The sequence below is a fragment of the Myripristis murdjan genome, chromosome 10 (assembly GCF_902150065.1).
Source record: "Myripristis murdjan chromosome 10, fMyrMur1.1, whole genome shotgun sequence".
Classification (NCBI taxonomy): domain Eukaryota; kingdom Metazoa; phylum Chordata; class Actinopteri; order Holocentriformes; family Holocentridae; genus Myripristis; species Myripristis murdjan.
In genome coordinates this window covers 6,300,335-6,570,166 of record NC_043989.1, presented here as the reverse complement: position 1 = coordinate 6,570,166, position 269,832 = coordinate 6,300,335, and the positions used below count along the sequence as shown (strand labels likewise).

The 269,832-nt window shown below is 41.8% G+C and overlaps 3 protein-coding genes across 5 annotated transcripts; all 3 read right to left on the bottom strand.

Annotated features, from left to right (window-relative positions):
• Positions 1-5,009: 5,009 nt before the first annotated feature.
• On the bottom strand, positions 5,010-21,196 carry mtnr1al (melatonin receptor type 1A like). Its single transcript, XM_030062030.1, has 2 exons — positions 20,911-21,196; positions 5,010-5,779 (listed from the first exon to the last, which is right to left on the bottom strand). Exons 1-2 carry the CDS (start codon positions 21,167-21,169, stop codon positions 5,010-5,012), a joined length of 1,029 nt encoding a protein of 342 aa, XP_029917890.1. The 5' UTR covers positions 21,170-21,196.
• A 21,928-nt stretch (positions 21,197-43,124) lies between these two features.
• On the bottom strand, positions 43,125-149,306 carry fat2 (FAT atypical cadherin 2). Its single transcript, XM_030061765.1, has 29 exons — positions 149,089-149,306; positions 131,004-134,285; positions 129,607-129,918; positions 122,115-122,173; positions 121,013-121,324; positions 118,264-118,471; positions 110,880-111,019; positions 109,893-109,955; positions 108,847-109,059; positions 108,207-108,417; positions 103,810-107,477; positions 103,135-103,540; positions 99,893-100,092; positions 98,834-98,987; positions 97,290-97,523; positions 89,092-89,481; positions 79,056-79,267; positions 76,551-76,688; positions 75,940-76,083; positions 71,248-71,445; positions 69,476-70,076; positions 68,757-68,957; positions 65,770-65,924; positions 60,126-60,579; positions 57,272-57,425; positions 53,830-53,929; positions 53,497-53,642; positions 53,109-53,374; positions 43,125-43,933 (listed from the first exon to the last, which is right to left on the bottom strand). Exons 2-29 carry the CDS (start codon positions 134,269-134,271, stop codon positions 43,437-43,439), a joined length of 13,104 nt encoding a protein of 4,367 aa, XP_029917625.1. The 5' UTR covers positions 134,272-134,285; positions 149,089-149,306; the 3' UTR covers positions 43,125-43,436.
• A 45,564-nt stretch (positions 149,307-194,870) lies between these two features.
• On the bottom strand, positions 194,871-207,889 carry lman2 (lectin, mannose-binding 2). 3 transcript variants are annotated; one of them, XM_030062137.1, is made up of 8 exons: positions 207,677-207,889; positions 205,521-205,639; positions 204,711-204,828; positions 203,389-203,471; positions 201,882-202,046; positions 201,007-201,121; positions 199,877-199,996; positions 194,871-199,216 (listed from the first exon to the last, which is right to left on the bottom strand). In XM_030062137.1, the coding sequence occupies exons 1-8, from the start codon at positions 207,849-207,851 to the stop codon at positions 199,056-199,058; spliced, it is 1,056 nt and encodes a 351-aa protein (XP_029917997.1). In that variant the 5' UTR covers positions 207,852-207,889; the 3' UTR covers positions 194,871-199,055. The 3 variants fall into 3 exon arrangements, with proteins under 3 accessions (XP_029917997.1, XP_029917998.1, XP_029917999.1); XM_030062138.1 differs by having other exon boundaries at positions 201,882-202,043; XM_030062139.1 differs by lacking the exon at positions 203,389-203,471 and adding an exon at positions 203,257-203,336 and having other exon boundaries at positions 201,882-202,043.
• Between the last annotated feature and the right edge of the window lie 61,943 nt (positions 207,890-269,832).

The following is a 269,832-nucleotide window of genomic DNA, read 5'->3' as shown; positions in this document are numbered from 1 at the left end:
TAGATGTTCTCTAGATGAGTTTTTTATCTGTGCCATGTCTTTCTCCAGCTGCTTCTTAAGAAGAGATGCGTTCAAGGTCAGCAAGAACTTTCTCCTTTCCCCTTCAAACACTGGTGGCCCACTTTCTGTACTTTCTTTTAATTTTTTAATTTTTGTAAGTGTGTCACAGATATGCCATGTTTTGGATTTGATAGGTATAAGTGCCCTGTAGGACATCTAGGCGTATTTTTGCCGCTTTTTATTATTACCCAGGTATGACAGCTGCAGTAATGACGGTAACCGCGCTGTCTGCCGAGACACTGTGCTGTTTCATGTTGACGTGGCCAGACAGATAATAAGTGCAAGCATCTAATGGCTAATAGGCACGCAAAGGCCCTGCATTAGAAGGGACCTGAGGGTGTTGATGAGACAGCTATAAATATCTGTGTGCTGGACAGGAGGAAGAGGAGCAAGCAGGGAACGACGAAGGTCAGGAGGAGACGAGAAACAACATCACAAGCCGGAGCTGCAGTTTCTGTAAATATCGATCATAATCGGCTGTGGCTAGACTGCCGGCAAAATTGGGCAATTTCCTTCAGCTGCTGCTCCTGGACTTTTCTGGCTTCTGTCCTGTTTGTGTTTTTGTCTGACTGTCCTAAAAACCTTTTCTTTCTCCTTTTACCTTTCCCCCTCTTCTCCGTCTGCTTTATCTCTCAGTCTGCCTCTTAGTCGCTCTCCTGCACAGCTCTGTCTGGATTATGTGTCTGTCTGTCCCCAGTTATCCTCAGTCTTCCTCACCCCTTGTGTCTGCTGTCTGTCTTCATGTCGCTCCCTGGCTTCTTTATAGCAATAACATGACACTTGCAATGAAAAAAACTATTATAACTAGCCAATAGGAACAATACTTTTAGAGCTGTGTTAGTTCGGATAGCTGATTCAGCTGTTTTATATGCAGTACAGCCACAATTAGCTGAGAGCAGAAACAAACAAACACAACAGAAACATCAAATTCTCCGGATCATTACTCTTATTAACTCTCATGCAATCTTTGCAATGTTTAGGAAGTTTCAAACACAGGACGACTTGAGTTTGCTCAGTTGCATTTTAAATGACTCGTGCTACAGAGGCTTTATCTACTCGTGAGACTTTTTTCGCTGTGATTTGTCCTCGAATGATGAATTACAGCGATATCTGCGAGAAGCTCGTCCACAAATTTGGCTGGAAATGTTGTGTCATCTTCTCTGCTGCCTCAAGGAAAAAAAAAAATTAAAATATAGTGCTAGTTACTGTTTTGAAGGGTTTTATATTCATGATAACAGTTGCGCCAAGTACAAAATTACCAGGAGTAAAACTTTTATGTTGATACATCCTTTTCATTTGGTGGATATGACAGCCAAGAAAATAGCTGATAATTCACAGAGGCTTATTTTATGCAGAGTGTTTGCTCATTTCAGCTTTATGGGGTATTTTACCTGACAATGTATAAAACTGGCTGTAATCCCTGAATGGATGAAGCCATGTTTTTGTTCAAGCCCTTAAATTAAAGCTGAAAGTCTGCACTTCAATCACGTCCTGATTACTCCATTTCAAATCCGCTGTGCTGGTGTATAAGAGCAAAATTATGAATATTATGTCACTGGCCAAATACTTATGAACCTAATTGTACATATGGTATTTCGTAAATAATTTAGACCTATTGTAATGATTTTTTTTAAAAAATGCACTCAGCCTCTCAACTGATTTTGTTTTTTTGGATATTAGCTCATTTGAATGTGTTAATAACAGTAAAGGGTGTGTTTGTGTCATTTGCAGTGTTTGATTGTGATAGGATGAAATGCTTCTACCTGAACTGAAGAGAAGCTGCAGGAATCAACCGCGACGCAAAGCAGCAGATAGAAATGGCGGCTCACAGTGAACGTTCTTTATTAAGACATGTTTTTCAGGGGTTTGCTTCTTTTCTCTCATCAACAGTACAGACATTCAGAGGAAACATTCTCCACGGCAATGTGCAAAACAGCGTATGAAAGGAAAACAGGTACATTCTCATTTTACTGTTGGCTTCCAAAGCAACTGGCTGGCCTTCAGCCTCAAAAGATACAGAGACTCTGTTTTTTGTTTTTTTGTTCCTTTTTTTTTCTTTGTAAAATAGTTCCAAACACACAAACGGACAACAAGCTCAGTTCATTGCATTGATTTTTAGCGCTGGAAAAAAAACAAACAAACACAAACTTTCAAAATACACCACAGGTAAAAGGCCGGCATTGTATTTTTTTTTTTTTTTTTTTTTTTTAAGCAATAAACCCTCAGAGGGCCAATTATATTTGCTACCGTCCATTGTCCACACCAAGCTCCACCAATCAGGCCATACCTGGGGTGAGCTTAGCAACTCTCCGCATCATAAGAATATAAATGAATTATCTATCTGCACCGGGAGATGGTGGAGGGTGGACGCAACACCTTCGGCTTACTCTTTCATTTGTTTTCTACCTTTCCTTTGTCCTGGGAAGGAAAATGGAGCATGTGAATGGCCTTTTTGAGCATTTTCATACAGTTACACCCATTAACACTGGGAGCGGCCCAGTATAACAGCTGTGGTGAATGGTGGAATGGGCGTGTTGCTCAAGAGCGCCCATCAGTGTGGAAGGCGAAGAGCGTTTGTCATCAAATTCCCCAACTTGGACTCCTCCCAGGGTTTTGAACCTGCAATTATCTAGCCCCCCACCCCTCAACACACACACACACACACACACACACCCCACCCTCCGCCCATCCATCCCTTGCTTACATAATTGGCCCCATTGCAGCAGCCCCGCGTCCTCACCGGACCGTTAAAGTGAGCAAAGGCTGGTCCCAGAGCAGCCCGATCCACACAGTGATCTCATTAAAATGGGATTGAAGCGCAGGGAGATTAGCACAGCAGCAACACCTCAGTCATTCATATGCAACATTCATCTTCCTCTTCCCAGGAGTGAAACACAGTGATGTGGTCAGAATACTGTTTAGGTCTGCAATCCTCTCCGCTCAGTTACTCATTTTCATATCTCTTGTTATGTATATGTAAATCCCTCCCCCACCCCCCAATCCCACCCACCCAATACTCTTCAAATGTAAATGAAAAAGTAAATTCACTCACCACTGGGGGTTTTGTGTGATGTCAGAGTCGAGCTCAGTGGGTGTATACTGATGCCCAGAGGGTATGTGTGTACATGCATGTGTGTGTGTGTGTTGGCAGGTAGGTGTACGTGTGTGTGTGTGTGTGTGTGTTAGTGTCTGGTTGCGTTTGAGGCTTATTTGTTTTAGCAACATATTTGAAATATCAACCGCATGTTTGCGACGTGTTTAGCTCTAAACGCCGTCCTGTGGATCTTCTGAGAACATTTGTGACATCCTCTGGGTGTGATTTCATCATGTTTGTGTGATTTAATGATGTGTGTTTGGATGAGATAACGCACCTTTGGTGCAAAACTGTCTTCTATTCATGTTCGAAAGCGGAATAAAGTGAAGTCATGTGCTGTTCTGGTTGCAATAACTGGTAGTTCTTCAGACTCTTTGGTATTTGCTTTTCCCATTAACAATGTATGCATCTAACATTGTTTGTTAGTGAATTAATAGAAAGTAACAGAATTACGCCCACTGTGGGAATAGCATTAGCTTTGAGGTCTACTACGGGCAGTGGGAGGACATCGTCTCTTATTTATTTTGCCCGGGGTTATATTTCTTCCCTCCCGCTTAATCCTCATTGTTTCAGAGTTTTTGGCAGCTTCTGGAGTGAAAGGCCGATGAAAAAATCACCTCCAACAAGTTTGTCCTCTTCATGGAGGGAAGAGGGGAGGACAGAAAACAATGGGGCTGATGAGCACCAACAATTTCTCTGGTGCGAGGCAGAGGCCCACCCATCAACCCCATTATGATCTCACTTGTTGGCGGTAATTATTCAAAGATATCAGTATTAATTTGACAAGTGGTTTTTAAAGTATTACACAATGACGCTGCATGTAGCACCTTAATCATTACGCTGCATACTTTGAGTGATCATGAACTCTATTCGTTGTAATACTTTGCTGTTACAAACCCACATTGGTGAAAAACTTTCTCTCGTCCGTCTAAAATCAGTGAGTTTCCTTCTCTTGTGAAAAGTCTGCACACCAAAAAGTCCAGGGTTTTTTGTGCTTTTGTCCCCTCTCTGAATAAAACCAAGGTGGGAATACCTTCTGTTTTTCTAGTTTAGTCTACCTGCATCAACCAAAAGAGGGAGACACCTTATTATTAGGAAAATGAGTCATGTAATGGTGTCACTTTTTCTTTTTTTTTCTTCTATTTTTTGTATGATTCAACTTCAAACTCATATTTTGAGGCCTTTGAAAACAAAAAGTTGTTTTTTTTGTATAGTATCTTTTATTATTAGAGAAACTGAAATGGTAGCTTCATCACTCATTACTAAAAAATAGAAATAATATTAATGTAATGCATTACTCAGTGTTGTGATACTATCCAATTCTGGCCTTCATCTCTCTCTGTCTTTCTCTTTTTTTCTCTCTCTCTCTTTCTCCCACTATCTCGATTTCCCTGAAGGCATCCACTGATAACTCCCGGTGTGGCATCATTTGTTTCACTTTGACTCGATCCTCTGCCTCTCCTCTTTCTCACCTCCAGTGATGAAAGTGTTTTTCTATCTTCCCTTCCATTTCATTTGTCCTGCTTTCCTCTATATGTTTTCATTCCTTCTCTTATTACTGCCTTTTTACTGCCTCGCCACAGTGGAGGTTACATTTATTTCTTGCTTTCCCCTTTTGACTGTCTTTATTAAGTGGAGGTCAAGAGGTTGTCCTCGATTTCTTTATTTCCTTTGCTGCCTTTTCTTTCCTTTTCTTCCCTCCACTATTATCTGTATTACCTTGTTTAATGAAGGTCAGACAAAGTCCTACGTCTCGCTATTTTTTTTTTCTCTCTTGCCTTTCACTGTCTGTGCCTGTTAAATAAAGGTGAAATAAACCCCTCTAGATGCCTCCTCTTCGGCCTGTCTTATCATCTCAGCAGTGGAACTTGAAGATGATCAGCACAATCCTCTTGTACTCCTTCCTGAAGTTGTGGTTCAGGACACCATAGACGACCGCGTTGAGGCAGCTGTTGAAGTACGCCATGAAGTAGCTGGCTGTGAAGAGCCACTCCGGTATGGCCCGGCCCAGCCTGGAGTCCAGCGCCACCGCCAGGCCGATCAGGTTCAGCGGCGCCCAGCACACGGCGAAGAGCACAAACACCACGAACATTGTGAGAAAGTTGCGGAGGTCGTGCGGCTTGATCTTGGGCCGCGAGTCTGGCTTGACCCTCCGCCTCACCTGGATGACCAGGATCCAGATGCGCAGGTAGCAGTAGGTGACGATGCCGATGGGCAGGACGAAGTGGACCACCACCACTGTGATGGTGTACAGCGAGCTGACCGACTGGGCAAACGTGCAGGAGTACACCCGCGGGTCGTACTGCAGCGACTCCACGAACCAGTTGGGCACGATGGCCAGTATGGTCAGCGCCCAGACCAGCACGACGTAGCACATGGTGTTGCTGTTGGAGAAGAGCTTGTCGTACTTCAGGTTGTGGCAGATGTAGCAGTAGCGGTTGATGGCGATGCCCGTTATGTTGAAGATGGAGCCGATGACGCTGAGGCCCATGAGGAAACCGCTGATCTGGCAGTGGATGTAGCCGGCAATCCAGCCATCGTGGAAGATGGCGGTCAGAACCAGCGGGTAGGGATAGATGGCCACAACCAGGTCAGCCAGTGCCAGGCTCACCACGAAGGCATTCCCTGTAGGGGGGCAGATAGGTAGAGGGTAAGTACAGCGCAGAATGTGTCCAAGATGTCATCATCATGATTTCACATTTGGTTACCAGGTCAGGATCTTTATTTACCTCACAAATAGAGAACCGCAGGCCTTTGTCAGAGACATTATTTCTTTTAGCACATCCTAAAAGTACCAGAATTTGTAAGCATTCTGTAACAACTCACGCTCAAATGTATGCAATCAACTAATGGTACCCTAAAATTATTGCTGGTGTAGGCAACTGACATCAAATTATAACACCCCAGTCCTTGAGCTTTGATACGGAAGTGTCTTGCAGCTGCTTCTTGACTTTTGCATATTGCATCTGCAAATTGTGGAACTTGCAAACTTGAGTTTTAAGTTAAATTTCCTCTTATGTGCTATTCCAATCAACCTATCACTATCTGAGATATGCTCTTTGTTGAAGGTTTTACCGTGAGCAAGCTTCAACAACAGATCAACAACATATGGCAACGTAAAGTCATATTACAGTGAAAATTACATAGAAGAAAGAAGAAAGCAAGCATTTGTGTTTGTTAGTTATGTTGAGTTGGTATTTTCATGACTGTTGCATGATGCTGGTCATATGGTCATATACCTTTGGCCAGATGCATCTCAACCCTGACTAATAAAGATGACCTTGGTGATAAACAGAAAAGGAAAAGCGCATCAGATTGATAATACAATAGAATGGAGTGTGATATTGGTTGGCAGAACTATGCATTTGAGAGGAGGAGGGGTGGCTTGCAAGATTAGGAAGAGACAAATGTAGAAACAACACAAAGAAATGACAAAAAAAGCAACACAGAAGTAAATTCTTTCAAGCGAGACCACAGGAGCAGTGGTGAACCAAAGGCAAAACCAAACACTGCAAACCAAGATTGGAAAAGAAAGAATTTGGCAGAACATAATAAAGAAGAAAACAAACAGAAAACAAAACAAACAAACAAACAAAGGCAGACAAAAAAACAAAGCTCCCACTGGATCACATTCCCTCCAACTTAAATCTTAATGGTGTCTGCATCATTAGGCGCTTCAAACCTCATCACCGCCGGCTGAAAAGCAATCGCCATCATTACAGACTGAATTCCACCATCCAAAACAGCTTCTGTATTGGATCCAAAGGAGTGCACTGTCATCAGTCCAGATATGTGCGTTCTAACCACTTTCAGCTGCTCACACACACACTTTTTCTCCTGCTTACACTCACAAATACACTGTCAGACAGCAGAACACCAGAAAACCTAACATTTGCTGGGCCGATGTTATTCTCCCAGACAGAAGTCAACACTCTTTTGTGTTCCGGCACAGCAGCTAGTGGATTCCAGTTCATTCCAGTTCAGCAGCTGTTTTAAATATTTCACCAGCCAGACAGGGGCTCACCATGGTAAAAAAAAAAATAAACCCCAAGCAATCATTACTTGCCAGCCAATGGGTAAAAAGTAATATAACAGATAAAAAAAAAAAAAAAAAAAAACGAGGGCTGATGGATGGCAGTAAGTTCCCACCTGGCTTATGTGCTGTAAAGGTCCTCCTAATGGGAGATGAAGTGTGAGCCTGATTTAGGAGTTTAACATTTACCTGTTGCCCCGCGTGAACTGCAGTGCATTCAAAATTATAATTGTTCTCCTTATTGATATTCCTGACAGCTCCCACCTTGGATACAAGTTTCCAAGTTTCCCTTAATGCAACTGTCCTGCATCTATTCAGTGTTGCAGACATTCCTCGCTCCAGTATTATGAATAAAATCAGCATATGAATTTTTTGTTTATTTGGCGCAACCAAAATCTAACCTTATCCGAAGCTAATCACATCTGCAAATTCAACCTTTAATTAACCTTTGCATGTGAAGAACATGTCACATAATGTGACATGTTTGCATGAATAATATGACTCATATTATTCATGTTTGCAACAAGTAACCAGCTTTTCAGAGTTTTTTTTTTTTTTTTTTTCCCAAGCAACATCTCTTGTAATTGATGCCAGGAGCAGAAGTTCAGAAAGTGTCCAGAGAAAGTTGAATCATCCTCAAAGCCAACATGTCACTTCTGTCAAGGGAACAACTCATATGTTCCTCTTATTAACTTCTCAACAGAAACAGCCTTGGTTTTAGCTTACAGAAAATGTGTATTTTTTGGTTTTCTCCAACATTTTTGGGGGGCATTTCTGCTTTATCAGACAGTCACAGTGGAGAGAGTCAGGAAGGGCAGGGCAGAGAGAGGGGATGACATGCAGCAAAGGGTCTTGGGCCAGATCTGAACCCAGGCAGCTGCAGCTTAGCCTTGCTCTTACATGGTACACAATCTACACAGTGAGCCACCATGTCGCCCATCCAGCAGGGTTTTGAAAGGGTCTTATAAACTTGAGGGGTGCTGAAATGAAAAGGCAAGAAATCACCAAAACCGGAAAAAACTGCAAGCTCTAAGCTGCTGCCAGGAAAAGAGGTGGTGTCTTCCTGGAGCCACTCTCAGTCACTGCCTCTGTTGTGCTGGAGCTCGTTCCTGAGACACTGATAGCATTTTGGGTCCCAAGTGGATCAAAGATGTTGGCATACCGGTGAAAACTAGTCACTTATGGGCCACTTACAGGTCTTAGATTTATAAATTTGTTGCCTTTAAATGACCACGATCTAGCATCCCAGTGGCTCAATGTGTAGAGCACATATCATGTAATATTAAGGCTGAGTCACAACAGCCTGGGTTCAAATCTGGCCCAGACCCTTTGCTGCATGTCATACCCTCTTCTCTCTCCACTGTAACTGTCTCATAACCCAGAAATATCCAAAAGTAATCTTTCAAAAAAAAAAAAAAAAAGCAGCTGTTGAGGATTTTTTTGCATCTGTGAATCCAAACCACACAGCCTTGCCTATATCTACATGGAACTAAACAAATTTCTCCAGAAAAAAATATTTTCTCATTACTACAAAGAGGCTAAAACAGAGCTCCTGGCTCCAGTTACAGGACCGCGTGGTAGATGTGTTGTAGAGCACTTTCATTCAAGCACATATTCAAACCCAGGGGAAGCCGAAGCCTCTGGCAGTTTTAATAACACCATGCTCTACCAGCTAAACTGTGCGGCGCCGTTCTGTATTTATCATCCCCTGATTTCACCTTTATCACGAAGACGCTTTCTCATTAATATTCATGACAAAGGATGTTCATCTTCTTCGAGTCACAGAAGGCTAGTTAGGAAGAGTCGTGGGCTCCGAGCAGAGAGACGGGGGACTTGTTAACTTCCAGTCAGGATGTATTAGTCTCTGGTTCTGTCTTGATTACTAAGTTTGTCCTTTATTGCAATTCCTAACAATGAATGGGAGCCACAGTTGGAGCCATGTGTTGAAAAACGAGGGGGAAGGCTGCCAGGGTTAGAGGCGCAATTCCCTGTATTGTGCAATGAATAAACCGATGTATTAATGCTGTCTAAGCTAGATCTTTAACAGGGCCATGCTGGAAATGCATATATTCATTTTACAGGAAGGCGCCTTGGATAAAAGTGTCAACTAAATGGCCGATGTAATGGTCCTCCATGGTTTCAGTGAGCACAGAGAAGTATTGCTGTGTAATATCCCACTCCAGGGCTTCCTCCTCATCTCTTCAAGTTCTCCTCAGCCCTTCAGCCAGACCGAGCATCCGAGAGGCAGCAGCAGCAGCAGTGCAGGCTGACTCATGTACATGTTAACTTGTTTAATACATCCAGACGAATGCACTTGCGCTGCATTCACGTGATGACATGAAAGAAAGGGGAGACATCACGTTGCTACCACTTCATTTCCATGTTTTGCTTGTTGAATAGCCCATATCAACACGTTTCTTTTTAAATCTATGAATTTAAAATGAGCAATAATTAGCAATTGGGTTATAGAGCTGATGTGATCTTAGTCTGAATTATAGAGTATTTCCCAGCAGTAATTTTCTGTTTTTAGGTGAAATCCTTCTACTTTTACTTTTTTTTTTTTTTTTTTTTTTTTTTTAAATAGAACACTGTTGTAGAAAAAAAAAAAAAAAAACTATTTTCCCAGTTGCCCCAGGTGCAGTCTATCCTTTCAGAGAGTTTCCATGTGATTTGGTGAGGTTTCCAGTTTGCTGTGGTCTCCCTTGTGTCTGATATTGTACAATTGTACAATTTTGGAGAAGACAGATGCAGTTTACCTTTTTTCTGCATATACATTTTTGACCACTTGAGCTCCACAACAAATATCCATCCAGCCCCATTGTATCAGGGAGGCTGAGGTCCTTGTCAAAATACACAGAAACAACCTGGAGGGCTCAATTTATCTGCATATTTGAGTCTTCTCCAGTTCACAATAGTGATGTTGACACAAGGTGACAGACAGAAGCCACCGCGCTGACATAATATCCTGCATCGTGGATGTAGCGCTGAGGCGGAGCATGAAAAATACAAAAGAAACACGGGTATATACTGTATGCAACGGTGTGCGTTTGAAGAGTTTACCCGCAGTATATGTGTGCGTACACTGTGTGTGTGTCTGTTTGAATTAATGCAGCGTCTCTCTCTGTTCTCTCTCAGGCGTCACTGTGTGAGACTCTGCGACGCTCCGCTTTGAAGCGACTATCTCGGTGTCGCTCCTTCACTCGGTTCTCCTGCTGTATTTGTTCTGTCTCAGCGGTGCGTGTACGAGGCAGCCGCCGCCGCCGGTGTTTCTGATCCTGCAGCTTCTCATACCTCGTTCAAAGTCAGAATACCACAGCAAACACGACTGTCACCCACTGACAGATGTATAGTGGTCACAGGCAGCAAGAAAAAAAAAGAATCTTATACTTTTTCCATCTCCTTCTTCTCTCTATATCTTACAAGAATCTTGTCGACACACGGATATTTGTCACATCCACAGTCAGGGCCAGTGTCTCTAAAACTAGATTTGGGACCACAAAAGGGATCAAAATATGACTTTGAGATGCTCGTGAGGTGATTTCTGAAATCTCAAGATATTTTGAGAGAAAACTTTATGATCAATGCCTTTTTGGGGAGGGGGATATAATAAATATTTGAAGCCTCAAGGTTTCTCCCAGTCGTTAAAATTGGTTAAGCAGCCTGGATGGAGAAAATAAAGACACATTTTCTGTGTCAAAAGCGGGCATCGCGGTTTTGTTTCTTTGTATTTTGGTAATCTATGAAATGGGCCATGACCATTCACCTTTTATTTTAGTTGCTTCCAATGTTGGTAATCCAGAAATTCAAGCTTATTTTTCCAGTCTTTCTGGGTAAATGTATTTAAAAAACAGCGAAAAAAAAAAAAAAGAGGATCTGAAAAAGCATTTTCATGCAGTTAACTGGCCACTCAAGAAATCTATCCTTCAAATCAGGCCAACTGTGTCCCATGGAGAGCTGAGAGTCTGCAGGTTTTCATTCAGACATTTCATTTCAGACTTTACAGCCGCTGATTTCACTGAACAATGCCCCCTCTCTGGCTCAAGGTGTAAGAGTCAGGGATTTGTAGTGTTTTGTAGGAATGCAGACACCCATCCATGCCTTACAGTGACAGTTGAAGCCGTACACAATATAGCGGTGTTTGTTCATCTATGCGAGTGCAATACATCCACCAGGTTTGGTTCACCAACTCCTTCCCTATACAGAGAACGAGAGCTTCACCTTGCCATAGCTCTCCAAAATGAACTGAGTAGAAAAAAACTATTTTGAAAGATGCACAGCGACACACACGTTGTTGTGCATCAAATGTGTATCAGAGCAATACTTCAACTTTGTGCTGCCTCTCAAAATCGTATTGTTTTCCGGTCTCTATCTACTCCATTCAGTCACTCATAATATTGTCCTCACTATTATACTTATAATATTGTGAACACTTTGCTAGAGGAGAACTCAAAACCGGGCAGAAAGTTCAATAAACATGTTTTGCCTCCTGGTCAGATGTTGCACTGAAAGTCTCTCATTACTAATCCAAGGTTTGCTCTAGTGCTCTTTCTTTCTTTCTTTCTTTCTTTCTTTCTTTCTTTCTTTCTTTCTTTCTCATTTATTCCCTTTACATACAGAGTCAGAGATTAATGTGAACCACCACAGGATGTTTTACCTTCCTCCGCCCCCCGCCTCCCACAGACCTCCTCCAAGCGTACCGTATGACGCACACCAAAATTAAAAGACGGATGATGTGTGAAATCAATTTGATGGTCACCATAAGATAAATAACCGCTGTTATTATAATTAAAATGCTCTTGCTGGCAGCAAACACTAACATTATTCTCTACCCAATGAGCTACACTGGCCTACATCTGTCTAGAAGAGGGCTTAAGTGAAGTAATGCAGAGTGTTTTTGGATACCAGTGTAGTTATGGGCAAGATACACACACACAAGGTCTGATTTTAACAAAAAAAAAAAAAAAAAAAATGGTTTCATTCACTAACACAGCTTTGATATAGTGCCACAATGCCTCACTGCCCGTCTACCCACTTGTTCCTAATCAGGCTCATGGAGGCATGGAGGCTCCTGGCATACACTGGGCAGAAAGCAAGGAAACACCCTGGATAGGTCGCCTGTCAATCACATGGCAAACACAGACAAACACACCCACACACACACACATGCACATTCACGACTATGGGGAATTGAGATGCATCGCTTTTATTCTTGCTGTTGCTGTTATTGTTGTCGGGGCATGCAGAAATCACTCCAGTGAGGGAGAATTAGAAAAACAAATTGACTGATTTGCATGAGCTCCGCTTGTCGAGTGCCTCGGTGTTTGTTCGTGTCCGCTAGAGTCTTGGCGGGGGAGATCAGGCATGTGGAGATGAAAATGAAAGTCAAACAAAAAGTACAGGGCTTACTTCACGAACAAGTTCCCGCAGTGGGCGATATTTTAGAGCCGACCCCGTCCTGCCAGTTTTCCAGCTGTCAGATGTTGGCTTAGCATTCAGAGCGACACTCAGAGAACAGCCATCTGCTCGGTTTCACTTTGCACCACCACCCACCACTCCAACCTTTTGAAAAACCAACCAAGCCCCCCATCTGTTTTGGCGGAGGTGACATCACCGCTTACATGACAGCATAAATGTTTGAATATGTCCAATTTTAAGAAGAACTAATTTCACCTCAAAATCAATCAGTTAAGGAATTCGCTTATTCACTTTGGGCTCTGCGTAGCTAGCGGACAGAGCGAGGCAATAACTCCATGCCGTGTTGTGGTTTCATTCCCGCTGGCTGGCTTTACTAAAAATAAATACACTCATGGTGCTGTGAAACACTTTGGATTAAAGTCTCCACCACAAGGAATATATAGTGGAGCTCCAGAGAGTATACAGTGCATCCAATGCTGATGTATTTGACTAAACAGAAATTCAACACATGGGATTAGGATTGGTTCGGGGTAATAATTACATCATGGTTCCATATTTAGAAGTCGTATAAGTGGGCTGCTGCTTGTTCCTGCGTGTTTGTTGGCGCGCCGCCGCGGTTTCGCTCCCATCGGCATGAGCGAAAAATCAAGCGCTGCTCTTTGAAGTTATTGTCAAGTGGTTGGGAGACCTTGGTGACTTTGCAATTATACTAATAAGTGTTTATGTAACCACAGCACACAGGAGATATAAAAGAAGGACAGGACATTATATCACTGAGTATAGACACTTTTGGCTCAGTTGACATAGCGTTGAATGGGTTTGACATGCCTCCGTTTATAAATTGATTGAACTGATTATTACCCCAACCAGGTATTGGAATTATTGGTAATATGTTCAAGTTCAAGATAATTTAAAACCCAATACTGTACAGTCTCCAAGGGCTTTACATGTCCACACTGTTAACCAGCTCACATTTGATATATTGATTCATATCAATTCATTTTTGGATGTGGCCAATATTAACATTGTGTCATTACCATTAGCTAAAGCTGGACTTTATGCTGGATTATGTAATGCTGCTGGAAGGAGGATGCTTCGGTAACACTTTACAATAAGAGTACAACAATTAACATTAGTTAACGTTAGTTAATGCCGTAATGTTTAATTAACTGTTAATTAATGATTGTTATGGCATTTACTAATGTTAACAATCTCTACAATAACCCTTAAATAACATATAAATTAATACCTTAGCATGAACAGCATTAGTACATGATTCTTAGACACATTCGTTAACGGTTAGTTAACTGTTACTTAATGTTTATTACCTGTTACTTAATGTTTATTATGGCATTAACTAACGTTAATTAAAACAGGTGCCTACTTTATGTTAAGTGTGGTTGTTATATAACATATAACACAATACAGATGTTTATAGCGGGAAGTTTGGCACCAGTGGAAATTCGGGACGCTGTCACTATGATGTAATGTCCTTTCCTTCTATTACATATGACCAATCATGTGCCATAAAAAGCCAAGAGTGTGCCTGTTTTCTCTCCTGTCTATACTACAGCAGCTGATTGCACTTACTAACACTCTTGCAAGCGGAGAAGGAGCTACTAATAAGTGAAATCATCCAATGCACTGATGGTTGGAAATAAAACTGGCGCACTCTTAGCTTTTTATAGCACAAGATTGGGGACCATTGCTGTGTAATGTTCAGGAATGACGAAAACAAATTAGACGTGTGAGAAATGCACGTTCATGAAAGGTTTTCGGTGACATTTCCAGATCATCAATAGTGCGCCGTGCCTGTGGATTAGCCTGTCTGCTTGGAGTGTCCTCTGGCTCTGAAAAGGTTGAGAACCACTCATATCCAGGCGGCCTTGAGATCAGGGGAAACACAGTCCGACTTGCTCACGTCTTGTAAGGCAAATTGATTTCCAGCTGAACACAAGATTTCGGCTTTGCAAGTGCGCTGAATTTGAAGCATCCAAGCAATCTGCCAGGGGAAGGCGACACTAAATGCAATGTAATCTGCCCGTGTGCAAGCAGTTCCTCCGAGAGAGCAGAGTGGGGCGCTAAAACTGCTAAAAAAAAAAAAAAAAAAAAAAAAAAAAAAAAAAAAAAAAAACAAGCCTCTGCAATTTCCATAATTGCATTTCCAGATGCAAATGCTTACAGTTATTTGCATTCATTATTTCCCTGGAATAACATTGGCAGAATTGTATTTACAGGTCTTATTTGTCGATCACGCAGGCAGGTGTATCGAGCGTGTGCAGTTCATGAATGAAGGCAATCAGTCACGCCGCGGTTCTGCTCGGCCTGTGTGGACTGTGGCAACAAATCTGCCTTGTGACACTGACATGATCGATTGTGACAGGACTTCACTAATGACCAGGTAATCTATCTCTGATAAGACAGATTGACAGGCCTGAAGGGAGGAATTGAGGCGAGAGCGGGCGAAAGAAGAGAGAAGGAGAGTAATTGAAATGGGGAGAGGAATAAGATGGGCAAGATGGGGAGGAAAATGAGGAGAGAAATTGAGTGGAGAAAACAGGACAGGGAGAAGGGAGGGAAAACGAAAGACGAGGGGAGAGTTGGTGGAGGAATGAATGCTAAGGAATGAAAAGGAAAATAAGGTAGGAGCAAAGGGAGAGCGGAGGAAGGAAAGGAAAATAATTAAAAGGAGAGGAGAAGAGGAACGATATTGAGAGGAGCGTAAAATAAGAACAGAGTGGACAGGAATGAATGAAATTGGGAAAAAAAAGGGGAATGAAGGAGAAGAAGGAAATGCCAAAAAATAAAAAGAGGAGGAGAAGAGTGGAGAGGGACAGAATGGGAGAGGAGGTAGAAAGAGGAGCTAAGGACAGGAGAGTAATTGAAAAGAGAGTAGAGAGGAGATCCAAGGAGATAAGAGAAATGAAGACACGGCGAGGAGATCAAATGAGAAGGATGAAGAAATTTTTTTTTTTTTTTTCAGTTGCACCTTTGCGTCCTCTCACCTGTTAGATCTTCACCCACAGACTGGAGGGGTTTACCTCTGGCTCGAGAGAAACGCCGTGTCTTTATGACTGATGCATGGGACGGCTTTGACAGGCTATAGGGAATGACAGCGCACGGTTGTTTATGTATTGATTCTTGGCAGGACTAATTTGTCACTGTGACAAGTCTGGCTGGGAGCGAGCTTGACTGCGGCCAGGTGCGCCGAGGCTGCCAGATTTAGACGCTCAGGTGACAGAAAATTGTCTTGGATACAGATAAAGAAAACTAATTAACTTACCAACGCTGCCAGCGCTCCCTCGCTCGCCTCCTCTCTTTACAGCTTGCTATACTGTTACTTTATATGATAGGGGCTCGCTGAATATTTAATAATGACTGACTGGTGAGCGCATTCTCAGGTTTGTTATTTCTGAAAGTACTCATCCAGCTCCACCGTGCACAAACCTGAAGCATCTGTCGCCAGCTAAACCCACCAATCAAGTTCCAATTAAGTTAAACTGGCGAAGTTTAAGCATGGGCTAGTTTGACCATGCATTTTAACATGTATACCAACTGAAATAAGTTGAACAATAAACATACAGTAGTACAAAATTCCCATCTTGCACGCACTAACTACTAGGTGTAAGGTCTTCTGTTAATTAGCTGTTACCATGGCATGGTGATTTGACCGATGGGGAATCTTAATGGGGGAACAAACAGGCTATGGAGCGGTTTACATTCGCCACATGAACATAAATCACAGCAGTTTTAAAGAACCAAACCTCAACTTTCTATAGCTAACAAGCTAAGATCATGTGCATTCATTTTGGAGCAGCACACTCCTATTGAAGAGCTCACTGTAGTGGCAAAGACGACTTGGAGGTATCAAAGTTGGAGGATCTATTACACTGTGGCAAATACCACTACATGCACTGCAAAAACTCTAAATCTTACCGAGATTATTTGTCTTATTTCAAGTCAAAAATGTCTTATTACTAGTCAAAATATCTCATTACACTTAAAATAAGACATGATCACCTCAGAAGTAACTTGTTTTTAGACAATTGTCACTTGTTTCAAGTGAAAATTTGCTTGAAACAAGTGAAAATTTGCTTGTTTCATTGGCAAAATTTGTTTCTTGTTTCTAGCTAATTTTCACTTATTTCAAGTGAATTTTCACTTTTTCCACTGGCAAATTTTGCCAATGAAACAAGCAAATTTTCTCTTGTTGTGAATTTTTACTTGAAACAAGTGAAAACTGTCTAAAAACAATTTACTTCTGAGGTGATCATGTCTTATTTTAAGTGTAATGAGATATTTTGACTAGAAATCCGGCATTTTTGACTTGAAATAAGACAAATAATCTTGGTTTTTGCAGTGTGAGTAAGAGCCCAAACTATCACTTGAAGTTTATATTGGATCATCTACCTATTTGTCCAAATGTGGTGATCTTTTTCAGTTTTTGTTTTACTGTTCTTAGCTAACAAAAACTTTTGCTTTAGTTTATTGTACCACCAGAAAAAAATGGCTTGCACAATTTGACTACAAATCACTTTCTGCGACAAGATTTTGGTTAGGTTTCCCTTTATGCTGTGTTAAGTGCGCCCAAGTCTGTAAGGTGCAACCAAACACAGGTCCTGTTTCCACCTTGCACAAACACGTGTTGTGGCTGATCTGACACCTCTGAGCACAGGTGTGAACAGCACCCAGGACACATTCGGAGGTGGCCTGGGACGCTTTTGTTCGCATCGCATTTGAAGTGTAAACACACGTGTGTCCCAGGACGGACTGAAGGACCGCCTACTCACCTGACGTCCTCTGTCTTACCCAGCTCAACACCCCCGACACCGGCCAGACGTCACTTTTCCAACAGAAAAAAAATCAGTTCAGCCCCTATGCTGTCAGCTGATTGGTTAAACTCAAACTGAAGTGCGGGTCGGCTATAAAGCAGCTGGCTAATGAATAAAAGCACTGTATACCTGATGCTTGTTTCACCATTCTCTGGGTTTATTTGATTTAATTTTAGATTTTTTTTTCACCTTTTCTGCAGCCCAAACCGATGTGATCAGGTCAAGCCTGAGAGGCTTTGTGTTGGGAATTACAAAGTTTTGTTTTCAGGCGTTTACATTTCCACACATAACGAGGTTTAAGAATGACTTTCAGGTTTTTCTGTGTATTTTCAGCACAGAATGAAACAGAGGGCAGGAGCATGACAGTTAATTCTTCCATCATCATTTGCTGTGCCCATGCCGTTGTGACAAAACTGTGCACCCACAAATAGACTATATTTCTTATATGCAATATATCAGGTCAGGCACATGGAAATTAAATGCCTGTTGCTTCGACTGAAAAAAAAAAAAACATATTTGGTGTTTGCAAATGGAAATGATACATGTGCATTTGCATATAGAGCGGGAATGTGATATCCGATCACAAGAGGGCTCTGGAGACGCATGTGGAGTTGCATTTTAATGCCAGTTGTGACGGGCAGACGGACTTAAAGCTGTCCACTTGTGATCAGATAACCCAAGACGCATGTTAATGCCAGGATGGTGCAACTGAACAGAGACACAGCTTAAGTTTCACAGTATCTAGCTTCAGTGCAAAATTTAATGTAAACGTAACACCTGCACAGTACACTGAGCAGGGGGCAACAGGCTGCCAATTGATTTTGCTCATATCCTATCAAATTAACCAACCTGGTAAAATGACATGACCCCTTGGCAACTCCACACAAACACAAGCAACATGGAAGATTTGAAGGACAATTTGAATTCATCTTGAGGACACAAAACTTTTGGTTCCTGATTAGTGTCTTAAAAAAAAAGATCACGAATTCATTGTTTCTTGCCAGATTTGCATTCTTCATAGAGTGGAAAAGCTTCCAAAACATTTAGACCATCACGCTCTCCACTGGAACCCAGCTGGATCATAATAATACTTAAGAGCATCTTTTAGATAATTGATGTATTAATCAGTTGTACAACACATGCAATCAAACAACCAGCAGCACATCCATCATATTAGAAACAGATGACATAAACAGACAAAATAATTATGTGTACTTCATATTCAGCAATCCACATTTACATAAGGAATCAATAATGTACACCAACAACTGTACATAAACCGATACATGTTAGTGATGTATATTCTTTGCCATACTGCCATTTTCTTAATGTGTTGAACTTAATATTTTAGGTTTGGTCTGTTTTCTTTACTGTATCCTATTGCTTTTGCTTCTGTAGTGACCCAGTCTACCCACAGGGGTCATTAAAGTTTCATTTTACCTTTATCTCACCTTACCATGCATGCAAATCGATCAAAGTCACACAAAGCACAGGAGATGAACATGTACTTTCCCCTCATGCTTTCATTTAATTTTCCTTTTTTTTTTTTTTCTAACTTTTACATTTCAGCAGAAACAGGACATGTGAAAATGCTCACTTTCATCGTCTTCCTCCACATAAATCCACACATTCACACAGGAGCTGAAAGCCTCCCAGCACAACCACAGCTTTTTATTGATGGCCACTGAGAACCATTCGGCGTGACCACAGCTTTTTTCCTGTCGATTGCTGAGTAGCTCCATTGACATATACAAAGGTCAAGTGTTTTGGCCCAGGGCGCCTCAACACTGTATAAAACGAGTTAGAAGAAACCTTTCCATTCACATTTTCTTAACCTAGATTTCTCAGCTGATCAGGGATTTGAGCTGGTGACACAAGCCGGCTTCTTTAACCTCTACCCCACTTATGAGGGCAACGAGTGAACTCATTTCCCCAGCTTGATTATTAATACAGGACCTATGCAGGAAATAAGCGGCACAACGCAATGATGTGCATGCCCTAAATGGAAAATGGAAGATGGACTATTATATATTTTCTATGCATTAGCAGTTGAGAGTGTGATGGTAATGATGGCAAGTTTCCTCCAGAGACCAAACTAAGTGCTTTAAACGTGATATTTCACTACTTCAAATTGCACCAAAGGAGTGTGCTGTTGAATGAGTGGTACCATTTAGGTGCCTAAATTGATTTTCTTTGTGTGCATGTGTGCATGTGTGTGTGTGTGTGTGTGTGTGTGTGTGTGTGTGGGATCCTAAGTGCCCTGGCTATTTATGCACCACAGTGCACTTGACGACTTTTAGTCCATGTCAGTCTAGGCTACTATCTGATTTAGACATTGATTACAGACTCTGAGAGAGTCTCCAGTCATGGCATCACTACTTGTTTTTTTTTTCTTTTTTAAATCCTTGCCTCAAAGCCAAAATGGCAAATCTCCCAGCCTGCCACTTCACTGACTTTAGATTACTCCCCACTGGAGCCTCGTCAGTGATTTCATTTTATTGATTTTTTTATGGTCAAGGTAGTTTGTTTGTCTATGACGACAGTGACACTGACATTTACTGTCTGTCCTGCATGCAAGCTCATAAAACTTTTGGTAAATGTCTTGCGAGAGTAGCTCTGTAAAAAAATCTAAAGATAAATACCTGCAATACAAAAATTTACCTGGAGAAAGTTACAGAGACTGATCAAGTTGTGTGGGAAAAGCTAATTTCCACTCAGGCTGCTTTGTTGAAACTCTCATTACAACAAGTACTTTAAAATGAGTTCACTGAATAGGACGTGCAGGAAATCTCCAAACCTACAGTTTACATTTGAACTTCTGCTGTAATCCAGAATGATTTATACTCAATGAACCGACAGGGCTTCAGTGTCCTGCCCAAAGGCACTTTGACAGGATGCATGTCTGCAATCATAACTTGCTGTAATAATCACTATAATGATAACACAGGAGCCCATTTTTGTTTCTCAGTGGTATGTTTAAAGTGACTTTATCATACTTTTTTCTCTCCTGTTGTGTTCCTTCAATATCCCAATAGAAATTTACAATTTTGATGTTATATTCTAACTTTCAATATAACTTTCAACTTCAATAATATTTTAACATTCAAAAAAATATAAGTTTACTACTGCTCTTTTTTGTTGCCTATGTAGGAATATTATGCTGACGGCACAGACTATGATAACGTTTCTCTAAACTCATCACTGAGTACCAAAGACACACTTAAAGACACTGCTGGAATATTACAGGGACATTATAGTGTTACTACAGGAAATAAAAAAAACACCATAAAACAAGCAAGTTTAAACTCTCAAACACAAAACAAGCCTACTTCAAACCACTGCATCATTGTTAGTTATATGAATATTACAGTGATACAAAAATTGTAAAACAAAAAATGTTACTATCAACTCAAAACTAATTGCCACAAGTCACTCCAGTGATTTTTAATTAGTGTTTAAACTGGTAACTGTCTCACCTGCTTTCCTGAGTTTCCTGTTCCTAAACACGGACACGATAACCAGCAGGTTCCCGATAATATCCACCACGATGGTCGTGATTAAAACGCCGGCCAACAGGGTCACTACCCAGGGGAAGGACTGGTGCTGCTGGCCCGGGGCCCCTTCCTCCCCTCCAGGCGTGGAGTTGCGGGGCCCCAGGGTCCCTTCCACCATGGTGGGCTCATGGTCCTCCAGGGACATCAGCTGCGGAAGGTGTCTCGGATCGACGAGTCGCATCGGGTCGTGGTCGTGGAGAGTCGGTCCATTCAGCGAAACGCACGGCTAGACTAGACGCACCGGGACGCTCTCCGTCTCGTTGCGCGCAGTGGCACCGAGGGGACGCGTCTTTGATGCGCCCAAGTCTCCAAACAAAGCATGGTAACCAACCTCACCTAATGCAGTTTTAACCTCTATAGTCCGATGAACAGATGAAGTTAACCTTTTACCGTTCTAAATGGAAACACAAAAAACATAAGATGTTGTGATGAATTTGTCCATTTGCGCACGATTAAAGCGCCCTAATACCTACAGGATCTTGATTTAAATGAAAAAAAAACGCACCACAAATGTTAGATCTACATTGAGAATTGGAGCAGATGACAAAAGGTGTTAAGTCTTTTATTCATTCAGTCATTTAGTTCCCGTTTTGTCTGGAATGCGTCTCGTTTTATGAATCGCCTTCATCTGACTGTTTTCAGCTGTGCGGTTTCATTCACAAATCCGGTCCGCTATTCATGATTCCAGCTTCATTCAGTTCCAGCAGCTGGTCTGTGTGTCGCCCAGGCTCATACTGAGAGGAACTTCAGCTCTCCGCTTCTGAATCCTTATCGGGGAGGATTACGCGCCTTATAGCATCCACCAATGATGCGAGTTCTCTCTCTCTCTCTCGGCATGTGTTTATATGTGTGTGCGTGTGCGTGCGTGTCTGCGTGAGTGTGCGTGTCTGCGTGTGTGTGTGTGTGTGTGTGTGTGTGTGTGTGTGTGTGTGTGTGTGTGTGTGTGTGTGTGTGTGTGTGTAGGCAATGTGTATGTGTGTGTAGGAGCGCACGTGTTCCACTGTGTCACACTTTTTTTCTATCCACTTTTTCATTGCACCTGTGCATGAAACGGTTCATATGATCCACTAATGATACCCCCCACCCCCCCCCCCCCCCCCCCCCGACACACACACACACACACACACACAGTCTCCCTCTTTCTCCTTATATGCCTTGCCTGTCTCGGTTTCTCACTCGCTGTCCATCTCTGGTTTTGTTTGAGTCTGGCTCAGGAAATATGATCTGGAGGAGCCAGTGGGTTGGTGTTTTCATATTTCACATCAGCTGCAGCAGTGATGTAACTCAGTCTATCTATCAATTTATCACTGGTGGATGTGAGTTTTTTTAAGTGTTAACTGTGCCTTAATTACTAAGTTGAAGTCTTATTTTTAGTTAAGCATGTTTTTTTTTTTTTTTTTTTTTTTTTTAATTGGAGTACTAAGGAAGGTTATAATATTATAACCCTAGTTCTATCAGCACAAGCAGAGCCCTCTACTGGACCCTGCGGGTAGTCCTCTCCTCCAATCATAGGCAGGGGCTAGCTCGCTTAAATTTACATAAACACAGTTGGCCAGTCAGGACGGCCTGCCTATAGTGTGCATGGTCTACACAGTCATCCATAAACCTCCTCAGCTAGTGGTAAAGGAGCAGCAGGGACCATAGGTAGAAGGATCCACATGTGTTTATAGAACTAGGGTTGTAATATCACAACCTTCGTGCTATCTCACAGGCTCCGCCCTCTACTGGACTTTGCAGGTGCAGTGATTACAGCCCGATGACAAACCGGCCTGATGTGACATTACCATCAGACAACAGCCTCACTGAGTCCTGAGCAACTACAGGTTGACTGCCTCAGCCCTCTTATTTTTCCAATCTAGACCACTTAAGCAAGAAAAACACATTAAGGGCCCAATCTGAAACTTGGTGAATTGGTTGGCCTAACCTCACAGAGGTTAAATGTCTGGCAGGAGACACCCTGCTCACCTCATTCCCTGGGTCATCAAGGAGCACAGCCACAATGTATAACATGTATAATATTCAGCAAAGGGTCAGGTGTAAAACCAGTTCCTTTTCATAATACCTGAGTCACCGCAACAAGTACAGTCCTTTAAAGGGAACTCATCATGTCCAAGAGATAAAACCATATGAACTGACAGGACATAAACCACGACGCTGTCCACCTATAGGCCCATCTTGTCACCCACCTATAGGCTTGGGAGAGCCACTCACAAAGCCATTTGCTAAGGCACTTCTTGGATAGGGCTTTGCCAACCACACCATTGCCATAGAACACAAACAACTGTTCAGTGCTTCCGATGAGGGCCATGCATTGGAAATAACATGCCAATGCCAGTGCTGGGCATAGCAGATGTGATTTTGCCTCCCTGTCTTCCACATGAGGTGGAGAACAAAATGCATGTTGAGAATGATCCAGCTAGATGGTCCCAAGAGCTCCTTATGATCTTGAGAACAAAGGAGGGGTTCAACCTGAGAGTAGCACCATTTTGGTCACCAAGAAGCAGCATGAAGCGGTGGTGAGCAAAAAAAGCACTCATCTCACTCACTCTCTTGGCTGAGGTCAATGCAAGCGGCCGAGCTGTCTTGAGTGCCAGCACATTCAGAGATGAGCTCTGCATGGGCTCATACGGCTCCTTAGCCAGGGCCTCGAGCACTAAAGGCATTTCCCAGTGGGGAGCGGAGGACCTTATGAAGGAAATACATCATGGGGGTGTGGGGAAGTGGGTGAAGATTTGTCTGCCGCAATAGCTCCCATGACAGTGGGGAAAAAAAACGCTAAATACACTTTAATAGTGGCACCAGACAGCCCTTTCTGCTGCAAATACTGCAAAAAGGAGAAAGTTGATCTGACAGCACATGCCTGGGGATCTAACCACCTTTACCTTTCCTCACACCAACATTGGAATCCCAACCATGTTGCCTACAGCAGGCAATGGGCGATCCTGCTCTGGCCATTTGGATAGTCTGTTACCCTACAGACAAACCAGCCCACATTAGCCCTTTCCTTTCATGAGTTGGAGGAACTGGGACAGTGCCAGTATTTTGGTGTGACGGTTTTTCCCTGAAGGCCACACATCTCCTACTGCTCTGTAGGAACGCTCCTCCTCCACCCCGTCAGGGAAGCATCTGTGAACACCAACATGTAGGAGGTCACCCGGCCCAGTGGTGTTCATGTCAACAGATGCCGTGGGGTCTCCCAGTACTGCAAGTTGCTCTGCACTGATGGGGGAATGGTCATCAGATGACATTTGTGCTTCTTGGCAGTCAGGCATAGACAAACCATCTTTGCAGGCGTTGCCAGTGCAGCAGCCCCAGTGGACCCACCTGGTTGGCTGCTGCCGTGAGTCCCAACACCTGCATGACAATCAGAGCTTTCACAACTCAGCAGAGTGGCAGCCAGATAAAAAACTGTGATAACTCTCCTCGGCCCTCTCCACCACTAAACTCACCATTAAAATGTGTTTAGTCCAAGGGGAGCTGGTATAGAAAGAGCTGAGCTGGCTGCTGGGTCCATGCATGCATCTCCGCTGTTGACTGTACATACATCACAGCGGCTGGCACTGTATCATTGTGGCTTCTTCCCTTCATCTTCCCAATGGGAGAGAGTGAGAGGGAATGGCACAGTGACACACCCCCTTTCCTCTGGTGTGTGTGTGTGTGTGTGTGTGTGTGTGTGATGGGCATATTTATCCCTGCAGAGGATAAAACACCTCAGACACACCTCTGGTACCAGAGATACAGCAGGTGTTTCTGAGGTGGGGTAGAAAGCCTCTTTGTGACCCTCGACTCCGAGGAAGTCCATCAATTCCACCACTGGAGCTCGAGTCTTCAGTGGCTCGCTCCAGGACGCCTCCACACACACCACCAGATATCTGGAGTGGGGGCTGTTCCAGCTAGCTGACTGGTCAGGGTGGGACTGGTGGGGGCAAAGCCAGTCCTACACACTCCGCCGCTAGCTGCATTTGTATGAGATAGAACTGTAATGTGATTACTGGAAATTCAGAAGCCCTCAGTTTTGTTGCAATGAAAAGTAATTAAGAGTAACAAGCTACTTTGTCATGCATTACTGCCAATGCTGGGCAGTGAACTGATTCTACTTTCACAGCTATTGAACTTGATTAAATATTAGAACAATCACAGCATGATGATTAATAATTGCTCTGAAATATATTTAATCACACTTTTCTAGATATGTCATGGCCTTCTTCAACCCCGATACTTACTGTAATGTGGCAATCCTGAAAAAAAAATATACATATATATTAGTCTTCATCTTTGGTGTTAAGCACAAGGACACCGTGATGCTCACTGATGTGCTCAGAGATTACCTGTCTGTCAAACCGTGTGGGTGAGACTGTGACCTCTTTTCTTTGTCTGTTCATCCATGGAGAATAACTACTCAACTTCCTTTGCAGTGAGAGATTTTTTGTTTTTCCCAGGAAAGAGCTCCCAAACAGCAGGAGTTTGGAGAAGCAAATGGAAAAGCGTTCGTGGCTGTAAGTTGAGTCAGTATTGCATCTATCAGCAATAGAAAGAAGCACAGCAGGCACACACACACACACACACACACACACACACACACACACACACACATTTTTATATATATATACTTTTTTAAAATTCCCACTTACCGTCTTCTCCTGGCACCCCAATATAGTAGGACTGAATGGATGTTCTTTTGTGTGGAAACATTTATCTGAAAAACTTTTTTTTCCAACAATTACACTGATTCTCCGCATAATCCACAGCCCTGATAGCGATTTTTTTTTTTTTTTTCGGGTGAGCTATTCCTGTTAAGGCTGCGCTTGACAGCATCACACATTAGCAGCTGCAAATTGCTGCAGAAAGTGTTTTAAAGTTTTTAAAGTCCTCATTTCCTGCGAGCTGACGTCAGTGAGACAGTTGAGACGTCAGTGGGATAAACGTCCTCGTCTAACTGTATGGTGCCCAACAGAGCGCTGACTCTGCTGGCTTTTATGTGACTTTTATGTTATTTGACTCATCGCTTCCTGTAGGTGGAGACAATTTCCTGACAATTCTGACACCAAAATGTAATTTGGACATAAAGGGGAATGGATCGAACAGAGCCTGTCCTTCAAACATGATATCTCAGACCCCGCTGGTCTGGTTTTGATGAACCTTGGAGGGATGATTCATCTTGGTACCGTGTCCTGGCATTTTAAAAAAAATGACACTGATTGGCCTGATAAGGGCACTGTCAATAAAGGTCAGATTTTAAACTCAAACCGGCAGTACAATCTCAGACGTCACTTGTCTTAGTTTGATGACTTCAGGAGGTATGATGTAGTTTGGCAGCGTGTTCTTGTCTTAAAAGAAAAAAAAAAGCAGTAACACGTTAAAAGTAAAAATTTCAAAAAACACTGGAGGGCCTAAACTTCTACACTCAGATTCCATTTTACTGAAATTTGAAGCGATGATGCATTTTGTTCCTGACAGGCCTGAGAGGACAGCGTGCTTTCATGTTTCATAAAAAAACGCTCCTAGTGCGTCTTTAAATAACCTATGCACCCAATACATTTTTCCAAAAGGATTTGCAACATCGCTTGCATGTTTCCATGAGCTGAACGGTGACTAGCCTGCGAGCGCGGCAGACCCAGAAATGACACCGCCGCAGCTTTGGTTCAAAATGCCTCCGCAGCACAGAAGCACCGAGGAGCGAAGCCGGAGCAAGGAGACGGAGACGGAGACGGAGACGGAGCGTCAGCGCATCGGTCCAAAACAAGAGAGGAAGAAGACGAGAGGGGGAATGGGGTTTGGGGGTGGGGGTGGGGCGGTGCGGGGTGTGAGTTGATAAAAAGACAAGACTGTATCCAGAGAATTTGAATCATTCATTTCCACATCAAACGCAGCGTTCGCCAAGTCCTCGGATTTCCATCCAAACAGGGCAAATAGTCTCTCCTCTCCCTCATCTGCCATGCACTTTGTTGGCTGCTCGACTTGAAACACCCCCGTCTCCTTTGTGAATAATGTGAATTAGTGTGTGTTGGCCGCATGCAGGCATCCACACACACACACACACACACACACACACACACACACACAGACATACTGTAAATGCAAATACACCTGTGCTTGTTTGAGGACGCGCCATATTTGATCAATCACTGTGAAGCATGACGCTTTACACATGCAATGTGCATACATACATACAGATATGCACACACACACACACACACACACACACACACACACAGACACACACACACACCGTTATACACCTTGAGGAAGGGATTCACACAAAAACACACACAGAATCACTCACTGTAGGCTACATACCTGCACAAAGCCAGAAATCTATGAATAAACACACAGAAAGCAAGACACATGTAGAAAAACAGATACACACACACTCACACTCACACACAGACACACACACATAGGCACACACACACACACACACACACACACACACACACATAAAGAGGGATACAAACATGCACACAAGCCATATTGTACCATTATGACTTTATTATCTTTCCCCATAACAAAAGTAAATCAACCAGTGGGTCTAGTTTCAGTGTTCATACCAAGGAGCCGCTTCCAAACCAACTAAGGTAAATGAACCCAAAACGCAAAGGATTGTGGGTAGAGGGAGAGGGACGTTGACATCTGATAGCCAGAGGTTCCTCATGCCAGGAAAGCCTGGCAGAACAAAATGTCTGAGCTGATTAAAAATGGGATGATTGATGCATTCCAGGAGTTCTTTTGCTCAGCCTGCCTCGTGCGCCTCTGCTTCAGTTAGCGGTTTCCTACATTTCCCAGAATGCCTTTTGCCAACACGCTGAGAGGATGGAGACCATGGACAGGGGCTTGTTTTACATGTTGGCGGTCACAGTCAAGATCTCCAAACCGAACGCGTCTTGTTGCTGCATTGCATTCTGGTCTGTTGCGGCTGTCGTGTTTGGAGAAGTTTGTTTTCAGTTCCTCACAGGTGAGAAAAATACACAGACAAATGACAAAATTACTGAAAAAGATATTCTCTGATGATGTCAAAATGAGTCATTTTGTCTCATATTTAGTGGCAAAATCTTGTTTTTCTTAAATAAGTAAAAAAATATATATATATGTCAGTGGGATGAGCTAATCCCACTTACTTCAATCCAATCCACTTTATTTATAAAGCATGATTTTAGCAAACACTAGGTTTTCCAGAGTGCTGCACAACAAGATAAAACACATCTAGATAACACAATAGAGGCACAATAAAAAGGTGAAGTACACAATAGGATAAAATAATAAAATAAGATAAAATAAAATAAAATAAATAAACTAAAATAATTTAAAATGCACTGCCTGCACAAGATAAAAAAACATGCACATATACACATAAAATCATAAAATTATAAATCATAAAATCAACACCCTACATGGTGGGAAACGGCAAAGAAAGAAATGCTAATCAGCTTGTTTCCAGAATTTTCTTCAAAGACTTAAAAAGAATGCATTTTTTTCTTTCTTCTTCTTCTCCTTCTTCTTTAACCATAGGATTAAAATGTATTTCCACTATATTTCAGAGCAAAGAAAACCAGCCAGCTGTGACTGCATCTCCAGATCTAAAATCATCTATAGACCTCAAAATTACATTATTACCTCATTATAAAAAAAAAAAACCTTTAGAGATCTGCCTGTTAAAGTTGTTAGCTCCAGACTTTTTTTTTCTTAACTTTGAATTACTTTGATGTTCATATACTAATAACCAGATCCGGAAAAATGAGGAGGGTGGATTTGCTACAAAAACTGAGCTGCATGCAGACACTACAGATTCACACACTCTCAATGATAATGAGATTTTGTTTTTCTCAGAATAATTGAAATACTTATCTCACGTAACACGGATTATTATGGATTTTTGTCAAATGATGGCATCAACAAAACGGCGTTACGGGACTATCACCTTATGCACAGCACTGGCAACAATAGTGATTATCTGCACATGTAAACCTATCTAACATGGTGGTAGTAATGTGAATCATGTTTCATTTTTATTATTTTACCCACGTATCCTAAACACTCTTCAGTCAGGAACATCTCAGCGAGTCCATTTTCCAAAGCGAAATTACCTGTTGTTCCTATGTGCATTTACCTATACCCAAGGACCTTTGCCAGAAACACCTGCATGCAGATGTGAGGCGCATATGGAGCAGCCGCGCCTGTGAAATGGGTTTGTCCTGACCTTTGACCCCGTCTGTCCTCTGAGCTCATTACCGCGCGCAATCACAACAGAATGACGTGGGAATTGTTCCGCTGAAATGATAAATATATAAATGTACAGGGATGCAATCACATGCATCTGCAACAACATACATACACAGATTTAACACACACACACACACACACACGCCATCAGAGCCGTGTGGACTATATTAGTGCTCCCTTGTGACTCATTTTCTGTTGACCCTCAAATTGTGGGGGGTCATGTCAAGGGTGCGCTTGATTTTGTTTAATTTCCAGGAATAAATGCGATGCAGGTGTGCGCTGTTGGTTTGGGTCTGAGACTCTAAAATGGAGAAAAAGAGAGAGAGAGAGAGAGAGAGAGAGAGAGAGACAGCGAGAGAGAGAGACATGATGTTGTCAGCCATGTTGTGTTTAATGCACCCGGCGGCCACATCCCGATTCATAATTTTTCTTTGCCGTGCCTCCAAAGAGCGCAGCGCTGCTTTCACCCCACAGTCTGAAACATGAACAATATTAAACACTTTTTTTTGTCCTTTCTCCTGCTAAAGTCAGCTCTTCATTTGAGTCTAAATGAGCATCGTGCTGTGTGACAACAGAAAGTGATACTCGTATGAGCTCGTATGTTCGTTGCAGCTGTCACTGCAATGATCATGGGAGTGATGCCGTTGCCATGGTAACACAACAGTTTTGTTTTTTTTTTTTGTTTTTTTTTCTCTGATTCTCGTGCACCACTGTTTTACATTACATTGTTCGGCCGCCACTGTGAGTACTCGGGACAAAGGGCCAGCAAAGAACGTAGATTTGAATGGGAACGACATTCACGTTCAGATTGTATGGGCAAAACAATGGGGAAAAAAAACGCAGAAATTACCCATTGAAATCCATGTTTCCTGTTCAAATGGTATACATGAAACAATGACGTCTTCTCGTCACCTGAAGTGCTGGAATGATTCATTTTCGCCTGACAGAGAGGCTGTGCTCCTCCTGCTCCTTGAGGTGTCACGCATCCCCGGATCAAACATAATGCAGAGGTTTTTAACCATCCCGTCTTAAAGGTGTGAACCTGGCGTCAGGGTCAAGGACAGGGTAAACACGCACATACATGTCATCGCTCATGTGTCATGGCAACTGTGAGAAGAAAAAAAAAAAAAAGAAAAGAGGTGGAATGCTGCATTTTCCAACAGAAATGGAATGAATGTAATGAAAAAGGCCAATCTCAAGCGCCGTAACAGCTGGAAACTAAACTGGATAAAAGTTACCGTTCTCCAGCAAGCACCTTTCACAAGATCACGTTATGACGGAGACAGTGTTATGCAGGCAAGGCTTGTGGTGGGTGAGCTTAATAGTGAAGACACTGGAAACTCACTCAAAAGGAAAATTTGTCAAGGAACGCCTTGTTGCCGCTGCAGAGTTACTCATGTCGGACAAAGTAAAAATGTCCCAAAGTCTCACTTTGTTTCAAAGACCCGGTGCACAGTGGAGTACTGATAGGGCCCAAGATACTGACAAAAACACTGAAGGATGGTGCAAGAAACTTCCAGTTTTTCTCTCTGGCCTGTGATGAAACAACGTCCTGAGGATTTTTCCATTCTGACGAGACAAAGACTGAAGTTTGCATCTCTGTTTGGGACGACTTCCCGCTCTGAGCAGTTCCTGTCAAAACCGACTATGGCAAAGACTCGGCTCCGCTCAAGACTGACTGACCTGAACTGGAGAACCAGCTGCATCATCATCATCATCATCATCATCATCATCATCATCACGACATCAGCCGCCTCGCCAAAGAGAAGCAGCTCCAGCCATCGCTTTAGGGCTAGTGTGACGTTTGCCCAGTAAAAAGCATTGTAATTAAAAAGTTAAAGTCTTCTTATTAATATTAAAATATTTTTTTTTGCAGCTGCTCTTTTATTCAGTCATTTTGCATGACCCTTGTTCAAAAAGCTGACATGGCCCTCGATAGGAAAAAGGTTCTTCACCCGTGCTCTAAAATAAATAGTCCATGAATTTTCTTTGCATGAATGGCTAGAAGGCAATAATAATAACTTTTCAGCTAGTCTACATTTTCACCATCTGCTCTGTTTCTATATTAAAATGTACTCTGCATTACTATAACATGTTCATTTCTTCATGTAGTATTCATTTGATATCTAAATTGCCTCCAGCCAAGAATAAAGCACGTCATATTTCTCACCACAGGGGTTCAGACCATCCCAGAGAAGAAGAAACATCTGCCAACTACATAGGAAACTTCACCGACTTCACCGTATGGTTCGTTGATCTGATTTATTAGTTATTCTGAAGTTAACCCATGATAGGGAGTGATAGACAGATGCCTCATCCAATCACCTTCCAGGTAAAGTGCCCGCCCTTTTCCAAGCACTTTCCGACAACGACGTCTCACCTTCCCTGCGTTCCAAATCGCATACTTCTGCTTTTTACTTTTAGTATGTACTGCAGTTGCCCTTGCAAAGTATGCAGTGTAATATGCAGAGAAGGGATCAAGTCACCCATGTGCAAGTCTCAAGTAAGTCTCAAGTCTTAACCTTCAAGTCTCAAGTAAGACCCAGGTATTTTTTTTCTTGGGCAAGTCAAGTCAAGTCACAGGTTATGCCAAGTCAAGTCCTGTAATAGATCAAGTCAAGTCCAAGTCAAGTCACATTATTACAATCTTACCTGCAGAATCCGGTCTTTATAAAGAGAAAATATAAGATATTAGTAACTATCAAATAATATTATCGGCCAATTGAGTTAACCTGTTTAAAAAATGACTTTTTGCTTTATTGCTCTGTTTTATTGATCTGCTTTCCTAGCGTCAATCAGGCCCTACATGTCATGCACTAACTCGCCAATAGTCAGTAAGAGACTATAAATCACACGCAAACCATCTCGTATCCATGCTTGTATCAAGCTAACGTTAGCTAAGCTAACTATCGACTAACAGGGTAATAGGCTATTGGCTAATTTACAAGCTCTTACTCGGCAGAACGGCTCTTCAAATGACGGACCGCCAACATCGACCGTCTGATATGAGGGGCGTGTTTCTCCAAAACGTAAGGAAGGGAGTAGAGACGGCATGACTGATTGACAGGGTCGTCATCCAATCATTACACCATTCCCAGTGTGCACTCGTATACCGGGTAATATTCCAGGCTAGAGATATTTAATTATATTTTATATTCAAACTGAAAACATGAAATGAACAACAATCAAGTCATTCAAGTCATCATGTCTCAAGTCGAGTCAAGTCCCAAGTCTTAAACTTCCAAGTCCAAGTCGAGTCTCAAGTTTTTTATTTTTTGTCAGGTCAAGTCACAAGTCATTAAAACAGCGACTTGAGTCGACTCAAGTCCAAGTCGCAATGACTCAAGTCCCCATCTCTGGTAATATGCAATATGCATGCGAATGCATACTATTGGGACACACTACATACATCGTCCCTGACCTCCGACCCTCTTGCTCACTTCTGCCGCCGTCTGTAGCGGCAAATTTGAATGTTGTTGTCAAAATGCCGCTGCTGTTTCATACTGCAGCTCCGTCAGTGCAATGTAACGTCCGCTGCGCAAAGGATTGTGGGTCAGAATGGCCGGAGCAGCATGCTGACATGCATACTGCGAAATCTGACCAGGTGTAGTAGAACATCCTGGTACTCTTGGCATACTGCATCTGGCATACTATGTATTGGGACATACTAATTCTTTTTTCTTGCGTACTCAACAGTATGGTAGTATGAGAACTGGAACGCAGGGCTGTTCTGTATAACCAACCATCAGGTTTGAGTCATCATGTGACTGACGGGATCGAAGGACTCGCTCCGAACGAGTTGATTTTAACGCGACGAGCAGCTGGAATCTGAGATAAGCAGCTCGTTTGTCGTGTGTGTGTGTGTGTGTGTGTGTGTGTGTGTGTGTGACTGTGAAATGATCTGAAGCCACATTGAAAAGAATCGAACTGCCCATTGTCGGAGAAACACTCAGCTGAACGTGTGAGAGGAAAGAGAAGATTTGAAATTGGTATGAAAGTCAAAAAGTACACACACACACACACACACACACACACACACACACACACACACACAAAATCGATGAAGAAACCAGATTAGTTATCTCTCTCTTCTGTGTAACAACAGCAGGATAGTTTAATCTCTCTCTCTCTCTCTCTCTCTCTCTCTCTCTCTCTCTCTCACACACACACACACACACACACACACACACATACACACACACTTGCTGGTTGCTGTAAGTAGATAATGAGGACGACACCTGCGGCACTGAAATAATTGAAGTCGTTTGTTGTCTAGAGAAATATTCACACACACACACACACACACACACACACACACACACACACACACACACACACACACACACATTTACCTAGGTCACTTCAGACTTACTTTTGTTTCTTCATTTCATCATTTCAGTTTTCTCATTTCATTTCCCGTTCATGTCCCCAACTGGACGCGCCATCTCCAACTAACTGGTCTTCAGTCGCGTGTTTGTCCCTGGAAGTAGTCAAAAACAGTGCACACACACACACACACACACACACACTCACACAAAGACACACACACACACCCACCTTAACCGTGTTTGATAGATGTCTCTTTCCTGATAGTGTTCAGGGAAGCTCAGTAGACGGGCATCTGATGAGCTTTGACAGGAGAGTGTGTGTGTGTGTGTGTGTGTGTGTGTGTGTGTGTGTTCGTGTGTGTGTGTGTGTGTGTGTGTGTGTGGTCTAATGCACTGAAGAAATGTTACAACACCATGGCTGTGCCCCACCATCACACCGCTGTGTTTTCACTGTGTGTGTGTGTGTGTGTGTGTGTGTGAATGACAAGAATGAAAGGAGTGATTGACAGCTTGTTGGAGACGACAAGCACAGCTGGGGTCTAAAGACACAAACTGGCATGTTGAATTACACCCTCACCGTGTGTGTGTGTGTGTGTGTGTGTGTGTGAGGAATAAAGACAGGGAGAAGATAGAGTGGGCAGATCTGCTGTGAAACTGCACACTTAGTCAACTAAAATGTTTAAGCGTTTCATTGATAGAGGAAAAAGAAACAGCAGCTGTGGTTAAAAGGCACATTGGGACGTTTGGTGTATTTTCACAGTGAACGTCACATTTTTGTTTTTGTTTTTTTCAGCCCAAAAGCACAACGACGGAGTGAGGTCGTCTCTCCGGAGCTGTGAATATGCACTGACATTAAACAACATGAAATCACACCGGGAGAAAGCCACAGCAGAGGAGGCACAGGGAGCAGCAGACAGAGCAGGAGCAGGTAACAACAGCCTCGTCCCTGTGACTCTGTATGAGTCACAGGGACAGGATTTGTCTTTGAAATGTTGTGCAGTACAAAATACAAAAACTCCAGTAAAGTACAAATACTTTGAAAATCCACTCAAGAGCAGTGCTCAAGTACATGTGCCTTGTTTCTGTCCACCAATGAGAATAACTTGATAACTCCTGTACACTGCAAAAACTCAAAATCTTACCAAGAATATTTGTCTTATTTCAAGTCAAAATGTCTTATTTCTAGTCAAAATATCTCATTACACTAAAAATAAGACATGAACACCTCAGAGGTAACTTGTTTTCAGACAATTTTCACTTGTTTCAAGCTAATTTCACTTGTTTCAAATGAAAATTCACCTGAAACAAGTGAAAACCTTGACTAGAAACAAGACATTTTGACCTGAAATAAGACAAATATTCTTGGTAAGATTTTGAGTTTTTGCAGTGTACACTTTTAATCTCCACATGTAAACATGCAAACATACACACAAACACACACACACACACATACACACACCTACAGTACAGGCCAAAAGATTGGACACACCTTCTCATTCAATGCGTTTTCTTTATTTTCATGACTATTTACATTGTAGATTCTCACTGAAGGCATCAAAACTATGAATGAACACATGTGGAGTTATGTACTTAACAAAAAAAGGTGAAATAACTGAAAACATGTTTTATATTCTAGTTTCTTCAAAATAGCCACCCTTTGCTCTGATTACTGCTTTGCACACTCTTGGCATTCTCTCCATGAGCTTCAAGAGGTAGTCACCTGAAATGGTTTTCACTTCACAGGTGTGCCTTATCAGGGTTAATTAGTGGAATTTCTTGCTTTATCAATGGGGTTGGGACCATCAGTTGTGTTGTGCAGAAGTCAGGTTACTACACAGCCAACAGCCCTATTGGACAACTGTTAAAATTCATATTATGGCAAGAACCAATCAGCTAACTAAAGAAAAACGAGTGGCCATCATTACTTTAAGAAATAAAGGTCAGTCAGTCCGGAAAATTGCAAAAACTTTAAATGTGTCCCCAAGTGGAGTCGCAAAAACCATCAAGCGCTACAACGAAACTGGCACACATGAGGACCGACCCAGGAAAGGAAGACCAAGAGTCACCTCTGTTTCTGAGGACAAGTTCATCCGAGTCACCAGCCTCAGAAATCGCAAGTTAACAGCAGCTCAGATCAGAGACCAGATAAATGCCACACAGAGTTCTAGCAGCAGACCCATCTCTAGAACAACTGTTAAGAGGAGACTGCGCCAATCAGGCCTTCATGGTCAAATAGCTGCTAGGAAACCACTGCTAAGGAGAGGCAACAAGCAGAAGAGATTTGTTTGGGCCAAGAAACACAAGGAAGGGACATTAGACCAGTGGAAATCTGTGCTTTGGTCTGATGAGTCCAAATTTGAGATCTTTGGTTCCAACCGCCATGTCTTTGTGAGACGCAGAAAAGGTGAACGGATGGATTCCACATGCCTGGTTCCCACTGTGAAGCATGGAGGAGGAGGTGTGATGGTGTGGGGGTGTTTTGCTGGTGACACTGTTGGGGATTTATTCAAAATTGAAGGCATACTGAACCAGCATGGCTACCACAGCATCCTGCAGCGACATGCCATCCCATCCGGTTTGCGTTTAGTTGGACCATCATTTATTTTTCAACAGGACAATGACCCCAAACACACCTGCAGGCTGTGTAAGGGCTATTTGACCAAGAAGGAGAGTGATGGAGTGCTGCGGCAGATGACCTGGCCTCCACAGTCACCGGACCTGAACCCAATCGAGATGGTTTGGGGTGAGCTGGACCGCAGAGTGAAGGCAAAGGGGCCAACAAGTGCAAAACACCTCTGGGAACTCCTTCAAGACTGTTGGTAAACCATTTCAGGTGACTACCTCTTGAAGCTCATGGAGAGAATGCCAAGAGTGTGCAAAGCAGTAATCAGAGCAAAGGGTGGCTATTTTGAAGAAACTAGAATATAAAACATGTTTTCAGTTATTTCACCTTTTTTTGTTAAGTACATAACTCCACATGTGTTCATTCATAGTTTTGATGCCTTCAGGTAGAATCTACAATGTAAATAGTCATGAAAATAAAGAAAACGCATTGAATGAGAAGGTGTGTCCAAACTTTTGGCCTGTACTGTATATTATATGCTGTGACCTCAAGTGCACTTAGACCATCGTTTCATAAGGATGTGTGTGTGTGTGTGTTTGTTTGTGTGTGTGTGTGTGTGTGTGTGTGTGTATTTGTCTATGACAGATGGAGAGAGTGTGTGTGCCATAGAACAGCATTCCCATTCAAATCAGCCGTTTTCATGTGAAGCGCTGCAGAAAACTGTGAGTGTTGTAACTTCAGTAGAAACTGACCTGTGACCAGTCGCAGGTTGGTCGCTGAGGTGATGCTTCTCAGGAAGGAGCAGACGACACAGGTTTTTATTGACGTGTCTCATCACCAAGGGTTGCAAAATTCTGGGAATTTTCAAAGGAGGAAACTTCCCATGGGAGTTAAATTGAATATATGGGAATTAACAGGAATGAACCAAAATAAACTGGAAATTTGCAAAACTGCAGGTTAGCCTACAACAGGGAACTTAAATGTAGTGGGGAAAAAACCATCTCGCAGCATAATCTTGGTTAAACAAACCAGATTTAATGCAGATTCAGTTGGACTTCTACCTGCACTGTGCACTCCTCCATCACACGCACAGGACATCAGGACGACTGAGGACACACGACCACATCTGAGCCCACGGACGACACCCAGGCAAGTAGGTTTGGATGATTTTATTTAATCCATTGTATTAAAGTTTAAGTAGCAAAAAATAAAATGTGTTTATACAGTAGCTACTTAAGAAGTTGTCTGTCACGGTGCGAGCTCAGCTGTGATGCTGCCTCTTCTGCCCCTGTGCTGGCCAGTTTTCTGTTACCATACAAGAATGTGGGTTATAGTTTGATTTAGCATGCTGACTGAGGAGTGTTCATCTGTTTCATCTACCCTGTTTCTATTCATTTATCCAGCATCAATTGATCAATTGTAAAGGGTTGAGGAAAAATGCAGAAACCAGTGGAATAGGGGATACGTTTATGTCATTCAACATTCTTATTTTTTGTTGTTCAATGGAAGAATCGATTGAAGTTCTACTCACAAATAAAGTCAAAAATGTTATTTTTTAAAAAACCGTGCAATACTTTTTGATTTTTAGGAGCCGTTTACACGACAACGATTTTCACAAAAACGGTAAACTTTTGTTGCGGTTTGGCCTTTCATTTACACGACAACAGCGTTTTAGGTGCTTGAAAACGTGAACTTTGGAAACGGGTTCCAGAGTGGAATTTTTTGCTAACGCCGTTCTCCCCGCCGCCGTGTAAACTGGTAATACGCAATTCTTGAGAAAACGATGACGACACGGCCCCCCTTCTCACGTGACTATGACGTTTTCAGCCATGCGCGAACAGGAAAACAGCAACAATGGTGGACTATCGAGCTGTTTGTGTGCAGGCGCGCGGTGCTACTCTGTGGTGTTACATTGCAAAGTTCACCGCCACCTACTGGCCTGGCATGCACACTACAGTATTTTCAGTTGTATTTGCGGATCCGTGTGAACGAGGATCGTTCTCACAGCAGTATCGTATAAAGATGGAACTTTTTAAAAACACAAAGGAATGAGTTTTCCATTTTCATCAGAACTGTTGTCATGTAAACGGGGCCTTAGTGTTTCTTCTGTTCCTCATTTATCGTCCTTTTCTCAGTGCCCATATTTGCATACTGTTTCTCTTTAGGAGTTTGATTTTCTAGCCAATAGTGTGTGAATGTAATGCTTTTTTGCAGCTGACTTTTAAATCCCAGATGTTTGAGCCTCCCTGCCAGCATGTGAACGCACCACTAAATGAGCGGACTTTTCAAATCAGTATGGACATTAACCCCTTAAACACTGATTCTCCCTTCAATTTCACCATAAGTAGCTTAAAAATTAGAAAAAAAATAAAAATAAAAATATAAAATCTTCATCAAAGCGCTGAGTGAAATATTCAAAGCCAAGATGCCGTTGTTTTATGGCCGCACCATTAAATCAAATCAACAATATCTGAATGTCTTGTGCATGTTTTTTACACATTTCCTGATACTAATGTAATGGTGGTGTATCTGCTATACAGTAACAACTGACACTGTATTATGCTGTATACATTATCATTAGTATTACCACTTCTACTACTATTATTATTATTGTCATTATTATTTTATTATTATGATTGGCAGTACATGATATACTTTGTGGGATTTATTTTTTACTCATTCTGTATGGGTATTGTGAGCTTACAGGAATGATGTGTGGGTTGGTTGGTATTCGAGAGCCTTATATAAATGCTGTATGTGATTGTGGTGTTGTATTGTATTATGTTTTATGTTGGACCCCCTTGAAAACGAGATGGTTCATCTCACGGGGCTAAATTTCAAATTTCAAATGACTTCAGCAGGCCATGTTGGGTATCTTTGGAAACCTTGGTATTGCCGCGCCACAATTCCAAATAAAGTCCTGTGGGTTCGACCAAAGCTCGGCCGCACGGCATGCATTTCTAATGACGAACGCACCGGTGTGGCTGGCAGGGCGAAAGCAGCACCGAATTACCCTGCATCGATAAAGCAACTTTGACAAAAATAAACCCAGGCAGGAGGTTCACAGTGATGGATCACCCATCTCAAACGACTTCCACGTCTCTGGAAGTTGATTTTAGCGCCATACTGAAGCGAATGGGGCCAAATGGCTACCTGGGAGGTGGGAAAACTGCATTCAGACATCTGAAAAAAAAAAAAAAAAAAAAATATGCTTTGGAAATGTATATGTGAATTGTAATAAATGGGCTAAAACATGCAAAAAAGGATGTTTCCTATAGCTTCTTGTCTGGTTGAGGTAATGAACGATGTGGCACGGATAGGGCATCGTACATTTAAAGGTTTTTATTTTGGGTTTGGTTGGGCGGGATCGTGGTACCCCACTCTCTCACCAAAGCAAACACAAAGTGCACCTCAGTGGTGGAGCTTTGGGTGAGGCTGTGTGGCAACTCCCTGGATTACCAGTCACCCAGAAAATTATTTCACAGTCCGGATGACTGACTGAAATTACCGACGTGCATGGGTAAAGTCAAATTACTGACCTCGGCTGATGATGCTAATCCCATCCGGATTGGGTTTAAGTCTGATTTTTATTTTTTTTTTTTATTCCCATGTACAGTGGCAAGACAAAAAAAAAAAGCATGCATTTCCTTTATTTTTTTTCACGTCATCTGTTTTGATGGAAGCTGCAAATGTGTGGCAGTAAAAAGTCATATATCCAGTCATCGTTTATATAAGATAATATCTTTATTCATATTCTCTTTACAATATTGAAAAACAAAATGGAAGACGACATTTTATTAAAATCTCTCACAGAGAAAGACAGAACAAAACATGGGGGGCCCACATTGATTTAAAAAAAATATACATTTTTGAATGAACTAAAGCTTAACGCAACATACATTCAGTTGAAGTCATATTCTGCACAAACGACAACCAACAACAGCGACACAGATAGAGATATATGTACAACACTCGATATATGTACAACGCGGGGAGAAAATGAAATATGAAGACAAATGGTTTGATCCTAAAACATGTGCACATAGCAGTACTCACAATTAAACCACCAGCTACACACAGACACTCTACACATCCAATAAACAGCATACAACAACACCAAAGGCAGTTTTACTCTAGAAAAAGGTGAGATTCACTGAATTTCTTCTCAAAACATTTTTTTGAAAACTCTGAAAATGCTGATTTCACATTGTGGACATGAATAATGTGAAAACTGCATTCCTCCACCAAGGAAGAATTACATGACAATAGTCTAAAGGTGTTAATGGTTTAAAAAAAAAAAAGCCATTCCAAGTGCAAAACTATTTCAGTGTCAAACTACTTCCAGTTTGTTGCCCTGTCTCCTCCACCGAGTCTTTTCCTGGCAGGGAAACGGATTTGCACAACTATTGGTGCACAGGTCACATTATCTGCACGACAAGACGTCATGCTCACGCCACAAAAATATGATATACGTCATTTAGCTGCTGGATGTTCAGGCTTTCACTGAGTTTTGTGTAATTCTGTGCTTTATTTTGATTGCACAGTGTGTTTAGTGCCTTGCTGCAAGCCAGATTCCCTATTTGAGGCAACAAAGGCTTGAAGCGGAACAGCAGATAAAACCATGTGACCAACACCTTTGGTCAGTTTGATCAAGATCAGGTTATATATGTATGTTGTAGGGTGCCATGCAGTTACATTAATTTGACTTTTGTCCTGCATCATCATCGTCATCATCATTAAATAGCAGAATCAAATGCAGACGTCAACACAGAAGTCTAATGTCTCTGCTAGTCACCACACAGTTTCTTGTCATTTACAGCGGCTTGAATAGAGGTTTTTTTTCCAAACAGTTGCTTTGGGGGCGCAGCCAAAGCGGAGAAAGCAGTGCACTAAAATCTTCATCAGTTCACATTTGCCAAACATTTCTGCGGTTTGATTTCACCAATTTAGACGCCAGATGGAAGAAGATTGCCACTTACTTAGGACTTTTATAAAGTCTGTTAACAGTTAACCCCGCCCATCTGGCGCACCCTGCATGTTGTAACAAATGCCTTATTATACGTTATCTCAGACACCTGAAGGAGGCAGGCTAACGTCAAGGCAGGAATAAACGGTTGCTTCACATTCAGCCCCAACTCAGCTCTCAACTTGAAATTTGATCTGAGGCGCCGAGCTGAGCTGCTTTTTCAGAGCTGAAATTTCAATCACTTGTCAAACAAAATGTGTTTTGAAAAGATGTGAGTAGAAAAATGTCTGACTCACACCGGATATGGGAAAAAAAAAAATCAGATATCAGACTCAAGCTGCCAGTCTGAACACAGCTTTAGACTGCATGACCAAACAGAAACAGAAAAACTGCACGAAACGGCCGTACAACGCTGACATGGAAGTACCCAAGGAAAGTACTCAGCCTGTCCATTAGTGTCTATTCAATTAACCCTATAATGACCCTCAGGGGGACAGTGTATGGCTGTTATAGCGATCACACATGATTTGTGCTCAACTAACCTTTTGTTCATCATTTAGTGAGTTTGTTAGCGAAGGCGTATTAGCAAACACTGATGAATCATAAATTATTTAGAAAAAAGAAACAGCCGGAAATGTGGTTATGTCTCATGGATTTGACCACATGATCGGAAAAAATGCATTTTTCATGTTAAACTGGCAAAGCAGATCATCTCTCTTAACCCTTAACTGGTGATTTCCAGATGCTAGTGAGGCTACATATACATAGACTCTACTATTTAGAATAACACATTCACTTTTTAATATGCTGTACAACGACCTCTTACTAAAACACACACACACACACACACACATACACACGCACATCTTTTATCAGTGGCTTGCATATCCACACCATTTAAAATGGCTGCATAGACATTTCTTTACTGATGCAAATTACTCCAAATTAGGTGTTCCCTTTATCATGTAGGGCAGCAATACTGCATAGCAGAATTTGTTCACAAACACTATCGGCCTCCTCCAGAGAAAATACTGCAATCAAGTCCACACCAATTAAAATCTGCTTACAGATTCAAATAAAACCACAGTATATTTACAGTACTGGAAACAGCATCGGTAGAAATAATTAGATTAACACACATCTACTTCAGCACTAACATGATATTGTCTATATTCACTTGTTCATGGCTTTCAGCTTTTTTCTTCTTCTTCTTCTTCTTTTTTTTTTTGTTAACGAGGATCCAGCCCCCTTCATTGTAACAGACAATGTTATAAACAACAGTAAGCAGATTAGAGTGTTCTGTGAAATGTTAATCCTGCATGAAATGTACTTAATTGTAATTTTCAACACATTTAATTTTGAAATACTGGGCCGACACTAAGACTTAACACGTGTGTGTATGTGTGTGTGCTTTTTGACACTAATATGAGCTACTGTTTTTTGCAGCTGCATCCTTATAGTTTTTTTTTTTTTTTTTTTAAATTAACAAAATACATTTCATACCGATGCAAACACACAGCAGAATGTGGACATGTCTTTGCTTTTGACGCAATGCAATTCTTCTCATCCAGGCTCCTTTTTTAGTCAGTGTGACATTTCTTAAGAAGTGTTGTGTGAAGGTCACGCCAGCCACTGTCATGGCAACGACGACCCAGTTTCCACATGTTTGTTGTCTCATATATGGATATACCACACTGAGAGTCTGGCGGCCGGTGTGTCAGACAAATGATTGACAGGTGAAACGCGGGAGAAACAGTCTGCTAAACAGTGTGTCGATGGCCTGTGAGTTTGAGCAAGTTTCCAGAAGCAGGCTTTTTCGTCTTCTGAGAGAGATTCTCCCATGCTGCTTTACTTTTTTTTTTTTTTTATACTTTACTTTGAAACAGTCTACAGTCAGTAACACTGTTCACAATTCACAACCTATAACAAAGAGTGCTCTCAGTGTGTCTCAGACGACAATGAACTTCTGCTGAACTTCCTGTGCGAATGGAACCGAGGAGGGCTGAATTACCCCGTCTAGTCTGGCACAGCGAGGCAGCGCTACTCGACAAAAAAAAAAAAAAAGCAAACCAAATAAAAAGACATCATAAGCACTATTTCACTCGATGCTTTCATCTCCACCAGGGCGAAAAGAGACTCGGCTCTCGCTCTGAGAGGCCGCGGAGACGCTGCTCAGTGGTTAAAAGTGTGCTTGTACACAAAGCTGCCTTAAATTCGGGTTAACAGAGGATAGATGGCGTTCACTTGCATCATCTTATGTTCCGCTATCCAACTGAGTGAAGTGAATATTGACCAGATGGGACACAAACTGCCACGAAATGGATCCAGGTAGGTAGGGGGGCTACGGTATAAAGTTTCAAACCCAGCCTTCGCCTTAAAACATGACCTCCTCGCAACTCCCGTAATCGCTCTCCACCATGTCTGACCCGTCGCAGCTGCGTGAGTTCTGCCGGGCCGGGCGGGTCTGGGGCTGGGCGGGGTTGGGCGCAGGCGGCGGGCTGGTCTGCTCGGCGTACGAAGGCATGGCCACGCTCAGACGCATGCTGAGTCTCTTGTAGCCCCCCGAGACGTTGTCGAGGCTGCGGGTGTGCTGCGTGGGGTAGTAGCTGATGGCCGTGTACTCGTTGGGGCACTGCGAGCTGGGCAGGGGAAGCCCGTCGGGACCCAGGAAGTCGTCCAGGTTCTGGTTGCTGTAGCACGGCGGCAGCGGGGCGCGGCGGTCGAAGCGCTCCAGCGGGAAGGGGAAGCCGCCGAATCGCGAGTTCCTGCGCGAGTCCACGGTGGAGGTGGAGTAGGTGTCCTCCACGATGTCAAACTGGGGGAACTCCTGCACCGTCGGGCGGCCATAGTAGTCGGGGTCCGCTGGGTAAACTGGGGAAACAGGTGAGAGACAGAAACATGAGCATATCCAACAGAGATCTTGTTATTTTTATTGATAACCTTGTCTGTTCACAACATTGTAAGTAAGTCAGTAAGTATATATATATATATATATATATATATATATATAGTAGATATAAGCACTCCTTTGTACCCTCTGCAGTTTCTCTTTTAAATGCCAGGAGGAAAAGGTAGATAGGTGGAATAGTCTCCCAAATTCATAATGATGATCTCCAAATTCAAGTGACCATTTATTTATTCTTTTTTTTTTTTTTTAATGATGATCTCTTAAATTCAAGTGACCATTTATTTATTCCTTTTTTTTTTTTAATGATGATCTCTTAAATTCAAGTGACCATTTATTTATTCCTTTTTTTTTTAATGATGATCTCTCAAATTCAAGTGACCATTTATTGATTCTTTTTTTTTTTTTTTTTTCCCCAATGTCATGCGTGTTTGTATTTTTTGTTGTGTGTGCTCCCTTTGTTGCGGAACTAATTGCCCCATTGGGGACAAATAAAGATATATATTGATATTGATATATTGATATTGATATAGTACAGTGGTCCCTCGTTTATCGCAGGAGTTACGTTCTAAAAATAACCCGCAATAGGCGAAATCCGCGAAGTAGTCAGCTTTATTTATTTATTTTTTACAATTATTCTAGATGTTTTAAGGCTGTAAAACCCCTCACTACACACTTTATACACTTTTCTCAGACAGGCATTAACATTTTCTCACTTTTCTCTCTTGTTTAAACTCTCAAAGTTCAAACCTTCGTAGAAAAATAAGTCCAGTATTATAGAATGAACGCATTCTATACTGTACAGGAGACACGGCACAGAGGAGATTGACTGACAATGGTCTACATTCCCTTAGCCAATCAGGATGCAGAACACAATGCGCTGTAAAAAAAAAAAAAAAAAAAAAAAAAATTGCACTAAAAAAAATCTGCGAAACTGCGAGGCCGCAAAAGGTGAACCGCGTTATAGCGAGGGACAGCTGTATTTAAGAGATATTGAAATTGAATATTTGATCTGATTTGTTGTCCTATATTGCACATTATTGCACGTTATGCATTGTAATTTGCAAGTGTTTGCCTGAGGGTGAGAAAAAATGATTGCTGCCTCTAATATTATAATGTTTGTAATGCATTATGATGCCAAGTGCTAACTCTTTTCCCCCAACTTAAAAGCACGACACGCAGCCCGTTGCCAGTATTCACTTAGCTCAGACAGCGTGAAAAACATCAGCCCGCCAGTGTTTCTTCATAAACGCCCACCCATTAGACTCTATTTAACATTTCAGATGGTTTGGACCAGCCGCGGCAGAGCCATATCAGCTCTCCGGAAGGACAAACAACTTTAATCAAGGCTTCTTCACTCTAAGTAATTGTCACTGGAAGATCAATACTTGAACACCCGAAAACTTGGGGGGACGCTGGAAGGACTGGAGCTGGGAGGGAGATCAAACCGCATTCAACTATTTGCATGTTAAACAAAATTCTTTTACATTTCAAGCAGCCGGGGTCTGATTAGTAAAACGGAAGGTGGAAAGGGTATAAAAGAGGGCTTAGCGTCTTTAATTTACCACAGTCACATTAACATTTTCTGGTTTTAACCCGCGCTTTTATCCCGAGTGACTTCTAAAGAATACGAAAAGCCCAATAATCTTCGTTTAGTGGATCAACAGAATTACAATCAAGTGAAAACCAACACACATTCGAGAGCAACTTCTCTGAGAAGCTCTGCTGGCTGTTTATGTGCCCCCCTGCATGTTCTTTTTAACAAATAATCGCTTAAGTAGCCTATTCCACTATTGCTAATCTCAAATTAAGTCCCCGCCCTTGAAATATTTATTTGGGGATAAACCACGTCCTTTCGAGGCGCTAATCCTGACTGAAAGATCAGACCTGCCAGACAGTTTCCTCAGATTTAGAGAGGTGAGTGATTGGCAGGTAAGCAGTTGTTTCTCTCGGTCTGATCCCGGCGAACTCAGCTTGCGACCTTGCAGTGACTCATGCTTTGGTTATTTCGTTATTTTTCCCTCTCTCCGGAGCGCCTATACAACACATTGTTCTCCGCGTGTCAGTTTTTCTCTCGTCACAGCTCGGAGTCGGCGTGGCTCCTCTGCTCGCCGTCTCAGACCATCTCTGTGCACTATTGTTGAGCACCTATTGTGTGTATGCTCCTGGCATTTCAACACAGTGACGCACACACACACACACACCTATCAGGTACAGTATGTCACACACACACACACACACACACACACACTCGCACACATACAGGTCATGCAGATACGTCACCATCCTGCACAAATCTGAAAATCTGCCTGAATGATCCAGCTTGGCATTGCCGCACCGATTCTCATATGTGAATTAGTCTCGTTTCATTTTTGGTTTCCCCAATCTGCTACAGCAAATAACATGAGCTATAAATGATCTGTTTTCTTTCATACACGCTTAGTATTGCCACTATTACAACCACCACTGCTACTACTACTGTTTTTGAAATTTTCGAAAGGCAAAAGTCTCAGTGCCTGGTGAAATATTCATTCACATCACTGGTATCGATCAACAAGCCTACTGGTGCCCTGCGGATGTATTATGGTTATTTGTGTAAAGACAAATTCTAGCCTAAAACACATTTTCACCATTTCAAACCTCAGACTGATGATGTACCCTGTGTTACCGGTGCCGTTTTGTTGTTTGATGTTGCATTTCTGTTATCCTGTGGCCAAAAGTGAATCCATCCAGTAGCCTGTAAAGTGACTAAGAGGAAATCCCTGCACAGCTTGAATTCTGTCTAACAAGGTGGAAAAAATCATTCATCTAAAACGGAAATCTTTTACAACGGTTGAGTTATGATTTAAAAATAAAAGAGCACGGGCTTCTTTGTAGACTTGCAGCGATGTTAAACAAACACACGGAGCTCACTTCTTTCTGCTCTCTATGTGTTCACCAATGGAAAAAAAAAAAAAAAAAACATAATTAGAGGTTTAAACAACCAAAAGGCCCCAGAAACACAACATAAGTCGCCAAACTCCGTTTTTAAACACTGCTAATGTGTTTTAGGCTGGAATTCTCCTTTAATGCACCAAAAAAAAACTAATAAACATTGAAATTATCGCATCAGTGATAGGACTTTTAGGGCCCTATCTTGTGCCACCCGCTACCCACTGCCACTACCCGCTACCCGCAAATTTAGGAACTTCTAGGAACTTAGATTTAGGAACTTCCGCTATCCCTAAACGGTATCTTGCGCCCACGCTACCCGCTATCCGTTATGCCGACTCCGTCATTTGCGCCTGGAGGTGTGTCCGTGGGCGTGTTTCATGCGCTATCCCTAAAGTTGCTATCTTGCGCACACACTTTAGGGATATCCCTAAAGTTTGGGCTATTTACGAGAGTGCGCCCAGGCGGCTTCAATGCTGCCCCGACGGAGCCTCGCCACGCACACGGTCGGACTGATAACGGGACACCACCGGAATGGACTGAGTATATTACTCATATAGACTGTTTAGAGGAAAGACTGTTTTAATTGGACACTTACGCCAGCACGGTTTATTGTTTTATCATAGGCCAGCAGCTGTGCTAGATTTTTATTTTTAATATTTTATTTGCCCAATCTACCTTGTCAATAAATTAGTTTACACATAGTTCCACCTCTGCCTCGTGTGTCTGTGGTGTGGCCCGGGGATTTTACTCAATCAGTACAACCTTGTGACACGTCCACTTGGACACATGTGGCTCCACCTCCCGAATTAACTCGCCTATAATATAATATATCATATGTATATATATATATATAAAGCCAACTTGCTTTAGCCTCAGTAGAAGCCCTGAGAAAATCTACCTCCCTCTCTCCATCGCGGGTTTAGGATTTAGGATTTAGGATTTAGGATAGCGCATCCTGCCCTTAAAGGCAATGGCACCTGGCACACTGATTGGTTTAACTGGCGTAATGCCCAAAACACGCCTATGCATAATATAGCGGGTAGCGCAGGTGTTTTGCGGATAGCGGGAGGTGCACAAGATAGCAACTTTTGCGGGGGAACGCCTCTTGCGCAATGCTAAATCCCTAAATAACGGGTTTAGGGAGTCTGGCGCAAGAAAGGGCCCTTAGTTTCTTATCGGTCGAACTGATGCGATTGAAATTCAAACTCCGTCTTTCTCTGGGCATCTTCCTCCGAGGAGAAAGATTGACAGGTGGGCTCTGGCTGTGATGCAGAAGCACCGCGGCGATGGGCGCTTAGCACCAAAGCTATAGAGATGAAATAAAAAATTAAAGCCGATGAGGATCTCGAAGGTTGCCACTTTAAATTCCTGCCCTTCACTCCCAAAATCTCAAGCTAACAAGGCAGACGCATTATGTAGTTTGCTCGAACAAGACGGCACTAAAAGGTATCCTGCCTCGTACGCCCATTTACTGAGAATACTAAGCAGACTGAGGGTGATGTTATTGTAGGAGTGATTGAGAGGCGCAGAGAATAAGAAAGAGGGAAGGAGGGAGAAAAATGCACTTAAAAGACAGAGACAGGAGGAGGAGGAGGAGGAGGAGGGAGAGAAAACAATGAAATGGAAAGCCAGACAGTGACAGACAGGTGGAAAGAGGGAGAGAGAGACAGACAGACAGAAAGACAAGAAATAAGTGAGCGAGGCAGACAAAGGAGATGAAAAAGAAAGCGAGCGAGAAACAGAGATGGAGAGAAAGAAGGGACAGAAGGACAGAATGAGAGACACGGGACAGAAAATGAAAGGAGAAAGACAGGAGATAAGTGAGCGAGGCAGACAAAGGAGGAGAAAAGAAAGAGCGAGAAACAGAGATGGAGAGAAAGAAGGGACAGAAGGACAGAATGAGAGGCAAGAGACAGAAACTGAAAGGAGACAGACAGAGAAGGACAAAAGGACGAGAGAGACAAATTGACGAAGACGAAGGAGGGGAGAGACAGAATTTGGAGAGGTGAGAACAAAAGACAGAGAAAGGAGAGAGAGAGAGAGAGATAATTAGTGCGTCAGGGGAGAAAAAGCCCATTGAGTGGAACGATGGAAGGAGAAGGAGAGAGAGAGAGAACGTGCATCATCACAAAACACGAGTTGTTTCCAAGCTGTCGAGATCAAAGCGTCTGTCAGGCTACCTTCGGTCCGCCCGGCATCATCCAACGCCGCCGACAGCCAGAGCGAGCGAGCGAGGGGCAGCCACGCCGCAATTAGAGACTTAACTTATGTTACTTCCAGGCTTTGAAGAGTTCAATAAATATTTGAGAAGTGCAGTTTCTTTTTCTGAGGCGGGAGAACAGAGAGGCGAGAGAGCTGGAGAGTCTGTGATTTCGGCGGCGCCATGGGCTGCAACATCGATAATGAATGGTAGAGTTACTTTGTTCACTTAACGAATGGGTTTTGTCTCCCCCCCCCCCTCACTGCTGGGAGGACGATGGCGGCTGAGAAGTTTAAAAAGCTTTTTTTTTTTTTTTTTTTTCTTTACTTTACCAGCTGGGAGCATATTAGTGAGGAAAGTCAATGAGACTTGGTCCACTTTCTGTCAAAAAAAAAGTGCAGTGTTGCTGAAGTGCCCTTGAGCAAGGCATTAATCTACAGCAGCCGCGGCTCACAGGTCAACAGTGGAAGACTGTGATTATACTGGGCAGCTCCCAGTGCAACACAATGACTCACTAAATGCAAAAAAGAGCTTGTGACTTGTTTGTAATCTATGCACTAATTGCATTTAACTTGACAATGATTTTCTGCAGTCACTGGGCCGCTTGCAACAACTAATCAATGAAAAAGACACCAAAGGGAAAATAGAAAAATCATTTAATGTCAGAATGCACTGCACGTTTGATCCTGCGGTGAGGAATTTGCTTCAGTGTTGGAAGTCAGGAGCGACAAAGATTGAGCATCACTGATTTAGGGTTTTGCGAAAGTACGTCTGTGAGCTGAAATTGTGTTGTATTCCACGTTTAAAATGTGCACCATTCGTCAAACATCCTGCTAAAGTCTCGAAGTGTTAAAATTCAACGCGAGATGTATGTACTGAAAAAGTACTGAAATTTAGCCACCTTCCCCATTCAAGGACATTCATCCCATTCATGGCTTTTATTATCACTATCATTCAATTATTGTATAAAAGGTGCTGTACAAATAAAGTCACCTGTATGACACCTGTAATACATCTTTATGTCTTTTATTGTTTTATTTGCATCTTCTGTTTTATTTCAAAGTTCTCATTTTTAGTTTATTGTTTTATTTGCCTTTTCTTTTTTTAATTCCACCCTGTGATTCTTTTTAATGTTTTATTTTAATTTAATGTGTTAATTGACTGTTTTTATTGTTTTAAATTGTGTCTCATTGCTTTTAATGTCCCTGTAAAGCACTTTGAATTACCTTGTGTTAAATTGTGCTATACAAATAAACTTGCCTTGCCTTTAAAAGATATTAATTTTTAAGTCGTGTTAAAAGACGGTAGCGGTGCTTGTCGCTACTTAATAAAGTTCTCTGTGGGAAATATTGTCGCCAGAAAAAAACGCAAATCAAAAACCGGCTCCAGCTGTTTTTTCACCAGTAGGCCTCATCAGAAATCAACTAGAATCAATTAGAATCTTAAATTAAAGATTTAATCAGCCTCTTCATTAACAACATATGCCTTTTCCAATAATTAATCACATAACAGCTTCAAGTAAAGAGTATGAGAATCCAATGAATAATTTAGCATCAAAATTCAACATCCTGCACGAATAATTTAGTGTCAGACTCCGACATCCTGCACAAACACTCTCGCATCTGTCTTCACAACTTCGGAGGGTCATGAACCGAAAAGTTTAAGAAGCGCTGACATGGAGCAAAGAAAATGCACATCTGAGTGCTGAAATTCAGCTGTGTTTCTATGTTTCTTATGGCTGTAATCTTTTTTTTTTTTCCCAGTAATTTATCAGTGAAGCAGCGTGCAAGCCAGGCATCGCTTCGTTTTTACTGGGATTCAAGCCGAAATGCTCAAGAAGCACTGCGGCTGGATGAAGTGAAAGCACGTTTGACCTCTGAGATGAAAGTGCACTGCCCTTTAACAACCTCCGTTTATGGTCTCTGTTTGTTTTACAACAATTAACCGGCTCAACATATATATATATATATTAAATACTGTTTGGAAGGGCAAGTTAACGCCACCTCAGGTTCGGAGCCTCGGGAGCCGCAACCGCTGAGAAGATTCACGCTAAAACTCGGCCGCACCCCTGCCCTTTGACAACATCAGCCTCGTAACAAGCGGAAAACTGCAGGGATGTGTCCTTTATTCTCTCTGGATAAGGTCATCCAGATGAATGACCTGTCAGACTGCCGTTGCCTGGGGACTGATGGCATGACGGAAGCCTGATCTGCCTCTCTTCATCTGTCGTAGCGCAGAACACAGCAGTGGATGTATGAGTCATGGCTTGACTGTATTGATCTGACACATATAAAAAAAAGGGAGGGGGGCATAAAAGGAGGAAAAGGGAGAGAGAACATGACAGAGAACAAAAGAGGGGGCGAGAGAGGATGATCGAGGGTTAGGGAGTGATAAAGGGGGCAGAGAGACAGGTGGAGAGGGGGAGAGAGAGAGAGAGAGACGGGTAGAGGATCACAGAGCGAGTGAGGGATGGAGAGAGGGGCAGATAAGACTAAAGAAGAAGAGAGAGGGGGAGATAACCAAAAGAGGGAGGTGAGATGCAGATAAATGTGAATAAAGGAGCGTCAGATCAAGAGAAAGGGAGAGACGTACAGAACAAGGGGGGGAGACGAGAGTGAGCGAGCTATACTGCGAGAGATGGAGATGAAACGAAAGGGAAATCATTTTATTTCCACGCGGAGTTGCGTCCAATCAGCCTCATGTGTGGATGTTTAATCAGTGTTGCATGCTGACAGACTCTGCAGGCCGGCCGCTGCCTCCTGCCGCAATTAAAAACGTACTTACAATGACCTTGAATGACTCAATCATACAATTCGGCTTTAACACCGGTGTCATTTAGAGTTACAGCCCATTTACCTCTCCTCTCCTCGTCTAGTTTATATTCCGCCCCAAAATCATTTTGCAATGCATGCCACATGTAATTGGATTTTTTTTTTTTTTTTTACATTTATTCATGGGTGTCAAACATAGAAGAGCGCCTGAATAAAGACATGGGTTTGACAGGAAAGTCAGTAATGCAACATGTTTCTGAGGGATTATTTCCTGGAGGAGACCTGAGTTTCTTCCTGCGGGTGTCAGCCGGGTGACAGGAAGCGGAGCAAAAACGTAACGCAGCGCTCAACTTTGGCAGAACGGGACGAGGGATAAAACAGACGAACTTTGGCCAAACCGAATGAAGGCTTTGTGCTGACTGTGATGGATTATCTCACTCTGTGAAATCGTTTTTCATTTCTTTACAAGAATGGAAGGAGAGGAAAAACCTGGGCTTCTGACACTATCTTAAAAAAGAAAAAAAAAACTTTCAGACAGGAGGAAGGAAGGTTTTGGTATTTTGTCCCATCAAGCACAGAAACAGTTCACACAAGAAACAAAAAAGATCCTTGCCTCCTGTGCAAGGATCTTTTTTGGAAAGAGCATTTGCTGGTACATTATGGCATGTTAAAAAAAATAATTTAACAAAAAAATATTAATAATTTATCCATGCTGAGTGTGGATCCAAGTATTTCGAGGAGTGATCTAGTGAAGTGAAAAAAGAAAAAGTTTTTCTTCTTCCAGGTGAGCACACTCAGTTTTCCATTTGTTGAGTTTTTCACATGAATATATTTGACAAACCATCAGCCAACCAGCTCCATTTTATTTGGGTACTGGGGGATGGAGGAAATCATAGCAAACTGAAAATCTCATGAAATCACATTACAAATATATATATATATGTATATATATATATATATATATACATATATCTGGAAGGGTAGACTGCACTAGGGATAAGAGAGAAAACTGCTTTTGTTTGTTTTGGGTGAACTGTTCCTTTAATTTAGACACCAATCACATCCATGTGTCCCTGGTGCATCATTTAACACACAAACACACTCCTTTCTCTCACAGACTAATTCTCTCTTTCGCTTACACACACACACACATTCTCTCAATCTCCCACACACTCTTTTTTCAAAGACACACACACACACACACACACACACACACACACACACACACACACACACCTTCATAGTCCATGTCCCAGTTGTTCTTCCTGATGGAGTCATTGTCGGAGATGGATGGCGGCCGCACGGGCAAGTTGGGGGCCACGCTGCACACCACCGGCCCCTGCGTCTTTGGGGAGGAAACCCCCGATGAGCCGATCTGGCTGCAGGGTCGGAGCGAGCGGAACGGCGTGTGGTCGAGGTCGTTGCTGGAACCGACCAATGAGCTCATCTCGATGGGGTTGACCTCCTGGTTGATGCTCTTGGCCAGACTGGGCTGGAAGTAGCTGTGGGGCAGATCAAAGGAAAGAGCAAATAAAACGAAAGGCTCCCATGAACATATCACTGCCATTTTCAAGACACTCAATATAAAGTGTGTGTGAATGAAAAGCCGTGGTTTTGGTCTTACCCGTTGGAGTCCTGGACGCAAACGGGCTTCTTCTTCTGCTGGACGTAACGTTTCCTGACGCAGACAAAGATGCCAACCAAGAAGAGCAAACCGAGCACGCTGGCACTGATCTCCATGATTTCCACATAGCCGATCACCGGAGATACCTGATCGATGGATAGATAGGTCGATTGATTACGTGTGATTGAAGGTACAGCAGATACGGATTTAATGTGAAAAACGTTAGAGACACAAATATCTGGTACTTATGGAAGTGTTTGGGTTATGATACTTAAAAATATAAAAAATAGCAATGCAAAAGTAATGCGAAACATGTTTGTGGTCCGGACTGACCTGAGGCAGGGGGTCGCAGTGGATGGAGCCGTCAGAAAATTTACAGTCAAATCCTCCGGGGCACGGATTGGGCGAACAGCCGTCAATCAGGTTCTGGCACCTGTTGGAAGTGAGGGAGGGCGGGTTTAGAGGATTTGGAGGCAAACAGATGGGCTTTAATGCTCATTGCTGGTGATTTCTAGTGTGTGCATGCATAATGCTTTTGAGTATATCACAGTATATGTTCAGCATTAAGATATTGCTATTAAGTGGAAACCTTGTACCTCCAAAAACATAGACTAAATTTGATCCTTATTCTTTTTAACTTTTTTTTTTGTCCTGCTTCAGCATTGTTTCGCTGGATTACCGTGCATTTTTCATTTATAAAGTTGGCTTTGAAAAGGATTTGTGAGCCTTAACCCTTTATAGGGCACTCATTGAAATACTTTGAAATTCAAAAAAACAACCCTAGACTGTTATTAGTGAACATGACAGGACTTTATTACTTTTATAAATTTTTTCTAAAATTTTCATTTTCCTATAGAAAATCAAGGCCAATGAGATTGGTCAAATGCCACAATCATGTGACCTGGGATGTAGAGCGATCTTTGCTGATTGGCTGGGTGAAGACCAAATAATTATTGAACTAACTGAGACAGGGGATGGGCGTGATATGTAAAATTTCTGAAATTACCAAAAATAGTCACTTGCCTGATAAAGGGTTAAGGCAGTGATATTTCTCAGGATGTGTTCCCTCAACTCAAATGAAAGCATTAAAACGACCAAAACTGGACTTTTCACATGACAACATGCGTGCATTCGCATTTTCCGCCTTCCATTCTGACTTTATGATAAAATAGAAGTCGCACTTTCTTTCCACACAGTTTGCCCTGACTTGCCAGCTGCTATCGACTGCCAGTGCGGCTTCACAACGTGGGAAGACCGGGACGGCACACAGGCTGCCACCTTGGCTCGGGAGTGATGGTTAAATTTGGCTGCCAATACTGAGTGTTTCACTGCACCTCTCTGTTAATCATGAAACAAATCCCCCCAGGAGCTACTGGCACAGCGCTGATTGCTAAGTGACATTGCAATGGTACTGATAAAACCCTTTCATTTTAGTTTACAGAAACCCTGGTGTTCACTCATTTCCCAAGTGTTGACTCCAACTAAAAATGAATTTCAGCAGCTGCAGAGCAAAATATTTCATTGGATTAGGAGTGCAGCGTGTCAGGAGTGTTAGAGAGTCTCAGTCTTGCCTAATATCTAATTTTGGGTGTCTTCTATATGTGTCTGTATCCTTTCTGCAAAGCACTGTTTGACTCTCACCTATGACTGCAACTTCCTACATGCAGGCGGTGACAGATTGCTGAATATATGTACATGCAGGGTGGTATTTATAGCCTCCCGTCTATATGTGAGGAGCTGAGGTCCTGTACCATGTGCCACTATGCACTGCCATCACAGTCACTGACAAGATATAACTTCAAATTATTTGTTATTGTTTTATTCACACTTCTCAAGCTGCAAGAAACACACTACAGAAATAACTCAGAATATATTTGCATGTTTCACAGTTGACAAAATTGACAAAAAAAATGGATTTGTAGTCAAAGATGATATAAAATTATGTGTCTGTTTCAAATCTCACTTGTTTTATTTTTCTTTCCTGTTGTCTTTTATTGTGTTCTCATAATTGTCTGTTTCCTTCATTTATATTTTATGTCACTGTTTTAATCGTTTGGTGTCATCTTGTAACTGTGAACAAAAGTTTACATCAATAAAACTGCAGTTATAAGTAAATGACATTGTATAAATGGTGACGCTGACTATTATTATCATCAATGATAATGATGATGATAATTTCTGTCATTTTTTTCCACGTAATATTTGCCGTGTGTTTCCAAAATTTGCTCTGTATGGTGGCCCTGAGAGCTCATCACACTGCAGCTTCAGAAAACACACACACATAGACACAAAACACATGCAGATTATGAAAACATCTTCATTGTTTTGCACGGCATTTAAGAAAACGCCGCTGCGATTACACAATGAGAGTGTTTCCAGAGGATGCTTAAAAGTGATGAGGACGTCTGGCTACTAAAAATGGTGAAAATTAGTTTATAGACCCTGAATTTGTGTTTTTTTGATGTTAACAGGCCGACATATGAAAGGTCAGAAAGGTCAATAAGGCACTGGGATGTCTGAAAAACTGAACATATAAAGTAGAGGGCTGATGGAGTTGTGGGATATCTTATGGCTGAAATTCAAGGAGTGAAACATGTAGACACACACACACACACACGCTCGCAATATCAAAACACATGTGAAGAATGTGTCAATACAGCACGAATGTGTGTTTCCATGCTTTATTGAACATGCAGGCAGCGGGTCTGGGGTTTTATTGCTGCGAAACAATTCTGTCCGGCGCACCAAGCGAGTGTGACGTGACACGGCATGCATAAAAAACATTAGGACTGTGTCAAAATAACACCACTGCATAATGACACATGTGTGCTTTTAAAAGTCACACACCAACAGCCAGTGGTCGTCCATTCTCACACACGGAGTTAATCAATCCCTCCCTGGTAATATAGATTGCAGGTACTGTAATACCCATAAGGAGCAGCGCAATTTCCACAGGCGGACTTAATGAAAGCAGGAATATGCAAATGCTGCAGTAATTTCACTGGAACGTGACTGCACTCTTTGTCGGGTGTTGGTGTGTGAGTGGAATACCGCTGGTGTGTGAGCATTTGTCCATGTTTGTGTGCACTTGCCTCATCACATATCTACTTAAATGTGGGCCTGTGTGTGTGTGTGTGTGTGTTTCTTGGAGTGCCAGCACATACATCACTGCAAGTGATGGGCCTGTAATGGAACTTGTATTAAGCATTGTATTCGTATTAATCTTGTTTACGCCGGTGTGTGTGTGTGTGTGTGTGAGAGCATGATTGCGTTCACTTGTGTGTTTTTGTGCATGTCTGCGTGTGTTCATGCGTGTTTGTGTGTGTAGTCCCTTGCACATAACAAAGCAAAGGTTCTAATAGCCGATATGTAACGTCTTTAACAAATTAGACGGTTTCAGGGATTCTCTCATAATTGTATTCTGAGGCGGACGAAAAATTTTTTGAAGCACCATTTAGAACATAATGGGGCACTAAAACTCTCCACTGGGATGCAGATTAATTTCTTTTAGGTTTAGCATCTCCTTAAAGCATGGTTAACCATGGTTATCCAGGATACATTGCTGCCTTTAAAAGAAGAAATAATTCATAAAACACATTAATGAACAATAAAATAAGGGAATAAAATGTATCAAGAAGTTTCAGTGCAGTTTCTCAGACTGTTTTTGCTGCAGCTGGGGTGAGTTTTGATTTCAGAGGTGGACGACATCGATATGTGATATTTAACTCAGTGTGTGTGTGTGTGTGTGTGTGTGTGTGTGTGTGTGAGTGTATACCTCGCTCCGGCGATGTCTTGCGAACAGTTGCACATGTAACCTTGAGCCTTTGGCACACACACCCCACCGTGGGCACAGGGCTGGGAGGCACACGGGTTGTCGTCCAGCTCGCAGCGGGGGCCGTGGAAGCGGCCGGCACACCTGCAGCGCGGCTCTGGAGAGTAAATAAAATGCAGCCAGACGTCTGAGACAAGAGGCACTGATCAAAGCCGTGGTGAGTTTCCCCTGTGGGAGCTAAATAATGAGAGTTGAGGTCGACTTGATATAGTGAGGGAGCATGGGAGTGCATCAAAGTTCAAAGGAAAAACTCACCCTAAGGCTCTTTAGTCCTGTTAAAAACAGCTACTGGCAATGCACCTTGCATTTTTCTTATTCCTGTGGCTAACTGGACAAACTATGATGTGACTTTGCACTGAGATATTTCTAGAGGCTACAATTGAGTTTATTATCAAAAAATGTCTGGAGAGAGGACACACACTGTGATGATATGCAGAATTAGCCAGAATTTTATTACAGCTCACATTTCCACATTTTTCTCTGGTTAATTTGAAGAAATAAATGGGAAAAACACAATATAATTATGACTGCTATGTTTTTGAGGAGTATATGAACCTAAATACCCAGTAACGATAACGGGTGATGATTCCATCATGAATGGTATCATGTTCCTTCAAAGCAACATTCACATTCTCACACTTTTCCATTGCTTGATTATCAAGTAATTAACACTAAATGGCTTAAATTAGTCTTTCCTCATCTATTATTGTGAAGTGCCTCCTGATTGTAAAATGATATTTAAAAGCCTTTTATGGGCAATTTTGTACAGAGAGATTATGGAGATGCAGTGTGTCAAGGCAGAAAAATGTTTTAAAAAAAAAAAAAAAAAATTCTAATGGTTTCCCAAGGGAGTTAATGTCTCTTTAAAGGGACTGCACTTCACTTCAGGATGTACTGTAGAGCAAAAATGTGTATGACACAACAGTGATGCAAAGTTTTTGCTTGCAAAATAATCTGTTTTTAAAAATTCTTATGGATGGATATGCATTTTTTTTAATTTTAGCTATTACCTACTTTGTGAGCAACTGTCCTGAAATGACTCAAAACTTTAATACTAACCCATAATGTGTTTTACTCATCAAACATCGTTTCATAAGAGTCATTGTCTATTTTCTTATGCTATACATCTGAATTTGGATGGAAACTTTTCAATTTTTGGTGTTTTTTGAGATGTACGGTGTAAAACCACAAAGGCCGGTACTGGCCAAGACCTTAACTCATTCAGTGACCTTCGACCTTGTTTTCTGCTTCTACTCACTCCCCATTTTACTACCTCAAGACACACAGAAAGAAATCGAAGACAGTCTCAGTGTGCAATGATTTCATACTCTGCAATGAGAATAAAACAAAACAAAACAAAACAAACAAACAAACAAATCCAAGGTTCATATTTGTGCTGCAGCCAAGCTCATTACATTTCCATGACCTGGAAAGATCTTTTGGGAAATAATATCTGTTTGTTTTTCAACACCGTATCCGGGAATTTGTGCAGGAAGTGCACCTGAAATGCTGTGTGAGATGATGATGAATGAACTCCTTATGGTGACTGGCAAAACTAATACCTCCATGCAACCCCGCGTCCCGCGACCACATGTGGCCTCAGCGGACTCTTTCTTAACTCAACAGAGGGGAATAAGAGATGAAGAGTTCAGTGACCTAACAGGCAAACCTGGTGGGAAGAAACGGGCAGTAGCCTCTATTACCAGCCTTAGGGTTCATTTGTTTACGCCGTCCCGACAATGCACAGAGATCCGGATCTTCCTGAGCTTTTTGTTTGATTTCTTATCCACCTTCCCAGGGGGTGAGGATATATTGCACAGACTTCCTGCTGGAATCTCACAGAGATTCATAATAATAATAATATTACTTCAAAGCTCCTTTCCTTTTTTTATCTGAAAATTTCCAGGTGTGCTTATCAGCTGCTACCGTAAGGAACAGAGGGAGTCAAACAGGGCAGCGTCCCCCATCTTTTAATGATGCATAATCCAAACACATATGGGAGAATTCAGGCCTCCAACTTTCTTCAGATTTTTGCTTTTACTTTTATGTTTTGCCGAGAGCTGAGGCACTTCATCAGTTAGGGTTGACCTTTAACAGAGCAGGCTGTCAAGGTTTCCAGTCCAACAAAACACGACAGCAGCTGATTTGAATGACTATTATCTGTGAGGGAACCAGCTGTGGTTATCAATCAGTGGATGAGAGAAAACCTTCAAAACTCTTCATGGCACATACTTGTGCGATCCTGACCTAGAAAGTGTGAGAGCTGCTGCAAAACCAGAAAAGGAGAAAATAAAAAAAGTCACAGTAGAAGAAGCAGTGTTTTTGGAGAGTTAAGAAGATGAGAAACCTCCGATCCGTACGACCACATACGACTTTTGTTCTTACCCTCCAACACGCCCCACAGAGTTTCTAATATGACCCAAAGGAATATGATGTTTCCTGACCTCACTAGCTCACTCGCCTCTAAAAATACTGGGTTAAGGTTAACAAGAGGTCAGGGTTAATGTGGACTTTGTCACTCTCTAAATACAACACCACAGTGTCGTTATTTACAGGACCACTAGAGGTTGCTTAACTTTAAAATGTAACTAGAGGTCATAATAAGCTGCTGTACAAATGACCAATGGGGTCGAAGACAGTCTCGTTGCACCATTCTCAGAAAATCAGAAAATGTGTCTAGAGAGGGTTATCGGACGTTTTAAAAATGAGAAAACTCAGTTCTCCAACTCAAAACGGTGGTTAGTTTGGTCTTTCTTGTGTTAAAACTCTGTTAATCCAAACCACGGGATGCACTCACCTCCGCTGGCGTCCTCCTCACATGCGCCTCCGTTCTGGCAGGGGTTGCTGTCACACACTCCCACTGTGCCACAGCACTGGTACACCCCGAACACCCTCCTGCTCCCTGGGCCCGTCCACTCCACCGCGTCGCCGACTCTGATTGGCTGCCCGTTGAACTCCAGGCCCTCCAAGCAGCCGATGAAATTATGCTGGTGCGCGCCGGCGTCCAGCACGGAGTCCTGAATGGTAGAGGCGAAGAGCAAAGCACCATGGGAGCGCATCACGCGGCAGGGCTCAGGCAGGACGGTGGAGGCCGGGTGCTGCTGGTCCACGGTCAGCCTCACGGTGGTAAAGTTGACCTCCAGCAGGGCGTGGTGCCATCGGCCGTCTGACAGCGGGTCAGATCTGACCAGCAGCGACTCGGTGAGGGCGTTGCTGCAGCTGTACCTGAACTGCAGCTCCCCGTTGGTCAGCTGGGGAGGTGAAAGGAGAGAAATTAATGAGCTGGTTGTTGAGTTAGCAAGCTGTCCATATTCAGATACGATGCTGAAAACGGTCAAAATCGGCACCGCACATCGGTTTCAAGGCAGTGAAAATACACGGGATCGCAGAGGAAAATTGTATCATGAGCCGTGATGTATCATTCCAGAAAAGTCATAAAAAAATTCATAAAGTAGTGGGAAATAAAGTAATAAAATGACTTCATATGCTTCTGCTTCATTTTACATCACCTATACTTCATGTTTTTACAGTGGCAGTGCACACTAATCAGCATTTCTGCATTTTCACCAGTATTCCCAATCCACCTGCACCTGGGCATTACGTTAAATAAAACATTAAGCATTGAAATAAAGGGTTATTTGAGAGAGAAAGAAGAGGTCAAGTTGCCTGTTGATATACCATGACCTGGATGAGTGTAAACCATCACCGACATATTGAAATATCAACAAAAACTGTATGAATCAACATGTTAGTGGCAGGTCAGTGTAATTTTTATTTTTTTATTTTTTTTACATTTCTTTGCCGGATAAGCTATGTAACTTAACTTTCAGTGTTTTCAGATGAAGTCCTGGCGGTACTCTGTCACAGCCACACTTTAAAATGTAATGCAGCGACGGCTAAGTAAGCTGCTCATGTGAAAACACACTTCAGTAAACCTACCGGCTTCAAAATTTATAGTAATTGCAATACGGTACATCCTTCAGTGGAAGACAGTCATTGCCGTGTGTGGCTTTGTTTTTCTTGTAAATCCGATTTTGTTGTCAGCTCATGCCATTAGTCGCGATCCCCCTGTACAATGTGAGTGCAAAGAGTCACAGCCACTCACTCAGCAGTTCAACACCATCAGCGTGAACCTCTCCCATTCCTGCTCTCTCAGCGCTCCTGCAAACTAACAAGCCAGCAGCTTTCCCCTCATCTTTTATCTACATGTTTTCTTTATGTGAAGTCTCCTCAGATTTCCCCGATTAAAAACACACATGGAGTGTGTATATTGCAAATTGCCAAGCATTACCCCACCGGACACTATAGGTCATGATGCATTATTGATACCAATCCACTTAGCTCTTGCCTCTTTAATTGCTGCAGAAGGTTTTTTTTCTTTCTTTCTTTCTTTCTTTCCTGGAGCTTGGAGTATTTTTCTTTTTTTTTTTCCCCGCTCCTATGCAGCTCTGAGGCACAGCATTGACAGGGTGTTGAGCATTCACGCTGCGAGGCCGTCCTCTGGGTGATGGCAGATTGTTTTCTGTTTCCGAACCCTGTCAGAGGTTGCTGTTTGATTCCCCATTGCCGGGACGGAGAAAAAACAACCCGGGGTGGGTGAATCTGTTTGCGGGGACGGACCTGCGAAATCTCCATGTGGATCAATAACAGCACAGAGGAAATGGGGGAGGGGAGTGTGGGGTTGCTGCTGTAGAGACGCTGGAGGGGATGGTGGTGGAAAAAGTGAAAGCTCAAGACATCCGAGGCGCCCGGCCCGCATCCCCCAATCTATTTTACATGACTTGGTGTGACATTTGGTGTGATTTATGGAGGATATTCGAAGAGAGGTGGCACAGTCTTGACTCACTCAGAATTTTACAGTATCAGCACAGCTGATGCAGCGTTGGCACCGAGCCAGGCCGATCCCCACAGGGACAGAAACTCCACAGTATCAACGCTTCATCACTCCATAAATCACCAACTCTGAGCACCACTGTGGCCGCTGTGGGCTTCCTGCACGATGTGTTAACAACGCTGAGCCAATTTCAGTATGCACACATGTATTCTGCATGTACATGGTGCATGCACGTACACACACACACGTGCACTTAACTAACAGCAGAAAGTGCAGGAGGGCTGTTGAGTCTCTGTTATGATTAAAGCTCCGCTCTCTATCAACCATCAACCCTGGTAATGACTGAGCTGGTTCACTTGGATTGTTGGTGTGCATACATAAAACTGGATAAAAAGGGAGTAGCTTCACCCTCAGCGTGGTGTTTAGGATACAAAGCACTTCAAACACACCAAGCTCTGCGGGCACAGACCCACATTACCTGAACTGGGTCAGCAAGTTGTTTACAGACCGTCTGCTAAATACAAGGTCACAAGTTTATTCCCTGCAAAAACCACAAGTCCTATTAACTTGAGCAAGGTGCCAAACCCGCTGCCAGCTCCTCACTGTGTGCTAAGACCATAAAAACGAAAGTAAATTGACTTTGTTCGTGCACGGAGTGTGAGGGGCGAGGGTGGTGAGCTAATTACTCCATCGGCATCGCTGTTATCATGTTACATCTGGAAACTACTCAGGCTTGATCACTTTAGATCTGAGCTGTCACTCCTCATGTAAGACGCTGTTTCATTTTATTGACAAGATACCTTTTCTACTTGTGCACGGCGCGCCGCGGCAGCCTTTTTGTTCAAACGGCTGCAATTTCCATTTCAAAGGTGATGACTTAGAGGAAGATGTGTGCCAACATGAAAAAGAATTAGCAGCAGCAAATAGGCCTTAACTTTAAATTTTAGAGTCTTTTTTTTTTTTTTTTTTGAAGACATGCGTCTTAACTTGGAATATTGATGAGCTTTAGTGCTTTCCACGAAGCCCTGAGATACATAGGAGCCGGCTTCCCGAGAGAGGAGGGGGTGCACACAAATTGTCTCTTGTATCTCCAGGAAGTTTCTCTGAAGTCATTACAAAAACACTGCCGAGGGATTTTTCAGATGACCATGTTTAATAATTCCTTTTGAAGCCGTTTGTCCTCACAATGAAATGGGCAGGGACCCGTTTTTTGCATGCACGTGCCAAGACCCGAAACCCAAGAGGTAGAACCTTGAGAAGCGTCAAAAGAGAATCAAAATGACTGCATATTTTACTTGCTTGCACATGGATGTCACACAAATGAGAAGAATCCACAAGGGGAGGGGCGTCGTGCAGCATTTCAAGTCCACATCAATCTTTTTTTTTTATTTATTTATTTTTTTTGTTGCCTGTTTAGAGAATTATTCATGTGTCTCAAAGAATACAATGATTCATTATTCTATTTCAACTTGCCCCTTTAATGTGGTAAAGTAGACCTAGCACTGTAGATGAATCTTTGCCTCTCTTCCCTTGGCAATTTAAGAAAAAACACACACACGCACACGCACACACACACATCAATAACTCTGCAATGAAGCGAGCTTTTCATTAAGACTCCTGGAGTGGTCTTACTGTTCCCCTCAGCATGAATTTGACAGAAAGGGCAACACGTGACTCACGTGGTGCGTTCAGAGCCAGCGATCGTCACAACATGAATTAAAAGGGCATCGATGAGCTGATTACACTGCAAAAGGAGTGAAAAAAAAAAAAAAAAAAAAAAAAAACACAACAGGCCTGTATCTGTGGCTTCGTAATCCGTTCTGGAATGTTAACTTTTAGCTTTGGGAGGGGCTGGAGGATTATCAGCCTCTCTGATATGCAATCAGGCATTTAGCATACGTAAATACATGAAACAATCTGCCGCAGCAAGATAAAGGAAAAGTATGCATGATATGTTTTTTCATGCGATAATCTGCGGGACTCGCGGAGAGAAGACAATCAGGATTTCGGCGACTGTGGATTCCTGCTTTGAGTTGTGACTTTTAAAGTGATTACTGGCCAAACACTGTAACATCCTTGACAACAACCCCCCGACTCTCACGCCCACTTTCCAGGACTTTTCTGGCCGGTGTGGAGGATGTGGAAAACACCCGTGACGTCGCTGGTATTTCATCGTGAAAGGGGGGGGGGGGGGGGGCAAGCTCTCTGAAATGTCAGCGCTGCAATAAAATATAGACGTTCAATTTGCTCCGTGCCGTGAATTTCCTCGGTTCTATATTAATTTTTGAATTCTCCTGAGCACAATCTACATAAACAATCCCTCTGATTTATGTGGCAGGTAGTGGAGTCAACAGGTGGTGTGTGCCACTGACATCGCCGACAATACTGACCCACATAAACATCAGTGTTCCCGCAATTCAGGGATTTTGTTTGCAGTACAAACACAGAGCAGAAGGAACAAATATTATACATTACACACGACTCGAAAAAACGTGACACCTACCCTGATTAAATGAGACAAAGCAGTGCCACGAAAGCAGCGCCAAATAAGACATTACAATCAGTCTCATGGTCGAAATACATCGCTGTAAATCTAAACGGCCCCATAACATCTCGTAATGAAACTCCACTCGCGGGCTTTCCTCAGAGGGCAATACCACTGGCAATAAGACAGCTGGTGAGCTTCAGATTTTATTCCTCCAGTGTTGAGAAAATCACTCTCAAACAACATTATGTTAATGCGATTTAACATTTTATCCGCAGGTCAATTGTCTTCAGGTTACCGATCTGAAAAAACTAAACATCTTTCTCTATTAAAACAGATACCTGACAAACATTTTGGATAGACTATAATTTTAGTCGGCTTCTGTAATCAGTATGTTGCTGATTATTGCCATCATACATGCAAACACAAATTTGTTTCCCATGTAGTACAGAGAATGTACATTTCTGAATTCCAGTACATGCACGAGCCTCACTGTGTCCAAGAAGGCATGTGCAAAATTTCCTCGTGAAAAAAATATTCAGCTCTTGTGACCCTGTAATCCACAGAAAACTGAGTGTGCTCATAATGTTAAACACAGCAAATTAAAAAAAAAAAAAAAAAAACATTAGATATAATGGGTGACAAATGTTCCATTTGTCACCCATTGTTTTACATTAAAGAACCATAAAGCCATAGGTTTTGCACTGCGTGAATTGCGACCCTGATAGCTTAACGTGTCATTTCTGATGACTGAACATCAGTAGGAATGTCACATTTTCAACTTTATATGCAAATATGTTCAAGGTGTTTTTGCTGTGAGGCCCCGACTGACATCTTGCATGAATAATTTAGGCTTGCCACATCAGTATTACCCTCTTAAATGACCTCTTGCAATCCATTGCGTAAAAATGAGACAGCGGCCCCATTATTAATTGCTGGTTCACCAACTCGGACCATCTCTCATCTTCATAATTAGCTCTGATTAGTGGAGCTGGCTACCGTTTCTTGGGACTCACGTACTAAATGTGCTGCGAGTCGCTACGTCTACTTGAATAAAGAGCAGATTGGCCAGGAGATGCTGGTTTCGTGCCGCCTCATGAAATCGCGGCCTCGGACACGTACCTCTAAGGTTCCCCAGTCGGTGCCGTTGGCGGCCATGATGAGGCCTTGCTTCTGGAAAGTCTTGAACCGCAGCGACAGTTTGAAATGCTGGCTGTCTTCATCCATTTGGTGGAGGTACTTGAGGTAGCCTTTACCGTCGAATCTCACCGCGGACTCTGGAAACACAGAAAAATGAACAGAAAAACAGTGTAAACGTCAGGAAATAGATGTAATGTAAAATATCCCTGTATACTCGGAACGGTTGTGTCTGATAGAGAGAGAGGAAACAAGGGAAAAAGGCAAAGAGATGCAAGACTTAACACTCGAGAGATTCAACACTTTATCAGTCATGCTGAAGCACTCAGTGACTCAGACTGTGCTATCTCACTTCAAATAACACTCACAACTCCAGCCAAAATTCACACTAAAATACAAAGAGACATTTGGCTGCTAAACTCTGGTAGTCTCGCCTGCAGTGTGGGGTGCATACGGCCAGAAAAGCATTGACATGGCAGCAGTCCTCAGTATCACCCTCTAATCTGGTACGAATATAACCTTATAGTGTGATTTTAAAATAAGATGTACACATTTTGAAGGAAAAAAAAAGATAAGAAAAGAAGGTGCCTGCGGTCCTTGGTTGACAAAATTTGAACGCTTGACGCTGGGTGCTCTAAATTTTACATGTATTCACTGACTGATGACAGGCAGTCAAATGTTTATCGCACTTGGAAAGACTGTCTAGCCGGTAGACTCACACAAAATTATAAATGATCTGCTAACTTTATGCTTTTGAAGCCACCTAATATCTCCAGAATAATTAAAGCCATCTTCTCATCTCAGGGCCAAAAAAAAAAAAAAAAAAAAAAAAAAAAAACTTTCACCAATTTAAATCTGTCCTTAAGGCAACATTATTATTCTACCTCCAATTTCTATCAAATCTAATAGCTGAGCCTGCAGATGAAACATGGTTTAAATGAAGCGTAATGTGTGATCTCCCAACATGAGAACATACGAGTCAAGGTACTGAGGAAAAAAAAAGTGTTTTCTCAAACTTGTTTGATCTTTTTTCATGGCAAAGAGGTCAAACTAATCAGCTTAGGCAAAACTTTAAACAAAACAAAAATGATATTTTTTTTCTATTACATAATTGATATCAGTGCCATAGAGCGGTAGATGGTTATATAACTGTATATCATATATAATGCATGAATGAATGTAAGGATGATGAATGAATGACTGGATGAATGAATCGATGAACAATGTTTCCATGCACAAAAAAGGAACATATCAGAGTGCAGACAACTTTCTTCTGCTTTCTTTGCTGGTTCTAAGATGAAACTTTAATGATGCCCGTGGGGAAGTTGGGTAACAACATGTTCTCCAAGTCTGGCTGTTAGAAAACAACTTTTCTCTTGGTTGGTGAAAAACAGCTTTTCATGAAGTGGGATTTGAACCCACTGACTTTTGCTGTGACCGCAAAGTTCAGCTGCTCTCCGGGCGTCTTTTGTGTTTCACTGTTCGAAGTCCAGGGGCGATGGCAGCAACAGCACGACTTTTCATCCACGCTATAAAACCAGGCACTTACCAAACTACGGGATCCCATGTAACTCTCTCTTGCGGTATTTAAGTGTAAAAAACCCGTGTAAAAAACAAGCTTGGCATTATGGTGTTTGGATGGCAGTGGTCCACAGATTGGAAAGGTGTGCTTGTGACTGGAAGGTGATCAGTTTGAATCCCAGACGAGTTGGGTGGGAACGGAAATTAAAACAGTAAACTGTAAACAGCTGATGTCAAACTGCCTTTGAGCAAGGCGCTGACCATTCAAATGCATGTAATTTTAAATATACCTTCGCCCAAACACCATCCCCATTATTGTTCTATGGGTGGATATGTTATGAACTTTACTTAAAGGGAAAAATGGAGTAAACCTCTGTATAAATACCACTACAATGTCACTGTCTGACCTGCAACTTTGCATCAGAGTCCCCCCGCGTCTCGCACTTACTTAAGCCCCGCATTTGTTTTTCTTGCCTCTTTCAGTTCCTCTAAACTCACACAACACATCCTTATCGCTGATCCTCTGAGTTTCTGAGCACCTGAGTGGTAGCCGATATAGTCAAAATAAAGAGTCGATAACACATTCAGAAGATGTTCCAGGGGGAGGAAGACTCCAAACAAGCTGATAATGAGTGCATATCCTGAAGGGCTCCGAGCTGATTCCCCAGTCTATTCTCTACTCACATCGCTAATCCTCACAGGAATGTCGGGGCAAATCGCTGAAGACGGTCCAACAAGGGAGGAGGTGGCAGAGTGGCGCCTCTGCTGCCTCTTCCCTTGTCTGCTGTGCTCAGCGCACATTCATACCAAGCAAATCTTCAGCTATTTATTTGAACTCTGGCTCTTTAGCTTAGAAAATGAGTCCACTTCAGAGAAAACTGCAGCGCCATTCACAAGAATGAAGGCATAATCCAAACTAACTATGGAAAATGGCCCCAAAATGCAATGAATTACAGGCAGAACGAAATGGATGGACACATCATGCCTGGAAAGCCTAACAGAACAAAGCGAACCAAGTCTCCAATCAACAAGCTACTTATGGATTCACGTGACTTTTATTTTGAAGCCCTGGTTTGCTCGTAAACAACCTTAATAAACCAAATATAAAAATGCCATAAATATATTTTCCACCGCATTTCAGATGAAAGAAAACACCAAATGAAGGAGTAGCTGCATCCCACAGTGTAAAATGTTAAATAGAGGATGTAGTGTTCGCTTTGTGTAAATGTGAAAGAGTTGAATAAGTGGGCACAAATTACACACCTGGGACGATGCAATACTCTTTTGCAGAAGCAAAAATAATGTTCATGTTCACACACACACACACACCACCAGCACACACCAACACATTCACAACTGCTTTCTTAAAATAGAAAAACACCCACTGACCCGCCAAAACACTCACACACACACACACACACACACACACACACACGCACACGCAGACCTACCGTTGCAGGGGCAGACGCTCTCCCAGATGTGTTTCGGAGTGATGAAACCGGCTCTGGCGGTGGTGTAGTGGCTCAGGTGCTCTCCTGTCAGCCGCACAGCATTCCTGCAGCCACGTGGCGGACAACCAGCGCCCAAACACCCGTTATGGCTCACCCTGAGGATGCTGAGGCCCAGAGAGTCCTCGATGTCCGATATAATACCTGCAACAGAGCGCTCACGATTAGAGCTACGAGCGGACTCCATTCTGCTCTTCTGTTTGCTGATGCATGTTTTTGTCTCCAGTTATGCTTTATGACTTGCTGGTCCTATCTACCTTGAAAAAGAGGCTCTTAGTGTCACTATATGCCTGAAATGAACTCTATGCCTGAAATGAACAGGCACGACATAATGCCTGCAATAAAATCAGTTTTACTCGTTTAATTAAAAAAATACATAAATTTACCTGACGTTAATTGCTCAGTGTTTTAAAGCCACACCTATATCTCAATTTTGAAAAAAAAGTCTTTATAGGGAAGGGTGTGCTGCATGAATGTATTGTGCTATTAATGATATAGCATAAGCTGCATGTCATTTAACTGTGACTTCCCTGGGTCGAGTCTTAAAAACAGATAATAACTGATTTCATCTTCCTATATATTATGGGGCAGACTCTCCTAAACCCAATAAAGACCCTCACAGAGGTAACTTAGATGGCCAGATATTCATCTAAATGGATCACCTGCGAGTTTGCTGGTTGGGAGAGACTGGACAGGCCCACTGTGAGGCTTCCAGATGAGCAGAGCCTCCAGCACCTGGGCGCCAGGGAGCTGCTGCAGGCTGGCCAGGTGGAGCTCCTGCCTGGGTAATCCCAGGGCGACTCCCAGGCTCCGCTGGAGGCCTCTCCAGTGATCGCCCAGAAACTCCTCCGGCGACATCCCGACAAGCTGCAGTGTCAGGCCGGAGTCCAGCGACCTCTGGTCAGCCGCCCACACGTGAACTTTGACCCCGGCCCAGACGCTGTACTTCCCGTCGGTCACGCTGACATTGAGTGAGTAAGTCCCCGCCGCCAAAGCATCGTCCGCCCAGATCTTGCCATCGGCCAGGTCGACGGAGAACCTGCCCCCGTCCGGGTGTTCTGAGACCAGCCTGTAGCTCAGGATGTCCTGGAGGTCCTGATCGGAGGCGTGGAGCTTGCCGACGACCCGGTTGGCGAACAGCCCGCCGGCAGTGGTGATGAAGACTTCCAAAGGCACTACAGAGGGAGGGTACTTGCTCTGCTCGGTGACATTGATGTTGACCACGCAGATGGACGAGAGGGGAGGGTGGCCGCTGTCTGTCACCTGATTAGTGCATACAGAACAGTTTGCACTTCATTGTTGGACTAAAATACTGCACTGATAGTGATCTTCAAATAAAAAGGCATTTCTATGAGATAAAGGGTGCAGTTTGTTAGATTAAATATTTACTAAAAACTTGATCAATACAACGCCAGTGGCCTTTGGGAAGCCATTAACCTGAATTGACTGGAACACAACATTTTGATCTGTCTGCACACAAGCATGCATTTTTTATGAGTATTATATATGCCATGGGTTTCCATATTCAATTCGTGTCCCAGGGTGGTATGAATGCAGTTTCAGTGTTTTTTCCGATCTGACAAGAATAAAAATTCTGCGAAAATTCCGGGAAATACAGATCAAACCGACAGATACTGAACACTGCCACAAAATATCAGCTTCAATTCAAAAACACAAGGGTGTCAGCTTTCATTTTAACCGAACCCTTGATAGCACCCGTGTCTAATTCTGCATATTTCAACTGCACCCAAGTCAGCCATCAGCTCACAATCTTTAATAAACTGAGAAGCAGTAACCTCAAAATTACTTCTTGTTTCTTTTCTCTTTTTCCCCCAGGGGAGTGAGGAAACGGGGCAAATTTTACTGACTAACAAATCTACTTACTTATTCCACTTGGGCTGCTATCCTTTTTTATAATATCCGCACTTATTAACATTGAATGTTATTAGTTTCATAGCAGTGCAAATCCTGCCTGTCCAATAATAGCAAAACATTTTCGGGATGCCTGTGGGACAGTTGGAAACTTTTTCCCGACCAAGGGAAATAGCAAAGGGAAATAACATTCAGACGACAATCTTAATAAAAAATAAATAAATAAAATAAAATAAAAAAATAAATATCAGTTCTGTGATGAGTTTTTATGGGCTGGGCTTTTATTTGATATCACAGTAAACAGTGACTCAGCGAGAGAGAGAGCAGGTGGGGGTTTAGTTTGCTCAAGGACACTTTGACTGGACTCTTACGAGAATCAGACTCTCTCTATGGGATGAAAAACCACATTTCATAGAGTCGGTGTTCTTTATTACGGTGCCTTTATTATTTCATCTGTTCATCTTTCTGGACGAGCTCTTTTTATTCTTTTGTCCAATTCAACTGAGAATTGTTTTGATTTAATACGACCCGCTCTTCCACATCTGCTCCAGTGCCCTCTTACCTGTATCTTGAGCTGATGTTGGGGTTTGACTTTCTTCCTCAGCGGAGAGGAAAGCGACAGCAGGCCGCCCTGGTCGACATGGAAACGGCGGTCCTCGTTGCCGCTGACGATATGGAAGGAGAAGGGGGGGCCGTTCCTGGGTGTGTCCTTGTCCGTCACCACGAGCTGGAGGATGCTGCTGCCCACCGACTCACCCTCCTATAGGAGCAGATTATTTTTTAATTCATCCTTTAATCATTATTTATTCACCAAACCATTTCACTGGGATGGAGTCGAGATACTGTCCTTGCACATTTACTTATTCATGTTATTGGAGGACACACCATAAAATACAAACCCATGAAAGAAAAGCCTTTATTAATGTGTCACAGACACACAGTCGCTTTTAGCTTCCATTTTCCATACCCACTTATACCTAAGCAGAGTCGCAGCCTCTTTTTGAGTGGTCATTCAAAGTATGAGTGTGCATGGCAATAACGCTTGCCAGGCTTAGCTGTCCCATTTCCTGTGTAGCCCAAAGGAAAGAGCAGTGTTGTCATGGTTTTGCCAGATTTTGAGAAAAGTAGTTTGGGATCCAGCTGGCAGCCTTCCACTCACAATGCCTGCTTCTCTAACCCCTAAGCCACTGTGAAAATGGCCACAGGTTTCCACTGTGATGCCAAAGTGAAAGCAAAAACAATTGCAGTAACTTACCTACCGAATCCCCCTACCTAACAGCACCACATTAAATATCCTGTTAACCCTGCAGAACAGTGCAGAGCTATACAGAAAAGACCGGTTCGGGTGAGTGTAGCCCAGTTTGAATTGGGAGTGTCTGGCATATTCAGTAACCTGCTACCAGAAGCCTCACTGTCAAAAGGAAGTAACACATCCACATGGATTATTTACACGTCGTTGCCTAGCATGCTGGAGCAAAGACACACATTAGTCAGCATTTCAGGGCATACATAACCACAGGTGTAACGTGATTAATCGCACTCCTGCATCTTTCGAAGATGTTCTGCAAAGATACTGAATCATCCGTCCATCTGCTGGTTTTAGTGAATCGCTTCAATTTGACTGCAACCAAACATGACTTTGTTACATTACTACCAGCTCATTTTGCTTCAGCGCAACAGATGTGCCGGTTGAAAAGTGGCCGTCCCACGGTGACAAATAGCCAAAGAAAGGTGTTTAACGACGGCGGCGGAGAGGGCGCCACCAACCAGCAGCGTCCCTCTAAAAAGCTGAAGTTTCCTTAGACCGCCGCAGCAAGATCCATCTGCTTAATGCAATCGGACCCGTCTTCATCAGGCGGAGCTGGCTCAGAGCAAAGGCACAGGGACATTAGCAGATGGGCCGATATCACTGTGTTCGCATTTATCAACGCCCAACGCCACCATTTGGCTCAACGAGCAGTAATTTCTCTGGCTTGGACGGCGGCTTCGTGAGCTGGCACCGCTGCAGCAGGTAGAGAGACGGAGACGAGCTGGCAGAGGAAAAGTTAATTGTCAGTGAGTGACACCCAGCGCTGCCAAAATTATCCCCCACAGCCACCGCCACCCTCAACACACACACACTTACACAAACACACACACACACATTTGTTTTTCTATCTTTGTGAGGACATTATATCGACTTCCATTCATTCCTTGCAGTGGTTTCCTAATCTTAACCATAACCAACACACACCTGACCCAAACCCTAACCCTGACCTTAACCTACTTTCACCCTTAACCTTAACCCTAACTTTAACCAAAAAGCCAGGATTAGCCTTTGTGTTTGTGAGGGGCAGCCAAAATATCTTCACTTCCCCACTCTGTTTATTAAAAATGTGCTCTGGTCCTCACTACAGGAACACACACACACACACACACACACACACACACACACACACACACACTCAAGAGTTGGGACAAAGAGCTTGTTAAAAGTGTCTTTCCATGTCCGCAGACTTGGCCCTGTAATTAGACTAAGGTTTGAGGTGAAATGGTGGCACTGACGTCCTGCAACACACACACACACACACACACACACACACACAAACACACACACACACAAACTATGGCAGTCGATCCCCTTGCCTCTTTGATCTTCACAAAGTTCAGACATCATCCAGCCCGGCTCTCGTCTCGCCTCTTAAGAGTTTTGCTCTTGAACTCCCAGCGCGTACTTTTAATGAGCCCTGGGCACTGCAGTTATAATGGAGACGCACTTAGAGGTCAGTATATTTTCACTCAAGTGTCTGAGTCTGATGGAGAGCGTGTTGAGATTCAGTCTAAAATGGAGGGAAAATGACTGATTTTTGTTTAATTGCTGTCTCTCCGGTAACCATCCCCCCATCTACCCATTATCTGCTGCTTATCGCTGACGGGATCAAGGTGGAAGCTGAGGAGGACAGCCCACAACCGCCAGCTCCTCCTGGTGGGCCCCGAGATGTTCCCAGATCAGTTGGGATATATGCAGCCCCCCCCCCAGCATGTACTGGGAATACAGGGGGATGTGCCTAGGAGCCATCCTAATTAAATGCCCGAACCACCTCTGCTGGTTCCTTTCAACGTGGAGGAGCAGTGGCTCTTCTCCAAGCTGCTCCTGGATGTCTGAGCTCCTCACCCCATCCATCGGGGTGACGCCAACCACCCTGCGAAAAGGAGGCTCATTTCCACCACTCGTATCTGCAGTCACATTCTTGTGGTTAAAACCCAGAGCTCATAACCATAGCTGCGGGTTGGAACGGAGATCAGCCAGTAAATTGTGAGCGCTGCCTTCAGGCCCAGCTCCGTCGTCACCGTGACAGTCTGGTGCAGCAACCACATAACTGCGGCTCGTGCCCCACTCTGTCTTCAATCATACGCTCCATTTTACCTTCACTCATGCACAAAAACCCCGGTATACTTGGACTCCTCCACCTGGAGCAGGAACTCACCCCCGAGTTGGGAGCGAGGGGGGCAAACAACCTTTTTTTTTTTGTGCAGAGAGCGATGGCCTTGGACTTGGAGGTGCTGACCCTCGACCTGGCCGCCTCACACTTGGCTGCAAACTGTCCAATTGCATGCCAGAGGTCAGGGCTTGATGAAGTCGACAGGATTACATCATCAGCGAAAAGCAGCGACCCAACCCTGAGGTCACCGTACTGGACATCCTCCACCCCGACTCCACCTCGCGACTGCACTTTGAAATCCAGTGCCCATGAAAATGACAAACAGAAGTGGTGACAAAGTGCAGCCTTGGCAGAGCGCAGCACCCCACCGGGAACAAACTCGATGCTGAGAGTACTAACATAACTCTCCCTCCGGCTCTGCAGGGACCGAACGGCTCACAGCAGTGACCCCAGCAGCCCATAGTTACGACAAAGCAGCAGAGGAGCGATGATGACTGATATCTATCGATGTTCAGTATCCAATTACTGCATCTCCAGTCATTGATCCACAATATTCCCTAAGTTTGGGCATGAGAAAGATGCTAGATAAGAAATTAAAAAGTGCTTGGGGCAAAAATGCAAGAGAGAGAGAGAAAATAAAGGGGCAAAAAATGTCCCTAGCAGCCTAGTTTTTGCAGGTCCCATTAATGTTTGTACCATTAAGTGAAAATTTCATTCAATATATGAACCCTCTGATGCATGAATTATGAAAGCCTGAGTCAAGTTTTTTCTTATGTGTTTTTACTCTTCTTAGGGCATGAACACTTTTGTGAGTCTCCATACTTCTTTAAGGATGCAGGACTGGTATTACCATGTCACGATACTAGTATTAATATGTTTTCAGCAAAAAGAACTGACAGTCTCTGCATAAACCTCAATGGAGGGGAGCAGCAGAGAGCATTCTAACAGCTGATATGCAATTCTACCATAGAAACCACTGCATTTAGGAGAAAATGACTTTTAAACAGCTGTCCACTGTAGTGACCGCTATGCGCCAGAGGGTTGATGTATTTTAGCATATGAAGAACATGTATGTTGAAAAATAAAACAAAACCTAACAGGATCTCAAAGCTCCCAAATATCCCCCTTTGGTGGTCTAATACACAAGAGGATGCTCTGTATGTTCTCAGGGCCCTATAAAAATAATCATTTCCATTGCTCTATATAGATAAAAACACATAATCTGATAGTACACCTTCAGTAAATAACACCTGAAATTGTGTTTGAGAAAGGTGTATGAACAAAATGACTCGGAGGCAATACAGAGCCCGGAGAACATAGATTTGCTCGCGGTTTCTCCTCTCTGTCCCCGACCAGTTCATCTTCCTCGCTGCATTGGTGAGTTTTTTTTTCTTTTTTTTTTTACCATATTGATTGCTTTATCTTTTGTTGGCTCAGTGCTTTGTTTCGCTCTGCATTTTCTCCTCCTGCTGACTGCCAACACTTTCCACCGCTCGAGGCTGCTCACTCGCTTGTTTCTGATCAAAACCTGCTCTGTTTTTCTCACCCAGAATGCACTGGAAATAATCCCTGGGTCGCACGGCGCACAAATCAACTTTGGTGGCCCAGGGGGGACAACTCAATGAATAAAATGTGCACGGGGGGAAATACACAAAAAAAAGTGCACTGAGGATGTTTTTTTTTTGTTTGTTTTTTTTTTTGCTTTGCCCCCTCATTTTTATTTTCATGAACTTTCAGACTCGCTTCTACGACTCCATTAATTTCCGATCCCGATGTCAAAATGTGTGTGAGTGGGGCGTGCATTCATGCTGCGGTTGTTCAGGTGGTCGTACCTGCAGCAGCAGATTGTGGTTGATCAGGGAGAAGACGGGCGGGTTGTCGTTGACATCAGTGATGGTGACAGTGACCTGGACCGCTGAAGACAGAGGGGGATCGCCTTCATCTGCTGCCTGCACCGTCAGAGAGTAATGGGGGACCTGCAGGGGAGGATGAGGGAGGGAAATAACTGTAAAATTCATTCATTGGTGTCCCTGTTTCTTTGTTTTCCAACTCTGAGTTTTAATGCTCTTTCTCTTTCTTGTCTCATTATTTTGCTGCTTTTGTCCTCCTTTGCTAATTTAGCCCACTTGGTTGTTTCAGGTATTCTCTCTAAGTCCTTTCCCCTTGTTTGTTCTTCTCTCCTTTTTTCTTTCTCCATCTGCCTATTTGTTTCATCCATTCATTTCCCATTCCTTTCATTTTGGCAAACACGGATGTAAGCACACATGCATAACAAAAGCACGCGCGTGCGCGGCGTCGCACAAACCGTTTCTCTCTTTCAAGGCAATTCCTGCCTGCAAAATTAATTTCTTCACTTCTTTGTTGCTTTGTCTTTCTGTTTGTGTTTTGTTTTTCTTATTCCCTCCCTCACGCTCTCAAGCATGTGCACATAAATTGCAATGACCTCCTCTCTGTCCAGAGCGGTGCGGATGGTGATTTCCCCGCTGCGAGGGTGAATCGAAAACTGCTGCAGAGAGTCGCCGCTCACTATGGAGTAACGAAGCCGACTGTTGACCGGGCCGTCTTGATCTGTGGCGGTGACCTGGAAGAGGAGAGGACAGAATAAACAACATCAGGAAAAAGATGAGAAAGAACAAGACAAGAAAAAAAAAAAAAAACAAGAAATGAAAGAACTTTTTAACTAAATTCAAAAAGTGCCAGATTTATTAAGTACCATTGTAAAGTATCAATCAATCAATCAAATTTTATTTATATAGCACCTTTCAAACAAATGCATGATATTCAAGGTGCTTTACATCTTGATTGACAAATAAGCATAAAATAAGAAGTGAAAGGACAAGGAGACCGATGCACACTCATAAAATATGGTTAATTAAAAAAAAAAAAAAAAAGTGAATAAAAAGATTTAAAAACAATAAAAACAGCAATACAAGAAAACAAGAATAAGATACTGAATAAAATATAAAAACAATATGAAATGATTTAAAACAATAAAAACACAGCAATAATAAAATAACTCAAGAATAAGATACTGAATAAAATATAAAAACAAGATGAAAAACAATAAAATAGAATGTAGAAAATAACATATATAAACTATCAATAAAATAACAATAAAACAAATACAGAGAAAATAATTAATAGTAAATAAGAAATAGAGTACCTATAAAACTATAAAATTATAATATTATAAGACACTACATAAAGGCCAGACCAAAGAGATGGGTAAGCATAAAACACACAGCGTGATTGACTCACCAGATTTAGAGGAAAACCAAATTAGCACAGATGAGAGGAAACTCAATATTATGATACTTTTATGTTTTTTTGTTCCTCTCTGCAGAGACATTTTCTGCAGGGAGGAACAGCTGCTTTTGTGAACACCTTCACCACATCAACCTACATCGCTGCTGATGCTGATATCAACCTCGGATCACCGAAACGTCAACTTTTCAGGAGCTAAAATAGTCTTGTCTTTGGTAGACGACCATGCTGACCACGTTTTTAGATTATTTTAGTCATAATCTGCTCTTTTTCACCTTGCTTCTAGTTTCAAATTCCACCTTCATTCAGGCGGCGGCCCAGTTTTCAGCTTGACCGGAGTATCACCTTGTTTGAGCCTCGCTTTGGCTTGATGCTACCTTGTTTGAACCTTGTTTTTAACTTGACCACTAGAATTTCAACGAATCTCTCTGCTTCTACCTTGACAGCCACGTTTAAGCTTGTTTGATCTTCAAGCTTGAACACAGTGTTTTTTTTTTTTTGCTTTTAGCTTCACAATCATGTTTTGAATTTTCTCGCTAGGCTATGAGCTCATTTTTCATTTTTGCCTTGCAAATGGCTTGACCATCACGCCTTCCTGAGCTTATCCATCGGATGGAGCACAGAGAAGCAGCGCATTATCTTTCGATTTCAGTTAAACAAGTGAAACAGCATTATGGAGCAGGGAAATGGTGAAAAGGAGGGACGGGAATAAGGGATGGGAGAGTGGTCGTGAGAGGAAAAATGTCAAATATGAAACCATATGATTACAGACTCATCATCCAGCCATGGTACAACCGTCAGCGAGCCACTGAGCTGTGTTATTGCTCTGTTATCTCTGCTGCTGGCCTGGCAGATGACGGCTGACATGCTGTCGGATAACCGTGTGTGTATGTGTGTGTGTGTGTGTGTGCGTGTTTGTGTGTTTAATCTTTTCACATGTGCATCATCAACAGGCTGCCAGATCCTGCCACATTACTACGTGTGTTGTGTGAGTCTGTGGTGACGAGCTGAATTGCTGAAATCCCCTGAGTGTGAATGTGTCGCTCTGCTCAATCGTCAGTGTTGGCCTGTAACTCTGTGTATGAGCTTATCTTGGTGTATGTTTGTGTGTGTGTGTGTGTGTGTGTGTGTGTGTGTGTGTGTGTGTACCAGGTATCACTAATGTTGTGGTGACATAAATCTGTCTCCTTCACGAAAACCATTAATGTTAGGGCGAAGATGTTGTGTAAAGTTAAGGTAACTTTAGGATTAGGTTAAGGTTAGGCAAGCAATGTGTGTGTGTGTGTGTGTGTGTGTGTGTAAAATCCTTCTTTACCTGCATCATCAGCAGGCTGCCAGGTGTCAAAGATTTTCTCATATTGCCTCAGTATGTGTATCTCTGTGTGTGTGTGTATTCAGTGTCAAGTAATAACAGAAAAAGGGCCTTAAACCATATTGAACCTCTACAATACACACACACACACAGTTATTTTCATTTAACCCATACACACACACACACACACACACACACACACACACAATATGGCGTGTGTGTTACGTGTGTATAAATGTATATGTGTTTGTGCATGTATTTGTGAGTGTACATATGCATGAGGGTGTGCCTAAGTTAGTGCATGTGCATTTGTATGTGTTAGTGTGTGTGTGTGTGTGTGCGTGCGTGCGTGCATCACTGATCTCCTCCTACCTGCATCACCAGGCTTCCAGGTGCCAGGGCCTCCGAGATCTCGGCGCTGTAGTCGCCCCGTCCAAACACCGGAGCGTTGTCATTCACGTCCGTCACGTTGATGATCACCATGGCGACGTCGCTGAGGGACGACTTGCCGCGGCTTCCCTCCACAGACAGGTAGTACTCCCGGCAGACCTCGAAGTCCAGCGGCTCGCTTAGCGTCAGAAGTCCTGCACATGACACAGAGAGGCCATGAAAGGATTCCTCGTTGTTCTTTTACTTTTAAAACTTAAAAGGCTTCAAGGCGCACTGGACGTGGCAACCGCTTCTGTAAAAAATGATGCTGCCTTATCAGTCGACATCACTAAGCACCTGGGACGGGGAAGAGATTCACCCCACTCGCCCAAATGAGATTTGGATCTCAGTGTGGTCGCTGGTAGGAAATCTCCACGCAGGAAATGACAAATTCAAACATTTAAAAGTGAAATGCAAACGGTCTCATCAGCAGCAGCAGCGCAGAGAAAGCCGGGCTCACCCACGTTTCATCTTTTGCTTTTTTCTCGCCCCCTCTGGTGTCATTCTGCATAAAGAACTGCGGACAGCCAGGTTGGTGAGCACGATCACGTCGTGTGCAGTGTTTACAGGATCTCTAGGTAACGGAAGCCCAAAAAAATTTCAAACAGACGCCTCTCGCGGCTTTAAAGCCTTTGTAATGCGCTTTGTAAAACACGCACGCTGGTTTTGTTCTCGCCCCTCGACTCCTCAACTCTCATGCAACAGTGAATGCCAGTTATTCTACTCCTTGATTTTTATTTTATTTTTTTTTTATTTTTAATTTGATTGTCACCTGTAACCAGTGTTGGGACCAATTACTCACAAAACTAATAAGTTACAATTACTAATTACTTCTGTAAAAAAGTAATTTTGATTACTACTCAATTACTGCTGCAGAAGAGTAATTCAATTACTGGGGAAAGTAATTTTTACGATTACTTTTTTCTTTTCTTAAATCCTCTTATTGATACACATATTTTTGCATTGCTGTTGCAGTGTGGACATTGCCGCCAAATTTCATCTATCATTGTCAGTGTTGGGCATGTTACTTTGAAAAAGTAATTCATTACAGTTTAAAGTAGTGATGCCAGCTTGTGCGGGTGGGGAATTAAACCCCGGTCTTCTGTATGGCAGGCGGAGATACTATCCACTCTGCCGATGGGGAACACATACGTAATTTGTGCTCATTCTCCATGCATGTTAAGTTACGAAAAACTGCAAAGTCCGACCAGTTTGAAAATTGACACACCACTTTTTCTCCACAAGACGCACATTTTTTTGAATAGGATAATAAAATAATAAGAATTATTAGTAGTAAGTAACGCTAGTAATGGCGCATTTTATTGTCAGTAACGGTAACGGCATTGTAACGGGGGAAACAGTAATTTCTTTGATTACTCGTTACTGATAAAAGTAACGCCGTTAGTAACGCCGTTACTCCCATCACTGCCTGTAACGATAGCCACTCATTGCTGATGAGGCTCATTATTTGCACAAAACATTGGCCTCAGGAGCTACAGTTCAGATAAATGGTTTATGATGCTTAAAACATATTCCATGCATCCTGGTCAGCACCACCATCTCTCACGGTGTATATTTCTAGTCAGCGCGACTATCTATATTTTTTTCCTAATACACTTCTGGGCGACTGCAATCTCTCTCTATGGCTGCAAACTGCTGTATGCTGCAACGCTCCAATGCACAATACAATGGTGAATGTGTATGTGGAGCGATAAAGTCTATTTAAAATGTACTGTACGCGCTCGTGTTACTACAAGATCCAAGGTGCTTTGGATGATAATATCCACCCAGAGCCCGTGTACTGTACTGTGGCTGGTGTGATGTATTATATATGGTGAACTCTCCCTCTGTCAGCCCGGCGAAGCTGTGTGTTTAACCTTTCCACAGCTATAAATCTCTCGTGTAGCCGGGGTGTTGTCTTTATTTGTTGCCTGGCGTCCGTGTGTGAAGTCGAACTTCACTTTGTGGTGAGGCCCAAAGAAGAGTCCTCAAAGGCATCCTCTTGTCATATTCCACTTTTTTTTTTTTTCTCCCCTCTCTGTTCTGTTCTGTCTCTCTCCTCTCAGCTTGTGTGTTCGGATGATTCAAGGTGTTCATTTATTCAACAATTCCTAAACCAGCTCAAAGTCTCCTCTCTTGAGTTTTCTCCTCTCATGGTCATTTGATCAATAGAGCCTTTTTCTGATTTTTTTTTTTTTCCCCCCAGGAATGTGAAAGTTTGTTTATAGGGCTTGAAGAAAGATAAAAGGAAAAAAAAAATCTTGTTATTTCTCTAGCTTTTGCAAGTCTTACATCAGCCCCACTTTAATTCAGTTACGTTTATTTGCCCAGCGACAAAACAGAAGCAGCATAATAAAAAAGCGTTTCATCCGCCACATCGGCAACAGGATGCACGCTCAAAATCACCGGTGACATCTGAGCTATCACAACGCGTGCCAATCACACTTACGAGGTAGGGCCTGTTGCAAATGTTGACCTTTCATTGCAGCCCCCCACCACCAGGCCAACTGGTGCATCATTAATATTTTAAAGACCACAACTCTGTGCCAGAACGCATCGCTCCTCCAGGTTCGGTCAATATCAGATCGGCGATGTATGAGAGACCATGGTATATGTTTGATGATAAAAGGTTTTTAAAACACACTCATATTCCACAATACACTTTGCAGGGCCTTTGCTTTGATTATAAGGTTGCTGGTTCACATCAGAGCCGGCGGTAATGGCCGGGCAGGGAATGTGAATGACACGTGTTCATCTCTAACTTGATCTGAAAATGAACGAGTGTCTGTTTTTTTGATATGAAACATGGCATTACTGAAAAAAGACCACTGTGCTCAATCAATCTGATAAACGCACCAAAAACTATTATTATTTGACTATTATTTGAAGGAGACAGACACGGCAGAATCCACAATGAATACCGAGCAATCATGCTTTCATTATCTTGTCTAGGTCTCTCTTTGATTAAGCTTATCTTCCTCTTAGCTATCTTCGTAAGGATTATTTTTTTTTCTCCCTTTAGCTATATGTACCCTCTGTCTGTGTCTGTCTTCTCTGTCTGGGTTTACCCGTCTCTTCTTCTTCCACCGCCTGTCGCTTTCCCGAACGAAGAAATACACCGACTATGCGCTCATGCATTCCCGGCTGATTAACATACTTCTCACCTGGCGATGCCCCAAATATAAACATTTATTTAATGTCGCGGCTAGCTAGTCATTCTGTTTGCACGTGTCAGCTTTTACATTTTTGGCGATCACTGCTATCAACACACCCTGGAGTTGCCAGGATTTGTTTTTAAAACTTTATTATGCCGGACCGAAATGAAGAGGGACTGATACCGCCGCTCTAGAGTTAATTATACCACACAAACCCCGAGTGTATCTGTCGACTAACACTAAGTCACATTCAGCAGAGTGCTGGGCTGAGAGACAGAGTCTATTTCCCTGGGCTGTCAGCCAGTCTGCTGAACCGCACTTCATTAAGATAAAACAAAATGGGATCCAGTAATAACAACCACCTATCATTCTCCCAAAACCAAACACTTCCAGGTTTCACTGGGTAAATTATGTGCACCTAGAACACAGTGCAGGGCTGACTTCATTGATTTTCCAAGCTCAAGAGCTTCGTACAGGCCAGCCCGAGCCAGAGCAAGCCATGTTATTTTTTCTCTTTTCTTTTTCTTTTTTTTTCCATTTTTTTTTTTTCAATCTGTGGAAGGTTGACTGAATTTTGTTTTTGTTTTTTTTTCGGCAACTTTCTGCTTCACATTCATACAGTTCAACAGTTGCAACTGTGTGCCAAGTAAATAATAAAAACAGCAATTATAATGATGATGATAATAATAATAATAATACACATTGCTTACATAGTACTTTTCAAAACGTATGTCAAGGAGAATTAACTATATCACCAGAGCGTGCAGTCACTGATTACTGAGCAGCTTCACTGGAGCCACTGAGGGTTTAGTGCCTTGCTCAAGAGCAACTGGATGCATACATGACACTTTAATCCTTTAAGGGTCACTCTTCCAGATCTAGAGAGACTTACAATGTGCCACAGCAGAGCTTAAGCGTTGTTTTCTCAATCGAAAAATTATAAACAGTCGAGTATAATGAGGTCTCAAGCCGAGGCCTTGGTGCCTTAAAACATTCTGGTGGCCACAGACCTTCATGTAAGAACAGTGCAAAGAAAAACAATGAAATAAGAGCAAAGAAATAAAAAGGACTTTTTCTTGTTTGGGTGCAAACAGGGTGAGTAGAGATGGGAAAAAGGTGATTTGTTTTACTTTTCTCACACAATTCACAAGTTAACCCTATAAAGCCTGAACTAGGAAAGAATTGGCAGAAAATTCCATTTTTTTGAAATTGAACCCTTTATTTAGTCCTATAACAAAATATATATAAAAAATAATTTAGAAAAAATGTTATTACACGACCTTTCTGGTGTATGATATATGATATGTACTTGAAGTGCCAATGGTATGGTCCAGGGTGAACAGGGGAAGTGTTCATAGGTATACAACAGTATTTTGGTCAAGTATTGATTAAACTGAAAACGAAAAACGGAATTGAAAATGTGTATCATATATGATACAAATGGCTTTATAGGGTTAAAATCTTCCTCTCTAACCTCTGGTCTGTATTTTCCCTTTGAGTTAATTACAAACCTGTGTTGGTTCAAAATGTCTAACTCAGCTTTTGAACTTGAGCGTGTACTTGAAGAAACTTTACTTTACTTATTTTTTTTCAGTCCGACTGATCTTCTCTTTGACTTTACTGAGCAGAATAATCAGCCGTTCACTCAGAAACTCTGAAAGCTTCAGCTCCGTTTGCTCTGAGAACTGCACCCTCCTCCTCCTCCTCCTGTTTGGTGCCGTAAAGCAACACAGCAGATTTCCCTTCAGATCCCACCCGGCGCCTCACGTGATGAAATGCAGCGCGGAATCTGACAAAATGTGTGTGCGGATGATTCACTGCTGCCGAGATGCTACACACTGCACCTTTATAACACGAACCAGGTTAGCGATTTGCACGGCTCGAACACGACGGCTCACCCTCCCCCTCCGCCAGGTTTCTGTCAATAAGGGCTGCTGTGTGTGTTTTGTGTATTGCTGCAAGTTTTTGGAGCTCCTCCGGGACACTGTGATGTGAATTCTAAGAAAGAAGAAAATGGGTGACGGCGATTTGTCACTGTCGACTTAAACGACTCTGCTTCCCACATGCTGCAGTGCACACACACACACACACACACACACACACACACACACACACACACAGAGGACAAATACAGCCACATGCACACACATAAATGCGACAGCACACACAGTCATAAAACACTTGTTTGAGTAAACACACACACACACACACACACACACACACACACCGGGGTATCTGCAGGTTTCAGAAAGTCAAACTGAAGTGCTTTTAAACGCTGCTTAAAATTTAATTTCAGAGCAATTTAAAAACCAGAATAAAGCAGAATAAAGCAGCACCTTTTCACCTTTTGTAGTGACTGAACACAGCTCCGAGATACTCTACACAGATACTGATACTCTGAGAAACAAGTAAAGCAGGTAAAATATATTTGCACCGACACTAATTTTAACTAATTTTTTCGTTCATTTATCTGAATTTGTTTTTGTTTTTCTTTTTTCTTTCATTTCGTCTTTGTCCAAGGTGATTTTTTTAAACCACTAACATATTTTATGGATTTTATATACTAATTGTATCCATAAATGTTAGCTTTTACATATTTTATAGTTTCAAAAATCATACAGATATTCTTTTTGCAAATGGTGATAAAAAAAAAAAAAAGCGCTGCAGGTGCCCCTGTGTCTGTGAATGCAAATAGTAATTATGCGGCTTTGCTCATAAATATTTTTTGTTGTACCAGATGGGTGGTACTTACCACAAAGAAGCGTTTACTGGAAAACCTCTAACCCCACCAAACCCCACCCATCTGGCACTCACAGTGAGTAAGATGTAACAAACCATGGGAAGTACTCGCAAACGCTATCTGATCTGGGGCTCGCGTCGATGTTATGTTTTGCAAAACTGCATCCTTACGGAAATTTACTGATGACTCGGAAGATTCGTGATTTACATAAAAGTCAATCATTCGTCGGAGATCAAACAACAGAACTCATGAATTATCCACCATCGATCATGTAGCCATGTCGGCCTGAGGCAAAATCATTTCATCTTTACCAAAAGGAAGTAAGAGCTTGTATTTTATGTTAATATTTTTTTTGGAACTCATGCAGCAATCCTTAAATTTTCTCTATTTTTTGTGTCCAAGAGCAACCTCTCCGCTGTTGGATATCATTGCTCTGTGATGTTGAGAGCATCTTTCATGAGATGTTTTGTGATGCTGTGCTGCAATTTTACGTTTTTAGTGAACCCACTTTCCCTCATCTACTTCCACGTCGTTTAGTGACTTCCCAAGATGCCTTTCACCAACCAACAGAGAAGCAGTACTGTATAATCTCGATGAATTCAGCTGTGGCTTTTACATGTTTGTGGAGAGAGAGAGAGAATGAGAGAGAGCGGGCACAAACAGAACAAGAGCTGTCAGGAAAAAGCATGAGCCTTCACTCGCCGCTGCATTGTATTCTGGTCTATCTGCTGCTGGCGCCGCGGAGAAATTGGCCTGTCTGCGTCTCGTCTGCCACGCATTTCTCCCTGCGCGACGGCGGAATGCCATGGCAAAAATTGCAGCTCTAGAAAAAAAAAAAAAAAAAAAGCCCTTCCTTGTTTGTTGACTGGGAGGAACTCACACCCAAACCTCCACTCATGTTTTAGGTCGCTGACATGTTTTCTGTTATCAGACTCGATTTCTGCAGCTGGGAAAAGTCTGATCGTGACGTCAAATCATCGACATTTTGGTAATTTTTCTACAGGAATGAGAAGAATTCACCAAACGACTAACCTGAGCGAGGAATGCAAGATACAAGACCAGCTGCTGAATTTAAGAGAATTAACTGAGACCAAAGCATGAAGAGCAAAACAGAGTGAGAGAGAGAGAGAGAGAGAGAGAGAGAGAGATTTTATGACCTCAAAGTATAAAAGTAAAAAGCAAGCAAGCAAAAAGTAACAGCAGCGAGGCTGATTATTACTGCCAAAAATCCATTTCTCCAGCAACTGTGTGCATGTGTGTGTGTGTGTGTGTGTGTGTGTGTGTGTGTGTGCGTGTGTGTTGGTATGAATTCTCATTAACATCAGTGACACATCTCCCCGATGACGCTTACTCAGCAGAACGCTCCTCGGCAATTCAGACTGTCTGACGTCTCATAAAGACATGCTACACACCCAGCGTGTGTGTGTGTGTGTGTGTGTGTGTGTGTGTGTGTGATAAAAAGTAGTGAGACTGATGTAAAACAACTTTTTGGCAGCAAGTTTGAATTTCAAAGTAAAAAATGAATGAGAGCAAAGTACAGAATAAAAGACAGAAAAGAAGAAAGAAAGAAAGAAAGAAAGAAAGAAAGAAAGAAAGAAAGAAAGAGAAGAAGGAAGTGAAACTTATTGAGTGTGTAATGTGTTCAAGTGAAATATCGAGCAGTGCAAGTGATTGAGAGAGAGAGAGAAAGAGAAAGAGAGAAAGAGAGAGAGAGAATAAAAAAGTAAGGGATCGGGAGAAGTGCTGGTGTGTGAGGGCAAGTCGGTGCAGGCAATCTGAAGAACTCTTCCTCCACAATCTATTACTGCTTCACTACACATTTAGAGGATCACAGCCTTCAAAAAAGAAAAAAAAAATCAATGACAAACGTCTCTGTTTTTAATAAGGCCTCCACACACACACACCGACACACACACGCGGACACACACTCTGTGAATTGCTTCTTGTTTGGGATCGTGTCAATAGAGAGCCAAAGCATTTCATCTCCGCCTCAGCAGTGATTGCAATACGGGCGTCAGAATCCAGCCTGAGGTATTTACCCTTTAAGAAACTTGTTAACTTGGCTCTCGCAGCATCAGACGGCCCTTTTAACTACCGATAGATGGTTTTGTGCTTTTAGTCGAACTCGTCTCATGAATATATATTAATTTGCTGCCAAAACAAGCACTGAGAATTTCAACAACTTGGCCAGGAAGAGCCGTTTCCTGGTGTCGTTCCTCCCGTTTACGTCCTTCTCTTCTGCTGCCGAATTCAAAACGGGGTGGGATTTTTTTTTTTTTTTTTTTTTTTTTTTGATTACTGTCGTGCTGTTTCAAACTTCTAAACTTCGTCCTTCTCCTGAATAATGAAACTTAATGAAGTGGACTGTAGACAGTGATCAATGAGCGCCGCTCGTCTGACCGGCTGCCCTTTAAAGATTTGTTGCCTGCCTGCTGTGAGGCGGCCCCGCGCAGCCCAAAGGGCAGCCCAAAGCTGGTTCTTCCCAACTCTGAAAGTTTCTGTAACACAGCAGGGGATGGAGCATATATTTACATACACGCATCTATTTAACTTGAGGTCACAAGGCGACTTCTCTAACTTCTGCTCTACAGTCACTTCATGCAAAAATGGCACAAATGTCCCAAACAGCAAAACGAGCATGGGCTGTCATCTTTCTTTTTTGTTTCACTCCACCAAGATTTGCACAGTACAGTGGTCCCTTGTTTATCGCAGGACTTACGTTCTAAAAATAACTTGCAATAGGCGAAATCCGCAAAGTAGTCAGCTTTATTTTTTACAATTATTATAGATGTTTTAAGGCTGTAAAACCCCTCACTACACACTTTATACACTTTTTTCAGACAGGCATTAACATTTTCTCACTTTTCTCTCTTGTTTAAACACTCTCAAAGTTCAAACCTTCGTAGAAAAATAAGTCCAGTATTATAGAATGAACGCATTCTGTACTGTACAGGAGACACGGCACGGAGGAGATTGATTGACAATGGTCTACAGTCCCTTAGCCAATCAGGACGCAGAACAAAATGTGCTGTAAAAAAAAAAAAAGCATGCAAAATTGCACTAAAAAAAAATCTGTGAAACTGCGAGGAAAGGTGAACCGTTTTATAGCGAGGGACAACTGTACCAAATTTCGACCACTGATATGGTGCATTCAATTCCCTCAAACAGGGAAACAGACAGGCTGGGATGCTTCATACTGTAACTTGTCATTTTTTTCATTGTAAGAACGTCTAAAACAGGAAGAGGGCGCTATTCTTCTAGAGCCCCAGGGGTCCTTGAAGGGGTTCCAAGAGGCCCTCAGGAAAATGGGGAATATTTTAATTTTATTATTACATCACTGAGAGCTTAGCCAAATGAGAGAATGTATACGAATGACTATTCTGTTCCTCGGTTTCACACTTGTCACCGTTAATCTGTTAAGCTGCCAATCTGCCAATCTACAGTACAGACAGCTATGAAATAACTTAATCTTATCAGATGGGGATCCCTCAGATTACATCTTATCAAATACGGGTCAGCGGCCTGATGTGTATCCGTTTGGGGGCTTTTGGTGCCAAAAAGGTTGAGAACGACTCTTCTAGAGGTACAGAGCTAAAGCGAGGAGAGTTTTAACATTTCAAATAGTTTCCTCAGGACAGCACCTGTGGCATTTTTGCAGAAATAAATCGTCACCACATTAATCCGGTGACACTGCTATAACTGTCCTAAAATAAACACTGAACTCTGCACTACATCATTCTTCTCTGCACTGCATCTCCGGAAAGTTTTCAGAGTCTTTTCTTCTTTTTTTAAGCAGTTTCTGGCAATGGCAGATAGCGGAAGTGTGACAGGCCGATGGATAAATCAGTTCTAAGATGTTTAATCCCTTCAGTAAAGCTAACGTCATCGGGGAGTTGGGAACGGCACTGTCACGAGACAGCGGCCACCAATCATCACCACCATGTGTTGACAGCAATTATACCGGGATACCACAATTAATTTGACAATGACATGTCCATGTATGAAAATGCGTGCACCTTTAAAACAGACGGAGGAAGAAAGGGAACCAATTAAAGTCTGGGACAGATAAAAAGCTCTTTCCAACCTGTCTGCGGGTCCAGCAGGAACCGCTTATCTCCGTTTCCGGACACGATGGTGTAGACGATGGGCTCCGGCCCGCCGCCGTCTCTGGTGAGGGCGGAGACGCTCAGCACCTCCGCGCCGACCGCCGTGGACTCTGGGAGCTGGGCGGTGTACTCTGAGCTCAGGAAGACGGGCTGGTAGTCGTCCAGGGAGACGACGTCCACCGTTACTGTGGCGACGGAATAGAGGTGGCGAGGCAGGCCGCGGTCCGTGGCCTTGACCTTCAGCTCAAAGGTCGGCGGGGCGTCGGGGGACAGCGGACGCTCCAGCCGCAGGACGCCCGAGAACTCGTCCAGGGAGAAGTAGCCGCCGTCGCCGGACAGGAGGGAATACTTCACCTCCGAGTTTATACCTGAGGGGGAGAGCACCTGGATCAACCACCTGCATCATACAGCTTCATGTTAAACTGATACAAGGGGCCAATCTTTGCGTTTTATTTATTAAAATCCAATATCGCCAGTATGGTGGAAAGCATGTGTGTTTGATTACATATTTATATCAAAGAGCTGCTTAATATCACACTGTCTACCTGAACTGACAGAAATCTTCATTGGATTATTCAGTTTTATACCAAGATCACAGTACACATTTTTTTTTTTTTTTTTTTTTTTTTTTTCAGAATAGGGGTGCTTTCCGTGCCATACAACATCATGAAGTTTGAGAAAACTCTCATAAACAACTGAAAGTGAACAATTCCCCAGAATCCACTGCAAAAACACAATTCCCGTGATGATCTAAATGTTTTTTCAGAGCCTTCTTCACCTGAGACGACAAGAGAAAAATCTACAAAAAAAAAACAAAAAAAAAAACTGAATGCTACCACTTTTAGCCTCACAGCAAAAATACCAAGAAACAGTAATAAATCAGTAATGACACCAGACCTATTACAATTATTATTAGACCGGGCTACTAATTTATTAAACCAGTAGTTATGGTTTTTAAATTTGGCTCAGGCGAAGGTGAAGACAACTGCAGGAGTGCTCTACTGTTGTTACTAATTACACACATTGTGTAAAGGAGGGGAGAAGGCAAACATCAATCCATAAGACAGTAGTTTAATTACTGTTATTTTTTCTTTGCTGTTCACTGTATTGTAACAATAATACCCTAAAGGGCATTCTTCGCTGCAATTATGGGTCTGGCAGTAACGCAACAGGGCAGAAGGTGCAGCCAAGTTTCATCATCAAAGAAGTCAACAAAGTATATATTTCTGTGTATCACAGCTTTTATGTAATAATTACCAATATGTAAAGGCTACTGTCTACGAGGTAACACTTTTCTTTTTTTTATTTTCTTCAAAGTAGCATACATGACATGAAATACATGAAAAGAGAACACTGGAATAAAGACTGAGGATGCTGTGGTACCCGGTTCGATTTTGAAATCATTTTTAACATAAAAGGTTAACAGCCATCATCCGTTGTCCTATTCTGTTATTAAAACCTACATTTTTTTTTTTTTTTTTTTTGGATGGAAAACAGTGAAACAACCAGGGCCCATCACAGATTCCTCTGAGATCCAAAGGAAGCTCAAAAGCACCTTATTAGTCCTCCTCACTCAAAAATACATATTACATATACATAATTCTAAAGAGTTCCTTAAAAAATCCCTCATATGTGCATGGAGGATTTATGAATTAAGGGGTTCCTCAAAGCACCAAGAGGTTCCTCAAAGCGCTTTTTCTTAAAACTGCTGCAGCGGTTAATGCAGTCAGAAGGCGTTTGTAGTCAACACTGGTTCAATGAGGTAAAAAAGTCAACTGCAAGTCAAAAGTTCTTTTCTTTTTTTTTTTTTTTTTTTGTTACTCAATATTCATGAATTAACATCTGAGATGAAAGTAAGTTCTCTATCTGAGTCATATCTGAGCAGCAGCAGGGGTAATTTATGTTTAATTACCTCCTATACGATCTGGAAATATGAAAGTAATCATATAATGTGAGTATGATTAAAGTGTCAAGAGGCTTGTGGGAGAGAGAGAGAGAGGGAGAGAGAGAGAGAGAGAGAGGGAGAGACGGTCTAATGTTGGGCAATAAGTTGAATAACTGCACAGACAAACAAGCTGTTACCTGAAGATTGTGATCATGTCTGTGATGAGAATAAAGAATCTGCCGAGAGATTTCTGCCATAATCAAAACCTCATCTGGTCTTCCACAAGATTTTCGTTTGTGATGAAAAAAAAAAAGCAAAGGCGAGACGTCGCAGCAGGGGAGACGCACCGACACCACATATCAGCGGAGACAAGGATTACCAAAAAAAAAAAAAAAAAGATAAAAAAGTTGAGATTTTTTGAAGTGAGAAGTGACTTTAAATCAAAACAGCGGGTGATATGACGCATTTCAGCTGACACTCCGCTGTGTGAACGCACAGATACCTGTCTGTCTGTCTGCTGATCTCCTGATCAATCTGCCTGTCTATCCATCTATCGTTCAATGTCTCTCAGTCTTTCTATGTTGCATTGATGCCGAGCTTCAGTGTATGTTTTATGTTACAAGCCCAGTTGGCTGATCTTCCTATATTATAAACCCAAAAGATGATGGCAGCAGCTCTACTTGGGAGCCACAGAGTGAGAGATCACACCCAAACTGATCAGTTAATTGACTGATCCATAATTATGTCTAAGGTCTATATATCCTTTATGGAACCTGGCCTTGTTTTCTCTTCTTTTGTACCACCTGCCGCCTCTTTTTCTGCACTACTTTATTTTATTTTATTTTATTTCATTTTTTTTTTTTTTTATTTTCATTTTATTTTGGCACATCAATTAAATGTAAGAGAAAAAAAAACATGCCAACTCATGAGTGAGTCAATGAATTATTGTCAACTGTGAGAAAGTTGCACAGACAAGTGGGTGCACATCTGAAGGAGTGGCTGACCTGTTCTGTCGGCTCCTGTCTCCCTGCCCAGCTGTGCATGGATGTGTGTGTGTGTGTGTGTGTGTGTGTGTGTGTGAAACTCCTCTTTGAATGGCAGATCAAACACTGCGCACACCTCCACTGGTAGCGAACAGACGGCGCTAACACAGACTGTCTGTTCCCATTGAGTTTTATCTGATTCCACTGTTCCAACGACTAGACCGGCCAATTATCAAAGGGAACAAATAAATAAAACATTAATCACTGGGAATTTGCACTGAGCTGGGGGTCAGCGTGACTTCAGTCGGAAGAGTTTGGTTCAGATTAGCTGAGTATTCGGTGATAAAACACAGAAGCGATAAACACAAGTGATCAATGTCGGTGATAAAAACTACAAACGGACTCATTTGTGCAGGTGAGATAAACAAGAGGCCTCTAACAATTCAAGAGAGGCAAAAAGAAAGAAAGACAGAAAGAAAGAAAGCTCTACGTCAAGTTTTTACAGCACTTACTACTTAATACTACATTTTGATTTTGCTTTTCAACTAAATTCTATTTTATTCATTACTTTTAGCATTTTGAAGAGTTCACTGTACATAATGGACTTGTTAAAATGTCTAAATATCTTTGAAGGTATGGGGGAGAAAGTAGCTGGAATTTATTATCTAGGCTACTTCTGTACTTGTCAAAGTTGGCCTAAGCTAAAGCAAACTAAGATAAAAACTTAAATGGATAATGGAATCTAAATTTGATCACAGCTAATAAAAAAAAAAAAAAAAAAACAGAATAACTAACTTAAAGCTCAAAAAATCGCATCTACAAACTTAATGAGTAAAGTAAGGCACTGGCCCTGCAGGCTTAGAGTTCACATCCCTCAATGGGTGTAAAAAAAAATCCTGTGAAATACTTTTTTTATGTATGAAATGGCGGAAAATGATTAAAAAGAATGACTAGGACTCAGTGGAGTGCAAACGTCCACCAATGGCTGTCAGTGTGGCAGCTGAACATCAGATTTTCACCAAGTTAATTATTTCCTCCATGCGCGTTCGGTTCAGGACATGCTCATAACTCACACCAAAACCAAATTTTAGACGCTTTTAAGCCGATTTGAGACGTTTTTTACGATGGCCAACAGAGCGCGAGCAAATACAAAGATCATTCCACGACTTTTCATAATCGTTTGAGATATATCACAAAGAGACAGACAGAAACAAAAACAGTATAACCCACGTCCAACTCCACAAACCAAAACAGGGTAAAGAGAAACAGTATCAGGTGGGCGTTTGGAGAATGCAGAACTCTGCTGGGACAAGCTGAGCCATTAGTCTTTTAAAATGTTCAGCGATACCACACACACACACACACGCAAGCAAAAACACACAAACACCCTAACTCAAGCCTGTCCATTAGGCTTTCATTGTGTTGCGTATCACCAATACCACACATGCACGCGCACACACACAAATACACGCACTAACATACACCGGTGTTGATGTGACTGAAAAGCTGTCGCAACATGTTCAGAGCTGAGCGAGACAATAAACTGTGCCCTGCTGTTCTATGGCCGTGTGATTCACAGGAAATACGAGGGCGGGCAGGGAAGTCTCCGCTGCCCCGTGCACCATTCATTAGTCACTGTTCTAGTCAAAGCTGGATTGAGCAAAAAGGGTTTGTGTAAACAGTTTTAGAGTAATACCTGTAATCCATGACATTTTCATATGTCCCATTTTGCTATCACTCACTGATAAAACACAATGCCTTTTACACTTGCTGCTCTAAACAGTGGGTTTCTGGTAGCACTTTCATGGGAAGAAATCCACCACTGTACAAATTATACATTTTACGTTTCCCAGTTTTTTTGGACTAAACAAAAGAGCACTCAATCTCCATCAACAGAAAATGCAAGTCCCACCCACACTGTTTGATTGACAGGTGAAGCAATGACCGCTTGGTATCAAAGATGGAGAAAAAGTCAATAAGATGCAGAGCCTGTCGATTCACAAAACTTGAAAATTGCAGTGGATAGGTGATTCCTTTGTGTGGATACTTGCAGCTACATTAGCTGAAAATTCTAATCATTTAAATCACTTAAAGTTTTGTGCATTAACAACAAATGCCTTAAATCAGGGGTCACCAATCATGTGCCATGGAGGGCCAAGAGGCTGCAGGTTTTCATTCCAACCAAGACCTCCACCAGGTGATTTCACTGATTAGTTCCTCCTTTCTGATACAAGGTGAGGTAACCAGTGAAATCACCTGGTGGAGGTCTTTTGTCACTGACTGAGCTGGGTCTGGGGACCAGCTCAGTCAGTGACAAAAGCGTCACACAGCGCAGGGGTTTCCTGGGATTAGCTCCCCACAACAGTGCCACCTCTGAGGAGAGCCTGCCACGGCTGCATCACTGGACCAGGGACGCCACCCAGGAGTCCAGGATCCAGCGGCTCTTCCCTCTCTGCCAGGTCCTTGGGGCAGCGCCGGCAGTGATCGGGTCAGCGTTGATCCGGGTCCTGCTTGGCGACATCCTCCAGTCCGCTCCCTATCGCAGCTCTCAGAAGTAGCAACCCTCCTGGGAGGCTTGTTGGGGCACTTTTCCTGGAGGAGTTCTGCAAGGACCTGGCAGACAAGGAGAGCTTCCCCCTCCCAACACCTTTGGCAGAGCGTGTGTCCTGGTTCTGAACGCTGGGAAAGATGTGTACACGCCTGTCTGCTGCAGGGGTTCCTGGCAGACAGGTTGACATTCTTCCCAGCCATTAAGTTCCGGGACATTCAGGGGACCCGGAAGGTGTGGTGGAAGGCAAGGGACTTCGTCAACCTCCACCACGGCGACCAGGCCCCCTTGCCGCTCAGCAAGGTGGCCCAGGCAACTATGAACGTGTGCCAGGAAATTAAGCTCAGCTCCATGACCTATTCCAGGGCCCTGGAAAAATACAGGGACCATGGGATGCCCTGGATCCCCAAGGTGCTCACTCTCCTGCCGCCTACATTACGGTCACGGTAGAGTCAACATGATCACCTTTGTGAGTGCTGTCGGCTTACTCATGAACGGTGATTATGTGGACTACTACCACCTGCACACCCTCCTGTCTGACATGAGCAAGGTCATGTCTCAGGCAGATCTGCAGCTTCTGCGGCTTCTGCAGATCTGACGTTGGGCAAGGTCTAGATTGACCTTGCCCAAGGTCTTCAACATGCTCATTTGGAAGCTCCACGAGGCTATCCCTGTGCACCTCAATGTACAGGTCCCGAAGGGGTTTCAGTTCCTGAGGGAGGAGCAGCCATACCAGCAGCCCCTGGACAATGTGCAGGCCGTTGACCCTGAGGAGATAGAGGCTGGGCCTCCCACGCCATGTGCCTCAATGTACAGGTCCTGAAGCTGACCCTAACATGTTTGCCACATATTTAATTTACAAAAGACAAATAATAGAATTAATGGATGTTGTATGCTGTGTGGATATTTGTTGGAGGTGTTAAATATTTATATATAAAAAGGAAAAGGTAGGGCTCAAGGAAAGGGTTAAAAAATAAATTAAAAAATTGCTGAACTATCTAATGGCTTAATTTATTTACTCATTGATTATGCTGCTTGGTTGTTAAATTGGTTAATAAATAAATAAATAAATAAAAAGGTCTATATATTTATGGGTGTACATAAGAGATATACATATACAAAAAAATAGCTAGATATTACTATGTGAATTGGCGTTATTGCTATCTTATAAATGGGGTATCATAGTAGCAGCACACAAAATATTGAGAGACCTCTCTACATTTAGCACTTAAGCATGTTTAATCCTTATAAAACTGTGAAGTGTGATTACTTTTTGAATACCATGTCCCCTAACTTTAATATTGTGGGACTTATGGTCTTTCCTTGAAAGCACTTATTTCAGCTGGAGTCTTGCCTGAAATTTTTCTATTAAAATTGAAAAGATTCCTTGTTTGTATAAATGTGTGTGTATGTATACGTATATATATGTGTGTATGCATGTATATATAAAATAATATATATATATATATATATATATATATATATCTTTCTCTCTAATATCGTGTGCTTTTGTCTACCCCATTTATATTTATTATATATTACATAGTGGTATCTCTTTATATTATCATCTCAACCTTGTAACTTAATATTATATCTTAACCTTAACTTAATCTAAACATAACCTTTACCCTAGTCTAAACCTAATTCTAACCCTAATATTTAATTTCAAACTTTTATCTAAACTTAATCTCTAACCTAGCTTTAATCTAACCCTAACCTTAATCCTGATCGTTAATCTAAACTTAATTTTAAAACCTAACCTCAACCTAATTCTAACCTTAACCTTAACCCCTTGATCTAAACTTAATCTCTAACCTAATCTTAACCTCAATTCCATCTAAACTAAATCCTAACCCTAGTTTTCATCTAATTCTAACCCTAAATTCTATTTGATCTAAATATAACCTTACCCCTAACCTCTACCTAATCCTTACTGTGGTCCTTCGACATGCTTTAAGGGCTTGGATTTTATCTTAGGTTGACTGGGCGCTGTGCTCTTTCTCAGCATCACCCCACTTCACACACAGACCACACACACACACACACCTGGGAGCTGCGCAGGACAACCACAGCGTCCTCCATCAGGCCACTGAGCATCAGGGGATTAAGTGTTTTACTCTGAGGCCCTGGTACACTGAGAGGAGATTGTTTCTCTGTCTCTTCACTCACACAGATTTTCCCAGTCAGTGTGGGATTTGAACTTGCCACCACTCAGGTAGTAACGACAAACAGTAAAGTGCATTTGAGTGGAAAGTCATGTGTCTATCCTGCATTAACACTGTGCACAGCTGCAGTGGGATAATGTGATATATCGCGATACTTCCTCTTGTGATACATTATTAATATTGCAGCTGCTGTGCATGTTAAAACACGACTGATTCTCGCTTATTGCCTTTTCCAGCACTTTTCTGCTTCAGTTACACATATCGTGATGCATAGCAGCTGATTATCTTACAATGTATCGCCTGGATCGTGATGCTAGTATTGTATCGCCAGTTACCCCGTGATTCCTACTCCTAATGTACAACAGGATGAGATGTAAACGTCTTCCTTCATGCATATATTCATGAGGTTTGCAGACAATTCTTTCTTGATTATTACACAATGGAACAACATACATGACATAAAACTGTTTTTCCATCTTCCTTCTAACTTCTGACAACAAGAGAGCAACACTCACTTGGGGATGAAATAGAAAAAGGGATCCTGTATCTGACAAATCACACTGCATACTTCGTAGCATCATGTACAGCAGCTTACCAGTGTCTGGGTCCTTAGCGTACATGACAGCGATGGGCGTCCGCACGGTCGTGTTGTCGAACACGGTGACCTCGTAGTGGCTGGAGGAGAAGCGAGGTGGGTTGTCGTTCATGTCCTGGATCATCAGCAAGATGTCTGCCTGGCAGGAGCGACCACCGCCATCTGTCGCTTTGGCCACCAGGTTGTACTCAACCTCCCTCTCCCGGTCCAGGACAGCCAGGGTGAACAGCTCACCTGGGGAAAGGAAAGTAGAGGATTAAAGTTACCATGAACGGCATGAGAAAATGACCTTTCACCGTGTTAGTCAAGGTGTTACTCGACAGCACAGGAGCTCATCTGTCAAACCGGCAAAATATGAACGCATCCTCACTGATGACGGCCACAAAAAACAAAAATAAAATAAGCTGATGATAGCAATGGGGTTTTCAGCCCTGATTGGTTAATGGAAGTTGCTTTTGTGCAGACACAGGCAAATTGCTATTTTTTTTTTTTTCTAATATATTTTATTACTCTTTGGGATACAGTAAAAGCATATAAAGATAATTTATCCACAAACCTTTTTTTTTGTTTTTGTTTTTGTTTGTTTTTTTTAACTCAAGGTGTATTGTATATTGCATTATATCATATGCTATTTTTTTCCACAATGCTTCAGACTGCATTAACAGAAAAAATAACCCATTTTATTTAATTTTAATACTCAAACTGAGACTATTTTCCCCAAACAAAAAACAAACAAAAAAAATTAACTTTAAAAAATAAAATTAATTTTGCCTCCGGAATAAGTCTGTCTACAAATAGGCGTTCATCAAAATTCCAGCTAGCGCAACCATCCAAGTTTTTTTTTTTTTTTTTCCACCCATCACATCATATGAACCACTGATTACCACTCTCCCAACTTGTCTATTACAGGCTTCTATTGTGAAGGTGGAATGTTGCAGTGCTGAAATTGTCAGTTGTGTCAGATGTTTACATAACACTTGTTTTGCTCTGTTTATATTCAAATAGTTTTTCTTCCTAATTTCCTCTCCAGAACTGTTAGATTTTCATCAATATTTGATCTTTAGATTTGATAATTAGACAAGGCAGTATAAGGTATGCTGCTAATTTTTGTATGTGTTATGGGTAAAACAACCAAGCTTATATATAAACATTTTCATTTTTATGTGTATCATTTAACACACAATACTATCCGCCGGTGAGTTACCCCAAGCAAAAAATCCAGACATAGCTAATGCTGGTATATGACACGAGACAACAATGAGACAACACCGCCTGATATCTTAAAGGGCTTTAGCCGACATTGATAGGGGGAAGATGGATTGTTATGACAAAAATAAAGTGTGATGGATGTCACTGGGCTACTCAAAAAATTTAAAAGTCACAATAGAGAGTCTGTGCCACTTGTGAGCGCTGCTTTTCCGTCAGAAGCTGCAGGTCTGAGCATTCGCTGGAGTGTCAGAGATGGTATCGCCAACTCAAACAAGCAGCTGAGCTCACTTAGAGGAGATTTCTTGTGTTTTGACCCCAAACAGACGCCGTGATACCTGTTCTGTGGTCGAGATGGAACTTGTCGGCGTCGGGACCGTGGAGGGTGTAAGAGATCTGGCCATTAGCACCCACGTCTGGATCTGACGCCGAGACCTTCAGAACAAACATGCTGGAGGGCGAATTTTCCATCACCACCTCAGTGTACACCAGCTGGAACGGAGGGATAATAATAATAATCAGAGATCCATTTGCATAGCACTTTTCTCAGCATAGCTACCGAGTGGCGTAGAAATGACAGAAACTACAAATCAACTAGCTGCTAAGGAGGGGAACGCTCATCCCCTACAATTGAAAAAGACAAGACCGCTTATCGCATGAAACTCAGAAAATGGCTTTGAAGATGGATTTTTTTTTTTTTTTTTTTATGTCCAAAGCACTTGTCAGAGCAAAATGTGGTAATTTACAGGCTGTAGGTTTATTCTGTCATCATCTCATCCTTATCTGACCAAACACTGCCACAAACATTTTCAGGTGAATCAAAGTTGAAGTTACTGCATTTTTTGTTCTTCCCAGATTTCTGCAGCTAATGTCGTCAAATGCAGTAGCCTAACTCATTACATCCAGATATCTGAATATCAAATTAATCAAAGAGTGTCTTAAGCCTCATGTCGGGATCCAGTACTGGATGCAACATCTTTTTCATATGTTTGTTGATAATGCTGATGACAGTAACAAGGGTAGCTAAATATCTGGTTTTAGGTTTTTGGCTGAAAATGGTTTAGGAAGCCCTGCTGGGTTTTCTTTTGGTGTCACTGGGTGAGGTGTGAGTTTGTAGCATCATGGGCTTCTGGCTTTTCTTTTTTTTTTACCGTTGCCCCTTCGTCCCATCTCCCACTCGATATGGTACATGTGTTTTTCTCTCAGAAATTAAGTTGCCACATTTCTGCGTGGCTGGGAACTGCAGATTGCAGTGTAAATGAACCGGAGGGTCTGACTGTGTTGAAACCCAAATTGTAAACTGTGTGAACTCCTGCCACTGTAGACTTTCTTGTAGTCTTTAATAATAATAATAATAATAAAAAAACCCAAAGGCGTCCAGAAAGGTCAGCACTCACCTGCTCACACAGTGGACTGTTGTCATTAATGTCCAGCACATGGACTTCCACGGTGGCCGAAGCCTCGAACCGTCTGTCAGTGGCCATGACTTTCAGGATGTATTTGTCTTTGATTTCTCGGTCGAGAGTTTCCTTCAGGATCAAACCCCACTCGCCTTCATCCTCCTGCACGATGGCAAACTGGCCCAACAGGTCCCCGTCTGCAGGGGAGGGCAGAAACTCAGTTACTTATAAATATTTAATTGTTAATTATTCATCATTAACTAATATGTCTGCAACTGCGTCTCATCCAGTGCATGGGTGTAGTGTTTCATTTCACATATTCTGTTTATGCATTGTACTTTCAAAAGGGAACGTCTGCATTTTTAAAAACTGAAAGTATTATATGTTAAATAATAGAAAATAACAAAAAAGACACTTGCCTGTTCATGCTCGCACATTTCAAATAAAACCACTTTGTGCATCATTCATCACAGTATAAATCAGTATTGTCAGGAATGTATTATTGAATTGCAATGAAATGTGCAATATGAGAAAATGTTATGACACAATCTGAGGCTCCTTCATGTGAGTGCTTTAAACACAGGAATGCCTCAGTGATTGCAAAAGCCTGATCTGATGGCAGTGTTTCATCTAGTATTTTCCATTACTGTCTCAATAATATTCATCTTTTAAAATGTTCCACTTTAATGCTCTACTGTCTTTGATGTTGAGCCTTGATATGATTTTGTTGCCGTTGCGCAATTCTCATTATTCTGACCTGTAATGCTGCTTTTGATAATGTTCCTTTCGGGCGAGACATTTTCCAGAGCCCCATGGAGTTTATTTGCCTCACACCTGCACATTCTCACACGCCTGAACTTTTTTCTTTGTTACCTCTTAGAGTTTTTATCTTTGCGCAGACTGAAAAACTGTAACTGTGAGTGTCTTCTTGACAGCTGACATTGATTTATTGAAAGGGCTCTCTGTGTGTTACAACAGACTGCATCACAGCATTAGACTGTATCACACTGTGTCATCCACCTTAGACCTCCTGACACCTCCTTTTTGTTTACTGACTTAAAGAGGCCCTCCACTCCTATGTTTCTGTCTCCTAAACTGTCTGACCTTGATGATTCTGACTTGTATCTGTGCAAAGTCTGTGTTTTCATACCCCTCTATCACCTCCACTACTGAAAGTGGAGGTGTTGGGGCAGATCCCTAAAATGTGAGATTCAGACTTAAGATGGACCTCAGGTGAGCTAGATTTGGTACGTCACAAATCCCACAGCCAATCAGCTGTCAGCTGACGGGATGCTACTTTGCATATCATTAGGTTGGATTGCTGGTCCTGGACTGCTGATCGTGTTTTGTTTAAAAAAAAAAAAAATACAAAAAAAAATACAAAAGCAACAACACCTACATGAAATGGTTGCTTCACATGAACAATATTAGTGTATCTACGAGATGCACTGAAACTTTTTTTTTAGATTATGAAATATGGCACAATGTTTACGACTGTCAGGACAGGACTTCTGCGTTCTGTGAACAGAGCTCTGGTTACAAGCTGGTGTGCCAACAAGCAGGGGGGGAGGGCAGGGACTAGGCACATTTTTAATAAGGGCAAGGTATAGAGTTACAATTAAGCCGTATTAAGGCACAAAGGAATGTTTTTTTTCTTTTTTTTATGGAAACTACTGACAAGCAGATGTCGAATCCCCATGAGCAGTTCTTTGGAAAATGTTTGGATTCTTTTCAGCTGTCAAAAGTTATAAAGAATGAACTTGCAACTTGATACAGACACGTTATAGCTTTCTATGACATTGTACTGCACTAATTATTTCTAACAATGATGTCGGGGATATTATGAATTCACCACAACTGGGGCCACAGATCCTGGCTGTCAGTGTGATAACTGACAAACCATTTCGTCAAACCCTTTCAAATTTGCTGTGCACATTAGTGATCCCTAGAGGAAAGACCCTATTGATTTTGGTGACCCCATCACCTTTCCTCCATTTACCATTGTTAGATTCGGCTTTACTGTACTGTGGTAAGGACCATCTGTAGTAATAACACAGGATAGATGCATCCCTCATGCAGGATAAATAGGCTACAGGATGTAGGACGTACAGAAACACTTCCACAGCAGAGGAGGAATGTTCATATATTTATTCTAGCACTCAACTGATATGGGTCCTTGAAGGGAAATACCGCTGGCAAAACATTTCCAGACAGAAGCTGCCAAGAGCCAATATATTTTATGCACATATTCTGCATTTTTAACTTTGACAATTTTGATGCAAAACATGCATTAAAAAAAAGCTATTTTCTTAAATCAAAGGACACTAAAACTCTGTTATTGAAACTCATAAGGAAAAAATGATGAGGTGGATAAGGCAGGGTGAGGCAAGTTTCACTGCAGGTTTTACAGATCCACAAGGAAAATCATATCCTCACCTCCATCTTATAATATTGGCGGTGAGCATTTCCAATATCCGCTTTTAATTTAAAGGCCAATACCAGCAGTCTAAACTTATTATGTGTGTACATAACCCCAGTGCAAACATTCCTTCATCCCACACTGCAAAAACAATGTTGTGATAGCAAGCTCCATTAGAACAATCTGGGTTTGACGGTCTGGAAGAAAATGCAGAATTTGCATTGAGTCAAGGCTGTCTTGTTGTCATTAGCTGCAGGGTGCCGAGTTGGTATTCCTGTCCTGCCTACTTGTCAACCTGCTCCTCTTTGTGATTAATCTGTGGCTGAATATCATAATAACATGACTCAGACGAGGGCGATTAAGATGGATTTCATTTCACCTCATTAATGTCTTGATAAATCCCACAGAGCAGAAAAAAACATAGCAGTAATACAGCTGATAAAACACATGCCCACACACATACACACACATGCATTCACTCACTCACGTACAAATAGGCTATATGAACAAATATATAAACACGTCACCCACATGTCCTGAGTAAACATTCAAATACAGGAACACAGACACACAGACTCTCAAACATATAAACTTAGACACATTCATCAAATGTGTTAAAGTACAGACGCAAGTGCACAGACAAAAATACATGCACTCACACACACATATACAACTGCATGAATACACTGACACTAATTTACACATTCACATACAGGGATAAAAATATTTACACACACAGGTACACATTAACACCACACACAAGCAGTTGCACACATATAAATAGACAAATGCACATAAACACACGCGCACCCTCACATACCTGTGATGTAACACGTCACAAGGCGGTTTTCCAGCGACACATCAGCGTCTGTGGTTGTCATGGAGACGATGACATCACCGGGCCTGCTGTTCTCCACCACCGAGCCACGATAAATGTCCTCGGAGAAACGTGGCGGGTTGTCATTCTCATCGGTGACCGTCACCTCCACCAGGACAGAGGACGACAGCTTGACGTCGCCACCGTGATCCGTGGCAACCACGTTGAACCTGTAGAGCCTCGCGGCCTCGCAGTCTGTCTCCTGAAGAGTCGTAATCCAGCCGCTCTCTCCATCGATGGAGAACACATTGGTGATGTCGCTGTCTGCCGATGAGACGTCGTCAGTGAGTGACTCCAGGGTGTAGGTCACCAGACCGTTGGTGTCGGTGTCTGGGTCATTGGCTGTCACCTGGGAATTACGTAAATGTGGTGATGGTCGCATTAGATTTTAGTGTAAAGAAACTGGAACTGATAAAACACATGATAAAAGGGGATGTAACATGTTGTCTATCTAATGAAGGGAGAGTTTCTTTTAAATGAGTATGGAGGAGGAAGTTCTAGTTCTCCTTTTCTTAAAATGTTTAAACTCAAGTCTACAAATTACACTATCACACTCTTTTCTTCTCCTAATGAACACCAACAAAGTATCAAACAGACAAAAAGCTTCCTTTCCCTTACCTGAATGACAGTGGTTCCAGCAGGCATGTTCTCAGCCAAGAAGGCCCTGTATGGATTTGCTTCAAATACCGGCTGGTTATCGTTCACATCCTGGACTTGGATGTTAACAGACACCAGCGATGCGATGTTTGTCCCGTTGTGGTTCCCCTGAGCGATCACATCTATCTGGTACCACTTTGTCTTTTCATGGTCAATGGTCTTCTGTACCAACAAAGTTCCGCTGTCTTTGTCCAAGGTGAAGACTTTGTCCCTGTTGCTTTCGACTGTGTTCCCGTTCACCAGGCTGTATATGAGAGGCATGTCGGAGTCAGCCTTCACATAGCCTATTTCTGTCCCCATGGGGATGTCCTCGGTGGCTGAAAAGGTGTAGAGAGGCTCTGAGAACTTTGGGAGAGGAACCTCAGGTGGAACCACTTTGACCTGAACGGGGACGGTGGAGTTATAGAACGGGAGGCCGCCATCACGAGCCTTGACTTTGAAGTTGAAGATCTTGTTCTCCATGTCAACTAGACTCTCTTTCACACTCACAACTCCAGTGAAAGGGTTGATCTCAATAATGTCTTCTGTCACCTCTTCGGCTTCGTCCACAGTGTAGGTGACATCGGCATTTTTCCCTTCATCGGCATCATAAGCCATGATCTGAATGACAGGAGAGCCTTTATTTACAGTTGACTGGATTGAAACCTGGTATTCGGATGCTTGGAATTGAGGAGCATTGTCGTTCTCATCTGTGAGAATAATTTTGACGGTGCAAAAAGCCACTCTTCCTCCACCATCTTTAGCCATCACTTTAATAGCTATGACTCTCTGACTGGGATTCTCCCTGTCCAGTGGCTGTGTTGTGACAATCTGTCCGTCATTGTCAATTGCAAATTTCTCATCAGCAAGTTTGTTTATGATGGTGTAGTCAACACTGCCATATGGCCCATCGTCAGGATCTATGGCAGCCAATCGGATCACACGAGTCCCAGCCTCTGCATTTTCAGCCAGCTCGGCTTCATAGATATTCTGTTTGAAGTAGGGACTGTGCCTGTTGGTGTTCATCATATCAATATTGACTGGTGCAGTGTTCTGAAACACTCCATCAGACACTGCTACAGTCAAGTTGTAGTAGGGATCCAGATTCCTCTTACAAACATTAGAAAAAGAGATGATTCCTGAGGATTCATTGATGTTGAAGTACCGGCCTTCATTCCCTGAGAGAATTTTGTACTTTAGATTATTCAGATCCCTGATATCGGGATCTGAAGCTTGGATTTTGATGACTATGTGGCCACACTTTGCCATTTCATCCAGTGTGGCTTCGTAATGGGACTCAACAAAGTTTGGTGGATTGTCATTGACATCGGTGACATTTACAAAAACATGTGCCTCACTACTGAGAGGAATAGTGCCATTGTCAATGGCTTTGACTTTCAAATGAAAGTGATTTGTGCTTTCATGGTCGAGCACCTGTGTGGTGACAATCAACCCACTCTCAGGGTCTATCTCAAAGAAATCGGTCTCATTTCCCTCTGTTTTCACCAGATGGAAGGTGAAATCCTTGTTTCTCCCAGAGTCTCTATCAAAGGCAGACAGCTGAATGACAGAGCTGCCAACAGGAAGCCCCTCAGCGATTTCTGAAGTGTGAGTCAGGTGTGAGAAAACTGGAGCATTATCGTTCACATCCTCCACCTCCACCTCAATCGTGGCCTCAGAAAAAGCTCCAGTCACAGAGTCAGTAGCTCGAACTGTCAAGACATGCATGGTCTCGCTCTCATAGTCGAGAGGGTTGGTGACAGTCAGTACACCTGTTTTGAAATCAATATGAAAGTGTTTTGATGCATTTTCCTCCTCAAGATTGTAGATGAGGCGATAGCCCTCTGGATTTCTGGCCTGAACGTGTAAGATGGTGGTGAATGGGGGTACATTTTCAGGGACTTTCAGTGGATAAAGCAGAGTCTGGAAAATTGGGTTGGTTCGATTTCTGACTTGGATACTGAGCTGTGCTGAGATGGTGCGACTAGACTCTCCCTCATCTGTAGCCAGAACGGTCAGCACATACTTGTTCAGGGCGTCAAAATCAAGAGGTCTTTGAAGGGATACATCACCAACATCAGGGTCTATTCTGAAGAGACCGTAGTCCTCCTCCAGTGAGTACATGACAGATCCATTTTCTCCCAGATCCCTGTCAATTGCAGTCACTTGATATAAAACATCACCTGGTTCAGAGTCCTCAGATATCATCATGGAAAAAGGTAGATTTAGAAACTGTGGAGTGTTGTCATTTACATCATCTATGTACACCTTGACCTGAGTTGTAGCTGTCCTAGGTGGCGTTCTCATGTCTCGTACCTCCACCACTACATCATACACATCTTGCTCCTCTCTGTCAAAAGGGATGCCAGTAGTTTCAAGTACACCCGATGTCTGGGATATGGTAAACCTACCCATAGGGTTTAAGACAGAATACAAAAGAGGCTCATTTAGGTAACAGCCTGTAGCACTGAGTGCTGCTAAAGTTTTGACTGTCATTAGGTTTTCCGTAACGCTTGCTGAATACACTTTCTGCTCAAATCCAAGGTTGCTTGCTGTTACGTTTGTAAAGTTCACCTTGACTACTGCTGAATCTTTGTAGAGTCCATCAGAGGCTTTGACAACCAGCTCGTAAAATGGCCTAAACTCAGACACATTGCTCACAGTGATGACTCCGGTGTTGGGGTGAATTGAAAAGGCATTGTGAAGATTCCCCTCGGTGATGCTGTATGATACGGCAGAGTCGGCGTCATGGGCCATAACACGCACAACCTCTGTGTCTCTGACAGCTGGGAAGATGATGGACGGCTCATACACTGGCATGGTGAATTGCGGTGGGCAGTCATTCAGGTCCAGGACACGGACGGTGACCTTGGCAGGCTCTGCTGCATACAGCGATGGCTCTCCTGAGTCTCTTACCTGCACAGTGAAGTGATATTCAGCCATGGCTTCAAAGTCAACTGGTGATATTATAGAGAGAGTGCCCACACTTGAGTCTATCTTGAAGACTTTCAAGGCCTCTGGTTCAAGGATGTGATAGACCAACAGAGAGTTTGTGTCTCTGTCTGCATCCGAGGCCTGGGTGACCAGAGGGGTGTTCCTTTCTCCCATCACCATGCTGTTAATGTGAGCTGACTCACTTATCTGTCCAAGGTACTCCTTCTGCTGAAAAACAGGGGCGTTGTCATTCTCGTCAATCACATAGATGTAAACAGCGGTGTGGGATGAGGCTCCAGCCATGGTGGAGGCTGTAACTTTCAGCTTGTAGGAGAGACAGTTCTCAAAGTCAAGGTGTTTTTGGGTTGAAATCAGTCCAGTAAAGGGGTTCATGTGAAACGTGCCATTGGTGTTGCCTTTATCAATGGCATAATACACTGCAGCTGGGCTGGAGGCTGAGATGGTAACCACTGGTGTTCCAGGCGTGCTAAATTCACTGATCTCTGTGAAATACTCATCCGATGGGAAGGCAGGTGGCGTTTGATCAGAGACTCGAATGTGAACATGGACAGAGCAGAGGTCACTGCGCTGAGGGAAGCCCTGGTCTGTGGCCTTCACTGTCAAGTGGAACTGGTCCTGAGGCTGAAGGTCTAAAGGCTTAGACACAATAATGGACCCCAGCTTTGGGTCTATGGAGAAGATGTTGTCAATATTCCCTGGAAGGAGAAATGAAAAATATGTTACACAAATAAATTACTGGACAAATGCACGGCATAGCTGTAATATTTATTTTATTTAATTTCAATGATTATCCATCCTGCTCAAGTCTGCTGAGCATTTCTTCTGACTCATTCACTCTAGGAGCTGTCCAGAGCAAACACTCTTCCACCATTGGCAACTGAGCAGCTTCACTAAAACCTGTTCAAGGTTATGTGCCTTGCTCAAGGACACCTCAACGGCAGTTGCGAATGAAGTTTACTCATTCATTCTCACCACAGATTTTCCCAGTTGGTTTGATGCATGTATGTGCATCAAGTATTCAGCACTTGTGCATGTGATGTATCATCAACAATATTCCCTGCTGAGCAACTCCACAAACACACCAAGATCAAAATATTTCACTGTTATGCTAAGCAAGAAGTAAACAGAGAGGCATGAAAATGATAGTGATGAGAGACTGAGACCAGCGGGTTGCCAGTTCAAATCTCCTACAAGCTCAGAAAATCCTGGCAGGTAAAGTAACTGAGAAACATTCCCCCCTCCCTCAACCAGTGTCATCTTAGTGCCATCAACTTTGGTACTTAAACCTGATGCTTTGGTGAAGCTGCTAAGCGGCCAGTGGTGGAAGAGTGTTAAGTCAAGCTGTACTGAAAAAGATCATGCATGCATAAATAATAGTAAAGAATTACACCTACAATATTACACATTAACAATTTGCCGCTCACCAGAGTGCAGGGAGTAGTTGATGTCAGAGTTGCTGCCCATGTCCTTGTCCAGCGCCTTGACCCTGATGACTTCTGACCCAGTCGGGGCCAGGTTGGAGATGCTGGCCTCATAGCGTGGGCTGAGGAAGATCGGTGAGTGGTCATTACAATCCTCCACGTAAATCACCGCCTTCACAAAATTTCTCTTGACTGGGATTTCCTGGTCACGCACCTAGAGAGGGGGATAGTGAAATATTAACGTAAAGTCAAGAAAAGCAAGATCATGGAGTCTATGAGTTATGGTAAGTTATGATTATAGAAAGTATTACAGTACAAAACAGTTTCACTGCTATTATGATAATGAATTTGGAGCTTGTGTTTTTTTTTTTTCTTTTTCTTTTTCATGTATTTAAGCCCTATTTTTTGTAAAACACTCTTTCTGAATATATTTGAATTAAAGTATTTTATTTTTTATTCAGGTCAGTTCTCTTCCATAATATTCTATTCAACTGAATTCTAGTGTTCTCTGAAGTCTGTTCTGTACTGTAGTGCAAAAGACCAAGTAGTTAATTGATATTATTACCATCATAGGATTCTGCTTTTTTCTATTCCTCACAGTACATACAGCAAAATTGGGAAATTGCAATTGCTGCATCATTACCATGATGATGAGTGTATGGACAGAGATCTTCTCATAGTCCAGTTCCTCTGTCATCACCAGGACGCCACTCTTTGGGTCCAAATGGAAGAGCTTTGTGGATTCTGGATGGAGGCTGCTGTGGATGGAGTAGACCAGCTTGCTGTTGGTGTCAGCATCCTGAGCGCTGATTTGCAGGATGTCCTTCCATGGGGAAGTGTCCTCAGGAACTCTGACCTGAAATGCCCAGAAAGAAAAGGAGACAGAGGTGAAATGTTTCAGGATAGTGATCAAGGCAATTTTCAAAAGTAGGAAAGGACAGGATTCGAAAAACGAATTGGAGTTAGGGGTCGAAAAAAAAATCAATGCAAAATCACACCATGAACCCTGAACTTTTTTATATTTCAATTTGCACACATTATTCCTCATAGGTTCTTTTTCAAGGACAGTTAGGCTACAGGTAAAAAGCATTTCAAAGAAAGTAAAGAGTTCCATTATGGGAAAAATACCAGACAGAGAGGACTAGAGATGGCACTGATAACTGTGATTAAGGGAACAGCTGTGTATTGTCGGCACCACTGAAGTCATACTGATAAACAGTAAAAACATCCTTTAGGGTATCAAGGTTCCCAATGCATGTCTAAACCTGCAAAGTTAAATTCACTGTGTAAGAATAAAAGTCAATCTAGCAACCAGTTAAACATGATTAGACAACCATTGTGTAAAATATCAACATGGCCGGCATGGGTTATGCTTAAAAGTAGGTAGCTGTTGTTTCAATTAAACTACAGAACACAAAGACCTGAACAGACTCATCCCTTGTATCCTGAGGACTTTTTTTCTTCTTCTTTGTGTGTTTACTAGTTGGCAGAATTTTCTTTCAGGCAGTACACACGTTGATAGCCACTGTATAAAAGCCATAATACCACTGAGGACATTCTTCATAGGAATTGCAAACACCTCAGCGAGGCCTCGGCTGATTCTCAAACACAGTCGCAGCTCTATCATAACCATTACAGCCCAGAGGAATCCCTTGGACGTCCTTCCCCTGCTGAAGTCTTTGCTCTCACCTCATAAATCGCTTTCAGGAAGACGGGACGATGCTCATTCATGTCCAACACACGGATGTAGGCCTGCAGTGTGGAGACAGAATACATGGAGCGAGAGAAAATAAACACTCAGCATGGACTGCAATAAAAGAGCACACCTAACCTTAAACTAACCGTAACTTAACCCTGGCTGACACTTCAGTGTGAAGGCCGGGTCATGCCCGGCACCTGTTGAACCGGAATGGAGGATATCAGATACATAAGAAGATGGGACGAGTAAAGTACACTGCAAAAAGTCAAAATCTTACCAAGATTATTTGTCTTATTTCAAGTAAAAATGTCTTATTTCTAGTCAAAATATCTTACTACACTTAAAATAAGACATGATCAGCACAGAAATAACTTGTCTTTAGACTTAGCTTGAAACAAGAAACAAATTTTGCCAATGGAACAAGCACATTTTTACTTGTGACACAAGTGAACAAAATTTGCTTGTTCCATTGGCAAAATTTGTTTCTTGTTTCAAGCTAATTTTCGCTTGTTTCAAGTAAATTTTCACTTGAAACAAGTGAAAATGTCTAAAGACAAGTAATTTCTGAGCTGATCATGTCTTATTTTAAGTGTAATGAGATATTTTGACTAGAAATACGACATTTTTACTTGAAATAAGACAAATAATCTTGGTAAGAGTTTGACTTTTTGCAGTGTAATAGGATTTTTTTTTATATATCTAAGAAAGCCCAATATGACAGTTTTACAGAATTAAACCCTGCACACATGCTGTAATCCATATATGCTCATTTAACTTTCAAAGTGTTGTTCATTGTCGGTTATGTTTTGTTTCCAATTGCTATCCTATTATTACGGTTGGATTCCCCCACACACATCACAATGTTCCTTCCTCTCTCGTTTGCATGTCTGAAAAAAAAAAAAAGTCATTTTTTCCCAAGTTACTGTATGTGGTATGTTTATTATCTGACAGCAGCAGTGCAGGATGTGGTTCCTGACCTGCGTGGTGGCGTTGTGGTGGCCGTCGGTGACCCGCACTGTCAGGTTGTAGTTGGAGCGCCGGGCTGCATCCAGCCGACGGGCGATCAAGATGGTCCCTGTATTCTTCTGAATGTCAAAGTCCTTTTCCTCATCACCGCCTGAGAGAGAGAGAGAGAGAGAGAGAGAGGAGGGAGAGAAAGAGCAGTTCATTATGCAAGGCCTTCCTTCAAATACTTATTGTGATGAATGAGGGGCTGTGGATCGAGCTGTGTGTCCCATGGGGGATTAGGTGATATTTCAGATTCTGACAAAACTTGGAGGGATGGTGTACTGTGACATTGTGCTCTGGTGCATAAAAAAAAAAAAAAAAAATCACACTGATTGACCTACTGGGATGCTAAAGGTCAAAATTTGCAACCTAAAAAGGCCCTGACTCCTTCACCAGTTTGACTTAAACTTGAAAGGATGGTACATTTTTTTATGATTTATAAAACATAATAATAGATATCAGTGATGGATTATTTTTGAAAATGTAAAATTTTGTCAAAATGATATTCATTCCAATAAAGTTATTGAGCTGACACAGAAAAGGGCCCTATAAAAACAGAAAAAAGAATGGAGAGATGTTTTTTTTCCACATTTTCTCTGTCATATGAATCACATCCATCACAGCGGGACAGTTTGATGGCTTCTCTTTTACAGACAGATCCTCCGAGCTGGGAAACCACCTGAGACACCCAGACGCTCCACAGCCACAACACCAGCCGCCTGTCTGTCCTCTGATTCCCCAATGAGGTTAAGAATTAAAGTTTAACCCTGTCAGTAACCTCATGCTGCATTGTCAATAGTCACGAGTGAATAAACTAGGTGGATGAATGAATAATTAAAACATTACCCGAGGCTGAAGGGGAAGAAAAGGTGGCTCGTGTTAGAATGCAAGTATGTACGTGTGAGTGAATCAATGAATAAATGAATGAATAAATGAATGACTGTTGTGATGATTTTGTGATTCTGACCACTGCATGGCAAAAAATTGAGATTCTGTGACGGAGTGGACTGTCAAACGAATGCAGGCATCGTGGATCGGCATTGAAAGAAGAAAATCAATTTATGAGAACTCATCTGAGTTTTTCACCGATTTATTTTTTTCTATAGCTCATCCTTTTTTTCTCATCTGTCATTTCCCTTGTTTCTCTCTCTCTCTCCTCTCCACCTTCTTTCGCTCCCTCTCTTCTTTGTCTTTTTCTTTGTCGTTCTTTTCCCCATTTTTTTCCATCCTTTCTTCCTTCCTTCACTCACTCTCTCACTCTCATTCTCTCTCTTCCTCCCCGTTTCTCCCTCACTCTCTACCACTTCCCTCTCTCTCTCTCTCTCTCTCTCTCTCTCTCTCTCTTTGAATCTCTCTTGCTGTTCCCTTCCTACATCTGTGTGTGTGTGTGTGTGTATGTGTGTTGGTAGAGGGTGGGGTGGAGGGGATAAACCTCATGCCTGCTCAGCCAGATGGTGTTTATTAAGATATCCACCTTGCGAAGGCTCTCTCACTCACACACACACACACACACACACACACACACACACACACACACACACACACACACACACACACACACACTTTCATAACCCTACATATATTTCTGTTATGTATGTCAGCTAAATTCAGTAACCACTTGCCCTCATTCCTCACATTGTTTCAGGAATAATCACACTTTCATTTTGTGTTTATCTGAGCAGTGAAGTGGAATAAAAAACTAATAATGCTCTCTTTTCAACTCAATTACTACCTTTCTCTCTCTCTCTCTCATTTTATACCTTTCTCCTCCCTTACCTTGTTTGCTCCCAGTTTCTACCTCTCCCTCACACACACACACACACACACACACACACACACACACACACACACACACACACACAAATAAATAAGAAAAACTTTCATTACAAATGAAAGCTTCACCCCCAAATAGAAAAAGTTCTTTGCAGCTGGAAACTCAACAAAGGTTTCCCGAGTCTTTTGAGGTGGGAAAAGTGCATTTGTCTCACTTTTGGGGGCAAGAAGCATGTATTTGCATTTCCAGATACATTTCACAATATCTTGGGTCATGCTGACATAGTAAACAATCAAAATGGAAAACGGCAGTGTGCAAAGTGTTACTGCTAGCCTAAATCTGACTTTTGGCACTTGGAGTTGGACTTGGAGTTTGAAATGTGATTAAAAATCAGATTTCTACAGATAAACCTCACTCTTACCATGCTGGATGCTCTACATGGTTTCAGAATTGTCTTTAATGCTGCTTGAAACACAATGTCACATCTGAAGGTGTGGTGGAGGGATTCTATACTGTGACTTGAGCAATAAATGATGTGAAAAATAAAGAAAATACACGTGCATTCCTGTTCTGCAGCTTTTTTTCTGCATTCGAAAAACCTCCCATTCGTTATTATGTGAACACACACAGATGCCATTACCACAAAAACCTATGCAAATAGCTGGGAGGCACAAATCTGACCCAATCCCATGCAAATAATTGTGTAGACAGTCGGTCCTGAAGACTAGATTAAGAAAAAAGTCAGATTTGTTTGCAGTCTGGATAAAGCCCGAGCTCTCTGGCAGCTGCTCAGCCCTCACCTGGATGGGATAAGCTTGTTTTTGTCAGGGAGAGAAAAATGGCATTAAACTTAGAGGTGCTGACCCTCATCCAAAGCACATCACACTCAGCTGCAAATGGCTGCGGTGCACATCAGAGATCACAGTCCAAATAAGCCAAAAGGATGACAACATCCTCCACAAACAGCAGCGACTCTACCCAAACACCTCTGATCCCGAGTCTCTCCAGAGCCTGACACCCTGTCAGGGAGCGCGTTTCCGCTCGGTCTCAGTGCCGCGTGTTGTTTTGGCTTTGTGGAGCTTTACAGTGGGGCGTTTGTGTAGGTTTGAGTTATTCTGACAGCGAGGGAAGTCTTCATTTGTCTCCCTGAGTTATCTAACTGTCAGAGAGCATCGATAGGCATCTGGGCTCTGCTGCTGGAGAGGAGGAGGGCAAAGTGGCTCCATAAATACCTGATCATATCTGCATGGGAGAGGAATACAGTGACACAACAACATTCCCTCATCTACCATGTGTGAGATCAGGGTCAGTGATACACTGCTGGGCACTACTACTACTAGGATAGACCAGGATAAAATCATAGAGAAGAGAGTGTATGACCACAGGCTGGAATAGAATAAAATAGTATAGAAGAGAATAGAACAGAAAAAAGAAGAGCAGAGCAAAAAACTTGAGTCTCACAGTGCGTTAGTCACACAGACAGCCCGGTTAATTGTCCTCTCTGCCTCCAGTGACCCAGGCTAAACGTGCAGAATGAGGACGGTTCAGGTTGAGCTGAGACCTGACAGGCCATCAGTGATAATTACTATGAGTTATGTTCCCAGACCACACAGGAGCACGCCGTTTAAACAGACAAACAGTTCAACCCTGATTTCACACAAAGCCACCGTGCAGCTGCGGAGGAGACACAACATCCAGGACCATGAGAAAATATAGAGCCCACTGCTATCATATATATATATTTCATGTGGCGTAATGTTAAATAATGTAACGTAATGTAACGTAACGCAATGTAACTGATGCCGCCTTCAAGTGCATGTCGAATTCTTATACATCTTCCATGAAAATTTCCCGCGTCTTTGGCATTTGAGTCCGGAAGTCTGGAAATATCAGGTAACCATCGGCAACCTTGTTACCAGGTAACTTACTCGGAAACGTGGGTATCATCTAAATCTCTGAATTTCGCACTTGGAATTACGACTTCGGAGAGCCTCCATGTGCTACTAACTCCTGAATAAGGTAAATATAATGTTTCCGACATGCACTTGAAGGCACTTAAAAGCAGCTTTATTTGATTTTGATTCTAATTGGGCAGTGAATGCATTCTGAAGTTCGTTATTTCTGAATGAGGGGGCATTGACTCACCTGTAATCATATAACTCTGGTCTATCTTGTTGATTTCTAATCTTATTAACAAGCAGCAAAAAGGAAAAGCCAAAGCCAAAGGAAAAAGAAACTCTACTCTGGACGAACACTCTGCAAAAGTAGAAACATGGAGTATTTTTTATACTATTACATTTATAAATTTTAGGAGTGCTGAACTTCTCATTACTGGTTTGTTAGTTTCCACTTTTGGTAAATTTCTTTAGCTGATGAGAGAATCTTTTCCGACAATGTTTTCTGTCTCTTGCACACTGTCTCTAAGCCATCGTTGCAAAATACGCCTCTTTGCGACGACTGGAAACCCTTCGCCTCGTGACACAACGTTAAAAGTGAATGAAATGCAACGCAGCACAATGCGACAGCCGCTGTGCGTGACTAAACTCCACCTCGGGGATCACGAAAGCGTCCGTTCTATTCTATTCTATTCTGTTCTATTCTGCTCTGGCTCGGGTCAGGCTTGGCACAGCAAAACGAACAGGAGGAATCGTGGTCTTTCCCTCCGCATGCTGCCCTGCATGGCGGGAAACGGCCTGGCAAAGCGTGGTGTGTTGATTTCCACGGGAGACGCAATTACTAAAAAAAAAAAAAACATTTTTCCATATCATTTTCAGCAAAGTGCTTTTTGACAGCCCTGTTTTAAAAGCACCTGAGCTTAACGTGCAGACCAGGAGGAGGCAGAGGAGATAACAGGGGGATCAGGGAGGAGAGAGGGGAGGGAGGAGAGGAAGAAGCTGGTCGGTGGCTCCTGAGGTGATCTGGCAGGTGATGAGAGGAGGGATGCTGCTGATTTATCCCGGCTGAGAGAAATCCTGCTGCTGATACTGCTGACACCAAGACCTTTTTTTCCTCTTCTCCTCCCTCCTTCCCTTCCTCTTTCCCCTCTGTCATCCCTCTGAGAATATGCAAGTTTTGTCACGGAAAAAGGTTTATTTTATTTTTTATTTTTTTTGCAAAATCAACACTTCCCAGCAAATATTGCAAGGGCTTGCAGTTTTAATCGTTTCCCTCTTATTTACCACAGTTGGCCTTGCAAGTCCTTTAAGACAATGTCAGGGAAATAATATTTTATTAATTTGAATATTATACATATTTATAGACTGAATTAATCCCTAGAAATTGCAGATATGGAAAACCAAGGCTGTTTGTAGTCAAATCACCGCAACTTTTTTTTTTTTTTTTTTCCAAATGTCAGTCCATTCTGCAGCCTAATTTGGAATGTAACCGGTGTTGACAACAAACACATCACGTAGCGCTGATGCTTTTTATGAAAAAATATGTGGCTCATTCTATTAAGACCAGAGGAAAAACAACCATTGATTAATTTATTCATGCATTCATTTACAGAAGACTAGGACAAGAAAGTGGGAGAATGTAGCATTACCGAGTGTTTTCTCTCTCTCTCTCTCTCTCTCTCTTTCTCTCTGTGTGTCTCACTCACTCACGCGATCACTCATCACGAAAACGGCATCGTGTCTTGGCACTCTCCTTAAAAGCACATCTTGTCAACGAAAATACCAAAAGCGCAGCGTCACGCCCCCATGTGCACCGGGCATTTCGCTGTGCTTTGTGCCAGACGCCAAGGTGCCCAAAAACAGAGTGCACGAGGGAACCAGGCTTGAGCAAACTAAAACCCGTGGGCTGAAACGGCTCAACAAACCCACGGTTCGGCTCGCATTGTGGTTTTTGGGTCACATTTTTGGTTTCGGTTTGGTTTGTTTTGCACATTAGAGAGGAAAAAAACATTATCATTTCCAATATTCTCTGTATTTTGTGTCTTTTTTTTATGGGATAATATAATATGACATCAACAAATATTCTTTCACAGGCAAAAGTCTGCTTAGAATATTAAAAAAAAATACTTTCATTAACTCTCAGTTGCCCTGAGGTCCAGTGAGGTCCAGTGAGAACTTTGCAGGGTGTACATCGCATATTGAACGGTTTGCTTTTTTTACGTTTCTGTTTTACACCTCTGGTACCTATAAACGCTTCGGGGACCAGGCACGTGCACAAATAGACCCGAAAAGGTGCTTGAGCCCCTGCCCTTTTTGCCCTCGTAAAACAAAGTGCCCTTTTAAGCTCAAGGTTTTTTGGGTTTTTTTTTTTTTTAAATGAATTATTAAGTTCATGCTGTGCATAGACTGCCCTGTCTAGTTGAAAGATGTCAGGATAGAATAAAATTAGAATGAATATAGGTTGCAGAAATGCCCCTTATGCCCCTACTATTCCTGTGCATGTGCCCTTCCACGAACAGCATAGCCGCGCGCGCCTACACTTCTTTGATAGGCAGGCCAGGCACTGAAGTTCCCACTTGACTCAATGTCCAACAGTTAGCCAACTTCAAGCAACTACTAGGCTACTATACACTTACTGATTGTGATGTTAAAAACCATATCATGCGTTTTAATTAATAAATAAACGGCAAAAAAATGTTTTGCTCACGTGCTTTGCGCGCCCGCATGGGATTGCACTGCCCTTTTCAGACTCTGAGCCCCTGCCCCTCTACAACCCTGTGCACGTCCCTGTCGGGGAAGGTGCATGAATGCTATTTTAGATTTCCAGAAACTGGAAAATGGTGTTTATTTGGGTTTACCCTCCGTGTCCACGAATGCAACAGGTTCAAGCATTCTCTGAGCGTCGTCAGGAGGCACTGTGTGAAACCGCCAGCTGTCGAAGTAGATGAAGCAGGTTTCGGGGAACAGCGGGCCCACCGAAAAAGTAAATTACAGGAGTTCATCACAAAATAACTGCGGAAATCCACTGAACCTCCCAGACTGATGACATGTGACAGTGGATTAGGAGTCGAGCGGGGATTTTTTCCTCCTCGTCGCGGTGCCTGCAGATGTTTTGCTGACCTTTAGAAAATAACTTCTCTGCTGTTTATATCGACACTCACATGGATGGATGATACTTATAACTTGCACGTATTCTCCAGTGTGGGCCGGCTTTATGCAAGTCAGCAGTACAGCGTAAGTGGCAATATGGTAAATGTCAGATATCATTTCCTATCATTTCGTCTCTCCTGGCTCGGCTCCAGCACTTAGTGTGAGACAAATGGAGAGAAATGTCTGTGATCTATGAAAAGTTTACTGGTTTAACGACTCGTAGGCTTTTTTTCTTTGTTTGGTTGTTTGTTTGTTTGTTTTGTCTTATTGAATCTTGCGAATTTGTGAAATGAATCTTAATAAAAGTCTTTTTATCCATCATTTGCGCTCTTGCAGAGATCATTGCCCTCATTTGTGTTGCTGTTGTTTTTCACCAGAGCTTAAAATTTACTCCGGTGTCCTAAGAAGGCCTGCACCGCTTGCGATCAATACTCAGCTCAATAGTGGATTTTAGAAATGTGTGTGTGTGTGTGTGTGTGCACGCGCGTACGTGCATGTTCATGGACAATGCCGGTGTGCGTTCTTTCCCCTCACCTACGATATCGAACCACTTCAGCCGCTGCGTCTCCGTCATGATGATGCCCACCATGTGAGTGACAGGCTCCGTTTCCATGACAGCGAAGGTGAAGTGGGGCTCGTCGAATGTGATTGGGTCGGCGGAGGGCGGCGGGCGGGCAATCCACTCCATGTCGAGGCGGGCGGTGGACGACCGCGGCGGTCTGCCCTGGTCTGTCGCTCTAATCTGAAAACAGACATAGAAATAAAATCACCACAGTGGAGACATATGGAGTTACGACAGTTACTCATGAAAGAAAACAATCATTTGACCCACATCTTAATTAAAAAAAAAAAAAAGGCGCTCATTAGCTTTCAAGACTTCACTAAGACAAACAGTCCTACAATATGTTACCTTCTTCCTTGTTGCTGTGTGTTTCTTCTGATTTTCTTTGATTTTATGGTGATAGTTGAGCCTCTGACCCCTAATCAATTCCGAAATAAATAAAAATGATCTTGTAATGACCTTTTGGCTTTAGAAGGTGTTGATTAGAGATGAATCAAACCAACTTGAAGTGACCATCTGCAGATATTCCTAATTATTTTTCAGAAATATCGGACTCAAAATGCTGCGACTGATCAGCTGAGTAATCCACTGTGAAATAATGAGCATGAATTTGTTTACAACTACCAAAAGTACAAAGGGCTTTCAGGGTTAACTTCACTGAATATACATGTTAATATTGGTATCGTTTTAAACTGGAAACTGATCATATTGCCTCTATTACACCTGACTGATTTTGTGTTTTGACAATATCAGCTGCTCAGCGAACCATCACTGGCTCATCCCTGCCGTGAAAGCCAGCATTAGTAGTGGCCTGCAGTTGCATGTTAACATTACTATGAGCATTATACTTGTCAGCATATCTAACTAACAAAGCCCAAAATCAACACTGTGTTCATGGCAACTGAGCTGGTTTCGCTGGAATTACAGCTAATTTTCAGAGATGAAGACTAAAAACAAGACAATTTAGTCTATAATCTGTTTGATCCATGGGTTGCACTGGTTTCCAAATTGCACCAGCCACTTTTACTATTTTAAAATCCAAATTACAGCAACACTTGCCAGCGCTGGGCTGGCTGCTGATTGCTGTCCCTCATCCAAAGCTGACGGTCTGTTCTTTCGGCTCGCATCTATCCTGTGATGTTAAATGCACATTGTATTATAGGTGAGTCAGCTGTGACTAATGACTGCACTGCAGGTGAAGGAGAGAGGGAGGTATTGTGCAGCTTTTCTGTAGCTGATTACACGACACGTTGGGCTGTTTAGTTGTATAATTAAGAGTGTTGACAAGGAAAGGTCGCATTTGCTGGTTTCGGGCCAGGACAAAGACAGGGTGTTCCTGAAATGCTTTTGAGGGCTTAACGCACGGGTAATTTAGCTTCTGTAGCACAGCTGTTGGGCTGCGTCAAGCCTTTAAAGTCTCCACGGCCTCCGCAGGGCCGCCAAAATGAAGCACGTCCCGTCAGAGATGTTATGTACCTGAACGCCTGTTCAAACACAAACTAATTTTCACCCTCAGCGAAAGACAGGAGACACTTGTGAGCATCCGAGCCGCTCATATGAGCAAATTGTGAACGTTGACAGCAAAAAGGAGCATTGCTTTCTTTTCAGATCTACTCAAACTCACATGCAACACCTTAGAGGATGACTTTTAACACTCCCTAAGAATACACCATGTTTTTTTTGAGCTGACTCTTGTTTGTTTAGAAGAATCAACGTAGACTGAGGCGACTCACGAAGGCAGCCCCGTATATGATTTCACTCCTCTTCAAAATGTCAAATTCTGCATTTAAACAGTTTGCCACCAGCTGTTTTCCCCCTATAATTTAATTGTTATCTCCAAACACTTAACTCTGTCTTTTTTTTGCTTGGCTTTATTTTCTTTGCTCCTCTCATATAAAATGCATGCGCCGCATTTTAATGTGCAAGATGTGCAACATAAGCAGGATTGGATTTGAATTGATTTGATGGTCCGTATGCACTAAGGTAAAAGGCAGACTTGATAGCGCCAAACACTGGATATGTCTTAACCCTCCTGTTATGTTGACATTTTTGAACATCTTTTATGTTTGTGGTCAATTTGACCCCTGTAGTTTAAACTTCCACGAAATTATTATAACTAAAATTGTTATTAAAGTTTATGTGTCAAGTACTTTATGTTTCTTTGTTGATTACCTAAATAGCCCTTTAAATAAAACATAACTTCCTTCCACCCCCACTTATACATCCAGTATTCCTATTATGCGACAATGGAAAAATATTCAAATCACCATAAAATATCACTGATTGATCTAAAATTGGAAAGAAATTTAAATTTTTGGTGTTTTAATGGCTTCATATTATTTCTAAGTACAGATTTTTGTTATTTATAACCAATGCGTTACAAAGTGTGTACAGGACATTGAAAACATATCATCATGTCAATTTCATCTTTACCCGGTAGTGCCCATTACATTAGGAACACTCATTAAATATGAAGCAAAAAAAATTATGTTAATCATTTATTTAGAGACGTTAAACATTGGCTGGGGTCAAATTGACCCCAAACATAATAGGAGGGTTAAATTATCGGGAATTAAATAAATAGTTTACATGTCATGCTTGACACATTGAACCATACCAGGAATACAATTCTAATCCTGTCCAACCCCTAATTTATTGTAGTGTTAAAACCATGTAGTAAATAAAAAAATAGTGATAATTTTAATCATATAGAGCCCGTACTGTGAGAATGCTGTAGTTCCCAGGCCAGAAGTCGCCATGTGACGTCACCACGCCGGTCACAGGGTCGATCTCAAACCTGCTGTCCCGGTTGTCCTGCAAACTGTACGTCACCATGGCGTTCGAGCCCTCGTCGTCGTCGCGGGCAACCATCCTGCAGACTTCCCGTTTACCGGCGCGGCCGTGCTGCTGGGGCAGCTTGACGTGGAAGAGTTTGTCGGTGAACTTTGGCCGGTTGTCGTTGTCGTCCAGAACCCGGATCACCACGGTGGCGGTGGAGCGCAGGGCTGGAGATCCGTTATCTGAGACTATGACCTGTGGATGGAACGGTCTTTACTTTAAAACAGTCACAAACCAAACTAATCACACCAAACCTAAAGATAAAATCCAATGTCAGACACACTGTTAGATCAAATCAATCCACAGTGTTCAGTGTAGTTACTTTCTGAGTAATTTCTGTGTCATTTTTCTCTTCTTTTACCTTTTTTGTCATATCCACTTTCTCTCATCCTGCCTCACCTACTTCTATTTCACTTGGTGATTTCCCAGAATGCCTTTTGACATCCACAGAGGGGTCATGAACTTTTTTGGATTCATCTGGTGGTTACATCCGAGTGGAGAGTGAAATGGCGATAATGGTTGACAGTCTCCAGTTTCCAACTCAAAACGTAACATGTCTTGTTGGCTCATATTTTCACATTACATTCTGGTCTATTTGCCGCTCCTGTGGTGGAGCAATTTGGTCTCTCGGCCTCCTCTGCCATGGATTTCACCCTGTATGACGGCTGAACCTTGGTGCAAAATGGCGGCTCTGGAAAGAAGCTCTCGCTCTTTGGGACTGACGCCAAAACCTGAAAAATTTCCTCCAATCCAACTCTATTGCAGCTGCTAAGAATATCTGAATGTGATGTCAAATAGATGAATGTATAACTGCCCAAATGGAGACAAGCGGCTCGTTATAAGAAGAAAAAAAAAATGGGCAGAGAAATGCAAGGCGCATGATTGCCAGTGGCTGTAAAAGTGATTTAGGGTGAATTTTAATCAGCTCACATTCGAGGAATTTCTGTATCGGAAAATATTGTTTCAAAACAAATAAGAGTCTCACCTCGATGCTGTGCTCTGGTTTATCCTCCCGATCCAAAGCGGCGAGAGTGGTGATCACACCTGCATGCACGCGCACACACACACACACACACACACAGTTACAAATCAGTAAAGTTAATGTGTGTGAGAGTCTCAGGGCACCTAAACAAACACACAGAGTGCAGAGTGTTATTTCTGCTGGTGTCTATGGGAGAAGTAGCACTAGTAGTGGTAGTAGTAGTAGTAGTAGGTGTGCGTGTGTGTGTGTGTGTGTGTGTGTGTGTGAAAATGAGAGAGTGAGAGAGCTGATCACACCTAAACAAACACACAGGGTTAAGGATGTTGTTCCTGCTGTTGTTTTTGTTGCTGGTGTTATTGGTAGTCTGTGTGTGTGTGTGTGTGTGTGTGTGTGTGTCTGACAACATCAGTCTTTCCATTGCAAGAGGCGACAGGCCTGGGAAACAACTTTTATTTTGTTTTTATTTCAAGGAACTTTCTTTTGACCGCTTTTGAAGGAAGCACACGTTGGAATAGGACGGAACAGGAAATCCCACAACGCAGTCTCGCCTTTAAATAAACACAAATCTGACATCTCTAATACAATTTTGTTAACAAATTCAAGTCTGTTCAGTTGTTTCTGCAATCCCGTTCAAAGGAGTTGTACTTTTTTCCCCCAACATGAATGTGGAACAACACAGCTGGCGAGAAACTACGACGCTAAAATTCAAAACAGCGGTCGACTCAGGACAAACTGGCCTTGAGACAATTTCCCCTGTTTCAAGCAGCCATTTCGAAACAAGTCCCATTATCCTAGAAAAAAAGGTGAAATTTAGCACCACGCCGTTATAACATCCCAAAGTACGAGCGTGTGTGTGTGTGTGTGTGTGTGTCACTCAGCTTCATCGCGCCTCCCTCCCACCGGAAAGCGAGCGCTGAAAGCCGCTTAATCTTGGCGTTTGAAGGCTTCGCTCTCACCGATCCTCCCAGTTGGAAACAACTCATGGATTCACTATTCAGGAGCAAATTACCTCGGAGAGTCTCACAGCACTCACCGCTCTTAAAACTTCACAGGAAAATCTAAATGTCGACACCGCCGAGAGGTTTTTTTTTTTTTTTTTTTTTTTTCCTGTGTGAAGTGTGTAATGTGGGATGAACTGGTCCACCAGCAGGGGCTCTGCAGAAAACACTGATCCATATGCTGCATTTTTTCCCCCTGTGTGTGTGTGTGTGTGTGTGTGTGTGTGTGTGTGTGTGGGTGTGTGTGTGTGTGTGGTCATGCTTACATACATGTGAGAGTGTGTGTATGTAGGCCTCTGTGTGTATGCTTGTGTTTTTTCTGCATGTATGTGTGTGTCTTTATGCGTGCATGTTTGTGTGTTCACATATATGCTTCAGTGTGTTTGAGCATGCATACAGTGTGTGTGTGTGTGTGTGCGTCCATTCACATTTTAGGATTTCTGTGTGTGCCTATTTGTATCTGTAATTGTCAATGTATGTTTATAGGTGTGTGCATGTTTCTGTGTATATACAGTATGTGTGTGTGTGTGTGTGTGTGTTTTGGTGTATGTGTGTGTATCTGTTAGCATTGTTTGTGTGTATCTATCTCTGTCAGTAGGTGTTTCTGTTCTGCGTGTATGTGCACATTTGTTTGTGTTTATTGGTGTGTGTGTTTTTTTTTTTTTTCTTCATTTGCATATCGACACACATGTGCATGCTTGTATCCGTGTCATTTTTTGTCTGTATGTGTGTGTGTGTGTGTGTGTGTGTCTGACATAAAGCACATTTCACTGAACAGGTTTATTGGACTTATTTGGCTGTTATACAGATTTTTTTTTTTTTTTTTTTAATCTGACTGTGGCTGCTGAAAGTCCCAGTAGAAACCAACCGAATAGCTGAATCACGTCCAAACGCAGCCACAAATCCTGAACTGACTCCCTTCAGAGTATTTTTTATGCAGCTGGTGATGTACTGAACCAAAAGCTGAACAGAAATTGCACCTTGGGCTTAAACATCTCGTTGAACTAAATATATTTTTCATATTTTTTTCTTTGTCTCACTGTGTCTCATTGCTGTCACTTTGCACGCCGCATACAAACACGTTAAATCCATGTGTACTCCTATTTGTTTCATCAATTTGTGCTCGTTAGTATCATTTTCTCTAATTCCACCTATTTACTCCATTCTTATTTATTTCCCGGTTTTGCAGAATCCTTTTTTCTCCATGGGGATCATGAAGATTTCATGCAACATTATGTTATATAATATAATGTAAAGCAATCTTGTTCTGAATTATGTGATTTTTTTTTTTTTTCTCTCTCTGATATGGACATGCAGACAGACAGCAACAGACTTGGCGGGGGTGGTGGAGTGGGTGAAGGGGTGTGGGGGTGCAGGTTAAGGGTGTTTAGATAAGACGGATGAGGCGTGCGTGTGTTTGCAAGGGCGAAGTGTGAAAGGGTTGTGGAGATTTAAGGAGCTTTTCGTGTAAAAGGTGAGGTCAGAGGTCGGGGGTGGGGGCCTGCTTGGTGAAGACAGGACGGGGAGGTTCGGGGGTGGGGGTGGAAGAAGAGTGAGGGGGAGGTGGTAAAAGTTTGGCTTGGGGCATCTGGGTGAGATGGATTTATAGCGGCCCAGCAGGGAGGAAGTTGTAGATTTTTGTTGAGAAACTCAGGGCCTGGGTTAATGCCTGGGGTGCAGAGCGCAGATAGTTTTATGACGGGGATCGACAGACAGCAGAAAGAGGAGGAAAGGAGGAAGATTGGCTGTGATTCATCAGCGAGAGGCCATTTCTCTTTCTCTACTGATGAAAATACGATGTGAATTTGATGAAAATTTTCATTTTGGTTTTGGAGCAAAGGTGCACTCATCATGCTGGGGGGCAGGCAGTAAAAAGTGGAACTTCTTAGCACTAATAAGGTTTTGGTTCATTGGGCATGTAATACAGTATATAAGTGGTTTTCAAAGTGGGGTCGGGGGACCTCTGACCGACTTAGAATGTGCCTCCAGGGGCCCTTAAGGGGCTTCCTAAGCAAAATGAGGAATAGCTTCACTGTAATTCAGTTAATTAGAGAGTGTTTCAGTGCAGAATATGTACAATTGATTATTTTAATATTTTAATCTCTTTAATTTGAGGATCTGGTGCTCGATTAAAATCAGTTTGGGAGTCTGGCGCAAGAAAAAGTCAGAAAAGCTCTGCAACACACACACTGGTTCTGACACACTTCAGCTCAGATATGGCCGCCCGCTCTAAAAGGAGCAAGGCGGAGGAGCCTGTATTTTGTTGACATGGTTATACATATATATACAAGCGTATCCAAACAAGAATCAGACGGCTCAGGGGTTTTCCTCTGCTCACAGTAGACACATTGTGGTAACAGTGTAGTACTATTACTCTCTCATGGCTACATCAGGACAGGCGTAAAATGATACCTGTGCAATGGCAAGTCTATGTACAGATGCACGGGTGCACTGAAGCTTTTGCACCACAGTATATACCCTTAATTCCTCTGGACAGCTTCCGTAAAAGCTGATGTAATTGGGTCAAGCCTTTGTAAATTAATTCTCCATTCAAAGATCTGTGTGTGTTGTTTCACTCACACAAGGATAGCGAGTGCATTTACATGTAATGGACCCGTTTTCCCCATGAGGATCATTTAAGTCACATCTGATTTAGTCTACAGGTAGTAAGTCAGACTGGTGGCCAGCAATTAGGACTAGTTAGGGTCCAAGGATGGAGTCAGGAGGGATTAAGGGGATTGTTTTCTACGGACAAACACAGGGGTCGTAAGTCGTAAGTGTATAGGACCATGCTGAGGGTCGTTCAATCTTTTTATGACAGTCCAAACAAGCCCTGCTGGGAGGACATAATTAGGGCAGGTGGGGCACATTAGAAAGTGTGTTTTTGTCATTAGTCCAGACATGGGAAACAGGGAAAAAGCCCTGTCCCTCCCTTGTTGCCTGTTTGCAGTCAGCCATGCCGGGCTGCTGTCAAACCCATGTGAAGATAAACAGCGTTGTCTGGCTTGTCACTGTTGGGTTTTGTCTGTTCTCAAGCCTCTAACTAAGCTGTCATCCTGCAACGCCGGAGCCGATACCTCTCATCTTTCTTTTTGTTTGTAGCCTTTATTTCACTCTGTATGTGCTGTCAAAATCAGCTTTTTGAGGGGGGCGGGGGGGGGATTCACAAAGGTAGCAACGTGACATTTTAGAAGAATCAGTGGAGAAGTGAGAGAGACAGACATGTTGAGAAAAAACAGTGATAGACGATCTGATGGAGAATGAAAGACAGACGTTTGAGCCACTGCAGTTGCATTGTCGTGCATTTTTTTACCTCGGTTGCTTGAGCAGAGAATACAGAAGTTTCGCCTTAGTCGCTTACAAAGTTTTATTCATAGAGACGGTGCAAAAAGGCACTTGAAAAGAGCACCGAGGATCAAATAGTAGCCCTCATTGCTGATTGCAAGTGCAAATTTGAATGCTTCAGCAGTATGACTAATCCACCAAAGTGTCCTTAATAAGTGTATTACTCTTTATGATTGCATCCTAGGATGAACACTCGCCTTCCAACTTAATGGCAACAATGTCTGCCTCTTGCAGTAATAATAGCAGCTATTCTGAACAGCCAATTCTCTTTACACCACCTTTCAAAGAATCTTATATTCACTGTAATAAGTTGGGAAATCTGATGTTGCAAAGTGCTGGTGAATTCAATGCTCGATTTGCATGCTTCAAACGCTTATTATTGAGGAAAAATAACGACAAACACTCAAGGGTTTACAGAAAAATTAATAATAATGTATATATACCGATGTGTCAAAGCAATTTCTCAAACATGAAACACAGATATCTTAAAGTGGGAATTTCAATGAAAACTGAATATGAGGGAGCCTGTGTAGCCTGCATGCCGCTACAAACTGATCACGAAACAAGTGGAAATCCAATTACATACGACATCCCAGAGTCTTATCAACGACTCTGCATGGGAACTCATTAAGGAACTTTCAATTTCCTTTCTCACGGCTGTGGTCAGTATTTGCATGTCTACACACACTCAGTTAACAGGCTGAAGAGTGAACATCCTCAGAGAATAATGAGGATTTCATCAAGGAATGTGAGATTTGAAGACTAACATATAACCAACCATGAAAGGAAAAAGGAAAAAAAAAAAAGATTTTTTTTTTCCTGGTGTTATTAGGAATCTGTCTACATCGTGATTTGTGTGGCTTTCTGATTTCTAATCCTCAGTTTATCCTAATCTAACTTTACCAATTATGTGTCGTGTTACATTACGTTCACCAAATGTTTTTTTGGTGTTTAAATTTAACTTTTCCCTAAGATTAACCAAGTTTTTTTTTTTTTTTTTTTTTTTTTTTATGCCTAAACCTAACCAAGTAACACTGTCACACTAGGAAAGCAAGAAAGAAAGATACATCAGGAACAAATGTAATCTCTGACAAATATGGTTCCCTCTAAACATAATTAAGAATGCAGTTCAGTTATATGGGAGTGTAATTTTTAGGAGATAGGGTTGGTGTGTTGCCAAAGTGTTGAATATTGTATCAGACAGATGCAACTACATGCCGGTGGTCATTAAAGTGTGTGCTTGTTGGGGAACCGAGAGCTTAGTCAGAGACGAGCGCAGGCCATGACTCATCTTTGTCCTGTCGAGGCATGACACATTTCTACAGCATCGATCACTACAGAGAGAGGGGGTTTCAGCATGACTCGCCAAGATAAGATTCAGCTTCAACTGCATGTTCACATGCGCACAGCACTTTGGTTAGTGTGATAGTCGGATTGAAGCTTTTATGTGGTTCAAAATGACATGATAACATTTGGTATGAAACTGATGTGTTTTATATCAAATTCAAAATGTCATAATATTGAGGTTCTTTTTTTTGTCATGTTTTTACCCCAGAAATGTTGGCTTTTGTCACCACCAACAACAACAACTTGATGGTTTATTGCTCCCACATCTGGGCTGACATCTGCTGCGAACTTTATGACATGTTCATATTTAAAAAAAAAACAAAAAAAACAAAATCAAATCAGACACGAACACAAATAAAGCCTATCCCCAGACTGAGCAGAAATCCAACAGTGTTAACTGAATCACAACCTTATTAGACTTTTACATGACATTTGCTATAGTTGGAGTATTGCTATTATCATTTTAGGTCAGATTACAAATGTGGATGTCAACATACCCTCTCCTTACCCTACAGTATGTATTAGATTCATGTTGTTTGATTTATTTTATGAACTTATCTCCACTTCTTCAGTACCTTTTGGACATGAATTTGGCATCATCTACATTCAAAACAGTAAATCAGTTTGTCTGTTGTCATCACAATTTCCCGAAGACATCTCTCACAGCAACAACGGCACAACATAGCGCTGAAACTAAGGCTGTGACAAACTCTCAGGGCATAAAAAGCTCACAGACACACAGTAACTCTGTGTCTCCGTCGACTTACATGTGTGAGTGAATTAATGTCAATGTACGTGCTCTTCTCGAGACACAAAAAAGGCTGTTTAATGTGACATTTTCATCTCAGCTGTCCTGCTTGTGTCAACACCTCCTCTTCTCCCTGCTTTTGTCTGACATTTTCCTATTAATGCAACTCGCCTTCTCTCTCAGTAATCCTTCAGTGTATTGGCTTTAGGGTGTGGACAAACAGTAGAACTACCTAGAGATTATAAGAGAACAGGACTTGTGCTAACTTGTTACACTCATTTGCCTGAAGATCAAAGTCTGCACCAGGTGACACACACTCAGTTGCAACTGTCAAAGATGAACATACAGATTCATGGGCGACTTCAGGCAGTTTTTCCCGGTCGGTTGGTATGTTAACTTTCCCTTCAGTGCACATCCTTTTAGATCCTGCCTGAATGGGTTTGTGAGTGACTTCTGAGGGAGATAAATGGATTGATATTTTGGTTTAAACTCTGCCCTCTCGGTGACACAACCAGCCTCTGCTTTACCAGTTCAGTTCAGACTTGCAAAAGTGTATTGAGAGGTATATACTATTTTCCATCCCCCCTTGTGGGAATGGTGTTAGGTTTTTTATGAGTGCAGTAAAACGTTTCAATCAAAATGTAAATGCCACGTGCATATACACTGACGTGTTGAAGCAATTTCTGAAACAGAAAACACAGAAATGTCTTACAGCGGGAGTTTCAATCAAAATATAAATTTCACACGAGGGAGCATGTAGCCCATATTTCTGTACAAACGGATCACAAACAAGAAAAAATCCAATTATATCAACTAGACTGCATGGCAAATAAGGAACTTTCAATCAACTGCCTCAGGGCTGTGGTTAATATTCATAATAACTACAGCCCTGAGCCCAGTTCTTAATTAAGGAAGATGAAATTTGAAGACACAAGAGTCAACAAAAATTCTAAAAGGTGGATATTTTCAATAAACAAGTTTTGTGTGTGTGTGTGTGTGTGTGTGTGTGTGTGCGTGGGGAGTGGGGTGGGGGAGTGGGGGACCAAGTATTAATTACCTGTCTTGGGATCAATGTCAAAATATGTCCGCTGTGAGTCCAGCATCTGGAAGGAGAGCTTACTCTCAGATGATGTGTCCACATCCACTGCTGAAACCTGGAGGATCGACTTGGCCTTTGCCACGTTCTCCTGGACGGTGGTAAAATACACAGGCTGAGAAAGTTCTGGAGCATTGTCATTAACGTCCAGGACCTCGAGGTAGACATGGGTCCAGGAGATCAGAGGTTCAGTGCCCAAGTCAGTGGCGTAGACAGAAAGCCAGTAGTGAGGCACTGTCTCGCGGTCCAACGTCTCAGCTGTACGAATCACACCTGGGAGAAATAAAAGACATGAAATTTGGCACACTTCTATGATGAGACATTCACTTACAAGTGACACACTGGTGGTGTTTTGTTTCAACATGTTGCTGTGCATAGCAATTAATCTCATATTTACTGTCAAATGTCAATATCATCAATTGTATATTAAAACACATTAACAACCCTGGAGGAATTATTAATCACTTTGACATTCGTCTGTCTTCAGTTGCCATCATTTGCATTTTTCTGGCATGGCGCCCAAGGTGATTTGCAAATTAATCTGGGGAAATTATCAATTCCTGCTATGCAACACAGGTCATAAAGTTGCCACATTATTTTACAGAGGCTGCTGTAATGTAAGACAGGCTGAATATAACTCCTTACGGTAATAACTCTAAAAACAAGGGATATTGACTTGTTCACACAGAGCCTGCCTCAGAAAACAGTTTCCGTTTGGGTTCCCTGAGGAAAAGTTTGAAAACCAATAATATAGCGCAACTGAGATAGAAAAAGCCACATATTTTACCTCTGTTCTCTTATGACAGAGAACTCTATTTACCCTGATTTTATCTGCACCATAAGTGCAGTAACAGGCTAATGGAATGCACTCTGATATGCTGAGAGGTCAAAGCGAGTCCTTTCTACAGGATATGCTGGAAAAAAAAGACAACCGCCTTAACCACTGTGGAGAAAATATCATGTTGTACATGCATTTGTCACCTTGTCTTATCACAAGCTAAGAAAAATGACTGAAAGAAATTATTACTCTGAAGTCCCATCTTCCATGACAGCACAGCATAGACATTTCATCTGGCATACAAACTGAGAGATGATTGCTAGGTAGCGTTGCACAGGAACTTTTAAAAGAGATAGCATTCAGATCCAGTGGCTACAGTGAATTTACACTGAGTCCTTTTTGTTGTTAACACTGAATTCCTTTGTGCTCCAATGTTGTTGTTATGTAACTGACCCTGGCCTGAGATCCCTGGAGGGGGTTAAGGGAAAGGATCATTTCTGTACAGGTAACATAATCACCAGTACACCAAAAGTACAATGAGAAATACAGTAATACATAACCATAACCATTTTTTTTTTACCTGTTTCCTCATTGATGGTGAAGACTCCCAGACCAGTGCCATCGTGAATGTGGTACCGGACCACTCCATCCCGTCCCAGGTCCTTGTCTGAAGCCGTCAGCGTTACCACCGATGTCCCCACTGCAGCATCTTCCATCACACTGGTTTCGTACACAAACTCAGAAAATGCGGGCCGGTGGAGGTTCTCGTTGACATCTAGGACCTCAATCTCCACGAAGCAGGAGGACGAGAGCGAGCGAGGGAGGCCGTGATCGACGGCACGCACTGTGAGGTTGTAAGATGGCCACCTCTCAAAGTCCAGCTCCTTCTCGAGGGTCAAGACACCCGTGGAGGGGTCAATGTGAAAGACCCCGTTCTCTGTGTTCTTGAGGTTGTAGGTGATGAGACCTCCGCTGCCCAGATCTAAATCGACACTTTCCACCCAGACCAACACTGTGGCCACAGGAACATCCTCAGGAACTTTTATTTTATAAATCTTGGGCATAAACTTGGGTGGATTGTCATTGATGTCTTTCAGTACTACCACTAAGTCGGTGGTAGAGAACAGCTGATGGCCGAGTTTGGCCTGGTCTCTCGCTTCAATCCGCAGATCATGCCTGGGTGAGATTTCTCGATCCAAATGCCCTGTCACCCTCACCTCGCCCGTCAGTTCATCAACTCTGAACAGCTCAGTGGCTGTCAGCAGGGAGTATTCGACACTACCGCTGGCATCTGTGTCTAAATCCACTGCATGAGCTTTAAATATGCTGGACTCCACCTCTGTGTTTTCAGGGATGCGTATCACATATCTGGGCTGACTGAAAAACGGAGGATTATCATTTACATCCATAACATTCACCGCAATTAATTTCCACACGGATGTTTGCGGGGTTCCCAAATCGTAAACAGTTATGTTTAAAATGTAGAATTCTTTGCTCTCTCTGTCTAATGGGCAAACTAACTGAAGTTCACCAGAGAAGGTGTCAATGGAGAAACAGCCATCCTCATTCCCACTTGATATAGCGTACACCAGCTTGCCATTGAACCCAGTGTCATTATCAGTCGCTTTCAACTGAATGATGGTGTTATTCAGTGGGTGGTCCTCAGTGACGTCAATAGAACCAGGGACACTTAGGTCAAACTTTGGAGAATGTCTGTTGATGATGTGAATGTCCGAGAACGATTCGTCCTCCTGGTCTGTTAAAATGGGTTTGATTGATTCTATGAGTTTATCAGTCAGTTGTTTGAAAATGCCCGTCTCCCGGCAGTAGACTGTAGCATTGTCACCTTTACTAGAGACAGTTATGGTGACAACTGAAGGTTCAGAGTGATGTTTACCATCTGTGGCTATGATTCTCAAGGTAAATAAAACCACCTCTGTTCCTGTTATAAATGGAGGAATTGGTTGGCGCAGGGAGATGGCTCCTGATACCGAGTTGACAGCAAACAGTCGGAGCTCATTCCCTGACTCGATGACATATTTCAGCTGCTCCAGCTCGTCTAAATCAATGGCCGACAGCTCGACAATCGTTTGTCCCACAGGTGAGTCTAGTGGCATTGTGGCATGGCAGTCCACCTTCTCAAACAGAGGGATGTTATCATTGACATTACTCATTGTGATTGTCACGGCGCACTCACTGACATGACTGAAGGGACTGCCGCTGTCAGAGGCCCACACTCTGAGGTGGTACTGACGTTTCATCAGCTCATAGTCTAAATGTTCTGAGGTTGCGATCACACCTGTGAATGGGTCTATTGTGAATGGTACAGGGCCTGAGTTGGCGATGGAATAAGTCACAAATCCATTTTTGCCTTTATCTTCGTCTATGGCTGTTACTGTCAATACACTGCTACCAACAGGGGTGTTTTCTTCCAGTGTGGCTTGATAGGAGTTCTGGGTGAATGTTGGGCTGTTGTCATTTTCATCTGTTATCTCCACTACTATGTGAGTCTCAGCTTCACCTTGATTGGCAATGATGTCAAACTCATATCGATCCTTTGTCTCATAGTCAAATTTCTCAGTGGTTATGATAATTCCTGTTTTGGGGTTTATCTTGAACTTTGTACTGTCTGGGTTATTTTTAATACTGAAGGTAACATTAAATGGGACGAAATTGACAGAGACCCTGACCACGTGAGTTTTTGGTGGTGAAAATTCACTCAGCGTAACAATGTAAGTGTCCTCCAGAAATGCCAATGGACTGTAATGATGGGCCGGAACATGGATTTGTGTAATTCGGGAGAGCAAAGCCGGGATGCTCCTGTCTTTAGCTTGAAGGGACAAATTCAGCCCAAATGGGGTGTGAGACCAGATAATCCGCTTGGTGGAGATCACTTGAAAGTCATTGCCCTGCACACCCGAGGGGATAATCTCAAAGCACTTGTGAGGATCCCCTCCAACAACATTTAGGGATTCCACTGGCTTTACACCAGAGTCCACATGGACATCAATAGTTATTTTGCCATTTGTAGAAACTCTTTGGTTGGGATGAGGTGTTATGACTGGAGATACAGAGGAGGCCTTTTGTACATTTACTATTATCCTGGCAACGTTACCAAATTTCTGAACACCAGATATCTTCTTGGTCCTGTCCTCAGCTAAAACAGTGAGGTCGTATCTCTCCATTCGAGTGTGATTGAGCTTCTTGATAAGGCTGACTATGCCTGTGAAAGGATCCACGGCAAATGGATGGACTCTGCTGGTGAAGGAGTAGTAAAATTCAGCATTGCTGCCGATGTCGGCATCTGTAGCACTCACCCTGACTAGACTGGACTGAAGTGGTGTGTCCTCACTGATGGCTACATTGTAAGAAGCAGGATAGAACAGAGGCTTCAGGTCATTAGTGTCAAGCACCTGGACGGACACCTTGGTTTTGGCCTGGAGGTCAAAAGTGCTTTCGGTGGCTTCAACAGTGAGGATGTAATTGTCTCTGACCTCCCTGTTCAGGAGTGCTGAGTTACTGCTGCGTGTTTTGATCCGTAGGAAACAGAAATCCCCAATCTTGACTTCCTCAGCTTGGAAAAGCTGATCATCGTCACCTGAAACTATATTATATTTGATGTCCCAGAATATATCTGTTACTTCTATGCCCATCTTAACCAGACTCTCGACATACGTCCGTGGGGCAGAGTTCTCATTGATAGTGGTGTTGTACAGGTGGTGCGTGAACCTCATTGGTGAGCTGTCCTTTCCCTTTCCCATGCTCCCCTGACACCTGGCTGAGTTCAGGAGTACCATCGCTATTGTGAGTATGGTTGCTCCCGGAGCAGCCATCTTCAGTATCTCCATGAGGATCCTCAAGCCTGGGATGGAGAAAGACACAAAAATGTTATGTAAACTCAATGAGCGATAGCAGAAGTCTCTGGGATATAATATAAATTAATGACACACAATGACTACTTTAGCCTTGTTGGTTTGCATAAATAATTACTATACACCATAACCCACATAGCAAAATTGGTCTGGCCCAATTCTGGCCCACATAATGCACTTACACTCGGCCGACATACCGCAAAGAATGACGGCCCTTTGGTGGCCCAGATCTCATTTGCCAGAGCTGGCCCATACATGGGCCAGCACAAAGCCAGCTGCGGACACACTGCTGGTCCTGTTCTGGCCCCGAACAGTTTCTGCACTGGCACCAGATGTCAGCCTCAAGTATACCTTAATCAAGCCATGTAATAACCACACATGCCCTATTTGGCCCAGATTAAAAATGACTCAACAACGGTGGTACAATTATACAAATGACTTGTATTTATTTTGATATGGAACATGTTCTAAATAACAAGCAATTCATATTAAATGAGAATTCAGTATGAATTGAACATTCAACATTCAACATTCCACATATGAATGAACACTGACTGCCTATGGCATCACTCCATGTACAAGGTAAACAGAAGTTCAACATACAGGGTAGCAACACTATGTAACTTTGACCGCTAACCCTGGCTTCCAGACTTAAGGATGCACATTCATACTTGCATAAAACAGCAATTTTAGTAAAACCGGGTCATATTTTACAGAGAAAATGTCCTTTGGTTTTCCCTCTGATGTCGTGCGACTGTTCTGCCTCAACTCTGTGGTTCACGGAGGTTCCTACAAGCTGCATGTCCGCTTCCTGCCAACTGAAGCAGCAGCTACAGCATCGGGACGACCACGGGTCGGTTGCTGGTGACAGAACCCACAGAATACTGTTACAACACATAACAGCTTGCAGGGATATATGTGCACTGTGTGTTAAGTCACAAAGTTATTCCTTAATCAACAATATTAAGAAACTGTACAAGTGGATATAATAAGACCGTAAACATACCTCCTCTTTTCTCTCTTTTGCTCAAAGTAGCGCGCTCCAAAGTAAACATTCAATTCTGTGCGCGGGATTTACAACAGGAAGTAGCTAAAGCCAATGAGAGCACAGGAAACGGAGTCACATGTTGAGAGTTGGCCAATGAGAGCGAAGGACACAGCCTGACACGTTCAGTGGCGACCAAGCGGTGGTTTTATTGGTTGGCTGTCAGGGAAACATCACGACCAATCAGCGGACAGTCTTTCAGGACTCAGGCAGTGAACGTTTTCTTTTAATATAAATAATATATTTAATATATGATATTTCTCAACACAAAAACACGAAGTTGTCCTTGATAACTCAACAATAAGGTTAAGGCCATCAGTTTTAATTATTAGGCTACTCATTCGATTCTGAGAAATAAAGTTTTTTTTTTTTTTTTTTGTCAGTTTTGAAGCTCATTATTGTGTTGTGGATTTGTTTATCATTTTAAATTCACTTATTACTGTAAACTCTGAAAGACTCAACTGATTTAGGAGTGTATATGTATTTTGGGGTGGTGATGTGTGAGACAAGGTAGAAAAACATTTGAAAGGTAAGACTTAACAGTTCTTTATTTGTACAGAAGCTATGTGCGTCAGTTAATATAAGACAGATCTGGGCCACATAAACCCAACCACAATCGGCCCACATGTGGCATGCCGTCACATAAACAGTGCCATCAATTCCAGACCTGGCCCACATCCGGTTAACATACCACTTGCCATGCCAGCAGTAGCCCAGCAGTGCCGCCTTAATACCGGATCCGGGCCAGACCCATCTGCTATGTGGGAATAAGACATACAACCCTGACATCTCTACTATTCTGTGAATACATCATTCATTTCCCAAGCTCCAGCTCTGCAAATACTCCAAATGGACACAAAACACACAGTGACACAACAACAGAGTGAAAGCCTGTGGCGAGGTATCTGACTCCTGTTCCAACATGCCTTGACCAAACTAAAGCAAAGCAAAACATTGTTTCAGGACCCGAAAGTTGCCTCCAAGCTTTTTCAGACAGGTGGCAACCAAAGCCTTTCCCCATAATTATTCCTTTGACGAATACTAGCAACAACTACTCATCAAGATGATTACCTCTAAGCCTAAATCGGAGTGGGGCTACAAAAGGGGATTTGTAGTTTGATGACTCTGTATCATATGGATGATCAAGGGTGGTTCAGTCTTGATCCAAATGTAAATTGATGCAAGTGTAGGTCTGTGTTGGTGATTGCTTTCGGGGCATTGTGCATCTCTTGAGCCATAGCCCTGAGCCATGAAACGTTTGCTTTCACAAAAAAACAAAACAAACAAAAAACCATCTAGATCCCACACACAGTTGAATTGAATACATAACTCACATTACTAAGAGAAAAATGTATCAGCTGAACAAATGTCATATATTACGTCAAATATTTTATTGGTAAAGGAGTAATATTAGGTCCTCTTTTTAGGACATATGATAAATGGTGTTTGTTTAACTTTTTTACGCTGTTTTTGGGAATCACTCTCCTTCAGTTTAAGAAGAAGATAACTTGTCCTTTGTCATGTCCTAGGCCAGTAATCTGCATCTTAATCTGATATGAATCTCACTCTCACATATTTGATATAATCAATATCCTCTGAAATGTTAACTTTCACTGTAACAGTGGGCAATGCCTGGTTAGGATGTTGTTTTCTCCACAGTGCACAGCAAATTGGGATCACTCACTCACTCACAGATGACTGCGAGGGACGTTTAGTGGGACGCATGCGCAGTACCTGTCTAGGCTGCAGCCTGTCAAGGTTGATGCTATCTGTGTGCAACCAGGAAATGCCAAAGTGGCACTCATCAAAGCTGTATTGTAGTTACTAATCTATCCATGTAGCGAATCTCTCAGTTACACTACGCTAAAAAAAAAATAATAAATAGAGATGCTCAGGTGTGCCATGAGTCTGGATGGTTTTGTGCTGAATACTTCTCTACAGGTAAAGCCTGTAGTTATACAGTGAAATGGTCAATGACTCGCATAGGTTGAAAAGGGAGATTTAAGAAAAATAGTATATGAAATAGCAACAAAATTCATGATCCAGTTTTAAACCCAGATGTTTATGTGGAGGGCGTAGGCAACCATGTGATTTCACCAGGTGATTTCACTGATTACCTCACTTTCAAGCAGAGAGAAGGGACTAATCAGTGAAATCACCTGGTGTAGTTTTTGTTTGGAATGAAAACCTGCAGCCTTGTGGCCCTCCATGGCACCAGTTTGACAGCCCTGCACTAAAACATCGCTTAACACAAATTGGCATTTTTGTGCATCTGGGTTTCGCACTGTTGCATGGAAAAACAAACCAAAATTTTCACGGGAACATGAAAAGACATCGGCTTACAGTGATCCATGACCACACCATGGCGGCTTGAATTTCATAAACCCCAGAGCTGACTGCAGAGGGAACTGGAGGGCAGAATACTTTGCCCTTCACTGCCTCTGTGACAGCCATCCACAGCTAAAAGCAATTTACACAGAGCAATCTGGGGGGGCAGGAACGCTGCTCCACAAAGACCAGCGATGAAAAGATTCTTCTCACTTGTCACTTTCACCCCTAAACAAAACCGGCACCAGGAATTTGCTTGTTCATATATGTATATACGTTTTATCCCAAAATAAATCCTGCTGTGAAAAAAAATCATCTGCCCCCATTGTCAGGGCCGTGGCGTCTTGATGCTGAGATGAATGATATGGCACAAGGCAAAAGGCAAGAGAAAAGATGTTTTGATATAGTGCCAGAAGTTATGAATACCGGTGTCATAAATCATCTCATAATTTATGTGGGTTTTTGAAAACAGCTCTCCCTGGTATAGAATGTATGTTAATGTGTGTGCCTGTAGATAGACTGGCGCTTGAGGTTTCAGTGGAGGGTGGCAGGTATGTGGGTTTTATCTTGACTCAGCCAACTTGGTGACATATAATCAGATTACATAGGTAAGGCCACTGTTTGGGTTTGGGAAGGGGATTAGGGCATCGTGTAATCTTGCCTGATTTTCTGTAGTGTCATTTTTCTATCTTTCACATCTGCAAAGTCGGATTAAAATAGATTTCATGGCCTATCTTTATTTAGACTAAGTGGCTACGTCCCATTGTAGACCCTGGACAGACCCTGGACATTGTAGACCCTGGACATATCTACAACTCCAAAACACCATAGTCCAAAACATATAAACAAATTGTATACCCCAATACTTGTATATTCCTTATATATTGTATGTTAGTTTTTGTTTGCTGTTATGTAGTGAGGACTCCTGTAGAAGAGCCCCTTCATGCATTAATGCATTTAACTTGTAACCACCTCTATCCTTTCAGAGTGACTAATGTGTTTTATGTCCTTTTTAACCCTGTGCCTTGTAAAGCAATGTTTTTTTTTTTTTTTTTTTTGTGGTTAAGGCACTACATGAGTTTGACCTGTCTAAACACTTTCAGCCATTGTTAGCCTCTCCTCAAACATGTATACCACATTTAGGATGCATTAATACTACACACAGTGCTTTCTTGAATGATGCACAGCAGAAAGTGAGTATATTTTAAAACTAAATTATGTTCTCCACTCAAGTGTTTACAACTTAACACATTTACCTCTAACTTTAACCTTGAAAAGAAAGCAAAGAGAGAAGAAAACACTTTTTCCAAGTCTCACAATTGTGGCAAAACTGCACTAGCCCAGGAAACATGCAATAAACTGGGGACTTCTACAGAGACTGCCTATGTAGATAGTGTGTGAGCTGCTGAGTACCATGAATGTGAATGTGGGCTGATGATGCTGATTTGTGGGACTCATTACATTTCTGGCATTACATTCATCAGATTCAAATGGAATTCATTATATTTCTGTACTTTCAAGGGAGGTGTAATCCATCCTCATCTACCCCTTGAGTCGCCCTCCTCTTGTTTCTTACCAGTGGCTTTAGCTGCTCATTTACCTTTATTTAACCTCGCGGGAAACACTACAAGAGCACATATTTGTATTTGTAAGTATTTTCACTGTGGCTTATGACAATGCCTAATAGTTTCCAGGGCTCTGTGTCAACACCTATTTACAAAGTGGATTGGGTAATTTGTTATTTCACCCAGGAAGACACATGACATATTTTCATTTTCATATTTGCCCTTCTTTCATAGAATGTCTGATAGCTGCAGGCCTCACATTAACAGTCATCAGTGATATATCTAATGCAGCGTTTCCCAAAGTTAGGATCCATTTATATCAGGTCACAAATTGGTAAAATGCAAAACAATGCTATGATGTGTGATAAAAAAAAAAAAAAAGAGTGCTCTTTTTTGCTTTCCATCTCAGATGCTGAACCCCCCCAGCCCTTGCTCATGGTCCTGACTCCTGGTCCTCAAAACATGTTCGTCCTCTCTGGCAGTGGTAATGTTGAGTTTGACCTCTGCGAGTCCCTCTCTCTCAATTTCATGCATGATGCCGAAATGAGAAGTTTATAAACGCTGGCTTCACCAAAGCCATTTGAAATGCAGAGGAGAGGCCTCTATATGTTTTATGTGGGGACAATTTGGGCCAACCTTTCCAAACGAAGCATCCTCAGCATCGGGACAAATCAAAAGAAATTTCCCTGTGCTAAAAAGAGATTTTTGTGTGTGTGTGTGTGTGTGTGTGTGTGTGTGTTAGTTGGTGTTTTTTTAATTTTCCTAGCAAGCTAGCTGACATTACTTGTCAATGTTATTCTATTACATTCGGCTCCTTAGGGCTTGTACATAATGTGAATTATGAAGCAAAGTGCATATGTTCAACATTGTTTCAACAGTGGAAGAGTCGGTAATGTATGCGTTATGTTTGTATTATGTGTGTATGTGTGTCAGTCTTCCCTTACTGCTGATGGATACATGACCTTAGGAGGAGCTCCAACTGCTGTGGACCTGCAACAAATAATTCAGTATTGTATAATGTTCATTTTGTCCAAAATGACGGGTCTCACATCTGCATTACCCTTAGTAGCTGGCTTTATTTAAACTTGAAACACAAAAATGCTCACATACTTGGTTGTGAGAAGTCCTGTACGCATGCACCCCACCCTATGCTAGTTATTTTCCCATTGCCTTTGGTTTTTAAATCTCCGGCCATTCTCTGGGTAGTGGAGCCCAGCATGACAGACCGGCTGAGGGATGACAGAGCAGGCAAGTCACCCTGTCTTAATTGACCACACTTTAATATTTCTCTCTGACAGACTTGCATGGAATTGATTCTCAAAAATACCAAGCAAATAGCGTCCTTTAGTTTCTAGTCACGGGACGATTCTGTACTTAAGTGGACGGATGGCAACCCCAGAAGTAAGTTAATAATACAAGTATTGTAGTGTATAGCAAAAGGTAACCGCTATTGTTAATTCAAAAAAATATTCTCATTTTTATGAAAGGCAGCTGGTTTGTTGGTTTAAAAAGTAGGCTATCAATGTAAAAAGTAGTATCACATTTGGATTCCCAGAAAAATACAGGATTTCTAATTTTCTTACAATAAATGATGATAATGATAGCCAACCCACAGGCTGCAAGCGTTCTGGATAATCACAGCAGTTGCGTCACTAAGGTAGCTGACAGTTTATTCAGGTTTACCTCATGTGACTGTTTAAGCTGCAGTTCTGAGTGTTTTTGAATAGAGACGACAGCTAAAGAGAGTTTATTGGGTCACAGAAAGCTGCATTTGGAAATAAATCTACCACATCACACTATTCACTTTTACTTATAATTGTACTGAATATACACCATCATGGCAGTCTTTTTCAGGCAGGCTGTGTCTTTTTTTTGTTTTTCTACCCTGGTTGTTATATATTTTGACATGGTTTGCTCAGAACACGGTCTCCTGTGAATTTTGAAAGGAGACAGGGCTTATGTCCAACCTCAGCATGTATATATGAACCTCAGAGAAATTCCTGTGCATTGTTTGTGCTTGTCATGATCTGCAGCTGACTGAACAAACAGCTCGATCGTTATTGGAGAGCTACTGAGGTCATTTGTGGCTGAGAAGACACACACTCATGCACACACACACACACACACACACACACACACACACACACATACTAATCCCTGTCAATCTCACACGTGCACACACTGAAAAGGAAATAGCCTACTAGCGCAAGCTGTTTCTTCTCTTCTCGCTCTCTCTCTCTCCCTCCTTCTATCACACACAACACACACTCAAACACACTATATCAAACACCCCATTATTGCCCCACACAGATACTCTCTCACAGACATTCCATCACACACACACACACACACACACACACACACCTCGACACCTGTGTGTGTTCCAGGTAGCGACCTGCAGCCACATGTTCTGCTCCAGCTTCCTGGATCACATTTCACCGTCACCCCTATGGCTCCCAGTGCAGGCATTTGGCAAAACCTGCAGCCTCTTTATTCCTGATGTTCATTCCCTCTGTCAGTACTGGTGTGACTGGCTCTGTACCGTTCTGCAGAAACTCAACACTGTCACATTCTGCTGTGTTAGTGTGTTCGTGTGCTAGTTTACCAGTTTTCTGCCTCAGGCTATAGCTGTATGATTGCTGTTCGCTTGTCACTTCCCCAGAGAGCCTTTTTCCAGACATAGAAAACCTTTACAGCTGCATTTGGAGATTATCTTCAAATGAAAACACAATCACCCTCTCAGTCTAAGTCACAAGCGGGGGCTCCCCAAAGCTGCACCTCACTCCAGAGCTCAATTTTCTGTTGGAAGCAACCAAAGATTGATCAAAATGGGAACAGCTGCTCCAACACCTTCTTGGCATGTTTGACACTTCCAATATTTCAGTTCTAATTTCAAGTGGTAAATCTGAAAGAAGCAACCAAGGCCAGCTTTGTCTGGGTGGAGTGTTCCCACTCTGATTTTCAGGAAACACTTTTGCATTTCGCTCTTCAGGTAGCCTACAATAAGGAGTTAATTATGCAGTGGAAATTTCAAATTAGTGTCGACATAGACAGTTGTGTGAATCCACAGTATCTCAGTTCTTGGGAATGGGATACTGCCCTCTTTTGCAGCTCCACACTGTGACTTAGGATTATAAGATGTGTATAATTTTGAATAAAATTTAAGATGTGTGAAATTTTGCATAAAATTTTTGGCCCTGTGCAGCTTTAACCTGCTTCATCTGGTGAGTGACTCTGAATGCAATAGCCCTGTAAAGCTACATTATTAATCACCTCTGAGTCACTCCTTCCTGCTTCCCAGACACCAAAAGCACTTCTACACTAATAGGTTTTTTAGGAAATGTTACATTAAAAAGACTGCACCTCATGCCAGGTGTTCAAGACACCATCGTACCACCTGATATTGTAAACAGACCTTCATTTAAATGAGACCAGCTGCTGCGGCACTTTTCATTGTCAGATATGGCATTTTGATGTTTATTTCACTTCCTTAATCTGAAAAGACCGGCACAACATCGGTGGCGTGTTGTAATTAAGAAATCTGAGGTTCTTTACCAAAGTGCAAGCCTGCCTACTTCAAAGACCGACTCTGGGTGAACGTCTCCCCATCCATCATGGTTTTAATATCACAGCAGAGACTCATTACGCTGCTGGACTGTACGGAGGTGCAGAGCATGGATGCTGATATGTTTTAATGGAAAGGGAGGAAATTAACTTTGACATATTTATGTAAATGACAAATGGCCTGAAAGCAAATTTTATTTCACACAGAAGACAACGTGCGAGCAACACTGTTAGTTTGCCAGGTGTTCACAGAGCATCGAGTCTACCTTAAAATGTAAATAGGTGCTGAATAGGACAAGACAGAAAATATTACGACTCCCTTTTGCCTGTGGTAAGGATGTGTAATCTCCAACAAAAGCAGGCTGCCAAGGGGGAATCATCTTAACTTTTGTAAAGCCTAGGAAATACTAGATTAATAAAGCCGCATTCTCATTTAGTGAAGGGTACCTTGATTCTTTTGTGGTTTGGGGATTTCTTTGAAAAACCCTTGACCAAAAAGCACCTTCAAATCATTACTTGGATATTATATTTCAATTTTATCCCAGCAGAGCCCTCTCTTCCCTTTCTATTTGAGAACGGGGATGTAATCATTGCACAAAAAGCAGGAAATGGGTTGAGGTGATGAATAGAGTGGATAGCAGGGACAGGAGGAAGAGTAGAGCTATAGGAGTTTGGCACAGAAACAGCAACCCTCAAAATCCTCTCAATCCCTGAAAAATCCACCCCTACCATCGGTGTTTTACCTTGATTTACTCCTCCACAATCTCTATACAAACGTATAGAGATAATTACCTTTGTGCCACTGGGCCTGGCAGGGCCTGTTGTATACAGTTGGCTCATTCAAATCTAACCACAGTCCCTGCCCTTCTATTATAAAACACCCCAGGGTTTACAAAGCCAGATTGGCAGCTATACGGCTCCATGATCCAACATGTCTGTGTTGCACAAGTCATCACACAGGAAATGGATGACTGTCTTTACATTCAGCAAAGTGCACCATGTGGTTAAATCCACATAAGACCAAAGCAAGCAGAGACATAAAATCCTGCTCATATCTTGTTCTGCATTTACATTCAAATCATCCAGACACATTATAGTCAGAGATGCAGCGGTAGGTTGAAAGTTGGGTAAAATATGGCCTCGGATCTGTTCTCATCCTAAGGCATCACAACCACTATTAATGTCAATTACAAAGCCTTATTTTTGGCATTTGTCTCTTTAATTTCAACGCTATAAATCTAACACTTAGCAACCTAAAAATCACATTCCCATGCAGCTAAATTACATTCTGAGTCACGTTCAGGGGTAAATGTATTTTGTTGTGTATTGATGTATCACAAGCACATTTCTAATCAACATGTCTTACATATCACGTTAGGTGGCATTTTAGCTATTTCCAGCCACCAACACTGCTCGGTTCATGTTAGGTTTAGACATAAAAGCCACTAGGATAAGATTAAAGGGGGTTTAGGTTTAGGCATAAAAAAACAGTTGGTTAAGATTAGGAAGAGGTCAGGTTTTGGCATAAAAAGCACAAGGTTACAGTAATGTAATGGAACATTTGCAAAAAAAACGAACACTACTGTTGCTTTGCACTGGACTTAGCCTCGGGTCACTTGAGTGAAAGTGGGTTATTTGACCCACCCGTCACCCCACCTGCCCCCAAGTGTGACCCTTGAAACTAAGGGATTACAAACATTCTTGTGATACATTACAAATATAACCCATGACAAATAAATCCATGACAAAAAAACTCAGAATGTAGTTGTATGACAATGTAATTTTTAGGAGACAGGTCTCCTCTGAAAGATCTCTATCAGCCTATAAAGGTGGATAAACTGAGTTTAGGTGGGTTTGCCCTCCACTACATCCCTGATTATAATGCCCTATAATCCTTCCTAATCCCTCATTGGTGAAAGGTTTATGTAAATTGTTACCAGAGTTATTTGTACAATGGGCTGTCTGTTGTACATCTTGCACTATCTCTTTGTGAGTGTGTGAGGCTCTGATGTCCTTGCATCATGTTTTACACACAGATGTCCTCTGGGGACGAAGCCCATTTTGTATTATCGTCTCAGACAACATGCTACAATAGATTATATTTACATTTAATGCGTTTAGCTGGTGCACTTATCCATTATTCTTTTTGGATGACTGTTCATATCTATTCTAGGCTGTAACCCGCATCCCATACCAATGTGAACCGGTAGCTACATTGAGAAGATGCGTGTGTGGAGTAACAATGGCCGAAGACGTCACAGTGCAGCCATGCTTGTCTGTCGCTCCTCCACATACCATTAAAGTCGGCTATGTGACTTTCTTTCCATCATTGTGTCTTCATGTCCTCCATGCCAGTGCTGTCTCAGCCAAAATCATGACAGGCGTCTCCGTTGAATGATGTAAGATTTGCATATTGTCATGCTTTTGCTGATCGCTTCAAATTAGAGCATTTGAATACGACTCTCCTGTGATTTGCATGTCTTGGCATCTGATTATGTAGCACATATTCAGACAATCCAGATGAGGATTGGAAGAAATGCAACTCCCTGCTGCTTTTCGCTGTTCAGTCCAATTAGAAAGCATCAGATCTGTATCACATGTGGAGGGTGGGGGGGGGGGGTCACAATTGGGAAATTTCCAGCTGCAGTGTGAACATGAGGCTCCGACATATCTACTGTCTCACATCTCTCTCTGCTTTTCGCTCTGACTTGCCCTCATTAGAAAATAATTTTCTAGCCCTTAGCGCTTCTCTCAAAGGACTTCAGTGCGCAGTGACCCTTGACCTCCTTATATTCTGCCACTTATTATACCAATGCATTTCAACCATCCATACATTACATTAGTTTTGTAGTTGGCAGCTTGAGAGTATTAATATAACCCGTTTTGATATAAATCCCAATCATATTGTGCTCTTCTGCAGTAGCTCAATTCCTCCCTTTTAATCTAATCCAATTTAATCTAATCTAGGAGTTGAATCTTGATCCAACTGTTGCACTCATTGTTAGGCACTCGTTGAGCTAAATCCCTGAAAAAATGTTAATTAATTCTTGAGGAATGCCGTCAGTAGCAGCTACAGTAGCGCCTCGTGCCGAGCAGCCAACAACACATCGCCACTTCTGCGTCACTAGGAGTCTAATTTCAGAGCAGTCCTCCTGGATTATCTTAGGGTGGGGTTACATTGGTATGGAACAGTCCTAACCCCTGTCTGGAAGGGTTAAAGGGTTGGGCAGGGCGAGGCCTTGGATCTAACCTCTCCCACAGCCACAGCGCTGCAGCCCTAAACTGGAGCTGTGAGGTTATATTAGGATGAACCAACTTCACTCATCTAGCCTGGTGGCACTTAACGCTGTCAGGACGTCAGCACACTGAGGAAACACCAAAAAGCAAAGAGAACCGACTAAGAGAGTCTTGTGTGGTCCAGGTTGCCATATATGAAAATGACTGTACTGCAATACAGTGCTCAGTGCATAGCAACCTGGGAAAATGTGCATATGTATGATCATCAGCCATAAGGAAATGAATGGAATGGCCGGGGTTTGACCTCCGACACCGACTTCCTTCACACCTAACTGCAATTTTTAAAAAAATGTCCATCCTACCAAGTCCATCTAGACTCATATTGAGTGTTAAAATCTTATTTCATCCATTTATTTATTTATTCATTTATTTATTGCCACAAGTAAAACAAATCTGAAAGTGGGATGAGACAGTTCCACTTGTCTCCAGCGCTAATCAAAAGGTTTCCAGAGTGTTTCGCTGAATCAAGAGTCATTTTCTTGATAATAGCGGTCTGATTTGCTTTATTCCGCCTGGTTTCATCGTATTCACACTTGTTCCCAGATAAATTCCGTAAATGAGTATAACTGAGCACTGGAAACAGCTGGGATTATCTCATCCCACCGACAAATTTTTCCACTTGTCTGAAGAAAATTTACATTAATGCTGAATATGAGACTAAATGACTTAAAGGACTCCATATTATATCACTACATTGCACTACATTGCTATATTCCACCATACTACACTACAATGTAATGTATTCTCTGTTATATTACTTTAACATGTGCTGTACTTTTCTATACTATAATATAACATACTATACTGTATCATCTAATGTTATATTCTACTGTACTACAGCATGCCATACTATAATACACTATAGTGGATTACGCTACACTTAACTATATGGTCCTATACTATACTATACTACACTACACTATACTTGATTACACCTTTACTATACAGTACTATGCTATACTTTCCTGTACTACACTACACTATACTTGCTTACATCTATACAATACAGTACTGTACTATACTTTACTATACCACGCTACACCTTAATCTTAACACAGAGTATTTTTTTCTGTTTCGCTGTGTTCAGTCCTCTCTGAGTCGGGCAGGGTTAGGTCATGTAATGTGACGGGGTCGTGGGGGGTGGGAGGGGTGCTCGGTGGGTCCCTTTCAAGTTAACTGCACACTCACACACACACACACACACACACACACACACACACACACATGCACACAAACACCCAGAGGGTCACTCAGACCTCACAGCAAATACTATAATTACTGGGAGGGGTCACTTGTGCTTTACCAGTGCTCCCTGTTAACAAGCCCAGTCTGTCAGTCAGACTCATCCACTCAGATGGGACTGGTTGTATGGGATGGGATGGGATGGGTGCTGGGGTGGGGTGGAGTGGGGTGCACAGGTGGGGGTGTGAGCATGTGTGTGTGTGTGTGTGTGTGTGTGTGTGTGTGCAGGGTGGGGGGCGGGGCGGTTCAGCGGTATCTGTTGAGCCTCTCTAATTTTCATTCTCCCTGCTTCCACACTTGAAATACCTCATTTCACCTTTTTGTAATTTTCTGCAGCTCACATTCTGCCAGTCAGTAAGACAGTCTGTCAGCTGCTGAAAAAAAACAAAAAAAAAAACACCCAGACTGATCATACGAGGTAATATCCATCCATCCTTTATGGCAGGCACTTCCATCCAGTCTCCCGGCCTCTAGCTGTCAGAATGACTTCCAAACAGCACGCTATCAGCACTGTCATTAATGAACTTTTACCAAATCACCAATCAGGTCATTTAAAAAGCTCTCAAACCACACTGTATGAATTTCAGATGCTGTGTTTTGTAGTGCAAGCGTTAGTGTTCTGCAGAAATGCCCACATTTCCAAAAGCCTGATTTTACATGTCAGAAACACAGACTTTGCAACTGATCATTAACACTGACATTTGCTTTTTACAAGTTATTAAACATGAACAATAATTTGACAAGGCCCCATGGTCATGAAACATAAGATTACCACTTGAAAATCAATCATTTGCTTGTTTGTCTCTACATTTAACTGTCAGTTGAAAGTAAAAGTCTTTGGCACCTATACACGACTGTGTTGCCTCAGGTAACTTGCAGGTCACATGAGGTTTTCCTCCAACCAACTTGCAAAATAACGGCTTGCAAAACAACCTGTTGCTTTCCAAATGGAAAAGTCACTTCTAAAGAATTTCACCAGTGCGAGGAAGGTTATCTTAGCACTCGTCATCACAGTCGCCCTGGTGGCACAAGCTATCCTCCAGCTCATGCACACTGTCCATTGCTGTGCCACTGAAATGCAGATGACCCAATGATCTGATTTGAATTCATACAAAATGCAATTCCATCGCTGCAGCAGTTTGTGACAGATATCCCAGCTGGGAGAAAAGAGGAGGGGATTTTGCTATGACCAGTGAAACTTCAAGATCTTGTCTGCATGCGTTGGCTTGTGCTTCTGCTGCTGCTCTCTTCCTTCCACCTCTCCCATGCAAATGCCACAAGCAAATGAGATAACTGTCAGCGGTCAAAGCTAACAAATCATTTCAGTGACTTAAATAATAGCTCGTGCAGACACTCTCACATTTCAGAAATCTTTTTGGGTGACACTTCACCTGATGTTGTGTTCATAAGCCAACATAAAGGATCATGAGCAAATTATAAGCATATTGGCGCATGATAATTATAGTTAGTGCATAATCTAGTAAACACAGTGTGCAAAACCTTTAGGGGTGTGAGGACTTAAGGCATGATGTTACACTGATGATAATTATTGTTTCTGATTTTGAACAGTCATGATGCACTTCAGGTAAAGTATTATTAAATTATTTATTGAAGTTTGCGGTTAAAGCTTCGCCTAAGCAGCACTTATCAGTACTCATAGATACTAAATAGAGGTATTATTGATCAGAGTAAACACTGAGCCAGTTGAATGTGTAAGCCAGCGCGAGCGGTGAATGACAGAGGAAAGTCTACCTGAGGTCCAGTTGAGTGACTCTTCCAGGAAGCTCTTTCTCTCCTCTCCTCTTACGCTTCAGGGACTTTAAAAATCCTTTGACAGGATGGTGACAAACACTGTACTCCCATAGCGGTTTAGTGTAAATTCCATGAAAACACACACACACACGCGTGCGCCACTGTAGGAGTGTGTTTCCTACCGATCACACTAGCGCGAACTTAACTTCAGTCCTTTGAAAGGCTCTGAACCAAAGTGCTGCTGAGACACCTCACACACTCCCTCAGGAGTCCCATCTCCTCCCACTTCTCACACTGTCCCTCCTCCCACAACACACACACACACACACACACACACACACACACACACACACCTCCTATGTGCACAGATTGTGGGCTGCCCCCCCTTCTTGCCTATGGGCTTGGGCCTTTGGGCCTAAGCCAGAACTGTGTTCCCAGGGTGTGTGTGTGTGTGTGTGTGTGTGTGTGTGTGTGTGTGTGTGTCTGTTTATGTGTTTGCCAGTTGAAACAACACTTTTGGTGCTCTTGTCCTGTAGCCAGTACTGCCAGTGAGCTTTGGGAAGTCAGATGTTGGTCCCTCTGCACGACACAGAATTCAATTTGAGTCATGTCATTTCAGTTACTTTTTCAATAATTTTGAATATATTTTTTAAGCAATTTAAAAAAAAAATCATTTAAAAACTTTAGTCTCATGAATTTTCCTTTGCAGACAAAGATTAAAACACATTGAAATACTGTGAGTACAATACAGTGCTTGAAACAAAATCACACTGGAAAAAAAATGAATCAAAAAACGCTTCAAAGTTTCAGTAAGTGAATGCAACATGACTCCTGACTAGATTCACTATGTGACTCACAAGAAATAAGTAATGTGAGCCACCTCAGCCTAATGCAGGGGACTAATTAGCCGCTGTGGTTTTTAAGTCGCACTGCCCCTGCCTGAAAATCAACAGGCTTTGTGTTTTTATTGTGTAAACACCAGCGCACATGCTCAGTGCACACTCCCGCACATGCCGGCTCCAGGCCGTGACTGTGGCAAGGAACAAAAAAAGTGGAGGGCAGGGGCCGGGTGGGGACGGGGTGTAACTTTAGCAGAGAAATAACTAAAGGGGCATTAAGTGCATTATGTGACTTTATGTTTTAAAACGCAACACAAGCTAGAAAGTGAGTCAAAGGCAGAAATCTCAGCACCTGGGGCTGACTAAGTGTTGATCAACAGCCCTATAAAACCTGACAGATACAGTATGTTTCACTTCTCTTGTGCCACGGGACAGCACTTGTAGGACATATCTAAGCACTATAGCACAAATCTTACATAATGCACCATTAAAAGTGTAGGTCAGATGTCCTGGGACAGAAGCTCTGGATTTCTTCATCCTGCTGACACTTTCCAGACGATGCACCAGAGGCTATATCTGGAGGTTCAACCATCAAAGAAATACTGGCTCTTCCTCTCGGGTCAAATCACAGAGAATCTATTACCCTCCTTCACTACCTGGATCAGCAGCTTCCACACAAGTTGCACATTTTAATTCCTCTCCATGCTGCCAAAAAGATCATCCGTATTGACACCCGAGCCCTCTCGCACCGGGAAGTATTGGGACAGACAGCTTGCAGGCAGGCAATGAAAACTCTGGCAGACCTGAGCAGAGACGACCGTCAGCTCTCATCGGTTTGCTGATGCAGCGCCCCGCTGAGCAGGTCGGGCAGACACAAGAACTCTTTTGTTCTCCTGTCAATAAAAGTGTTTATGGGGAAAATCCACCCAGAAACATTTTCACCTTGTCAAAAAAAAAAAAAAAAACAGCAAAAAAATATATATATATCAGTGATGCACCTTGCATTTCTGGGTTCATTTGGTTGTTTGGCGGTGTATTTTTCTTTATCCCATGGACATACTGGGCAAACATAAAAATTATGATGTCACAGCAGAAAATGCTTCATCCATCTAAAACATCAATGGTAAATGTCGGATTTTGGTGTCAGTCCATCACAATTAAAGAGCGAGGACTTCCTTCTGGAGCCACCGCTTTGCACCGACATTCAAAAATCATACAGGGAGAAATCAATCAAAGAAGAGGCACAGAGACCAATTTCTGAACCACATGCTCCAGCAGATAGACCAGAATTCAATTCAGCAATGAGACATGTTATGGCTTGAATCAGACTTTTTTTTTTATTATTTTTTTTTTAAATAAGAGGAGATGGGGCACTCGAAATGCCCCAGCGAAGACCATCACAACCAACAAGACCAGACTTCTGTCTCTTTGAAAGGGGAGTTGTCTTCATCTAATGTTGTTGTTTATGTATTATCATTTGCATTTTAAATTTAGGGACACCCAACTCTGTGCAACAAGTGATAAAATTTGTTCCACAGGACATTAGTGCCACTGGAAAAAAAAATGTTTTCATGGGCTATCCACCGCTCCAAGAAATGCTAAGTGATTTTCAGCAGCCCTTGTTGTTGGATTGATCACTGTAAAAGTCATGTCAACCATGGCATCAAGCTATATAGAAAGTACATTAAAAAAATTCATAAATTTGCAGTTCTGCGGTATTGAGCAGGTTAGCAGTCTTTCATGGCCTTGTCTGGGCTTGCTGTGAGGTTGTCACTGAGTTGTTACCCCCAGCTTTTATGATCTATCATAAATATGACAGCTGACACATTACATGGCCACCATCTTTAGAGTTTCAAGTTTTCCCGTTTTATACTAATGGGGGGCCCCGTCAAAGTCTAAAGGGGCCCACGTTGTGCAAAAATCCACCTCCAAGCCATTCTCACAGGCATTGGAGGTGGGAGCGAGCTGTGCTGTCAGTTCCATTGCTGCCATTATTATTTGCATTCTCCGTTCCAAATCAGTCAGAGAAACTGCACAAACTGTAAGTTTAGAGTAATGTTGCTTTGGTTGGGATACAGAGCTGTCTGCAGCATAGCTATTGTGATCTGTTAAATCAGTGCTGATACAGCTACATGACTACTTAGCTGCAAAACATCACCAAGAATGACTTGTAAATATCACTTCTGGTGCCAAGGGGGCATCACTGATTTAGTGGCTAACATGCATTTAACTTGAACTTTGTGGGTAGCAAACATGGATTTCACTATTATGGTAACATCTGTGGTTTTCCCCAAGTGTTATACCCAATAAAGTTTGAACTGATAGAAAAGGCATTCCCATTCAAATCTCTAATCATACAGTCAGGTGCCGCTGAACTGTGGGATGTTTGATAATGCCGTCATGGGAGTCATCATGGACTCAGAAAGCTGATGTGTGACATTCAAACTCCGTCTCTTGCTCTATCCACACATGAAACAACGCTCATTCACGTGACAGCATTGGCAGCCATTTTTATTACAAATCGCTGCCAATTGCAAACAAGTGAGGCCTCTGGCACCAATTAACAGATTTTTACTACTTTCAGCGAGCTGCCACAGCACAAAGTATCTGCTCAGGTCTCAGAAGAGTGTGACCCACTTCACTGCCCTACATGTGCGTCGTCACTTTGGCAGCTACCCACAAACACCGTTTTATTTTGAAGTAGCCAAATGACCACGGCAAACAGCTCCATGACTACACCAGCTCATGTTCTGTGGTCTGGACGTACTCCAACCCTGATGAGAATTATACTGATTTGATATTCTCAGGCCACCGACAACAACATCTGCATAGAAATAAAAGGGCCATTACATTTGTGTTGTTTTTAATAATACATGCATTAAGGGATTTAAAGCAAAGTGATGCCATATCTGTTTGAGAACATTAGATTTTTTTTTTTTTTAATAAAATTAAAAAATGTTCACAAATATGCACAAATGTATTGGAATGTGAAAGTAGGAGCAGGATGATGCAGGTGGGTACAACAAAAATAAAGAAATAAAATAAATAAATTTCAGTATCTCATCCCAAAATAACTCCCAGAACACACTGTGCATCACAGATTGATGATATCTAGCAGTGGAAGAGAATCTGAGGGAGAATTTCTACTTTTAGCCATGTAAAATGGCGCACTATCCCTTTAAAGCCTGAACAGGAGGCGAGCAGAAGCTTCCCTGAGGCTCCATGTCCAACATTTCCAGGCCAAGGTAGAGAGGCCTGACGTTACATAGGGGAGAGAGAGAGAACACATGGACCTGTGGAGAGAGAGAGAGAGAGAGAGAGAGGGAGAGGAGGATCAGAGATGGAGGGAGAAACAAATGGAGACAGAGGGGGAAAGAATGGAGGGAAAGGCCATGAAAAAGAGGGAAGATGTTCCATAAAAACAGCAATAGAGAGGCAGGAACGGGAAAGAGAGAGCAAGACATCAATGAAGAAGGAAGACGGATGGAGGAAAAGGAGGAGGTGAAGACTGAGAGGGACAGTGATGAAAGGAGAAAAGTGATTGAGGGAGGGGAAACGATGAAGGGAGAGAGAGAGACGGGCTGATGATGGAAAAGAGTGTGAAAAGGATGGCAGGCCTTCATGAGGACAGAGAGGAATGAAGAGAAAGACGCGGAAAAGGGAGGATGACAGCACTGGGGAGTGAAAGCACGAGAGGGAGGGAGCGAAAGAGATGGACGAACGGAGCGAGAGAAGAGAAGGACACTGGCATGGAGGGAAATGAATAGGAGGAGGAGGGAGGGGAAGGGCGGGGGAGGAGGTAGAGGAGGAGTGGAGGGGGGGGGAGAAAAGGAGAGGTAGGAGGTAGAGTCTAGAAATAAACACCAACAGACGGTGGGCACCACGCCACCGCCACCAGGTGAACCTTCGAAAAGAGCAGGAGAGCCTGGAGGAAATGAAAGCAAGAAATCCACCTTACGTAACCTGCTGCCACCACCTCATGCGGCTCGCTCCATATTTTGGACATTTACATTACAGCTGACGCCCTTGTCCTTGTCCAGAAGCGGCGAAAAGCCCCCGCATTCACTTCACCTCGCTCAGGTGCGATCTGCAAAGTGGGCGGAGAAAGAGAGGTGACGAGAGAAAGGGAGAGTGATGAGATGAGAGGAGTGAGCGCGGGAAGGGAGAAAAGATGAAGGGGGGTGATAATGGGAAAAAAGGATGAAGTGAAAAAGGATGGGAGGTATTCGTGAGGAAAAAGCCAAAGTGAGAGAAGGAGAAGAGAAGGAGGAATGACGGATGAAGGTTTAAAAGAGAGGGAGGAGGTGATTAACAAAAAAAAGTGCTTGGCCAGGGTCCCGTTAGTTTTAAAAACCCCATTTATTTCCCCCAATGCAACATTACGTGACAGTCCATTTGAACTTTACCAACATTTGGATGGGCATGAAACTCTCGGTTGAATAATCAGCACAAACAAATAGCAACCGCACCCAAATCTTTCAGGTTCATGGAGCAAAGTCAACTTTTGGGGAGATAAGTCAACGCTTCCCGCAGAGCTTCGCCTCACGAAAGCATCTACAAGTATAATTGCAAGCTTCGAATTCTGCCGACTGCACTGCTGAACTCGAGCTCTGCACTGACTTTACAGCCCCGACCGCAGTATTTGTTTACAGTAACGTCTGGGGAGAAAACCTCTGCATCACCAACATACAAGTTCAACGGCGCGGAGCAAACGAGGGTGGAAAAAAAAAGCCCAAAAAAAAAAACAAGTTACGGCTGAGATGTAGCTGCAGCTCCAGAGAACATCTTGTTGTGTTTGGGGGTGCTGGGCAACAGTAAAGAGAGGCAAACGGAGCAGACTTTTCCGATTTCCATTAGAGGAGAGCAAACTTGCTCCTTAAACTGGCAGCTCAACCGACCGGCGTTAGATGCCGCTGTTGTAAAATCAAATCATCATAAGATAATCACATCAGAAACATCAGCTTTTCAACTGTATACCATATTTCTCCAATTAATCGCCCGGCTGCAAATAGCCGCCTGGTTCTTCTAAACGCCTGGGGTCTGCACCCATTTTGAGTATTAAACGCCCACCCGAATAACCGCCGGGGCGATTATTTGCATTATATTGAGGTAACCCAAAATAAGGCTATTCACCTTATTTTTGCAGAAGTAAACAGTTAGCCGCACAATAACTGTGCGGCACCTCCGTTTTCTGTCAAAATAAGAGAGCTAGCTAACGTTAGAAAAAAAGGGTGTACCATAATCTTAAATCGACAGACTGTAAATATGTTGGACAGTAACTGTCATCACAATAATGGCCTGGTGCAGGTCTGTGTAAAAATAAATAAAGGCCTGCAGCAAATAGCCGCCTGGTTCTTTTAAACGCCTGGGGTCCAAGTTGATTTTGCGTATTAAACACCCGGGCGACTAATTGGGGAAATACAGTATCTTATAAATTATGACCACAGAAATAATTCTTTGCAGATCTCTCAAGTCTCCAGCAAACAGGAATATTGCGGTGTTTTTCTCCCAACTGCAACCACCACTAATTGGTCGATTAATCACAATTAATCACATATTGAAAATGTATTAAATCACAAGCTTCCTCATCTACTTTCTGTACAGTGTATTATAGAAAATAAATGTTGCTCTTCAAGGGGGTTTATATGATGGATTCTTGGATGTAATCGGATGTTTTTCAGGCTGTCGTTTCAACAAAACATTTACAAGAAGTCTTTTCACACCACGTGCATAATCCATAAACAACATCTATACTGGAACCATGTCTGTTATTGCCGTCTGCACTCTGAATGCTGTGCCTTTATTGTTGGACGTTCTGCGATTTGCTCTGATGTGTTTGAACCAACTTGTGAAGCCACATCTGTGGACAATGAAGATTATCTACGCTATTTCTGATCGGCCGCCAGTCCGCGGAAACCCATTCAGCGCTGACAGGTTTGCCCTTTACACGCTCCACAAGTGCGGTTTGACAGCGGAAAAAAAGCTTTTGTCATGTAGCTGATATTTTGAACTTGTGCTGCGACAGAGCGCTTTAATATTGCGGCGTGTCCGCGTGGCTTTATTTCGATTCAGAAATCCATCAGGACGCTTCTTGAAAGAAAACTCGCCACGCACAGCGGGCCACATGTTGTCTCGTCATTCATTTCCTCTGTTGCCGGTATCATGCGAGAGTTCAACACTGCGTTAATTATTTAATAACACATTAAAGTCCTGACATTAATCACATTCATTGATGTGTTAACTCTGACAGCCCTTATAAATAAGTAAATTTCCAAATGGGGATAAACAAGCAGGAAATTGCTGTGGAACCTGTTACTCCACCCTCGTCACCTCATATTTCAGGCGCTGTTGTTGAACCCCGACTGATGGTGACATCATTGATATCAACGACAACAACAAGTGACTTTATGATCAACATCCACTGAGGTAAACATGGGAACGATTTCAGTTTGTAGCAACAACATATCATCCTGTTCACCCACTTATTTCGACATAACAAATACCTACGGATCGAGGATCTCAGCTGGTTAAAAACGTCTTCGGGAGCTGAGCTGAAAGTGACAACATGAAAATCACCATGTTTTCACGGAACACCAAAGATATGCACAAACATGCAACACGTGTGGTATCGCTGTCGTTCCTGTTCGAACAAGAAACTTTGAAGAGTACAGCTGAATGACTGAGGCCTCGGCATCACACATGTACACACACGTGTGCACACACGCCCACAAACACACACAAACCAATTCTTCTGCGGCAGTGCTTCAGTCATCAAATCCGAAAGTTGAGCTCCAAAACAACACGGAGAAATTACACTCCTGGTTTAAAACTCAGGCCCAGGCATGACTGCGAGTTGCACGTATGATGAATTAATTTCCAAAAATACGACAGTTTCAATTTGGAACAAAAAATTCATTACCTGCAGTTCATTATTCACTTTCTCATATCTGCAGGATCTAGTCTGTACAAGTGCTGTAATTTTGTCGACCAATGGAGCGTGATTTGTTTAATTTTGTCCCATCAATCATTTTGTAAAAGCACGTACCACTGGGTGGGTGGATATCCAAACTTTCCATGGCTAAAATGATTTCATTCGGAGTAACTAGATTAAAATACAAATGCATTATGGCTTTATGGCCTTTTTCACACCACACTGAGCCCTGGGCTAAGGCCTCAATTAGCCCCGGGATAACTGTCTATTCACATTTGCAATTTATAATTTGGGATATCCCCTCTCTTAGCTCAGGTCAACCATCCATCCATCAGATTTCTGCCACTTATCGCCCGGGTCGTGGTGGCAGCAGGCTGAGGAGGTCAACCCTGTCACGTTCACCAGCTCTTCCTGGGGGATCCCAAGGCGTTCCCAGGCCAGCCGGGATTCACAGTCCCGCCAGTGGGTCCTGGATCTGCCTCAGGGTCTCCTCCCAGTTAGTTGTGCCCAGAAACACCTCCACAGGGAGGCGACCAGGAGGCATCCTGACAAGATGCCCGAAACATCTCAGCTGGCTCCTTTCAATGTGCAAACTCCTCCCAGGTGTCTGAGCTTCTCACCCTGTCTCTAAGGGTGCACCCTGCCAGCCTGTGCAGTAAACTCACTAGACAACAGCTTCATTATTGATACTCTGAATTATACAGGGTGACCCAAAAAAACAGGAATTTTTGAAGTGCGTATTGGCAGACATGAGCAAGTGGCAGCACAATTTTAAAAAAATGAAAATTCCATCATTGTTTCTTAAATGGCATGTTTTCAGGTTTCAATTACTATGAATAAAATATTTTTCTTCCATCACTCTTGGTTTTATTGGATTGTTAAAAAGTTCCCGTTTTTTTGGGTCACCCTGTATTTGTAACTTGCTCTTATTTAGTTAGAAATGCAATACGCTTTAAGGTCTGTAGTATGAACCCAAGCTGAAGTTAGCCAGGGCTTAGTTAGCCTTGCGTTAAAGAATGCAAGTGTGAAAGGACTCATATCTCCATCTGGGTGTTTTTTGTCGTCTCTCTTTTAATTTATGTGCAACACATAGTCATCCCTGAACCTTTACACATATACAAATAAGTCTCATTTTCCCATACTGTATATTTTACTTGATTTAACCTACAGTCCCCTGAGGTGTTTGTTTGTAATCCCTGTCCAAGCTGTTCCATTAAACCCATCTGTCTTTTATTATGTAGCAAGACAGGAATAATTGTTTGTTCCCGAGGATGACCAAACATTCACGAGGGCAGAGAGGGAAAAATACTTAAGCATGTTTTGATTTAAGTATTGCACGGTGCTACATCTGAAATAATACGTTAAAAAGTACAAATGTGAGTCATTCAAAATTAATACGGCTTTACTTTTTTTGCTGGTTTTAATCACTGATTTTAGATTCTAGGTAAATAGATTTTGACTTAAGTTACATTAAGACACATTTCAAATAACATCCTGTAAAGGGTTCACTTTAGTTTTGTCACCCATAAGCATCAAACAGCAGGCCATTCATTCATTCAACAGCAGCCAATTGCAATGAAGCTTTATTTTAAATATATATATTTTCCCCCTGTCCCCCACCTGTTGGTCTCATGGAATTGCATAGGGAAAAAATCAACTCTGTAACTGTTGTATTCACTAGCAAGGGTCCAACAAGAGGCATTTAAGTGATTTATTGATAACATGATTATTGTTTGGGGCTTGAATATGAGAATACAAGAGTAGGAGAGCGTCAGGTGGGTATGCCAGAAGAGCTGTTGAGATGTGTTCCTGCTCCTGAAAATCCACCAGTGGCTTCAAAATGAGCTACGTTTTACTCAAGTAGTAATTTTATCTCTGATTATAAGTGAAGCACAGAAACCATTCCCCCACCGCAAGAGGATATTGTATTCATTTTTCCACGCTTGAGAGCAGCCATCCATCATCTACAAATGGGAATACACTTGCATGAATGGATTCAATTAAAATCAAATATTAAAGCAGGGGTTCACAAAATGGTGTCATATAAACAAGCCCTAAATGGGAACTCGAAAACTTTGTTATGCTAGATATAACACAGAATTGTGGTGGAAAAGAGATACCGCTGAGGTGAGTTACATCTCAGATCAAATTGGTCACTGTTGCATGAAACGCATGAAATTAAACAGAGATTTTTTTTTTTAAGTGCTACACCATATACACACTGATTTGACTGATTTATTTTAATGTGCAATGAAAGAAAAAAATCCAGGTGTGTGTGGCTTCCGTGGTCAGTGTAGCAGGTTCGGTTGATTGTAATTACCGCATCCTGTGAATCCATGAGTGAAACGACACATTTCAGAGCACTGACACATTTACTGTACACTGACATTCCAGGACTTCAGTCAAACTTCATCAACCGAAAATCCAAGGAAAAAGATGTGACATTACCACCCAGGCTGTTTGACAGGTGACTGACAGGGGAACGCAGCGCAAAAACGCCACAGCGAGAGCTCAGCGCCACGGACGGAGACGAAATGAGCAATCACTCCGAGTTCAGTCCTTACCCCGCCTCCATCCACAATGCAAGACTGATTAACAAGTCAGTCCATTAATTTCCTACAGAGCGCAGCGAGCAGGAAACTTGGTCCTCGTGTGGACACTCCACGAGAAAAGTAGGCCAGAACCAATCAGATTTCTGAAGTTTCTTGTCGCCCTGCTAATGAGACTGAGTTTAATGAACAATAGTCTCCTGCCAAGCACAGAATGGACAAAAAATGGATTCCAGTCGAGGCTCGTCTCACAGAAATAGCGAAAAGTCAATTAGATCCTTAGTTGTGTTGGACACACAAGTAGTACAAAAAGTGAAAAAAGTCCCTGTTAAAAGGTAGGTTGTGGTGGTGAATGGGTTGAACAGTGCAACTTCCACTCAGTCGAAGTTCAAATGCACTTCGACACATGAACATTGTTTGTTTCTTGTTAACTTGTACGTCAACTTGCTAACATCAACCATGCCCTTTCCCTAACCTTAACCAAGTAATTTCGGTGTCTAAACGTAACCAAACTCCTGTGTATGTGAGTTTGTGCATATAGGCACATGATTCAAACCTTGTGGCACAGAATTTTTCCTAATTGACTTTGCATTGGCATTGAATCTGAGGAGCCAGCACATAATATTACCTTATTTAGTGGCAACCCCAAGTAATGCATTGTAAAGAAAGTTGCATTCATTTCATATATTTCTGTGAGATCAGGTTGGAGTTCAAGTCATTCAGAGTTTCCCATTTTGCTATAGCCTTTGTTAGGAAGAAAACAGGAACTGTCTCAAAAATGATGCTAAAAACGGGTGAAATGATTTATTTTTTCAGTTAATTCCTGACTACACTTATCAACATGAAACTGTGACTCATGAAAATGAAATAACGCGAAAAGCGGTGACTAAGCGGTGGAAAATTCCTGACTTGCAGGTTTACAACTTTGTAGCCCGCAGGCCACTACATTAATGCAGCTGTCACATCGCTCATAATCGACCAATCAAGCAGCTCGCTGGCAGTGTGAATGCAGGGTCAGCGCGGAGTTCATCTGATCACCCACGTCCTGTTCATGTTCCACCTCGTCGTCAGATCGATGGACAGTGAAAGGAAAACTGTCACCGCATGTCAAGCAAACCTGTTAGCAGGTGAACTAATGGACCGAGGCCACGGGGGTCGGTTTACAGTGTCAGTCACTGCCTCCGATAGTCGTCAGCTGACCTTTTTTTTTTGGAGCGTTTGTCTGTCAACAAGTTCAGGTTTTTGCTCTCTTTGCTGCTAATAGTGACAAGGAATTTGGGGTCGGCAGCAGGACAGGGGTCAGGGGAGGAAACAGGGAAATAGTCTGAATTTTTTGTCAAGAAGAACAAAAACAAAAAAAGGTTTTAACTCCATTAAGCGCATTTTTTAAAAAAACATATAAGAAAATCACCTTTTTCACAACTTGTTAATCATATTTGTGGCCCTGATGAGATCAAACAGAGAGCAAAGATTAATGCAGAGATTTATTTGGAAGTCATACCAGCGGGTGGGGGTTCAGGTTCACATCAGGGAGCTTTCAGAATAATAGCGTCTTTTAAAGCCAAGTCAAACTCTCAAACTTCATTCATTGCTCCACTATGTCCTCAGAAAAGCAGCTGATACTTGATTTAGTTACATTAGACGCAACCTACACAACTGATTGATTGATATATATATTTTTTATTCCCTACAACTATTTAGCCACAGAGTCTCAGGAGATGCTGATAAATAAAGGTCAAAGCAACTCTAGCCTGAACTCCTTCAAACAGCAACAAGCAATGGCATTTAAATCAGCGTCATCCAGTTTAGTTTATCTGCACTGTGATAAAACATTAAAGCGAACCGATAAAAAAACACTGGGCTAAAGTGCAATGACAAAAAAAAGAGAGAGAGAGAGAGGGGCAACTCACATTTGCACAGGTGACATTTAAAAAAAAAAAAAAACACACACACCGAAAGAATCAAACCAAACAATCGAGGCGACACATGACGTTAATAGGATGGCTATTAATTAGCTTGGAAGACAGGGTTTTGAACCAGGCCTGAAAAACACCCCCTCTGAAGGAATTTTCTCTGCAGCCTCGGCTTCCCCTGAGGGCTGTGACGTCCTAACCCCTATTAGGGTAACTTTGATTTATGTGCCCCCACCTGCTCGCCCTCCTCCCCCCCGCTGCTTGATAAGGATCACACAGGCAGCAGCAGGCTGAGGAGCTTTGTGTCCAACATGAAGAGGAAGTTCTCTCAACACCAAAGAGGCCGAATGACTCCTTTAAATTTTAGAATTGAAACGTCTCAGCTGTCAAAAGGTTGCTCCATGGCTGTTCTTAGATCTAATTTCGGTGCAAAACGGCATTGGTGGAAGGAAATAGTAGTTCCAATTATATTTAACCCCTTGAAATAAATTGGCCCTCTCCTGGATCCCCAAACTCCTTTGGCTTTTCCAGTGTGAAAATGAATGATTTGTAGTTAAAAATGCAGACAGCTTACCGGAGAAAATCACATCCTCTCTAACTGAGATGCCACAGGTTCACCCTGTTTACCCAAATTAAATTCTGTTGTCGGGGAAGCAATGCACTCTGCATGCACGGGAAATGACACATTGACACTTCAAGGCCACATATTCACGCTCAGATACTCACATGCTGTCTCATATCACCAGTTTGCGATCTGCAGCGCATTCCACTTATTTTGTAATGCTGTTTATTTTTTTTTTATTTTTTTTTTTTTTTAGTGCATAACCACTTTCCCCCAGCATGTAAAACATGTACCTCTGCTTCAGTTAATGATTTTTTATATTTCCCAGAATGCCTTTTGAGAGCCTCCAGCGAAGAGCCCTGAACCTACTGCTTTCAGCTGTGTTAGAAAAATAAATAATTTGTAATTTGAGCATGCACGGTATGGAAATTTGCCCGAGTGAAGTGCACCTCTTGATCTAAAAATCAGCTTACAAGTTGACATTAAAACACTATTTTCTTCCTGGGTGGTATTGACAGTCTTAACAGCTTCCTGGGTAGATCAAAGCTGATATTTTTCCAAAAAAAAAAAAAAACTCCCAACTTTTAGGTACTGAGTGATTGCTGGTGGTTTGGCAAGTTTCTACTGCACACTCCTATTATCTGACTGATTGACTGTTTACTGAGCCGGTGGCAGCCTGGAGGTTACAGACACATGGAAGGTCACTGGTTCAAAACCCACTCTTGCTGCATCCTGGAATTTAGTCGTTTCTACAGCAGCTTCACTTCATCTCAAAGAAATATCTGGAAAATCTGAGGAAAGAAACAACACTCCCCTCCCTCTGCGACTACAGCCGAGCCACTTCCTGCCAAATCAGACAGTCAATAAAATAGAAAACTAGTGCAGTCGATGCCTATTCCAGCTATATCACAGCAATTTTCAGGCAGGATAAGTGCAGCAGACTAGGATGGCAAGCCAGAGGGTTTAGTCTGAGCAGTTCTGTCATTTGTGCCTGTGGGCACCAAAAGGGGAAATGTAACAAAACATGCCATAATATTGGAGATATTTTCTGTTCACTGCATTTAAACACAGTATAAACCAGATTTTCCAAACACTGAATTTGTTGTCTGTGTGGTGTTATCATTAGTAATAATCCCATTGGGGGCTTGCATTTTTAAGTCCACCGTCTTTCTTTTTATCCACTGTCTTGCACATTTTGGGCACCCTGAAAAAGTGTACACCAAGGAGCCTTTAAATTATATGAATGTGAAGCAGGGTGGGGCTGAATAATGTGTGATACTCCTCCCTTTATAAATGACTGAGGAAGATCAGTAACACAAAAACTATCATTAAGTCTGATGGAGAACGGGAACGAGTTGAAAGATTCAGCCAAATTAAGGAGCACAGTTCAGAATTGTGCTTTTTTTGTTGTTGTTTTTGGGTTTTTTTTTTTTTTGGTCATGACAAGCAGCAACAATTTGTGATTCACATGTGGCACGTGGCTTTAACTTTGATTAATTTAAATGATGTAAATGGGGAGGGGGGGGGGGTGTAAACTGTGGGCGAAAGAAAGAAAAAAAGAAAAGAGGAACCCACTGGGAGCTTCTAAACTCATCTCGCCACAAAGACAAAAGGAGAAACAAAATCAAGATGACAGCGATGAAAAAACAAATGACTCAAGGAGACTGGCACAGACACAACAAAATGCATCAACAACACGTGGCAGAAATAAAATCAATCCAAAAAGACGGCAGCATGTGCGTCAGGGCTCTTAAACATGTGAAACTGTCATTATTAAGCCCAGAAGAAGCACAGCAGCCATTTGAATTAATTGATGTCCTCAGTAACACCTGTGTTTACCTGCGGTTTCATGTCGATAATGGCTGCTGTGAAAGCAAAGTTTAGCTATTAAGCACAGAGCTTAGCAAAATCTGTCCCAGGCTGGTGTTTAATACCGCTGTGATGAAATACTTTTGGAGCCGGGAGAGAGACGGAGGAGGGAGGGAGGAAAAAAGGAGTGGCTTTGGCAAATGACCACAGTATAATCGGGATACAGCACTCACATCGTGCCTTACACCTACGAGTTGATTATCCCTCACATAGTGCACGTTTAAGGCCATGATCATATCAATCAATCAATCAAACTTTATTTATAGAGCACTTTTCATCCAAAAGGAGCAGCCCAAAGTGTTTTTTCACATAAAAACAATACAACAAACAATAGACACAAGAGATATCCCCCCTTCTCCCACACATACAGAGACACACACACACTCACACACACATACACACACACCCAAATTTAAAAATGCTGAGGAATTAAGAACACTGAGGAAATGCTATCCTACACTCGCCACTTTGAAGTGAGGAAACACCAGAGAGAAGATAATCGATACTGTAGAGATATAAGATGACTGTATAGATTAAAATTCAGTAAATATCTAAAAAATAAAAGTAATAAAATAAATAAAATTCAGTTAAAGGCCAGACTAAAAAGGTAAAAAAATAATCAAATAAATCAAATTCAATTAAAAAAACAGTCTAAAAAGGTTAGAATAAATAAATAAATAAATAAATAAATAAAATTCAGTTGAGAACCAGACTAAAAGGTTAAAAATAATAAATAAAGAAAATTTTGTAAAATAATAGGACGCAGTTTTGCCAGCTTTTTCTCCATTAATGTGGTCGCCCATCTCTTTCAACTGATCTGCTTTGTGATTTTCAAGCAGCAGGTGTTGTGGTGCTTCTCTGAGCACATCAAGTTTCCACTTTGGCCGCGTCGCCATTGTACCTCAGCAGCACCTGCAGCGACAATCTGAAATTTTTGAAACGCGGCCACACACTGGGAAGATGCATCATCCCTCTCGTTTCACTGTGTGTGGCACAAAAAAAAAAAAAAAAAACTTATTGCAGTGAAAGTGACTGTGTGACCCTCTGTTGCTTTATTGAAGTGCATGATGAGGCACACAAAGAGAGGAACAGAGTGAATGTTAGGAAAAGAAAAGCTCAAGCCTGGTTATGTAGGCCATAAGCGTACACTTGACATTGTCATATTTCCTTAGTCATGATTTTATTATTTGTCTATACCACTTTGTCATGTAAACAGGAGCCCACTATTGTGATGGGGAAATCTGGAGACATGGATATAATTCTGTTTTTTCTTCTCCTCCTCTGCCTTCATCTGCCTCTGAAAAGGCGACTTATTGACCGAGGAGTTTCTGAAGTCTGTCTTACAGAAAAATAGCTTTGAGAGCCTGCTTGTCAACCAAACAAAAAGTGCACTGCCATGTTGTTGTTGTTTTTCTTTTCTTTTTTATTATCTGTACAGCCCTCTCCAAAAAGCTGAAACGTGACTGCTCTCATTTTATATAAGCGAGCCGTCTTCCATTTTCCCCCGAACAAAACCTGACAGAAAATAGTGGGAGGAATAAAATTGGTTTTCTTTTGAAGCAAATTTTTTATTTTTCAGTGGCAGAGTGAAGGAGAGAGAGTTCAGCTGAGTGCAGACCACGTGTTAGCAGAGCACATGTGAAAATGACTTGTCATCGCTGAAGACATTTCATTTCCAACAATTGGCGAAGGTGCTCGTTCGGTTTGGTCTACATTGTCTCTATTGTGGATTGACGAGTGAGTAATTTCTTTCTATAAAAGAAGAGAGAAGACCAGGACGGATGTCAGCAGAAAATAACGAAAAGAGAGACAGATAAGCACAGAAAGATTGATTGACTTCCATATATATATATTTTTTTTATTTCGTGCCATTGTCATGCACTGTTACGTGTCTCGATTATGTGGCACACATCCATATATCATGTTTGTAGCAGGAGATAATCTACAGAGAAGGTCATTATTACAGAATCAGCCTTGACGGGGTAAATCAAGACTGAAACATGAAGCACAAACTCACTGCACTTCATCCTGCTTAACACACAGGCTTTCCAAGACAGTGATCATTTGACACTTTCACCGTAACCTGACATTTGAACTGACATTTGAACTGTAACCATAGCAACGTGTTAACATGTTGCAGAGCTGCTTGTTCAGATCCGTTTTTTGCATATCCACTTTGTATCCGGATTGATTTTAGCAAGTCGGGACAGCCGAAAGCCAGATGAAATGTGATTTGAAATGCAATTCGAATCGGATTTCTACGGATGTGTCTCATCCGGATGCTCTGGCTGCTCAAATTTAATTTCAAACTGTGTTTTGGCATTTGCATTGCAACACGCAATAGTGACCAAGTAGTCCCTACTGCTACTGGCAGAGCGACATGCTTCTGCATTGGAAAACCAAATTACCATCATACGTAGTTACTAACTAAAACTGATTTGATCACTTGCAAAAAGATCTGATTTGACGAAGAAATATGATTCGCCTGCAGTCTGAATGAAGCCCATGTAAATCAATAATTATGTCCGATACACAGAAAAATGTGTCGCTCACCTGCCCAAAATTTGAAATGTCGCAGGTGCTGATATTGATCACATGGCTGTAATTGTCATTGCTTTTTTTTTTTTTTCTGTATCTCTAACCTAACAAAGCTAACAGAAGGTGCAGCCGAGTCTCGAGTTGTTACAGACTGTTTACAGTTTGATTGACCACAAATCTGTTGCGGAAGCGATCAAGATATGTGCAGCACTTGTAGAGTTTTGACCACAACAATGTTGAAATTTCAACATACCGAGTGTCTGCAGCTGCTGGAAACCAATACCGAGAAATAAAAGTATTGGCTTCCTCATTGGTGTGTGGATTTGAGATGCATTTACGGTTTGCTCTGTGAGGTCAAATGCACTTCTGACCACTGCGATCTAACCCTCAGCTCATTTTTAATGCATTTACATTTGGAGGTCTTTTTTCCTTTATAAAAAACAGTTGAGCACTGAGACACCCAGAGGAAGGGTATAAAGGAAGAAAAAAGATTTAGACAGAAAGCAGCTGAAAGAAAGGAAAAATGAGGACAGGAGTAAAAAGGGAATGTGCTGGAGCGCTGGGAGATTGCGAAAGATTACAGAGAGCGATTGTTAGGAAAACAGACAGATACAGAAAGATGCAGGAAGAAGAAAAAATGAGGGAGGAGGACAGAGACTAAGGAGACATGAAGAGAGAATGATGAAAGAGGCAAAGTGAGAGAAAAACCCGGGAAGACAGAGAAATGGAGATGAGCAAAATCACTTTCTTTCATCGTGCCAAACAGCCAGCGCTCATGACTTAACAGGTTTGAACAAAACCGTCACGCCTGGAAAACTGCGTTGTCAAAATACTCGCTGTCGATATTGTCTCCGAGCAGCGGGGATCAGATCCAGCTTGTCGACATCTAAGCATTTCTTCACACAGTGTCAACAAAGAACAATGAGGCTCATTTTCAGATTGAGGAAAACTGATTATTCATGCTTGGGAAAGGGTGTAATTAGGGATTGCCTCTTTGCGATCTGTAATTGCGGCTCTCTTGTGAAAACCCACCCTAAAGTAGAATTTAAAGATTGGACAACAGTAAAAGTTAGACAAATTGCTTGTGACTTGGAATGTCACTGGTGCAAATTGTCTTGGAAGGTTTGGTCGGGGGAAAATTGATTAACAACATGATGCTCCCTTTCCTCTGCAGTTTCAGCTTAAATGCCCTTTAGCAAGGCTCCAAACTCAAACCTGGCTCGTACCCAATTTCCCCTCAGGGATCAGGAAAGTATTTCTGATTCTGATTCTGGTTTCTGGTTCAAACCAATCCTGGCGTTCAAACCGGCAACCTTGAAGTCTCACCTTTTTTTTTTTTTTTTTTTCTGTAAGGTTTTGCCTGCCACCTCCTCTTCAAAGGAGGTTTTGTCTCCTAATTAGCTCCGCCTGTCAGCAGGAGATCTCAGCGGCTTATGAGCAAATTATTTTCCAGATCAGCCATGAGCCGAAGGAAAACTGATTAGATTTTCAGGGCAATCTGGATCCAAGATTTCCACCGTTAGATGATTGTTTACATCTATGAAACTAAAGGCCTAACAAACTCCAGCCAACAACAAAAAGCCACGCTGGTGTGAGCAGTTTGCATTTGTCTGCACTGGTTTCTTAGTGTCTCTATTGATTTAATACACTCATATTTGCATTTGTCAGTTTGTACTTGTCTGTTCAATGTGAGCACGTTGGAAAAACAAATTCCTACCAGCTGCACAGGTGAGATCACGCGTCGCCATGGCGAACCGCTTGGCTGCCGACCATTAAAGGACCGCACTGGTGATTTTGATTTAGTTTTACCCCTTTACTACAGACCCACATTTTACATTGCAATAAACCATTTTCCAATTCATGCGGGGGCACTAAAGGTTACATAACATGGGGCCCCGGTAGCTTACCAGATAAGAGTGCTTACCACTTGTTCAGGCTGAGTCCTGATCGCAGCATCCTGGGGTTGAATCTGACCTCAGGCCATTTGCTGCACGTCGTCCCCCCTCTCTCTCTCTAAAAAATAATCTTTTTTTTTAACATTACATAACACATAATCAAAATATCTTAGTCTTTGTTTTGCTGCTGAGGCGAAAAGGTTGTCAGCATTCATAAACCACAGAACTGATCATTTGCAATGTAAAGCAAATATTTCCCTGGGGAAATATTTGCTTATTTTCTTTGGTGGAGGGGCCGTGTCTGCTACTTTTAGGGAAACTAATCTGGACAACTTTATTACGGTGATGAAATTCTGGCGTGAAGAAAGTTTGAAGTGTTAGAAAGTTCATTTTCATATCATAGTGGAATGAATGGAAACCAATTTCTAAAGCATGCTCTAAAATATGACTGCTTGGTTTGGGAAAAGATTAGCAGAAACATGAGGTTCATACATTTGGCAGATATTATGCTAAACATGCAGAATCACAGGTGTGGTAAAAAAAAAAAAAAAAAAATGGCAGCGTTGCTTTAGACAACAGTGAGAAAGATGTCTGTATAGATATTTGACTGCAGAACCAACTGGTGACTCCAAAAACTTCTGCCTGTCTTTCTTCTGCAGTGCATTTGCCACAGCTATAAAAGTAATGTGACATTTAACATTTCTATTAGCTCCTCCATTTTCTCATGCAGCTGTCACTTTGCTGTTGTCCTGGCAGTGTGAACAAAGCTGCTGTTATTCTCTGTAACATCCTAACGTCGAATGCCAACTTGTCGAAGGTTTTATTTACTGTTTTACTTGGATGAATCAAGTCTTTGGGTGTGAGTGTAAGTACAAAACACATGCAGATAGAAATGTCTGTCTGTGGAGCCTTTCAGTCACTGGGGGTCATGGTTACCAGCACGGAGCTGAATCGACTTGTTTGTAGGTTCTGGCAGACGCTCGCTTCCAGGTCCTGGATGATGTTCCCACACAGCTTAAACACCTGGGACTCCCCACCAGTCTGTTTTTTTTTTTAAACTGATTGAACACAATGCTCATTCAACTTATGCAGTTCATGAAATGACAAAATTTGCTCTCCATTGCCTGTTCGCACCTGCAAACACTGACATATTTCTGTGTAAAATTATACATTTCTTTGAAAAATGTATGTTTATTTATGTGGCTGATAAAATTTATTTATCACCGGCTGGTAGGGTTGGGTACTGTTCACATTTGAACTGATACCAGTACAGCCACCTGGAATTTGGTTGCAGTGCCCAATGGTAGCTTTTTTCAGTACTTTACACTCTCAGTAATGAGATAAAATGTAATTTCCATTGTAAAAAATTAGGCTAAAGTTGTTACTAATTTGGAATATTTTGTTGTAACACACCACACAAAATGAACCCCTCTCTACCTCCCTCTGGTTATCGCTCCTCTACCTGTAGAGCCAGAAAGCTGTGATGAAACCCTCTCCAGGCCTCCAAGCCCTCCATAAAGGGGAGTTTGGTCCATGTGGGGTCGACATGGAAATGTTCTGTGGTCCATGAACGCACCACCACCACCGCCGGCTGTGTGACAGTCACAGCAGCTGGCATCGTGTCTCCATGTTCGTCCTCATTCACATCCAATCAAATGAGGAAGACGGCGATGGAGACACACACCCCTCTCTCCAGTGTGTGTGTGTGTGTGTTCCAGCATATTCCTCACCACAGAGGAGGAACATCTCCAGATGCACCTCTCTCAGCCGGAGGTTTGAGCTGTGGCGGCGAGCCGTGGGGCATTGTGGGTAATGTGGTCTCACTCTCTCTCTCTCCCTCTGTAACATATACTCTCTCACCCAGCTGCACTGCTGCAACAAGCAGTGAAAGAGGGATGAACTCACAACACAACCTGCTCGCAAGGCAATTTGGCATCGATTGATCTAAGATGAATTAGTTACTCAGCTGCGCCAAAAAAAAAAAAAGTTCAGTAATCAGCCTCTGTGGTGGGTAAGTTCAGTTTCCCAACATTTGGCTGGTTAATGTGGGGCAGTGCTTCCTCCTCCATAAGGTAATACTTTGGAATAATGCCCTGTAAAGTAATCTCTTGTCATGATTTTCTATTTTCCAAAATGGACATATTACACTTTAGAAAGGGTGGATTATCCCATCGGGATTTTAGCTTCCGAAGCCAAACTGCATGATCTCTGCTTGATCCCATCTTAGTCACTCCACGGCGCTGCCAGCAACACGACGTTGGCACGTTCACAATGGATTCTTTGAGTATTTCATTTTCGTCTGAGGGATTTGGCTGTCATAAAGGGCGACTTACAATGGGATTCAGCAGTAAAATAAGACTCAGTTCGTAGATCCCCAGCAGCACAGGTGAGGAGGCCAAAGGGCGCATGTCGCAACGCTCGTAAAAAGAGGTGGAAAAATGATTCGCGTTGAACTTTTGAATGATCGTCGGTGTCGGAAGAGCAAGAAAAAAGGAAATAAGAGCTGAGAAGATGAAAATGTTGGAGAGACGGGTTCTCAGTTTGTACTCTCTCTCCCTCTCTCTCTCCAAGATAGGATCATATTAGAGGAAGAGGAAGATACTGGAGAGGAGGTTGGGGCTGTAGATGTATTTGCGATGTATTTCACACGGTATTTATTTCCCGTAGTCTCCTTACTAACTTAACACTCCTCTGAAAATTTTTTAGGAAACCCCATTTTACCGCCCACAGTAGGGATGGGCGATACCACACTTTTAGGATTCGATATGATACCGATACTTTTTCTTGCATTTTCATCGATACCGATACTGATACCGATACTGAAAATTTCTTAATGGCAAATTTTTTTCATTCAAAATATTATTACATTTAAGACAAATTACATGACAAATACAGACCATTTATACCATATTTAGTATGGTCAATACGTAATAAAACTAAAATTAAAATAAATAACATAAATGTGAATGAAATAAATTAAATATGAACAAAAATTTGCACATTTTCACTGTTATTGTTGTTGTTTTCTTGCACTTTTCTTGTAAAAAAAAACTCTTGCTGGCTGTGCTGTCGGGCCGTCACGTGACACGGGCCGGCTCAATACGCCGCCAGGCACAGGGGTGTCTCGGCACATAGTAAGTGAAGTAAGCTATCTAAAACAGCTGAAAGTTATGCATGCACCCCCAATTCTTAATTGTTAGTATCGATATTTGTTTAAGGAAATTGATGCCAAATGAGTAGCGTGTGAGTATCGATATATCGATACCACAGAATCGATACGCCCATCCCTAGCCCACAGTTACATGCTGCTCGGTTCAAGCTCAATTTTACATGGAGCTGTCGAGTGTATCGTAATGGATTATGTTTCCACGTGCTGCTGGTGGCAAAATATTATTCCCTTCACAGGATCGATAAAACATTCAGGGAGTGATGCATGACGACGCCAGGCTTTTTATCTCGACCGTGCTTTGTTGTTATCTGAGGTTTTTGCGCTGCCATCATTATTCTGTTGTCCATTCCCTAAGCGTTTTTTTCTGTCATAAAACGTCTGATGTCTGATATCCAACAGATTCTGTATCACTGATTACATGTTTGTTTGTGTTTCGCCTTTGATGTGTCTATTATTTGCTTCAGTTTAAGAAATTTTGGAGTGACGGAGCTCCATTTTGACGCATTTCAAACAGGGGAAAGTTGTCTGCATCGGTGTGTGCATCTGAAATTATATGCAAATTATGAAGAAGCACAGATTAATCCACTGCACTGCTGCCACATCTTTTCATTATTCAATTTTGCCTCCATCGTTGGCACTGTAACTCCGCATTGCTGTTGTGTTTCTGCACCGCACTTTCTAGAAAACCACATGTCGATCAAACGGTGCAGGCGGAGCTCAGATTTTCTGTGGATGGAGTTTGACTTCCTGTAGGTGGCGCTCTTTTCTGTGTGTACTCAGCCGTGGTGGCTATTGCTGCTCATACTACTGTTCCAGTTCTTCCTTTTCGATGTATTCCAAACAAACAGGAAATATAAAACTGTCGTAAAACAGTCAGAAAAGCAGAATATATATATATACATATATATATATATATATATTTTTTTTTTTTTTTTTTTTTTTTTTCCAGACAGCAAGACTGCATAGCATAAAAAAAACTCTAAGAAAAGCTTTTATGAGCCGGATTCAGGTTAAATCACTGTATTGTGATATAATGCAGACACAGTGGCAAAACAGACATCTATTTATATGCAAATGTTACCATTTTTTCAGTTCATGCAGGGGGATATAGATGAAAATGAGCACAGAAATTGAGTATTAAGGGCTGTTTATGAGTTTACAGATGCATAGCGGCAGAAACTCAGAGAGGAAGAAAATATGAAGAGTTATAAAATCTGACCTTGAAAAAAAAAATGAATTGTGAGCAATTAAATTGGAATCCTCCTGATGTTTAATGATTCATCCGGAGCCAGGGACTGTCAGGTAGGAGCTGCTTTTGACATTGCACCGTTCTTTTCTTGACGAGGAGTTTTTTCGCTCATCAGAAACTTGGGATTAATCTCCGGCGAGCGAAGCCGAGGCGTGTGCAGAGCAGAGCGAGCGGCGGACTAATGAAAAGGCTCATCTGCATGGAGGAAGTTGTTTCTCCTCTCCGACACGCTCAGTGGTATTAAAGCTCATTTGTGTCTGCCACTTAAAAAATATGAACCAATATTCCTATTGAGAAGACAGAGGGCTGCAATAAAACTGTCAGCACTGTGTGTGTGTGTGTGTGTGTGTGTGTGTGAATGCATGTATGTGCATGAGATTTCCATGTCTGTATGGGCATGCCTATTTGTGTGTAAGTATGTCTTTCCATGCATATTTTCTGTGCATGTGTGTGTTTTCTGGTGCATGCTTCTGTGTTTATGTGTGTGTGTGTGTGTGTTTGTGTGTGTGGGGGAGTGAGTGAGTGAGTGGTGCAGGTATGCATGGATATTTGTGTGTAAATACGATTGCATGTGTGTGTGGGTGGGTCTGTCTCGTGTGTGTGTTGGTGTGTGACTGTAGGTGTGTTGGGAAATAAGTGGCGTAATTTGGCAGAGTGACAGCAAACTGGTGTGTAAAAGTAACCACAGAGAGACACATTACAATGACAAATGTGTGTGAGGGTGTGTGTGTGTGTGTGTGTGTGTGTGTGTGTGTGGGTGGGTGGGTGGGTGCATGTGTGAAAAAGATTGAGCGAATACTAATGTGTGTGTAAATTGATGTTCTTGTGTGTGTGTGTGTGTGTGTCCGCCAGAAAGGGGAGATTTAATAGCAATTCGCGTGTTAGCGCAGGTGTCAGTGTGTATATGTCAGCGCAGGTGTGCGGTGTGTGTGTGTGAGTGTGTGTGTGTGTGTGTGTGTGTGTGTGTGTGTGTGTGTGTGGTCAGGCAGGGTGTTCACGCTTCACCAACATTACATCACTCCTAAATCCCCTGTTCATCCTCTGACCAGCTGATGCCTGGTCAGCGCTCGGGAGCATGCTGTGTGTGTGTGTGTGTGTGTGTGTGTATGCACGCATGTGTGTGTCTGTGACAGAGCCAAGCAGAAAGGGAAAATAAGTAGAGAGAGGGAAAGTGAGGGCAACGGTGATAGAGTCATGCAATAATGATTAGAAGGCTGGAAGGGAAACAAAGACAAAAGGAAAAGAAAGGCGAGTTTCCGTCCGACTGTCACACAAATTTCAAACAAACTTCTAAAATATCACCAAAAATAAAAGAAGTAAACACGCTGTCATACCTTTTGGCCCCAATTACTAAGACTGGTGATGTCTGAGATGTAACACATTGTTAGAAATGATGAAACTGAGGGGTTTTTTTTGTTTTTGTTTTTTACCTTTACATTCCCAGTATAGCCTTGAGACTGAGATCTCCTGGCCACACATTTTGTTCCACAACATCAGAGGGAGAAAGTAATAAACAGTGAAATTACCTTGGAAAGTAACTCTACTGGCATTGAAACTGCCCTAATCAAACTCACAGTTTAAAATGCCCATTACCTTAAATTTAATCTCATTAAAGACCCACTCTGGTCTGTCTGAGGCTCCTGTGGTGGAGAAATAATAATAATAATAACAATAATAATACCATTATTTGTATAGCACTTTTCAAAACACGCAGTTACAAAGTGCTTCACAATAAAATAGCAACATAAAAATAATAAAATAAAATACAATAAAATAAAAGTGAGGATAAAACAAAAAATAAATTACAGTAAAACCAGAAGGGGTCCCCATAAAATAGTAAAAGACCATAAAAGACAGAACCAGCAACTAAGAAAAGGTCATACAATAAAAGTGAGTTTTAAGAAGGGATTTAAAAGATGACAGAGAGTTTGCCGGCCTGAGGCCCTCCGGTCTCCTGTTCCTCTTCCACAATGGATTTCTCCCAGTTTGTCTGTTGTTGGTGCAAAAATGGCGGCTCTAGAAAGAAGCCCTCTCTCTCTCTCTCACTCTCTCTCTCTCTCTCTCTCTCTCTCTCTCTCTCTCTCTCTGATTGTGAGGGACTGACACCAAAACCTGACGTTTACTGTTTGCTGATGAAACATTTTCTGATATCAAACTTCTGTGTAGCTGTTGGAGAAATAATTAACTCACATGGTCTACATGTGGCCAGTTATTGGTGGAAATGAAATGCGGAGATATTGGACTGTGTGCAGCGTATCCATGCTGAGTGTGAATGCAGTCGGCAAATCTTCATGAAAAACTCAGATTTAATCATAATTATCTGCATACAGGGGTTTCAGTTGCTTGCTCTTTGATGTGAGGCAGCGGAGGTTTGGGCATGAGGCAGAGGGATAACAACCGTGTGTGTGTGTGTGTGTGTGTGTGTGTGTGTGTGTGTGTGTGTGTGTGCGTGTGTGTGTGTGTGCATGCGTGCAAGTGTGAGGTGGATGTTGGTATGTCCATGCGTCAAAGGGGCAGATGGTGCTGGAGCAGGAGGTACAAGACCGCCCAGGTCTCCTGTGTGTGTGTGTGTGTGTGTGTGTGTGTGTGTGTGTTTATGAGAGAGAGAGAGTATGTGCATCCACGTGTGTGTGTGTGTGTGTGTGTGTGTGTGTGTGTGTGTGTGTGTGTGTATGTGTGTGTACAAGTGTGTGTGTGTGTGTGTGTGTGTGTGTCACAGCAGGTCCAGGAAACAAGAGCATATTCCCAGCAGATTTGCTGGTTCACAGTTATGCTCCACTAATAAACACAAGACGAGGACTGCCTCTCTCTCTCTCTCTCTCTCTCTCTCTCTCTATGTACATTAGTTTTTTCTTTCTCTTTCTTTGTCTGTCCATTTTTTCTGTCTATTTTCGTCTGTGTGGATCTGTCTTCCTGTTAGGCCGAGGACACGCCAATTAGCCGACCGAGACATGAGAAGAAATGATTCCCCCCATCCTACGAGGGGCGGTATTCTCTAAAAAGTAGACAAGGAGCCTCAGGATCACAGAAAGATGAAAAAACAAACCGGCATCAGCGCTTCATTTGGACACCGCTCTGACTCTGTTCAAACCGTCTCATGTGATGTAGGAATATGTCTGATGAGACGGCGAAGATTTTGTTTACCATGACTAACGCTCTAACTCTACAGCTAGTTAGCACAACACAAATGGATTTGTGGAGCCACACCACACGGCCCACACGGACTAGAGGCTGTTTGGCCCCCCCACATGGCCCAACAAGGCCCGAGTGGCCAGTCCTCTGCCTGGTGTGTTTTTTCGTCTCAAAAATCAGACATAATGTTGAGCACAAACCCTTACCCAAATATGGAATCCTGGATCCAACACGTCTTCTCTGTCGGGAAAATCCATGGAGTTTTCACATTCCTTGTCAGCGTATGATTTATTTAATCTGGCCTTTAAACCTTGGACCTTTTTATCTGCATGTTTCTCTCTTAAATGGGACTGGATCCATTGAATTCTGCTTCCGGTGCCCAAGCAAAATACATATACATATATATATATATATATATATATATATATATATATATTTTTTTTTTTTTTTTTTTTTTTTTTTGCACTGTGGTGTAATTGAAATATGTAAGGGGTTGTTCTTGTGATTGCCCTTCCCGCTGCTGAGCCATGAGAAATGACCCGGTGTGGTGGGCGGCCATCATGTCTGTTTCTTTGACGGATCTGTTCTCTTTGATCAACGATGACAGTAAAAGTATCAAGAGGAGGAGAATCGCTGTCATTTCACCAAATTGTTTTTTTTTTTTTTAGACTCCATCACCACATCACCACTTATCGAGGCCGAGTCCGTCCCGCTTCAGCTTATCACTATCAAATAAAGCAGAATTGCTACACAAATATATAAATGCATAAATCAAATGGACAGATAAATAAATGAATAGGAAAACCCGGCTCATTTCTTTTCATAGACAATCAATTTTTTGATCCTAAAGTTTTGAAAATGACAAATCAGAGAGGCGTCTGAGGCGTTTTGTGTATTTCTGTCTCTCGGTCTGTTTCTTTCTCCCACTTTCTGCCTGTTTTTGTGTCGCTCTCTCTCTCTCTCTCTCTCTCTCTCTCTCTCTCTCTCTCTGTCCCTGTTGAGCTGTTCTGCAGGTCCTGCTGGTTTTTCGGATGCTCCCATTAATATCACGATAAATATTTGTGAGACTCACTGCTGCTGTTGTCGCCCTCACCGCCTGCGAGGAACACAAACACACTAAATCACTCAACCTTGTGTGTGCGGTTTCAGCGACGTGTGGGAGACAAAAACAAGAGAAAATGAAACCAATTGAAACACAGTGTGATAAACGGGGGATGATGTATGACGCCAATAAAGCTAACCACTGACTTGACTTTAACCGAAGGGGAGTGAAGGAGGAAAATAAAAGTGTCCCACATTAAGTTATTAGCTGTCTCGTTATCATACAGGGGGGAATTTGGATATATTTTGTTATCTTGGGATACAGTGAATGCATTGTTCTTCGGCAACAATGCTCTGTTTCATATCAGAAAGAGATTTGTCAGTGTCAGGCTTTTTTTTTTTTTTTTTTTTTTTTTTTTTGATTAAATTCTGTGGCTGAGGCTTTCCCATCTTAACCAAAAAAAAAAAAAAAAAAACTATGAATATTTGTATTTATTTATTTATTTATTTTAATTTATTGTGCCTAGAAAAACTCAAAAATACTGCACATGGTACAAGATATCGCCTCTAGGCAGCCTTGTTCCATAAATATTGATATTGCAATTAGCCTTTTAAAATACATGCCCTATTCATCAAACCCTAAAAAAAAAAAAAAAAAAAAAGTTTGCAAATCTCAGCCCCAGGATGTGCAAGGAAACAAAATTAGCAGTCCTTGCACCGCACTGTACCAGCCCAAGAACATTCTGCATCTTTTACATTGATTTTCTCCGGGAACTTGAACAACTTGTGTCCAAAGCCGGTGGCCGAGTGTGTGTGTGTGTGTGTGTGTGTGTGTGTGTTTTGATAAGTTCAGAAAAAGTGAAGTGTAGTTCTTTGTCTTGTGCAGCAGCAGAGGGCTGCGTCGAAGTCGGAGACACCTTCCTCCGCGGCGATAACACCTCAAAGAGCCTCTTTGTCTGAAAGCACAACAGATAATGGATGATGCTGACAAGACTGCAGATACACAGAGCCTCCGTCTGCCGAAGGCCCCAGCAGCCTTGACCTTTAATAACCACACATCGCTGAGACACACACACACACGCACACACATAAACGACAAGTGAAGGATTATGAAAGCCTGTTTGGTTCAGTGCAATTCAACGTCGGGTTCTGGCTACAGGCCCCGCTGAGTTTTGTGAGGAGAAATCTCAGCGGAGCAGCACAGAGCCAACACCCAAAATGACCCAAGACGAGCACAGGGTCCTCTATCATGCACATATAAAACTCCAACAAAGGTTAAAAGGACCATACCAGTGATTTTCTCACATTTAGCATATCCACAAAATATGTGTACTTTACGTTTCTGCTGATCTTTTTCCATATTTTAGAACTGCAATATCATTTTCTCCCTTTTTCTCCAGCTACTGGTTTCCATTCATTATTCTATGATTCTATGAACTTTCCTCACACCAGTATCCCATCACCGTCATAAAGCCGTCCACATTAGTTTTCCTAAAAGCAGCAGCGGCGCTCTTGCGTTCTGATGAGCTGAGATTTGGCGAGGTGAAATGGTCCCTCCGCCGTGAAAAATAGTCCCCGGGGAAACGTTTGCTTTTCCGAGCCAGCGATCGGTTCTGTGGTTTTATGAACGGTGACGACTTTGGGAGCCGGATGTTTCAACCAAAAATTCAAAATTTTGATTACATCTCGTAAAAATCTTTAATGCAGCCACATGGTTTGCAAAATGGTTTGTCGTTATGTTAAATGTGGGCATATTTTAGTAAATGGACCAAGTAATTGGGTTCCGCTAGCAGAAATATGGCTGTATTAACTCTGTAAAGCCTGAACCATAAAATAATTGCCAGAAAATTCTAATCCTTTGAAGCTTCTGACAAATTTATTAAAGAAATTAAATAACACATATCATGTACAAGTTGTGTTTTGTATCGTATTTGATACATCTCGAGGTTGTTGCAATTTAATGTGCACGAAAAAAGTTCAGAGCACAACATTTTTAACCCCTTAAACTCTGAGTTTTCTCAAATTTTTCAAGTATTTTCAAACATAAGACATTTTTTTCCCATATTGTTCAATAATATCCTATATAATTCTGTATCTGCTACATTGAAGCTCGATCAGCTCTACATCAAATCACCTTAACTTTTTCAAAATTAGCAAAAATATCCATGAAAAACCCCAAGTGGCCCAAGTGGCTCACCGATTGACAGCATTCATGTTGGATGTCGTTGAAAGTTGAAAGGCCTGTTGCACTGCAGTGCACAGATAATTCACCAGGGGGCAGAAGACAAGCATCAGATTATATATATATATCGGGTTTTTCAGGACAAAACAAACAATCACACCGATGATGTCTGTCTCAGAAACTCCTCAAATATGATTACCTGATCATAGAAACCTGGTTGCTGGTTTGTCTTGACATTGGTCATGGTTGTACACAAGAGACAGAAATATTTCCCTTCAGCATTTCTTGGCGGGAGGAAACCAAAAGTGATGCCCAAAGCGCCCACTACATGCCACATTTTCACCATCGGCAATCTGCGCCTGCATACCGATGAAAGCAGAGACTCCACAGATAGGCCTATCAGTGTCTGGATCATCACCAAAATCACTGAACTAACAGCCCAGGCAGAGCACATCTAAACTTTCCTTTATTTGATCATAACCATAAAACAACATATTCAGTATCAGAAGTAACCATCTGACAGCTGGAACAAAATACGCCGCTTGAAAATCAGTCAAGAATGGAGGGAGTTGTGATTTTAACTGGGGACAGACATCCTGCCTCCGTAAACAGGCAGGCATTAGTGGAGGCGGCTGCTACAGCGGCAGGCGGGATGGCAGGTTTCACCATAACCGCCAGATAACGAAGTGGACAAAACGCAGCCGGTAAACGGGTTTTATTCTACAGAAAGGAAGGCATAAGGAGTTTGCAGAGTCACTACCTACTAGAGGTGGTGTTAGGGACCAAGCAGTAAGGCGATGGAGAGATATAAGTGGCTATAAGGAGAAAACGGGTTTTATTTAGCCCAAAAAATGAAAACTTAGTTCAAAACAAGGGTTTTAAGTGTTAGGCCTGTAAAAGAGGTCAACAAAACATGACTAAACCTAATATAACGGCGACTAAAACCAGATTTTAACTGAAGAAACTGACCGAACATAACGACACACGAGGGAACATTTAGAGTGGCTTGGCCGAACCACATAACAGACAAGGGGGTAAACACAATTAACATCAACTATAACTTAACTAAACTCAAACAAAGAAACAAACGATTGACATGACAAATTATTGCTTTCATAACCCTACTCTGAAAAAAACTGTGTGCGCGCCATGTAAAACAATGTAATGAGGTTAAAGCAAACAAACAGATTCGAAATCAAACAAACTGTGAGGTTAATTGTTTGGGTGTGGCTGACTGCAAATGAAATTCACCTGTGCAAGGAACCAAGTGAAGAAACGATACTGAAACAAAGTCTGAGCAAGTGGAGTTCTCTCCACAAGCACACACACACACACACACACACACACTACCCCCAAGGATTTTTGCTTATGGCTGTACATGGGAAATACTTAATATTTTACATGTAAACAAAATAAATGAGGAAAAATACATGACCGAGTTCGACCCACCAAAGCCATGATATGACGAGGGCTTCCACCTTACCACATCTGACCTGAGGGGTGTACCGTATTAGCCCGAATATAAGACGGTGTTTTTTGCATTGAAATAAGACTGAAAAAGTGGGGGTCATCTTATATTCGGGGTCTAGACATTATACCCATTCACGACGCTAGATGGCGCCAGATATCATTGAAGCGAATGCTGAACTTGACTCCCCAGGCCAAAGCGAACCCCTGTCACGAAGAATAAAAATAAAAATAGCGGTGGCACGAAGAAGAAAAATAAAAAATAGCGGTAAGAAAAAAAAGAGAAGAAAATAATAGAAGAGATAACAGAAAATGGAGAAACGTAGCGACAATCTGGAGAAAAGTGGGTCGAAGATCGGCCAGGTTAACCGGCAGCTGAGGAGAAGTTATGATGTAAACTTCAAGATGATGGTGATAAATGAGGCAGAGTCTTCAAACAATTGCAAAGCGGCTGTGAAATATGGTGTCACAGAGTGTAATGTACGGACATGGAGAGCTCAAAAAGATCACCTAAAAAATGCTCACAGTCAGAGAAAAGCTTTCCGTGGTCCTCAGAGCGGCCGCTTCCAAGAACTTGACAGGAGGGTGTGCGCGTACGTGGACGAGAAACGAAAGGACGGGATGCCCATCAGCAGAGCTGTCATTCAGCTCAAGGCCGTGGAAATAGCCAAAGAGCTAAACATATTTGTTATATTTGTTTCAGATGTACTGTAATTATTTTCTGTATAAAAATTAATTTGGTGTTCAAAAAGTCTTTTTTCAAACTTGAGTCTTGAAAAAGAGAGGGTCGTCTTATAATCAGGGCCGTCTTATATTCGGGCCAATACGGTACTACGAAGCAGGTTTAGTGGGTTAGCGAGGTATGTTGAGTCTAAAGCCAGGCTTTCCTGTATCACAAAGGTGGCTCTCTTTTAACCCGGCTAGATCACCATGGTAACTTATGCTTAACTCATAACCTGGTCCCGACTCATAACCTGATACCGACCAGGTTATGAGCTAAGTTTAACCCCGTCCGGCTATAAAAGCCGCGCTATCTCACCCAGGTGAAATCACAAAGTAATTTTTGTCCGGTGATTGGTGGCACATATGCACAATGCAGGTTTACTCTTAGTGGTGCACAGACTTCACGTTTGTTAGAAATATTCCGTTGTATCACAGACTTTGTTATGGCAGCGTACTTTTTTTTTTAAAGGAAACCCCTTATATAATAACGGTGACTGTCACGGCATCCGAAGGTGATGATTGGACGGGAGCAGCCCGTGGTGATTCAAACGCACTCCAAACGCCACTTATTCACATTTAGAAAAAAAAGATTTAACAAAAAAGGAGCAAACAAACATCAACAGAAATGGCTCCATAATTCTAGTTAAACCTCAAATGTAATGAGCAATTATCTGAAACTACTGACAAGGAGCTCTAAGCAGCGTAAATAGTGGTCAAAAATTGTCATGTAACCATGGTAACCAACCGACACTGCTAGACTCACCCACACACACCTTCAGTCACCTGACTTAACCTCAGGCTTTACCTCCAATTCCTAGGCAACACTCCCATAAAGCTACTGAAGTTACATATTTCTAAACTAAAATTCATAATACTGAATGAATTGCAGCAGTTATTTAAAATGGCTATAACAGTAACAGAATCCCCAACCTTTGTGCTTCCTTTGAAATTAATCACCAGCGCTCCTCTCTCGCCTTATTTGCGGCCACAGTGTTGGTCTTAGCGTCAGTTTTATTTTTAAAATGTTAATAGCTTTCCATGAGGACAAGCTGCTCCTCTTGCGTGAAATATGCAGCCCGTGAACGGTCCGTTTTTCGCGGAAGTAGAATCATATGGCGCCCACACGCCCCCTTTTCTGTGAACGCGCACAAAGCTGACAGCCGGATTTAACAAACCTTGATGATAACCATCGTCGCAATACCACTTAACTTTGACTGGAGCTTTATAGTCCAGTAATTTTAGGCCAAAATTGGGGTCAACCTAGGACAAATTGCAAGAGAAGCAAACTCAGTTGTTTTTGTATCCTCAGTTTGTCCTGAGTGAGGGGGAAAAAAAAGTCCCAAGAAATCTGATTGGTGAATGAATTAAAAGTTTACTACATAACAGTGAATTAAAAGGTTACTATATATATAGTGACCTTTTAATTCACTGTTTAAATATCTGCTCTGGCATTTATTCCTTATATTCCTTATTAGTGCATATCAAATCAGATAATGTGTGATGTGCATGTGTAAACAGAATAATTCAAAGAACTTGTAATTGACTTTTTTTCTTGTCTTTGTGTGTGTAATCAACTTGTGAATTTTTATAATTTTTATTTCTTTCCCTGTGTTGTGAAAAATGTTGGAGCTTCTAAAAAATGACAGTCAACACCGCTTCTCATTCAGGCTGATGATATTTACTGATAAAAAAGTAATGCTGAACAGTTACAATGAGGAAACAAACAGACGCGACATAAAAGGAAACGAGAGAGCAAAAAAAAAAAAAAAACTAACTGATCCGTTGCCTAGCAACCTAAAGTTCTTTTGTTGCTACTTAACATCCAAATGCTACTCTAATATAACTGAAGACAACACATTCCTAATTCAAATAAAAACATTTGTTATTGTAACCTATATTATTATTATTAGTCTATTATTATTACTCTATTATGAGAGGAAAAAATATTTACAACACCCTGTGTGTTAAAAACAGTGTTTTTTGGTAATATGTGGTCATAAATAGGTGATTTTCAAAACTTTCCACCAATGGGATTCCTTGGGACTTTTTTCCCTTACTTGGGACAAACTGAGGATACAAAATCAGTTGAGTTTGCCTCTCTTGCAATTTGTCCTAGGTTTTTTAATAAAATGACTGGACTATTAGGTTTTGTTGAGCCTGATAGGGAACACAAAGCCTGGGGATGTTGAGCCTCCTTCGCAGTACAGCCCCCTGACCTGCACCTTTTTTTTTTGTTTGTTTGTTTGTTTCTGCACCCATGGTTGACAATAGAGAACTAGGGCTCAGTGTATGTGTGTGTGTGTGTGAGTAGCTGTATGAACGTGAAGCAGGATGCTGCCCTGTCAGATTTCCCTGGGCAAACAGCGGTTAAAGTGTACATTAATGCGTTTTCATGTTGACATTTCCCCGTGCATGCAGTCGCGCAGCCAAATCCGCAGATGACATCTATAAATATTGATGAGTCGGTTCCAGTTGACAGTCGTGTTATTCAGTCAACATCCATTCGCCCCTGCAGATCATTACGGCAGTAAGTCAAGCTGCCACGTTCAGCGGCTGCACAGACGCCGGATGGCTTTTTCCCCCCTGAAACGCACAGGGACGAGTACACGAAACACACACCGATATAGACATGCACGCATAAAAATATATGGAATCATAAACAGGCACACACACACACACACACACATGTAGTGTCAACAGCAGTATGGGCCAAAAATACATCACAAATCACTGAGATCTGTGTGTCTGGATGTGTGTGAATGCACTGTGTGGATGTGCCAGAATTTCTGAACGTGTGTATGTGTGCAAATGCAGGTGTTTATGTGAATATGTTTGAACAAGTGTGTGTGTGTGTTTGTGTGCCACTGTTTGCGGGTGTGAGAATTCATCCCGATCTTCCTGATTATCCTGACCTTTCCCCTACTGCAGTCAGAGCAGTGATAGTGTTTCCTTGCTGAGTACCAGGAGCAGTGCAAAATCTGTCCCAGCATGCCTCTGCACACGCACACACACACACACACACACACACACCCCTCTCAAACTCACCCACTCGCCCTTTCTTCTCTCAACACATTTTCAATTGTATGAACACAAACGCGCACAAAGGAAAAAAAAAATTCACTTTGTAGCTCGGTGTAATTTGCAACGTCACGTCCACATATTTCCTAACCGAGGCTGTCACTGACAAACTAATGAAAGCTACACGTGAAAAGACCATTTTAGTGAACCGAAATAAAAATGAAAATGAGGCTTAAGGAACAAAAACCGATAAACTAACTGAAACTGCATTGTGTGTTTACAAAACTAAAAAAAAAAAAAAAAAAAAGAAATTAAAATGTGGTGAAAGTGTCTTTAGTTTTCGTCTTTGTCAGTTTATTTTATGCCATTTTTTTAAAAGTGGTATGATGTTTTGTTTTCTTTATTTTTTTTTAGTAGGCGCTACTTTCTTTTTTCCGTTTTTGAATCTCCTCCCTGAAAAATACCTCATATTACAAAAAAGATTAAAACTGACACTAATAAAAACTAAGCTAAAACTAAGCATTTTTGATATACACAGTGTGCTAAACTTGCAAACTTGCTTTAAAAACTAATTAAAACTAAACTGAAACTGAAAACTACGGAAGCGTAGAGCTGCCAGACCAAGAAAATAAAAACCGAGAGGCTCAGTATCACGTAATTACGTAAAAAGTTTATTGTTATAACAATATATTTTCACGTTATAACGTGAAATTATCACGTTATTTCATTATATGATTTTTTTTCACGTTATAACGTGAAAATATCACGTTATTTCATGATATGCTTTCACGTTATAACATGAAAGTATCACGTTATTTCGTGATACTTTTTCACGTTATAACGTGATAGGTATCACGTTATTTCGTGATACGAATTTTTCACGTTATAACGTGATAGGTATCACGTTATTTCAAGATAGGAAATTTTCACGTTATAACGTGAAAGTATCACATTATTTCGTGAAACGTGTTTTTGTTTACTGTCTGCTGGCCATCTGTAAATCATGGCTGCTTTACATGATGCCATTAGATCATATTTCATGCTTGGCAAGTACAGTGAGAAACTTTAACAAATGCCTCACTGTACTTTGGGTGACAACATATCCAGCTTGGATGCAGTTGAGGTGATGGAGCTTGTATCCATGCAGCCGGCCGTGTCCCTCCAGCTGATCAATGAGGAATGACGCTACCTCAAGAGGGTCCGACTCGTTTTTCCTCCGGTATAATCCCATTGTTTTCAAAATTCTTCTCAGGGTACGCATGCTTATATGAATGTCATCCACGGAGCCCAATAACTGTAAAATCTTCCCATGTCTCAAGCCAAGCATGAAATATGATCTAATGGCATCATGTAAAGCAGCCATGATTTACAGATGGCCAGCAGACAGTAAACAAAAACACGTTTCACGAAATAATGTGATACTTTCACGTTATAACGTGAAAATTTCCTATCTTGAAATAACGTGATACCTATCACGTTATAACGTGAAAAATTCGTATCACGAAATAACGTGATACTTTCATGTTATAACGTGAAAGCATATCATGAAATAACGTGATATTTTCACGTTATAACGTGAAAAAAATCATATAATGAAATAACGTGATAATTTCACGTTATAACGTGAAAATATATTGTTATAACAATAAACTTTTTACGTAATTACGTGATACTGAGCCTCTCGGTTTTTATTTTCTTGGTCTGGCAGCTCTACGCTTCCGTAGAAAACAAAAAGTCAAAATAAAATAAAAATAGCAACTTATGGGAAATGCATAACCATAATAACCGTGGCTACGACAGGACAGGATAGAGGAAAATGATTTGTCGATCTAAAACATCAGTTCAATTAAAATCCTCTGTCTGAACCATCATTCTGCACCGGTTTTCAACAGTCATACAAAGAGAAATCCATCCTGTTTCTTCAGCACAGGAGCAGCAGATAGACCAGAACGCAGTGCAACAATGAATGTGCTTTTGTTACAGTTTTTTTTTTTTTTTTCTGAATGTTTAAATGTTTAAAAACTAACAGTCTCGAAGCTCTGTCTCTGAAACCGCTCACACTTGATGCATTCAGTGTGGCAAACTGAAGGCACGTTCTCTGCTTTACACTCAGTTTGTGGTTTTGTAACACACTTCTGGCAAAATTGGAAGCGCTGGCCTCGATTTTGCCACATTTCCACATATGAAGACACTTTTACGTAAAAAAAAAAAATGAGTTCACTTACAAAAGAGGAGTGAGGACGAGGAGGAGGAAGAGGAGGATGAGGAGGTGATGAAGACCCATACAGAGGGTGAAGTAAAGCCTAATATCTGTTCTTTTGTGTGTGTGTGTGTGTGTGTGTGACAAAACTTTAATGCAAACTGCCACAAAAAAAAGCCACAAGTGTTTTTCATTGCTACTATCAGTGTGTAGTTGGTGATTCGGGTGTTTTTCCAAATGATGGTGTGTGTGTGTGTGTGTGTGTGTGTGTGTGTGTGTGTGTGTGTCGTGTATTGACGCAAAAACACAAGTTTTATAAAGGAGCTTGAAGAGTTTTGCGAGAATTGATTGCTTTTGCAAGAGATGTGTAATGTCTCGCTGGTTTGGTGCGAGGTTTTGTTGTTGGCGTGCGGAGTTTTGCAAAAAAAATAGCTGATCGTTTCAAAGATAGTGCCGAAGCAAGCAGAAAAAAAAAAAAAAAAAACCCTGTCAAAGTGGGATCTGGATCAGTCAGAATCACCGATTACACCGCTGATCAATACTGCAACGCTCATCTGTGAGAAGTGCTCGACTGGAATTGATGCAAATGTGACATTTTGATAACATTCAGCAGGAGTGGGCAACCCAGCCGGCATTACAAGAATTATGTTTTCTATTGAGTTTGAACGTATTTACAGCACTTTAACCTGCCAGACACAGACACACATCCCCTTTAAGTTTTCCCCAAAGAGGCGCACTAGAAAACCTTTAAGGCGGCGGGTTTCCAATGCTGGAGGTCGCAACCCCTGCAGGCCACGGCAAGGTGATTTATGGGATGTGAAATAATATATTTCTAATGTATAAATTTATGATTATGGTATTAATCTTTGTCACAAATGCCTCGTGAAATAATGAGCGGGCTATTTGCAGCCTTAAGGCTTCTTCCAACAATGAATCAAGCACAAGAGCCCGACAGGGGAAAATCACTCGGTGTCAAAGTTCAGCGTGCTGCACATTCATGCTTACACTCTTGTGTGTGTGTGTGTGTGTGTGTGTGTGTGTGTGTGTGTGTGTGAGTGCAAACAGAGAAAACATAAGAGATGTGCTTTCTCACTGTGTCTGTGTGTTGTCTCCCTCTCTCATTCCTTTATTACAAATCCACACACACACACACACACACACATATACGTGCACAGGGTTATAATACAGATTTTTTTTAGACTGAAGCCACTGATAACAGAAACTTTATGGAGAAGTTTAGTATTTTTATCGGTTGGAAAATTCAAATGAAGAGGTAATTTACCAAAAAAAAAAAAAAAAAAAAACTTAATATATTACTGAACTATTAAAAAATGAAATTTGCAGCTGTGATCGGGGCAAACATGCATCATACCAGAGGTGGGGGGCGATATCTGGCACCATACTTTTTATAAAAAGACAATATCAGCTTGATATATTGGCTGAACTTTAACACACCTTCCTAGCAGACGTTCCTCCCTGCATTAGCGCGCGCTGCAATAAAACGAGGTCCTCCCCATCCACAGAGTTAATCTGCTGAGTTATGCCGACAGTTTAAATGCAGATCATAACCCGGCCATCAGTTCCTGTTGCCTCTTGTCAAAGCGGGTTAAGGACGAGCCGACGCCGTCGCGTGTTCAGCTTCAGCTTATTGCCGGGAGAAATGCACTTTCACATCATTCACAGCAGGAAAAAAAACAGAGGATAAAAGCAATTTGCGGCACGACCACACACACCGATGATGGGAAACGCATCTTAAACAACATATGATGTGTTTTATACGGCCACAAATCTTCCAAGGTGCTGGCAGACTGAAGGAAAATAATGTGGAATAAATCCTGTTTATTTACCTATTGTTATTTTAAAAGTCAAGAAGATGTATTTTAATGTGTTTGGGGGTTAATTTGCAGATAAAGCTGTCGAAACATGGCTGACTTAGTTACCAAGCTGAAAAACTTTGCAGGCAGTAAAAAGTGGGACTCTGCAGCCAAAAGCAAGAGGACGCCAAGGTTTTACTGACAATCCATTACAGTTTCATCCCTATTGATTAGGTTTGTAAAGGTACACAAAAAGACCGTGCAGCCATCGCACAGGAAGGATGCTGAAGCACTGGAGAACCCAAGGACAGCCGCTGATGAAAAGAGAAGAGCCGCGTGGAAAGAAAAATGAAAAGAGTCTTGAGGTTTGCTGTGAATTCATCCCTGCCGGTCAGTTTTACACACAACGTCCCTCTGACTTCATGCGATTTAATTATCTCCTCATTTGACCCGCCAGCTTCTCATGTTTGATGGATCAGGAGGGATGAGGGAGACACAGGAGAAGCCCTGCATGTGTTTATCTGTGTACATGTGTACATCTCCTCTGTGTGTGTGTGTGAAGACCGTGTCACTGCTGCAGGCAAGTTTGCATTAAATGCTACACAGCAGAGCCCGAGCAGTATACTGTAACATGAAACTCCAATATGTAATGTTAGTAGTGTATACACTGGTAGCCGCTGTCAGAGCTCTTCCTCAAGAGAGAAACGACGGGGCAAAATAAGGTCGAGACAGTTTGATCCAGACATAAATCACGATTTAAAGTTGAATCCAGTCCTCTGCCGTCAAGTTTCATGCCGGTCTCAGGCACAGATTTCACAGAGTTTCAATTATTTTGGTAAAATTGAGCGGATAAGCATTTTTGTGCCATAGCTACGGAGGATTTGCACTGCAAAAACACGACTAAACTGAGACTGTTCCCGCTGAGATGTGGCATCACACATTGGTGCAACAGCAATAATTAATCAACTGATTAAAAAAGGGAATCGGAAAAGTATTGTGGTATACCCGAATGTGTTTTGAAGTGAAATGCATTAGTATAGAAACTAGAATAAATTTGAAACTCTGAAAAGTTTCGATCGACTTTTAAGTGTCATCTGGAGAAAGTTACACTGACAACATGTCTGTTGTTGGTGTGCACGTGTTTCTTCAGTTGCAGTGTGTTGAGCTCTCAAGGGCCACCGTATATTTTCTATTTTGTAACAAGATGGTGTGTCTTTGTCCATCTCTGTTGCAATTCCAATTAAAAGCTACCACATTCACCATATCTGCATTTTCTCAGTGGCACTGGTTCATCAAAACACAACAGTGCTGCTGCTTTTTTGGAAGACTAACGTGGAAGACTTCAGTAATAGTCCAGTCATTTTATGAAAAAACCTAGGACAAATTGCAAGAGAACCAAACTCAGCTGATTTTGTATCCTCAGTTTGTCCTGAGTGAGGGAAAAAAAAGTCCCAAGAAATCTCATTGGTGGAAAGTTTTGAAAATCACCTATTTATGACCACATATTACCAAAAAACACTGTTTTTAACACACAGGGGAAAGGGGTTCAAAATTTTACTTTCAGATATCACTATAAAAATTCACAAGTTGATTACACACACAAAGACAAGAAAAAAAGTCAATTACAAGTTCTTTGAATTATTCTGTTTACACATGCATATCATACATTATCTGATTTGATATGCATTAATAAGGAATATAAGGAATAAATGCCAGAACAGATATTAAAACAGTGAATTAAAAGGTTACTATATATATAACAACCTTTTAATTCACTGTTATATAGTAACCTTTTAATTCAAGGTTACTATATATATAGTAACCTTTTAATTCACTGTTTAAATGTCTCTTCTATCATTTATTCCTTATATTCCTTATTAGCGCATATCAAATATCCCAGTTTCTGCACTACAGAGGCAAACAGGCCAGAATGCAATGGATAATTTCACCTTTATGCGAATAACCCACTGACTTCAGCAGCACAGCCCACAAACGGCGAATTTCCGTCCAGAGAGACGGCGACTACAGTGACAATATTGCAGCCTGAGTGAGCACGGGGTAAGTGGAGACTCTTGTCTTGTCTGGAAAACTCTCCCGCCGCCGTCGCCCACACACGTAACCAGCAGCTCAGTGCAACAAGCCTACAGTGTGAGGTTGTTGATAGGCTTTCTGGGAACATATCAGAGTAGATGATGCAGGTTGAGGGAAAGTGGGTGCACCAAATGATTAAAAAAACCAAACATCTAAAGTATCGTGCGTCACCATGAAATAGCTCCTGGAATGCATTGAGCGTCACAGATTGCTGATATTTAACATGATGAGTGCACCCAGGTGGCAAAGTTTCCTTTCAAATATGGCCCTCTTGTGTTTTCTTGCACGTACGCTCTCGGATTTGACGCAACTTTAAACCGACGTCTAATCTTGCACTTCTTCCAGCTTCTTCCAGTCCTCTGGTGACCCATCTCTGAGGCGATACAAAAAGACAGTCTCATCTTGATGCTGCTTTCTTGAGCAGCTCTCCCCCCTGAAGAAGACATTTTCTATCTTGATGGGGCACCCTCACATAAACGAAGGTTAAGTACAAACCGGTGCACTCTCTCACAGACGGGCTAAAATCTGACATGCTGGTGGTCTGCGCCGTGACCGGTGATGAATGCTCCGGTCTAGTCCATCAGCCGGGTTCCCAGTCAATCACGGCTTCCCCCTGGGTTTTCCACTGGCAGGCATGGAAGTGAGGCTGTGGCCGAGGGGCATTTAAACCGACCCCCACCACATACCTGCTCAAGCAGCGAATGGAGGTTTGGATTGATAGCCTGCGGGGCTGATACGGCGCCGCCGCGCTGGGTAATGAAAATTCAATGAAGTCGTTGAACACGCTTTCGGGATCAGATAGAGATAGATGGTGGATTTTCGCATGATGTGTAGATCAGTGCTGCTCTGATTGGGGGTCAGCAGAAGATAAGTGTCGGTGTGTGGGGGTTGGGAGTAATCCTGCAATGTGAAAACACTGCACATTTAACGTCTGTATGATGGATATATTCTTTTTAAAAAATGATATAATTTGCAGGCTCCAGGCTTTTTCTAATAATGGATGAAATTAAATGAACGTGCAGTGTCAGCGTTTGTAATTCATGAAAAAAAGGTTCACAAGTAACTTTTTTTTTCTCATTAAGGGAAGAGAGTTAAAAATGTTGAGAGTGACTGATGAACAAATCACCGTCATCTGAATCAACATGTAACCGTGAGCATGAATAACTTTGTGTTTCAGACTGAGAAAGTATCAGTGGCCTAGTTTATGTCAAAGAGGGAGCATGCACACACTCACACACACACACACACACACACACACACACAAGCACCTGCACTACTGCACTGAGGACCCAAATCAGTACTACATTGCCATCTTGTGGTTAGAAAACTGAACATTTATACTGAGTAGAGGCAACCTGGGATGGAAAGTTCACTGACACATGAGCAACTGGCTAGATTCTGTCTATCTATAGAAATATTACTGGAATACTGGTGTGATAACAAGACATAAAACAACAAAAAGTATGGGTCAATATAAGTACCATGGACTATTCTTCACTCGGCACTCTATGCATGACACATAAACCCTGTGCATTTGCGTGTACAGAGTGCAAACAGGTTGCTAATATAGTAAAGTTATGGGGGCATATTTTAGCACGCTGTAACTAAAGAAATCCCAGTTCTCCTCAGCTATAAAACATGCATACAGAATAATTTAATATTCAGAGCCAGTGCAAGAGTGCCAGGCCCTTATCTAAAATGTGGTGTTGAAGAACAGCGCTGTCAGGAGTGATAATTCAGCCCCTAAATGAAGTAAAACTCGTTCAATGAATCTCTTATTCATTATATATATACTGATTTAAACACATTAATCTTAATTTAAATAATGGCCCACATCAGGGGAATGAATCGGTGCCACTGACATTCATCTCACCGCAAGTGGCTGAACTCAGCGGCTCGTCTTTTGAAACTTGCTGAATGAGCCAAATTGAGGACAGACAGTAAAAAGGAAAAGGGAAAAGGCTTCCACGTGCAAACATGTCCACATGCACCGAGAAACCGCCTGCTCAAAATAATGAAAGCGAGGGGCACAAATGATCCAAAATGGGGGGACAAAATGCATCCTGTGCTGTTGAATCAGTCACGCCCGCGATGTGATAAATTGCAGCCTCATTTTAATTTCCTTCTCCGAGACTCTTTTATAAACCAAGAGGACACTTTAAATATTGTCAGCACATTTTATTAAACGACGGGCCTGTTAATCAATTTGTTACCATAAATTATGCAACTGTGTGCACGGAATAATGAAAAGTTAAGTGCAGATGATCCAAAATGACGGAGCCATGTGTCGTGTGCACTCAGATTACACCGATGGAGTTAATCATGTCAGTGTTGTCAATTGTGACGTCAATTTTTCTTTCTTTTTTTTTTCTTTCATACTTTTTCTCCCTGCAGGCTTCATTGAAAAGGATAGAGATGGGAGACAAATAATGCAACCACACAAATACATAAATGCTCAGAGTCCCTTTGTATTGTTTGCCAGTGGCTGTTTTCATGGAAATCCTTGCAGAAATCAGGTTTACGTGATAGTGTTCTGGGTATTTATACATTTACCCTTTATGCATTCGGCTAAACTCTTATCAGGAGAGGATTCGGCGGGATCAGCTTGCGTTCCTTGATTACCAACATTGCCAGCGAGCGATAGCAAGCAGGTGTAAAGTCAGAGGTCACAGCATTCAGAAGGGAACAGATGGAACAAAACCTCCTGCAACTGATAGAATTCGTGTTTGGAAAAGGAAATGAGCTGAGTGAAGATGGAGGATGAATGTCTTATCATTATTACTATGATTTCCCTCATGGGTACAGCTGAGGCATGGCGGGGAAAATCAGTCAGGAAACGCTCTTCCCCTGCCATAACAGCTGCCGTCGACGTGCCTTTGAGCCAAACATGTCACTGTGGGTGACCTGAACTGAATACAAAGAAAGAAGGTGCTGGAAAACAGACATGTGCAGTCCAATTTTTACTGTGTAAACTAGAAAAAAAAAAGCATGTAGTAGAGCACATACTCTACCTCCTCCAACACTATATAGTTATAGATGCAAATTCAACATGTCCACCGCCACACCCTCCTCTGTCCAATCAGAGTGCAAAGCTAATCTGTGCTTCCTTATCACACCTTTCCACCAAGTCGTCATGATGTTGCATGAATCTGTCCGAACATGTATTTTCATGTGAAGCCACACTAATCACTTTAACCAATCCGTGTTAAAAATGAATCGGTTCTTCCATGACCAATGATGAGCCTTTCCACCAAGCTTCATGCAAATCCACTCGTAACTTTTTGGAGATATCTTGCTGAAAAATCTCGCAAACAAACAAACAGAATGGGAGAAAACATCACCCCCGTCTGACTCCGCTGACAAAGGTGACAAATGAAATAATCAAGGTGTGTGTGTGTGTGTGAGAGTGAAGTGTGTGAGTCAGAGTGAGACGCTTTGCAAACCTTCCCCGGGGTAAACAAAGGTTAAAAAACAATTTCCTTTTTACAATGAGTCCAATGATGAATCTTCATCGTTCTCCGAAAAAAGTGCAGATATCGAAATAAAAGAGAGGAAATCAAAAACTCCATGCCCGTCCTAAATATGACACAAAAGCTGATGTGATTGGACAGTGAGTTTTCTTTTGGCTGTTTTGGACTCCGCACTGTTTCATTTTAAAATCTGCCTGACTCTATTCCTGCTTGTCACATTTGCTTAAATCACATAGTAGTCATTGTATATCTTGTATAGTTATATTGTTATAGTTATATATCTTGTTTGCATTTTGGTTAAATCAAACCTTAAAAGAAATCAGTGCAGTATGACGTAAAGTTAAAATGAATGAGAGCATCTTCCTTCATTATTGTGATGTATTTAATTTTGAAACAGGATCTTCAGGACAGGACATTTAGAAAGAAGGGATCATTCAACCATGTAAACCAGTGGGAAGCATGTCTCTGTTTGATGGTAGTGCAAAAGTCTGTGTTTTTGGTCGTTTAAATCCTGTTACACAATGAAAACAAAAGATCTTCCACTTCCACTCCACAAGTAATGACAATTTGACCCAAAAACACTTGTTTCCCCTCATTTTTATGGCATAAGATATATGAGCTGGACCTCACTTTCAGGTTTATGTCATCTCCTGTGCGGCAACATGACGTGAGAGGTGAGGAATTTTTATTTCATCTGGTTGAAGCTTCATTGTCAAGGTTCATTTCACGTCATTGATAAAGCAATCAGCTTGTAATTGAGTTCTGCTGAAAGAGACGAGGCAGCAGTCATTCTCACTGGGTGCAGAGCTCGCTGAAAAAAAAACTTTCAATTAGCCTTGAGCAGGAGATAGTCGTGGAAAAAAAAAAGTATTTACTTTTTCACGCTGTGTGTGTGTGGACTTTTGGAAAGGCTTCAGTCTGCTTTATGTTATGTCCCTCACAATGACTTGGTTCACAATCATATTTTTGTGTATTTTTATCCAGCAAAGAATATATTTACACTGTAGGTAAGTTTTCCAAAAATCAATATCCAATTTAACACACATGCTGACATACTCATAACTTCTTGAGTTTATGAAGCAAATCAAAGTGGTGATGCAGGAGAAGAGGCGGGAATGGAACAGAGACGGTAATAAGGCGGGATTTTATTTCAGCATCAAAAATTAAAAGGAGGGAGTGCTGATGGAGAAACATCAATGACACAGAGACAATCCTCACTGCCAGTTCCTGCGTAAAACACCAGTTAGTGCTTCCCTGCTTAACACAAGCTCCAGTAGGCAGACTGGCTCCCCCTAGTGGCAAACGCAGGTAACTGCATAAATGTTGTGGACAATAAGCTGCCTTGTGTATATCTTGTTCAAAGGTTCGGCTGTCATCAAAGAGTCCTGCTTTTTCTGGACGGACCAGATTTGACCTTATTTTCTGCCGGTAACCATAGCAACACCAGAATTTCATCTGGGTCAACAGGGCCGGTCTTCTATATCTGGATTCGTAGGGATGGGATGCTCTTCTCTGCTGTGATGTAGGTCGATAAGATGCATTTCTGTCTAACAGTGTGGCCTTGTGCAGCTGGTGGTGCAGTACAGTCCCTCAGTCCACATGTATACAGTGCACAGTTGCATTCTGGGACGGGCCAGTTTGCCAAGCGGGCGAATTCTGCAGTGTTATGCAGTCACTTCGATTCACACTGAGCTGTGTATTAGCATATAGAAAGGTTTTTAAAGCGGAACTCCATTGTCAAACAGGATCCTTCCATTTTCCCATCACACTGATTATTTCTGGGTTCTAATTTGATTTTTGCCAATTGATTAATTGAGCTATTTCCATCTTTATTTGTATCTTCATCAAGACGCTCAGCTCTCCAATCCAGCCCCGGCAGGCCAAAGGACACCTCACTAATAAAATGAAAATTTCCAATATATTGACACTTGATTAGTAAAGAGACATGTTGTTAACTTCCAGGTTGTCCGTCACCTCAGTTTTCAGTATTTATTGTGCACAACCGCAGCACGCAGACAGGAAGTGAGTAAGTGCTAAAGCAGCAGCCAAAGAACATCAGGAGTGTATGAAGGTATGATTTTTATTTTTTATTATTCATAATTTTGTACTGATGTCTCATTACAGAATGAGCAATCAATGTGGAGAAAAAGATATGGTTCAAATGCTTTTGGGGCTCTGGAGTGTCCACTGACCCAACACGACCGCCATACCGGGACAACCAAGACAAAACTACCTCTACAGTCAAACAGTTTGAGGAGATCTTTGTCAAAAATCAACCGACATAATGAACAATGATGAAAAAAAAAAAATCAGGTCTAACAGAAAAAACAGCTTGAACCAACCAGAAATGGACAGAAAAAAGGCCAGTTAAAAACTTTGTAAGTGCTTCCCTGACACATACTGCAACAATTTCGGTGTGAAGACCAAATATTCTGGGGACAGCTTCTGAAAATGTGCCGATAATCCACAGATTGGACCCTATTGTGGGGTTGCATGGTTCATACTTTCAATTAAACAATCTAGATAATCATCCGCTGTGAAGCAGCTGCTGCCTTGGAGCCATGAGTGACTCGTTTAATGACGTTAATTACTTTAAGGCAACAGGAGCTGACTTTGACTCTCACACCAAATTGTTACAGATGTGGCAGGAACAAATGCAGCAAAACTGCTCCAAGAACACAAGAGCAGTGACAAAAAAATATCCTGAATGAAAAAAAAACAAAACAAAAAAAAAAACACAAGGCTGCACTATTTCACTGGTATGGAAAGTACATCTTTGTCACTGTCAAGTCCTCAGAATTAACATGCTCCTTCATTGCAAGATACTCATGTAAAGACAGATCAGATCAAGTGCTTTGTAGAAATGGAAGCTGCAAAGAAACAACAACAAAAAAAACAAAAACAGCAATGCAAGAAAAAGACACGATATCCACAGAAAGTAAAGAGATGACATTGTCAATGAAAATGTGCCTTTGAGCCGTCCATCGATCACGCCTCAAGGCTTAACAACTCCACTACCTTAAACGTCTGAGACTAACAGCTCAATCATTGGCTCTGATAGCCGTCTGCCACCGCTCATAAATCAAAATTATTTTAGTATTTCATCTCAGGTGCTAAAATATTACTCATGTTCTTAAGAAATAGAAACTGAGGAAACCTCTACCACACTCACATAGATTCAGTTGAGACTCAGCAATGGAAACTGAAAACAAAGAATGCACGGAAAAAAAGAAAGAAATAAAGAAAAAAGATACTCTCCGCACACACACTCCCCCTGCAATAAAACCACGTGCATAAGATGTCTCAGCCTGCAGGTTCAAGGTCATTCTGTTTTTCTAATTCACTGCACTGCAGCACTTTGCAAAAGCTTTACACCAGTGCATTAGCCTGTGGAGAAGTAGTATAATCTGTACAATAATACTGATTTGTGTTAATAGTCCTTAGTATCTAACACACTTGCAGAAGGGTGTAACAAAATACAAACCGTTTGTGTTTATAGTGGGTTGTTTTTGGTACTCTCTATCATTAACTGATATAACATTTCAACCTAATTCCTAACACTAAACCATTTTATGTTAGAGGTTTGTTTGGAATAAACAGAAAAAGAAGAACCGGGCGTTTAGCATGAGCAGTGATAGCCACCATGGCTGAACAGGAAAAACAGAAACTCAAGTTTCATTAGAAAATCCAGGGAAAAACATGACACTGGACCGCACACGCTGTTTAACTGACAGGTGATGTGGAAGTAAAGTGCAGCAACACCACGGTAATATGTGTTCTGCAATTAAGATGTTACTGAAATACTTGTAAGTTCTCGGTATCATCGTACACTTACAGTAGCATCCATCAAAAGTCATTTGTCCTACATCTGTCCTGCATTAGCGCTGCAACCCGTTCCTTCTAAAATACTGTATACTGCAACACAATGTTATTTATTCAAATAACAAATAATCAGACTATTCTTTGCACATTCTGATGATCATTAAAAAGGGGAACACACAGGCATGCAGTGAAAAGCTACACCACATCTGTCCATTGTTTGTCCATAGGTTAATGCACTAGACTGAAGCCACTGTGAAGCACATTGTTGTCAAATGAGCAGCCAGCTTTTTCTCCGTCTTTATCCCTGCTGTCACAGCTGCTTAGATAATTCACATTTTGGAGCGTATCTAAAAAAACAGTGATGGACCGAACCAAGAGGTAGACATCTTTATGTACCTGGCACATTTCCCTGTATGATGTCTGCAGTGTTGTCACAATTTTACTTTATTTTACGAACGTTCAGTACTTTCACAGACTGTATTGTGAACGTCTCCTTTCTATCTAACACTGAGGTTTAAGTTTTGTTTTCATGGAGCCAAAAAGATCACACCGTATCAGGAATTGCAAGCTTAGATATTGAAATTTGTGATGTATCAAAGTCAGAAATCTATTACATAGATTTACTTGATTTAATTGTGACAACAGCTTCTCTCTGTCTTTCAACACAAAGCAGGGCGACACACCACAACAGTTGCTGAAACTAAACCCCGCCTCCCTATGCTGAAGCACAAAGATTAAAACAAAAAAAAAAACAAAAAATGTAAAAGTTTGAGGGATACCAATCAGAACCCTATGATTCAGAAGAGGTTTTGTGAGAGGCAAAAGACATCATCATTCAAACAAGTGGATAACAATTATTTTGACATTTTATGGGATTGAAAAAAAAAAATTCACATGTACCAAATACTGTATGTATTTTGTTTTCAGCCTTTGTACTGTCTTTTTTTGTAAAGTAATGGATATGTGTAACCTTCCTGCATCTTCTAATAAAAGAAAATAGCCTGAAAAATAAAAACAATCATTTGTAGTCGGAGTTCACCATTTTATACGTTTGCACCTGCAAAAAGGCTGAGAAGGTGAGATTTTTTCTAGGCAACAGGCCTAAACTCATCTGCTAAGACGTTTGAATGACTCAGAGTTAAATGCTTGCAAAAGACAACAATCCAACAACCCTGAACTGAAAGCAAACAAAATACAGAAAAGGGCAAAAAAAAAAACAAACAAAAAAAAACAACCTAAAAACAGCATAGATCAGGATCACTCATGGTGGCTGCCAATGAGCCGTGCACCATGGCTTTACCCTCTTACCAACATCAGAAGTTTCCACAACTCGCTCTCAATGCAGTGCTTCAACGATATAAACATTTGTACAATCTTTAGAAAAAACAATTCACATTGAATGTGTTGAATCTGCCGTCTGGGAACAGTTCATTCCATGACCAATACCTCTCTGATTCTTGTTCTTCTTCCTCTCTCTCTCTCTTTCTCTCTCCTCAGTAAAACCTCTTGTTCCTCTCCTGTCTTTTCTGGAAAACTACGGCACCCACCACAGCACACACGACGATTCCCAGCAGAGAACACAGCAGGAGCAGGAAGACCTTCCAACCTGTGAGGGTCGTGCCACGGAAGTTTCCAGTAGGATCATCAATATTGTCTGTGAAAGAGAGAAAAGGTTTGTGGCAGAATTCGCATATCTTGGCATTTTTCTAAGACGTCAGTAGATGTGTGTATTTTTTTTTTCTTTATTGAGGTTATGCTCAAACCGCCCCCTTGCAACTAATTTCCTTGGAGGATGTTCCCAATCTAATAGTTCTCAAAAACAAATAAATAAATAAGTACATCATGACAATCTCAGGAGGATATCCTTGTTGTCACGGCAACACGAAGTAACTCCAATTCAAATGTTCAAATTGAAAGGTGCATGTTGTCTTTCTTGACAAGGATGAGGGCCAAGGGGGCAAAAAATGCCGGCTAGAGTTTTTTTTTATTGTTCTTCTTTGAAAGAGGCATTTAATTAAGTCGTTTAATCTTTTTCTAAGAGATGCTGCCTTTGGGTGAATTCTATCAGGATACTATGAATATTTAATCCCGTAATCAAACGGCGGCCATCTTTGCTTTTTCATTTGTTTGAGTACCAACGGCGATGCCTTCTACGTGTGTTTTTATTGCAAGTTACAAGTACGTGGAATGCCACAGAATCCAATTTTGCGCAATTTAACCATGAGGTGAAGGATTGATGGTGAGAGGACTGAAAAATAAAATGTGGTCGGAGAACACCAGTGGAGCGGTGGAAGCGTGACAGAGCTGAACCTACCTTTGGGAGACTTGAGGAGGTTGACGCTGGGCTCGATCTTGGTCCAGTCCAGGTTCTCCTCCTCAGCCGTATGCTCCACCATCAGCTGGTAGAGCTTCATGGAGATGATGTCGTGGTTGTCTGGGACACAAGGCCACAACAGTTAGGAAGTGAAGACTGATAAAGTTTCTGAACTGTTTTCAAGAGCCAAATTCAGCCACAGAGACTAGAGGTCAGTTACTACTCCACTATGGCTCGCCTATAGCTGCATACTATACAACTTCATGGTGTGGTAAAAACCATTTTGTCAGCTTCAGTGAGGCATGAAATTGATAAAATATAGCCAAAGTTTATTTAAATTTAACCAAAATAATGAATTGTCTTTGTATGAAAATGAGTGTCATCCCATGATGTGAGAAGTTGCTTCTGTGTAACTTCATCTGTTGGCTCACAAACCGCTGCTAAACAGTAATAAATATCAGTGCATCTTTATGCCCATTATGATCACGTAATCTGCTATGAGCTGTGTTGACTGATGGAATACTCTTCCTATAACAATTCCTGCTCTCAAATCTGAGCTCAAAATGCATTTATTCTCAAATTCTTATTTCTCCTGGCTGGTCGATGAGCTAAACGCCATTTCATGTTCTTTGTATCCTTTGTATTGTTTGATTCCATGTATTTTGGGTTGTACTATTCCATCCTACACTTACATGAGCTGTTTTTATTGCTCTATTAATTCCTCTTTTGTTAAGTGTGTTCTATGACTGCAGAATGCTGACAAAGAAAATAATATTTTGAATATTACAAGACAGTTACAATTGTGTGTGATTGTTGAGCGGTTGGGGCTGAATGAGAAACAAGTGCTCAGGATTTACTCGGGTGGATTATAATAACACTTTTTGCACAAGTGGCAGCTTCATTTGTATTCCAGGGATTCTGCATGGCAGCAGAGTACCTCGACGGTCTGAAACAATATTCCCCATCACAACTGTAATAGCTTGTCAAAATGGAATAAAATGGCCCTCGTAACGCACTGAAAATGTAATTCAACCATTGGAAACGTGGAGATTGCAGATGTAAACATTTATTTATTTTTTTTTTTTTTTTTTGGGAGATTATTATTGTGCAGTTCTGCTCTTTCCACCTACCAGACAGATCTCCTGTAGCTGCAGAGGCACCAAAGTAATAGCCAGTGGGAAGGCGAACACCTGCGATGTCGATGCATTCCTTCCATTCATTCTTATCATCCACATCAACCATGATCTACAAGAAATGCATAAATTATAAGGCAAATGCATGCATATTTTGACGTGGTTAATCAATTCGTATGAAATTAAATGTTAGTAATTTTTTTCTTACTTAAGATGCACTAGAAATCGCTACACCTGACAATATAATACTGCCCAAGGAACCAGGCAACACAAAGTGATGTCTAAAAATTTTTTGTAGAATTTAAGATTTTAAAGACCATTTGGCGATGAAAAAGAACAATAAGAAAGAATATTCTTGGTATGAAGAGTGAAGCATATTGTTACTTTGTTATTTTGAGTCATCTCAAGGCATTTTTTTTTTTAAAAAACACAAAACAGATACAGTGTGTAATGATGAAGTTACAGTTTCCTGCAGGAAGTTCATTAGTCAATGTGGGGGGATGTGACGAGAATGTAATATGTCTTTATTTGGAGGGCAAGAATAAAATAAAAAAATATATATATATTAAAACAGTAAAAAATATCACTACATGAAAATCTGAGGAGAGTCTGAAGAAGGCAACTTTTTTACTTTTATCTTTTGTTCCTACCAAATAAATGCAGATTATATTCCACTCACAGTTGTGTTTGGATTTGCTTCCTTCATTTAACAACAAAAAAAAAAAAAAAAAAAAAAAAAAATCCCTCACTGTTCAGTTTTATATTAATTTCCTCCAGACATTTGAGCTCCTATTAACCTGGTTACAAGTCCTGACAGGTCTTACCCTCTCTTTTTTTACTGTAATGTGAGCATAAGGAGCATGGTAACTCACAGTGAGTCTTCCTTTGGAGTAGCGGATGGCGAGGTACGTGTCGTGTTCCCTGTTCCTGATCTCGGCCGAGCAGCCTCCCAGCTCCGACGAGCGGCCGTCTTTGCCGTGGTCGTAGCCCACCGTGCCGTTGTTCACCATGGCTGAGATGTAGGGGAAGCTGCGCTGCTGACAGCAAGAAAAAGAAAAAGGAAATACTGTGAGCGTGTCCTAACATAAGAGACAATGAATATGACATACCAAAAAAAAAAAAAAAAAAAAAAAATCACAATGTACCATATAAAGTTCACACGGTATGTTTTTGGTCATCTCTGTTTATGTTTTGAACACACAAATGGTGACATTCACACTTCAGGCTTTCAGAATTTCAAACTGCTGCTCATATCTGATGTTTTGGGTGATGGATGATATTCTTTTCCTGCTTGTTTTGCAGTATGCATTTACCAGCCAGTAAATACCAGTCTAGTGAGTTATTTGTCATTCTTTCTGTTGTTGTGAGTTACCGTCCTGTGTGTTAATGTTGCTCAGCAAGGCTGACAAAAGTGTGCCAACTGCCTGAGGTGAGTGACAGATTTACTTATTGTCATGGCAACTCTGACAAGTTCCAACTGAAACATATCCATACAAGTTGCATGTAAATTGAAAGCCGTTTTATTCAGTTTGTGGCACATGGCCCAGCTTTTCCCCGTTAACACTTAATAGAAAAGACCAAATCTCAAGAAATGTCCACACTAAGCTGGGTAAATGTGCAAACTCCCGTTTCTCTCCATTTTGGCCTTCCATCAAATACTAAGCCAGAGTTTTCCTGCTTTTTGAAAATACTTTCCAAAGTGTTTGAATTTGAACATGTACAAGGGGAAAATGGGAAGTGATATTGGATTCTTAAGCATTTTGGAGTATTTCAGTCTGAATGGCAGGCTTTTGGAAAACAGCCTGAAAATGCGCGTGTGGTGCTGCGGGAAGGGAACACCAAAACAACATTTTTCAATTGACCTTGATTAGTGTGGACATGGCCAGAGTCACAAGTGGGAAGACAAAAACTCGACTGATGTGGTGTGAACATGGCCTAGGTCACAAGACTTGTCCTTATGAAATAAAAACAAATATTCCTTAAGATATTTAACTTTTGAACAGCAATCTACCTTTGTCAGGGTACCTCATGCTTAATAATGCATGAGTGACTAAAGGTCTTTTTTATGGTGGAAAATAAATAGATAAAGAAATATGAAAATAAGGCAAAAGTTTTGTGGATTTTTCCCAGTGAAACATGCTGGATTTACTGACAACATGCCGAACCAAAATGAAAATACGTGAAATCTCACAGATCAATGTACATCGAGAAAACATGCAGACAATTAAGTCCTGGGCAACCACTCACGTCCGTCGCGTCATCATTAGAATAAGTGTCTATAAAAACGGCCAGCCCGTGGAAGAGAGCATTGTTGGAAAACACGGGCCCTGCAAAGAAACAAGCCAGTCACTCGCCTCCACCAGCACACAACACACTTACATCCATTCCATGGAGGTCATTGCGGAAGGTATCCAAAAAAATAGCCAGGCCAACAAAATGATCTTGGTTTCCAAACACAGGGCCTAGGATGGAGGCAGAGGTGGGGTGAGACATGAGCAGACAACTCAAGACACTTTTCGGTGGTCAGCAGTGATGTGAGCATGCTGGGATGTTAAGATGCTGACATGTAAACATGGTGAGCGAAGCTTACTGATGAGGAGCGAATATGACGTTGAGTGACTATCAACTCGCCAAGAGCACAACAACCGCTCTCAAGGCATTTCAATTCAGAACAGGGCTGTGCAACAGGGACAGATGCATCAGAGTGAAATGTAAATCCAAAGAATCATATTAAGTATCGTAAGAAACTCTTTGGGTTTATATTCCCCTGTGTGGACAGCCCTGTTTTGCAAAGAACACCCCTGAGCTCTACAATGTTCAAGCAAAAATCAGCGTTCATTCTCTGTTTTCGTGTTATACAGTGACTCATCTGTAATGGAAGCTGCAGTACAAGAGGACACAGCTTTTTAAATTTCATTTGCAAAAGTTATTCATATCAGGGAGATGAAATACTAATGCCAGAGATTTGCTTGCTTTGAATAAATTTAAAAGTTTTTTTCCAACGAGTAAATGTATTTCTAGGCCAGAAATTCGGCATACCACCAGAATTCGTGACTTGTACAAAAATCAAATCCAGAATTAATACTCTATTTGTGAACGCTTGTTTTAACAGTTTTTTATCATTAGATTACATTACATTTTTACTGTCGAGACAAATGAAAGCCTTATACAGGAATGAGCCCGGAACTCCTCTCCACCTGATTACTAAATACATGAGCATCTGTTTGTTTCACTCTGTGTCTGTAGCACGCTGATGCTTTGAAAAGTCCTTTTGACTTTCTATATGTAATCAAAGAAAGACATCCAGAAGTATTGCGAGGAATGTCATTTCACAAAATGTCACATGCTGCAAAATTCTTAGAGAGCTCATTTCACTGAAATGCCTGTCTGAGCAAAACACAGAGGCAGAGCGCTGAGATGTTGAAAACAAATCAGAAGAGCCACTGGTAAGAAAAGAGCCAGGCAACGTTTTACTTTGGGTGCCATGTTGCTGCCACTTATCTACAACTAAATTGAGTTTAATAATATCCTCCACAAAATAATTGGAAGCAATATTTAAATTTCTAAATAGCAACTTCAATAGAATTTAAAGTTACTTAGCAGTGTAAGGCCACATAAGAGATCAGTGGTGCCAGCATGGCTACCAGTGAAAACTGCCATCACCAAACTCATCCATCAGTGACCCTGTGCATCATCACTACCTGGATGCAGTCTGTCTTTCGTGTACCAGATGGCGATGCCGTCACCATGGAGATTCTTCTTTCCTGACCCGTGAACTTTAAACTGCACGTGCATCTCCCAGTCCTTCAGGTAACAAGGCTGCAAGAGAGGTAATATTAAGTCTTTCCAAAAAGGGGTGTGTGGGAGAAAAGGAATCATAATGGGCCAACAGAGATTTCTTCCTCAAATTTAACATTCCTTTAAAAGAGATCTGAGTGCTATTGTTCATTTTTTCACAACCTTAAAGTAGCAGAAGCATTTCAAAAACAGATCTGTTGGCATCACATTTTCATGTCGTAATTATCATGTACTAACAATAAATAATAGTAATAATTAAGTAATAAAAAGCACACTTTTACAGGTTACTTGTTATTCCCTCATGTTCTTCAGTCATAACACACCATATTACTATGGTGGCAGGGCAAATGAATTTTATATGCTGCCATTTTGTTGTTATAAATCCTCACTAATCAGTTAGAAAACATGCCAAGTCATGTTCTACAAGGTATGCATTTTTACCGACAACAAAGATGACTTTAAACAACTTCATTTCTATAAAGAGCATACAGGCCACTCTCTTCCTTACAAACAGAAAGTAGTAGTAAAACTTCATTTACTCAGCGTACGTCTGAGGTTGAAAAAGTGTCAAGACAACCAGGAAGTGCAGGGCGTGGCTTTAAAGGAAAACAAGTACACTCCAAGCTGGGAAGTCACAGCTTCAGACAGAAATAAGAAACAACACCACATGCAAGCCCAAGTGATTTTAAGACAGTTTTATGATGCTTCCTAACCACAGTGTTCCAGATGGATCCCTGTTTGCTCCTCTCGTCAGGGGTGAGTCGGATGTAGGAGCTCGTGACCAGCGTGCTTCCCCAGAAGTCCCACTGACTGGAGGGGCTGCTGCCAACACCTAGAAAACAAACATGTGACACACAAGAATGAAGAAATGACATCCACACAACCACACCAGCCTTTTCAGTACGCGTTCAGTCTGTAGCTGGTTTTCAGGCTGGCTACACATGGCCTGGTAGCTTGCACCTTCACTCAACACACTTATTGAATCCATGGGCTGCAGTGGTAAATTCAGGAAAGATACAATCCACCCTGCAGCCTTTAAAATCACCTAAACTCCAGTCTTTACATGGAGTTCATGTCAGGCTGGATACCAAACTTAGATGCTTTTATAGCACTGACCAAACTCCTTCATGTCTGCCCAATATCGAAAGATGCCATGGCGCCGAAATTTGGTAGCGGAAGTCATACAGAACCAAATTTCAATACCTGAGGATCAAATCTCAGTGAGCAAATGAGCGTGCAGCATGCTTGTACCAAGATCGGATAATGCTGGTGATTGGCTGTCTAATGTTACATGTTGTAGAGGCTTGCAGGAAAAAACACTAAATTGCACCCAGAAATGTTATAGAATTAATTTTATAATGATATTTTATAAAATTGCTATCAAAAACTCTATCATTCAGGACCCAGTATTGAAGTCAAGGTGTTGGTACTGGTACTGAACATTTGTGAACGATACGCAGCCGTGGTTCACCTGTTCAGCCCATAATATTCTATAAATTACACCAAGACAGGACCTGGAAACTGGGATTATACTGTAATCCAGAGCTTCTTGATGGATCAGATGATTATCAAATTTACCTGCTCGCTCTAACGATTAGTGTAAGTTTCTAACTTTGCTATGATCTGTACAGTGTCAGGTTTAAAAGTGAGATAAGTGAGCACACCAAATTGCCAGAATCCACTTCCTTAAGTTAAATAAAGCAGAAATAGGAATGTAAATATAGTAAATATAGTCATATAGTATTTTTCTACATTCCTTGTTTGTAATGTTTATATTGCTCATTGGTACTTATTATCTGTATACACTGTTTATAGTGTAAATTATGCTTCATATCTTGCTATCCACTTTGCTGCTGTAATACGTGAAATTTCCCCACCGTGGGACTAATAAAGGAATATCTTATCTTATCTTATCTTATCTTAAAGTGGCTTGGAATAATCATGAAGTTTTTTATGTTAACCTTCCTCTTATCTTTGAGGTCAGTTTGACCCAATTCAACATTTAACAGCTCTAAATGCATGTTTAACTTAGGTTTTTTGTCTTTGCTTCGTATTTAATGACTTCTCCTACTTTAACGATTACAAGTGAGTAAACATAAATGATAATGATGACATGTTTTCAATGTCCTGGACACATTCTGTATGCATTAGTGTTTTTTGGGGGGTCAATTTGTCCCCAAGCTAAAACATTATTATTATTATTATCATTATTATTATTATTATTGTTATTATCAACATTTACACCCAGTTTCTTTAGTTTTTTGGATGACACTGAGCAACTATAACATGCCATTTGTGATCATCTAAAACCTCCCATCTGCTTTAGGGCCTTGACAGAAAACAACCACAGCTGTAGATGTAAGAGAGGATGGAAAAACATGTTTCCCACATGAATTTTGATGTGTAAGAGGTGGTTAAGGGACTTTAAGGGGAGGTTACGTTTTACTTACAAGGATACTCAGGTAGTCAACAGGATATACACATTACCTAGCTCATAAACTTGCGTAACAGTTTTTATTATCATGTTTGGCGGTTTATTATTATTATTAGGTCAAATTGCTTCCAATTGATGGAAAAAATGTTAGTAAATTTGCAAGTTAAGAGTCTCAAACGCAGAGGGAACACGCTATTTTCCTCTCCCTGCAACTAAACTCAACTTTTTCAGCCACTAGCCTCCGCTGCTAACGTCAAACCGGAGCTAAAACGACTCAACTGAAGTCATTTATAAGTTTGAATTGTGACAAGGGAGTTTGTAATCAGCCAAAAAAAAAAACCCAGTGTGAGTCGCGGAATAACTTGAAACAGAAGAGCAAAGAGACACGGAAAAGTCAGGAAACCAGCAGGTTAGCCGCCGAGCTAGCCGCCTCACCCTGGTACGGCTTCATGAGCGAGTGCTCCCTCTTCAGATGCTCCGCGTTTCCGTCCGTTATGTCGCCGCGGACGGAGCGAAACTGAAGCAGAACAAACACCAGGGTTGTGCTCACAAATGCTGCAAAGTTCAACTTTCCCATTTTGGACAAACGGCCTCGACAAGAAACTGTCATGACTGTTGTTGTTCTTTCTAACTCTGTAACTGCTAGCCGGTCCCTCCTCTGTTGTTGTTCGGGTAGAAACCACGTAGCGCTGCAACTTTTTTTTCCTACGCGCCTCACAATATGAGATATATTTTTGCTGCGGTGTATTTGAAGAGTTCATTTGCGAAAACAGATATATCCATTTGAATTTATTAAACCTTTTCAAACTTTTTTGAATTTTATTAGAATTTACTTTATATTTATTTCTATTTTTTATATGTTTATTTAGCCTGGCATAATGTTTATTATCCTAAATCATGCTTTGTGTGTGTGTGTGTGTGTATATATGTGTGTGTGTACTACAAGCAGTATCAGTGAAAAAGGTGTATTCATTTTAAGGATGGCTTTTATCTGTTTTTGCAAATGAACTCTTCAATTTTTAAATTAAGTCACACCAGCAAAATAAACATCTGCTGCGACGGTGGAGTAAATTGACTTGAAAACTTCCAATTACATCGCCCCGGAGGAACCTTTGAGCTCAGCTCGTTTTAACACGGGTGATTTTTAGAGATGGTATAAAATTGTGACCAATGAGAGACAAGCACATCGCAAATTCAACCAATCACGGAGCACTGGTGTTTCATTCATAATCCACTAGATGGTAACAGAAGGCAACGATAGAAAAAATAAATAAATAAAGTGACCCAGTGTAAGTACACATGCAGTCTGATTTTTTAAATTTATTTATTTTTTATGATAAGGAATAAAAACATAATCAGTTGCAATTTTCTATCAAACTGTAAAACTTTTTTTTTTTCAGAGATCACAAAATCCCATTTTCCTCTCTGTTTACAACTGTCCATTTCTATTTTTTTTTTTTTTTTTGCAGTTATGTTACTACTAAATGTGTGTTTTCTTGTATCTTTGCTGTAATCAGTTTACCATCGATTATTTTTCATACAATTTTAGTATTTTTCTAATCTCTCATTTTTACAAAAGCCCTTTTTGAGATAGGTGTTGCACATTATCATCCACCACAAACACTATGACACTTGCATTTGACAGCTCTTTTCACTTTGCCTATGTACATTGTATAGGTGGCTATCAAATAAACCATAAATACATAAATAGCATAGTGACAGTGATGAGTGAAATATGTCAGCGTGTTAAACTTTATGATCCTGTGGTGCAAATAAGATCAGGCCCCATTAGTGAGGTGCAGCTCCTTTCCTTCAGGAGATAAGGGAGAGAAAAAAAAAAAATCCTAATTTGCCAAAATCATGCTGTAAGAGTTTCAGCCACACAGAAAACAGCTGTTTGTAAGGAAGGTGATAACTTTACAAACTGTTTTTGGCCCTGTTTAATCCGTTCTAACAGCGAATTCCTGCTCATACCAGGGTGTCTATAAGTTACACCCATTCTAATCTTAAAGGGATTAGAGATCCTGTACCATACATATCTTTAAATTGTTAATTATGTAATTAGTTATGCAATTGCTGTGTCTGTTTGTCTGCCTGTGAGAAAGACATCTCAAAAAGTTCTCAGCAGGTTTACATGAATCTTTGCAGAAAGGCCAAGGAAGAGTTTTCACACAAACCAGCCAAGAGATGCAACAAGGACAAACACAAATGCAGCTACAGACCGAGTTGCACCTCACCTCAACCACCTCACCTGGACGCAGCCAGTGCAGGTGCTTCAGCTGATTTTAATATGTGCATGATCTGAAAGGCTGGGCGAAGATCCTTAGATGAGGTCTGTCCTCCACTGAGCAGATCTGCTAGTTAGTACAGATGTGTTTCATAATACCTCCATAATCCTGAGTGTTTTCTCCACATGTAATTGCATGCATTCAGCTCACAATATGTTTTGGCACTAAATCAATAATCCATCTTTTCCTGGATTTAGTAATCAAAAGTAAGAGAACATTACTGGACTTTTTGTAGTGTCTTACTTAAATTAGATTGATTTGACAGCCACTCCTCTCTACCCTCTTGCTCCCTCTTGTGGGTTAGGAGGAAAGAAACCTAAATTGCATGCATCGTAAAGCCTTAAATACTAATATACTAACAACACAGGTTTGTCTCTCAATCCTGTTCACATGACACTTTCCTGACAAATACTCGTGCTTGATTTCACTTTTTGTCACTGTAAGCTTGACTCTCATTGGCTGTTGGTGGTCTTTGATCTCAGATCAGTGATTCTGTAAATTCCTCACACAACCAGATCAATCGGGATTTCTTCTCGTTTTCCATACGGGCAAATCTGGTTCTCACACATGTGCCATAATGATGTTACAAAAACAAAACAAGAAGAATCAGAAGGGTTTTTTTTTCTCTTTGGCATAGACCTGCACACCTAGCACACACCAAAAATAAAAGCTCCAAGGCACCCCATGTTGCATGCAAAGAAATGCCTTTAATTGATGATGCCTATCATTTAAAAACATGTTAAAAATAGGCTACCAATGTGTTTCAGCTCATTGGAGTTAAGTCTTCATCATTCGCCATCATGACTTTAAAGACTGCAGGTTTTCAGTCCAGCCAATCATTGTTGCAGGTATGTTAATCAGCAGAACCACCTGCTGCAGGTCCCTCATGAAACATGGCTGCCCAGTCCTGGCACACATTCGCAGCACGGCTGGCGTTCTAGGAGCAGAAACCATAATGGCCGACTCATGTTCGATCCAACGGGCTACTCACCGAGGAGCCAGACGCTTGTTTCCAGACAGTCCGTGTACAGTGTGTGCACTTCATGGCTTCGTGGCTCTGATCCGTTCCAGTTTGCAGCACGTAGGCTACAGAGAGGAGGGAACTGATAGGTACTCTGTGAGAAAGTGTCGATAAACACGCGGGGCGGTGTGATGCTGGCAGCGTGACTGTGTCTGTGTGGAGGTGTGTGTTTGACAGGCACCAAAATGTACAGACAAAACTGAGCGTGCATGAGTTTTTATCCATATTTTTGTACTTATAATTCCTCGATGGTGCACTGACCACGTCAAGCGTAATCTGGATCCAGCACACACGTGCCTGAGTGCCAGATTAAAAACCACATCTGGTGGACTCTGGCCCTTAGACCCCCAGCTTCCCCTTTTTATTCCGCCGCCTCCTCTCCTGGGTGACAGCTTGACACACTCTGATGGATGTGCGCTGGTGACTCACACACTAGATTTAATCTGATTTGGTTGATACACATGACATGTTTTGCAGCACCAGCAAACTGCCAGTCATGTACACAACATACACAGCGAGGCACATGCATGAACACACACACACACACACACACACACACACACACACACATACATACACACACACGAATGCATGCACAGGAGCTCATACACGCCTCCACAAATGCTCACAAACACATTGATGAATGCTCACAGAAAACACAGGTGCTTGCATCCATACAAACAAGCACATATAACACACACACACACACACATACAAACACATAAAACATGCTGCACACACATGCAGACACACCAGCGCATAGTCAGGGATAAATATGACACCTACAGAAAATACAAAGCGTGGAAATACACAAACACACACAGAAATAATCCTCCAGACACAAACACACAAAAAACACACACCTGAGGACATACAGATGCATATTGTGTGCAACACATGCATGTATAAATTAAAGATAAACATGCACGCATGAACAGATGAAACAAAACACACGTATAGCACACACAGTCATGCAACAAGACACGAAAATAAGTCCAAAACAGAGACAACAACAATGACAGGTCTGTGTCTGCCTTAGTCAGCCATCAGTAGCACATGACGTAATGTGGGACGAACCCAAACCCACTTAAGCGAACACTCAGATATCAGTACTTTCTGTTTCTGAGGCTGTTTTTCGGCCTCAATCATACCATAAATGTCATTCCAAATTCCAACCACTGAGAGCTCGGAGAGGCACCGGTCTGGAGAAAACCCATCAAACTTGGGAGTTTAACGGCGCTCTGCTCTGGTTTTATTGGACTGAAACAGATGTGAGGAGCAGACATGCTATCTGGAGACGTGGGATTTCACTGACAGGTTGATTTGAGTGTTCCAACTTAACCATGAGGGAGCTCTGAAAGACTGGAGATGGCACAGCATGCACGCGCACACACACACACACACACACACACACACTTTCTCATATGCCCAGCAAGTTTTAGTTGCCTAAACCTCACCAGACTTAAACAAAAGATGTTCTGGTCTCACCTGAACTCCAAACTGAACCATGTTATTTTACCACGCAAAATGTAATTAGCTAAGCTTTCATGTGATAAATGGGTGATGATGGCAGGGTCATTTGTGCTTTTGTCACACAATCCTTCTGCAGACAGGCGACACTGGGGCCCAGCTTCAGTTTGAATTAACGCTCGTGGAGAAGAGGTGTGTCAGTTTCATTCCTGCTTCTGTGCACATGGTCTGGGTCAGACACACAAGCTCTTTTTTTATATTTTAATGACAAGGATTTGATTGTTAGGGCGATGTAGGAGTGCAAATGAACCCTGAGGTATTGGAGTTCAACTACAGTATGTGAAATATGTAATTTTTTTTTTCTGCTGTGCAACGATTCCATATAAGATGCTAGTCCGTTCATGATTGCTTCTTTTGTAAAGGGTCTAACAGTCCAGGAGTCGTGGCAGATTCAGTGATAACGTATGACGATTTCTCACACAATTAAACCATATTTATCTGTCTTTAAGCCAAGACAGACATGTGCTGTGTTCTAATTTACAGACACAGTGCTGATTATTTATATATATATATATGATATCATTTAAGGTTTTTAGGTTTTTGGATGGTATACCTCCAGTGCATCGGCCTGCCGCCTGGTTTGCTGCACCACTGCAGCTACACGTTTAAATTTTTAACTTTGTTTATAGACTTGATTTTTTGACCCTTGATTTTGACCTTCTATGACTGTCTTTGTTAGTGAACTTTTTTTTTTTTTTTTTTGTAGGAAGAATCACATGCATCCAGGGTTTTCCATAGGCGCAGGAGCAAAGCGGCAAAGCGGCAATGCACAAAACCATGAAAGAAAGAAAAGTCTGCATACTATGTTTGTGGCTCCCTAAGTGGCTTTATTACCAGCAAAATGTGACATTTGGAGCCTAAGCTCTTCATCAAACATCCTGTCATAATTTTTAGGAAGTAAAACAATATTGCTTCCAGTGAGAGTTAGGGTTAGAACACTGATCCAGTTCCACATCATGATGAAAAACTCTTGCAAAAAATAATGAATTCACTCATGCTATAAAAATGCCTTGTATAAGTCTGTAATTGTTGGCCTTGTAAAATCTATTTCCTTTGACTTCCAGAGTGCCTGTCATGGGTTCCTGCTGCTGCCCACGCTGCAAAATGTTTCCCTCGGAAAACACAATGAGTGAAGGTGGAAAAACAAGTCAGGTATCGAATTTTAAACCACCGCAACAACTTTGTTTAAAAAATAAAGTTACTGTTGGACAGAGGTATGCATGTATGCGTACTGACTGACTTCTTGGGAAAAGTCTGATATTCCAAACATGGGCATAAATATCTAGATTGTTAACTGAAACATATCTCAAATTCCCAAAGCACAGTGATGTGAGGATATTTTTTAAGACTTGCATACGTCTGAATTCAGTCTTTCCTGTGGATATTCACAACTCAAGACCTTTATCCATCTGCTCTGTGCAATTGAGAGCCTGAGAACGGCGTTAAACCCTGTGGGTAACACTCAGATCTACGTTCGGCATTTCAGGAGGCTCCGGTGTGTTTGCGGAAGGTCCAGCAGGTATGAAGGTCCTGTGCACGATCAAAACCTTCAACCGTACGGCATGCTCCAGTTTACTTTGCATGCTTGGCTGAGAGCTTCTTCATCCCCTCTTGTAGCCTACAAGCGACTAAGCCAATCAGATCAGGAACATGAAGGGTAGCAACCTCACAGAGTCGCCAGACACTTCCATCAGACCCCTATGCATGAAAACTGCTGGACGGAGTATAAATTGGCCTGAGGCTTACTTTCCACTGCACTATTTCCATATGAAACTACTGCCTGCTTCTTGTCAGGTCTCCTCTGCATAATCCTGTCCTGGTGGAGAAACATATCTCTCTCAGTTTCCATAGCTGCACTTGAAGAGATTGAGCCCATTTGATGAGAGTTTATAAGATCAGGCTGGTGAATGTTTGCCTCATCAGGTTATATTCTTCCATTAAGTGGCAAACACACACTCATGATCTCATGGATGTGCATGGAGTGTATGGGAACACCGGCATACACACAAACACGTATACACATGATGCCACACATGCACTGTCAGCTGTTTTATTTGGCGATACAGTATCTGCTCCAGCTTTGTGCCTTTAGGGAGAAACACACACACAGAAACACAAGTGTTTGAGCACCGGCTCTCTGAATCAGGCAAACCTGATGACGGCAGAGAAAAATCATCAGTGTTCTTTCTTTGTTGATAATAAATAAATCACAGCTGACACAGAAATGTCCCAGAAACTCCCAGAAACTCCTCACTTTAGCCACGTAGTGTTTGCAGTGGATAAAAATGAGATTGTTTACTGAAAAGTGAGAGCAGAAAAATGTAAATTTAAGTCCATGTGGAGGTAAAGACAAAGTAATTAACATAAATAATTAATTAGCCTCCATACTAGTAAGAGCAAAGTGAGGAAAAGGTTATCTTTTGTATGTGTGTGTGTGTGTGTGTGTGTGTGTGTGTGTGTGCAAAACTAAAGAGAACAACCAAAAAGAAAATAAGGTAGGCTTTACTAAAGATGTAACACCTGCTGTATTATTGTGGTCTGGAGGAAGATATCACGACACATTGCTTCAGAATATGATACAGATAGAGGACTCAATATTGATACATGGTCTCTCTCTCTCTCTCTCTCTCACACACACACACACACACACACACACAAATACATAACTGTGTACCACGTGCTACATAAATTAAGCCTAACTGACTAGTTAATGCACACATACACATGCAGTTTAAAAGCATGCCTAGTTAAAGCAGAAACACAGATGTACACGCATACACACATGCTGTATGCTCACACACACTTTCCCACACACACCCACGCAGACTGATTTCACAATTACTGAACCAACACACATTAATAAAAAAATCCCTTTCAGGCCACAGAAAGAACCGTGACATGAGGAGTGTGTGTGGGCTGCTCCTATTAGTAAACCTGTGAGGTCCAGTTTGAAGGTACTTTGGCAAAGACCTCTCTCAGGTTTAAAAGCTGGAGTGAGGGCCGGGTTAGGATTAAAGTTACACTCCTGCATTAGTTAGAAGAGGAGGGTTCAGTGAGTGGGTTAATGTGTTTTTCTGTGTGTGAGCGTGTGTGTGTGTGTGGCTAATGTCTAAAGAGCTGGCTGCGTCCACTGCTTATTGATCCCCCTGAGAGGCTAAATGGACAAAGTGATAATATACTGTCATCTTTAGGTTCCACCTCATGGCTTTATTGATCCCATTGGTGCTTATCTGGTGCTTACACTGCTTTTTAGAGGAGTGCTGGTCAAGTATTAATGTGTTTTTGCAAAACACACACACACACACACACATACACGTACACACAAAGGTGCATGCCAATACAAGTTTGTGTGCACATGCAACCATGAAGATGCCTTTATACGCACACACTTATGCACACAGACATGCACGCATATAGTATGTAGACCACAAAACAGACACACACACTAAGGGCAATTTATTCTGTGTTTGACCTCCACACAGTGATGCATGTTTGCAGACAGATATCATTCGTCTGATTTTGTATTTGTGTCACAACTTAGACAACATGCCCACATACAACATACATCACTGCACATGTTTAGAAATACATTTACTGCATGAACACAGGGAGACAGCCTCTGCAGTACTGACATGAAGCCGACTTTTGCACAATCTGTGTGCAGCGTTAGTTGGGTTTAGTTTCATTTTGTCGAGGATTTTCCAGTCTAGTTTATTTAGGGTTACCTTTAGCTCAGTTTGATTCCAAGGTATCTGCAGCTTTCCTCCATGTCTGCTGTGTTGCCCTCTGGAGGTTCAGCCCCTTCAGCTGCGACCATCTTCCCCCTCTTTGATACAATCCTACCACATTTATCCAGTCAGAATGATATCCCGACATTGTTGCTATAGAGCCTGGTGATGTGGATCAGTGAGTCGATGTCTCACTCATTCCTGGCATACAGCTCGATGTCATCCACGTAGAGGAGGTAGCTGATGGTTGCTACACTTCAGAACTGCTATCCAAAGCCACTCTTCATGATGATCTGGCTGAGGCTGTTTAGGCCTATACAGAACAGCAGAGGGGATAGGGCATCGCCTTGGTATATGCCGTACCTGACACTAACTTGTGCAATTGGCTTTGATTTAGCCTCTTGAGTTGTCCTTCACATTCCCATCGCATTCTTGATGAAGGCTCTTAGCGTCCTGTTGATTTTGTACAACCTCAAGCATTCCAGTATCCATGTGTGTGGTACTGAGTCGTAAGCTCTCTTCTAGTCATTCCAGGCAGTGTACAGGTTGGTGTTCCTGGCCTTGCAGTCCCAAGTGACCACTTTGTCAACCAGCAGCTGGTGCGTGGCCCCTCTGGTGTTACTGCCAATTCCTTTAGGGGCCCTGCCCATGTATTGAGCCATGTGCCTACTCATTTTAGCCGCTATGATGCCTGACACAGGAGCTTCCATATTGTGGAGAGGCAGGTTATAGGCAGTTGGATGGGATTGTTTCCTTCTGGAGGTTCTTCATGATCAGGACTGTCTGACCTGTCTGTGTGTGTGTCTGTGTGTGTGTGTGTGTGTGTGTGTGTAGATATAAAACACAGTGTGTAAACACATCTACTATAGATAATGTGGCTGAGTCAGTTAGCCTCAGAGGAACTTCCTTCAGCATCAGATGCTTTCAACCCAGGTGACCCCAGGGTAAGTGCACAAGCAGTTTCACATTCATTTTCACCCTGGAGTAGAAACTTTCACCCTGAGATCAAATCAGCCCTGCTTAGGGGGGGACCGGGGTTCAAATTTTCACCCCAGGGAGAGACAATTTTCCCAAGACGAAAAATAAAATGAGCATGGTTGTGCTCGGCCTGGGTTGACATCATGTGGAAGAACACATCACAGCAGCTAATGTTAATATGACAACAAATACATTAGTGTTACTTTGGATTACAGAAATAGCTGGTCAATAAAATTAGACAAAATGTTAAGAGCAGTTTGGTCTGATGGTGAAACAGCTTGTAAGCATTTAGGCGGAAATATCAGGGGACGGGTTTTTCACTGCTACAATACACTGGGCTCCTGTGGTTAGACTGTTCTCAATAACATAGATAATTGAGATATTTAAAAATTCATGTCTTTTCAACCCAGGGTTAAAATGATAAGTGTGAGAACATCCTCTTTGACCCCGGTGGTGAGTGTACACCCCTGGGTGAGCGATTAAAACAAAAGTGTGAAAAGAAGCAGGGTTGAACTCAGGTTGGATTTGTAAGGATGACATTCCTCCTCTGTCTCTCTCTCTGTCTTAGGCGGACTGTGAATTTGTTTCTCATCATCACCCAGCTGGGCTTCTGCTGTGCCTACTGTGTCTTCCCCAGTGATAATGTCAAGCAGGTCAGGAGAAACACACGCACACACATACCTGTTTTCACTTTTTACTCCATTTACTATTCATACATTCCATTGCTGCACAACACTCAATAACCCCAACAATAAACCTGCTTCCACCCACCCAGAGCTTTCTCCTTTGACATCAAAGCCAGGCTTCTTAGCACAAATGAGAGTTAACTCAGATTCTATGGCTTTGGTGAATGTCAACAGTACTTCATGAAAACTCTGCAGATGAAAAATCTGTGATAAAATCCATTCCCTTCTTCCTCTCATGAATACATTTACCACACTGTCTGCCTCCTCCCTCGGCCTCTGACAGGTGGTGGAAGCATCCAACGCCACCACCTTCGACTGCTACGTGAACCAGACCAACCAGACCCAGATCCTGGTGCCCAGCTTTGACACCCGCCTCTACATGCTCTGCTTCTTGCCTGCTATTATTCTGCTGGTTTTCACGCCCAACCTGAAGTACCTGGCCCCTTTCTCTCTGCTGGCCAACCTGGTCATGTCTGCCAGCCTGGTTCTCATCTACTTCTACTCGCTCAAGGTAAGCACTGTGCTGAACAGGAGCATCAAAGGTTTTTCTGTCAGCCTTTATTTACTCATCGAAAGTTCATTGAGATTAGTGCTGTGTGTCAGCGCCATCCTCATTCATACATTCATAGAATTCCACTCATTCGCACTGGGAGCTGCTGGGAGAGTTTATTTTGGTATTATGCTGATCTTACTGTACTGATAAAGGAACATTCCACCCATAATGAATCCAAGCTGCGTTTTGACTTAGGGAAATTGATTCTTTGGGACAGATTTTCACCGCAAGTTTTAGGTTCATCTGATATTTGACTCTGTGTAACTCCATGTTTGGAATTCATGGTGCCACAAAGCATCTGAACCCCTTAGCTTTGTGTCAAGGTATAGAGTCTTTGAGGTCTAAGCTCCTCACGGTAAAACCCTCCATGCCTCCCAGACTGTTTTGAAATTGGTCATTAATCTGAGATCAGTGCACACAGCCCTGAGAAAGCTGGAGAATGGACCCTGGATTAGAAGTCTAACTAAAATCATATGGGCTGTCTGGGAAAGCAGCACTTGCACACAGAGATGACATGTACAGTTTTATAGGTGCATCCTGCTGTGAAAGCCTCCTGACTTCCAGTAGTGTGACCCGTGGTTGCACCTGTAGCTGGAACTATAATACAGTTCAGAACAAATCATCAAAAAAGTTACTTAGCCACCCAAACAACTTTAAATTATTTTATAATAAATACATTTTTTTCATAGATTTTTTTTTTAATTGACTTTGACAAATCACAGCTAGATATTGAAATTGAAAGATATGGAGTTAAGTTGTGGCTGAACTTCTCCTATGACCACAGGATCCTTGAGAAACAGTTACGCAATTTTCCATTTTGTCAAGATAGATGTGGGATTCAAGGAACATGGAGTTTAGAGCGTCATAGGGTCTGTTTACCCTTGCCTCGTCTTTTAGGTGGTGCTGTTCCACCCCTGTCCACTAGGTTTCCAAGAGTTACGCACCTGTTTCCTGTCTGCAATCAGCTGCTCCTCCCTGCACCAGCTGGTCCTTGTTTCTAATCAGCCTTCACTAACATACAGATCTGTATGTTTTTTGTGTTTCCATATTGTTGTATTTTTCTCCTAGTTATCTGAACTTTGCCTTTGTTTATCTGCTTCACTTTAAAGTATGTTACACTTCCATCTGCACATCTTTTTGTCTGGATTTTTGCACAAGTTGTTCTGCCCATCTGGTGATAGGGATTCCTCCAGCTCTCTCTCTCTCTCTCTCTCTCTCTCTCTCTCTCTCTCTCTCTCTCTCTCTTTGACTTCTGGCGTAAATTTTAAGTGAGAAAGCCAAAGTAGGCCTATCTGTCTTTATGTATAATGGCAGCAGTGTAACAAATAATGAGAATTTACTTTCTGTTGAATGTTACTAATGAACGGTGCAATCCAATTTAGTCTGTATAGATAAATTGCGACACGAACCAGGAAACCCAATGAGAAGCACCCAAACAAAACAAGCTAGAACTAAAGGCCTGATAGAGGATGTGAAATAAATCTCATGAACAGAATGGGTCATAAAATGCACCTAAATGTATCCAAAATCAAATAAAAATGGTGCACAGTGGTCATTTGTCCCGACATCATTAGTGGAAAACGAGCACATACACCGCTTGGCCAAACCCCCCTTGCATACACCTTTAACAGTACCTTTGAACAATGAAATGAACAGCAACAAGTTTTCTAGGAGGAACAAACAGGCTGAGGATCAATTTGCATGGGATGTGAACAAAGCAGTGCAGACAAGATTGAGGGGGTATGCTAACAACGGTGCTAATGAAATGTGCTCTTAATGGGAAAAGGCCCAGTTTCAATTAATGTTGACTTTCACTTGAGGCTCACGCTGCTCCATGAACGCCATTTAGCCGTGTCTTGTCAGTGTTAACTCAAACCAGGCGTGAACAGTCTTGCATTGAGCACCTGCACAGAGTACATAAGTAACCCAGAGCAGTCGATCGTCTAAAAGATACTGTGTCACAAGAAGAAGCAGAAAATAGAGCTGTAGTTTGGCATCAGTGTCTCCAAGGATTAGAACACATTCTCATTATATGCACTAAGAAAATAAATACATGACCAACAGGCGGCAACGTATTTGATTTAACATTACAACTCCATTAAAATTACATCGACTCACACTGATAAACTTGAAAAAAGATATAAACCAAGCTGGCATGCTGAGAGAAAATATTTTTGAAAAAGTCCTCTGCACCTTCAGAGTGAGATGTGAGTGATACTTTGCATGTGTAAGAGAACTGTGATGCCTTTCTGCGATGTGAGACGCGACGTCAAAAAAGTGTCGAACAGATCTGAGGGATGAAACAGACAGAATCGAACTCTTAATCTCAGAAGACTTTCAGATACAGCCACATAACTTTTCAGACAATAACCACAGCAGGACACTTGAAGCGAAGCCTTTGAATCCAGCTCTCAAAAATTAAAACAGGCCAATTATCTATTTGTATAAAATATTTATTAATGTTATTGTTTAGTGGGATTAAAAAGCTTAGGCTATTGTTTGGTGAACAAATTGGGTAGTTCCTTTAAAAATCTTCAAATAGGACATTAATAAAAATCCAAGTGAAGACAGTGAAAGTGGAATAAGACAATTTTCTTAACTTGTTCATTTTTATTGATACATTCCTTGGAACTAAAGTAAACACATAAATTCATTGTAATTGTGTTTGAGCTGAAATTAAATGAAATGAAGTGAGACTTAGGCCGCGATTTTCCTTTATCTGCCTTGCTTCGATGGAAGCCACCCCCCAGATCGCTGATGACTTACAAAATAATTGTCTGAGCCTTTGTCTCTTTGTTTCATCCCTCCTTTTAGCCCGAAACCAAAGCGAGGTCGTGCCGGTGGGGGGTTCTGCTGAGCGATGTGTGTGATGTTCTGTACGTCTCGGCTCTTTTAATTGCGACACAACAGTCCCCTGCAGTCTAATCAGAAAGTTTTGCGAACAGAGAAGCACTCTGTTAGCAGCAGTCTCGACAAATTAACCCTTTTTTTGGCTGTGTATTTGTGTGTTTGTGCAAGATTTCTGTCTGTTTCAGTACATCTCTGTGTGTGTGTGTGTGGTTTAGCTAGATGTGCAAATGCATGTGTGGATAGGAGAATACAAGTGTGCATGTGTGTTTCTGACGGGATGCATGAATGTCTGTTTGTGTGTGAGTCTGTGAGTGTGTGTTTCTAAATGCACCTTGGTGGCTGTATGCATTTGTGTGTGTGTGTTTGTCAGTAGATGCATGTGTTTATGTGCAGTGTGCGTGTCACTGTGTATTTCTGTGTGTGTTTTTGTATGCTAGTTCATTCATGAATGGGAAAATTAAATCAAATCAGTTTACAGTAAAGTTTAGGTGTGTGTATCTCTGCATGTGTGTTGGAAGGTGTGTTTTGTGTGTGTGTGTGTGTGTGTGTGTGTGTGTGTGTGTGTGTGTGTGTGTGTATGTATCAGTGCATGCATGGAAGAGAGGTGTTTGGTGTCTGTGTGTATGTGTGAGTTTGTGTGTGTGTTTAACTTTGTGTCTATGTCAAATACATGTCTGAGTGGGAGAATTTTTCAGTGTCTTGATGTGTGGATGTTTTGAGGTTTTGTACGTGTGTGTGTGTGTATATGTGTGTGTGTGTGTGTGTGTGTGTGTGTGAGAGAGAGAGAGAGATAGAGAGTGTGTGTTTGTGTGTGCTTGCTTTCCAATCTTTGAGAAATGGACTCTGGAGCTCAGCAAGACTTTCTGAAGTGCAATCAATGAGCAGAAATTCAGCTCTCGAAAGCCATTATGTGCTTGCTTGTCTTTGGTAAGGAGGCCAGAAAACAGTGTGGGACCAAAACACGGTGTGTGAGGGCCAGCTGAGCGAAACAAGAACTCACTGCATGATGGAGACAAATTTGGATACAGATTATATTATATCACATTACTCTGTGTTACATTCAGACAATGTACAGCTATTTGGTCATTACTGCACCATAAGGCCAGATAGGATGAATCGAAACAGTGACAAAAAGTGACAATCATAATAATGAGCTGGATAACATATATTATTGAGGCGTATATTACATACGGCGATTGTATTGCAGCTTATTTTGACCAATAGTTGCTAGGAATGTGCCCGAATCCAAAACCATATCCGGCAAGTGACGAATAATGGCTTTCTGCTGCATAAATTACCCTTCTGAACATTTTTCTTTAAGTTTGGCTTTAAATAATACATTCTTGATAATCTGAGTTTACTTCCGAAGGATAACGCGACTTTGACTGTCTTTGACATTCAGTGCTTTCATTTGAAGTCGCGCTAACCTGGAATCTACATCTCATCCTACACAGCGGATGGAGATCGATCAAAAGAATAGACAGTAACAGTCACGGTGCACAAACAATGTGAATAACATATTTCTTTTGGTTTGCAGAACACATAGTCGTTAGAGTGTGTTTCCTAAACCTATATAGTTTTAATAAGCAGGAGTCTCAGTCATTTTATATTTATTCGTGGTTAAAATCTAACAATCAAAAAACAAAAGCAGGAACAACAGGCTTGGAACAAACAACCTGTGTGGTCGTATGGGTTGGGGACTTGTTGATAGGCATAATACATGCCTATCATACAATTACCCTACAAATCAACAAAATGGACCACATGTCATGGCAACAGATAGCATCACATCATGTTTAATTATATCACTGTGCAGTGACGTCATTAAAGGTGACACAGAGGTCTGGTATTTGGAATAAAAGTTTGGATTAAAGTGACGAAATCTACATTAGAAAAAGAAAACGCGATATAGCAGATTTAATTTATATTACACTTTATCTAAAAGCAGAGTTTACTGTACTTATATAATATGCTTGTTTTATTTTAGCATGTCAAAATAAAACACATTGCTAACACATTTAATAGGGGGATGAAACAAGGAATCACAATTATGAGAAAGCAGATTAAGAGGAACGTATATAGTTAGTAAAATAAGCGGAGAACAAAACATAAGCATGATTTGAAAAGGGCAACATCGAAAACAAACTACATAAAGGCAAGTCTATCATTTTTGACAGGTAAGGAGGTTTTGTCTTTTTTGCATCTCATAGTCACAGAATCTCACATCACCATACTTTCAAAAGGCTAAAATGTTAACGCGCTACAGTGTCACCAGCTTGAGTTTGAATGTGTCGTATCGTGCCAAAACTGTGGATGTCAGAGCATGCACACGACAAAACAGGAAAGAAATACGAACTGCTGGCATCTGCAGGCTTCCACAAGCGCAGCAGTTCATATCTCAGGAGCTGTGGGGGCAGGAGGGAGGCGACGACAGCCGCAGGCTTCGAGAAGCGACCCATGGCCAGATCGAAAATACAACTAGCCGTACTGTATTACTTTGAGCTGGGGGAGGTGGGGGGTCCTCCTTTTGACAGAATGAAAAATGACATGGTTGGATTGGTATTTATTCCCAGTGAGAATTGAAGGTTGGGGATGTACTTCAGTTAGAGAGTCGGAGGGCCAGCCGGCTCCACGCTGAACTCAACTGAACTGGAAACTCGGCGAGAGTCAGTGTCAAATTGATTTTTTGGAATTTTTTCTTTTTTTATATATATATATATTATTATTTCACTTTCAGGAGGGTACAGGAGAAAATGAAATAACTCCGAGTTGGCCAGGGATGAGAAATAGGGAGGGAGAGAGAGAGAAGTGAGATAGACAAGAGGGGGGGGAAACAGACAGACAGTGCCACTCACCCAGGGGTTGTATTCAGGTTACACTGATATTTTGGTTTACCAAAATAATGTTCCAGTATCTGACTTTGTAAAGATGAAGGTTCCCCGCCCCGACCACAGCCACGTACAAGTCTGTAAACCCTGCAGTGAACTGTTTTTTTTTGCACATTTTAATCGTTGAGTAAGTTTTTTTTTTTTTTTTTTTTTTTTTTTTCCCACTTAAAATCATGCATTTCAGAGTTTCTCTACTATTGAATGGGTGCAGTGGGTCACCCTGTCACAGATACAGATACACAATAAAAAAAAAAAATAGTGTCAAGTTTTCAAAAAAAAAATGCACGTCAGGTGAACCCTAAACCCGATTTGTCTTGATCGTGAGGCGATTTTTTTTCTTACCCTTCCTCATGATGGTTACCATGATTTCTTTTATACCCATCATTTTCATAAAAATAAACCATGGTGTAAAGACAGGCAGCAGTGGGGTGACTGTGTTTCAGCAGGAGGTGGCGCACTTTGGGCCGTAATGCAGGGGTTGGTTGGAGCTCAATAGGCGGACTTCAAAAAATCCCAACCCTCAGTTCCTAAACTCACCTGAGTCTTCGGAGGGACCTCAATATTCCCTCCTGCTATTCTTTTGCCTCTGGACTTCGCAGGAAATGTCACCGTAACACAGAAGAGTGTGTGACTTTGTTATTTCATATTTGAATATTTATTCCACAGTCAGCACATCACAGGGTGCTGTGTGCCGTTATTTTCCCCATCTGCCAACCGCAGTTAATAGGCCTTAAATGTCAGGCCAAGGAAGAATGGTGTGATTTTCTTCTTTTTTTTCTCTTAAATATCTATTATTCATTTCTCACTTCCCTCTCAAACTGGAGCAATTATAGAGAGGCTGCAAATGGGCCTTTTGAGCAAAATCCATCCATTCAATATGTTGTGCCAGAAATGAGAGATTTCACACCAATGAAGGAATAATGGGCCGCTGTCGGCCTGTGTGACAGATCAGCGGGGAATGTGAAGCCACAGAAGAATGAAGATTGCCTCTGCTTTTGGCTCTGATGTAAAGTTGTTTTTTTCAGGGTGCCGGGTTTCCACCAGGTGTTTTATTCAGGGGGCTGAAAAGGTGTCTGAAAGAGTATTTAAATATCAATCATAAAAATTTACATTCCATTTTTTACCCTTCTAACCTGAACGTCTCAAAGCGTTTTACGTCTAAATGCAAAGAAATCAGGAAATCTTCGCCAAAGATCCTGACCACACATCTTCGGCCTTATTCACCAGCTGTTCCTAAAAACAAACAAACAAATAAAAAATTGTTCTTAAAACCCACTTATGCAGTTTTTGAGAAAATTCTGTTATTCAGTTTTCTTATTCGGGATTTGTTCTTAGGTAGGAACAAAATCAGCACTCAAGAGAACCCTTATGTACATTTGAGTGTTTGTGCAAAATAATTGGCGATTTTTCTTGTTTGTTTTTATCAACTCTACAATTGTAGAATATATGATTTGAATTACCATCATTTTTATATAATGAATAGTATTTTTAATAGTTTTTATTTTCATTATTTTAGCTCTATCTATATGTGTATTGCCCTTGTTTTTTTTTTTTTTTGTATATGTTAATTTTACTTCTTTTCAGTTTTTGCATTTGAGAAGTACATCTCTTGAATTGAATCTTGAGAAATATGTGTGATCTTGAACATGATGAAGACACATCTGATGAAGAGGTGGAAAAGAGAGAGAAGCTCAACACGAAGTCTTCACATGAAAAAATGGCACCATATCCTGGTCCTCGATCCTTTATGAAAGCCAAGCAGAGCACAAACTGAGAATGTAATCAGAATGAGTCCAGGACCAGCCAGATAAACAGTGTCACATGTCCAGGACATAAAAGCAGCATTTAAGCCGTTCATAAACCTATTGAGAGTCTATTGAGAAAATCCTGCTTGAGATGATCAACATGGAAGGGAGAAAAGCCACAAGACACAACACACCTGGATGCCTACGCCGGCCTGGGGTTTTTTGCTGAGCTTACAGATCCTGTGATGGGAACTGCCAGCTTGGTGGATGGAGAGTCAAGGATTCATTTTCTGTGCTGCCACGTCACCTCGGACCTTTCACCTTCCTACCAAGGTTTATCTGCTTCGGCAGTCGTGGAACAAGAGCTGCTCATCATGTGAATGACAAACCTGCTCCCATTAGGGACCAATGTCATGGATTGTAGATGTCATACATCTACAATCCAGGGTCAGAGGTCACTGTATAGTCCCTTTCAGAGGCCGCTGTCCATGGAGGCAGCATTTCCCCTGCAAACCTGAAGGATGTGGAATCAAAATCTGGGCAGCGTGTGATGCAAAGAGCAGGTATGCACGGACCATGAAAGTATGCACAAGAAATCTGCCCATGGAGTGCAAGAAAACAGCTAGGACATGACAAAGGGTCTTCTTCTGACCACTTTTTCTCGTCTTATGCCCTCTGCCAAAAGTTGCAGTGGAAAAAAGTGACCGTGGTGGGAACGGTCAGCTTGGGAAGAACAAACCTGCTCTTCCTCTTGCACTGCTCAGAACAAAGAGCAGGCCCCCTTTCTCCTCGACATTTGCTTTTCCTGAGACCACCACAGTTGCGTCGTGCAAGAAAAACAGCAATGTCATCATGATGACCACTGAGGACAGACCCAGAGGTTATCCTGGATTATGACAAGAACAAAGGTAGAGTCCCCAATCTAGACGAAGGTTGTTTGCACATTCATATGAAATAGGATGACGGCCCAGTGGCCAATGGTTGTCTTTTATATTGAACTGCATGCAGTGTATTTGTAGTGTGGACTGAAATAAATCCTGGAAGAAGAACCCAACAAGAGAAGGGTCCTCCTGGAGGAGCTGGGGGGTCTCTGGTGAATCCTGATGATGATGACGATGGATTCCCTGAACCGCTGCATCTGCCAAAGAGGGCAGAGAGAGAGCGAGAGAGAGAGAGAGAGAGAGAGAGAGAGAGGGAGAGAGAGAGAGAGAGAGAGGTGCCGGCGCTGCCCTGCTAACAAGGACAAAGAAAAACCAGCACCACATGTGAAAAATACATCTGCACGGAGCACACAGTCACACACTGTGATTTATGCATGTGAACACACACTCACACACACACACACAGCCATGCATGGCACAACACACACAACTCATCTCATGTGGTTTACATTTCTAATATTTTGCACAGCTGCTCATATTTGTTTACTTTATGATTTATTCTGATATTTGTGCTTTGTGCACTAAGGCCACGGTACACTGCAATAATGCAGCCTCACTCTTTATTAACCTTTTTTACTCCTCCAATTTCTTCATTACCTTTTCTAATTTGTTAGTTTCTCTTTTGTTTGACCTCAGCATTTCTGTTATTTGTGTTTTGGTACCAAGCCACCAAAGTAAATTCCTTTTTTATGTTTGAACGTACTTGGCAACCAATAAACAATTCTAATTTTGATTTTAACCTCAATTTTCTTTTTCTTTTTTTTCCTCTCCTGGTGCCCTTCATTTCCTGCCTCCCTTTCTCTGTGAGGCACATAGTAAACCATGGTTTAACAAAAGTGTCATGTGAGTAAGATTTATTATAATTAGTTCTACTTTTTCATTTTTTACATCTGCATGTGTGTGTGTTTGTGTGTGTGTGTGTCTGTGTGTGTGTGTGCACGCGTGTTTGTGAGCAGCTGAAGGAACAAGTTGCTTGTGTTTGCCAGGCAGACATGAAGCCTCATTAAGACCAAAGCCACTTTATAAATGTCTAATCACAATTAGCTACCATGCTGTCAAAATAAGAACAAGAGCGTTTATACTCCACATGTAAGTAGGCTAACCTGCTCATAATGTGTTTCATATGCCACACACACACACACACACACACACACACACACATTTAAAAGAATGCATAGCAAAGGCAAAAACTAAATGTCACAAGAAAAACAAAATGAAACAAACAACAGCATCAGTTTACTACATACTCAAGAAATCAAGTCACCATCCTCATTTCTTTAATTAGATTCATGTAGTTTATCCAATCTAATTAATCTAATTTCTTTAGTCCTTTGTCTTTAATCCACACACTTCTGCAAACATGGTCATAACTACTTTTATGCTTTTCAATTATCCTGCTTTCATCTTTGAGGTAACATTTCAAGTAATAGCCGACTTCCACATCAGAAATCCTGGACACAAATCTGCTTTCCAAATGACTATTATTTTATCAGCAATTATAGCTTAAATCCAAATTACATGTTGTGTCCTGTGGTGAGCATAATGAAGGATGCTGCACTTCAAAACACTGGAAATTACCCAGATTCCTCTGTAACGGACCAACAGCTTTTTAATACATAAACGACTTCTTTCAAAAATGATTCCGGTACTTTCTTGAAAACATTGATGTTATAAACAATTCACAACCACACACACACACACACACATGTGCACAACACCAGGACAGGTCTTCCCTGGATCCTAGGAGCCAAAGCCAAATAAATAAATAACCAAAAGTGAAAGACTAATAACCAAAAAGTCAGTGATTTTGTGACTTGTAGTGACTTGTGGACTTGTGACATGAAAAAATGAAAGACAACCTTGTACCGTGAACATGAGGTAAACATTTTTTTTTTTTTTTGCCAAGAAAAATGTTCAGGCACCATTTATGACTGAGACTCCTCCAACATGGTGCCACACCTCCGTCAGTCGCTGCTGAGGCTGGTTATGGTGTCTGCCTGCCTCCTTGTGTGGTTTGGTTGCAGTCTAAGAATCCACAATCTAATCATGACTAATCAGATGCAATTTAATGAATCACAACCAGTTGCATTCCTGCACCATAATTATGGGCATTGCCTGTGCATAATTCCAAAACAATAGTTTGGAAATCGCATATAGACTCTGAACATGTGTAATTGATTTCAGCCTCCGCAAACCTGTTGTGAATAAGCAATCACATTTGGGCCAGACGGAGAAGATAATCATTTCCGAAACTAATTTGCTCCAGTGTGGTCTGGTAGACTAATCTGTCTCTTTCTGTCTCTCCGAATTTCTGTCTGTTTTCTCTTTTCGGCTTTTCTTCCGCATAGCTGTGTCAAAGTCACAGCGGCGACATGTGGCGTCACGGTGAACATGGCCCTGTTCGAGTGGTTCCAGTGTAGGAGACCCATGTTTTCACTCCAAACCATCATGGACCACAACACTTACATAAAGGATAATTCTGCTATTCTCCAAGCTGGACCCTATTTTTCCACCTTTTGGGGTCCAAATGACTAATAGGGTCAATAAATTTTGCGTCACAAAACATATTAATGCCTCCTGTGATAAAGTTGCAGCTATGAAACTGGCTGCAATGTAAACACACGGGGTGTTTACGCGTGTCAAATTACGTCCGTTAATGGTGTTTGCCAACAACACAGTTTATAGCTGTGTTTTTTTTTTTATTCTGTCCAGGCTCTAAACCGGCCGATGGCACAGAGAGGAGGCAATTATGCCGTGAGGAACAAACGAGAAGAGCAATTCCAAAAACTGTAGCCATTTCTGTTAATGAGGTGATTGTCGATTTTGACAACGAGCAGTGAAAAGGATACAAACAAAGTCAGTGCACTCACAAAGCACTGACTGAAGCATCAGCCAATGAGAGCAAGAGGTGGTTCAATTATTTAGCAGCTTTTTTTTTTTTTTTTTTTTTTTTTTTTTTTTTTTAAATGTACATTGGTATGTTCTGAACAAATGAATGAGGACGCGAGACTTGGATCTCAACGCAAAAAGAGTTTGCACACAGATAAACTCCATTCTAGCAGAAATGGCTTCAGACTGGTACAAAAACGAGTTAAAAGATGAATTTTCATAATGTTCATGGGAAGTTTGTCCTCTCTAAGAAAACTTTTCAACGGAGGAACTTTCTCCACAAGGACACAAAACTTGACTTGGTATTGATAATCACCTCCAGTCCATCTTTCACCTTGTCTCTCCCACTCCTTCCTCTCTCTCTCTCTCTTTCTCTCTTTCTCTCCCTCTGTCTCTTTCCCTTGAGGAGAAGTTTATAACTGCTGTATGGGACGTTCTCCATGTCTCCGTCTTCAAAGGTCATCAGATTCCCTGTAGAAACGATACTGGCCAGAAGACTTTGGGACCGGCATGGCTTGTTAGGGTGGAACATGGCCGGAGGGAGGAAAGGAAGGGGAGGTGAGAGACAGAGGTGAACACACCAACTCTCACTAACGGACACACACACACACAGATATCTAGGGGAGGTAAAGGCAAAGCACAGGTCAGAGCATGACAGTGTGCCTCTTATTCACAAATGTGGCCGAAAGCTGAAATACCTGGACACGTACATGAGTATTTAAAAAAAAAAAAAAAAGAAGAAAAAACCCTGTGTGCACATAGACTAGGCCTGAATATCCGCACAGCTATGGATATATTTGGCTGAATGTCACTGATATTCAGTATAACAGTGTCATCTTGAGTAAAAGAGAGAAACCCGGCAGCCTCTCCAAAGCATTTCACATTGTGAGCCACTTTGATGGATTGCCCCTAATGATGCGCTGCCACCCAGGCTGGAGAAGGGTTTGGGGTAGGGTTGGTTTTGGTTATGGATATGGTTATGCCGAAGGTGTGCAGGGGCTGCCTTACGGTTGCCTGCACCACATTTCATGAGCTTGGTGCCTTTTTCCTGGTTGTGACAGCTTATAAACAAGGAGCAAGTACTTCCAGCTGCTTTGAGAGGCCGGAGAGCTGTCATCAGTCAGTAACCATGTTAAACTCAGGTCAGGAAGGATTTTCACTTCCTAATCAAATTGACTCTGTCAGCCCGACTCCCTCACTTTTCTTTATGTTTATCTCTGTGTTCTCCTCCCCCTCTCTCTGTCTCTCCCTGCTGTTTCAGTATGTGGAGCATGACTTGGCATTAAAATAAAGGGATAAATCACAAATGGAATTAAATTCAGTTACTAAACACAATAATGACATTAACAACACAGTCCAGCATAAAATCTATGTATCAGTGGGCAAATCTATTATATATCATGTTATATATTTATGTCTCTCCTGTCTGACATGTTAATACTTCACAGTTTTTGTTTTCTCAAAGCAGGGCAACAGAAACCCTGCAAGGTACAATTTTTGTTTACACTTCTTATCACATTTATTGTCCCAGAAAGGGAGTGAAGGTGACAAGGTGACAAGCCTCTACACACTGTACGACAAAACGCAGCAAAATCTTTGGTCGTTAGTTAAAGCTGGCAGTTCCTGGGTGCACTGTGCAGCACACCGATGAACACTGCGACCAAATACTGGCTGAGCCAACAACGTCAGAAACTGTCCACAATCGGACATCGGACTATAATCCGAGTCTACAAAGCAAACCTTTACAACATGGCAAGGGATGAGGCAGAATACACACACCATTATATTATGGGGGGAATTTAAGTTCAAGAGGTTAAAGAAACTAATTTTTCTTTTTCTTTTACTTACTTCTTTTTTTACTTTTTTTTTTTCTTTACTCCAAGTTAGACAACTTCCATTCTTCCTGTCCCCTCCAACCAGGGCCAAAACCACCATTTCAGCATTGGGGGGGACAGACATTTTGGGAATGCCTGAACATTGAATTGCTAATATATTCCAGCAATATTTTTTGGGGGGTGGGGGGGGCATTTTTGGAGTGCCTGAACATTGGAGGGGACTTGTACCTCTCAATGTATATGGGCGTTTGGGTCTTGCCTCCAACCACCACAGAAACTGTGTGGGCGTATTTTGGCCACAATTCTGGTGAGAGGCTTTGTCGAGGGTCGCTGTGTAGCCTCACATTTTTCTGTGTTACTAAGCTTTACCGTGACGATTCAAAAGGCAGATCAATCAGAGCACCTGACATGCGGCAAACTTGAAATCGGACAGTCTGATTTGATTTTGGGAGACATCTCGTACAATGCGACATGCAATGATCTTGTAAGACTCCTGTTGTTGCACAGTTTGCAGCCAGCTTTAAGGCCGGTGGTATGCGACACAAGGGTCTGCTGGCATCTGCATGACCCTAAAAATGTCGTCACAAGTCAGGTCTGTGATGATTTGTGTGGACCTGTCCGTTCAAATAGCCACTGCCCTTCTCCCTCTGTGGGACACGTCTGCCAGCCAGACTCCAACAAACAGTATAAACACAACCACTACCTGTCCATGGTGTCTGAAGCAGTCCCTGATTAGCCAACAGTGGGAGCTCCTGTAATTGAAATGAGCTGAACCAACTGCAATTGTGCCTGAAAAAAAGGTTTTATAAGTTTTAGTCTAACCGCTCAAACAAAATAAAGTAATCTTTGCACTTAAATAGATAGATAGATAGATAGATAGATAGATAGATAGATAGATAGATAGATAGATAGATAGATAGGTATACTTTATTGATCCCAACCAGGGAAATTCTGGAAATGTAACATATTGATCAGATACAGTATGTACAGAAATAGGAGAAAACATTGAATTCCTGTTATACAGCACTGAACCATTAAATAACAAATTATATTTGGCAGTACACTGATACATTTGACAGTCACAGCCCTACACCCCTCCCATGTTTGAAAGGGCTGCTGCGCTGAGTGATGTGTGTTTATGTGGGTCCACTTATCATCCATGTCCTCCGAGATCCTGCAGAAATTATGGTCTGTGGTGATCAATACAGAATGACCGAATTAAATCCTAAAAATGATGCTACATAGTCACAGCAAAGCAAACTCCACTGATCATTATATTCTAGATTATAAAACAGTGCAAATGTGTAAATGTGTGCATGTGATTGCATGTCTGTGTGTACACATGGCTGTCTGTGTATAAAACTGGGTATTTTATTTATGCTGTGCGGCTAAAATATGGTCCTCACTTTCTTTTGACGTTGCAGAGAAGGTCAGCCATGCTCTGACTTCCTCCAGGCTTGACGACTGCAGCGCTCTGTACACATGTTTGAACGGCCAAGAGCTCGCTAAGCTCCAGATGGTACGAAACTCTGCTAACCGGATCATCTGTCAGGTCACACATTACCCCAGTTTCTGCGTCACTCCACTGACTGCCAGTATATTAAAAAAAAAAAAAAAAAAAATTATTAAATACTTACCTACAAAGCATTGGCAAGGCTTCGCACCTGAGTTTAGTGCAGAGGTTTTAATATCCTATAAACCCCGAGAGATCCACCAGATGTTAATTATGACAGTGAATGTGCATCTGTTTTTGTCTGTGTGTGTGTGTGTGCATAGATTTTGGCGTGTGCAGACATGATTGCAGTTTGGGTTGTGTGTCTGAAGGTACTGAGAGTGTGTGTGTGTGTGTGTGTGTGTGTGTGTGTGTGCTCTTGGCACCGAGAAACTGAATGTTTTCTGAGTCATTTTAAACTTGAAGCCCCATTGGCTTCAAGTTCGAGGGCTCTCAATTTCTCAGCTTCCCCGCCACCGGGCTGTCGCTGCTGACCTTTACGAGTTTACAGCCTCATATAGACTGTCGATAAAAACTCAGGGAGAAGTCCTGAGTCCTGATGAAGTCAGTCAAACAGTGTGAGGGTCATTTCGTGAGGCTGTGGGCTTTTTTTTTTTTTTTTTTTTCCGTATACCTACCAGCCACCAGCCAGGTTCACCAAACAAGTCATGCCTGCAAACTGAGTCTCATGTGTGTGGCTCGCATCAGTGTGTAAATGCACCTAAAGTTTCTCAGGGTGCAGTTTGCATTTGTACACACAATAAAAAATAAACTGAAATCATACATTTTAAAAATCTGTTTCATGTGGAGCGAGCGCATGTGTGATAGTGCAACAGGGTTCTCAGTTTAACTTGGACATGAAATACAAAGTCTTCAGTGTCTTTCAGTGCCCTAATCGCTGGAATTTAAAGATTCAAAACTAAATATGAGACATTTTTTACTTGGTTCATATCACCAAAATTTTCCAGATGTAGCTAAAAGCATGAGGATGAGAGGGATGGATTACAGAGGTATGATTTATGACAATCTGAGCAATCACGACTGTATATCACCAGTGACAAGCAACGAAAAAGCCCATTTATTCTCTATTTGAGAGGTCAGGGGCATTGTTGACATTTGTTGGCTGTTACCTGCTGGCCGGTTTGTTTATTCACACCGCGGAAGCCCGCTTTCATACACTGTGGTCAATGTGCTGGAAACACACGGGAGAGAGGTCAGCAGTGACGCACGCACAGGTTCTCTGGTATTGTCTGATCGATAAACGGTGTTTTGTCCCAGCAGTGGCACTGAGGGCCGATCTGCAGGCCAAAGGATTTTCCACCTCAGCAAACCTCCGCTCCACTCGGATCTGATCTAATTAGAAACTGAGTGCACACATACAACGTCGTCTTGTGATTTTTTTTTTTTTTTTTTTAAATGAGCACAAAGCCTGAACCACAGGATTATATGTTGTTGACACAAATGGTGTGAAGATTAGGTTCCGCCAGCACAAAAGGATTAGGTCGCCACAAACTGGACATGCAATTTTTCCCCTGTTCGTCAGGACTGGTTAGAGCTGGGCTCACAGTGTCATTTTTGGGCTCTGTTTATGAATTTTGGAATATCTGTGTTTTGGATTTGTGTTCTTTTGTCCTTCATGCTCTCCCGTAGTCTTTTCCTGTTGTTTTCCCCTGTGCACCTGTTCTGTATCGGCCTCCTTTGCTCCTCCCTCGTTTTGCTCCCTGTTGCTCCCTTGTGTTTCCCTCCAGATTCCTGCCTCCTCCCGTTCCAGCTGTGTCTTGTTCTGGGAATTAGTCCTCATGTAATTTATACCTGTGTGCTTCCCACTGATGGGCAGCACACAGTGTTTCCCCAGTGTGACAGTTTTCTCTACTCCTTTTTTATGCTCCTTATGTTTTTGCCAGCCAGTCAGGTCGGGTAATAAATACTTATTTTCTTCAATTTCCTGTTGACTTCTCGCTGTTTCTGCCCACAGGTTGCACAATCTACCTGAAGTAGATTGTGCAACCTCCATGCATTTATAGGTTTTATTTCTAATCAAAATTCAGTATACATAAATTGATTTGGGGCTAGATTACTAGACTGTCGCTGCACCGTATTTTCACAAACTCTAGGTCTTTTTGGGTCAATTGGGATTCTTTTTTTTTTTTTTTTGACCTCCTGAAAATGTCACCAATATATTCTACCATGAAAATCTTTCTCCTCCTTTTCCCAGTTTTATGAAATCCATGGTTTAACTGCAGTCCAAACGCTCTCTAATTCTAACAGTGGTTCAGTTACCACCTGTAATTATAAAGCACTTTGAGTTTGATCATAAGAAAGTACTGTATAAATGTAGAGAGCTGTTATTACTATAATTATCTAACTTGATACACTGGCAGATGATGCAGGTGAAGCATAGGGGCAACTTTATACATGAGAAGGAGAGGCTGAGAATGGATCAGTAAAGAAAAGATGAGCTTTTAACTTTCCACACCCTCAATTATCTGAAGGATCTGGCCATGAACGATGTGTGATAACGTATAATACTGAAACTCCAATGAGTGTGCAGTTTTCGCTCCAAAACAGTGTGCAGGCCAAACGAATTCGACACAGATGACCAAGAAGTCTCGGTGGGTTGGTGCCATCTGTGCCGCCGACAAGTCGCTCTGCCTTTCTTGCAAACGCTGCAGGAGCTCTTGATGCTTCGAGTTGCTTACCCTCCTTCTTTTCCACGCATTCCCGTAATCTGCAGACATACTGCACATCTGCGTCAAAGTTCATGTCCATGAGAGCTTCTTTCATCTTTGGATACAATCACAGGAGTTGTTAATCAGCAACATTTACCACTGACTGTCTCAGCACGAGTCTGCACCACAGCCTAAGGATTTGCAGTCTATAATACAGTAAATAGTTTATTAACTTTTTAACTGTTAAGGCTGGAGTGCGTGGTTTCTCTGGCTCCACAAATTTAATGTCAAACCCAAATTCTCTGGGCACCATGGGTCGATTCCCCAATGGATCCTTTAAACTGGAAGAAGAGAGATTTTGCCTCTTTACTTTGCGGCACGCCTATCTGAACATCTTCCACCGTCAACTTTTCGGCTCGACCAAGCGGTAGAAACGCTCTCCTTGCAGGTTCATGGCCAATTTCTTAAAAATATCACCATTGCAGTCTTTAGTATGTTGTATTCTTTCATGAAACACAGCATAAAATTGTCTCAGAATATCCTCAAAATGCTGTTTTTTTTGTTGTTGTTGTTGTTGGTCATCATGTTGTTGCTTTTATCATCGCTCGCCATATTCGTTCTCCATCCGCTGACGCCATTTTTTTCCCCCTTAATTCTCTTACGCCGATTATGGTAATCAGCTTTGTCGTTTACATGGCAGGTTAGAAACTGGATAACTGCTGTACTCGGGGGAATGACTCGACTCCAAAAGAGCGATTGAGTCATCGGTGCTGATTAACAACCTCATCAACCTTGCAAATAAATTCTAGGCATTTTGTATTGTAGTACAGGAAAAAAAAATTATTGCCCTTTTAATTTTGTTCATAGAAGTCTCTTTCTTAGAGTTGTGGTGTTTCAGTTTTTTCAAAAGTCGGGCATCTAATGCTTCCCAGATCTGACTGAATGTCGTCATTGTTTCCTTATATAGACAGTTATTTCTGTTATTACTGTCTGTAAGTACAGCCGTATCAGCAATTATTAACCTGGAAGTAAGTGATAAATTACGAGGAAAAGGTTTAAATAATAAGATAAAACAGGCAGTGGTGTTTTTATGGTCCTTCAGTTCGTCACACTTGGTGCTTAACCTCTGATTTTTCTGTCTTAATCAGTGACTTCATCCTCCTGAATCGGAGGTGTGCAGCTTCGCTTACAAAAGAGGCAGAAGAGAGAGGAAGAGAGTCGAACTCACATTAGCGAGGAAACTGTGACCCGTTGAGTGAAGAGAGCGCTTTAATGACATTTTAATCAGCGAGCCGAGTGACTCGCGCGCTGCCATCGAAGCCACAAGGAAAGCAGACACCAGCGTTATCAACATCTCTTTAATCTTTAATTAGCCTTTATCAGAACTGTCACATAGCAACAGAAAAAAGTAATACACATTTCAGCTCCCTGAAAGAGAAGCCTATTATGTTTTTTTTTTATTATTATTATACATGAAAATACCCATTTTGTTCCATCAAAATAAATACTGAGGAGTTCTATAAAAGTTGTTTTTTCTCTCCATTTGACAGTTTGGGAGCTCTTCATTATATACACATTCGTGCGGTAAGCTGCAATCAGAAATGAATTCAAAAAAAATTTTTAAAAAGAAAAAAAAAATTAAAAAGCTGAGATGGAAGGGCTGGAGGCACAGAAAGAGCGGGAGTGACTCACAGACTCACAAAACTGCACCAGTAAATTCCACATTTTGTCTTATCAAGTACAGCGATAGCCACTGTGGAAGTCCTCCTGCATTCATGCTTTTATCCTGCATTAATACTGCAGATAACTCTCTCTTGAAGGCCCATAAACAATGCTCTCGTGTGTTACCAAACATCTCCTTTTACCTCCCCACATTCGAAAAGACAGCAAAGCTCGATTTTTCCAAAACGGGATCCTGAACCAAATCTTGCAGCAGTAGTTTTAGCACAAAGGCAATAATATGCGGGACTTCAACAGTGGCTGCATCTGTAAATACCTTTGCAAGGATGGACAATAAAAATAAAAAAAAAATGCCCCAAGGATTTCTTTACTTCATCTGTGTAGAAAATAGTTTCATTTAACAGAAAAAAAGGCAAAGAGGCAGTGCTGGGAAGTTCAGTACCAATGACCTGTGAATGAGTGTGAGCTTAAGTCTACTTGAAGCGCAGTAAGAGTTTCTTTGCAAAAATAGAAAGTCCAGCATTAAAAAAAAAATTAAAATAATAATAATAAAAAAACTCCTAGCTCTTATAAAATAACTGATACCACCAACTTAATGATAAATGGTTGATGAAATGTTAAAACTTCAACAGAATGGAGTCTGTATTTTAGCGGCACTGACTGATGAAATAAATAATCACTTTTCCAAAATGAACAAACAAACGTTGATCTGGAAATGAACTCCACACATAAATGATGAAATATATTTGATGTAAAATAGTCAAACAAGCTACAGATTCTGCGTAAGGTAAAGAGGAATGGACAGACTTCCCCAAAAGCATCTTAGTCAGATCAAACACTTCCTTTTGATTTGCGTTTCCCATTTATTATCTCCGTTGAGATACTTGACTAATTTATTTTTCTCCCTTTTTCATACTGCAGTTTGATAGAGATTAGTTCTGTCTGTGCTGCTTTTTGAGCAAACAAAACAAATCAAAGAATAAAAGATCAAATCAGAAGCCGACTACATGGTTTTTGTTAATTCTTAGCTCCCCAAATTATTTTTTAAATCAGCTTTTTGGTTGTAAAAGTTTTGCAAGAAGACATTTCAACCTAAAGGGACATGGCTTAGGAATGGTCGGGGTGTTGTGGCTGCTGACCCTTGACCTCCTCACATCTGGTTGTTTGAAATGTTGGCGATGGAGAGATTTAAGCGTATTCCCGTGCTGACCTTTACTGTAATTTGCTCTGTATGAGAGTGTAAGGAAAAATGTAGACGTAATCCACATGGCATGGTTGAACATTTAGCTAATAATTTTTTCCATTTGTGACCAAGTGCTTCTATTAAATAAGCATAAATTCCAAGAAGATCACCAACATTACATGCAACCGAGACTAAGGAGTGTGTAGCTCAGATCCAAAATGTCCTGACAATAATCCAGTGAACCTTCCTCGGCAATGCTCATGCATGCAAACACTGGCACCCTCCGTCTGAAAGGTAAAATCCACCCTCATATACTCATATGCTGTTTGATATTGTGAGTTTGTCATGTCCAATCCAGGAGTTATTTTGAAGTGATGAAGTGCTGTCATTTAGGTTTTTAGTGAAAAATCTTTCCTGCAGCCCAGACAACATTCAGAGAAGCACGTGAACTTGTTTCATTTAATCAAATGTAGTCCTATGAATGTTGGTGATCTAAGGATTTAAGGTGATCTAGCTCCCCAGGTGTCTAGTTTGTGAATATTTGGGTGTTTCTAGTCGCCTTTGCACCTCTTGGTTACAACTCATGCTTTGTTGCTGCCTTGTATTCTGATCTACCTGCAGCTACCATGGTGGAAAAAAATTGGTTTCTTGCCTCTTCGACAATGCAATTCCCCCTATATGATTGTTGACCATCGGTGCAATATAGTGGCTCTAGAAAGATGCTTTCGCTTTCTGATTGTGAGGGACTGGACCCTAACAAAGATGGCTGATGTTCTAGATCTGCTATAAACTCCATTGTAGCTTCTGGAAATACCCGGACCTAACATCACCATGTCTGTGGTTGGTTGTATTTTCACCAGTTATCCAGAGGAATGAGGAAAATTAACCACCAAATATCGAAAAAGGGTCCAGAAATGCAAGGCACACCAGCAGCAGCTGATTTCTTTTGTGTTACCGAGTTTTTGGATAGGTTTTTCCTTTGATAACTCTCCTGAATTGCCATGTAGGAAAACTTTGATCCCTAAGATGCCTAAGGAAAGCCAATCAAGCCTGTGGGTGGACTCCCTGGGTTAATCTCTCCATGGTACACTGGCAAATAACTCTCAGCCGACCACACCTCACCTCCTGCACTCTGGGCTCCCATCACTCTGCATCCGACTTTGCAGCACTAACTTTGTGTGTGTTGAAGCCCACTAATGATCACATGAAAATATCTGGCTCAGAAATCACTAATGAACCGAGGGGATTGAACAGTAGCGTCAGAATTCACAAAACTCGAGTTGAAATTCCTTCACAGGTGGATGGAGGCTCTGGCTAATACTGGTTTCTTTGATGTAGTGCAAAAAATATAGATTTTTAACTTGAAAGTGTTTCCAGATGGGGATGTAGATTTTTTTTCCCCACATGGGCAGGAAGATCCCACATCTCTGTCTTACCTAAAATAGTTGCTATGTGACCCCTCTTTCATTTCTCCTACATTTTCCTGGCTTTCAACTAAACACGCACTTGGATTGATTTCTGCTCTTTGTGCTGTAGATGGTATATCTCCAAAAATGGTGCGTCTTACACTTTTTTGCCATTTTAAAATTTTATGAAGGTGGGCAAGCTCGGGTTTCCTAATTTTAGACTGTCAAACAGCTTCCCACACACATGCACACACACACACACAAACACACACACACACACACTTACATGAACAGACACACATGGATTCACACGCTGCCCAGTTCTGAGCCTCAGACTCGCCAGATGTCATGGAAACAGTCACCATGGAAGTGGGTTGCTACTGGACAGCAAAGTTAAGACAAACAGGCAGAAAAAGAGAAAAAAAAAAAACGAGAGAAAATGTGTCTGCCAAGCCACAACGTCTGCCTCTTTTCATATTGAGGAGGGAACCTAACATTAAAAGCATCTGTTGGAGACTGCTTAAAAGAAATTTGTGAGTTTAAGGACGCCGAAAACATGAACGTGATTGCTACTCTGTGGCATTGTCTGTTATGAAGCTTGTATTCTTTAGTTCCCCGCCTTTTCTGCCTCCAGGCTTTGGTGAAAGGTTATGTTTGTCAGCGAAGGACAGAGTGAGAGCTTGACTGCTTGTTAGAGTCGACTACACGGACAAGATAACAGCTTTTGCAGAAAGTTATACCGTTATTATATACAGTTCATTCCACTTATTGCCACCATAATAAGCCTTACACAACTCCAGAGGATTTGCTTAATTGGTTGAACTGAAAGAGGGAAAACAGGGCCCGAGATACACATTGAAGCTTTGTTGCTGCTGTGTGTGCACTATGTGTGAGCGGCAAGAAACCAAAATAAAACATTTTCAATCATAAATAATTTATGATGCAAAATTTCATAACTTCCACTGCTTTCAAGTTCCATTTGCCTTATAACTAAAATACATAATCAACAATGGATGTCCAATAATAACTTTGTACTCTGAGTGTGCCAAACATTAGAGTGCCTGTTGTTAAAACAAAACAGACTGACAAGGTGAATATACATGATGGCCCATTACTGATTTCACCAACTATAATTAACTGAACAATGACCTTTTCACCTTGTAAGTTAATTTTTCATGAACATTTTTTTCTCAAATGGGTGCATATTATTCTATAGCTTGTATTTAGTGGTTACTTCATGGCATACAAATAAGTGTAAAATTCAGCAGACAGCCAAACCCTCTGCCTCTCCAATAAAACATTGCCCCCCCCAATGGCCACTATTATCCCACTGGTTTCGACCATTGTCAAATATGTCAAATTATGGAAGCAAGATGTTCTCAATAAGTCTGGTGACATTAAATCAACATAAAGCGGAGATGAAGATGTTGGGGACGGGACAAAAAGGACATTCAGGCATGAAGAAAACTGGGAGGAGGATTGTGTTGTCACTATTAGAAAGTTGGTGTTGATGTTTTGTGCAGTCAGAGTATAAAATGTGTACAAAGAAAGCAAACTGGTGATCTGGGCCACTGTCATCTTAAAGGGAAACCAAACACAGACTGCTCTTCAGGTTGGACTGCCATCTAGTGGTTAAAGCTTTGCAACGACGTCTACTATAGGCTGATCTAGTGACCAAAGTCCTTGCAAGACAGGATCCTCCCACTTAGGCCTAAGGTTATGGTTAAGGTTAGGGTTAAATTAAGATTACGGTTAGGTTGAGGTTACGCACACAAATCTTGAGAGTTCTTCAAACTGGTGACCAAGAGGATTTCAACTGCAATAGCATGCTTTTGACCACTAGAGGTCATTAAAACTTCAAAAGTAGTCCGTGTTTGGGTTTTCCTTAAGAGTACTGGAAATACATAAAACAGTTGAGAATAAATAATCTCATACTTAAGGGTGTGGCATCGCTCAAAAAAAAAAAAAAAAAACAAGACAAAACAGAAAGAAAAAAAAAACTATCCACAGGTTGTTTTGAAAGGGAGGTCAACTTCTTAACAAGCTTAACTTATTCAACTTAGCATTGAAAACATATCTGGTGAGGTCTGTGACAGGAATCACATTGCTGAATTTACCTTTCTTAAATCACCAAAAAAGTGCTTGTGCTTCAATTGTGGAAGAGGTCACAGTATGAGAAAAAATAAATTCTGGAAAAATGAAACAATCAAAACTAGACTAAAACGCGCAATTTTTCATCATCAGCATAGGAAACCTCCCATATTTCACTCATTATCTACCATTTGATGCTAAAAAAAAAAACATCTCTGCACCAGAAAATTCAATAACACTACAGCAGCCATTAAAACCTTCAAAAAGTCAAATAACCGGAGCCATTGTAGAAGCCACCCTGCCTGTTTGTGTCTTGCATTCGGATGGCATAGGATTTGCCTACTGAAAAGCATTTCATTTTCAGAATTTGCTTTTGAAAAAGTGTATTTGATGTTGCAACTATTAAGAGAATGAAAGGGGAGATTCAGGATAGGCTCAATACAGTCATCTTGAATTTATACTTGAGATGATGTAGCCTTATGTCTATATGAGAGCTTGGTGTTTTTGTACAGTAAACTATACTGGACCCTTGACTCCTCTGGTGCTCTCCGCTGATGCTTGTTTGTGTAGCTGTAGATGTAATTTGTTGAAAATGTGAAATGGTCCAGTTTCCTGTTGCCCTGTGAAGCCTTCTGGCCTTTTACCAAGCCTGACAAAAAAGCTTGTTTGGATGTGTTTATTTGAACTCAGGAGCATTTGCTCTTTTGGTTCACTTAGTTTTGGTCAGGTGAGAACAATGTCATTTGACCTCTGCAGGCACCAAATACCCTGAAAAGGTCTCAGTCCGCTTACAAGAGAACTGATGTGCAGTTTGTTAGGAAGGAGGATATAATCCAACCAACCACTAGGACCAAAAAAAAAAAAAAAAAAAAGAGGAAAATGTTTTTAGGGTATAAAGAAGCTGATCTTAAAGCAAAACTAAACTTTGGTGGAATCTTGGTTTGTATAGTTAACAATTCAAAACAAGTACTGGAACTCAATTTTTGTGGAAATGAAAGATCTCTTTTCTTGTTATTTTTCTATTTTGAATGGGGCTTTTTTATTATTATTGCTTTAATCCACTTAGTGTTAGCTTATGTGTAATTTTGGGACCTGTTTTGCTGCACTATAGAAGTGAATGGAGAGACACAAATACAGAATTCTGCTTTACCAGTCTAAGGCAGCACGGAGCAACTCATGAGGATATTTCACTACCATCTGGACTCATAACGCCCAGGTAATGATACAACCCAATGCTTTAAGGTCAATTTTGCCAAATTCTCATATTTAGCTATTTTTTCATGTGTTCTTAAGTGGTGTGAACACTGAAGAAGAAGAGCACAGATAAGTCCATCTGGCTTAGCTAAAGTTACAGGAACAGGTATCAGATTTGCTCTGTCTCTTCTCTGCCATAGTCTCTAACGGGGCTGGATGACATAAATTAATAGATCTCTGTTCAATAAATGTGACTTTTGTTCACAGGCCATGTTGAAGTATCAGTGAACAAGGTGCATATAAAGTTTTGACTTTACTGATTTCCAAGTTAGGAAATATTAGGCAACCTAGGGCATCACCCATGGATGTCCCACCTCAGAAGCCTGGATATCATCATTTTTCATCATATTTTCCACTTGTAATTTTAACTTAAAGTAGGACATTCATGTGCTATTAACTTTGTTAATATGATTAACATGATATTTCTGACATGCACTTGAAGGAACTAACTAATCTTCTCCAGCTCCAGTGGTGATGTTACGTATCACTGAATGTGCCTTACTCGGCAATAAAGACTTCAACAGAGCAGAACTGAAATGAAGTAAACTGAACCGCATGTCTGACCTTGCCCCTTTTCCCTGACTCTCTGGGCTAGACTGTCATGCACTGGCCCGGTATTTATGTATGTATCTGGAGTAACATGAGAGCTGCTGTCATTTCCTGGATCCTCAGTCTAGACGGGACATTTCATCAGAACCGTGACTCCTCAAGTGGGTCAATGGGCTTCTGCCTGTCCCGTAATTACACTGCATGCCTACAATTTCCAGTGAAGAGGTTTTTGGCTTTCCTTGGTGCCAGTACATCAGTTCTCAACGACTGATTAACTGTTTTGAGAAGACTGTTCTTGTTCCTGTGCAACCCACTTTAGAAATTGGTTTTTCCCAAGGTGCTTCTGTTTACTTTCTGGTAACTATGCCGTTCAATGACAGGGACACGGATAAGGGGTAAATTATGACTATTTGTTTAAACTTGTATAATTATAATGGTCCGTGAAAAAATGGATTGGGTGAGTATACACTGCTCGCTGCACACATCCTCGATCTGTAATGGGATTTATGCATCAGACCGAACAGACTCAGGTGAATTCTTTCAAACATCATCCAATAAACCAAGATGAGAAGCTTGGACTGGGCCTTCCTAGAGTATCTTGGCATTATCTCCTTGTTGGTTTTCTTCCAAAGCTGGATTTGGCACAATGCTGTCAATAAACTGCACTTTAAGCATAAAAAACAAAAAGGTAGCCATTATACAGCAGAGGAACCTATTCAATAAATTCATCCTGCCTCTGTCCGGCGTTACAGTAACACTGTATACAGTGGCAGCCACGGTAAAAGCTCTTCATATATTTGTGCTGCTTTTATCCTGCACTGATACTCCAGGCAACTCTGCCTTGAAAGCTATTTAATAAAGATACATCAAAATAACAATGGTGGGAAAAAAACTCCTGTGTCATTCCACGTTATCAAAGTATTCCTTTAAGTGCCAAACAGCTAAAAAGAAAGCAAAATGTGATTTATCCAAAGTTTATCTCGGGGAAGGAGTGAAAGCAGAGCAGCAGGTCGGTACCAATAGACCAAAAACAGGGACTTCTACAATGGCTGCAGGTGTAGATTTAGATTTTAGGTGTAATAGAGCAGCAGCAGAGCCAATTAATAGGCCTAGTGTGACTCATAGCTTTTGGCCTTTTCAACAAACTTCTGTGTCTTTTTGCCATAAGTCCTCAAGGACACAAAAGCAAGATAGCCTGCATGGGAATGGCACAGAAAATTAACTACATCTTGCTGAAAAAAAGGGAAAATGTTTGCATTACAGGCACAGGGAAAAAAAAAAAAAAAAAAAAAAAAGGTTTTAGTGTTTAGCTATCTATATCTCAAGGATGGCTTCTGCGTTTCCATGAATATAAACGAGTATAAGCAAATGGAAAAATTTCTGGTACATTCTTTGACATGGCCTCAAGGGCAGGGAGGCTTGGGGAAACAAATAGCATATCACGATGGGCTGGGAACGACATAGCATGGGATGATGGGGTGGGACACTCTGTACGCACACATCACTCTGGAAACACACACAAACATGCATTAAAAACAAAACGCACACAGCTACACATTCTCGACTCGCATCAGTACACATACATGCATTCAGTTGCGCACTTACAGTCAAAAGTATATTACTAGAAAGCGGTAGAATACCATAACCATCTACATATTGCTCCAACATCCCCATGATGCCTGTCAAGTCACTCAGTGAAAACTCACTGGGTTGCTGTCTTTCACTTCTTATTGCATGGAAACTTCTTTTTGACGCTATTATAAAGGAAATGATGATGAGTAAGGAATGATAAATTATGTCATAATATTAGCAGCCACTCCAGTAATGCACTTTGAAAGTTTAGATCAAGGGTTTATCCTAGCTTTGCTGTTACTTTCTTCTCCGTTCTTTGAGCTTTTAAGGATTCGGCAAAGCTGGGAAAGAAGGGAAGGGGGATCTGCTCTATTCTCTAGTTTGACGTTGAGTGTCGGAGGCCCACAGTTGCTTTCGCTGTGTGTCAAGGCTAAGACACTTGTTTGGAAAAACAAATAAAAATAAAAAAAAAATCTATTTAGACAAAGGCTTGACGAAACTCAGTGCTAGAGAGTCAATGTGTTTGTGTGCATATTAAACACTGCCTATTTTGATCGATAAAGCTTATTTGAAAAGTTCATTTTGGCCCAATTATCCCCCTCATTGTTTGATGAAGAACACCCCTCTAAAATGAAATCTGTAGTCAGTCATCCTTGTTTTGTACCCAAGCATCAGCATCATATAATCATGGAAAACAAGTCCACGTTAAGTAATATCAAATAGCTTTGGCAACATAATTAACCTCCACGACTCCTCATATAAAGTAATAAAGTAATCACATCTCACACTGTGAATGTTAAAAGAGATGTCCTACACACTCTGTATCCCAGCGGTCCACCGTTTTAATCCCTCGCCAAATCGAAGCCACAGGTTCTCCAAAGGACAACCAGGACTTCGAAGAGAGAACGACCCATGTGGCGTAATGTCAGAGCGCAAATGGGTCGAATTCTGGCTCTGGTTCAGTTTGACTGGGCCAGTTCGTGTTCTGTGGGTTTCTGTTACTGGCAGGTGAACCAGCATGTCACAAAACCAGCATCAGAGAGACAGATAAGTGGATTTGCTCCAGTCCACCAGATCCCTGCTGCCTTCTCCGACCACAGGTCAAGTCTTGGTCCATCTTTGAAACCATACCCACGCTTTGAGTTCCTAAAGTTTCTCGCCTGGACCCGATTAAGTCCTATCATGGCTCTGGTTTGCAGATGACAGCGGGCCAGCTGTGGCAGATTTGTAGGTCTGGAAGTCAGACGGGGCCGTAGCAGCCGTGGTGGATTATCAGCTCTGGATGCAGGAAGGCTGTGGTTTCCATCAACGTCTGTGGTGATGTTGGTGGAGGCGAGGTTCAGTGCTCAGTGTTGGAGATGTGACTGAGGAGTCATCACTGGTCAGAAGCAGGACTCGTGGGACTCTGTGTCGTTGTGCAGAGACTTTTTCTCCTGCTCCGTGTGGCTCCCGTTGTGAAGGACTGAATACCTGGGAGAGGTGAGAGAGACAGTGGCAGGACGAAAGGAGACAAAAGAGAGAGGGAGGAGATCATTTATACTACAAATCATCTTACTGGCCTCAATCAGCAGCCGCTAGGAACTGCAACATCAACAGAGCTTCCCTCCTCCCTCCCATCCCTTTGAATTACAGTGGCCTGTCTGTGTCACAAACAATTAACCCATTTTCAAAATCAAGAGTAAGCAAGCTAAGTAGAGCAGAGATTCAAAGATGACTGAAGAGGGAATATGAAATACTGAAATAATAATACTGCTTTGTCATTTGCTTCAGTGGCTTGAGACCAAAGACAGCCAGACGGCCTTCAGTGCTAAAATGTCTCGTGTGACATTTTGGTCCAAAGTCCAACTGATGTCATACTTTGCACACACATCCAGGTGTCGTAGATCTACCATGTTGCCACTGGAAGCATCCATGTCTACCGTTGTCATTGACCATGTATTCAGTTTGATCTATTTCTTTATTTATATCTCAGTAGGCTTTTCCGTTTTTGTCCTCTTTTTGCTAGAATTAGAGTTAAAACTGCTTCAGGAGACTGAGATACGCAAACGTACAAAACAGTGGGCACTATTAACAAAAGAATTCATGGCCTTATAACTACATAATTGGCCAGACCTCTATGGCAGTTTGTTTAATCACCATGGGACTTTGTTGATATGTTAACCCGAGTGGTTTAACCCATATCTGTGAGTTCCATTAAAAACAATCAAAAGATGGCATCAGAAATTACATAATGTTGCCAAAAAAGAATTGCATATTCCTATAATCCCTTTCATTTTGAAAAGTGTGAGTGGTCCACTGGGGAGAGGTAAACACCATATAGACTAATTAAAGTATAACAGGAAAATATGGAAAATATATCAAAGTTATATAAAATATGCTTCTTTTGGGCTAGAGGGCTGTAGCTTTTTAACCCATTTTTAACCCATACTCTGATACCCTGGCTGACCATTGTGTTTCATTGGTTCTATAATTTTAACCCCACCTGCTACTCAAATAAATGTCTAATGTCCATCAACTTGCTATGCCATCAGCTATGACCATGATCATGATTCGTTCCTTTCAAATTGGTGATATTCTACCGGCAATGCACGTCGGCGCTTATTTTCTGCATAATAACTTGACAGGATCAGAGGAGCCTCCGCAGAGACAGTCTCTAGGTTTTAGCCAGGCACTTCTTCCCAGACTGACTTGAGTGCAACAGTGCAATAAGCTTTAAATTCCTCGAGTGCCAACACTGCAAGAAAACAACAACGAGGAGTCTGGGATGCAAAGATCCAAGCTGCACATGAGCAAAAAAACAACCTCTGCTCCATCCCAGTCAATATCATACGCGACGCCCTGTATCTTGCCGAGCACTTTTAATGAGGTACCCCATTGTAAAGTGATCATTCACTTAGTCAAAGCCTCATAACATTCTCCTGATGGAAAGTGACTCATATCTTGACGTTGTTTCAGTTCGAGTTTACTGGAAAAGCTATCAAGCAGCCTCGGTGTAGGAGGGTGATTGAGAGAAGTTGTCAAAGCTGACCGCTGTTTGACTTCCTTACGAAACATTAGTGGAACTGGAAGGAGAGATAATAAAAAACCTGACAGAGGAGACAGAGACGGTGTAACCTAAAAGGCTTTTTAATGTGCTCTGCTTTAGTGGTTTATACACTGCTGCTGGATCCATGGTTTCTGGGCATGCTGAAATAAAAACGTGCACGTGCAAAGGTTTCTCTTGCATGATGTGGAATGCAGGTGAAAGTGTGCGAAAGTAATCTCAATATGTTTAGCTAATCACTTAAGCACACACCAGAGAAAATGTGAGTGAGCCAACAGTAGACAATGATCTTTTTTTTCTATATACATATATATATGATGCAAAAACAATAAAGCATATGTTTAATCCAACCAATAGATTAGGCTTATTCATTCAAGTCAACACTCCATAAGTTTCTGTTGTGTGATTGAGACAAGGGTCAGCATAACACAATGGATTTTTTAGATTCAATTCATCCTACATGTCAGCTTAATTTGTTTAAGCAAGTAACAAAAAGCAGGAATTGCCAGAACAAGAATTTATGAAATTGAGGCCAATGGGCTGTTTTGGGCAAGCAATCGTGCACTAGGAAATATAAATTTGTGCTTAAGTGGATAAGAAAAGCCAACACAGCTATTATCATGAGCACAAAGCACATTTGTTAAGGCTTGATACAGCTTGTGAAAGCCATTATGCAGCTATAATGGATCTCGCTTGTATAGTCTGGGCTTAATTGCATTTGAATGAGGTGAATTCATGCCTGTGGTGTATAGCAGCAGGCATCCTGTGTGTGTGTGTGTGTGTGTATGTGTGCGTTTCTGGACACCTGCAAATGCTTCCACAAGTATGCATCTGCCTATATGGGCACAAATGCATGGGTGTTTGTATGCAAGCATAGACGACGGTGTGTGCGTTTCTGCCCAAATACTTGTACGTCCAAGTGTGTGTGTGTGTGTACGTGAATGCGTACATGTGTGTGCATATGTGTATGTGCGCCACAGCGGCCTCACCACAGGCTAAAACCATTACGAGCTGTTTACACAAACACCCTGACCAAAGACACTTCCTGCTGCCAAAGTGGCCGTGAAATTTCCCTCGACAAAGCGGCTCTTCGAGACAGCCGCGAACGTGTAGGACTTCTCAAAAGGAAACATGCTACGGGTTCTCGCTAGAGCGGAACCCAAAATTGCTGCCACATTGCGGTGTTTAACCCTCCTCTGGCCTGTTTGAGGTGATGCGAGCGCGGTGGCTGCATCGCTGTTTTCCAGACGGCCGTGCAGAGGCAGCCGCGAGGTTCGAGAATCAGGTTTGGCCCCCTTGAAAGCTGTCAGTTCACTTCAGCTGTTCAGGGGAGGGAGGTCAAACCCACTTGTTATTGATGTTTCATTTAGCACGCCCGGTACTTCACAGTCTGTCAGGCACTAAAGGGAGAAACAAGGTTCTTGTGCACACATCAACGACAGGTGCTAGAATAACACTGGCAATAAAAAAAGATTGATCTCCCTTTAAACCTTTTTTTATTGCAACGCCGTACTGTCCAATCTGGTATCAGCAAACAGCGATGCAACATTACCTGCCCATTGTACTTCATCTGATTATGGATGCTGCATTTCAAACAGTCTCTCCGTTCATAGGCGCCATGAATTACGGCCACTGTAATTCACAGGCACATGTCTAGCATTTGGCGGCATAAAATCTTGATTGTTACCTCAACGAGAATGTTCAGCTTCACGCACTACGGCAAAACAGATAATTTACTTTATATTTGCACATATATAAGTGCAACAAAAATCAGCAAAAGTGACAACTAAATGGAAGTTGATGAATCTGGGTTTTACACAGAATGATTGATGTGGGAGGAAACCTTGAAGCATATACATTTACTACACTCTTAATTCTTATTTAAACACCAATTAGGAAACCCAGAGTAGCGCATATTGAAGTGGAGTGTAGTTATGTTTGGTCTGTAACTCAAAAAGCACTGGACGGATTTGCACAATACTTGTTGTGAAGGCTGGCCGTGAGCAGCCAGGAGAGCACAACAGTGATGAGAACTGCGGCTCTTTGACGAGAACCAGCTCTTACGGCTCCGCTCCTTTTGATGAGCCGTTCAAAAGACCGGCTCTTTTGAACAAAAGGAGGGCTTTAATAGATGCTTTTTTTGCATTCCACTTTATTATTGCTTTTACTGCTGAAGTGCATCCAGTTTCTGCTGCGTTTTCAAGTTGGGCTCATTTTCTTTCGGCTTTATTTTCTTCCCAAACAAGTCACCCACCTCTGAGTCTGACTGCACTATCCCACCTGGATTCTGGTAATACCCTCCCCTACTCTGCCTCTGATTGGCTATTATGTGCTGCCTCTGCTGGTTTAGGTTGGTTAGGGTTACAGTGACAGTGGAGCTAGGGTTAGGGTTGAGGTTAATCAGAGGTGGGCTTTGTGACAGACCCTAACCCTAACCCTAACCCTAGTCACCTTACATACTGGGAGTGGATTAGGGCAGACAGATAAACATCACATTGGCGCAAACAGGGACGCATTTTCCAAACACATCCACGTAACATCACAAAACCCAGCGGGGAGGTTAATGGCTCAAGGCGGCACGGACCAACTTCACCAACTTATTGGCGAAAAAGAGACATGTCCCATGACAACAGCTTTGCCAAAAACAGTGCCAGAGTTCAGCACAAAAAGGTACATACAGTAACTTCCAGCTGTGACCACGGCCATTAGGTCTGCGCTCCACTGAGCTCCTTCTTGTTCAGTCATGTGCTCGAGTCAGCTTGAGGGAAAAAAAGTGTAGAAATGAGATTCACCAAAGCATGTGTTCACTATTGAATGTTGTCTTCAGCTTAGCCTAAATGATACAGAATACTCCAAAATGTTCGTGAAGCCACACACATTTGCACTTCTTTTTTTTTTTTTCCCCAGACCAAATGCAACTTTGGAGCTGGACATGCAACCAGATGCCATCCTGTGTTTATACCATGTCTGTTTGCAGACAGCTGATCCAACAGGCCAACTGGTCGAGCAGAAGACACAGGAGGGAGATTTATTTAATGAGGTCAGAGGAGAGAGAGAGAGAGACAGAAGGCCTGGATTACAGAGAGACAATATTTCCTTGTTATTTTGGGGAGCAGGGTCTGGACGCTGCGTGAGACTGTTCCTAAAGCATCCACGCTGCTGAGGTGTCCTAGAGAGAGACACCGAGCGCCTATTCAGCTTCCAGGGTGCATCCTGACCTCTGACCTTCCTGTCCAGGGCGAGAGGGTATGGGGAGTATTTACTAATATGAAATTAATATAAAATTTGTAACAGGTAACTCAAGAAGCTAGAAGGAGCTTATGGAAGAGCTCACTCTTCAGCAGCCACATCCTTTTTTCTGAGTAACAAAAACACTGACGAGCATTTTCAGGCTGATTTAAAATGAATTTAAAAGACGCATGAATGCAACAGTGTTCAGCCGCCGACTCGGAAGGCTTTCCACCCAGCAAAATAGTCACAGCAGAAAACAATATATCACCACATAGCAGAAGGCACAGAAGGCGCTTGCAAAATCTACCAAAAAGAGCTGTCTGTCCATCATATTTTCAGACAAATATGTTCATTACTCACTGAGCTACCGGTGAAACAAACAAACCGAATGCAGAAAGGTGTGAAAACAACTTTATAAAAGCGGTAACACTGTACACCGAAACAAGTCATGGCTGAGTACAAACTGCCTGTGAGTTTAAATTTTAAGACTGCAGACATTTTTGAGGAGGCTGTAAATTCTCAGGAACTTCTCCGCGGTGAAAATCAATGGCGAGCGTAGACGTTCACGAAACAATCACCAACTTGGCACTAAGTCTGTTTTCACACACTGCACAGCTCTCTCTCTGCCAGGTGCCCTCTTATTAGAGTAAAGAGCAAAAAACATGAGGTAGGAGGACAGTGGATTACTTGTTTAAACAATCCTGGTTTACGTTTAATGTGTCAAGAAGCAAGAAATAATGTTGCTTGTTTATATATGAGACTTGTTTAGGTACTGAATATTTTCCACATCACCTCCTGTTTGGTGTCATGCATTTCATCCTTGTCCACATAAGCCTATCAACTCTGAATTTACAGTCTCCTCATTCCACTGCATTAACCAGAGAATTAACTTATGGAAATGGACGCTGCATGCGTGCTTTATAAAACTTGCAGCTGCTTTGCTTTGTGCTTTTTTTGCATAAATATACTTTTCATTTAAGTGCAACCAAAAGATGACAGTGCTGTGGTAAAAAAAAAAAGCGTTCCGCAGGTCAGTGTGCAGGTTAACGCAGAGGAAGGAGAACACCGAGAGATAAAGTTTCACCTGACAAAAGGAAATTTGCACAGCTTGTATGAGTGTGAGTGTGTGTGTGAATACACATGCACTAGCGAGACATGCAGCTCCTCAAAGCTATGGGATTAAAAAATTAAAGAAAGATGCACATTGCTGCTAATGGGTTGACGAGCATTGTTGGCATCACAAATAATAAAAAAAAGTGACAAATTAAACATGATGTTCTTAAAAGTAATGATTTGCTTTACCGCCTTTCCTTATTACTCGATGATAAAAGTAGCTACGCAAATTGTGATATTACATTTGCGTCTAACCTTTGAATCTTTGTGTTCTTTGATCCAAGAAATATTATAGAGCTGAGTCCACACTGTGAGCAGAAGTAACCCTGACAGACCCTGAATCTGTGTTTTGGGGGTTTATTTAAAAGAGAGATCCTACGGCATTAAATATGTATTTTACACATAATTTATGTGTTGAATCAGTTCTGATATTTGCAACATGAGACTAAAGAATAACACAAAGTAAGCAGGTATTTGTTAGATCAAGAGCTAATGTGATTACTGAAACTGAGGCAGTAATGCCTTACTTACAGGAATAAATAGAAGAGTATATAATAATAATCCAACTTGAGTTACAAGATAAAAATCACCGCTCATGAAGATTTTGGAGTATTCTGTATATTTCACTGAAGGTCAACCTGAAGACAAAATACATCAGATCTGTGGTTCAGTTTTTTTCGTTGCCTCCTCAAGCTGTTTGTGCACACGGATAACTAAACTGCTTCCATGTGCATGATCCTGGGCTTTTAAAATGGATATTTTGATAAGAATAAACAGCACTATAAATGTGAAGGCTTCATCCCTTCCTCCCACACATGTAATTCATTACAGATAAAACTCAGAGGCCATAAACTTCCACCTGGATGTCTATTTTGATGATTTTTATTGCATTTCTTTTGCATGAATAAATCTATATATAACACAGCTTAATCAACCATAGGCAGGTCTGTTGCCAGGCGCATTTTTCCTCCTCACAACATGCAGGTGCATTTTTACAATCTCATCATCACATTGCTTCACGCTGTTGAAGGAAGACCGAGCTCCATGTTTTGTTTCCAGTGCCACCATTGCTTCACAGTCACACAGCAGTCGGGGGTTAAGTGCCTTGCTCGAGGGCGCCAGAGCAGCAGACGGAGAGGAGAGTGTTTCTCATTTGCCTTCGTCCCTGCTGGCCCAACCTTTACTTTTCCAAACCCTCGGCTACTCTCTCTCTCCACTTTCTCTGATAACCACTCAGGGTCTCTCTCCCTCTCTCCACGTCCACTTTAAAGCCACACTCAGACTCTCTCTCCCTCTCTCTCCACCTCCTCTGACAGTCGCGCGCAGGGTCTCTCGGCCTCGAGTGCAATAATCGATCAGACGCAATCACGCAACCCTTGTCTCGCCCCTCTTCTCTCTTTTCCTGTGAGCTGTCGGAGGGGGGCTCTGCCAGTCCAGGTCACCACCTACCGAGACAACAAGTGAGCCATTTCTGTCACATAGCACTCAATGCCAAAACACCGGGTTGGGGAAAAGAGAGTGCACAACCCACTGTGGTGCTGCAGATAGGAGAGGATGGGAATGGATGGAGGAGCGAGGGTGAAAAGAGAATGCGAGAAGAATGAGAGTGAACAAGCCACTGCAAGCTGATATAACAGAAATCTCAACATTTGCACTCCTCTGAGCTACAAGGATGGTTTGCTTATAAACCAGCAACGAAAAATGCAAATTTGCAGATGGCAAACTAAAAGAATAAAATGAACTCGATTATAATAACTCATGTAGAAGAGGTAAATATAATCACACTGTTTATGGTACTAGGAGCTTTCTCTTGTATATAAAGGTTGCCACATAACATTACATGCGGTGCAAACAGGTTATAATCACCTTGATTATAATAAGAGGGAATAAAGAGGGGATAGAGGAAATGCAGTTGCTTGGGATGGGAGCATGAGAGCAGAGAACAGAGGTAAATGTGAAAAAAGAAAGAGAAGAGTTTACTAGAACTGAATAGGAAAGTGACTGTACAACATTACAGAATAAATGAATGTGAAAAAGTGTCAGGGATTTCAGTGTCGGCACCCTTGTGACCCACAAGACACTGATCTTGCAAAAGTCCACCATTTTAACAAATAAACTAAAATAGAAATGAACTCAGGTAGGCGATCCAGAAAGTAATCATTTAATTTCATCTAAAGAAGAATTGACTGTATTGTTTTTTTTTTTTTTTTGGTTGGTTGCTGAAATTTATCATTGGGAACAACTCAGAGCTCAGAACCAATCTGTTGAAAAGCAACACTGCTGACAACACGTCTACCGAAGGGATCAGAGATGGACTTTCACGGGATTAAAACTTTCTGGCTCGGTTTCCCTCGCTCCTGGTCCATCGGGCTGGCCTGAGGACACGTCAGAAAATATTACGGAGAGCTCTCTGCAGCCACAGAAACCCAATCTGCACCAGGCAAACAAAGAGACGGAGAGATGGAGAACTGAAAGAATGCGACGGCGTGGATCCGTGCGTCTCCAGGGCGATACGACATCATGAACATTTCACATCTTGAGGTCAGAGGAAAGGCGAGAGTGAAATGGCAGCGACGATAAGTTCTGCAACTTTTCCCTCAACCTGGGCTGACGGTAACTTCGAGGTTGAGGAGGCAGGTTTGTTTTTGAAAGCTGACTGATTCAAAGCCCCAAACCAGATGGGAAAAAAAAGTGATTGAGAAGCACATTCCCTCCGCTTTGAGCACTGTGAAGAGACTTCCTTGAGCACCTAAAGCAATAATCTAAAGCAATTCTACTCCTTTTTTTTTTATCACTGCCTGATAAAAACAGTTGTGATTCTAACTACTGCAAGTTCGTGAAAGCTGTTACATTTATTGATAAATACAATCGCATCAAATGTTCTGGGGAAAAAAAAAAAACCTCCTTCGCATACAGAAAGTGATGCAAGTGATGTTAAAATAAAGTGAAATGAATAGAAAAAGTGGGTAGCGAGTGTGACCATGCCTGAAAAAGAGCATCACCTACAGAAACTTAAACTCCGCCTACAGAAAATCCAAGGAAAAAGAACATCACAATTTTCATCAAATCAAAGTAAAAAAAACAAAATAAAAAAACTAACGAACTAACTAATTGAATAAATAAAATGAGAATGAAAACTGCTACCTGTTGCACAAAGCTGTTCGGTTACCAGAGGTGTGGTCGAACTTGAATCCCAGGACAGCAATATAATATATATATATTTTTTTATATATGTATTTTTTCATCTGATGAGGGCCCTGGTGAAGAGACGGGCCAAGACATCGTGTGTTTTCATATGTAGCCTGAAATAAAATGTAAAAAATCCTATTTTTCTACTGAGTAACAGTGGCACCTCTCTTTGTCTACAGTTAATTTCTCTATTCAGAATTTCTCAGCTTCAGCACCACTTCTGCAAAACTCTTTACTTTCCCACTGACTCAACATGGCCTGTGTTTAGTGCAGCGGAAAAGTAAAGGAACGACAAGTTTTGGAGCAGATGGGATGAAGCCCATCTGAAATCTGATGGATATCACACGCTGCTGAAGGGACAACTCCTCTGAATCTGGCTCTGCTGCTGCTTATTCTAACTCCCGCTCCTCCGCTGATCAGCATATAAAACACCTCAGTCTTACTCCATCTTCGCTCTTGACTCGGTGGCTCTTGCCTCACAAGGATCTGACAACAGCTAACTCCCCCGCTGAGCTGTGTGGGATTAGACGGCAAAGTGGAGCCCGCTTTGTAAAGCGGAGCTCCCTGCAAACAAAACTTCCTTCCCTTCTCCGCCACACAGATACCATCTGCAATTTCAGGCTTAGTTTCAGAGAGAGAGAGAAATGGAGGGCGGGTATTCATCATAACTTGGCGGATCCTCTCGGGGGTTCACACCAGGGTGGCGTACCACGACGCCGAGGTATCAGGATGGACGCTTTGATTTGGCCTGTAATGCTTTTTTTGGCTTCACTGCCTCTTTGATAAGAGGGTTTAAGCTGGGAGGGCCCTCAGGGCTCAATCTGACTCCAGTCCGAGAGCCGCTGAGTGAGGCGAGGGTGATGGACCAGGTATATCTCTGTGCTGTCTTGGTGAGAAAACAGTCTATTTGGAAATGGAGCTTTTGCTGATAACAAGAATGGTGCACATTCAACATGAGGGGCTCAAAAGGAGAACATGTTTTTTTTTTCTTTTCATATGTATGAGTGTGGCAGAGGTCTGTTGTCATCGGTGGTGAAGGAAATGTGATCTACAAAACTCTCAAGCTCTTTTCTTCTCTCCCTTCTTTGCTTCTCTCCACTTATCTCCGGCCCTTTTCTCTCCTTTCAATCATTTTTCTTCCCTTTTCGTTTTTCACTTCACCGCTCTTCTCTTGCACTTTAATTCCACCCAGTTCAATCCGATTTATGTTAAAAAATCACAAATCAGAATTTAACTGTCCCCATGATGGAAGACGGGACGGACTCCATCCATTTTTTTTGTCTGTCCATCTTTCACAAATTATTTCCCAGCCTCCTCTGGCCTGTGTTGGACAAAACCCGGAGGGAATGATTGATTGATTCTGACACTGGGGTTCGGCATTTTGAATATAAACCTGATTGGTCCACCACAGCGCCACCACTGGGCCAACAGGACCCTAAGCCTCGCACTCTGGTTCATATTGGATGACTAATAAGGCAGCAAAATGTTTACTGATGCGCACCATCACAGTTGCTGCAGTGACTGGACGAGTTAGCGCATGACAGACAGTTAGTTCATCCAATCAGTTGCTATGAGGTTCAGTGTTTTTGGCTGCAAACACCCAATGGAGACCCGGTTGCCTCCCTCTTTTAACTCTGAATGGAGTTGGTCTCTCAGTCAGTTGATCCCAAAAAATGTCAAAATGAGAAATTTGCTGCATCACTCTAAGAGAAGGCTGAGTCGTAAAACCCTGGTTCTGGTTTTCATCTCATTTAAAACTGTCATTTTGTTTTAGTTTTTTTTTTTAATCGATGCTTACTTCCGAAACACCCAGCCGGCTGCAGCTTATCAGAAACGGCGTGCTTGTTGTTCTTTGCATTGGGTGCTGCTACAAGCCTCAAACAGCAACATTTTCTGGTTGTGAGTGTGTGTTCAGAGTGTATCCAGCGGCTGCGGGCGGACTGAGATGACCTGGAGCAGCGAGCCGAGCAGCGGTGAGGTTGAAACAGCGAGCCGCCTGGTCTGTTTGTCTCAGAACATTAAAATAGGCTTCAGCCCGGCCAGAACCACTGAGGCATGAGGAGAGCGCAAAGTACTGAGGCGGTCAGGCCTGTGGGGAAATGAACACAACACACACACACACACACACACACACACACACACACACTCACATGCACATGCACACACAAACATACAATCATAACAACCAAGATTCTTCCTTAACGAAAAACTGCACTCAACAGACACATGCATACAGGTGAAAGGTGCAAGTGCATGTGTGTGTGTGTGCGTGTGTGTGCATGTTTGTGTGTGTTTTGAGAATGAGATCACATCAGTGTGATACTAACTCTCAGTAGATCAGAGGTTTGATTGTTTCTGGATGACTGATGCCTGCAACGCACCATTCCTCATCTAATTGCTTACATGACTGGAATGAGAAGGAGACAGTGGTGTGTGTGTGTGTGTGTGTGTGTGTGTGTGTGTGTGCGTGTGTGTCCCTACATGTGCACAGCATTTTCTGCATGGATGTTTGTGCATATGAATAAGTAACTGTTGTGATGCACACTAGTCCTGCAGCTTCTTAATCTGTGTTTTGATAGGAAGTTTGAGTGCCAATAAATATCACCTATAAATGTTATTGGATACTTGACATTTAATTTGACTGCATTTCTTTTATCTGCGTCTATAACAACGTGAACTCCAATCAAACATCTTTGATAGTTGTTTCCATCATCACATAAAGTTTTTTTCCCTCTCCACATTTATAGTTATACACATTTACAATTTACAACTTGTTCAAAGATGCCTTCATACTGCAGCAGCTTTTGAAGGAGAAAATGTTTCTCATGCATTTTCTCCACCCAGATTTCCTCAGCTGAATTTGACACGCCACTTTTACTTTTTTCCCACTTTTCCACTTCCTTTTCCCCTCTCCTTTTCATTTTCCTTTTCTCCTTCCTTTTCTGAAGCTGCGGCTGCACCCGTCTCTATTACTGTTGTTGCTTGTTTGTGCTGGGTGTATAATTCATTTTTCCCATTTGAATTTTCAGAAATTGCAGTGTGCTCCTGTGCTCTTACCAAGGTTGGCATTGAAAAGTAAGACTGAGAATTAGATGAAAAGTAGGTGTTAAAATGAAATAAAAAATAAAGTTAAAAAAAACAAAACAAAACACGAAAACTGAACTAGAGCTTCTTGTCTAATTGTTTCCTTTCTTCTTATCAAACTGCAGTATTTCACCAATTAATCGCCGGGCTGCAAATAGCCACCTGGTTCTTCTAAACGTCTGGGGTCTGCACCCATTTTGCGTATTAAACGCCCACCCAAATAACCGCCGAGGCAATTATTTGCATTATATTGAGGTAACCCAAAATAAGGCTATTCACCTTATTTTTGCAGAAGTAAACAGTTAATAACTGTGTGGCACTTCCGTTTTCTGTCAAAATAAGAGAGCTAGCTAACGTTAGAAAAAAGGGTGTACCGTAATCTTAAATCGACCGACTAACTCTTATTTTGACAGAAAACGGAAGTGTCAGAGGGAATGACTCGCAGCGCGCCAATTTGACGGTTTGCACTATGTTTGTATGTACAGATATGTTTACCTTATGCCTTACAGTACTTTTGTACTAAAAAATATGTTGGACAGTAACTGTCATCACAATAATGGCCTGGTGCAGGTCTGTGCAAAAATAAATAAAGGCCTGCAGCGAATAGCCGCCTGGTTCTTTTAAACGCCTGGGGTCCAAGTTGATTTTGCGTATTAAACGCCCGGGCTATTAATTGGTGAAATACGGTAACTACAAACACTACAGACCATGAGCATGAACATGAACAGGACCCTGACTCCAATATCTGTAGTATGGCTTTTTTTGTTTTTAAAGTTGAATGTGTTCAAGGTTCAAACGGATGAGTGTGAATTCATGAATTAAAAAAAAAAAAAAAAAAAAAAAATCACAGGTTTGCATCATCATCTGCTCACTGGAAAAGCATCAGCTGAGGTCACTTTACTCCAAAGAGGCAACATTACACAGCTCCCAGAGAATGAAGATGTATGTTTATGTATATTTTCACATTGCCGTGTCTTATGCTCTTTTTTTTTTTCCCTGTTTGTAAGCGGCCATCTTGGTTGTCGGGGCAAACGAGGTTCTACGACGCTGACAAAAGAGGTTTTCCTCTCTTTGTCTGGTGGGAGAACATTCACATTGACACTCTTATTAGCTACACCACCCACCAGAAGATTGCACAGAAGATTGCACATACTGCGAGCCACGGGCCAGGGGCACTGGCACTGCACTGATAACTAGCATGAAGACGCAGGCGAAAGTTCATCCAGGGACACAGGAAACAGGCCAAGACGCTGCTCTGGAATAAAATGTGTGTTACCCTTTCAGTCAAAATATCTCCATCTTAATGAGCCATTTAGTCGCATATTCAGTCTTAAAATGCTGTCTTCACACAAGCTGAAGTCTTCCAGTGGGATGAGATAATCCCTTTGGTTTCCAATGCAGTTTTTCTTGTTTCAGGAATTACAAATATGTTGAGATGAGGCAGAATAAGACACATCAGTCCACTAGTATTGAGAAAATTACATTTGATTCAAACAAGTTGCACTGGATTGCAACTTGTTTCCAGAAAATGACGGATAATCTGTCAGATTTTTTCTTCAGTATGACTGAACATGAGACTAACGAATGACTGAGACTTTTTTGTAGTGCTGATATGCTGAATTTCTGCTGCCGACGTGCCTGAAAATAGAGAAAAGAAATCAGACTAATGTGCTTTGCAACATGTTAATTTGTGCCAAAACAGCTCTATTGCATTCTGCATTTTAATTTAACACCTTTTACATCGAATATCACAACTGTAATATTAGATTAAGAATTTGTGATAACTTCTCCATTAACAAAGTGTTTGAAGCTTTCACTGTTCACTAAAACGTCCGAAACTTTAAACGTGTGTTGTGCATTTTCTTTGAGTGCATCTACACCAAACCTTTTGTGCACCATCAGGTCACATGAACCAGCCATGAGAAAACAGAGCGAGCCTTGGCTGGCTTTCAGTCTTCAGCATCCACATAGATGGGAAGCAGGAACATTTAGGAGGAGGAAATTTACAAATACACACAATACAATAAATACACTCAGTCCAAATCAGAAATGCACAGCATATTTTAGCCTACAGTAAATTAGCCTCAGCAGGAAACAATAATCTGTACACTGCACACTGAGATTAACGAGCCCAAAGGAAAACAAACAACATCAGATCTGCAACACCAGGCACCTTAACAAGCCGTTTTTTACACTAATTAATTTCCTTGTTAAGAAATTTTGCTCTCTTTCTGTAAATATAAATGATTTACCTTGATTCCACGTATATGAAACCCATTTTTCTTTCCTGTGTGGATGAGGAAGGCATCACTTTGTGCACCCGGCATTAGTTGCTCACTAAAACCTCAAACTGCACCATAAGCATTTGCAGCAAACACACAGCTCCTGTATGACACCACACTACCTGAACCTTCACCAGTGGCAGACCAATCTGTCACCATCCTGCACAATACCCCCTTTTCCCCTGCAGAAATATTTTTGACCTCTGCCAGATATACATTTTTAATGGTCTGCCTTGTTCTCTGCATTATGAAACAGATTTTTCTTTTTATCGGTGGACAAAATCAGCAATCGCTTCCTCAAAAAAGCCTCAAACTATGTTGTGCATTTCAGCATTTCAGTGTTAATCTCATCAATGAAGACGATGATGAAAAATGTTTGTCAACGAGCTTTTTTCCATGATGAAGACAAGACAAGCTAAAAATAGATCGCAGATAATAACAGCTATGACGACGTGTGTGTTTGGTTTTCGTTGACGAGACAAGACGGGATGAAAATGTTATTAATCGACTATCAGACATTCAAAAATTGCCTCCTCTTGTGCATCTCTCATGTAAACGTAACCCTGCAGTGTGCCGTCCTGTCATTGGTTGAACTGGTTGAGTGAGGGCGGAGCCTGAAGCCTGATACGACGCCACGGTCACACAGGTACAGAGTTTGCCACGTCCCGAGTGCAGCAACCAGTTTAAACACACTCCATTCATTCTCACTGGCTTTGATGGAAAAAAAGAACAGATCTCTGTTCACACTTTACTGATAATGTTGCAGAAAATAAAACACAAAGCACAACAGGAACAGAAGAGCCGCCCTGTGCTGCTGTGTGACGGGCCGTGTCGTTGTGATCCTCTGTCGGTATTAATATCACTGTATTTGCATTTTGCAGTGTTAGACTTTAAAGCACAGCTAAATAAATCCAGCTACAACAGCTAAAGAGAGAAAGTTTAGTTTGTTGATTTGGAGTAAAGCAACATTCAGCTCAGCTCCTGTTCCCCTGCTGTGCACACGGCATCATTAAACGCAAGGAGTTCAGACTGTAGTGCATCTAAAATCATCTGTGTGTGCTTGATGAAAAGTCACTGTGATGATGTCATTTTAAAAATCACAAAAATGCATTTGACTAATATGAGAAAAAAAAAAAAAAAAACTTCTTCAGAGTTTTGTCGACTCAAACCAGCAATAACTCAGATGAAACTGTGACTAAAACTAATATGCATTTTAGTCATAAGGCTATGACTGAGGCTAAATCAAGATCAGCTTCCAGAGTTAACACTGGTGCATGTCATTTGAGAGCATGTACACCACATCACACATCCTCTAACAGGAGAGCAGCCAGCCAGAAGGAAAGAGCAGCAGCGACAGCCTGACAGCGAGCCAGCAGCAGATACAGATCCACCAGGCTGCGTTTCTGTTTGTCGGCACGCTGCACAAACCAGGAAATCTCCAAAAGCCGCCTTTTCACTGTTTGAGGAAGTACTAGATTTGACTGTAAACACATCCTTGACATGCTCCAGTAAATATTTAATGTCTGCCGTCAACCCGGGCTCATGAAACCCCATTTTTGGGGTTTTTTTTTTTGGAGTGACTGGGGACGCAGTCAGCCTCAGAGCGGACACAAGCCGTGATCTGAATAATGAAAAATGGACGTCGGATAAGCTGTCCGGCGATGACATCATCAAACCCCTGCACAAGACGAGACGAGTCCTGATGAGTGATACACACACACACACACACACACACCCTGAGGCGCAAAAGCAACACATGCACATGCAGACATGAGCAATAAGAGCAGACAAAGATGCACACGCAATCAAAGGCTGGCCAATGGTTCACACGTACGCACACACACACTCTCTCTCTCTCACACACACACACACACACACATGCACAGAAGCAGCTGGTGTTTACATCCCCCCGCTGCCAGCAGAGGAGACGCTGAACATTTACGTGTCATCAGAGGCGGCTCCTCGCAGCACAGCCGGGCTCGCACTCATCAGCTCCCCACGCACGCCGATTGGCCAAACCTCAGAGTCCATTAAAGCGCAAAATCTCAAAGATAAGGGCGGCCGAACCAAAAGCGGCACTCGAGAGGGGAATAAAAGCAATCAGCGATGCACGTTCACGCCTTACCCTTTTATATTTTTCTATATTTGTTTTGTGCAAAATGGAAAAAAAGGTTGGACATTAGAAGACTACAGCTGATCACTGAGAATGATCATCTTAAGGATTTTGACGGAGTAATTTAAAAGGCAGGTCTGAAGTTCCTTAGTTAAATGAGGAATCATTTTCATTTAAAACTGACTTAAGGGAGCCCTACTAGTCAAGCCCCCTTGAGGGTTTTTTGGGGTTTCCCTGGCATGACTCAGTCATTTTTTTTCTTTTCTTTTTTAATCTAATGTGTTACATATACATTTGTTTTTGTTGTGTTTATATGTATTTTTAATATGTCCCTAATAAAAAAAATAGAAATAGAAAAATAGAATTGACTAGGTGCATCCTAACTCTATCCTGTGACTCTATTTGGAAGGTGACGGTGGACAGAGAGCCAGCACGCCAAGGTTACATGACTCTGAACAACCGGGGTGCTGTGTAAGTGTTGGTTCAACTTCCAAGCTTATTTATGGCTCTTAATAATTGTTTACTGTCTCACGGGGCTTTATAGCATCACTCTTATCATTGCGGGGTTCAGTTGTCACCATTTTCTCCTTACGCAAAGAGTAGACAGCATTTATGCATGCATTTATGAGCTGCTGTGATTATGAGTTTATTCAGGTACCCATTTATTCTTCCTCTTTGGGTTCCACATAAAAACATACACATCGCAACTCAGAAACTACGGAAAAGTTGATTGGCAACTGAATCAAAGGACTGAATGCAGCAAACAACCATTTTTTAAACTTCTGTCCAGTGGCTGTGCAGTGATTCGCTATAAATATATGTAATGTAGGAGAATAAGATTTCAACGATATGATTTCAAATCTGCAGGGACAAACTTTTCTCCAACTTGCAAAGCTGTGAAAGTTCGTCTTTTCTGTTTGATTTTGTGACAAAACAGCATGTGAATGGAATGAGGTGTTCGGCCGCCGCCTCGGAAGCTCTGAATGTCAGACTTTCCCGCCGGCACTTGAATGCAGCAAAATGGTAATGGCAGAAAAATGGTACTCGTCTAATGGTGGAAATCCCAGATCTGGATCAGCACCAAAACTGAATCAACTGATTCATGTGCCAAAGGGTTTTCTGTCCGCAACATTTCAGCCAAATCAGTCGAGCGATCTCGCTAAACAAACAGAAAACACACACACACAAACAAACACGGCGGAAAACATAACCTCCCTCCAAATTCGCTGACAAAAGGTAACAAAACCAAAAATCTCCATCTCAATCCAACTACTTTTTTTTTTTTTTTTTTTTTTGTCCCTCTACATAAAGTATTCCACCCTCTTGAAGTTTCTGTGTGGCGAACTGCGGCGGCCGGCAAAGGGGGAACGGAAAATTCTCTCCGACGAGAGACGTTTTCTACCTGGGAGGCAGGAAAGACGACACTTGTGCCGCGTTCCCGAGAGACGACGGAAACGTCTTCATATTTATATGATGCTCCGACAGAAGAAAATAAACAGTCCTCCATCAACAGATGAGCAATCATGAATGAAACCTCAGACAGACAGAGACCCTGCATGTGTGTGTGTGTGTGCGTGCAAATTTGTGCTTTTTGTAATTTATCTGTGTGTCTTTGTGTTTTTGTGAATTTCTGTGGCAGAGAAACAGAAAGAGGAATGTGTGTGTGTGTGTGTGTGTGTGTGTGTGTGTGTGTGTGTGTGTGTGTGTGTGTGTGTTTGTGTGTGTGTCCTGAGAAAGGAAGACTGAAGGGAGAGAGTGGGGGAGTGTGTCTTTGTGTGTGGGTATGTGTGTGTGTGTGTGCATCTTGAGAAAGGCTGATTGAAGGGAGAGTGAGTAGGTGTGTCTTTGTGTATGCGTATGTATGTTTGTGCGTGCATGTGTGTGTGCGCGCGTGTGTGTGTGTGTGTATCTGAGGTAGAAGCTTTGTGACAGGAAGAGAGACAGAAAAAAAAGCACAGCAAAAAACAAAAAAATAAATGAAATGTAAAGCAGTAGCCTCCAACATTCGGCAAATCAACTCTTCCCTCCTAAAACTCATTTTCTTCTCCGTTAGTGTTTTTACGGGAAGCCACGAGGGTCAAAAGGTAGAGCGGCTCTCAGATAGCCTCACCCCACCATCATCTCTGTTTACGCTGCGATTTATTACCTCGGTATTCTTTGCTCTGAAGTTCGTCCGCCCTTTTGACACGAGGCGTTTGAGGCCATGAAAGGTTTATTCAAACCAGTGAGCACAAGAGGATAATAGGCTGGTATTTGTAACGCTTTAAGAAAGTCGTGAAAAGAGCAAGTTTTTATCTGCAAGCGGAACTGTTGCAGAGTGTTCGGTCCAAAATGAGAGATTAAGGAGGAGAAAAAACAACTTAGCGATTCTTACAAGTGACTACAGGGTATCCATAAACGTCTGAATAATTGAAGTAATCAGAATTCATGGTTGGCTATTAGTTCCTTCCATGTAATTCAGGTTTATTCTTAATTAAGTTTGCATCTGATGCCAGTATAACATTCAGAAGTGAGACTGACGTCGCCTCGGCTCTATCATTCAACACTGATTTCTATCCAAAGTCGCTGACGGGAGCGGAGCAGCACGGCCTTAATCTCCTGATTTCATTTCCTTGAATTTACTTGAATTACTGGCTGACGAGATGACAGCTGAACAGACTGGAGCCTTGCTAATTTTAAGGCGTAGGGTGATGAACTTCTGGCGAGAGCTGGCCGGAGCATACTGGAAATAAACTCTTTCTATGTGAACGTACCGGGCACAGTGCTGTGTTTAATGCCACACCGTAAAAAAGTGGAAGTAAGTGATTTTTTTTAATGCTAATTTTAGTCAGCAGTAAAAAAAAAAAAAAAAAAAAAAAAAAAAAAAAAAGCTTAGGGCCATATGTACCGGCTGTGCAGCACATATGGGTTGTTTATGTTGCCTTTATGTGTTGCATATGTTTGTGTTTGTGTGTGTGTGTGTGTGTGTGTGTGCAAACTGCATATCTGTGTGTGCACATGTCTGCCAGATGCATCTATATTGTTTGTGGTAATTGCTTTCTTTCATCTTGACAGAGTTGACACAAGTGTGTATGATGTGTGCGTATGTGTGTGTGTGTGTGTGTGAGAGAGAAAGAGAGAGAGAGAGAGAGAGACAGGGGAACAAATAGAGAAGAGGGCGAGCTGGGCGAGTCGGGCAGACAGACTGAGGCTGCCAGGCCACACAAGTCAATTTGATTAGGAAGTGAAAATCCTTCCTGACTGCAGTTTAATGTGGTTACCGGCTGATGACAGCTCTCTCAAACCGGCTACACACGTTTTTGTTCCCCCGTCTACGGCGACGACCAGCTGTCTGACTCACGGCGCCCGGTGGACAAATGGCGGCGGCAGCAGGTAACGTTTGGGTGCGTTCAAGTGTCGGAGGTGCGGCGGTGAGCGCCTGCGAGACTTGTGCTTGAGCTGTGATCAGTTTTGATACAATTTCCATTTTGTTGCAAATGAAAAGCAGATTAAAACTTTGGTTTCAGGGTGTGAACACAACATTATTGCCATGCAGTGCATTTTTTTTAAACATAAAATCTGACTGCTTCTTTTTAGAAATGCAACATCAGCCACGTTTTTATGACCCAGCCAATCACTGCAAAGCAAACAAGATGGAGATGGAGCAGAAAATGACGGTAGAGCGACTTCTTTTATCAGTGAATGAATATCACAAGTTGTATGATATGTTACGTAAAAGCTACTACTAATACCAATCACAAAGACATGCCGCCAGATTGTTTGTGAAAACTTTATTGTGAAATTTTTATGGGAACGTTCCCGCTTTGCCAGCTGGAAATGCCAACAACTAACGTTAACTGACAGCATTGCATAAAAAAGGCTCCTGGCGGCGCTTTTTGTCCTTAATAATGCAACATGTTTACACATTAAGTTGATAAAGCATGATACATATAGTAACAATAAAGTGGTGAAATCCTATATAAGTATGTCTGCAGCAGTTGCACAAAGTGTCAGTGCAACTTCTGTCTTCATCTCCTCTGCTTTTCTAAAGAGGTTAAAGCAAAACGCCTCAGCACAGATTCCCTCATGAACAATTATTTCAAAGTGAAATGGGTGCAAATAATGGTCCCTATATGCACATTATACACCACGGCTATCAACGCACATTTAAATCCCACTGTATCTACTGCTAATAGCCACCCACAGCAGTAAAAGCCAGCGTGCGTGGCTGCTGAAAATGAAAAACATACCACAATCATTTTGTTTGGCTATAAAAAAGCCTCTTCAGGAAAGCTGCTCCAGGGTTCACTGGCCGCCAAGCAGCAGCAAAACACACGGAGGAATGCTTAAGATGGTTAAGGGCTGGAAAACACACACACACATGCACACACATGCACACACATGCAAGATAAACACAAACGCGCACACACATGAACCGCTACTTAAAGAAAACTCTCACATACATTACACACGCATTTAAACATAAACATTTAAATAGCCATGGAATGCAGCTCTCATAAGTACAAAAACATAAAGTTATGCAAACTTCAATGTGTAAACACACACACACACACACACACACACACACACACGCAATGTCAATCCACTCCCTTAATTAGGCAGTTATTGCTGTTATGTAACTAGAATATAACTAGTAACCATCAGCAGCCGTTGTTTCTCCATATTTGTGAAACCCTCATAATAAATCTTATGAGTCGCTTTTCAGTAAAAGCATCTTTATAAATGCAGACTTAAGTTTCACAAAGTCAGGAAAGGAAATACTGCAGGGAAACCTCTGTATTTTTACTCAAAATTATTAGCTTTTTTATTTCAACTGAGATTTTGCACCGTGTGTGCCGACCAGGAGGCCTGAGAAATCTAAAGAGAACACACTGCGAAACATCAATCTATCAATCAGCAGTTTGATCAATGTGAACTTGGTCTACAACCCGACTGGACCTGATCCGGTCTCAGGATTTGGCCTCATTTCTGATCAGGTCATCAGGTTTTTTATCTCAGCCGCTTCTCTTTGGTTTCATTGTGTGCCTGATCAGGTTCAGGCTCGGCTGGGAACTTTGTGCCATGGTTTGGGTTCAGACGTGTATGTTGTTCAGAGCTCTGATCTGAACATGACGTTAAACAAAAGGAGATACTGTAACATCACCTCTTCCTCCCTGACACAACAAAGACAAAGATTAGCCTGCGGTACGATTGAATTATATGATAAAAGGGGATATAATGCAATTTCCCACAGGGACTGTCAGGGTTTCATCTCGACTCATAACGCGGGGAAGGAAGCAGCGATAACATTACAATCCTTCGCTGTCAGTCCGACGTGTATTCCTGAAAATCTGATCGGAGCGGTTTCATCTGTGTTTGATGGCATCATAAAGCATCACTGCACAGAACGATTATCATAAATGTCAAGATCACGATCACACCCAATGCATCGAATGCATTCCTCGTCAACGGACGTATCAATCATTTCAAATGAAAAAAATCGGCTGCCACTCCATCTTTGTGTGGCAGATGCACAGCTGCAGGCACTGGGTTTGGAGTTACTGTACTTTGAGTTGATTATGCTTGCAGAGCATAGAGTAGATGGTGTTTTTCCCATTATGTTCTATCTGAAAAACTTGCAAAACTTTATCTCCATATCAAAATCAGTGGGAAAGGAGTTCCTGAACTGGCCCAAAATGTAATCTAAATGAATAAAGAGAACATTTTTTTGCATGTCTGTTTACTAATCCACGTTTATTTAATTTATTCCAACATGTGCTAAAGGAGCTGATATTAAACTTTCTGTTATAACTTCATAAGGCTTGAATTAGTGTAATATCAGCAGGGTTGAGCCTCAGGATTTGTTCATAAAACTTGCGTCTGAATTAGACTGCATCAACATAAATGAGCCTGAGCATTGCAGGCTGACCTCGTCACGCTAGGCTGATGTACAGTCTGCCTCGCTTGTCTTGTCTTTTTGTTAAAGTTTGAAATAATTTGAGCCTCTAGCGATTAAAAAAAAAAAAAAAAAAAAAAAAAAAAAAGGCAGAGTCTCTGAAAACAGGTTCCTGATTGACACGACCTCCTGCACGCTGCTTTTAGAGCCCAGAATATCACACCCACACACCCTTGTTGATAACCTGCCATGTACACATATTGCATCTCCACAGCTCGGTCCCAGTGTTCAATCCCAAAGCACTCGTCCACTTCAGAAACGCCGCATCAAAGTCCCGATTCTTTTCACTCTCTCTTTCAAAGTTGGCTTTTAATGATTTATTCATGGCAGGACAGAGGCATCAAAAGTTGCCTGATGATATAGAAGCGCGGCACTGCGGCGCCCTGAGATGTTTAAGTGGTTAAGTTTCCCCGCTTCTGGAACCTCAAGTTTTTGCTCAGCTGTTTTTATCTGAGCACAAAATAAACACACAAAGCCTGAGTCAACTTTCCACCTGTTCAAAAAAAAAAAAATAATAATAATAATAATACAGAGATAAACTGAACTGCTGATGAAGGCTTCCTCCACGGCAGCCTCGGCGGTCCTGGGTTCGGGGCGGCCGGTTAGTTGAATGCATACTGCAGTACCATTTAAAGAGCTATGACAACCAACTTTCACTTATAGCTCTGAAAATGGCGCTGCGCTCTGCAACAAACCGAGGCGTCGCGGTTTCTCCGCTGGAGCTCGTGCCGTCGTCAGGAGGTGGGGAAGAGAAAGTGATGCACACGTTCATT

Excerpts from the sequence above, each read along its gene's own strand:
- mtnr1al (XM_030062030.1), bottom strand. The coding sequence starts at position 21,169 with ATGCGACTCGTCGATCCGAGACACCTTCCGCAGCTGATGTCCCTGGAG. Across the intron at positions 5,780-20,910 it reads CAGGAAACTCAGGAAAGCAG|GGAATGCCTTCGTGGTGAGC; the intron begins GTGAGACAGTTA and ends GCCCCCCTACAG.
- fat2 (XM_030061765.1), bottom strand. The coding sequence starts at position 134,271 with ATGGAGATACTGAAGATGGCTGCTCCGGGAGCAACCATACTCACAATA. Across the intron at positions 129,919-131,003 it reads CACCATCAATGAGGAAACAG|GTGTGATTCGTACAGCTGAG; the intron begins GTAAAAAAAAAA and ends TATTTCTCCCAG. Across the intron at positions 118,472-121,012 it reads GGAACTACAGCATTCTCACA|ATTAGAGCGACAGACCAGGG; the intron begins GTACGGGCTCTA and ends GTCTGTTTTCAG.
- lman2 (XM_030062137.1), bottom strand. The coding sequence starts at position 207,851 with ATGACAGTTTCTTGTCGAGGCCGTTTGTCCAAAATGGGAAAGTTGAAC. Across the intron at positions 202,047-203,388 it reads ATGACCTCCATGGAATGGAT|CAGCGCAGCTTCCCCTACAT; the intron begins GTAAGTGTGTTG and ends TCTTGCTGTCAG. Across the intron at positions 201,122-201,881 it reads ACTCCAAAGGAAGACTCACT|ATCATGGTTGATGTGGATGA; the intron begins GTGAGTTACCAT and ends CATTTCTTGTAG.